This window comes from Molothrus aeneus, chromosome Z (assembly GCF_037042795.1).
Source record: "Molothrus aeneus isolate 106 chromosome Z, BPBGC_Maene_1.0, whole genome shotgun sequence".
NCBI classification, from domain to species: domain Eukaryota; kingdom Metazoa; phylum Chordata; class Aves; order Passeriformes; family Icteridae; genus Molothrus; species Molothrus aeneus.
Window position 1 is genome coordinate 224,477 of NC_089680.1, and position 283,952 is coordinate 508,428.

At 47.2% G+C, this 283,952-nt stretch overlaps 5 protein-coding genes across 5 annotated transcripts; 3 read left to right on the plus strand and 2 right to left on the minus strand.

The window, feature by feature from the left end:
• Nucleotides 1-1,901: 1,901 nt before the first annotated feature.
• SKA1 (spindle and kinetochore associated complex subunit 1) lies at nucleotides 1,902-16,319 on the minus strand. Its single transcript, XM_066569572.1, has 6 exons — nucleotides 16,220-16,319; nucleotides 15,465-15,589; nucleotides 14,400-14,488; nucleotides 10,751-10,891; nucleotides 5,926-6,095; nucleotides 1,902-2,050 (listed from the first exon to the last, which is right to left on the minus strand). The coding sequence occupies exons 1-6, from the start codon at nucleotides 16,317-16,319 to the stop codon at nucleotides 1,902-1,904; spliced, it is 774 nt and encodes a 257-aa protein (XP_066425669.1).
• Nucleotides 16,320-19,080: 2,761 nt separating this feature from the next.
• Nucleotides 19,081-36,668, minus strand: LOC136568966 (tetraspanin-36-like). Its single transcript, XM_066569212.1, has 7 exons — nucleotides 36,575-36,668; nucleotides 24,466-24,657; nucleotides 23,505-23,579; nucleotides 22,958-23,053; nucleotides 22,207-22,359; nucleotides 21,190-21,273; nucleotides 19,081-20,366 (listed from the first exon to the last, which is right to left on the minus strand). Exons 1-7 carry the CDS (start codon nucleotides 36,632-36,634, stop codon nucleotides 20,280-20,282), a joined length of 747 nt encoding a protein of 248 aa, XP_066425309.1. The 5' UTR covers nucleotides 36,635-36,668; the 3' UTR covers nucleotides 19,081-20,279.
• A 9,918-nt stretch (nucleotides 36,669-46,586) lies between these two features.
• On the plus strand, nucleotides 46,587-63,217 carry CFAP53 (cilia and flagella associated protein 53). The gene is made up of 8 exons (XM_066569636.1): nucleotides 46,587-46,691; nucleotides 47,967-48,196; nucleotides 50,447-50,623; nucleotides 56,225-56,528; nucleotides 59,290-59,508; nucleotides 60,632-60,848; nucleotides 61,296-61,398; nucleotides 62,797-63,217. Exons 1-8 carry the CDS (start codon nucleotides 46,587-46,589, stop codon nucleotides 63,017-63,019), a joined length of 1,578 nt encoding a protein of 525 aa, XP_066425733.1. The 3' UTR covers nucleotides 63,020-63,217.
• Nucleotides 63,218-68,670: 5,453 nt separating this feature from the next.
• On the plus strand, nucleotides 68,671-214,533 carry MYO5B (myosin VB). The gene is made up of 40 exons (XM_066569163.1): nucleotides 68,671-68,839; nucleotides 97,140-97,250; nucleotides 100,777-100,948; nucleotides 103,615-103,759; nucleotides 117,650-117,806; nucleotides 119,779-119,922; nucleotides 121,293-121,374; nucleotides 125,357-125,464; nucleotides 127,448-127,557; nucleotides 129,076-129,341; nucleotides 134,060-134,141; nucleotides 135,660-135,800; nucleotides 142,910-143,032; nucleotides 144,189-144,272; nucleotides 149,280-149,429; nucleotides 150,030-150,127; nucleotides 154,022-154,108; nucleotides 162,503-162,614; nucleotides 164,099-164,310; nucleotides 166,079-166,235; nucleotides 169,550-169,789; nucleotides 174,544-174,783; nucleotides 179,588-179,672; nucleotides 181,036-181,184; nucleotides 181,933-182,052; nucleotides 183,123-183,260; nucleotides 184,804-184,866; nucleotides 190,622-190,858; nucleotides 191,655-191,752; nucleotides 198,186-198,263; nucleotides 200,408-200,606; nucleotides 201,294-201,387; nucleotides 202,400-202,543; nucleotides 203,646-203,797; nucleotides 204,148-204,237; nucleotides 206,284-206,434; nucleotides 207,169-207,448; nucleotides 208,012-208,186; nucleotides 209,179-209,259; nucleotides 210,024-214,533. Exons 1-40 carry the CDS (start codon nucleotides 68,813-68,815, stop codon nucleotides 210,174-210,176), a joined length of 5,535 nt encoding a protein of 1,844 aa, XP_066425260.1. The 5' UTR covers nucleotides 68,671-68,812; the 3' UTR covers nucleotides 210,177-214,533.
• A 2,391-nt stretch (nucleotides 214,534-216,924) lies between these two features.
• On the plus strand, nucleotides 216,925-234,650 carry ACAA2 (acetyl-CoA acyltransferase 2). The gene is made up of 10 exons (XM_066568999.1): nucleotides 216,925-216,963; nucleotides 221,192-221,358; nucleotides 222,963-223,091; nucleotides 224,810-224,926; nucleotides 226,245-226,392; nucleotides 228,676-228,851; nucleotides 229,789-229,918; nucleotides 232,086-232,156; nucleotides 232,692-232,846; nucleotides 234,013-234,650. Exons 1-10 carry the CDS (start codon nucleotides 216,948-216,950, stop codon nucleotides 234,095-234,097), a joined length of 1,194 nt encoding a protein of 397 aa, XP_066425096.1. The 5' UTR covers nucleotides 216,925-216,947; the 3' UTR covers nucleotides 234,098-234,650.
• Nucleotides 234,651-283,952: the final 49,302 nt, after the last annotated feature.

Consider the following 283,952-nt stretch of genomic DNA (forward strand, 5'->3'; position numbering starts at 1 on the left):
TCCAGCTCATTGTATTGGTTTAAAAGACAGGTGTTGATGCCTTGAGGGGCTGCCTGGAACAGAGGCCAGACAGCGTCAAGGGAATTTAATAGGGATTTATTAGAAGGCCTTCAAAGGATGCACCTTGGGCAGTACAACCAACACCCCAGCCACGGATCCTGATCCTGAGTTTTCACACTTTTATAAGTTTTGGTCCATTTCCATATTGGGATTAATTGTACAATCACAGCTCCAGGTGATGCAGTCCCATCCTCCCAGACTGCTGCCCTCAATTTTCTGTTATTTGCACTTTTTGGGTCTGAAGCTGCAGCTTGGTTCTCAGGCTGGAAAAGGATTACTTTGTCTGACTGAACTGTGAGGAGAACTTGAGAAGACTTTATATAAAGTTCATAATTATATACTAATGCAGTACAAATCTGGAAAATATAAAAGCTAAAACTTAAGGCATCAGTGTATGCCAAGGATATTGGAAAATACAACCCCCTTCCCTCCAAGTTATTATAACTTTGGAATTACAGGGCTCTGAGGCCAAGAGATGGGTGGAAGAACATATATATATAAAAACATAATTTTATGTTTACTACAACACAGGAAGGCAAACAAATAAAAACGCCGCAAAAAGAGCACAAACGCCGTCCCAGCCTTTTCCCGCTGCTGCAGTTCCGCTCACTGCCAGCAGGGGCGCTGCTGGCTGCCGGCCAGGCAGGGCGCAGTGATTCCCCCACGCCGGCAGGGGGCGCTGTGCGGTGGCGGATGGGGCAGTGGCTGCCACGGGCGCCCCGGAGCTGCGGCGGCCGCAGCAGAGATGGCACCCCCGGCGTGGTGAACAAAGCACAGCAACGACCCCACAGCCTGCCAGGAGCCTGCCAGGAGCCTGCCAGGAGCCACAGGGCTGCGGCACTCACTGGGTATCAGGTCAGGTGAAAGTGGAGCAAAAAGCCAGAAGCAGCGAGGGAGAAGAGCAGGACTGGGCAGCAGCAGCCTGGCTCTTGTGAGCAGCCAGGAGATGCATCTGTCCTTCTGGAGGGGGTCAGGGTCCTGGGTGTCCCCTGGGCAGCAGCAGCTGGGCTCCTGTGAGCACCCAGGAGATGATCTCTCCCTCCAGAGGGGGTCAGGGTCCTGGGTGTCCCCTGGGCAGCAGCAGCCTGGCTCCAGGGAGGAGCCAGGAGATGATCTCTCCCTCCAGAGGGGGTCAGGGTTCCAGGTTTTCCCTGAGGCACCTGAGCAGATGGGAGGAGTCCCTCCCAGTGAGGTTGGGGCTTGGAAAGGTGCCAGTTCGATGGCTGGTGTCACAACCAAAGACTCACTCACACTAAGGAGAAGCAGTGCAGAACAGTAGCAGTGAATCTCTCCGCAGCAAAACCTGAAAACCCAAACCCCACCTGTCTCCCCTCTGATCCCAAGAGCACTGAAGGCCAAGCCCAGCCCCTGACCTCCAGCCCAGGCACATCTCTGCCTTTGTCAATAGAAATCCCTGCAGCTAAGGGACAGTAGCAAACTGCACCCCTTTTCCTCCCCACCCCACAGTCCCCCCCCTCCCCTGCCACATCTTTTGTCTCAAATACCCATTGTTCTCATCTCTTAGGCAACAAACGGCAGAAAAATTCTCTGAGAGAAAGAGAAAAAAAGAAAAAAAACCCACTCAGACCTTTGGTCCACAAAAGGACCAAAGGACCATGGTTAACACAAAGAGAACTTTACTTTTTTTACTTTTCTGACCAGAAAATGTGCCCAGCTGACTTTCTGGTTCGGGTTTGTAGTTCCCCCTAACTTCGCAAAGCAAAGCTCAAATACTTGAACGCCACTCCTAATTTATGGCAGATGCCTGAAAACCCATGCCTGTCTGTCCCTGCTGCTGCCTGGAAAGCAGGGCAGGGTGTCAGGTCAGGCACGGGGAGCTGTTAGCAGATGACGTAGCGGATAAGCCCCGAGCCACGAATCTCTCTCACTCTCTGGCAGTGCCTTAGGATGCTGAGGATGCTGTGGAACCTCTTGTCCAATTTCAGCTGAGTGAACGCCTTGATATCATCCGCCACAATAAAAAATGCTCCTGGAAAACAAAGAGCGGTTTTGTTACAGAAATTACTCTGCTGTGGGATACCCTCAGCATTCCACAAGTGACAGCACAGCCTCTTCTTCATCATTCCACAATCTACAATTCATAATTCTACAGTCAGTAGGATGGCTTCACACTATATTGGGAACTTTGTTCTACTTTTAAAACCTGTCGTAAGAAAGAGAATTTTCAGCCTTCCCCTGAAGTTCAGACACTCTGCATCATCCACAGGCCCCACTCCATGAGCTCTGTCTCCCAGCAGGCACTCACGTTCTGGAATTAGATCTCTGCCATAAGGACAGAGCCCTGCATGCATCAGAGCTATGCAGCCCACCATTCCCTTGACTTATATCAGATTTGGAAAAGAATGATCCATCATTACTTAAGAAAATCCCAGGAAAAGACTAATCACTCGCAACAGCATTGTCCCTGTGTCTCCAAGAAAATGGCACAGGGAAGTCCTGCATCAAAGCTGAGAGCTCCCCCCTTCTTTCAGTTGATAGACTACTTCTACAAGCAAATTGTCATTAAAATTCAGGCTGCCCAGGGCAGTGGTGGAGTTAACATCTCTGGAAGTGTTCAAAAAACTGTGTGAATGTGCCCCTGGATGACATGGTGAACATGCTGCTCGGTTGACAGTTGGAATTTGTGATCTTAAAGACCTTTTCCAACCTAAATCATTACTGAATTATGTGTAGTATCACGCTTCCAAGTCTAATGGGAAGGAGGACACAAGGGAAGGGGTGTTTCAGTTTAGAAAAAGAAGACCATATTCTCCCTCCTTGTTTTATCCTTAACACTGAGGCAGTGACATCTTAGAAAAAATGGAGCATCTCTTCCTCCTGTTAAGTCCTTCCAGTTTCACTGGGATATAGCTGATACAAGCTGGAAAGCCGATGCTGCCAGAAAAGAACTGAGGTCCAAGAATTATGTTTGTAAGTGCAATGTCCCCCAAAATCTTGCTCAGACAGAGCTGAGAAATAACAGATCATGTTTTCTCACAGCCTGGGCCTCTCATGGGAGTTGGTGACACACTTGTCTCACAGGGAGTAGAATCTTCCAGAGACAATAGCTGTCAAAATCTAGAGATATTTCCCCAGAGAGGAACTCTGCTGGAATCTCAGAGCTTGTAACGCCACCAAATCCACATACAGATGAGAAGTAGGAAGTTTGTTTACCAGGAAAAGAAAGAAGAGCTGCATTACTGCTCAAATTAGAAAACGTCTCAAATAGAGACCATTTACAACTTCCAGGGATACCAACACACCCAAACAGTGTTGGGAAGCCAGGCATAACCTGCCTGCTGCCTTCACAGTCTGTTACGTCTGGGGGAGCATCAGAACATCCTGAATTTTGATAAAACAAGATTCCTTCTTATATTTGCTCACAAGCCAGAGTGGCAACATTCAGCAGAGCAGGATCTTTTTTGTGAAGAAATCAGAGCTGGGTGAAGGGCAGTGGTTTGGTCCATGTGCTAAACAACCAGCTAAACTCACTGAACCACCTGAGTGGTTGGAAGTGACCCTGATAAACCAGGCAGCATCTTCTCTCATCTTGAAATCAGAGAAGAGGTCAGCTGGCAATTGGCCCAGGCTGAAAACCAGTGGGAATCCTAAGCAGAGAGACACTCACAGGAGAGATTTAAACAAACAAATCAATGAATGCAGAACATCATCCTGAAAAATGGAATGGATAAAGACATTTAATCATTTTGTGCTGGCCAGATAAGAACCATCTGACAGCCTTCCAGGACGTTTCTCTTGGCTTTCTAAATGATTAATCACAAAAAAAACTAAACAAAACCATCTACCACACAACTACACTCGCTCTATCAGATGCTGAATGTCCTAGTTTCCTAACTGAGCTTCTCAAAATAAACAAGAAATAAAGAACATCTCTCAGGTACTTAAAGCAATTAAGCACTTCAGTTTTTCAGAATTAAAGCCCACAGCTGACAGAAAATTCTCTGACTAGCTGTGGCTTTCTCAAGTTGCTGGAATGGCTTCCTCACTGCAGCCAAGACTGCTGTGGATCACAGTGCAGACTGAGCATCACTCCAGGCCCAGGAGGGCCCTTCTAGTGTTCAGCCTCTCTTCTACAGCTGTGGGCTCAAACTCTTTACTACTGTCCTAAGGATAGGAACAGTGACACCAAAAATGTGTTGTAAATTAAATTGATGAAGCCAGTATATTAAGAAATCCAGATTAATATAAGCTGCTGTTCAACTGAGGCAAAACATGCTTAGAGAGAGGCCAAACCATCACAGCCCAAACCAAAAGTCAGTCACATGAATTTATATAACTGCATTAGAATGAATTTACCTAGCTGCATTCTGTGCTTAGATCCATTTTAACAAGAACCTTTAAACAATGACTTTTGTATGGCAATTGAGATCTCATCTGGAGTCCTGTGTCCAGCCCTGTAACTGCAGCACGAGAAGGAGCTGGAGCTGCTGCAGCCAGTGCAGAGGAGGCCACGGAGCTGCTGCCAGGGCTGGAGCCCCTCTGCTCTGGAGCCAGCCTGGCACAGCTGGGGCTGTTGAGCTGCACAAGAGAAGGCTCCAGGGACACCTCAGAGCCCCTGCCAGGGCCTCCAGGGGCTCCAGCAGAGCTGCCCAGGGACTGGGGACAAGGCCTGCAGGGACAGCAGCCAGGCAATGGCTCCCACTGCCAGAGGGCAGGCACAGATTTTGGGCTCTTGGCAATTAGGAATTGCTGGCTGGGAGGGTGGGCAGGCCCTGGCCCAGGGTGCCCAGAGCAGCTGTGGCTGCCCCTGGATCCCTGGCAGTGCCCAAGGCCAGGCTGGATGGGGCTTGGAGCAGCCTGGGACAGTGGAAGGGGTCCCTGCCCATGGCAGGGGTGGAAGTGCCTAATACTGAAGGCCATTTCCAATCCAAACCATTCTGTGATTCTGTGTTTATCTTGCAGGTCTCAGAACAAAGTGCCAGCATGTCCATCAGATCAGAATTCCCTCCCTATAGAAAAGCTGGATCTAGAACCCAGAAGTCACTGATGTTATCATAATACTATAATATCCAGAGCCTTGAAGAGCAACAAAACCGAAGGAAGGCAGAAAAAGTTGCAGTTTATGTTCAGGGCACTCCTGAGTACCCAGTGAATGCTCAGGGCAGAAGTTCTAGCATTGTGTCCAGGCCTAAAACAGAAGGTGGGTACCATGGTGTTGTCAGAGACAGCTCTTTTTATGTGTGACAGAAGACAGTTTGCTCCACTCTTTATGCCTGAACTTGGAAACATGAGGGCATTCTAAGGACATCCCCAAGTTTGACATGTGCAGTATGCCTCTCCAGGAATAATTATGTACTTGTTCTCAAGAGGAAAGGCATGCCAAAAAGGAGATTTTTATATCAGAGACTTACTGTGCCACATGTTTTTGGAAAAACTATAGACTGTAAGTGCAACTTTTCAATTGAAAGAAAGGTATTTTGGTTTTCATTCCCTCTATGCTTTTAAGAGGAGAAAACTTTTTAAGATTATCAGACAGACTTACCTCTTCCACAAAGCCACTGCAGCACAATAAATTAGCCAGATTTCCCAACTTCAGAACAAATTTTTAATAGTTCATGTCCAACCAAGTTTAACACCTGAGAACACATTTCTATGGTTTGGTTATCAGACTAAGAGTTTCCAGAACTTGTAATGATTCCAAACTAAATCTTTGTGCACTCAAAGTTTCTGCCATGACACACCATCAAAGGGATGTATTTTTCAAAGAAAACATTCAAAAAGTGAGCCAATAACTATGGGAAATTCTTCAGTCAAAAATACTGAAAAAAAGACCAGTATTTTTATACTTCTGCTGCAACATCCAAGTGTTACAAGTTTGGGAATAACAAAGGAAAAACAAAATACCTTTTGTATCCTTAGTTTCTTCTTCTATGAACCTGTGGTAGAGGTTTCTGACTGGTGCACTCATAGACTTCAAAGGCTGATACAAGATCTTGTACTTGCCCACCACGGCCTTGTTAATCTCTTGAACAACCGCATTAATCTGATCATATGTTATACGGCCTTTCAAATACCTACAAATAAAAATAAGAATCAGTAACCAGAAAGTCACAAAGTTCTGTGTTTATTCTTCTCTTTCATCTGCCCTAACTGAAGAAGCCATTCCTAGTTAGAGGTAGTTTCTCCTGTTTTGTATTAATGAATATATCTAGTAGTTAATTCTGTTCATTTCCTTGATTGCTTAACAATCCTGAAGGTAAAAAGGCCATGACAGAACCTAAACCAGAAAGATAAAATATTAGAAAGCTAAATTAAGAAGCAGAATGCATTCAGTACTTAAGCTGTAAAAAGCTTTTCAAAATGGAATAAAGGTTGCTTTTATAGCATACCACTTAAACACAGAAAAATAAAGCAACTTTGCAGAAAACAGCATGAAATGAAATGTCTGCCTCGGAGCACAACTTGGCTCATATTATCATCACAAATGAGCTGTGTTTGATGTCACAGCCATTTATTGTTTGGCCGGGGCACTGAACAATCCGGCAGCGGGTGTGGAGCGGGGCCGGAGCAAAGCGGCCCTGTGCCCACCATGGGCCCTTTTTAAAATTTGTTTGTTGGTTTGTTAATGTCTGTTTGGTTGGTTTTTGCTTTGTTTTTGGGTTGGTTTTTTTTTTGATGTGGCACTAAGTGCCATGGTTTAGGTGAGGTGTTAGGGTATGAATTGGACATGATGATCTTGAAGGTCTCTTCCAACCCAGTGATTCTGTGATTATTTGGTGTTTTTTGATGAGCTACTAGTTGTGTGTTGCCTTCTGCATTTGGCTATGCAGCTTACTGAGCTGTGAAGATAAGGTTCTGCACCACCAGCATCCATTTCTGAACTCTCAGAGCTTTTCATAATACTAGTACTAGAAGAATAAGGTCTGTTGATAACAGCCTAGAGGTACAGGAAGCACAGAAGATAAAGAACAAAGTGATGTGGAAATACTAGAACATTGGAAGATTTGCAAGGCTATTCAGTATTTATAGATGTAAAGCCATGCCTTCAAGGAAAAGGAACTGTGCTGCACACTGAGAAACCATTATATAAAAATGAAATCTGAAACTCAAATGACAAGCAGTAAGCTAAATACAACACAACCTTCCTTCCTCCCCCAAAAATGGCAGTAAAGGCCGGGCCAGCCATGCAACCTACATTGTCCTGTGGCCTTCATTCAGTTGCTACAACAAACCCAACCTGGCTGTTTGTGTTTTGTTCAGTATGGGTTTGCAGACGTGAGGAATTACACAAGTGTCACAATTCATTTTGAGAATGAATGCTCTAGGTCAGTAGAGCAGGTGACCAAAAGCTGTGGGACAGCAAGACTGAAAAGATCAATGAACAGCAAGCTCCTCCCTCGTTTTAATCTGAGCAGACAGGCTCAATCTTTGGAGAACACACAACGAATTCAAAGCAGAAGTAGATAATCAATTACAAGTTCAGTACTCCGAACCAGAATTCAGACAGAGATTCTGCAATTGCCAACTCAAAATAAATGCTGTAGATTTCAACAGCAGCCAGTCCCTGCCAGGCAGACAGGCCGGCGAGGTGCGTAAAACTGAATCCAAAGCAATTGCTCTGCCTCCAAACCGAGTTTGAAACTTAGTAGCCACTAAGTTACTGGCAACCACCTTTCGACTTTATCGACACCGCGCTTTATTCAGCGTTGGGGGCGCAGCCGTGCTGTAGCTATAAAAACGCTCCACTGTGCCCAGTGATAGAGCAGCACTACCCCCCGGCCATGCAGCCGCGGCAGGAGCACAGCCTGTGAGCACAGCAGGGCTCTGCCTGCGCGCATTAACTGCTGCTTATTGCTCTCTTCGCCTCCCTGCGCCGCAGGGGAGCGTGCCGAGCGAGGAAGGCTCGGCCCAGAGGTAGAAAACACCTTTATTTAAGTTCCTGGGCTCCCACGGTCAACACACAGACAGTGAACGCACTTCATAAAGCCAAGGCAGCACCTCAGCTCCTCCTGAAACTGAAAGAGAGGCACGACTGGGTTGCCTAAACCTAAACACAAATGTTCTTTGAGAGGCCCTCGGGCATCCAAGATGCTTTAATCTGAAATTAAACCCTGTCAAAACCAAATGGAATTTTTATTCTGTGCATAACTAAGGATCATAAAAACTCCAGCTGTCCCACAGCCCTCTCATGTTTCTACCCAACCATGGCTGGCAAACCCGTTAATGCTGACATTTATTTCAGTCCATATGTACGCTAATATAAAAATACAAAGTTGAGAAGCTCCAAATTCAGGCATTTAATTTAGATTTAAAATAACTTTAAAATCTGCTTCACTATTCCAAATGCAGTAAAATTCAAAACTCTTCTAAAAAAGATCCAGTTTCTTTTTTTAATCCACAGAAGCCCTTTTTCAAAGCATTTTTTCTATAGGTACAAAAACCAGAGCACAGTGCCGTGTTCCTCAGAGAAAAGAATAACATCAATATAACACATATATGCCACTCTAAAAGAGATAAAGCTTGTAATGGCCACCCCTGCTCTCTCAAAAATGGTTGGGCTAAAATAGCCATGTATTCTCCCAAGCCACCATCTTTTGAGACTTGAGAGTTATAATGAATGCACAGAATCTAAAATGCTTTCAGCAGTAACATTTTTAGAAAGGAGTAAAAATTGTAGACACAGAATAAAGCAAACATTTTCCTCTGCTTCAAAGTCAAAAGTTAACAAAGACAGGTACTGTGAAATGTCCTTTATCTTCCTCCAAAAAGCACCTTCCTGCAACAGATTTGAAGGGTAAGATAATTTGCAGGTTTTTTATTGTGCAAAGTGCTCTGTTTGATCAGGGTGCTCCACATCTGCCCCTTAACACAGCGTATACCTTTGCTAAATGCCAGCTGCCCAGTCCTAGGACTATGAAGTCACTGAAGCCTGTGTCCCTTTTAGTGGCCTGATGGTGTTAGGAATAGATTTTCCTTCATGTTCAGCATAAAGCAAGTGAAAACAGCCTCAATTTTTCAGTGACCACCCCCCACCTCCAGTGCTCACCTGAAGAAATGGGCCCTGAACCAAATTCTCATTCTTCCAAGAGAATACATTCAGTGTAAGAGAATTTGTATTACAAGTACTTGCTGCTTAGATTTGGTCAATCAGTATGTGAAATTGCAAGTACTCCCTCAATCTTGTACTACAACATTGCCAGGCAACAGAAATACTGGTAGATTAATAGATCTATGTAAATTCATGTAAATTTTCCTCCACAGAACAAACATGCTTCTCCCATCTGAATAAAATTAAATTATTTCTAGAGCTCTACCAGCACAGTCTAAGCTGCAACCTTTCCATAATGGGTACCTTCCAACACAGCTGCAACATTTCCACAAGGGCTGCCTTCCAGCTCTGCTTATTCTGTGGTTTTGTGAATCTGTAATGGATAGGAAGAGGATCATCTGGCCTCTGTCCCCATCCTCCACGCCCATGAACAGCAGAGGAAAACCTTCCACTTTCAAGGGTTATCATAAACTCCTTTAAGAGGGAAAAGCCCTCTGAGATCATCGAGCCCGAGCTCTCCCCCTGCATGGCCAAGGCCACCACTAAGCCATGCCTCCAAGTGTCTTTCCACCTTTCTTGTGGTGTGGAAGATCATAGCCTTAACTGGAAGTTAAAACAATATTTGTCTGGAATAGTCTGTGTCTATTTTTCTTACTACAGCAGAAATAAAGGCCAAAAATTCCTAGGCTCTGGCTTTATCCTCTCATAATTTTATCAGGAGAGAACTACCTAAGGGAGTAAATCCACAAAATACCTGACATCTTCTGCAGAATAAAAATACCAGGTGCATGCTCTTCTAAGAAGTCCTTTATCATTAGCTCAGTATTCAGGATAAGGAAGAAAATGGGCATTACTCACCTGAAAATTCTGAAGGCTATAGATAAAAATTATTGGAAAGCCTTAAGTAAAGTACAGACTCAAAACCATATTTCTTACTGAAACAGGTATTGTCAGGGAACACAGTAAATCTAGAATCTCAATAACAATTTAGCCTTAGGCGTCAAGAGAAATTTCTTCTTCTTGCAGAAACATTTACCCATGCCACCCAAATGCCCTTTAAGAAGTTATTCCTATATATCAGACTTCAGACAAGGATATTAATCAGGTCCTGATGTTAGGGGAAGACACCCACAGCTTTCTATTCCAGAAGTTTGGGAATTTTAGTGCAAAGTGGTTTTTTTTTGCTTTTAACAAGTCTGATTCCTTTTCCTATCTCAAAACAGATTGGTAAGTCAAGACTTGAAGTTTCCAGAAACCAGTATTTGGGTCAAATAAAACCAGCACTTACCACTGTTTTTCTTTCTATATATAAACAAACCCTCCATGTTATGAGATGATGGCTCTTTTTTTAATGTCAGTTCTCAAAACAAGATGAGGATTCACCTGTTAGCTAATAAATCTCTGTCCATACAATTACAGTGACTTTTGAGATAAGAGGTTTGGGTTTTAACTGATCAGTTTTCATCTTCCCGATACCAGCATAAAGAGGGGCCCAATTAATTAATTCAATTTTCAGGTTTGCTAGCAATGCATTTAAACCATTTGAGGCCGTTGTCATGTTTCACCCTATGAAATATTTAATCTCTGTCAGTCCCAGTTCTGCAAGAGGTCACTCTCCCAAACCTATGTGTGCCACCCAAACTGATATGCCAGGGTACAAGGGAAGCTGCGCTTACTTACGCAGGAACACTTTCAAACTCCTCTGTGGTTATTAATGCTGCTTCTTTAATGGTTTTTTTCTCTTTTGCAGGTTTCTTCTCAGTGTTGGGTTCTACAGCCTTTGTTTGTCCTTTGTGTTTCACAGTTGGCACGACATAAAAGCTGTAAAATGAAGGAATATTCAGTGCACAAACAGCAGGTAAGTAGGAAGGAGAATTCCGCTACACTGCTTAGTCACGACCTAAGTTCCAGCCTGCTAGGCTGGATGAACACAATTAAGTGATATTTCACAAAAGAAACATCAGTAAAGCAAGCCTGCTCTGTTTCAAATCATATCCTTCAGCTGACGTCAGCACAGCTCTTGGTTTCTGTGCTATAGAGGCTGCTAGCAGGTGAGCTGGAAGCAGTCCAAGTGCAGCATGGCACAGCTCAGAATTCAATGTACCATCACATTTCACACAACGCAAGGCCTGGCTTTTTATCAGATAAAACACAGCCCAGAGCTGCAGCCTTAATGGGCAGATTTGAAATACTTCATAGCTCTTTGAAACAGGTTCAAATCTTGGGAAGCCTGTCTCATCCATTAAACTTTTGAAGCAAAGAAATTCTACACCACCTAGCAGACACTTAAAAAAAATTTTTAGGCAAGATCCAAAAGAATTCCCTGATTTATTCCTGATTATTAGAACATTATTTTTATAAATTCATCCTTCCTCTAAACCCTCAGCTTAGAGCCTCAAACCCCAAGGGATTTGCCAGCCACCCACCCAGCTGCTCCTGAGCAGGACAGCAAAAGTGAAGCATATGGCCAAATCCACTGTTGTCAGAACATGGACATACAGAATTACATAAAGCAGTACAGAGCTGACCTGGACAAGGAAATAATCCTCTGCTTGGATCTGACCGTCCCACAGGAGATCATTGCTGCACATGGGGTCCCACGGCAGTGAATGGCAGGGCATGCCCCATCTGTCCCCGCCAGGGGCAGGATTTGAGGTGCCACTGCTGTGCTCCCCGAGGAACAGGAGAGGACAGCGCCGTGGAGAGGACAGTGAGTGCCACCTGCTGGGCTCCCACACCGCCTGCTCGCTGGCAAGGGGCTGGGAGCAGCTCTGCTCTGCGCTGGGACACAGCACAGAGCCCTTCTGAAACCAGCACATCTGCAGCCAAACTACCGCAGATGTCGTCATCTGGAGAACATCTGTTTGCATCTGAACAACAACAACAACAGAACGAATCCTGGCACGCTGCAGCTAGCAGGGAATGTCAGCAAACTGGAGGGACAGGAGAGGGGGGTGCATTTTGGGTGGTGGTGGAGGAGGTGGGTTTGGAGTGAAAGGATAAACACAAGAACCAAGGCAAGCAAGTTCACATCTTGAAACTTCATTCCTCCCACGCTGCAGTCTCCTGCTGCCTATCACACTGCAACAAACCTTTTCTAGATGATTCCCATATCCAAGCACCCTTCCTTTGTGTTCCCACCCACTCCTTTGCCCCTGCACTGCTGCAGTGAGGTGGTACAGACACAGTTCACCACTGACCTGAACCATGAAAGGGAAATACTTATGCTTGTTTACAAAATCTGGCTCTGGTGGAATGAGAAACTGAATCTCAACAAACACAGGGGATACAAAGATCTTGAGAGATATTGAACTTGCTTTTTATTTCAGTGAGATTCCTCTGGTAAACAAGAACAGAAAACCCAAGGATATAGGAGAGAAACAATAGCTAAAGCCATGAATCGCTGAGTTTCTCTGTGTGGGTCTTTTCATTTTCCCAGGGACTTCAAGGCCTGTCTCACCAGCATTCAAGTGCTCCTCTGCTTTCTGCATTATCTCACAAAAATCACTCAACATTAATATTCACAGCCCCACACATCCAGGAACAGAAAAGGAGGGGGCCAGGAAAGGAAGGTTTGGGGAAGAGGCCTGAAAACATATTTACACTGATACAGTGGGTTTTGAACAATTATGTCCCTTCTTACACTTCCTTGACCCTCCACTGCACAAAAGAGTGAATATCAAGAAGTGATAAAACGGGGAAAAAAGAAGAAAGTGTGTTTTGACAAATGGCATCATCACACAATGTATCATTACTCAAGAAAAACCAGCAACAAACTGACACCGACAGAACAGCAGCTGTGAGCTGGCCCAGCACAATCTGTAGAAAATTATCAGAAAAGCTTGGTTGGTTTTACATACTCTGGTTCTCTCTAGAAAGGGAAGAACTGGCTAAAGTCATATCACAATTAACTTCCTAATCACAAGCAGGACAAGACTGTAAGGGAAACCAACATCCCAAAGAATCTTTTGGTGTCAGAGGTGGCACAATTACTGAACAAGCCCCCTTTACACCTAAACAATTTCCAGGAGCTAACACAAAGTTAAGACAAAGGATTTCCCACGATAAGAAAGTAAGTTATGGCAGAAAGGCAGAACCCAAGTGGTAATTTCTGAAAACCTTCAATTTTTACACACACACACAAAAAAAAGCAACATCTAAATTGAAAAGGAACACATCACCCCTGGAGACGTTTTGAGAGGCTGTTTCCTAAACTGAGGGGTTCATCTCTAAGGGGTGAGAACAAGAATAGTCATCCCTTCACCAGCTAAGAACAATTTCAATACAATACCTACACCAACGACCATACTGCTACACACCAACAAAAATTACCATTCATTTTTCTCTTTTAGAACCCTCTTTCCACACATTTAACCTTTTACTTTGCTGGAATGCGTCTGTCGTGTTTTGAGACAGGTTTCTCTGGCATGAGGAGCCAGACCAAGTGAAGCTGGTTAATTCAGGGCACATACTGGAAGCACTGAGTTCAAACTAATGCACTGCCTTCTGACAGGCTACGAGGTGGGAAAGAAACTCTGGGATCCCCAGATAATGAGGGTCACTCTGCAAGTGACCCCACCTGACACACACTAACAACACTCCATAAAAGAAAGCAGCTCCAACAGGATGGAGAAAGAGATGACAAACTCAGAGTTGAAATGTCTTAGAAGCTTTTCAAGTAACATTAATTCTGTTAATTAAGAAACGTTAGTTCTGTTAAAACAGTTAATTCATGTACTTGTCATTTTCACATACTTGGGCTACTTGACTCTGAAAAGCTTCTTACCACAGCTCTCTCCAAGGCAAGGGGATGTCATAGCTAGCTGAAATAAATGCAGGATTGCTGTAGGGAAAAGAGAACAAAACTACCACAAACACAATTCAAAATCCAGCAGAACCACAACTGAGTTAGAGGATTTTTGGTTTTTAAATGTATTTAGAAGGGCAGTGGTGAACTTCAGTTCGAGTGACCCAGCATTTGGGTCACTAACCCTTTAATGAGTAGGCACTGCAGTTACAAAAGTGATGTGTTTGTGTTTCTAAAGGAAGGGATGCCCAGACTCAGAGAAGCACTTTCTTTCTACTACATCACACCTAACCCTGGAAGCTCCCATTGGAACAACCTGGGATTTTATAGACTTGACCTGACAGATTTGCTGGGGTGCTAGCACAAGCCTGGACAAGAGCCAGCTCCAGAATCAACAGACACAACAACTTTGGCTCCCAAAGTTCCCCAGTTAATGCAGAGTGAAAGGAGCACAGCTGAACAGCGCTGCAGCTGGACAGTGCCAGGAGCAGCCCAAATCCCCTGGGCTCAGGTACCACATACCGGCTCTGGGGCTCAGGCAGATAGCGTGGAATGTGTTCAAGGAGGTGCTGTGCTTCCTCCTGATCTCTCTCAGCAGCCTTCTGCATCTCCTGAAATTCATATCAGACTATATCAGAAATCTCACACCACTAACATCAAGCAAGTAAAATTAGGGCAACAGTAAATTAATTTTCAGCTTTTCTAAGAGGTGCCTTTTATTTCTCCCCATCATCTTACCTCCTTATTCCATAATTTCCACAGGAAAACTAGTAAAGATACAAAGGAAGGAGTGTCTGTCCTTGCCCTCAGAATGTCAGAGAAATTTGAGCAGGCAAAAGGAACTTCAGCAATACATCCTGAGCAAGGTCTGGTTGGGGAATGGTGGTGATGAAGACGAGATACTGTGGTAAACTCACCTCCATTCCCCAAACAACATTTGCACAAAAGACTTAACAAAAGCACTGCAAACATACAGTAGAAAAGCAGACAAATATTCTAATTGAATACTTTGTGCAGCTATTGCAAAGATGCATAAGTAGAATTGCTTTTTAGATCACCGTATCTATTATGATAAAGACATGCTTTCAAGGCCAGTGACAAAGACATGATTTAGATGTCCTTAGGATGAAGGAAGGTAGACTTAGATTAGATATTAAGAATAAATTCTTCTCTGTGAGGGTGGGCAGGCCCTGGCCCAGGGTGCCCAGAGCAGCTGTGGCCGTCCCTGGATCCCTGGAAGTGTCCTAGGCCAAGCTGGATGGGGCTTGGAGCAGCCTGGGACAGTGGAAGGTGTCCCTGACCATGGCAGGGGGTTGGGACTGGATGAGCTTTAAGGTTTCTTCAGATTCAAACCATTCTACAATTCTATGATTCTATGTACAAGCCTTGAAAAATACTATTTTTAATGTTCGTTGTTCTGGAGAACTGCTTGACAAACCACCAGCAAGCCTGTTCCAAGCCCCAGTTTCTCTTGTAAGCACATGCATCCAAACATCACTAAGAATCTTGGAAAAAAAGTGACACGCGTATCAAAGATTTCTTTGAATCTTTCAGTATTTTATGAACAGGAAAAAAAAAAACGATTACTTTGAGCGAATCTTTCAGTTTTTCTTGCTGTTTAACTTCATTTTCCATTTTATTCAGGAGATCATGTACAAGGATCACCCCATTCTGTATTTTACGGAGCACAGGCTTGCAGGAATCATCCTTACCTGTACAGGAGAGGACATTAAGCTACAAAGTCTCCAACAAAAAACCAAAATCCAATATTCCTCCCCTTCACAAGCCGTGATTATCTAACTCCCTGCTCCTCAGCCACCGCATCCATCCAGGAGAAGCAGCAAGACAAACTGTCAGCCTTGTGCTCCACACAACCAACAGAGTTCATGGAATCACTTAGCTTGGAAAAGCCCTCTAAGACCATGTCCCACAGAGCACTGTCAAGGCCACCATTAACCTGTGTCCCAAGTGTCACAGCCACATGGCTTTGAAATCCCTTCAGGGATCGGGATTCCACCACCTCCCTGGGTGGATTCCTGACCTCCCCTTTCCATGGGGAAATTCCTGCTGGTGTCCACCCTGAGCCTGCCCATGCCCACCCTGAGGCCGTTCCCTCTGCTCCTGTCCCTGTTCCCTGGAGCACAGCCCGGCCCCCCCAGCTGTCCCCTCCTGTCAGGAGCTGTGCAGAGCCACGAGGGCCCCTGAGCCTCCTTTGCTCCAGGCTCAGCCCCTTCCCAGCTCCCTCAGCCCCTCCTGGGGCTCCAGCCCCTTCCCAGCTCCAGCCCCTCAGTGTCTTTCCTGGAGTGAAGTGCAAGCCAAACCCCACTGTTGCTCTTGTTTACCTATGTCTCTCAATAGGAGACACTTTTTAATATTTGAAATCTTCATATTGATGTGGAGGCACAAATCTTCCAGGCTTGAGGATGCCATATCCTTCATCATCACACTGAGGGGGAACAAAAATGAAGGTAGGAATTTAACACAGACCCAAATTGCAAACATTGCCTACAAAAGCAGAATTTTTAGAAAGACACAGATCTTCCACAGAAGCAAAGGGAACATAAATGAAATAGTAAATGGAGTAGTTATTTTTTATCTAAATTGAAAGCAGGAAAAGAAGCATAAAGTGGCACTAGACAAGGCAATAATTTTCCCAGAACTTTGGAGATAAATGCATTGTGATATCAGTGCAGCGATTCCTCATGAGACTGGGAGCATCCTTATTACATAAGTGTGCAATAAAAAAGGAATTGGAGTTTACTGCAAAAACCAAGAAACACCTGGATTATATGAGGCAGTTTTAGAAGACTTTCTCAGGGAGACTACATCAGATGATTAATGTTTTAAGAGGTGTGTTTTTTTAAAAAACAATTAAGCAAAAAAAGTGTTAGCAGAGTTATTAATGAAGTCTGGAAGCATCAAAAAGAGCATTACATATCGATTACTATATTGTCTATAATAATAGAGTCGTTAACTCTATTATAGACAGCAATTGATTAAAAGAAAAAATTATGCAATGTGACAAACACCCGCATTTAACACTGTGGCCCTGAGCGCTCACACAGCTCCCTCCGATGGCTCACACTTGGAAACTTTTAAAACGCCTTTATTTCGCTTTTGGCTTAAAATACTATCAACTACCGCGCTTATTAAACCCGTTCTTAGAGACCTGCCGCCTTCCCCACCCTCCGCACCTGCGTGGAACCAGGGCCCTCCGAGGCGGATCGGGATGCCCTGAGAGGATCGAGCTCACTCCTGCGCCCGGCGGCAGCGCCCGGTTCTCCTCAGGTTTCACCAGGCCCAGCGCCGGTGCTGCCCGGCCTTTGTCCCTGTTCCACTCCCTCAGGAGGAGGAGGAGGGCGTTCGGCCGGGTTGGAGGGCGTTCGGCCGGGGCTGGAGGGCGCTCGGCCGGGTTGGAGGGCGCTCTGCCGGGTTGGAGGGCGCTCGGCCGGGGCTGGAGGGCGCTCGGCCGGGTTGGAGGGCGCTCGGGGGCGGCTGCCGCGGCCCGGGTGGAGCCTCGGTTTGAATCCGCCGCGTCCGGGCGGGCGTTGGGGAGGGCGGGCAGGGCGCGTGCGCGCTGAAGGGAGCGCTCGGGGCGGGCGGAAAGGGCGGAGCGGGGGCAGCGCTGAGGGAAAGCCGGGCGGGAAGGGCGGGAGCGTTGAGGGGTATACGGGGTACCATGTTGGGCACTTCAGGAGGTTGTGGGCCAGGTGAGGGTCAGTCTCTTCTCCCAGGCAGCCAGTGATAGGACAAGGGGATATGGTCTCAAGCTGCGCCATGGGAGGCTCAGGTTGGACTTCAGGAGGAATTTCTTCATGGAAAAGGCGTTCTGGCCATTGGAAGGGGCTGCCCAGGGAGGTTTGGAGTCCTCATCTCTGGAGGTGTCCAAGGAACGACTGGACATGGCACTCGGTGCTGTGGTCTGGGTGACAAAAGGGGATCAGTCATAGGTTCGGCACGATCTCGGAGGTCTTTTCCAACCTTTGACTATAATTCTGTGAGTCTGGAGGGACTAGGAGGAAGGGCGTGAGGCGGGAGCTCTGGGGGGAGCGGGAGTGTGGAAGGTGTTGTCGTTTTTAGGAGCTCTGTGAACAAAGACACAGAGTTCACCTTAGAAACAAGGCGTTGTTTATTCAGCGCAGCGTGTGAGGAGGACGTTCCCACTCATCAGCTTGCCGAGGGGTAAAAAGTTACATCTGTTATACAGTAAAGTTCACGTGAACACGCCCGCTTACTGCATATTCTCCGCCCACCTAATGCACATTTATTTGGGTGATGTAATCTTAACGCACGGCTTGAAACAAGCTCTTTCCTTCACTAGGCAAACTTCTCTCGTACAAGTAATTTCACATAAGTTACGTTTACAAAAGGCGAGAAAAAGCCTGAAAGTCATAAAGGACAGCGGGAGGGGAAGGGAAGGGAAGGGAAGGGAAGGGAAGGGAAGGGAAGGGAAGGGAAGGGAAGGGAAGGGCGGAAGGTGGGGGCTGCTGAGGGAAGCAGGGCAGGAAGGCCAGGAGGGGGGAAGAGAGGCGGGATCACCGAGAAGAGCGGCAAGGAAGGGCGGAAGGCGGGACTGCTGAGGGGAACGGAAGGAAGGCGGAATTGCTGAGGGGAACGGTCAGGGAAGGGAAAGCGGGATCCCTGAGGGGGGCGGTAGGGGAGGCCAGGTCGCTGAGGGCAGCCGAGCGCGAAGGGAGGCGGGATCGCTGAGGGGAGCGGCAAAGACGGCGGAATTGCTGAGGGGAACGGGAAGGAAAGGTGGGATTGCTGAGGGGAACGGGAAGGAAAGGTGGGATTGCTGAGGGGAACGGGAAGGAAAGGCGGAAGGCGGGATTGCCGAGGGGATCGGTCAGGGAACCGGGCGGGAGGGGAAAGCGGGATCCCTGAGGGAGGCCAGGTCGCTGAGGAGAGCCGGACGCGCAGGGAGGCGGGATCGCTGAGGAGAGCCGGAACGAAACGCGGAATGCTGAGCGGAGCCGGGTGAGAAGGAGCCGGGATCGCTGAAGGCAGCGGGAAGGGAAGGCCGGGTCGCTGAGGGGAGCGGGAAAGAAGGGCGGAAGGCGGAATTGCTGAGGGAGCCGGGCGGGATCTCTCTGAGGCAGCGTCCTCAGCCCCCCGCTCTGGTTCCGCCCCTGAGGACTTCACTCCCTCCAGAGAATTGTGATAGATAGCATCGACCAACAACTGTCTCACTATTTATTACTTGGTTGTATAAATTCAGTTTATTTCAGCATTTAACAGAAGACAAAGCCCTCAATAAAAATTCAGTTTTCAACATACACATGCTCATGCTGGTGTGTCTTCTATAGGACATTGTTACCCATTACTGCTTTTTTTTCTCTTGGGGTAGGGATGGAGATAATTAAACAGTTTACACTGATCCCAAGCTATTTTTTTTTCTTTTTAGCCACAAATGTAAAGGTTTATTTTACTGAGGACAGGCTGCTTATCTCTCCAAGGAAGGAATCAGCAGAATGTCTTGCTTTTCCACAATTCCTTGATACATAAAAGCTCACAGTTCCCTCTGTTCTTTATCCCCAAAATTCTGAAGAGCTTATAAACAGATTAACATACAAACGAGTTAAAGAAGGACTGTGTTAAAGCAGGGATACAATCCAATCTGTGTCCAGCAGAACTAAGGAGAACAGAAATGTACAAAAGCAGCGCTACAGCATATTATTGAAATTGCTTAGTACAAGAATGTATCTTTTTAGTATTTTAGCAGAAAAGCATGGTGAGGGTGGAAACGTGGCACTAATTCCCCCAGGCAAACCATAGAAAAAGGAGGAAGAAAATGTTCAAAAGCCCTGCTTCATAAGGAATTTTTAATGTCAATAATTAAGAGATTAAAAACAAACCAAAAGAGACACTTCTGAGCCCAAAAGCTCAAAACCTGGGGTTTTTCATGTTTGCTAGCTGCTCCAAACCACACAAATGCTTGTTCTAGACTTTAAGCGTGGGGTTGTCTTGCCTAACAACCTCTGCAGTAAACAGAATTACAACATGTGACATAAGAAAAGGGAAAAAACCTGAAACTGCACAATCAGACATAGAAAAAAAACATACTACCGATCCCCATGCCTGTGAAGAGTATTTAAACCTGGCATTCAGAAGTTTCTTTTATTGTTTAAACCACATCATGGGAATGACCTGAGGTTTGTGCAGGCAACTGAAACCCCTCCTGAGGTCTCCACTAGTTTATTGATTAAAAGATAAAGTTTCTGCTGCATGTTTTCAGGGCAGAGGAAAGAAGGTCAGAAGAAAGTTTCTTTCTGGAGCCTACTACACCACCCAGTGCTACAGGCAGTCACCGGTCCAAACTTAGCATAACATTTCAGAAAGCTGTGGGACGATCACAAGTCAGTTTCATCATCAGGAAGCAAGGTTGCTCTTCTCAGTTTATTAAGCAAACACCCCAGAGTAAAGAGGCTGATATCCACTTTCTTCTTTCTTGCAAGTAAGCACACAGACACTCAGCATGCCGAAGAACTGGAAAAGAGGGAATGCACAAGGGACTTAGCCCTGCTGTGTTTCTGTTTCAGTTGTCAGGCTAAACACCCACACAGTGGATGACTTCATCATATGAAAAAAAACTCATTTAAAAATACATCTGCATAAAGTGTTATTTTTGCATACCAATTCCCAGTAATAGTTCCGGGTGGAGTGTCTCCTCTCTGGTTTGTTGCATTAATTAATACATTCACATTAATTACTAGTTATCTTGCCATGGGGAAAATTTCAGTGAAAGGCTAGGATTGTTTGGGGATGAGTTCTCTGAACTATTTAAGCACACCTTTGGACAAGGAGTGCCAGGAATGGCTTCCCAGGGCCAGAGGGCAGAGACAGATGGGATATTGAGGAGTTGCTGGCTGGGAGGGTGGGCAGGCCCTGGCCCAGGGTGCCCAGAGCAGCTGTGGCTGCCCCTGGATCCCTGGCAGTGTCCCAGGCCAGGCTGGACGGGGCTTGGAGCAGCCTGGGACAGTGGAAGGTGTCCCTGCACATGGCAGGGGTGGCGCTGGGTGGGCTTTAAGGTCCCTTAACACCCAAACCATCCTGGGATACTGTGACTATGATAAAATGGATTCCACATTGAATTTCCATCCCAAATCCCCTACTGTCTTTTGAATCCCTGCCATCATTGTGAGGCAGATGAAATGGAAATAGTGGGTAAAATACAAGTGAGGAACAGAGGACTGAGTCTCCTCCAGAGGCAGAAGAAAGCTGTAGGCTGTTAGGACAGTGAAGATGAAGAAGACCTGAGGTCCAAGGGCAAGCTACTATTTTCCGTAAGGGAAGAGACAGGAGCATTTACCTTTACGATGGCAAACCCCAGGATTACAAGCATGGCATAGCTGATAACGCTCTGCAGCCCAGACTCCAGCTCCTGTGCACAGCCCTGCCGTGAAAGAGAGAGGTAAAAACATGTAAAAAGGTGTTCATCCAGATGGAAGTTTTTATTATTTCCCCCCAGCTCTCCCAAGGCAGCGGGGCCTGGTAAGGCCTGTCTAATCAGCACTGCAGGTCTGAGGAACTCCATTCTTGTCTTGCAGACCTGATGGCTCATTTCCTCCTGCATGAGGAGAGGCACTGACAAACTGCAATTTACTGACATTTGCTGCATCTGAATTTCCTCTGGCTCTGGTCATTTAAATAAGAGCCCAAAACTCAGAGCCAGAATGGCCAACAATGGTATCTATAAAAATCAGCTTAGGGCTTATGTCCCAGACTGGAGAACTCGGTATGGAGTTTGGAATCACAGAGTGGTTTGGGTTGGAAGGGACTTTAAAGATCATTCAGCTCCACTCCCCTGCCACAGGCAGGGACACCTTCCACTGTCCCAGGCTGCTCCAAGCCCCGTCCAACCTGGCCTTGGGCACTTTCAGGGGTCCAGGGGCAGCCACAGCTGCTCTGGGCACCCTGGGCCAGGGCCTCCCTATCCTCATATCTGATCTACACTGATCCTCTTCTAGCTTAAAACCATTACTCCTTGTCCTGTTACAACAGGCCCTGCTAAAATGTTTGACCTCATCTTCCTTACAGGCAAACTTGAGGCCCTGACAGGGGTCTGAGGTGTCCCTGGACCCTTCTCTTGTGCAGGTGAGCAGCCCCAGCCGTGCCAGGCTCCAGGGCAGAGGGGCTCCAGCCCTCAGAGCATTGTCATCCTCCAGATTCAGTGAGGTCAATCCCAGATGAGTTGTTCCCCTGCCCCAGATCTGTTTAAACAACCACAGCTATATCCCTAAACTGTGCCTGGCGTGCTTCCCTCCATGGTTCCACCTGGCTGAAAATGAACACGGCCCGGCTGTGACCCCGAGCCCCTCATCCTCACCCGTGTGTTGAGTTTCTGCAGCTGATCCAGGTGCCCAGTGCAGTTCTTGGCCTCTTGCTGGCAGCAGCTCTGAGGAACACTGTTGTTCCCAGTGGAATTAAACCACTGGGTGGTTGTCCAGTCGCTGTAGTTCTTAACCCCACAGCATTGAAGCTACCAAACACAGGACAGCGACACAGTAGTTACTGTTACATGACATTATACATATGTATTACTAGTTACATTATATATATAATATATGTTCATATATATGAATGCTCGTGGTGAGTTAAACTTCTCTTAGGCATAGCCAGAGCTGCCAGTAGTTTGCAGCAGATTTACAAGCAGCGGTGCTTCAGGAAAACAATCACAGATGTAATAAATCAATCTCCACACATTATTACATCCCTCTTAGTTTATTCTTTGTGACAGCTCCAACAGGAAGGTGACAAGTTGCAGGGTAGAGTCTTCCATCATCTCACTATTTTATGGTGTGGTGTTCTCAGCAGCAGCTATTCCTGTGCACTTATTTGCTGTGATGCAAATGTCACTCACATCAATCACATCCCCGGCATCATGAATGTCACACCCGCAGCCTGAACACACCAGCTCTGCAAAGTGAGGAGCAACCTCAGCTGCCTTGGAGAATTGGATGCTAAACACAGAGCCGAGCTCCAGGATACTGCCCCACTCATCCTCTCCCCACCTTTCCCAGCCTAAATTCCTTGTTTTTTTCCGTTCTTTTCCAAACAATGCCTAAATATTTTCTTACCTGTTCTTGCAAGTAATCCACAACTGTAGACTCTGGGTTTTTGCCATCATACTTCTCAAAGACAGAGCGCATTGTACCTTGCACATCAGTTTTTACCTGTTTAGACAGAGAAAAACAATGCAGATGGTTTTAATGTGAGAGCTGAATATTTTATCTGCTGGTAGAAACTGCAAAAGATCTGTATCTCAAATAAGTCGGGGAGGAAATAAGAAATAAGAAAAATCAAGCAATGTTTTAGACAAAATTCAGGTGGCCCTTAGCCAGAATCATGTTCCTGGGTAGAAGCTTGCTGCCCTTGATGGAAAAGCCCTCCTTTGGGAGCATCAACAACTGTTTAATCCAGCTCAGAGACTGTTGTGATATCTGCCAGGTACTTTATATATTCACTGTGTTCCCAGCAAAGACATTCCCATCCCCATTTGCTCTGCATGTTGCAGGACAGTGGATGAAGTAAAAAACCAAACAGATAAATTGGAATGATCAGACAACGTGAGATCTGTTCTTTACTTTTATGTTGGGACAGAGATGCTAAAAATTCTTAACTTACCTTTTCCCTGTAAACAAATCCCAAGACAAAAGCGGACACTTCTGCAATGAAGATAACCAGGATAATGGCCAAGAACTGAAAATAAAAGAGAGAAGCAGTAAGAGAAAATCCCACAGCACTTGAATTCAACTGCACAATACATATTAATTTACAGCAGTAAGTGATCGTTATCTCTTATTGCCTCTCCAATCAAAATAGTTCCCAGAAGATAATTTAGAATCGAGAAGCTGTGGCTGCCTCGCCCCTGGAATTGTTCAAGGCCAGGTTGGACGGGGTTTGGAGCAACCTGGTTGTATTGGTTGGTCTAGTGGAAGCTCTCCCTGCCCGTGGAAAAGGGTTTGGAACTGGATGAGCTTTAAGGTCCTGTCCAACCCAAGCGTTTCGAGGATTGCTGTGCATGGCTGGGATGATGACTGTGGCTCCACAGGCTCTGTGCCTGATCCTGAACACTGCCACGGTGTGACCTGTGTGAAGAGCCTATGGAACACTTCACAAGGTGGATGTCAAAGGGGAGAGCGCACAGATAAACCAGCAGCTGAGTCAGGTACGTTGTGCACTCCTTGTTGGCTCACATTGCCTTCAGGGCATGACCTGAGGCATGAAGCTACTCTAAGTGAACCTTTCTGGATTTCTAAAAGTAATTCTGTGAGCAGTCAAGGCACGAGGATTAAAGTCTGCAGAAACACTGATACACATCTGGTTTGCTTGCTTAGAAACTCATATTTCCTCCTGTTCCTTCACCACCTCACTCCTCAAAACTTGCTCCCGCGCTCATCTTCCCCGCGCCAGATGGGGCGGATCAGGGCGTCCTAGCTGCAAGGTGACTCGCCCAAACCAGCAGCGCTTATCACCACGACCTTTGCCTGTGTTCGCCTCCCGAGGTCCGGCCGAGCAGCTCCCCTGCCGGCGGGAGGCAGGCGACACCCGCGGACGGTGGCAGCGGCCCCGCAGTGACACTCACCAGCCCCAGGCCGACCCGAGACTCGCGGAAGGTGGCGCAGCAGCCGATCAGCCCGATGATGAACATCACCACGGCCACGCAAATTATGATCACGGCTGGCAGCAGAGCGTACTTGTCCTGCAGAAAGTTGTCGTAGCTCTTGTAGGTGTTGATGACGTACGCCCCAACATAGCTGAGGCCTGCAGCTGCCGCCTGAAATGCAGTAAGGAAAAGTGATTAGCAGATATTTATTAAGCCTCTGATCTGGAAACTAATCATGGATTGTTTTCTAATAGAGATTTTAGAAATAATGGCTACAGCGTGCAAAGAACTAGATGGAAAAAAACGCTGAATCTGAAACTATTACCTAATCTAGGCATCAAAACTTGAACACAGAGAAGGCAAAATTCACTGTATAACTCCCTTGCTAATAAGGCACCACAGGAACTCAGGTGAAAGGCTGGTGTCTGTAGACTTGCATCAGTGTCTTTGCAGAATGCCAAGTTCACACTACATCCCACCTAGGGCTGCATTAGCAGGAATCAGATCACCACAAGGTTGTTTTTTTTTGTTTGTTTGTTTGTTTTTTTTAAAACCTTATCCTTTACATTCTCATTAACCACTAAGGCAGGCACAAATGTACCTAGTCTCAGCAAAACAGTCTCTCCTTTTCCTGGAGGAAACTCTCTAAAATAATCTCTCTCCCAGAAGAATGTTTTGCTGACTGAGGCCAAGGTAGAGCGCACCAGTGGCAGCTGCCCTGGAGACCAAAGACTTTTCCCCGCTGGACTGGGTATAGCCCTGGAAACAACACCAAAAGGCTCAGCCATGCCCTTGCTGATGGCACAAAAAAAATCTCTCAAGAGCCAGGATGGCTCATCCATGCTCTGTAATCCTGCAGCACAAGCAGAAGGAAGCACCCCTCGTATTCACATTCTGGAAACTTGAAGGAAACCATCCAGATTGTTTTCAACAGGTCACAGCAGGATTTCATCACGCAGCCTTGGAGCAGTTTGTTACCTCCCTGTAACAAACTGCACTGTACGTTCTAATTAATCAAACACTCCTCATGCTGGAGCTGGGACTTGCTAATTCCTTGACTTTGGCTCTTTCCCCTCCAGCCAGGTCTGCCGCCTGCCCTTCAATTACCTCCAAGTGCAGGAGCATCCTTTGTTTCAGACAGCTCCCATCCCATAATCCTGCATTCCTGGATGCTGTCTGTACCCCAGAATTACTGGGGTCAGATGCACCAAGTGATGAAGCCAGACACTCAGTACAGGACCTGCAAGGTCCTGCTGCACTGGGGCTCAGATACAGCAGGTCCTCTGCAAAGTGGGATATCAGGAAAAGGAATAGGGTTGCCAATTCTTAATTCTCAGGTTGTTTGTTTTTCTTCTCTACATGCACTGGGTTTTCAAATATGCTAATGATGAAAGTGGTTGCTAAAGCTTCCTTTAATTTTTCCTCTCTTTGAGGGAAATGTCTTTCCTATTTCCCTGTCTACAGGTGTAGGGTGACCATGACTTTTTCCTGTCACCCCTTTTTAGGGATGCAGGGAAAGGATGAGACCACTTTATCTCAAAGGGCATCGCTGCCTTCTCACTTCACCACAGGAGTGAGGAGTTGAGCAGGAGCAACCTCACCTTCTGCCTCAACACTCTGTTTCTGAACTGAAAGCGGGACAGGAAAAGTCCTTGAAATGGCAGCAGCAGTAAAGTATCTAACAATGGGCCCCTGGCTGGGTAATAATCAACACAGACTCCATGTATTCACAGAAGGCTGATAATTTAATTTATTAAGAAACACGTTGCTTTTTTATACCCTAGTTTGCTACAGGTGGAATTGATTGGTCCTCCAATCCAAACACCATCACCATTGGCTAATTAAGAAACCACCCTTTGGTAAACAAATCTCCATAACACATTCCACATGTTCAAAACAACCGGTGCAGCAAATGAAGATAAGAATTGTTTCTCATTTTTTTCTCTGATCTTCTCACAGCCTTTCCCAGGCATGGCTCTGGGAAAGTTGTTTGTTCCTCTCTGTGGCCAGAGAGCTGCTGCCCCTATTAGTAAAGGTGGAGGTGGGGACTTGTCACCTCCATCCTCCTTTGCCTTCAGCTGCACAAAAAGAATGAAGGTGCATGACCCAAAAAGTGTATCCTGTATTTCTGGCCTGGAAAGCTGGATGCACGTGTCTGTCCACCTATTCTCTGCTCTGAGACAGCATCGTCTGGGCAAGGACAGTCACAGAGGGGAAAGCAAAGTTGTGCCAGGGTCTCACCACCACCATCACAACCACAGGGAATGATTCCTTCCCAATATCCCGTCTCACTCCACCCTCTCGCAATGGGAAGCCATTCCACCTTGTCCTGTCACTCCAGTGTATTTTCCAAAGTCCCCCTCCACCATGGTGAAGAAACATTCTTCATTTTTCATCCATACTTCATTTTCCATCCATTTCCAGTGGGCTCAAAAGGCAATGCAAAGGAAGCAGCACAGGACATGCTAAAGAACAAAGCTCCCCAGCTGTGGGGAGCTAAGAAAGACCTTGCTGCAAGTAAAAGGCTGCCAAGAATTAAGAAAAAAAAATAAATTATGAAGCCAATTCACAAAAGGCTCCTAAAGCCAGGACCAGCAAAGCTCCATGACTGCAAGACAAAACCAGAAGGTCTAGTGTTAAGTTCAAGGACCTCAAATAGAAAGCACTTTCACAGTGGGTGTTATTGCAATACTCAGGATTGTCAGAGACAAAGCACAACCAGCAAGAAGTTTACTAAAATTTCCAAGCTTCTGCTTTCAAGCAGAAAAAGGAAGCGTAATGAGGCAAAACCAGAAGTCTTTGGGAAAAGACTTAAAGGAAGATGACCTTTTTCCCCCACAGGTACTGCTACAACTTCACCCATGCTTTTTAATTCAGTGGGAAAAATCCTGAAGCCTTGAAGAGCAGGGTCACTTAGGAATAGAAGGCATCACAGATAATGGCCTCTTCCCTGATTTTTGCAGGTGAGTCCCAGAGACAAGCATAGATGAAAGCATAGATGAAAAATACTTCAGAACTTAAATCAGAACTCTTCCCTTGAGCCTTTCCAGAGTTCAAGGAAAATTCAAAATCTGGTGGAGGGATTTGTTTCACCCCAACATCACAAAATGTACAGCCCATTCCTAGATCTAAGATGAGATGTACTAAGATGTACTTCTCTAGAAGGACAAGTCCTTTGTATTGCAAAACATGGATCTCAAAGTATGTCTGATTAGGTTTCTGTTGGGTCTCAAAAAATAAACAATCACACAAACATAAAGGCCAGTTTGGGCAATTACTTTTGAGGAGGAATAGGTCAAATACCTCCTTTTCCACGATTAGTCAGTCACCTCCTCAAACCCATCCAAAATGACACACAATGATGCTGGGATTATGCCAAGAAATACACATTTTGTCACACTTTTTGCTGCTCTCCTGCTTGTCAGCGTGCTTGCAGCCTGGCCCAGTACCCAGCAGGCTCACATAATGTGGCACAAACCCTGGCACGGGCAGCCCAGGGTGACTCAGGGTGGATCCGGGAGAAGCAGCTCCCCTGGGCCACCCAGAGCCAGCACAACACCCACCCCTGACCCTGCCCTGCCCTCGCCGCCCCCGCTGACTCACCGGCCGCCAGGAAACTGCTCCTGTTTCTTTACAGTGCTGGTGACTTCCTCAAGACAAGACGACGAGATGAGGCAAAAGGAAATTTTGCAAGAAAACCCCTTTCCACAGCTGGGCAACAGAGCTGCAGCAGCTCTGCTGCCTCGCCCCCACGGCTTGCACCCTTCAGGGACCTAGCGCCAGCATCACTCAATTTTTCATACCCCACACCCTTGACAGAAAGCAGAAGAACTATTTGAGTGTGAAAAAGTGAACTCCTCGTGGCTGAGAGAGAAGAAAGCTGAGCTGTGACAGTCAGCAGACTTTCCCAGGCTGAGGTTTGGGCAGGGCCTGGGCTCACCAAGCCCTTCCATGCCCAGCTGAGCCAGGGAAGCAGGTGCACAGAGGACAAACACAACACGGGGGGAGGACTCTCAGTCACATAACACACACAGCACCGTGAATATTCACTCCTGCCCATGAAACAGAACCCTGCACTGTCTCACTGATGAAGAACAGGACAGCTGCTGGAAATCACTAATTTTATGTATTTTTTAAAATGCAACAAGCCTCTTTGTGTTCCACTCTTTTTATATGCTGATGACCAAAAGTCCCTACCCTTTTCAGGAGGCTTTTAGCCATGCAAATACTTCATGCCACTTAATCACAGACATAGAAGGGGCTGCTTAAAGCTTCCTCTATACCACTGCTCTGAAATACATGCAAATGTTATATATATATATGTATATATATATATATATATATATATATATATATACACATATATCTTTTTTTTTTTTCTATCAGTGAGGCAGAACAGGTGCTTTTCCACCTTTACTTCTGTGTTTTCACAAGCCAACCTTATGTGACGGCTGAGAACAGAGGTTAGTGTTCGTTCACAGTTATCAGCACAGGCTTCTTTGTCCCCTGCCAAACCCAGATAAGGTACAGCGAAGGAGCCAAACTACCAACTGTGATGTTAAAAGGCAGTGTGTGCTGCTTGGAGGATTTGGGGTACTTTTTAAAAGGTTTCTCCCAGCATCCTCCTATTTCAGAGTGTTGATTCTATGACTTGATCTGTTACTGCAAACTGGTACAAGACTTTATTTTGAAAAGGCTGGAAAATTAAAAATACAGAGTAACAAAGCTGTAGTGTTAAAAGGAGAAACTTAAGAACAGGGTGAATTCCGAATTCACCCCGTGTGTCCAGCAAGATGCAGCCTCTGTACAGTAAAAAACTGAGGCTATGAGACTTACAGACATTTCTTCTTTGTCCAATGGGACTTTCCCAGGGCCAGCACTAATATCCACCACAGCAGAAAACTCAGGCTAGCTGGATTTTTCCTATATCATTAACTTTCTATAGGGAAAGAGATAAGAGAAATAATACCATTTTTCATGACACAGTAAGAGAGGCTGTCTTCCACAGCAAACAACTTCAAATACAAACTGGAAGAACTATGAATAGCCCCACAATCCCTTTCTGAACCACTGCCACCTAACTCATCATTAGACAGTCATCTCACAGAGCTGCCTCAGTTAATTTTAAGGCTCAAATCCCACTTTTTTTTTTACCAGTATCTTTGCATAGTCAGATGAAAATTGTTACTTCAATTATTACTTTGCCAATTATAATTAGTACTACTGTGCTGCCCCCATGTCTCTCATATCTAGAGTCAGCCCCCAGCGACACTGGCCTCAGTTACAGCTGCCCATCCTCTCTTAACATAGAAGACACTCCATGTCTTTGTTTTTTGGCTTTTTTTCTTTGTATAAGAAGTGGTTTTGATTTACCTTGACAGGTAAATCTTCTTCTCAAAAGATTTTGCACATATCCTCCATAAATAATGTATTTTATTACCCAACAGCCAGCTTGCATGGCAAAGAGAATTACTATCTGGCTCCCTTGCTGATTTATTGTACTACAAGATTTATTCTTCCCATTCACTGCCACAGTTTCAAATCCTCCCTGGCTGCTGCACTACTCCATTTTCCGGGAGGCAAAAGGTTTTCTAAAGATTTTAGAGAAAAAGAAAGACACTGAGCACTTTTGAGAAAGCTTTCCTCACTTTATCCTCATTTCAACAAGTTTTAAACTCCCCTTGGCCCACACGGACCAGGCACTTCCCAGAACTGAGGGTCTCTTGCCCGAGGCAAAGCTGGTTTCTCCCAGCAATGAGAGCGACCCCAGCTCAGCACCTCCCATCCCACGTGCACAACTTTCTCTCCCTTTTCCATCCTGGATTTAGAACTCTGCCAGCTGGAAGGGACCTCCTGGCTTCAGCTACCGTTTCCTACCCTGCTTACGGTATTAATTTCTCTAAATGATAAATCAGGTACTGCCACATTTGTGTTCTCTGGCTTCACCCAGGACAGTGTGTGACCGTGCTTGGTCACCATTGCAGTGAAAAAGGTTTCTGATGTTCAGAGGGACCATCCTGTGCTTCAGCTTGTGCTCACTGGCCCTGTCACTGGGCACTGACAGCATCATCTGGGCAAGCACAGGCGAGCCAGCAAAGCTGCTGTGCCAGGATACCTGTGCCAGGGCCTGCCCACCCTCCCAGCCAGCAATTCCTAATTGCCAAGAGCCCAAAATCTGTGCCTGCCCTCTGGCAGTGGGAGCCATTGCCTGGGTGCTGTCCCTGCAGGCCTTGTCCCCAGTCCCTGGGCAGCTCTGCTGGAGCCCCTGGAGGCCCTGGCAGGGGCTCTGAGGTGTCCCTGGAGCTTCTCTTGTGCAGCTCAACAGCCCCAGCTGTGCCAGGCTGGCTCCAGAGCAGAGGGGCTCCAGCCCTGGCAGCAGCTCCGTGGCCTCCTCTGCACTGGCTGCAGCAGCTCCAGCTCCTTGTGCTGCTGGAGCCAGGGCTGGAGGCAGGATGGGGTCTCCTGTTGGCACACAAACTTGCTGTGTTCCCTCAGATCTTCACATTGTGAAAACACTGATTTACAAAATAATAAAAACCACTGAACTCAGCAAGCTGGCTTTGGATTGGAGGAAAAAGCACCAAAGCTGTGAGCTCCAACAGGCTGCCCTTGATTCCAGCAGCACCAACAACCCCAGGAGAGAACTTCTGCCAGTCTCATGCCAGTCATTACCCTCAAACTAAAACCTTCAAATCAGTTTCCTCAGGTGAGCTACAGAGGTGGGACAGAACCCAGACTATTGTTCTGAGCCAAGTTATACCAAGCCACAGCAGACTCATCAAGGTCTGTTACACCCAAATATTCAGCTGGGATTTACAGCTGTGGGGCATGTTTCAGCCTGCCCTTAAAACACACCTCAGGCTGCTTGCTGGGTATGGTGGGAAGCGCTTGCTTTTTCCTTTTCTTCCTCAAATGAAAACAATGAGCAGCTGCCAAAGGGCTCTGAAAACCTATGTCTCTCTTTCAGGAGAAAAAAATCCCCAAACCTAAACCCACATTTTCTTGCAGTTTACATGCTGCAAAACCACACACTCAGAGGGGATTCTGGGTGTAGTGGGCTTGTTTTCAAGCTATACTAAGGAAAGGTCCACCCTAAGTGTTGTTTCAGCACGCTGCCTTCTTTTCTCCAAGCCTAATTCCAAGGTTATTTTTCCATCCCTAAAAGCCAGCATATACCTAAAAAGCACAAATGGTGGGATGCCCTCACAGAGACACTGTACAGAAGTGCAAAGCAAGGAATCCTGCCCCAGTTCCTAATGCTTAAACCCCTGCCTTGGGACTATGGTGCTGCTGTTAATCACAATCACAGAGGCAACGGGACCAGGAGGAGGAGAAACCCATTTTCACTTGTCAGAACCCCCATTTCCACTTGTATTCTCCCCAAATACACAAACTGCAGGGCATGATTTGCAGGGACTGTAACTTCAGCTGAGCATGGATTGATTTATCAGCCAGTGCCAGGCTGTTTTGGATCTGAGCAGCCTGTCTGGACACAAAACACCCTATAGTTCAATATTTGCCTTCTGAACCACCCCAATTTCTCAATCAGCTGCTCCAGGCTCAGACACTGGACGCTGCAACTAAACCAAGGTGCACCTAAATCACAGCAGAGCTAATCCTAAATCTTGCTACAGAGGTACCAAAATGAGCCATTGTAATTACCACATGCACTTTCCACAACATGGAACCACAGAATCCCAGAAGGGTTTGGGTGGGAAGGACCTGTAAAACTTACCCAGCTCCACCTCCTGCCATGGGCAGGTGTTGTTGTTCTATTTCTAGAGTCCCATACTGTTGTTGTCGGATTTCTAAAGTCCATACCTCCTCCGTGTGTTCTCATGGCTGCAGATCTTCACAGCACAGACTCCTCTTCTGCATGTTTTTCTCTCTCAGGTCAGGGCTCCTCCAAGGCTCTCCCACCCCCTTTTATCCCAGTTATCTTCCTTGGTCACAGCTGCAGCCCAGTTAAGGACATTGCAGCTGCAACCCATCAAGGACAACCGGGACCTCCCGGGGCAAAGCCTCTGTACACAGATATTCAAATACAATACATGCATTTTTTCTAGGACTCGAAGCCTCTACTATAGGCAGGGACTCCTTCCACTGTCCCAGGGTGCTCCAAGCCCTGTCCAGCCTGGTCTGGAACAGTTCTGCTTCTCTGGGCAACCTATGCCAGTGCCTCACCACCCTCACAGGAACAATTCCTTCCTGATATCTACCCTGAATTTCCCCTCTTTTCAGTGTGAAGCCATTCTCCCATCACCACAGCTCCTGATGAAGAATCTCTCTATGGTTTCTTGCAGCCCCTGTCAGACATGGGAAGGCTGATTTCCACATGGCCTTCACACATCTTCCTCATCTCCAGGCTGACCACCCCCACCTTCTCAGCCTGTCAAACTGTGGTTTTGGTGACCTTTGAAGAGACCAAAGTGCTCTTGGGGATGGATACACAGCCTGGCCATCCAGGGGTCCCTTCATAGCCACAGGGACCCTCTGGCTGAGGTTGCTCCCTGGAATCTGCATCACTGTCCCAACACCTCCCCTGTGCTGACCACACAGCACCAGCACCTTCATTTTAATTTAGTCTGTGAGGCCCCTACACAATACAGCAAAGCCCATTTTCCTGAAAACCAGTTCAGTTCTGCTTCCTGATTTTGGGGAGAACGATTTTAAACAAGGAACAACTTTACCCTTTCCAGGCACACTCAAAAGGATCACACCAAAGTGCCCAGGCATCTGCCCCATCCTGTGACAAATGCATCATGTGGCTGCTCTGCTCTCACCATTCAGAAACGAGCTGGAAATTATAGAATGGCTGGGGTTGGAAGGGACCTTAAAAATCACCATGGTTCCAACGCCCAAGGAACCCTCCCACCACCTTCCCCTTCCCTTCCTCAATGTAACCTTTGCTATTCAATACATTTTTCATTAAAAGTATCCAGTACATTGTTCATTACAAGTATCCAGATTCCTCTCTGGCTGAGGCTCCAGAGCAAGCATTCCCAAAGTACTCATTACTGGCATGAGTGATTTTAAACCATTCACACATGCAGGAATTTTTCTGGTGGGTAAGTTTAAACCTCCAAATCACTAAAAATCATTTAAAGTGAACCACAGCAATATAGTGATTCCTTGAGCAACCTGTTCTAGTGGAAGGTGGTCCTGCCCATGGCAGGGGGCTGCACTTCTTGCCTGCAGATCAAATGCTGCTCTCTCAAATCCCCTGGTCCTGCTGAAGTCCCCTGGGCAGGAATTTGTCCATATGCTTCTCCGTGCTGTTGGACAAGTCAAGCAAGGAAGCTGGGGAAGTGCCCACCTCTGCTTAGAAGTGAATGGGAAATCTGGGGAAACAGGATTTTCACTGCAGAAACACCTAAGGCAGCCCTCTGGTGATTAATCAGAATATCTCGCATTGGAGGGGACCCACAGGGAGGGTGGAAATCCAGCTCCTAGTCCTCAGGACCACCAGTGGGCGCCAAACCCCCTCTGAAGGCAGAGACCTGCTCAGTGACAATGAAACCGAAGGTGACAGGGGCAAGGTGCTGCATGCTTTGGGGTTAAAAGCGACTGGAAGGTGCTTACTGCACATTACACAGAAATACTGGAGCACGAAGCTTCCATCTAGTTTTAACATTCTCAGTTTCTTCCCTTGGACCAGGAAGTGAATCCCAGCATTCCACCTCTCTCCTTCAAAAGGAGCCCATCACATCTCACCCAGCAAAGCCTCCTCAAATGACATTTCCAAGAACATCATGGTCTGCTCTGACCCTTCCTCTCCCTCTTTTGGGACCCATGAGATAAACCTGCATCCCCAGTCTTCACCTGGAGCAGGCCAGCACCCACTTACCAAAACTATCACTCACTTGCACCTAATTGGTAGGTGCTCAAGAGCAGAATAGGAGGTGGGAAGAACTCCCACAGCCTGAAGCACCACCCCTGGTAGCCTTATAATTAAATAATCTTTAATCACCGAGTTTTTGGGGGAGTTATGCATAAATCCATAATCGGCAGAATGACCTGCACGTACAATGCTGAGCCTGGTGCTTAGGAGAAAAGCTGTTTTTTCACCTCATTTAGGAAGCTCGATTTGTCATTGTGGAAGATCTGACTTCCTTCACTCTGCATGATAACAATCAGATAGCCAAAAGAGACTTTTTTGCCTTTTTAGGATATTCCTAAGTAATAATTTCTGTCAAAGAGCTACATCTGCACCATCTGCTGACTACGCAGGTGGTGAATTATTTTCCATAATCACTTCTGAGCTGGGAAAGATCTGCAGCATGCAATGTCTGGACATGAATTACTCCTTGGAAAAGGGCTCTGATGTTCTTGGCAAATCCTGTTTTCACAATCATCTGGAGCCTTGTACTTACAGAGCCCTGACTGTTAGAAATGTTCTGCAGGAGCATAAAAGAATCAGTCCCTCCATCTCCACCCTCCTAAACCAGAATTCCAGGTTCTGCAGTTCTGCTGCTGGAATGTGATTACCACACATAATGGTGGCAGCAGCATCTAAATGCCACAGGTACCAGACTGCACTGCTCTTACTGGGATGAAAAACAACCCAAAGGGCTGCTCTGGGTCACCCCAAATTCAGAGGCCAGAGAGGTGCACAAGGATCATTACTGACCGTCCATGGAAGAAGATGACCAATCACAACTAGAGAGTGCTCCTACAGCAGAAGGAAAAGCACCAGAGACATTTTTAGGAGGATATAAGGCTGTTTCATTTCCAAAAAGCCAAGCAATGATGCTAACCTGAGGCACACCTGTTCTGAGGCTCAGGGGCTTTCCACCATACAAACAGAGGGATGCTGCGATGTTTCTCTGTGGCTACTTCAAAAAAAAACAAACCAGAAGAAAATCGCCACAAACCAAGCAGACACAGTGAGACCGTGTCACCTGGTGTGCAGCAGTGACTCAACTGCAGCTCCATTTGTGCCAGTGGCTCAGGAGCTACATGGAGCACATGCAGCAATAAACTGTGCTGGGCCTCATAAAGGAGGCACAGGATGGAGGGGACGAGCTCCTCACCACAGCCAGCAGCAAGTCATGTTTTTACAAAACGGCACCACACCCCACGAGGCCCCAGGGATTAATTCGAGCAGGATTCCTTGTTTTGCCTTATTTTTTCTCTCCTCATGTAGCCTCTCTCTTTGGAAACCTCTGGCTCTTCTCTTCAGGAAGAGCTCCTGCTTCACCCAGAGCAAGGGGCACTGCCACACTGAGCCCGGCCCGGCCGAGCAGCTCCAGGCCCCGGCTGTTTCCGGCAGGTTGGGGCATCCCTGGAAAAGCCCCATCTGGAAAACACCCAGGTGCTACAGAGCAGCCGTGAACCCCCAGCCCACGGCCCGACACCCCTGAGCTCTGACATGGCCCTTCCTACAGCAGCACACAAGTCCCAGGGTGGTCCACAGTGATGGTGGGGGTTTTCCAAACTTCCCCATGCAGGGAGAATGCCCCAGCCGGGTTACCAGAACAACCCCCAGCTCTTCTGAACAGCCACCAGCCCCCGCTGTCACTGTCACGAGGCAGCCATGCAAAGAGCCACCGATGCCGACACCCCCAGACCAACGCGGGTTAGACTAAAAGGTATACAAACCACCCTCATTTTCTCACTTGCTTGTAAATAATTATCGCGGAAGGGATTTGGAAAGCCGTAACTGTGCCAAGGACACAGCTGGAACAAAGTTCTCAGCAGTTTTCCTCCCCAAAAGTATCCTCGCCCCAAACACGGAGCAGAGCCCTTGTACAATGCCCTCGCCTTGCGGCTTCATTTCCCTCCGATCACAAAACGTGGCTGTAGACTGCTTTAACTAAAAACACTACTAAAAAACCGGGTACATTAAAAATACGCCACAAAGAAAAAAACGAACAAAAAAAGTAACAAACTCTGACCTTATTTTTTTTTTCTTAGAAACGTAACCCCCTAAATCTCCTTGTTCTTTCAAAACACGTAATTAGGCGTTGCTACAGAAATGTACGAGCACACAGAGCTAAGCTCCATGCCCGGATGGCGGGCACGTCCCGCAGCAGCGAGTCCCCCTGCCAGACCCCGTCCCGCCCGGCCCGGGACAGCCCCGCGGTACCCAGAAGGCGAGGCTCAGCAGCAGCAGCACGGTCTTGGAGGTGATGACTCCGCAGTCCATGTCCGCGCAGCTCTGGGGCTGTGCCGCCGCCGCACCGGCCCCGGCTCCCCGCGGGGCCGCCCCCGGCCCGCCCCAGCCCTGCCCTGCCCTGCCCTGCCCACCCACGGGACGCGTTTCCCCGTGGCCGAGCCGGCAGATTTCCAAGCAGGGGGTGGGGAGTGCCGGGAACAAATGTCAAGGCAAATTATTGGTGATTCAGCGTGGTTTGGGATTTTTTGGTGCTTTTTTTTCTTTGTTTTTCCCAAAACTTCTGAAACTTTACAGCGAAGTTACACTAAGCCCTGTGAAAAGCTCTCACTGCAGCACAAAGGTTTACATCAGATTTGCCTTCCAGGGTTGCTAACCCACAGCTATCTCCCCTTCATCCAGCCTGTCTATTTTAGTCTATCTGAAGCCAATCTTCCCAATCACATGCTCCACTGAACAGCAGGAATATGTGGATCAGTGGTGAAAACACATGGATCCGTGCTGAGTTAACAACTGGATTCGGTGCCCCGGGCTGAGCCCCAGCGTGGGCAGCAGGGCAGGGGGGATCCTGCCCCTGTGCCCCTGGGCTCAGGTGAGAGCCCACCTGCAGAGCTGCCCCAGCCCTGGCTCCAGCAGCACAAGGAGCTGGAGCTGCTGCAGCCAGTGCAGAGGAGGCCACGGAACTGCTGCCAGGGCTGGAGCCCCTCTGCTCTGGAGCCAGGCTGGCACAGCTGGGGCTGTTGAGCTGCACAAGAGAAGGCTCCAGGGACACCTCAGAGCCCCTGCCAGGGCCTCCAGGGGCTCCAGCAGAGCTGCACAGGGACTGGGGACAAGGCCTGCAGGGACAGCACCCAGGCAATGGCTCCCATTGCCAGAGGGCAGGCACAGATTTTGGGCTTTGGCAATTAGGAATTGCTGGCTGGGAGGGTGGGCAGGCCCTGGCCCAGGGTGCCCAGAGCAGCTGTGGCTGCCCCTGGATCCCTGGCAGTGTCCCAGGCCAGGCTGGATGGGGCTTGGAGCAGCCTGGGACAGTGGAAGTTGTCCCTGCCCATGGCAGGGGTGGAATGAGATGGTGTTGAAGGTTCCTTTCAACCTGAACCATTCTGTGACTCCACAACACAGGTTTGGACACAGAATACATCCCAAACGCTGGAATGTGAGGCTGAGCAGGTACAGGGAGAGGTACTGGAATTCAGTGACTGCAGAGAGCTGCAAATGTTGCTTTATTCTCACCAGCCAAGCCTCGTGCTTTTACAAACAAGCTGGAGGTGCAGGACTGGGAGCCAGGGGTTTGTTTTTCAGAGCAGACCTTTGGCAGCCCGAACTGAGCTGAACCCACCCCTCGGCAGGGCTGCAGGATGCAGCGGTAATGAGTTTCCTGCCATTGCCCCTTCCCGGCAAAAATCGCTGTGATGCAACGTCTTCTGGGGGAGATGGATTTTGGAGGGGATGTGCTGAACCAGCTCTCCAGCAGGAAAGCAGGAAAGGGACATTATGGACAGCCTCTGCCCGCAGCCCACGAGTTTAAGCTGCAGCTGCTTTGAAAGGCAGCAGACTGTGCTGGCTGCTGAAAAGAGAAATCTGTGTGCAGAACGTGGGGTGAAGCTGATATCCAAAATTAAATTCCTTGGAGAGCAAAGATCAGCACAAAGTCAGAATTGAGGACTGCTCACAGAGCTCCTCCTACCAGCAAGACTCTCCTTGCCATCATAATTTCTATTACAGCACTAAATATTAACAAAGTGGGTAATTGTGGAGTATTTTTAAATTTAAAAAATCAGCATTTTTACTTTTCCTCGTAGTGTGGAAAAAGCAGGTGGGAAATAGTTTGATGAAAAATGGAAGGGCAAAGTTTGATTTAAAATGAAATATAAAGGAATTTAAAAAACCAAAACCAAAACCAACCAAAACACCAACCAAACCTCACCTTTCTTTAATATCCAGATATTTTTACCAATTCTGTCATTTGTTAGTTCACTAAGACTTTTAAATTTGAAATATAAAATGGTAATTTCACAGTGAGAATAAAATGGGATCTTTAACAAATGTGTTACCACCTGTATGCTGTTTGTTTCAGAACAAAGTGTTATTTAAAATCAACGGTGGCTGAATTTTTATTAAAAGTGATCTAGAAAGTAGCTTGCCAGAACAAAATGTTCCCTTAGAGGTGTATCCCAAACATCACAAGAAATCCTGGCTGTGATATTCTTCATTATTTCCTTACAAATTAATATTAAAATCAAGAGATTCCTGTTGAACATGAGATTTTAAAACAGCAGTAAGCTGGAATTTTTGCAGTCAGTTTTGGAAGGGAGTTGGAGAGAAGAGGAAATGAAAACTACCTAACCTGATAAAGCCTCAAAGGAGGCTGTGTTTCCAGAGCTGCTGCCTGCCATCGATCTCTTGCCTTGAGTAAATTGGTTTGGTTTGCTGGATTTCAGTCTGAGATGAGTTTAGGAAACGTAGTGGAAAAACAACAGGTTTCCCGCTGGTTTATTTATGGCGTGTTCAGCAGCATGGCTCTCTGGTTTGTACTGGAAGCTGTAACGTGATAGGAAAAGGACCTTCACATTTCCCCTTATCCACCAGACAGCCACCACATAAAGATAAAATTCCTTTCTGCACATGAGACAACATATCTGAAAATATGTCTATTTTGTTTTCCTCCTGCTAGACTAAACAACTTGCCAATTGTTACTTTCCAGAACTCACTCTCTCCCACTAAGATTTGTTTCTCTTGAAATGCCTGGAAATGCAGCGTGTTCCCCAAGGGTTGTAATGAAGAGTTCACCAGAGCTCTCTGCCTTCTCCTGCAGTGCCATGGCCTTGCTGACTCACTCCCAGCTTGTGATCATCTATTTCTGCCCAAGGAACTGCTTCCAAGTCAGCTGTTCCCCATCCACTTCTCCTGATTGCTCTTGTCCAGGTGGGCAACCCTGCTGGTGTCACAGAATCCAAGAATCCCAGGATGGTTTGGCTGGGAAGGATCTTAAACCACATCCAGTGCCACCCCCTGCCATGTGCAGGGACACCTTCCACTGTCCCAGGCTGCTCCAAGCCCCATCCAGCCTGGCCTGGGACACTGCCAGGGATCCAGGGGCAGCCACAGCTGCTCTGGGCACTCTGGGCCAGGGCCTGCCCACCCTCCCAGCCAGCAATTCCTAATTGCCAAGAGCCCAAAATCTGTGCCTGCCCTCTGGCAGTGGGAGCCATTGCCTGGGTGCTGTCCCTGCAGGCCTTGTTCTTTCTGCACCACATCTGATTTTTCAGCCCTCTCCTCCAAATCCTTGAGATCTCTTGGAAACTCTGGTTCTATTGCAGTCCTTGTCCTTAACATCTCCATGTGCTCCCCACATAAAAAATTCTCTGTTCTCTTCTCCAGGTTATTGCTGAGATTTCAACCCCCAACAGGTGGGACAGTAACCCAGGTGACACCAAGCCACAGGTGGAAGACTCGGGTTGTTCAGGACAGGCCACGGGGATGAAGGTGCTGTGTGGGGCACAGGGAGGTGTTAGAGGCCTTATCATATTAAATATACTGCTTCTTTCCCCACAAGGCCTGTAACCCACCACAAAAGGAAATGCAATTAGCATGAAACCGTTTGTCCTTGACATATCTATGTTGTCTGGTATTTGTCTCTGTATTTTCTTCTTGTCTGCAAATGATTTCCCAATTACTTATTCCATAGTCTCTTTGATGTTGTTAATAAGGAACTGAAGTTGACTGGCTTGGAATTTCCAAGTGTTTGGTTTTTTTCCTCAGTCTGCCAGCACCTCACCTCCCTTCCAAAAGCCCCACTCCAAACAGCTCTTAGATGGCTGGACTCACTTTCTAAGTTTTCTGGGAAAAAGCCCACAGCACCAATTTAATTTGAGAGCCATCAGTTGATAAAACCTCTATGTAACCTGTCCTTTCCTCATTCTCCCACTGACTTTAGCCCTTTTTCCCTACTTTTGCTGTGCCAGCTGCTGATTGTGTTGGACGTTTTGGTGCTCCCACTGCAAGGAGGACAGAAAATCAGTCTCCCATGATTGGCACATGAGGATGACGCAGAAGCATCTTCATAGTACATGACCTTATTTCTTGGAGTCATTTGGGTCTGTTGAAAAGACTCATGTAAAAATAACAGGAAGGAAAATTTACAGTCAGCAGAGATTGCTTTCTAGCTAAAAAGAATAAAATAATATTTTATTGACATCATAAAATTAGCAGGTAGCCAAGTTTGAAAAACTCAAATACTTTCACTTCCTCTTTAAACACTCCAGCTGGGTTACCCAGTCAGTTCTTGTCTCAGGCATGAAAAAAAGTGTGTTTCCCAGCACAAATATTCACATCTTTGCAGTAGGGAAATTGTTCCCGCCTGGAGTTGGATTAGGAAGGGAAGGACTGTGCATGGCTCTCCGTCCCATGCCAGCAGGGCAGCATTTCCCTGGAGTGTTCATGTTCAAGGATCCATGTCACTAGCTTGGAATTCTGATTTCTGCCACACCTCAGCACTCTGCCACAGGCAGCACTGCCCCAGCCCCGAAGCTGTGCCTGCAGGGAGCCACAGCCTGATGCTGTGCTCTGCTTCAGGGACTCTGATTTGCTGGGAGGGGAATTTTGACCTCACTGCTGATCCTGTTCACCTTGTGAGCTGTAGCTGAGAGCAGCCAGGCAGGATGTAGGCGGTGAAACCCCAAATGATGCCTGGTGAGCTTCTCTGTGATATCTCCTTCTAATCACAAAATACAGATAAAGCAACTTGAAAATGTGCAGGCTTCCTGGTGAAGCCTGGAGCACGCAGGGAGAGTAAGAAGATGTTTCCTGAGATGGATCAGCTCTTGGGGCAGGGGGGTAGGGAAGGACCACAGGCAGCTTTATAAAAATAAAGTAGTAAATCCACTAGTAGGCTTTGGTCTGTCTTAATCATGCTGGAATTATTCACCCCCTCCCTCACACCATGTTCCCTCTTTGTATTTACCCTTTGCTCTTTCAAGGCTGAGAGAAAGGAAGGAGAAAAAGATCTTTTCTGCTTGCCTGTGGGTGTGGAGAGAGGGAAGCAGCTGATCCTCCACCCTCCCACCCCCTTCCACTGTGGGGATTTGGGGTAAAAAGGAGCATTTGTCGGATGGCGCCTGGCTCAGACGTGGTTGGGGGAGGACTCTGATCTTTGCACTTCCATTTCTGCACCACAGTGACCAAGCAGGACTCATGCACACAGCTGACACTGCCAGCCACAGCCAAAGGCAGACCTGTCCCATCAGCTGCCTCCTTCATTCACTCAGAAAGTTCAAAGAGCTCTTTTTGGCCTCCAACTCAAAACCCTCAGTCCTCCTCTGAAGCTCAGAGTCAAATAAATACCAAGGACTACCTGAATTTTATGTGCCAGTGCTAGAAACTTGCATCTTGCTGCCATTAAATTCCATGTAGAGATACACGGATGCAACAGAAACATGTGCTGTGTCACAGGTATGTGAATGATGAATCAACGGTGCTTAAAGCTCCACCATGAAACATCTGTGGGACTTCCAGGCTGCAGAACTTAGTGCAAGCATGAATATAAATTCATCACAATGGTGAGAGAGGAGAGCCAAGACATGATGCTGCTGTCTCAGGGAAAACTGCACAAGAGACATGAAAAACATCTGTGTATTTTGTGAGCTCCAGCAGCACAAGGAGGTGGAGCTGCTGCAGCCAGTGCAGAGGAGGCCACGGAGCTGCTGCCAGGGCTGGAGCCCCTCTGCTCTGGAGCCAGCCTGGCACAGCTGGGGCTGTTGAGCTGCACAAGAGAAGGCTCCAGGGACACCTCAGAGCCCCTGCCAGGGCCTCCAGGGGCTCCAGCAGAGCTGCCCAGGGACTGGGGACAAGGCCTGCAGGGACAGCACCCAGGCAATGGCTCCCATTGCCAGAGGGCAGGCACAGATTTTGGGCTCTTGGCAATTAGGAATTGCTGGCTGGGAGGGTGGGCAGGCCCTGGCCCAGGGTGCCCAGAGCAGCTGTGGCTGCCCCTGGATCCCTGGCAGTGCCCCAGGCCAGGCTGGATGGGGCTTGGAGCAGCCTGGGACAGTGGAAGGGGTCCCTGCCCATGGCAGGGGTGGCGCTGGGTGGGCTTTAATGTCCCTTCCAGCCCCAGTCATTCCAGGGCTCTGTGATTCCTGCCACAGCCAGGCCTGTGTGGCTCTGCACCATGACACGTGGTGCCAGCTGGCAGGTACTGCCTGTGACCAGCGACGTAAGGGAAAGATTTATATTTAACTGACATTTTTAAAATACATTAGTAGAAGTTCTGAACTTTGCTACTGATGCAAAACATGTCACTGTGACACACTTTTATATTTATGTGACTCTCCTGTTCCTGACTCAGCCAGTCATGTGGATCTGAGCAAACAGGAAATCCTTCACAAAAAAAAAAAACCAACCAAAAAAGCCCCTCAGAAAAAATGTACCCATAAGACACAAAAAGCAAAGAGTAATGGATTCCCTAAGCAAGTACTTTGAAGATTGCCTGGAGGAAGAATCACAAGAAAGCCTGGCTGGAGGAACCTGAGATGCTATGGAGTGTGACCAGTGAGGAAACCTCAGGGGGATTCATAACCAAAGAGGACCTGGCAACTTCTGAAAGCCCCAGCTGGGAAGCCAGGGGCATCTGTAGGACAGAAGGACATTTGATCCTGCAGTGGAAAGGGGGTTGTTGTGCCCCAGCACTGGCTCATGTAGCCACCACAACCCCAGACAAGGAGAATAGGCAGCCATTGTAGGGAATGTTGTCTTTTATGAGGGGTGGGGAGGACTTTGGCTCCATTAAATAGAGTTAATTTTCTTTATTAGGAAGAAGTTGAAAGTTTCTTTTGTACAAAGAGGGAATTGTCCATCAGCTGATACCAATCAGTTTCTCATACTTCCTTGAAGGACAGAAAGGCCCTACTGTCCTTGCCAGATTTTCCCACTGCAGATTTTGCTCCTGAAAATGGGTTCTGGTTTGCTGAGTTGCTCCATCTGTCAGCACGTGCTGTCCTTCTTCCATGCCTTCCCAGCCCTTCCCTCCTGCCAGCGGGGCTTGGAGCACCCTGGATAGTGGGATGTGTCCCTGCCCATGGCAGGGGTGGAATGGGACAGGCTTTAAGGTCCCTTCGCACCCAAACCACCCTGGGGTTCTCTGGTTCTCTGAGTATATGAAGTTTATGGGCCATTCCTTTGAGAGAGGTTTCAGGAAGGAGAATTCAATCCAGCCAATCCAGAACAGACCATATCCTATGTATATCCTATATCCCATATACATTCCCAGTGAGGAAAGCCAATGACCAGGGTCCTCTCAGGCACCTAAGTTAAGGAGAATCTGTTTGTTCATCAAACATTAATGTAAAATAAAGTCACAAGCCATCTGCAATGTCTTTGGAATAAACCCAGTTTTTAGGAGGAAATGTTCCCAGAGCTGGTGGAGGGACTTCACAGAAGAATGGGAGCTTTAGAGAATCCACACATCCCTGTTTATTTTTGGATGTCAAACAGATGGCAGTACTGCACATTTGTACAGTCTATTACACATAAATCTGATTGCTGGTTTTGTGTAGGGCTTAAGACTAAGGCAACACTTCCTATTAAACACACCATAAAATACTAGGCAGAACTATAAAATACCAAGAAATTCAGCCCTCCCTCCACTCAAATACAAGTTTTCAGGGGGGAAGTGATGTGAAGCTGTTTCCCTTTCACAAACATCTCAAAGACTAAGTCACGATAGTATGACAGCATTAAGTCTCTACTGAAATAAACTCAAAAGATTCCATTTCAAGCACTACCACGGTCGTAAACATATTCTCCAGTTTGTAAACGCTGTGTATCAAACTGCTGTGTTTGACTGTGCAAGGATCCCATTGTTGACACCAAAAGTAATTGCACTGGGTTTTAATTGGATGAGAACAAGCTTTACAGCCAGGTTAAACATTGACCTTTCTTCCCTGGGATAATTTTTTTCAACTTGCTATCAGCCAAGCTAATGTGATTATGTGCAAGAAAGCAACGTTCTTGGCAGTGTATGTGTGTGTGTTCCAGAGCTTCAAAGCTTCAGCAACAGATTTTTCCCGTGACTCCTTTGAGGGCAATGAGCTTGAAGCAATTACTGAGGCACAGCCAATGTTTTACTTCCCATTTTCCTCCAGCCCAGGCAGGTCTGGAGCCTGGCATCAGCAGGATGTGCTGCAGGAGGTCTCTGTGACAGTCCTGACCTGGGAACTGTGGGTTCACACTGCTCCATCACCTGTGGGCACAGAGAACCCATTCTTGTCATTAGTTCCATTTCACAGAGTCACAGAAGGGTTTGCGTTGGGAAGGACCTTAAAGTCCATCCCGTTCCACCCCTGCCATGGGCAGGGACAACTTCCACTGTCCCAGGCTGCTCCAAGCCCCATCCAGCCTGGCCTGGGACACTGCCAGGGATCCAGGGGCAGCCACAGCTGCTCTGGGCACTCTGGGCCAGGGCCTGCCCACCCTCCCAGCCAGCAATTCCTAATTGCCAAGAGCCCAAAATCTGTGCCTGCCCTCTGGCAGTGGGAGCCATTGCCTGGGTGCTGTCCCTGCAGGCCTTGTCCCCAGTCCCTGTGCAGCTCTGCTGGAGCCCCTGGAGGCCCTGGCAGGGGCTCTGAGGTGTCCCTGGAGCCTTCTCTTGTGCAGCTCAACAGCCCCAGCTGTGCCAGGCTGGCTCCATAAGATAAGAGTCATTAACCTAAATCCTTTCCATTCCTGTGCCAGCCTGTCCCCACTGATGCCCCAGCACTGGCACCTGGGGCTGCACTCTGTGGTGCCTGATGCCGTGCGCGGTGGGGATGAGGCCACTTGTGGCTCCCTTCCAACTCAGGATATGTTATGATTCCATGATCAAAGAACACCCCTTCTTCAGAAACTTTTAGGTATTTCACACTTTGCCACACGGGCGGGGAGGGCTGCCCACAGAGGGCAGTCGCTGTGCAGGAGCTCAGGAGGCGCCGGGCTGTGGCTCGGGGTGCCGCGGTGTGGTGGCTTCGGCATTACAGTGGCAGTGCCGCATCATCCTGAAGGTCTCTTCCAGCCCTGACAATCCCTTGACCTCGGGACACCCCTCAGCGCCCACGGCACGCCAGGTCATCCCTCAGTGCCCCCGGCCTGTCAGGACACCCCTCAGTGCCCCCGCCATGCCGGACACCCTTCAGCGTCCCCGCCATGCCAGGTCTTCCCTCAGTGCCCCCGCCATGCCAGGACACCCCTCAGTGCCCCCGCCATGCCAGGACACCCCTCAGTGCTCCCGCCATGCCAGGACACCCCTCCGTGCCCCCGCCATGCCAGGACACCCCTCAGTCCCTCGCCATGCCAGGACACTTCCAATGCCCCCGCCATGCCAGGACACCTCTCAGCGCCCCCGGCCTGCCGGGACACCCCTCAGTGTCAAAAATAGGTTAGAAACTGTTGTAAAATAGTTGGCAATTGTTAAATATGTACTGTTAGTTTAGTTATTCTTTGTAAAAGCTATTAAAAGGGTAGTTATAAGAAATACGGTACTCAACATACCGTAGTACACCTAAGCAAAGTGCACCATCCCCCGAAGCTGAATGAGCCGGCCTGGGCAGAACTGTAATGGGCCAATCAAGCGCCTTAAACCTTCATGCAAATGAAAGGATCCCAACAGAAACCAATCCAGAGGGACAAAAACCAGGATAAAAAGTGACCCGGTGAATGTGTGCTGCTCCACCTGGAACATCGGGGACATCGCTGCTCAAGAAGACGGAGCGCCGGCGCTGCAGCATCCTCGACGGGAACACTCTTGCTTGACCCGCGGGCCCCCATGCTTTAGGCCTTTTTATTATAATAAATGCTAAAATCACTTTAGTATCGGGAGTGTGGTCTCGTTTTTAACACCGGGACACCCCTCAGCACCCCCGCCGTGCCAGACACCCCTCAGCGCCCCCGCCGCCATGATGCCACTTCCGTCCCGCGCGCGTCCCCTCAGCAACGGCGGCGCCTCCATCCGCCATGGCGGCGCGGCCCCCGCCCCGTCCCCAGCCCCCTCACTGCTCTCACACACAGAGACGCCGGGAATTCACCGGCTGCGGGCCGCTGCCGGGCGAAGTGGCACTGGTGAGGGGCCACGCCGGGGCTGCTCTGCTCCGGGGAGCTGCGAGGACGTGGGGGCCGAGAGCGGGGGCCGGCTGGAGCGGGACCCTCTGGGAGCAGCCGGGAGGGGTCCCGAGGAGCCCAGTGCTGTGTGAGGGCTCCCGGGGAGTCCGGTGCTGTGTGAAAGCTCCCGGGGAGCCCAGTGCTGTCTGAGGTGTCCCGGGGAGCCCGGTGCTGTATGAGAGCTCCCGGGGAGCCCAGTGCTGTCTGAGGTGTCCCGGGGAGCCCGGTGCTGTATGAGAGCTCCCGGGGAGCCCAGTGCTGTCTGAGGTGTCCCGGGGAGCCCGGTGCTGTGTGAGGTGTCCCGGGGAGCCCGGTGCTGTGTTTGAAAGTCCTGGGGAGCCCAGTACTGTGTTTGAAGGTCCCAGGGAGCCTGGTGCTGTGTTTGAAGGTCCCGGGGAGCCCGGTGCTGTGTGAGGTGTCCCGGGGAGCCCGGTGCTGTGTTTGAAAGTCCTGGAGAGCCCAGTACTGTGTTTGAAGGTCCCAGGGAGCCTGGTGCTGTGTTTGAAGGCCCTGGGGGAGCCCAGTGCTATGTTTGGCGTCCTGAGGAGCCTGGTGCTACGGGGGTGTAGACAAGGCTTGTTTACTTTAGGAGGAGTTTCTTCACAGAAAAGACGCTCAGGCCTTGGAAGGGGCTGCCCAGGGAGGTGTTGGAGTCCCCATCCTTGGAGGTGTCCAAGGAAGGACATGACATGGCACTCAGTGCTCTGGGCTGGGTGACAAGGTGGGGACTTGATGATCTTGGAGCTCTTTTCCAGCCTCAGTTATTCTGTGATTACCCCATAATTACCGTGAACTCATCATTTGGTGTTAGGTACTTGCACAGTCATGAATTCAACTGAAGAACATGCAGACTAATAGTTTGTATTTTCACCCATGAATGGCTTGCATTGGAAGGGACCTTAAAGCTCATCCGGTGCCACCCCCTGTCATGGGCAGGGACAGCTTCCACTGTCCCAGGTTGCTCCAAGCCCCATCCAGCCTGGTCTTGGACACTCCCAGGGATGGGACAGCCACAGCTGCTCTGGGAAACTGTGTGGGTGACTCACCACCCTCACAAAGAAGAACTTCTTCCTACATCTAGCCTAAATTTTCCATCTTTCACTTTGTACCTATTTCCCTTGTCCTGCGACTACAGTTCCTGATGAAGTCCCTCTCTGGATTCACTGTAGGCCCCTTCACATCCTTGGAAGGGTGATACGAGGTCTCCACGCTTTCTCCATTTCCTTTCTCTCGCAGCTAGCCAAGCCCACCAAGAGAGACCTGTTTGAAGAGACGATTTTGGCTGAGAGGGCACTGGAGGAGGAGCAGCGTGAGCAAGAACGTGACCTGCGGGTGCTCCGCCACTACCACAATGTCTGCGACTGGCACAAGGGCGGCGAGGACAAATGGATGCAGCGTGCTGCCGAGAGGAAGGTCCGGGCCGCGCTGCAGCAGTACCTGCAGGAGATCGAAGTGAGGAGAGAGAGGTAGCAAACAAGTAGCCAGTGCAGCGCCCCTGCTGTTTTCGGTGTGGGCTTAGAGAGCCCGGCGCCAGTGACATGTGTTCAAACACAGTAACTGTGTAGCCGAGGTGGCATTTGGAGCGTCCTGTCTGCCACAGACAAGCACAGAAGTAGTAGTATAGCACTTTCATTGCTTGATTTTTAAAGAGGTTGAAGAGTACCTTGTCATGAAATGATGGAATGGTTTGGGTTGGAATGGTTTGGGTTGGAAGGGACCTTAAAGCTCATCTTGTTCCAAGCACCCCAGCAGGGACATCTCCCACCAGACCAGGTTGCTCCAAGCCTTGTCCAAACTGGCCTGGAACATTTCCAAAGGTGGGGCCCAGAATCATAGAATTCCAGGGTGGTTTGGGTTGGATGGGCTCATCTAGTTCCACCCACCCTGCTGTGGACATCCACAGCTTCTCTGGCTAGCAAAGTGTCAGAAATTCTCTCAGTCCAGTGTCACTGAGGGTTTTGTTGCAAACTCATCAAGCTGATGCTTAGCTCCTACAAATAACACTTTGCAGCACAGTCAGCTGAAAAAATTAAAATTTTCCAGAAGTCTTTCAAAAATATTAAAGCTGAAAAGCTGAAGCACATTACTGCCATGTAAAGCAGAATTATGCTGTACTGATCTTTGGAAAATATATTGTGATTTAATTTCTCAGTTACTGTTTCATGTCAAGTGACTTTGTAGCTGTGAAGGTCATCAGTTTGGTGGTCCTGGTCTAATGTGCCTTCAGGGGAATTGCACATGGGTTCCACAGAACCACTGGGATTAGAAGGAACCTCCTGAGATGATCTGGTCCAGCCCTGGAGTCACCTAGAGCAGGATGTCCAGGAGTGTGTGTCCATTTGGGTTTTGCTTGTCTCCACACATGGAGACGGAATCACCTCTGTGGGCAGCCTGTCCAATATCTGACCACACTCACAGTAAAAAGAAAACAAAATGTTTTCTTCTGTTCATTTGGAATTTCACGTGGTTTAATTTGGGGCCCCTTGTCCTGCCACTGAGTACTACTGAGGCGTAGATGTCTGTCTTTCCTGCATTCCCTCCCTTCAGGAGTTTATGTACATTGGTAAGATCCCTCTGCACCTTCTTCTCCCCAGGCTGGACAATCCTGCTCTCTCAGGACAGAAGGAACTTTAGGAGAGATGCTCCTGTTGGGAGAGGTGCTCCGGTCCCTCAGTGTCCCTGCACTGGCACCCTCTGCTGAGGCCGTGTCCTTGCGGTGCTGCAGAGCCGGGAGCTGGAGCCAGCGCTCCAGTGGGGTCTCAGCAGTGCCGGGAGGAAGGATGCCCTCTCCGGGCCTGCTCGCAGTGCTGCTCCTCCCGCAGCCCAAGGTGCCAGAGGCTCTCTTTGCCACAAGGGTGCATCATTGGCCTATGCTCAGCTTGCCTGCCGGGACCCCCAGGGCCCTTTCTGCTGAGACCCTGTGGCATTTGGACTGAAATCGGTGATTTCTGGATTCTGTAGCCCCAGGTTTCTCACTGCTGGGATTAACAGAGAAGTAAATGATGATGTATTTAAAAATTGCCTATTGGACGTAATTTTCTCATTAAAGATATTTCAGAGTGAAGTGTTTTGTGGAGTGATGCTAAAATAGCAAGAGGTCGTTTGAGGGAGGATACAATTATAGATGCATAGAGGAGGGAGGGCATCAGGAAAAGGTTCTTCCCCCAGAGAGCTGTGGAGCACTGACCAGGATCCCCGAGGCTGCCAGAGCTCCAGGAGCCTTTGGACAGCACTGCCAGGGATGCCCAGGGTGGGATTGTTGGGCTGTCTGTAGGACACCCCAAGTCCAGGAGCTGGACTGGGCGATCCTTGGGGGTCCCCTCCAGCTCAGGGTATTCTGTGGGTCTGTGCTGAAGGATAACCATAGTACAAAATCTAATTGTTATCAGCTGTTATCTATATCTCAGACTACAAATGTAGTCTGAGAAATAGAATAATTTGATAAATGGGGAACTGAAGTCAAAAAGCAGTTTTGAAAGTGAGTTTGTAAGATCAGGAGTTTGGACCGTGCTTGACAGGATCACTCATGTTGTGCTGTAAGAGCCCCTTGATGGACACAACATGAATGATCCCTGAGTTAAAATTTGATGTTCACTTCTCTGACATTTGCAAGAGGTTTTAAAAGGAGCCCAGTACCCACTTTCTGTTAATAGCAAATAAACAAAAATTTCGATAGAAGGATTGATTTAGCCTTTATTCAAATGTTTTCATTACAGGCTCCGTGACTTTCTGGAGGCAGAGGAGAGCAGGCACCTTGCTGAGGTGAACGCACTTGATGAGGAAAAGGCACAGCAGAAAGAAGCAAACATGAGGGAACAAGCAAAATTACTGAGGGAGAAGAGGGAGCAAGAAAGACTACGAGTGGTGGCTGAAAAACGAGAGCAACAGTTCAGGTATTGCCATAAAAATATCTTGTAAAAGAGAATTTGCCCAAAGTAAATATATGGGGACAATTTAAAAAGAAGGTAGCAATAATAAACTGAGAAAGGAAAGATGAAAGTGGTTGAAACAGTAAGACAGAAAAAAATCAAAATAGTTAATTCTTGCAAGTGTAGTGCGTCCTCCTTGTCCCAGATGAGAATCCCTGTGTTTCTACCTGCCAACCCTTTCTGTAATTCCTGTTCCAGCTTTATACTGTTGGAGAGAACAGGATGCAGGGAAGGCTAATTTGGCCTAAATCAAGTTTACTAAAATAATATGTCAATAAAGATTCCTGAAATGTTAAGATTGTCCAAAAAGACAGTGTTTTTATTTATTGCATACTTTTCAAGAGTAGCAGCTGCAGCTAAGTGTTTAATGCAGCCTGTAGTTCTGTGCCAAGTCTTCTAGACTGAAAGCAGTAACATGCAGGTACTTACTAGGACCTGAGGCCTTGGCATGAAATCTGCCTTCTCCTATTCTTGTAAATCTGGTTTTCCAAGGGAGGGATGAAAGAAATAATAATGTTATTTAATTGTGATTATTTGAAGTGTCTTTCCCAGTCTCCCACGGTACTGTGATGTCTACAACCCCTGCTTCTCAGTGTGCCCAGGCTGGGGATAAAAATCAACATTGTCTCTTACTTGTGCACAAACACTAATTAACTAATTCCACAGGTAAATATTTGTTAAAATGTGGGGTTTATTGACTTAGACAGGTGTTAGAAGTACATACACTGCCTAACTTCACGTGGTCTTTTGCAGCTTCTGGTTTGTTCTCTATCTATCACACAAAGTGGTTGAAACTCACTTTTAAAATAGTTTGGAACGGGTGCTGCTGGAGTGCATTTTATTTTGTACTTGTAGCTTGTTTTACACACCAGGAAGATGTTACCTAAAGGTAGGTAAGTTTAAGTAATGGTAACTTTATGTTCACTGGGAATCTGCATTCCTGTTCTATTCAAAACTTAACCAAAATCAGGACAGTTACAGGAACCTAAAGTCAGTCCCAAACAGGCTTATCCTGCCCTCTCAGCTGAACTGCACCCCAGCCTCTACTGACTTTAATTAGGTTCTCATTGATCAGAGTGGGAATTAAGCACATATGCAGATTCCTGTTCAGATGTCTAATTTTAGATATTTTAATTGCAGAATGAATCACACCGCAGAACTGCATCATCTGGTGACACATACTTGAACTTTCATGCTGTCGTTACCTGTCCTAATGTCTCAGGTCCTTTGTCTTCCTAGTGTAGCCCTGTTAATGTATGGGTCACTCAGTCTCACGGGAATATTTCATCCTATTACTGTCCTTTTACCTTTCCCACTCTGCTCTGGGATCTAAGCCATATTCACACCACACAGCATCCTGTTAAAAAGTGTTGCTGAACCTTTATTGTTGGTGCTCTGCTGCCTGCATGTTTCAGAGGATTTAGAGGCAGTGAAACCATCTCTCCTCACAGCTGTTGTGGGTCGCAGTCTTGGGGTATCTGCATGCATTTGTCTTGTTTAAGGAGCCCCAGGTATGCTTTTCTTTAGCTGTTAGATGTTACTCTTCCACCTAAACCATCCTGGTCCAGGCAGAGTTCTGGGAGCAGGATTTGCTGCTCAGGAGACCAACACTTACTGAAAATCCACATGCAGGAGTCTGTAATTGTGTCATAGCCTGTCCTCTGGAGCAATGGCCTCCAATCCTCTGACTGCACCCCCCGGATGTAAAAACTTTTAACATTCACCCCAATATGTTTATTTATCAACTATATAAATATGTAATAATATACTGTACCGATATATCGTGTACATTATAAAACATATGCACAAATCGAAATTAAAAAGGATGAGATAAAGATTAAACAAATGCCATTTTTTACTTTTTAATGTTATTTATCAATGGTATAAAACATGTTCTCTTCCTGCACACCTGCCTCCCTTTGGAGATGATTACTCCAGGGCACACCCAGGAGCCCTGGCAAGTTGATCCAGTAGCAGGTGGATACAGCCATGATTTTCTGTTTCTCTTTGCCTGTGGATTTTCAACTCTTTTGAATATCTTTCTGAAACCTGATACAGACTTGTTTGTATTTCCTTTAACTCCAAGGAAGTGCTCCAGGCATGGATTCTCAAACCTTGAGGTATAGGAGCACGTACACTCTCAGACATTATTCCAGAACACTAAAAGGCAGCATTTTTAAATTTTTATGGCTGGTTGCTGTGGCCTGAGGGTGCGGGTGTAGCAGCTTCTCAGTAGTAATGTTAACCATGAGGAGTCCTTTATCACAGGGTGACAGAGGGGACAAGGCTCGGACCATGGGAGTCCTGCTGGAATTCATTTTCAGGGAGAGGTACACCTTGTCTGAAAAGAGACTCAGCCAGGGCTAGCCTGAGGGCATGTTCATCATTGGTAACTTAAAAGAAAACTGCAATGTCTTAAAATTTGCATAAAACACAGATCACATCCTCTTTCTTGTGGTAACATCAGAAGCATCCATATGGGGAATGATGTTATCCCAGCAACATCGTGCTGCAGCCGTAAAATGAATAAATAACTGGGGAGGTTCTGTCTTTGGGAAGTAGCCACATCCAGGCACAGTTTTAATGTTAAGAAGCTTAGGATAGCAAAGTGAGGAAGAAAACCTGCCATCTGGGGGAGCAGATGTTTATGGGTTGGTGTAAAAGCTGCTTTGAGGGAATTATTTTGATGAAATCAAGCAATTACAGGGTTATTTTATATTAAAATTCTAACAATGCTGAACATAATTAACTTTTACTCCCCCGTGGGAATCAATAAATATCAGATTAGTTTATAATCACAGAAAAGAATAACTAGTTCTTTATTCCTTCAATGCTGAGAGAACTTTGAACCCATTGTGTTAAGGTAATATAGCGATTGATAATTGTAAGATGTAGAATCTTAATAATAGCAGGATTTAGAATCTTAATAATAGCATGTTTCCCTCACAACATTTGAGAAATATGTTTTTCATGAATACTAATTAATACTGTGGTCTTTCATCACCACTAGCTCCCACCCAGGAGATGAAAGATAGATTCCAGTGGTGAAACATAAGAAAATCATCAATGACGTAGTAGGTTTGATGACCTGCTGGGAGGCAGGGGTGGTCCTTGGAATGTGCCATGGCTCATGGCAGGCACATGCCTGAGCTGCTCTCTGCTTTTATTGCTGGGTTAAACAGTGGTCAGGAGGTTCCTGTCTCGTCCAAGAGGTAAAACAACCATCCCTTTTCACCAGCCTGCACTGGCACTGAACTACAGCATCTCATCATGGAATGGTTTGGATTGGAAGGGGCCTTCAAAGTCATCTTTATTGTGGTCAGGGACACCTTCCACTGTGCCAGGCTGCTCCAAGCCCCATCCAGCCTGGCCTGGGACACTGCCAGGGATCCAGGGGCAGCCACAGCTGCTCTGGGCACTCTGGGCCAGGGCCTGCCCACCCTCCCAGCCAGCAATTCCTAATTGCCAAGAGCCCAAAATCTGTGCCTGCCCTCTGGCAGTGGGAGCCATTGCCTGGGTGCTGTCCCTGCAGGCCTTGTCCCCAGTCCCTGGGCAGCTCTGCTGGAGCCCCTGGAGGCCCTGGCAGGGGCTCTGAGGTGTCCCTGGAGCTTCTCTTGTGCAGCTCAACAGCCCCAGCTGTGCCAGGCTGGCTCCAGAGCAGAGGGGCTCCAGCCCTGGCAGCAGCTCCGTGGCCTCCTCTGCACTGGCTGCAGCAGCTCCAGCTCCTTGTGCTGCTGGAGCCAGGGCTGGGGCAGCTCTGCAGGTGGGCTCTCACCTGAGCCCAGGGGCACAGGGGCAGGATCCCCCCTGCCCTGCTGCCCACGCTGGGGCTCAGCCCAGGGCAGGGGGGTTCAGGCTGGGGCAGGTTCAACAAATGGCAAGCAGAATGGAAATATTTTCATAGGAGTGCTGTCCCTTTTGCTGTTTGAAAGGTCAGTGCCCTTCACCTTTCAGCACGGCTCCATGGCACTGGGTGCTTTAGCCAAGAGGATGAACAGAGAGATATCCTTGTCCCCAGGGAAATGTGAGGCAGCAACTGTTGAATGGCATCATGGAGAAAATGTGGTGAGAACTCTGCTCTTTAAATTAAATAACTACCCTGATATGGAGATTGGTAATTGCATTGAGGTAGTTGCCCGATGAATATTTAATATTTTTGTTACACAGTATAGTCAGCTAAAGCTTGTGTAGTGTCATAGTATTTCACATTTTGCAGGTAACTACTGCTGCTGTCAAGTTGTTCATGATTCAGGCTGTGATATCTTCCGTGAATTCCTAAACACCTTTGCAATAATCTGCATAGATAGCTTCATTCAGCATGAAATTGTGAGATATCTTTTCACTTCACAGCATTCACATGTGTCTGTCACACATCCTCAGAATTATACCTCCTTCACACTTGCAGGTCTTCACCTTTGTCTGCCAGTTTCACATTCTGACTTAATGAAAATCTATATCCTGTTTATAGAACAGAATTAAAGTGCTTGCAGATTGTTCAAATTAAATAATGTTTGATGGCATGTGTTGATCTCAACAGTGCTTTGTTTGCAAAAGTAAAAGCAGAATCTGCAATTAGAGCAATGTTCTTCAACTGAAGATAAATTACCTCTTTATATGCAACTCGGTTGCAGAGAGTAAATGAAAATTGAAAGCTGCATTACTTGTTTGACTTTCTATCTTCTCCAGGCTTTTATTGTGTCTTGTCTGAATTATCCCACAGAACTTAACTTTAAAAATTAATAAATTTCTAGTGGTTCCTGCTCAACCGTGTAACTCACATTTCCACGGTCGCAGTATTTTCTGAATATGAATGAGCTTTCAGGTGACTTACCAACCTATTCTGTCTTCATTTAAATAGAGACCAACCTGTATATTTGAGTAAGTGTAGCATGCATATGTTTTATATGTTAATAAAAGGTATATATGTACACAACCCCGTATGTTCCAGCTATATGTAGAGTACACATTGTGCATACGATGTGTAGATGTATTGTGTGCTCATTTACACTCACAGAATATCCTGAGCTGGAAGGGACCCCCCAGGATCCCCCAGCCCAGCTCCTGCCCTGCACAGACCCCCAGCAATCCCACCCTGAGCATCCCTGGCAGTGCTGCCCAAAGGCTCCTGGAGCTCTGGCAGCCTCGGGGCCGTGCCCATTCCCTGGGGAGCCTGGGCAGTGCCAGCACCCTATGGGGAAGAGCCTTTCCCTGATATCCCACCCAAACCCCCTTGGCACAGCTCCAGCCATTTCCATGAGTCCTGTCCTGGCCACAGGGAGCAGAGATCACTGCTGTCTCTTCCCTTTCCCTTGTGAGGAAGTTGATTCAGGCTTTTTTTTACAAATTCAAATATTTCAGCTCATTAATGTCAAAACCTCCATCAAGTCAGGCTTTCTCTGGTTCCTTAGGTTCCACAAGGAATAAATGTCAGACCAGGGGTATAATTGATGTCTGGGGTTGCTGTGTTTTGAGCAGTGATGAGCTGAGAGCCTTAATTCACCACACACCTCCAGCCTGCTTATTGTTTTGAGACTTTTTAAAAAAAACTTTTCCGTTGCCTTCCAGAAACCGATGTCACGAGTATCGTGAACACTGCAAAAAACTGAGTGAGAAGGAGCTGGGTGACTGCCAGCTGGCCCAGCAGGCTCTGAAGGAGATGCTGAAAAGGGAGGAGAAGATGCAGGAGCGGGAGTTGGAAGAGATTTGTGAGAAGGAGCTGCTGGCTAAGGACCAGGAAGCGGAGCTGAGGGCGCAGGAGGCGGCAGCGCGGATCCGGGAGATGGTGGATGTGCGTGATGCCCAGGTGGCCGTGCATGCCGCTCGCAGAGAGGAGAAGAAGCAGGAGATCAGACAGGAGGCTGAAAGGCTGGTAATTTCCATAGCGTTCTGCACTCAGGCTTGGGCAGAAGGCCCTTCTAATGATAGGCTTACTAGACATTCAGACTAATCCATACCTTATTTGTATCTTCACTGATACCATTAGTATCTGAGCCTGTGTTGTTAAGCTAAGCCTCTTTTCAGAGCTGTGGCAAAGGCATTCCTGTTTACAGAGGAAAATACATCTTCTAAAACTCGGCAATCTAAAGGGTTTTGGCACTCAGTCTCTCAGAGGAATTGTGGGAAATGGAAACATTTTAAAGCTTTTGCCAAATACCTTTGTTGTTTTTTGATTTCCAGTTTCTTGGAGGATAGCAGGGGAATCTTGTTTCCCAGCTGAAATATTTATTTTATATATATTTTTAAAGCAAATTAGCAAGCAGCACTTAAGCTCTCTTGCCTGTTAGACCTGCCTGCTCTTGAGCTCACATCGCAGGAGGCATTTGGCTACCTTGGCCCAACTGCTCAGCCACTACCTTCTTCTTTCATCATCCTTTTCCATCTCTCCTGCTGTAGTTTTGCTGGCTTTAGTGTGGCTTGCTAGTTCAGTATTCTGTGTTGACTTTGAATTATGGGAGGCTATTTAGTCCAGAGTCAATCTTCGTTTTGCAGCTGTTTACATGTAGAGGCTGAATGATCACTCAGGATACTCTCTTAGACACTGGAAGCTGGTGCTGGCATCATATATACTTCCCCATTTTATAAAAATGAGACAATAATGAATCTAAAGCTCTGAAAATATTCCAAGCTAGACTAATGTTTTGCTTATTTAAAAACATGTAGAACAGAATTATTTTCTTGTAACAACTTCTAAGGCACTGCCAAACCTCCCAGGCGAAGAATGCTGCTCCTTAACTGGCCTTTTCAGAAAAGCGCTATTAGAATAGAAGACTCTGCATCTTCCCCTGGAGACAGCAGCCTGGGGCTCTGTCAAGGAGATACATTTCTAGTGAAGTGGTTGAGTCCCTAAAAAAAAAAAGCTTTCTTTGAAGGAGAGTTTCTGTACAGAAAATGCAATGTAATCCACTCTCAGCAGAAGAGGGATGTGGCAGATGGTCTCATTACAAGTTTTTCATTGCAGGCTGGTAGCCCCTAATGACCAGGAGTTTCATCTGGGTGAATGGACAGCTAAGTGTGCATAAAGGTTTCTCCTGGCCATTGCAATGAAAATAGAATATTTAGTGAAGGAAAACTTGCACCTTTGGCAGGGTAGACCACATGTGTGCACCAGGATATCTCAGAAGTGGAAGACAAAGCAAGGACAGCAATTTTTGGTTTAGCTACATTACCTACATTAGGTGCCTTCCTCCTTTGTCTTATTTGTCCCTTAAAGAATTGTGATTTCTTGGAAAGTGATTGACTTCATGTTATCCTGACTGTAGTGTCAAGAGTTTCTGCCATAGCACTTGGGTCCTGGCTTGCAGAAGGGTGGTTGGTAACCACTTTGCTCATTTGTGACATTGTGTTCCCCCAGTGAACAAACTTTCATGGATCCCATCCTTGGCTGCTCTCACACAGCTTCACTGATGTCAGAATTCATCCAAAGACAGGTGCCAACTTGCACAGCTGACTGCTAACTGTTTCTGCTTTCTTTCCACCTTTGCTGTTCAAAGCTTTTTGGATTTCTAATGTTATTCCTCAAATTATATATATATATTGAGTTTCAAAGCTGTTTCACCAGCTTCTGAAAGTGAATTTGACAGTTCAGGCAGATACAAAGGCAGCTTTGGCTCTGAAATACTGCCAGAACCTGTGGGTGCTTTATGTCCAGCATAAAAAGGGTTGTTTGTTAGGGAGTGCAGCTTCTGCTTCCCTATGGAAAGATTAGACATGTTGTTTATGACAAACCTGCTAAGGCATTTTTAAAGACTCATTCACATTACAAAAGAGACATTTCATTTAAAAACAGGTTAACAAAAAACTGTGTGCCTTAGAGACAGCTGAAGCATGATTTCTGAGATAATATAGTGCTAATGATCGTCACACACTGTGTTATGACTATGTTTCAGTGCAGTTGTGCTTATACACTTATTCAATTGCAAGATGTTCAGAAATTATATTTATGAATTACTTAATGATGCTACTTTTGAATTTTTTTTGTGGCTAAATGATCTCGAATACACAAATTCCTATTTGATCTCAAATACGCATTTCCGATTTGTCATTGTTTCTTTTTTAAGAACTCAGTTTCACTGCACATTTTTCCAATATAAAGTGGAATATAAAGTTCTTTCCAATATGAAGTGGGATGATTTGAAACCATGAAAATTCAGTAACTGCCCATCAGAACACAAAGATACAATCACTGACTTGTAGCAGCCTTATGACTGGCAGAGATGCTGTGCTCTGAACACCCAACACACGCAGAGGACACATAATATCTACAGAAAAGGCAGGAACACGTGGCCCTGTTATTTGTCAGTGCTTATGGCTGTGTATGAACACTTGGATATAGATCAAAAGTGCTGCAATGATACTGATTTCCCTAAAGAGATTACTCTATCTGTCTGAAACATTTGTAAAATACCAGGCACAATACCGTTTTTATATTGAATTGCATGTGATGGTTACAGATAAAAACGCTGAATTCTAGTGAAAGATATGCTAAAATGTTCAGGCTTTACCAGGTCTAGCGGATGACACTAATTCTGTATTGTCAGCAAGAATTCAATGTTGCAATAAACTAACTCTAGACATCACTTAGTTTGAAGTTACTCAGTGACTTTACAAGCTGGCTACTTTTATCCATGTAGGAAAAAGAGCTGCACCAGTTAAGGAAAGAAAATGAAGACCTTGAGAGGAAGAAGCGATATCAGCAGAAGGAATGCAGGGAGATGTGGCTCAAAGCTGTGCAGGACAGGCAGAAGCATCTTGATGCAGAAAAACAAATTCAACTTGCCGAAGAGAAGGCGGTCTTGGAAAATGATTTTGAGGACACCGACAGGGAATATGAGAAGATAAGAAATAAAAAAGTAAGGTGTTTCATGGTGAGCTTGTGGGGCAATGCCTCATGTAGACCAGTTCTGTGGCCCTGTGAGCTGCACAGGGTAACAGAGAACAGACACAAGCCCTTCTCCCTGAATGAGGTAATTCTTTTGTTGAGCAGCCTGCTGCCTCTCCTCCTGCCAGCACCCTGCAGCTCTGCAGAAGCCCATTAGCTGTTAAAACCACAGCATTTTAAAGCCTGCTTTGCAATCAGAAAGGCTACCAGGCTGAATAAATGAAGTGGGGGCTCTCAGGAAGTCCTGGAATTTTGTCCCTCCATGCTGATTTCATTGTGTGTAAATCACCCGAGCTTTATCATCCTTACACTGCATGGACATAATAGAAGCTGGAAAACTAATTTTTGTTTCATGGACCTGATGTAGTAAGTATTTGTAACTGCAGAAGAAAGGAAATATTTAACTTAATGTAATTAATGAATACTAAAAAAATATAATTATTTAAAAACAATATATAGATAGATGCAAACTCTCGTGTTTTATTTCTTGGAGATGCCATGAGTCAATGGACATGTCTGTCATTTTCTGAAGTTAAAACAAGTAGAATGTCCAACTTGAGCAAGCAAATGACTCTCAGGGTATTTAGGACACAGGAGAGAGGCGGTTAGAATCTCCTGTAGGTTAGGAAAGGTGTATCAACTCAATGTTAGACCTTGCTGCAGAATTACAGGAGGTGATATATATTATATTATATTATATTATATTATATTATATTATATTATATTATATTATATTATATTATATTATATTATATTATATTATATTATATTATATTATATTATATTATATTATATTATATTACATGATTATATTTAATGCAGGTGATACTGGAGTAGCCTGGTCAGCTGTGGAAAGTCTGTAAAATGGGTGTGTTGTAGGCAGCTGAGCTGCTGTGGGTAAAGGGATCACTCTGTATTTGTTCTGTGGTCTGGCCAGGTGGAGGATTCTGAGCAGTTCTTTGCTGTGGCAGGTTTTGGAATGGTCTCTGCGCTCCCAACTTCCACACTGTCTGTGAACCACCACTTTTCTTCAGGGTTTGAAAGGCTTTTTTGAACTAATTTACTCAGATCTGCAAACGTCTGTGTGTTTGCAGCAAACGCTGTTGAAGGAACAACTTTCTTACCTGGATCATCTGGCTGAACAGCTGAGGAGGGAGAAGGAGCAAGAAATAGAGGATGAGAAGATCTTCAAGGAAGAGAGGGATAAGATTTGGGCCGAGAGGGTTGAGAAACTGAAACAAGAGAGGGAAGCTCGATTTCACATGCTGAGAGATGTCGTGAACGCGAGGCAGGCGCAGATGGAGGAGAAGTGTAAGTGGTTGAACACACCTCTGGGCAGAGGCAGTTCAACACCCTGCTGCTGGGAACAGCGTTGCCCCAGCACACACTGTGTGACAGAGTGGACAGCAATGTGACCCTCCCTGAGCCTGTTCCCAAAATGCACTCCTACAGGCATTCCTTACACTAATTCCCCATTGCCATCACCACAGCAAAGCCTAGTAAAGTGAGGACTGCATGGGCAAATGGTCATTGTTATTAATTATATTATTATGAAGCCCTGAATGTGAAATCTATCCAGGTCTGAGTGGATGAAAAATAAATAAGCTAGGAATACACTTGCTGTTGTTTGTGTGGCACTTCAGAAACAACAAAACTCAAACCTACTATTTAGGCTACTTAGCCCAAATGCAGTCTCACTGTCCCTTCAAGCTCAGCAGAGCTGTTACCTTCTAAAAGGATTCTGGTTTTGTTTTCCAGTGCAGAAAAATGAAGAGAGGAAAATAAAGATTGCTGAAGAGAAGAAGGCAATGGCTGAAGCAGTCAGAAAATTTGAATATGAGGAAGAAGAAGAACGTAAAAGGTATTTTTCTTCTATATCATCAGGTCATTTCTTTGCAGACCAATCTTTTAAACTTGTGAGAGAGCTGTTTATTGTTTTCTGATAACTCTAGAGCAGTGGGTAGACTTCCTTCTGTTTAGAGAAGCTTTCCCACTACGTACCTTATCAGTTCTAAACTGCCCAAGAGCAGACTTGTGATACTGCAGCTGGTATTAAGTCATTAATTCTGACCTCAGAAGACAGTGGTACATATCCTTGTGTTGGTGTTTTTGATCATCATGCAACTTACATCAATCATATTTCCTAAGCACATCCCCTCATACTCTGAGCTGTTGTTATGAGTGGCAGAAGCCTGGGGAGGAGGGTTAATGAAAGGTTTGTTTGTTCCTGCCCCAGGAGAGCAAGTGTGTCCGGGCTTATGGCTAAACCCCACCCACAGACATCCCTTGAACAGCCCTGTGTCAGCCACCAAAGCACCGGGCTGCAGCACATAACCCGGGCTGCACGGGGCTCTCCCTAGTGCCTCTGGATGAGCAGAGCCTTACACGCAGTAGCTGGAATGTTCCTCTGGGTGTCACGCAAAGCCTTGGGCAAAGGGCCTTATCTCATTCACTCCACTTTTGTACTCCTGCCCTTTCTCCTCTCTTGTCCGTGGGATACAAGTAGCTCCTTCCCGAGCTGGTGTCTGTTGTGTTCTCTGAGGGCTGTATTGGGAACAATCTCCTGGCTGTGGCAGAATGTCACCCTTGTGAAGGAAACACGCTGGGCTCCAGCTGGGATATGCTCCACTTAGCAGAGATGGCACTCAGCAGTGTCAGGAAGGGTTTGTGGCTCAGCTCTGTTGAGTTAGTGCACAAGTCCTGACTGTCGGCATTCAAGTGTCTGACTCCTGCTCCAGAAGGGCCTGAGCATGTAAGACTTCCTCTGCTTCTCCAGAGGGGACTGAAAGCAGTACACGAGTCCTGAGGTGCAGTGGAAGATTGATTTCTCCTGACAGCCACTTCCAGCAGTATCAGTGCAGCAGGGAGTTCTTCTCAGCAGGAGGGTGAGGATGGGTGTCAGCAGCAGCACTGAGCCCGAGCCAGGGATGGCCTGAGACCCAGCACCCCCATCCTCTATCCGCTCACCACGGCTGTGAGGGCAGGGAGGGCATGCTGATTGCAGGGAGTTGTTCTTTCCCTCTTTCTGGTGAAACACCAGTTTTACAGTCTGCTTTTTAGGACACAACAGAGTGCAGTTAACTCTCTGCAGAACATAAGGTTAGCACGCAGCATTTGGTTAATAGTGGCAGTGATTTACTGCTAAAAGGAGCTTTGAATGGTTCTTTGGTCCAAGCTCGAATGCTAAAAGATTGCAGAATAATAAAGTTTATTCTTTTTACCACAGTGCTTAAATAACCTATTCATTTGGCATTTCCAGAAAAGCACAGAAGGCCAAAGAATACAGAGACCAGCTCGCAACTCAAATTGCCTATCAACAGTGGCTCCAAAAAGCTGAGGAAGAGAAGAGGAAGAAAGAAGAAGAATCAAATATGGAAGCAGAGAGACAGTACCAAGAAAAGATACAGTTCATTCGGTCAATGTCCAACAAGTTTGAAGTAAAGCCCCCCACTGCAGAAAAAGCACTAAAGCCTGACTCTTAAGGGCATCACTTACTTTGGTGTTTTAGCTCACTCAGTTGCCTTTAAAAATGTTTTCTTAGGATGCTTACACCTGACTTGAGTTGGAAGAACTCTCTCCACTGTGATACTCAAAACATTTAATTGAAAATTACAAGAAACATAGTATTTTAAAGTTTATTTTTCCCCCATGTTTTTTTTTTACAAATCTGATCCAATCCAAAGTGCTTGACATTTTAATTCAAGAATACTGTCTGCCCTCTACAATATAATAGTGTATTATTGTGACATGAACAATGCACAGGTATTCTTTTTAATCTGCAAAAAGAAAAATTTTAGAAAACTTTCAGTAAACCTTTATTAAAATGCCTTTCAAACTGAAAACATTTGCAAAAATATTTTCTTTGTATTTAGATACCAAATATAAAACTCTGAATGTATTTTACATGGGGTGATATTCTTTTGCAAGATTCTGGTAGCTGTTGAATGATCTGTGGAATACTGGAGTCCTAAGTCTGTGAGTCCTCTGCCTGGGCAGAATTAAGTCTGCGGGGCTGAAGTTAGAGGTGTCTTGTAGAAAGGTTTATTCTCTATAATTTTCTCTATAATGCCACCTCTGCCTCTCTGGGTTTCCTTGGATCACCACACTGAACTCAAGGAATGGGGGGCTGGGACACACCATTTAAGACAGCAGCACAGAAGCTGGCTGGATGTCCCCAGGAAGGTGCTGGTGGCAGTGGGGAGCAGGGACACCTCGCTGGCCTCTCTGTCTCCACACCAGCTTGGCCCTGCTGCAGGAGGAGCACTGGGGGACATGAGGAGCACGGGTAGGGGTGACCCAGCTGCTCCCCACGATGCTGCCCCTGACCTGCTCCTTGCTATGTATTTCTTTAGTTTTCCCTCTGTCCTATTCAGAGGAGGGGAGTGAAGAACCCATGTAAAACCTCTCATCCTTTCCTGCTCACAGACTTCATGGCATTTGGAAATGTTTTATGTTCTTTTTTCATTTTTCCATATGAGTCTTTGCTGCTGCTGCTTATCTGCAGCTGTTTCTCTCTCCTTCAGCCTTTCAGCTTCTGCCATCTTTCCTCCAGCTCCTGCTTTTTTACCCTTTTTTTCCAAAACTTCTATCTTTCACAAATCACTTGCTCTGGCCATTTTTGTCCTCCCACCCTCCTTGTCAGCATGTGGCTCCCTGTGGGCAAACCAAATTGTGTTTTTTTGTTCTGTGAGAACATGAATGGATGCACAGAGGAGCTGATAAATCACTGGGATCAGATCTCAGGAGCACCAGAGCCCAGACATCTTGGAACAAACCGGGAATAAACACCCTGCAAAGTTGTGTCCTCTTGGTTTAAAGCAGACACCAAGTTGACAAACGCTTTTTTGTCCCCTGTGGAGAAAAAGGCCAGGTGGAGACGTGTCAATCTGAAACAGTAACAGTGGTCTTCCAGCAACCCAGCTGATCCTGGGTGTAAGTGGTGGAAGGGCCTGGCCCTGCTGAGGGCAAAAGGAGTTTGGTGGGATTTTATCCTTACTTACAGATAAAACTTCCTGAGTCACCAGATGGGAGAGAGACAAGTCCACTGGAACTGTTTCCATCCCGGCAGGGAGACAGACCAACCAGAGCAGTGCCTCTCAAGGCTTGTTCCTTGGATTCCTTGGATCCAATCAGGGCTTGTCCTACAGGTACTGAGGAAGGAAGCTTCCAGAAATGGGAAGCTTCAGGCTGGGAGAGGTAGGCTGGTAGCCAGGACATCGAGCCCTTCTCAGCAGCCATCTCCAAAGCTGCACAGGGGACATCAGAGCTGTCCTGTTCTGCAGGTGGGAAAGGCCATCCCAGATAAAGGAAATGGTTTCATCAGTGCAGAGAGCTGAGGTAGTCACAGGTCTGTGCTCCCACCATGGAGTCAAATTGGCAGAATGATTAAGAGATTAATTTCCTGGTCTGCTGCAGTCTCCTGGAGTAGCCCGTGCAAGCAACGTAGATTTTCCTTCACTATTGAGACCTCCCTTTGAAAAATTAAGATAATAGCACATCCAGAATTCCAGGATTAATTAAAGCATGTTATTAAAGGCTGTGACATTTGTTGGGTACACCCGATATGAGAAATATGAGAGATAAAAAAAATACCACATTGGTGAGCTTTGTGAATTCAAGTCATCCAGAACCATAATAAATCTCCTTTTCTAATAAAATAATAACTCAGAAGAGGTGGTCAGAGCTATCAAACATTTATAGGGTGTCTGAGCTCCTGCTCCTGGAGGCAAATTTCCTCTGCAACGAACATGAGGTCTGCACAAGATTAAAAGATCAGACTGGAAGAAGTTTGCCTTCAGCAGGAGTGAATTCCCATAGGATAACGGGCAGCTAAACTCTCCTGAGACAAAGCTGTTGGTGGGTGAGCGTGTTTCTGGGGCTGAGCCCTTTGCTGCCAAGAGTTTTACAGGATTCAGGTTGGTCCAGAAGAGCTGGTGAGGCTGGCTGGGTCAGAGCCTCCTCGAGAGGCTCCTTCTCGCTGCCCCCAACAGCTGAGCCATGCAGTAAGAACGATTTTCTCTCTCAAGACTGAAGGGTTTCCTTAACCCTGCAGATTTCCATCTTCTCCCAGGTCCTTGGATCTCCTTGCAGTAAACTGGGTAAATAGGGCACCAAGCAGAACATGCTGCAAAGCTTGGTGGTGTCTTTGCCTGCCTCGGGCCAGCACTCACATTACACCTCTGACTTACAGGTCACCAGGCAGTAACGAGGCAAACACAGCTGGAATTGTGGCTTGCAGGTGCCAAACACAGCTGGAATTGTGGCTTGCAGGTGCTGGGAACCTCCTGAGCATTAGCTGCTGCTCCTGAAATCCTGTGGCATTTCCTGCCCCAGTGAGCAATCCCACAGGCAAACCAGCTATTAAACCCTTAGCACAGGGATGCTGTGGTGAGAGAAGCAGCCTGGCCCAGGCTTGAGTTTGCCCTGCACCAGGGCTCTGAGCCATGCAGAGACAGAACCAGTGGCATTTAGAAACCTGGCAGTCACAGCCTCTTCACTCAGACACCTACCAAGGCTCTGCAAAGTATTCTTCCCCGTATTTTTAATTAAATTTGTCATGGTGACAGAGGAAAAGCAGAGGTGTGGAGCATGTGGGTGACTTGCCTGTGGCAGGGCTGGGAATGCCAGTCCCTGATCACATCATCCCAGACTCACTCCAGAGTTTGAATCCTCAGCATCTCCCAGGGCTTTAAGACTTTCCTACACGTGCCCATCTGCTTACAAGGGCTTTTATACCAACCCCAGGGCTTTCCATGGTGGTGTTTTTGGCCACACACAAGATGACGAGCTCCGGAGTGGCTCCCCATGCCCTGTGGCATGGTGCTGGCTTGGTCCCTGCTCCCTGGGGCTGGGCTGCAGGGCTCTGGACAGAATCAGTTCTGTTTGAAGGAATGTTAATTATTCATTTCTTTATCACCTGGAATAATATATCATTACTTTAACCCAGGCTGCAGAAACAGCCAGTGCAACCACACCCAGGGTACTGTGACTCTTCCAGGCCCCAGATTGTGCCCAGATGTGGCACGTGGTGACTTCTGTGTGGCTCAGGAGGAGTGAAATCCAGATTTGAGGTCTTTGGGACATCTTTGCATGCAAAAATTCAGGACCTGGGGTTGCACTTAACAACAGCCAGCTCTGATCTGATGACATTTAGAGCTGTCAGAATTGATGCTCCTCACTGGCCTGTGCCATCACCTGTCCATCCATCCATCCATCCATCCATCCATCCATCCATCCATCCATCCATCCATCCATCCATCTGTTCCTGGGGTCTCCATGTGTTACTGCAATGCAGGGACAAGGCCAGGACCTTAAAGTGAACTCCAACCCATTCTGTACTTGTAAAGAATCCACTGGCTGTGCTTAAAGGGGAAAACCCCCTGGTATTTAGTTAATTTTTACCTCAAAGTGCCTTCCATGTGAATGCAAGGAGGGGGTACCATAAACTGCTATTTAAGAGCCCATGCCTGTTAAATTTGATCAACACAAGTTTTGATTCCCAAGTGGAAAGAAGCTTCTGTCTCCTGGAGGAGACAATTTCCAGCAACTCAGCAGTTAGGATGTACTTCAGGGATTCTGTATGTATTTTGGGGTTTTCAGTTTCTGAGTTTAATTAAAGTTTTAGATTAATGGAGAATCACATGTGACACCAGCTGGTATTCCACTGGAATGGCTGTGCTTTGCCTCTGGGCTATCACTGCTACCCCAGCTTCACTGAAAGCTTCGCTTCTAATTCCACCAGCGCTCATCATTTTGTTTCAGCAGCTGATTTAATGAAATGAGAGGAGCAAGTTTTGTTTGCCTGACTAAGCTCTCTTGGAGGCTTTGCAGGGATTATGCTGTCAAATTTTCCCAGGGCAATTTCTAGACATGGTGCAGTTTTTTTTCCTCCCCTCCCTTCCTCCTTCCCAGACTCCCCTCAGAGCCACCTGCAATATATTTTTTTTTTTGATTCATCAAGGATGTCAGAGCTGGAAAAGAGAGGTCTCTGCAATGCTGGCTGCCCTTCCACCACATCAGCACTGCTCCCTGCCAGGCCCTGGGGTGGAAGAGGGAAATCATGACAGGGGGGAAGAGTTTTATCCTGCAGGGGACAAGGAGCAGAGTGTGAGATGCCACCAGTGATCACTGTGAGGAAAGGCTGTGGGTGCCTGTGAGCGGCACAGCCCGAAACCACGACAGGAGGGATCCCAGTGACTGAGCAAACACCGGCGACAGGGAGCAGGATCGCTGAGCGCGGCTTCTGCCTGCTCAGTTAATATGCAAAGTACCTTGAATGATAAAGAATAGCAGTAGTGGTTAATTAGGAACGCTTTGCATTTCGTTCTGCTTCCCAGACTCTGAAAGTGCCGTATAAGCGTGAATTGCAGAACAGGGTGCTCCCGTGGGATGGAGGGAAGCAGCACGGCCAGGGTTGACGGGCTGGGATCAATTTTTGGCTGTTGCTGTGGAAGTTGGAATTCCTGCCGCCGGTGTAGGAATGGCACACAAGCAGCGCCCAGGAGCAGTGGTGCTGGTGGGACCTCAAGCCCGCCTGGAGGCAGAAGGCAGAGAAAAACCTATCCCCGGCACATTTCTCGAGCTGATTTCTAGTGGGGCCAGGAGGGCAGTGCTGTTGTCCCGGGAACAGGTGTGTCCTGGCAAAGGACACCCCAGTGATGCCGTCCCTCACTCCTCAAAGTGTGGGGGATCCCGAGAGCCCGGTGGGCGATGGAAGACCCCGAAAACCACCAAGGGCCACCTGCCTGGGGCTTAATTACTCTTCCTGTGTGAGAAAGGAAGGTGGCTAAAAGGCAAAAACCTCCCAAACGCAGCACCAACCTGCGCTGCTGGGGGGACCCTGCCCGGGGGGCGCCGGAGCTGGGCGGGATGCCGAGGGCCGCGGGGCAGCGGCCGGGAAGAAAAAATATTTATTAAAAAGAGGTTTTTTTTTTTTTTTTTTTTTAAATAATAATAAAAGCCGAGCCGAAAGAAACCGAAGGGAGCCGAGCCGAGCCTCCCCATACCTGAGCGGGGCGCGGCGGAGGCGGAGCGGCGCTGCCGCTGCCTCCTCCTCCTCCTCCTCCTCCTCCTCCTCCTCCTCCTCCTTCTTCTTCTCCTTCTCCTCCTCCTCCTGCCACTGCCGCTCCCTTCGCTTCCCGTGCCCGCGCCCGGCCGGCCGCGGCGGGTGTAAAGGTCGGAGCGCCGCTGTGTCGGAGCGTCCGTGTGTCCGTGCGGCGGTCGGTCCGGCCGCCCGCCGCCCCCATGCCCCGCGCCTAGCGCCGCCCGCCCCGGCCATGTCCGCCGCGCAGCTCTACACCAAGGTGAGCGGGGAGGGCGCGGGGGGCTCTGCGGGTGCCTCTCCGTGCTCCGCATGCTCTCGGGGGGGGCCGATTCCCGGTCCGGGAGGGGCCCCGCAACTTTCCCGCGGCGGCTGCAGGTGCGCGGGATGCGGAGCGGGCATCCCCGCCGTGCCCCCGGCCCCGAACCCCTCCCGAACCCCTCCCGAACCCTCCCGAACCCCTCCCGGGCCCCAGCCGGGTTCTCCGCGCTGCAGGGTGGACTTCGCCCGCGGGTCGCGGCGGCGGCCTCGCCCTCCCTGCGCTCCGTCACCTGCGCGGCCAAGACACTCTCAGCCTGCCCAGAGCCCCCGGAACAATCCTGCCCTGCTGTATTCCTAAAGCCCGGGCTGGAGGGGCAGGAAGGTGCGGAATCACAGAACCGCAGAGCAAGTGCCCTAACTCACCGAAACGCTTCCGCGGTGTCCGGTTTCCAGAGCCCTTTTTGTTCCACAAGTCCTGGATGAGATCCTTTGGCAGGGGCGCGATGGGACGCGCCCGCTTCCTCATGGCAGCCAGGGAAGGTGGCACGGCTGGTGGCACGGCTGGTGGCACGGCTGGTGGCACGGCTGGGCACCGCGCCCCGACGGACCCCACGCTGCCCACACGGAGCCCTTGCTCTTAAAAAGCGATCGTGGTGGTAATTGGAGGCTCAGGTGCTCTTTTAAAAGCAGAGCCTGAGGTCTGGACTAGATAAACAGTTTCCGCTCAGGTTTTAATTTTTTTTTTTTTTGTTTAGTTTTGTTATTTTGTGTCTGTGGGATACTCGGGTAAGCCCAGCCCTTGGCCAGCCCGGGCTGTGGGTGCCTCCCACACAGTTCGGGGCTTTCCGCGCCTTTTCCCCGCGGGAGTTTGTGTCCAGAGAGATCTGTGCCGATTGACCCGTCCCGATGAAAGAGCTCTCGCAGGCAGTGCGAGATCCGCCTGGCTCGGAGCTCTCCGATGGGGAGAGAGCCCTCTCCCTGCGCTCTGCATCTCCCGAGGCTGCTCGGGAGGGCCGCGGTCCGGGAATGCCAAAAAACATCGGTAACGCCGGGCAGGGGCTCAGCCGGGAGCGGCGCTTGGCTTCAGAAAAGGCTTTGCTGTGTGACAGTGTCAGCATCATCTGTTGTCATAGTGAGAATTTCAGTGGTTTGGATTCTCCCTGTGGCAGTGGTCAGCTCGTGCCAGTTCGGCACCAGAATCACTTTGTGTCCCCCGGGCTTAACTTTGCTGCAGATTTCTGCTCCTGTAACTCATTCTGCCAGCAGATTTTTTATGTAACGTCGGGAGTTGCCACGAATCTTTCCTTTGGCCCAATCTTTCCTTTGGCCGTGGCCATCAAAGGGATGCAGGACGAATGGTGGCTCCAGTGATCTCCTCTGAACCTGTGGGCATTGCAGAGGCCCTGCTGGACTGAGCTGGGCTGTCTGTGAGCGGGATGAACTCTATCCTTCTCGGGAGCACTTCAAAAGCCGAGTTTGGAACACCTTTCCCCCTTAGAAAACCCGGAGAGGAGCAGGAGTAGAGCTGTGGCTGAACAGCCCTGCCGGGCCGACCACAGCACCTCTCAGGATGAGTGCATGGATGTGACGGCGAGCATCCCTGGGAGGAGGGAGGCTGGCTCTCAGTGCTGCGCTATCCCTGTTGATGGGCTGATTAAAGCAGCCTGGTTAATTGATTTTTTGACTTGATGAGCAGTAGTTAACCTGCATTGTCCTTTTTGTGCCGCCCTGGTTTATAGTCCTGCTGGTCTGTGGAGCAGGTGTGAGCTGCCTCCTGGGGCGCTGCTCGGGATCTTTTTGCTGTGTAGGGACTTTCTGATGAGGAAGTGGTGGGGATTTGGTGGCAACCTGTGTGTGCTCTTAACTTTAGGTTTATTTTTAACAGCAACAAAGTTTGTTGGTGAGAGCAGGCGTTTCAGCACTGGCCCTTCTGCTGTCGCCTGTCAGTTCTACAGGAACATTCTAGGGATGCAGCTGGATTTTTAGGTGGTTGGGCCAGGGGCAGGAACCCACAAAGGCTGTAACCCACAAGGGCTGTCTGTGCAGCTGAGTCACAGTGAAATTTAGGACTGTCCTGCTGGGCTGTCTGCTGCATGGGGCCCCTGTGCCCGCTCTGGCCTTTGAAGCAGCAGGAAAAATGTTTCCTGTGACTTTCAGAGTACAAGAAAAAGATCAAAGAAGGCTTAAAACCCACAACAAACCCAACAGCCTGGAGCTGCTGAGCCTGGTGGTGCTGGTGGCTGTGGAGTCCCCGAGGCGGAGGGGATGTGTTGGGCTCGGTCCTGGTGCTCACCTGCACGACAGCTCCATGCAGGGGTGATGTCGAGGGGCAGGGGTGACAGCCCAGAGGCAGAGGTGATACCCAGGGGCAGGGGTGACAGCCCAGGGACAGGGGTGAGCGCAGGGAAGGGGTGACAGCCCAGGGAAGGGCTGATGCCCAGGGGCAGGGGTGATGCCCAGGGGCAGAGGTGATGCCCAGGGACAGGGGGGATGCCCAGGGGAAGGGGGGATGCCCAGGGACAGGGGGGACGGCCCAGGGACAGGGGTGATGCCCAGGGGCAGAGGTGATGCCCAGGGACAGGGGTGATGCCCAGGGACAGAGGTGATGCCCAGGGGCAGGGGTGATGCCCAGGGAAGGGATGAGGCCCAGGGGCAGGGGTGATGCCCAGGGAAGGGATGAGGCCTCCCAGGCCTCTGCTGGCAGGTGAGGCTGTTTGTGGGGAGCAGAGGAGGAGGAGGAAGGTGATCCAGGCTCAGTACAGCTCTCTTGCTGAGAGCCTATTGATCCCACAGGCTATTGATCCCACAGGTGCTGTTGTGCTGGCACGGCCACAGCTGCACCTTCCTCTGAGTCATTCCTCCTCCTGCTGGAGCCAGGATGAGAGAAGCTGCTGAGGAGGCACTTTGGAGCGTCCAGGTGGGAATTCTCAGGTCTCCTTCCTGCTGACCTGTGGTGGGAGCTGGTGTGTGCTGTGTGGAGAGGCCTTAGCTTCCATGTGGCTCTTGCAGAAGGTTTTCTGGGACCTTGTGGGGATGTGTAGTAGTTTTCTTGGTGCATAAATTTGTCACCATGCTGATGAATTTGGTGTGTTGGATTGGCCTGGGGGGCACCTAGGCAGGAGAGGAACCCATCCTGGGAACACCAGCAGCTCTGAGCTTCTGCTGGAGGCCCTCTCCATGCGATGCCTGTGCCCCTGCAAGATCAGGGCTGACTGTGTTTAATACCCCCATCAAGCAGGGTAATTAGTAGCTCTGCCTAATTATGAGCATGAGAGTAGTTCCAAAGCTGCCTCAACCTTCAAGCGTGTAGGAATCCACTTTGGTAAATAGTTATGGAGAGACCATTCTCTCTTCTCACTCCCACTACTTCACCTGGGCACTCTGGGATTATCTGGCTGTGGATTTCATTTTGTGGCAGAATCAAACAGGAGCTGAGCAGCAGAAAAGGAGTTCTGTGGCAGAGGATGCCACCTGGCACCAGCCTGTGCAAGAGGAACAGGGCAGGTGGTGGTATGGAGAATTCCAGCCTGCAAAAACCTGTTCCATATGGAGAGCTAGAAGAACTTCACCTAATCTGTGCACTGCCCAAGAAACATCTTCCTAAGGCTGCTTGTGCTGGCCCTGCTCCTGCCATGTCCCTGATGTGCCCAGGTACAGCCAGGCCCAGGAAAACTGCTGCTGGGCAGCGGAGTTTGTCAAATCCTCTTTATCTGCAGAAGGGGACAGAGGCAGCTCATGAGCCTATGCAGTGCCAGTGTGAGCCTGGAGTGGGATCACAGCCTGTGCCGTGCCACTGTGAGCCTGGAGTGGGATCACAGCCTGTGCAGTGCCAGTGTGAGCCTGGTGTGGGATAACTGAGCCTGTGCAGTGCCAGTGTGAGCCTGGAGTGGGATAACTGAGCCTGTGCCGTGCCAGTGTGAGCCTGGAGTGGGATCACAGCCTGTGCAGTGCCGATCACAGCCTGTGCAGTGCCAGTGTGAGCCTGGAGTGGGATCACTGAGCCTGTGCAGTGCCAGTGTGAGCCTGGAGTGGGATCACAGCCTGTGCAGTGCCAGTGTGAGCCTGGAGTGGGATAACTGAGCCTGTGCAGTGCCAGTGTGAGCCTGGAGTGGGATCACAGCCTGTGCAGTGCCAGTGTGAGCCTGGAGTGGGATCACTGAGCCTGTGCAGTGCCAGCGTGAGCCTGGTGTGGGATAACTGAGCCTGTTCTGTGCCCTGGGCAGGAGGGATGTACCAGGACACCCCATGAAAGGTGCCATCATCATCATCAGGGTTGATTTGCAGCACTAAAACAGAAATTAGAGTTGTTTGTATGGCTGACCTTTGTTATGTTGTAAGGTGATGCTCTCTGTATGGCAAAACCAGCTGTAATTGCTTTGGCTTCTGATGTTCTGCTGTCTTAAAGGTGCTTCTTAAATTATGGTAATTGTCCTTGTAAGTATAGCCTCTGAACCTCATGCAAAGTAGTGCTTCTGCCAGGCTAGGGAATAAGCTGTGTGTTTCTGCTCCTGGGCTGCTGTGCAGCTCAAGATATGCTCTTCAGAAGGTCTGCAAGCTCTGGGTAAATAAGAAACCATGGTATTTATTTTTCATGTTATTTTTTTCCTCTCGTTGTGCAAAGTGTCTGCTGTTTGCCAAGTATGTTCTTACAGACTTGATGCAATAAAAAAAAAATCCCAATGGCTAGTGTTGGGTGTAGAAGACTCTGGTTTTCACTTGAAGTGGTATTAAATGAAATAGCTGGAATGAATTGGTGGTTTCTGACCCTGGGGAGAAACTTCTCAAAAGTGTGTGAATGCTGCCAGTGTGATCACACACTGATGGAGTCAATGGATTGGCACAGACCTTCTGCCATAAAACCTCCTGAAAATTATTTATCCTGCAAGGCTCAGGGAGGATTCATCCTCAGCGTGTGCCTGTGGGCTGGTTTGGGGCTGAGGAGCAGCAGGGAAGGGGAAAGAAGATTTTCTGTGGATTGTGTAGAACAAATTTCTGGCAATAAGTGCTGGGGACAGGGAGTGTTTGGGGTTCAGGCTCAGGACATCCACGGGATGCTGCAGAGCTCCAGAGCTCCTGCTGCTGCCATTGCAGCTCCTGTGGGGACAAGCAGGTTACAGCTGAAGGTTTTTGTCTCTTTTTCTTTATTTAGATGATGAGAACACGTGTGGGTCATGGCATGCAGGGCAGGGACAGCTTGGAGGCCACGCTGGGGTTTTTATTTAAGGATGGGGCTGTCTCACTGAGGGACCCGGGTCCATTGGCATCCCCGGGCTCCTCCTGATGCTGCCTCATTATGAGCTGCAGTGGCAGAGAGAAAATCATTGAAACGTAAACTCTGATTGCTCCAGCCAGCTCTCTGCAGGCTGGGACTGTGCCAAGGGCACGGCCAGCGCCGCAGCCGCCCGGGGCCCCTCGGCTTCCCCGCGGTGGCACAGGGACAGACAGACAGAGCCAAGCCTGGCCTGAATATCCTCCAGCCCACTGGGTCTGGGCCTTTCCTGCATCCCAGGGAGGTGGGGGATTGTGGTCTGGGGGGTATTTCCCTGCCTCCATGGGCTGGAGTTCACCCCACGCTCTCCTGGCACTGTGTGGGTGCACGTCCCACCAGAGGGCACGCTGCTCCGGGGCCTTTGTGCTCCAAAAATAACCACATTCCCATCTCTGTTTGTGCAATTTTTCTTCTCAGTTGTGCATTTAATAATGCCTGTGCTTGGGTCAGACGAGAGCCACTGAGCCAAGGAGCTCAGAGCTGAGTGCAGGTGCTGGGGCACAGCCCCAGGAATGGTTGCAGCAGGGTTAATTAGCTAGATCCCGCTGTATGCCCTCTTGCTGGCTGGGATTAATCAGCTTGCTCTTTTAAAAAACTATTTCTGAGAACTCCTGCCCTGATTCTGCTCCAAGGGTGTGAAACTGTGGTGTGGAAATCGCAGTGCATGCAAGCCCAGGTTGCAGTGATTTGCTGGGCTCACTCCAGGGTGAGGGATGGGAGCAGCAGTGGGTGCTGTGCTGGTTCTTATGGGATTGGGTGGGATGAGTCCTTCCTGCCCTTTCCTGCCCTCAGGAAGGAGTTTATCCGAGGTTATTTGTTACAGGCAGCCTGGCTGCTGTTGAGGAATGTATTTACAGAGGAGGATTTTTTGCTTAGTTGTTCTTTCTTGCTGCCAATTACCAGGCAGAGAAAACAATGACCCTGAATGTGAACTCACGCATCTCTTATGGTGACCAAGAAAGAAGGCTGTGTATGTTTGTGGCTGTGTTTTTATACATATATGCCTAAACTTCTCAGTGTGCTGTAAAGCAGTGCAGCTCTAGTTATGTTGGACTTTTATTTTACACACCAATGAATTTGAAGCCCTGTCCAAAGCAGGAGTAATGTTCCCTTACTGTGATGTACCTTCAGGGAATCCACAGGAGTCGCCCCACTTGGGCATGAAGGTGGACTTTGGGCTTTCTGAGCTAGCCATGGGTGTAATAAATGTCAGGTAAGGCAGGTGAGGCTCTGAGCTGGGTGTTTTGTGTGGTGCTGCTGCCTGATCTTTGACCCTTCCTGCACACAGAGGCGTTTGGTGGTGGCTAAAGGAGCATCAGAGCGAGCTACAGCCCAGGTCAGGAAAATGACTGCTGTTATTGCAGCGGAGCCTCAAGCTGTGGCAGACACCTGAAATGTTTGCACAACACTTTAGGGAAGAATTTGCTGCTTATCAAAACTGAAAAAAGGCCCCTGTGAGCTTTCTGTGTCTCGAGCTGGCAGTAAAGCTGTTGTCATTGTACCCCTCTGGCCTGCTCTAAGGCATGTCTTGTGGGGTTGGGTTGGGTTTTGGCTTAGCCTGAGCCTTCAAGGATGAGCAGAGCCCTGTCCAGAGGTGGTGGCAGGGCTGGGAAGGACCAGGCTTGGTGGGTGATGGGCTTCACAGGGCTGTCCTTGGTGAGCCCTCTTTACAGTGTTGTCTGGATCATGGTGAACTCACCGGTTGGGCTAATGAAGCTTTTGAGGGTTTGGCATTTCTGCCCTTTGCCTTTCCTGTGGTATCCAGAGGGCTGGGAGAAGAGCATCCCTACAGGGAAGAGCCCTCAGCCCGGAAATGTGACTCCTTCTCCAGCTGTGCTCTCCTTTTGTCCTTGGTTTGTCTGCGTCTGAAAAGCCTTCTCTAGCTGGCTGAAACCTGGGAATCACGGGAATGGCTTAAACACGTCCAGGTAGGGACTGTGGGGCTGCAAGAGCTGTGAGCAGCACAGGTGTGTAAACCCTCCCTGTGAGCAGTGATTACCTGCAGGTGGTGACTGCCAGCCCTGGCACGGTGCAGGAGGGTGGGATGGTGGTGCAGCTCCTCCAGCACCCTGTGCTCCTGGCCTGCTCTGCCACCATCCTTTGCCATTTTTAACCAAACCCCAGCTGAGTGTGCTTGTTTTAGATTTCATTGTTAATTTTCCCCTCCCTGAGCAGTTTTCTGTGGCACTGGCTTTTAGTGCCCTGTGTTTGTCCCCAGGAAGTCCCAGCAGAGCAGCAGCAGTGCTGTGTGACCCTCCCTGGCTCTGTAGGGTGCAGGGCAGGCTGCTGTGTCCCTGTTCACGTCCTCCTTAGTGTAGAGCCCTCAGCTCCCTCTCTCCACGTCCCCACACAGGCACTGTGGTGGCACCACTGGGGTGGCTTTGCCTCCTCTGGCTGCTCCAGGTGCTTGGTGCTTCCATGGATCCTCAGTGGGAGATGTGTGCTGTGTCATGGAATCCCAGAATGGTTTGGGTAGGAAGGGACTTGAGGGGTCATCCAGATCCAGCCCCTGCCATGTGCAGGGACACCTTCCCCTATCCCAGGCTGCTCCAAGCCCTGTCCAGCCTGGCCTGGGACACTGCCAGGGATCCAGGGGCAGCCGCTCTGGGCAGCCTACACCTCTGGGAAACCCACATCCATTCTGACTTTCGGATGTCTCTCTTGGCTCTCACCCACAAGCCTCCATCACCACATGCTTCCAGCTCAGCTGTTCCTTGAGAACATCCTTTCCACACCTGGGGCTGACCAACCCTTCCAGACCACAACCAGCTCCCACCCTGAAGGAGCAGGGGCAGCCCATGAAGGGATGAGTTTCCCTTGGTGGCCCCAGGCCTTGGTGGAGCCCTTACACCCGGGCAATGCAAACCTTCCCCCTTCCTGTGAGTCACTGCCCAGGCTCCCTCCTGGAAGTGCCAGTGCCTGTGAGGAGCTGGCTGGATGTGCTAACCATGCTGGGAGCAGGATGTCTCCTGGGTGAATCACTGCCTATCACAATAGCAGGTTACACCTCAGGGATGTGGCCCAGCCAGCCACCGCTCTTCAAAGGGAAAAAAAAGACCCTTGATGTGTTTAAAGATGGCTTTTAGAGCATCATGGGCATGTCCGGATTGTTCTGGAAGCCCCACAGGGATGGTTTCAGGTGGCACAGGCAGACCTGCAGCTGCCAAAGCAGGCTGGGTGTGGGCAAGCACCTGAGGCTGCTGACATGTGTATTAGCAAGTGAGCATTGAAAAGGGCTTTGAAACAAAATAGGAATAAAGAATACCTGATCCCTGTGCCTGCTGAGGAGCTGGTCCTGGGTGCTACACCCCAGGTGAGCACGGCTGGTGTAAGCATGTCTCAAGGCAGCCAGTGGATGCCAAGGTGCTGAGGTGATAGAAGGTGTAATTTCCAATCTAATTAAGCTGAGTAACTCCTGGTGGATTGATGCTGCTTAATTACTGTGTGCTCTGGGAAGGTGGGTGCTGTGGGTATTGCTGTTCTTTGCCCTGGGCATGGCCTGGGGCTCGTTCAGGGACACTCAGCCTCCTGGTGCGGTGGGCATGGAGAGCTGGAGGTGGCTTTCACCTGGCAGCACTGGACTGCTGAGGCCTTGGGTTGGTCCCACATCTCTAGGAACACATGTCCTTTTCTGGAGACAGGTTGGAGGAGAAGGTTCTGCTCCAGAGCAGAAGGTGGAGGTGGGAATACTGATGTGGCTCTTGCCAGCTCTTCCCACAGCTGTGGGGTGCCTGCTTGTTGCTTATCTGATTCCTCTTTCACCGTCATGTTTAGTGGTAAGAAATAAAATAATGAAAGAAATTGGAGATAAAGAGCTGCCTATCCAGAGCTTGGGCAGTGTCTCATGTCTTGTGCTATCCCTTTGATTTCTTCCAATGCCAGGTGAGACAGGAAAGCAATTCTCTGCTGGGTTGGACTGTGAACACCTGCACTATCCTCTTGTGAGTAATGGTACCAACAAGGCACGTTCTGGCTGAAGCAAGACCTGTATCATCACCACGGGAAAGCTCTCAGGGAAGGCAGGTCTGCGTGAGCTGTGAACACCTCACCTGTGGGCTGGTGCAGAACCGCCCTCGGGGGTGTCTGCAGGGCCTCCCCTGCCCCTCTGAGCTGGGCTTTTCTCCCTGTGCCTTTTGAGGAGCAGAGGTGCCAGGGTGACAGACCTGCCCTCGGCTCTTCTGCTGCACATACTGCACTGCCCTGGCCAGAGATAAGCAGCTCCTATCTTGCTCCTGTAAACCCTGGGAGCACCAGGTTTGAAATCTGTTGCTCCCCCTCCCTTCTGCTTGTTTTCCCTTTCCTTCTGCTTTGTTTTTGGTTGGATCCTGCCCCAGCAAGGAGACGAGCTCTTCCTCCCCATGCAGCAGCGCTGCTGCTTTGTCTGCCCTGTCGCAGGTGATGGAGGCAGAGCTGCTAAATAAAACACTTCATTTAAAAACAAGCAAGAGGGCAGGAGGAAAATCGAGGTGTCTTGAGCATGCAGGTCTCAATTCTGCAGAGCCCTGGCGTGAGGGTTAAAGGGCTGATGCTTTGGGTGCAGCCGGTGGCAGGGACGGCGCTGGAATTCAGCCCCGGGGCAGCTGCTGCTGCCCGGCCCCTGCTCGTCAGAGCTGCTTTGAAGCCTCGTGTGCTCTTGCCATGCCAAAATAAACGCAGAGTCGAGGCTGTCAGAGCTAATCTTCATCTCTCTGCACTTTGCCCTCCCCGCTGCTGTTGCAGTGAGGGGTGGCTGTGCTCACACCCCGCGTTTTGGGGAGTCCTGGGGACTGTCCCCTAAGTGCTGGCCACCTCGGGGCAACCTGAAACACCTGCTCATTGACCACCAGGGTGGGCCTGACGAACCATCCCTAGGAACAAAACCTGTCTGCATTTCCCTTTCGGCACTCTGTGCTGGAAGAGGTGGGCATGGCTGAGGCTGCTCCAGGCTGAGCCACTTGGCAGTCCCCAAAAACTGCAAGCAGGCTTTTCCTCCCCAGGCACTGCTCGACCCAAAACACAGGTTTGCATCCCAAAGTCCACCAGCAGGCACTTGAAACAGTGTTCTCACCCAAATGGAATCTCCCTAGGGTCCCTCTTTTTTTCTTTTTTTTAAAATATGGATTTCTGCACCACACACTTTTTATCTTTGGATAAAAAGCCAGTTCTCAGAAACAGAACGTTCTATTTGTCAATGCCAAAAGGTCTGTAGGCTCTTTTCCTCTCCTTCTTTTTTAAATATTATTTTAATTTATTACTCTTTTTTTTTTTTTTGACTGAAAAATGTGCTGTCTCCTGCCAGCCTTTGCTCTGGTGCAAAGTTTCAGCACTGGGAGGGGGGTCACGTGAGGTAAATCAGCAGAACACAAACCCTGCTGTTATTGACTAAACTTTGCCCGGATCTCACCTAATCACCAACCTGACATGTATTTAAAGCTCCAGCTCTTTTCCTGTGAGGAGAGAGCTCAGCCCCACATCAGCACTGGAGCAGCCCTTGGATCCTTCCAGGCTCCTGGCATCCTTCTCCTTCAAAGGGTGGCATTTTTGAACCCTTTGGATACAACTCATGCCTGAGCGATTGCTTGCTGTAGCATCCCAGTTATTAAATTGTATTTTCTTTTTCTGGGGTAGCAGGTTTACTGCTTTTTTGCATTTTTTTTCCTATTTTTTTCTAGTCTGATAGGATCCTGCTGTAATTTTCAGTCATTTGAGAGGTATTGCCCAAATTTAGGCTGTTTTTAACTCCCAGCAGGATGGGTTTGGTTTTGGTGTCTCTGTGTGAAGAGCCGGCTGGATGTTGCGGCTGATAGAAAATCTTCCATGTGCACAAGTGTTTTAATTATGGGGCCACTCAGCTCACAGCTAGTGAGGGTTCATCCTCCTAGCAGCTCTGAAGGCAATTTCTTGTCTCTCCACTTTCAATCCTAATGGCTGAGTGTTTCCAAAGGAGAAACCTTCCAACAAAACGATTTAATTTCCCTCAGTAACATTTTGGGCACAATCTGTTGGCGACTCTTTTATCTGGCGTGCCATCTCTAGGCTTATAACCCTCTTTGATGTGGCTCATTCAGGGGAAAAATGGCATTACACACTACCTCAATCATTCAGATGTCAGAGAGGATATTGCATTTGACTAATCGGGGGAAATTTGGGAAGATTTAGTAATGCCAGGAGACATGACCCACTTCCAGTTAAACGCTTTTCAGACAATAGAGGTTGTGCTAAGTGGTGGGGGAGGGAGAAACACTCATAGACTAGGAAAAACTAATAGTTACTTTTAATTTTGAATTTTGTTGTGCTGACCCTTTCCTAGGTTCAGGATGGGCTTGCTTTCTTTTTCTGTTTACATTTTTTTTTCCCTGAGGAAAATATGGTACTGATACTAACTGGTTTTGAACAGATGTGTGTTATCTGGAGTGACTGTCCCTGTGCTGTGGGTACCTGTCACCTTCGGGATATGGCTGAGGGTGTGGGGAGCTGTGGTCCAGTGTGGTGTGGCTCTGGTCCAGCTGTGGGTGACCAGCAGTGGGTGTGGGAATTGATTTTGGCCGTGCCAGCTCAGGAGGGTGCCCACCTGATGATGTGCATCTTAAATACATAAAGAATATTAGTTCACCAAGCGAGATTTAAGTGTTTTTCTTGTGTTCCAAACCTTCAGTGTTGCTCATTCCTGATCCTATGAGTGTCTGGCCAAAACCAAACAGAAACTGCAGAGGTGCAGCTCTGTGATGTTGTAAAACTGCGAGATAGCCAAACCTAAGTTTGTAGTGTATAAACTTTTACTTCAAAGGCAACAAAGGAGAACATTCTTTTAAGAGGTAACTCCATAATTTTTAGCGCTGCAAGTTCTGTCAAGCAGCTTGTGGCTGTTGCTTTGTGCAAGGTTTTATCTTTGCAGCCATGTGAGCAGAGCAAAAGCAACTTACTCTGCTTAGAGCTTATTAAACCCCTTATTAAAAATAGTTCTGTAATCCTCCTGGAGTATGGCAACAACACTTTGGTCTCAGTTCCATATTGCAGCTAAATTCACATTGTAGCAGTGTGCAAGGTGCTGCTGAGATGCAGACACACGATATTGCAAGATCCTGGAGTGAATGTCCAACGTGATGGAGCAATGTCAGAGCCCACCTGAAAAGGGGAAGGGGAGCTGTGCTGCATGGGCAGCATTTTGGGGCAAAAAGTCCACCCTAGGGATGTGCTGGAGCTGCTGCTGTTTTCTGGAACGGGGTCCAAGTCTTCAGCCTTTGTTGTTGTTGTTTTCACTTTTGTGTGATCATTCGGGTGTAGGTGTTTTTTAATGCTCTGCTTTTGCCTGCAGCCAGGATTCCACTGCTCTCCTTCCACAGGACACAATCCACTCTTGTTTTCTGAGCTGCTCCCCAAAAGCTCTTCTTTGAAGAGCCGCATTGTGATGTGACTTGAAGCTTAGAAATAAACTTCAAGTGTCTTCACCGAGCAAGTTAGCACCTTCCTCAGGTTAAAATCTTGTTTCTTCTGCCTCCAAGCTTCAGAGCCGTAGACTGACATGTTTCAGATGCATCCCTGTTGATAAATGCTGCTTTTGGGTGCAGCTACAGAGATGGCTGGAAGCGACGTTGCCCTGACGCTTGTGTAGATAAATTAATTTCCTCTGCGCACACCTCTGGGTGCCTGAGTCGGTCACTGGGGGCTCTGGCCTCCGAGCTGCCCCTGTGTCCCATGAGTGACTCAGGGGGAATTTCTGCAGCATTAGCAGTGGGTGCTGGATGCCCAGCGCTCCTGTGAGGTTTGGGGGGCCCTGGAGCCATGGCCAGGCTCAGGCTGGGCAGGAGGGCTGCCTCCCTGATCCCTCTCACCCACCTGGGAAGCAGCTGGAAAGCTGGGAACAGCTGAAATGTACCTGGGATCTGGACAAACCTGTCCTGGCGTGAGGCTAAACTTCAATACAGTAATTTGTCTGGGAAGGGAAAAGGCCGATTTGGAAGGACTTGGCTTCTCTCCTCCTGTTCAGACAAAACAAATGTAATTTTTCAAGTCAGGGCAGAGCAAATCAGTTCAGAGCTGAACCAGAGCTCATATTTTGAAAGCTGAAGAGCTTTTGAAACACCCCAGCAGATGGAAGAGGCCCTGGCTGCATCTGCCTTACCTGCTTTAACCCCATAAACAGCACTGACCCTCGTCTCTTACAGGCTTTGTACATAATTAATGTCTGATTTGAAAGCTGGCTGCTCTGTTAACACACTTGTCAGTGATTGATGCTCAGAGGAATCTCTTGGGAGCTGCAGTGCCCATGCCCAGGGCCTGTGTTGGATGGCTGGGATGCATTAAGGATGTTTAAGTTGTTGGATGGAAACAGGCCAGTTAAAAACAGTTAAGGACACAGCTTTTCCCACCCTTTGTTTGAGGCAGCGCTCGGGGAAAGCTGAAGCCACTGTGTGGGTGCTGTGCTCTGGCAATAAAGCAGCAGTGAGGGGGTGGGCGCTGTGTCCTTGGTGCCACAAACCCGGGCTGAGCTGAGTGTGGGTGTGAAAATGCAGCAGTGGCCCTTGGCCACTAAACCACTGTGAGCGTCTGTGGGGCTGGAGTGACACCTGAGATCCTGAAGGGTCTCTGCAGGGGCTGTGTGTCCTTCCAGCAGCCAAACGCTGCTGGTGCTGGGGTGGTGTCCTGCAGCTCTGTCCCTCGCTGTCCCTCCCAGCTGAGGCCTTCAGGTCTGTGAGGATGCTGTCAGCCCCCCGAGCTGCCTGCGTGAAAAACACCAGTCACCTGTGTTTAAAATTTAGACAGTTTAATAGTAATGAAATGGTTGTAAAGATAGTAATATAATTAGAGTAATAAAAATTTGGACAATTAGGATTTAGGACAATACGAGACAATAAAAACAAAAAGTTACTGATGGTCCAGGTACCTCCTTCTGGGTAAAATAAGCCCAAAAAAGGACCCACCTTAACAGAGGATTAACCATTAAAAGCAACACCCTGTTGCATATTTATACATCTCATACATGCTGCATAAATTCCATTCAAACACAGGATTCTTTCTGGTCAGTGTCAACTTCTTCCTCTGAATCCTAATGGCATCTTCAGGGCTCAGCAAGGCAGGAAGAACTTCGTTTCTTCTGATAATGGAGCAATAAATTCTCTTTCTCTGAAAGACTCAGGTGTCCTGTGGCTGCTATCTGGTGTGAGTACCTCATTCCTTTCTTTAAAAAAATATCCCGCATACATAGTTTCTATTTTAACATTATGTTATAACCTAAAACTATATTTAACGCACTACTTAAAAAAAATTATTACAGCATAACTTTCTAACATAACACATATAATATTCATTTTAATATTTGCGTAAAGCCAATCATAAAATATGGATTTTTCACACCTGTGTGGGTCAGCAGCTGCTGAACTCTCTGCTTGTGTCCAACATCCCTTCCACAGGCTCACAAAACCCCTCCACTTTGGGGGATTTAAGCAGTTTTTAGGGAAGTCTCTTGCATTTTATTTCTGCAGACTGAGTGCAAGACACTGGGGATAAATTTGCTGCAGCAATAAAACACAGGTTAGGAGTGATAATGATATTAACTGTGGCAGTCTGTCTCACTACCAGAGCAGCCAATACCCTCTTCTATCTTGTGATGAGGGGAGATTTGTGGCTCATTTTTCCCTGTGTCAGTGCAAAACGAGATGTGGGCTTTCTCCTGCACATGCAAATCCTGAAGGAAGTGTTGGAGGAGCAGGGAAATCCCAGCTTTCCCAGACAGTGTTCCTGTCTGGAAACAGGCTGTGGGGTTGCTGAGGTTTGCTGGCTTCCTTTGAAACAAAGCCCAGGTCTTTGTCAGTGCTTTGCTGGTAGATGGACAGAGGGGAAACCTCCCCTCTGAATGGGCTAAAATCGCTTTTGAGCAGGTTAAACTGCTTTCCTGTGAAAAGAGCTTTTGTGGAAAGCAGTCCCTTGGGATTCCTCCCTGGGACATCAGTGCTGGCTGCCAGGAGCTGGCTTTGTGGATGTGCTGGTGGCAGCCAGGCTGTCCCCAGATCCTGCACTGCTGTGGCCATCAGGGCTGTCCTTGCAGACCTGGCAAGGACCTGCTGGGACGTGTCATGTCCTGAACGAGGTGGCTGCTCTGAAATGCATCAGCCTGGAGCTCAGATCCACAACCTACAGCTGGAAACGCCAGCAGCTGAAGGAGCATGGAAATTTGGGGCTTCTGCAGACCCTCTGTGGGGAAATCCCAGAATCACTGAAGGGTTTGGGTGGGAAAGACCTTACAGTTCATCCAGTGCCACCCCCTGCCATGGGCAGGGACACCTTCCACTGTCCCAGGCTGCTCCAAGCCCCATCCAGCCTGGCCTGGGACACTGCCAGGGATCCAGGGGCAGCCACAGCTGCTCTGGGCACCCTGGGCCAGGGCCTGCCCACCCTCCCAGCCAGCAATTCCTAATTGCCAAGAGCCCAAAATCTGTGCCTGCCCTCTGGCAGTGGGAGCCATTGCCTGGGTGCTGTCCCTGCAGGCCTTGTCCCCAGTCCCTGGGCAGTGACTGAAATCAATGACTGGAAGCACCAGGGAAAATCCAGCGGGATGTGAGGCCTGGGCTGAGCTGGGCCTGCTCTGAGGGGCTGCTTGCTGTGTGGCTCTGCTCTGCTTTTCCAACCTGATGCAGGGGACATCCTCTTGCTGGAAGTGACCCTGATTTGCAAATACAACACCGAGAGGATGGGGAGAGGAGGGGAAAGCAAATATTTGCCTTTCTGTGGCTGAATCCATCTTGCTGATGCTCTGTTAGGTCCTGCCCCTCTCACACTTGAGTCTCTGCTCTTACTAGAGTATTTTTGTTTATACAAAGTGGGTCTTATCTACACTGTAGCTGGGAATTGGGAGGCTGCGCTCTGGCAGTGCCTTTAATAAAGCCCTGATAAGGGCTCAAAGGCCAGCCTTGCTGCCTTACCATGGAGCAGGAGGTGAGAGGTGCCACGGGGAGGAGAGAAACTGAAGCAGTGGCAAAGACTGGTTTGGTATCTGGGGTGAAGAGAGTCTGGATGGCACCTCTGCATGGTGACAGCACCATGCCATGATCCAAACCAGGATTTTTTTTTTTCTTAGTAAAGCATCTGAGAGAACTTGTTGGAAAATTTGCAGCAGCCTCCAGTTTCACCTCAGTGAGGGATGGAAGGTGGAGCAGCTGTGAGGGGACATGAGCTGCTCCACATCTCTCTGCTGTTTGTAGACCACATCCCCTTTGGACAGGCTCCCAAATCCCTGGTGCATCCATGAGTGTGCATGGCCTCTTCTGATGCATCTGGGTATTGGGGAAAATTCCTTTGTGGAAGGGGCTGCCCAGCCCTGGCCCAGCTGCTCAGGGCACTGATGGAGTCCCCATCCCTGCAGGGATTTAGAAGCTGTGTGGATGTGGCACTTGGGGACATGGGTCAGTGGTGGCCTGGGCAGGGCTGGGATTTGATGGTCTGAGGGCTTTTCCAGCCCAAATAATTCTGGGGCTCTGTGGTTTGGAGGTGCTGTGGGACAGGCCCATGCTGTGGTGGTGCTGTGGGTCACCATGATGGCACGCTGGCAGTGACTGAAGCCACGTGAGTTCAGCTGTCCCTGCCCAACCACTGACCCCTGCAGCTCGAAGGAACTCAGCTGTTGGTACTGGCTCTTTTGTCAGAAAGAGCAGAAACCTTTGGTCTTGTACATTCTGAACTGGGAACTCAGCATGGTTGGCAAAAGCTTCACTTTTACAACTAAATAAACTTGAATAATGTAAAGTTTATTCAATTTAGTTTTTTCTTCTTCATTTTATTCATCTACCTAGCAAAGCATGAGGTCATCCTTTAGAGGAGAGAGAAAAGTGGCAGAGCAGTGTAAGGTAGAGGTGGATTTGAGTTACTCTTTAGCCCTAATTTGAGTGAGCTCATGACATGTCTTCGTGCACTCTGAAACTGTTATAACTTCAAGATGTATTCTTATTTGTTTTGCTGCTTTTCTAGTTAATAACAAATGTTTCCCTCACCTTGGGTGGTAAGAGTAGGGGTAACTAAGCCTTGAAACGGGGTAAGTCCTGAAGCTGAGCTGATGGGACTCACTGGTCTCAAGGCAAGTGGCATCAGCTGCTGTGTGACTGTGACTCCTGTCCTTCCCCCAGGGAAAGGCATCCCTTGGGCAGGAGCTGCATTCCCTGGAGTTGGGGCAAAGCTCCTTGGGCCCGAGCCAGGGAATGTTAGTGGGAATAGAAATCTGACAGCTGGGGTGTCCCTGTGATGTGGGGAGAGGCAGAGCTGAGGCTTCCCTTGATGGCAGCCCCCTCTGGAGCCTGTGCCTGTTGGGGAATACAGAGATGCTCCAGTGGCACAGGGAGGGGTGTTCCTGTGAGCACACACGTCTCCTGTTGGGACAGGGACATCCTGCGTGCCCACCCAAGGGTGGCTTTGTTGTGGGAATGGGGAAGGCAGGAGCAGCACCCCATGGCTGAGATAGATTCTTTGGGTTTTTTTGTAATCTGTTTTTATTTTCTCCTTCTGTTTGGGTGCTTTGTTCTGTGGACACTCCAGTGTTTCTTGAGAGCTGTGTTTGATCTTCCTGGGAATGTGTGTTTGTGTGCAGCTGGGGCAGCCACCCTTCCAGAGGGAAGAGATAACCTTGGATTTGCCTAACTCCTCTGGGGACACTGCCAGACCAGGGGAAAAAATCAAAATTCAAACCAGGAAGTGAAGGCTAGAAAAGATACATTTTGGGGTGGTGATTTTTTGTTTTGTTTTGTTGGCTTGATTTTTTTTTTTTTTGTTTGGGTTTTTTTCCCCTTTTGTCTTTGGTTGTTGTTGTTGTTGGTTTTCTTTAAGTGGGTTCAGGTGCCCTTCTTGCCACCATTTTCCCACTTGGGCAGGCTTCTGCATGTTGTTTCCCTTCCCTGAGCCCTTCCTGCAGAACACAACGCTGCTTTGCCAATGGCACCGCCTCCCAAATCACCTTCTGAGATTCAAAATTCAGGGGTTGATGGAGATTTTCTTTCCTGCATCCTTCCTCATTTTAGCTTTTGTCTCCCCTACCCTTGTTGGAGGAGATTTGGATGTGGGATTTAAGGGATGCTTTTCCACGGAGTTGCTGTGTGGTGTAAAGAAGAAGCTGCAGGATATGAGTGCGGGAAGATCTGGAGAGCCAAAATATCAGAATTTCAGCTGGACACTGTGAGGGAATGGGAAGGAAAACAGCTGACTGTCCAGCCACGCTGTGCCTTGCATTTCATATATTAAAAAGAAAACCGGTGTTAGCTCAGCAATTGCAAAATCTTGCTGATACATTTCACAGGAGAGAAGAGACAGAATCTGTGCATGAGCATGGAGTAACTCCTGACACAAGTGCTCCTCTGAGATCTGGTGTAAAGACTGCTTGGGAGCACCAGAGCCAGCACAAACCACATCCCCAAATACCTGGAAATTGCAGTAAGAAAGAAATTTAGGAAGAAGTTCTTCCCTGGGAGGGTGGGCAGGCCCTGGCCCAAGGTGCCCAGAGCAGCTGTGGCTGCCCCTGGATCCCTGGCAGTGTCCCAGGCTGGGCTGGATGGGGCTTGGAGCAGCCTGGGACAGTGGAAGGTGTCCCTGCCATGGCAGGGGTGGCACTGGGTCCCTTCCTGCCCAGACCATTCTGCCATTGTATGGAAATGCAGGAGCCGTGGTTCCCTCCTTTTCTCTGCCCTCCCATTCCTCAGCAGCTGGGAGTGTCTGAGTGTGTGCTCACTGCTTCAGTTACTTTAATTGAAAATATTTATTCCAGCTTTGTGTCTTGATCACTGAGGCTGTTCCCCAGGTGTCTAATATCTCTTTTCTAGCAGACCTTGTTGCTGGAATTTTTAAATTACCTCTGGTAAAACGTTGCTCATGCAAACCCCTGGTGATCAATTTGTTTTCCTTCAGTTGCTCAGCAGTGAAAAGGATGCAGAGGTGGCCCCAGGGGTCTTTCCAGCATAACCCTCTCGCTGGAAAATGCTGAAAAATGTCCTGTAACTTTAAGTCAAACCCCTTTGAATTAACTATGCCTGAGTGATGTTCCAAGAGGGGTTTTAATGCCCGAGTTCTGGAGATGTGAGGGGTTACTGTGCAGGTTGATTAATCCAATTACTTCTTTTGAATAAGGTTAACAGTCCAGTCTGGTGGAGAGGTTGCACTGCAATTAACAGTGGTTTTGGTGCTGTTTGGGTACAGTGGTGCCCAGGGGGGAGGGTTGCTGAGCTCTGGAGGGGTGGGGGATGTGCTGTGGTGCCCTGGATTTTGGGAGATGCTGGTGACACCCTGGATGCCACCGGTGCCACCGCAGTTACAGCCAAGGAGCAGCCACTGCTTTAAACCTTTCCAGCTGAAGGCCCTGCTGTCCCCTGGCTGCATCCCTGCACCCCAGAGCCAGGCTCCTGCCAGGACCTGGCATTTTCATCTAAAATCATCTAATGTGGGGTGGTCACTGCCCTGGGAAGTGAACGTGCTTGAGAATTTCCATAAAGCATCACAGGGCTGTGTTACAGACAGAGGACTCTGAAAACCCAAGGGAAAAAGGCCATTTTTGACTATTTAATTAAACCCAAAGGCTGTTTTTAAGCTATTCATTACCAATCAGCTGTAAATGGTGTATATTGAGCGTATTTTGGATCCAGCTTATGTTCACTTGCAAGGAGTGGTGAACTCACATGGATTTCGGATGGAAAAGGGGACAGTGAAGGCAAGGTTATGTCACATCACTCATAAACATCACTGCTAAAGGTTTTGATTAATTGAGAATTACAGGAGAGAGGGGTAATTAATGCCAATCAAGAGGGATTTGCAGAAAGTAGCCTGGAAGGATTTCACTCTTGCAGTATGACAGGCTGTTTGGTGAAAGTCATGCTACAGGGACACTTGGCCCTGCATGGAGTTTTTAGTTAAAAAAAGGCAAAACCTGAGTCTGTAAAACCCCAATAACCCTTATTTTAATTTAAAAAGTTGTCTGCATGTCTGAGCTGTGTGTGAAAGGCTCACCCTGCATCAAGGATATTTTCATGGTCCTGTGCAATGTGGGAGTTTTTAATCAATCACTTGCAAGGAGAGGTGAGGAGCCCCCAAGGAGCTGATTTGGCTGGGTGGTGCTGGGTGTGCCATGGGCACCCGTGGGTGCTGGAGCCTGGGGAAGGGGTGCTGAGCTCCCTGCTCCAGGATGCTGATGCCCACAGCTCCTCCAGGGAGATCTGCAAGTGAAGTCAAGTTACCTGTGTGGGCTTTATCAACAGATTTTCGCACTTCCCAGGGACTCTGCGGAGATTTTGGGGGCTTTGCAGAGCATCCCTCTTTCTGGCAGGGGGTGGACAGTGATGGTGAGCAAATAGGAAGAGTTTTCAGGGCTGAGCCAGGCCTGACAGAAGAGAAACTCGGTGCTTGTGTGGGGCAGTGCTGCCCTGCTGGATGGACCCCAGGAGCTGGGGAGGGGACTCGCAGCAGCTCTCTGGGTGCTGGCACCTCTTGGAGCTGCTCTAACCCCGGTGAACATTAAGTTTTGAAGGGTTTTGCAGGGTTAGGTTAATTCTGCCGTGGGACACGTGCTGTAGCTCCAGGCTTAGCCCCTCAGAGGGGAGAGCTGTGTCTCACCAGGCTGCTCCCAGCCCTGGCAGCGCTGCTTTGGAGCTTCCTGGGGCAAAGGGCTGCTGTGCTCAGCCTGGTCCTGGCTTGAGAGGGCTGCAGAGACCTGGGTGCTGCCAGCTCCCACCAACCCGGCCCAGCCCTCCCCTGCACACCTGGGGCTGCTCTCAGGTGTGTGTTAGGGTGGTGCAGGTGACAGCGCACATCCCCTGTGCCTGGAGCCTTGCTTTGGTTTCACTGCTTTTCAAAGGGTAGAGAAGCAAAGTGAAACCAGAAGTTGCTGCACTGCCTGGAGAAAGTCGTGGTGTCACAGCCCATGAGGCAGCGGCTCCCCAGCCCAGGAGGAACCGCCTGCCTTTTTTTGCCCTTTTTGCCCCAGATTAAGACCGGATTGTTTATTTGCACTGTCCCATAGCACCTGGGGCTTTACATACTTCTGCAGCATTGGATGACTTACTGGAAGAGGAATTTTGCAGCGGGAGCAGGGCTGTGTGTGCACTCAAGACCTTGACGCTGAACTTGTCACTCTTAATTAAACCTGCAGTAACGAGTGACGCCGAGATGCCACAGGAGAAGTGGCAGTGGAGATGTTTGGAATACACGAGTCGTTGGCTGTTAGTTACATGTAACACTATTAATTAGTCTTGGAAATCGTCCTGAAAATCACAGCTAATTAAAGAAAAGCCTTCAAGGGGTACCCCCAATGTTTCTGTCCTGGTGTCAGGGCTCGCCTGCAGCCCCCTGCGCTCAGTGCCAGTTTTCTGTCTGCCTTTGGTGACTTGGGGTTGGTGCAATGATGGACTGAAGCCTTTTAAATGCCCCTTCATTAGAAATGCTTCTAATGAGCCAGTGGATAAATGCTGCAGATGCTGCTTGTCCAAGCACTGCTCAGCTGCTGTGACAATTTATGCAAATCGTCATCGGAGTTAATTTGGGCAGGGGAATAAAGTTCCACAAGGAGAAATGGAGCAGATTTAGTGCTGGTGGGAGACTTGGAGCCATCCATCAGCGTGACAGCTCTTCAGGGGGAGAGGAGAACATCCCTGTGCCTTGAAGGCATCAGTGAAGCACATAGTTTGCTCAAATTCAGGGGCCCCTGCAGTGTTCAGGGATGGAGAGGTGCTCCCCAAAATTTAGAAGCCCTGCCTTAAAGGAGGCATTGTCTGGGTGTGCATTTGTGTGTTTGTCCAGGCTCCATCTCCACTAGCACGAGGATGATAGGGAATATGAGGGGTGGTGTAGATAATGCCCATCTTCCCTGGCTCTGCTGTTTGTTTTTGTACATTTTTAGCAGCCCTGGGAAACACCCAATTTGCTCATTCTCATGTTGAGGAATTAGAGGTGCTCCTGCAGAGTGCCACTGTCTTTCCCTTTACATTTAACATCCTCCGCAGGTTAGCACTTTCATTCATGTAGCTCAAAATGATGGGTTTTGTGCTTTTTAAGAAGTAAAACACTATTATTCTTTTTCCCTATCCCTAAAGCATCATGCACTTGTAGCGTGTGTCCCCCACTCAGAGCTGAAATGCTGATTTGCCAGTCCTTTCGGTGTTTGTGGGGATTTAGGGTGAGGAAGAAGTTCTTCTTTTGCTACTAGAGGTCCCTGTTTTGAGTGGATGCCCTCTCCATCAAGGAGATGGAGATGCTGGAGATGCTGGATTTGTGTTTTCCCCCAGCAGCACCGGGTGCTGGTGCTGGGCAGGGGAGAGATGCACAACCCTGGGCCATCCCTGCCCGCCCTGCACCAGGCAGGCACGGCCTCTGCCACCCCTGCTGTCCCCTGTGAGGCTGTGCCAGCTGGTGGTGCCCAGCAGCAGGCAGAGAAGCCAGACCAGCTGAGACACCGGGGTCAGCAGGTCCTGCAGTCACGGCACAGCTTAGGGAGCCCTGACCTGAATTTGAGCTTGGCTTGTCAGTCGGGCAGGGGAGAAATTGCTCCTGGGATGGAAGTCTCATTCAGAGGATGGGAAAGGGAGGATTATGGTTTGCCATCTGCCTTGATATTCAGTAATGTAAATAATAAAAAAAAAGGTAATGGCCCACAAGTCCCTCAATGGAGATATTTTGCTGCGTCACGGGAGAAGCAGATTTTTCTCCTGAGCCACGGCCAAGTGGGGCAGAAGGGAATTTTAAGGCTGCAGGGCACCCAGGAGAGGTCCCTTTCCGTGTCCCCCTCCTGCCAGCACCCATCCAGTGGCTCTTCCCAGCACCCACGGGTGCAGATGGTTTGCAAACACAAACAATTGGCCACAGCAGAGTCACTGTCACTCCTTCCACAGCCACCTGTGGGACCCTGCTGCCCTGGGCACAATGGCAGAGCCTGGCCCAAGCCACCCGTACTGCTCACTCCAGCTCAGTACCAACTAAAATTAATGAGGAGAAGTTTGTTTGGTTTAGCACAGAGGCTGAGAAAGATGCTGTGCACATCCAGACAGGGGCTGCAAGTAAAATCCTCTGGTTTTTTTTTGGTTTTTTTTTTGTTTTGTTTGTTTGTTTGTTTGTTTGGGTTTTTTTGTGGTTTTTTTTTTTTTGGCTTTTTAAAAAATTTTTTATTTCTGGAAGAGCCTCTTTAAATTATCTCTGGGGAGTGATCTTCAATACTAGTTTATAAAGGAGAATAGGGAACAGAAAAATTCCCCCCCGAGTGTGTGATATGGCCACTTTAAATTCCACATACAGCTTGTACTTTCACTGTAAAAAAGCACAGTTTGTGAAAACCTCAGTTTTAGTAATAGATAGCTTGTGAGTGAGAGCTGGGAGGTGGTTATTGGTCTGTTTGAGTGTAAGCTGCTTAACCATTCACATGCTGTGTGTGTAAATATAAATATTCTTGGGAAACCAGGGCTGACATTTGTGCTGGTTTTTCTTTTGTGTGTATTTGTTGCCCTCTTTGAAAGCACCCAGCAATACTGGACACAGAACAATATAAAATGAGGTTAGCAATAAACCCACTGCAAGGGGAGAAAAGTAGAAGTGTGCTTGCTTTACAGAAAAAAATATATAGAGATTTGTCCAGATTTCCACCTTGTTCTAGTTAACATTTGTGTTTTCACCTCTGATTTAAAAAAAAAAAAAAAGTCACTGTTTCTGTTTTCAATAAAGTCCTTTCATAAGATTTTCTTAACCTGCATGGAAGAACCTTTGTCATGACATACTCCATCTTCACCTCTGTTATTGAATTCCCAGTGGTGAGGGGAATTGCTGTTTTATTAGTTATTGCTATTTTATTGCATAAAAATGCAATATTTTGTTGCTATTTTATTTATAATTTATTTTATTCTGGGTTTGCTGCTCTGCCCTCCCTCTATCTGCAGTTTGTTGGAAGGATGCCACTGGAAAAATGCCCTTGACCCAGGAGCAATGAAAACTTCCCGGGGGTCAGCTGTGAGTGTTGGCATTCCTGAAATAACTCAGGGGATAAAAACCCAGCAATAATAAAGATGGATTTGCTGATGTCCAGCTCTCCGTGAAGACTTGCAACAGCCAAACGGCCCAGACGAAGCTGAGATCCCTAGTTTTTAATATTTTTTACTTAATGGAAGATTATACAATTCTCTTAATGTAATGAAAACGATGCTCTGTCCGTGGAGTTGTAACTCCTTGCCTGCATCTCTCCTGGCTGAGATGGAGCACGCTGCCCAGAGCTTGCTGGGAGTGCCTTTGGCCAGCACTGAGGGCTTTGAAACAGTAAAACAAGACCTGCCTCTTCTAATTTAATGTTGGTTTTAATCTGCATCTGCAGCGGCAGCCTGCTAAAATCTAAATCAAATCAGGAGGTGGGGATTGAATTTATTAAGCTTCTGTTTAAGCTGTGTGGAATAATGCAAGAGGCAGTGAGAGCACTGAATGGCTTTAGTTTTATTGGGGATCTGGTTAAAAAAAATCAGAAAGTAAACAAGATTTTTTAAAAATAATTTTTTTTAAGAGGCTGAGCATGCAGAGCTATTTCTGGTTAATTTTAGCATATTGTTTAAAGGCATCCTCGAGGACTGAAGGGATCTTTTTCTTAAAAAAACAAATTAAGGAAAGAGAAAATGTTTGGAAACCCTGGAGAGTCTGGAGGTTGAGTGGCTTGCCCAGGGTTGTGTCTCCTGAGCCCAAAGTCAAGTCAAACCTTCATTCCCAGTGCTTTGAGATGGGCCCCTGTGCCCTCTCCCTTAGAACAAGCTCCTCCAGCAGATCAAGAGGCTGCTAAAGCTCTCAGGAAGCCCAGACAAGGCTTGTGGAGTGGTAAAATGATGCTGGAAATGTGATTATGGAAGCAGCAGCTCACAGGGATGCTCTCCCCACCCACGGCTGGGTGGGCACCTCCGTTTTGGTGACACGGTGACTCTCACCCGAGTGGGCTGGCTTGTCAAAAACAGGGGGTGTGAGGCAGTTTTGGGGAGCAGGTTGCAGAGGTCAGAGGCAGGGAATGCAGGGGAGGTGAGGGTGGTGAGCCCAGCGTGACCCCACCGAGGGCTGCCCCAGCCTCCTCAGGCTCTAACTACAGCTGGCCTTGTGAAGATGCACCCGTGACAAAGTGCTTGGATTCCAGCAGCGTGTGCCTGACATATCTGGGATTTATGGCTGGGAGGGAGGGCTCGGATGGGGGTTTGTGCAGCAGCCTGCCCTGCCGGGAGGGCAGCAGGGAGGGGAGGAGCACAGCGGGGTGAACGGTGCTCCCCTCTCTGGGTGTGTGTGCGTGTGCACGCACCACAGGACAGCATTAGAGATGCTTGGGCAGCTGCATTCATTCACAGCAAGCAGCCTGTGCTAACAGCCCCCGGCTCTGCAGCAGGGTGGGAGCTGCCTGACCACCCCCTCGGTGTGGGGAGTGCCTGACCACATCTGGGATCTGCCAGCCAGGGGTGTCCCCAGGGCTCCTGGGGCCTTGCAAACATGTCTGTCCTGCCTGGTGCATGCTGTCCTGCATGGTGTGTTCTGTCCTGTGTGATGTGTTCTGTCCTGTGTGGCTCCTTGTACGTGTGTGTGTGTGCACAAAGTCTGGGAAAATCCGTTACTATAATTATTACAATCGTTGTTATTATTATATTATTATTATTACTAGTACTACTACTATTACTACTACTACTACTACTACTACTGCTGCTGCTGCTGCTGCTGCTGCTGCTGCTGCTGCTGCTGCTGCTGCTGCTACTCTGTAGTGCTGTGGTCAGGGTGGCTGGTGGCCTATGGAGCCTCCCACCAGCAGGCTGTGGGCAGTGGGTGTTGAGAGCTGTCACCCTCCTGTCCCACCTGGGTGGCTCCTGGCCGTGGCTGGTGATGAATTGCTGAGGGGGGTGGCCCACGGGACCTCTTGCTGCTGCTGGAGCTGTGCCCAGGTTCCACCCTGAAAGCTCTCTCAGACAGGGACCCCCATTCCGGGCTGCTCTGGGTCAGTGTGTCCCTGTCTGCAGCCACCAGTCCAGGCAGGGCCAGGGCTCAGCCCAGCCCTGTGTGCAGGTGGAACATTTGCAAGGTTGCCAAGACCAGCAACACCTTGTGTTTGAAGCTGCCCTGAGCCGGGTACATCCTGATCCTTGGCTATTTTGGGCACTTCTAGCGTGTCTGAATCTCACTTTTTGCCAGCAGAAAGCTGGAAATGGATGATCCACAGTGGTGGGGCTGGTAGGGGTCCCAGCCAGCCCCTTCCCCACTGCAGCCTCCCTTCTTCTTGGCACTGGGAGAGCACTGAAGGCCCATGAGGTGCTAGAGCTGGTGTGCTGAGAAAATTCAAGTTTTCACATCTTTCCCCCCACTCCCTGGTGAAACTGTTGTTCTGGGAATACGATTGTGTGGCTCCATTAACATCTAAAGGTTCCTGCTGCTGTAGCTATTGAGCAGCTCTAAAAATAATTACGTGTGATAACTATAAAAATCTATTGCTTTTCAGCTGCAAAGTGGCCTGTCAGGTGGTGGCTGCTGCTGTGTTAACTCATTGGTTGCCACAAAATGTTGCTTGGACATTGTGTGCTGGGGTTTGCTTTCAAATGAAAGCCAAAACCTTTGGGGCTCTGGGGCTGCTGTCACTTGGGCTGGCTGGGATTTCCCCCAGCCCCTGGAGCGCTGAGTAGGAATAAGATTCTGTAGCTCTCATTTCAATCAGCAGGAGGAATAGAGGGGAGAGCTGCCCCAAAGGGCCAGTAAATCCGTGGGTGTTGGAGGGTTCCTGTTGGCTCTGTGAGCTGGAGGATCTCGGGTTTTGTGTTGCTGGAAGGGCTCCCAAGGTATTAAAAAGTCTTTTTTCCCAGCCCCGAGTTTGAGGAAGAAGTTGGGATTCCTCAGCTCAGGTTTTCAAGGTTGTTTATTTTCTCTTATCTAACACATTCTCTTTCTGACCTGCTGAGATCTGTCCAGCAGGTCGGGTTGTGGCACAGCCCCTGCCTTTGGGATGGTGATAGTTTTTTAAGCTAAAAACTGCATGTACTTTATTTACAATAATTTTCTAGTACCTGTCATCTGTGCTAGACACTCTGTCTCTATCCTAAACTAATCCAAAAGTGCCACCATCACAGCAGAAGATGGAGGACAAGAAGAAGAAGAAGGAGAAGGAGAAGGACAGCACATACCCAGATTCCTCCATCTTGCCTCTTGAACCCCCATTCTAAAAACCCCAAAATTCTACATTTTCACCCTGTCATAAATTCACTATCCTTCTACTCAAACTTTTGTGGCTTGTAAATCCTCGCACAAAGCTGGTAATTGTTTCCATGGGTTAAAATCGAAGGCACAGATGTCTTTGACTCTGTGCCAAGGTCTCTGAGCCCCCTGCCAGGGTCTCAAGTCCTGCAGGGCAGCCAGAGGAATGTCCTGGGTTCTGACAGGAGGAGTCCAGCACCAGCCTGGCTCCCTGAGCTGGGCTGCACAGGTCTGCCCTGGGGCTTCCCCCTTGGTGGCCCTGGCTTTGTAGATGCAAAAAAAAAAAGGTTAAATTTAACCTAATTCATGAATTCATTTAAATGCAAGCGCGTTCCTGGAGCCTGTTTGTGTGTTCACCTCCAGCTGAAGGAGCTGGCTTTGGTGTCCTCATTTTCCTGCCTCTGTCTGTGGCAGTGGGTTTGGGTCAGGGCTCGCTCTGTGGGGGACCAAACTGCCTTGTTTTGAGCAAAATAAACACAATTTGGTGTAGGGACTGCTGGGGAGGAATTGAGTTATTTCATAAAAGCCTTCTGGAAAGTTTGTTGTTTTTTTTTTTTTTCCCAGGGAAATTAAATTCCATGTTTACCTTGAAACTTTACCCTGCTTTTTAGATTGGTAGTGAGCCAGTGAACACCTTGTCCAGGAGAAAATTAGACTGAAAAATTAGACTTCTGATCTGTAATTAACCCCAAGAACTAAAACTGGACTTATTTTTTCTTTTACTAAAATAAATGGTTTAGCTGCATTGACTTTACAATGTGTGAGGCTGTATTAATGGAGAATTAATTTATTTCTCATTTAATTTCCCGAGGTTTCATTGTGTTTAAACTTTTTCTTTCTTTTCTTTTCTTTTCCACCTCTCCAGTACACTAGGGTTTGGATTCCTGACCCTGATGAAGTTTGGAGATCGGCAGAAATTATCAAGGATTACAAAGACGGAGATAAAAGCCTCCAGCTGAAACTTGAAGATGAAACTGTAAGCTTTTGAATGTCATTATTCTTTTTAGCAATTTAAAGCTTCGAATTAATGTGTGAAGAAGCCTGAGCCATTTCATAGCTTCTGTGAAGTGGTTTAAAATGTGTTTTATTGCCTCAACACTTTCACTTTTTCCCGGCCTGCTCCCTCCCTAGACACTTGTGTTACATTAGGTTGCGAGAAAAGCCGTTGACCTCCACCATCTCTTTTCATCTCCTGGCAAACTGGTAATAGTCTGTGATACCAGGATGTATTTTTTTTAATAGCAGCAGTATGTCAGAAGTGCCTGTTTGTGCTTTTTGCTGCCGAACAAATTGTGGAGAGCACGGCTGGTGGCATCCACTCAACCTCGGGTGCTGATGGAAAACCCACGCCCGGCTCAGAGGTGGCTGCTGTGCCACAGCTTTCTCCACGCCTCAGTTTTCCTCTCTGAGCATACTCTTACATAAAACCCCTTTTTTTCTCTGCTTCATTTTTAAATGAGAAAAGCTTTTAAAAGGGAAAAACACAAAACTCATTTAAATGTAGATGTTTTCTAGCCGGCGCTGGTTCCAAATGCGCAAACAGCCCGGGCTGTAGTGTGAGTACAGCCAGCAATAAATCATCTCTAGAGCAGGACACAGGCTGGGGAGGAGCAGCTGCTCCCTGCTCCATACAGAGCCTCCTGGGGTGGGACATTGGGTGACAGCAGGGAATTGCAGATGAAGTTAACCATGGCATTTGCATCAGCTGCAAATTCAGTTTATGGGAAGGGAGCAGCCATGCTGTGCGCCCACCATGAGCTGCCTGCTGTAGCGGGAAGAATAAATACATTTTTCATGAAGAATTGCACCTAAACCATCTCTCTTCATTGAGCAGGTGGGGTTTCCTGAGCTGTCTAGAGTGTGATCTGCTCCATTGCCTGGCAGAGTTAGCAGAGACCACCCACTACAGATCCATATGTGCCGAGCAGGGTGGGTAATTCCCATCCCCTCCACGCCAGACGTTTCCCCACTGCGGGGAGCATTTTCACCACATTACCTGATGGAAGATGGAGAACAGGAACGAGCTGTGGTTGATTGGGCAGTTTGTCAAAGCAGTTTTTCTTTCAGAGCAGCTCAAGCTCAGGCTGTTGGCTGCGTGTGAGTGTGCCAGGTTTGCAGGGAGTGTTGTTGATGTTGGGGTCTGCACCCAGTGCTTGCTGCTGTTTCTTCTTCCTGGCTCGGCCTCAGCTGCTTTTGTTGTCCTGCCCAGTTTGCTCTTCCAGCATAGGGCAGCTTTCTGGGGAGGGTAAAGGATGGAGGATGGTTGATGCCTTTTTACCTTCCACAGGGATAAATCTGGATGAGGAGGCACACAGATACCACCCTGCAATCCCTTGGAAGCACCAGGCATAGAATCATCATTTTATTGTGGAATGGTTTGGGTTGGAAGGACCTTAAAGTTCATCCCATTCCACCCCCTGCCATGGGCAGGGACACCTTCCACTATTCCAGGGTGCTCCAAGCCCCATCCAGCCTGGCCCTGGACACTCCCAGGGATTCAGGGGCAGCCACAGCTGCTCTGGGCACCCTGGGCCAGGCCTCACTGCCATTACAGCCAAGAATTTACTCCTAATATCTTACCTAAGCCTACTGTCCTTCAGCTTAAGGTAATTCCCCCTTGTCCTGTCCCTCCATGCCTTGTCCCCAGTCCCTGTGCAGCTCTGCTGGAGCCCCTGGAGGCCCTGGCAGGGGCTCTGAGGTGTCCCTGGAGCTTCTCTTGTGCAGCTCAACAGCCCCAGCTGTGCCAGGCTGGCTCCAGAGCAGAGGGGCTCCAGCCCTGGCAGCAGCTCCGTGGCCTCCTCTGCACTGGCTGCAGCAGCTCCACCTCCTTGTGCTGCTGGAGCCAGGGCTGGGCACTGATGGGTGCCTGAGTGCCCATCTCAGCCACAGGAGCTCCTTTCTTCCACTTGTGCTCAGGCTGCCAAAGTACACCTGCTCCTGTTGCTGAGTACTACAACCCCCATCCTCCCCTCCTGGCTGAGATCTCTTGCAGTTTTAGTACTTGGGCAGGAATTATTTTTTTCCTCTTTAATCTGGATATTTCCCTGGAAACTAAAGGGGCTGAGGAGCCCTGCAAGGTCAAATCCCTTTGTGCAGCTGAGTTCAGGATCAGCAACATTAAAGTACAAGGTGATGAAAGGATTACCAGGTGTTGTAGGTAGTAGCTTAATAAGCATGTCACAGTCATGGTGAAACATGGAACATCTCATTTTGGGGTTGTGCAAGAGGCTGAGGTCTTTGGGAGTGCCCTGTTTGATGCTTTCCTGTATGAAGTCTTGCCTGGATCTGTGTCATGTTGGACTGAAAAGCTCTGGCAAAGTGGAGCAGCACTTGAGTGCATCAGGTTGGAGGTACCCAGCACACGTACCTTCAGGGGATTGAAAGCTGTAGAAATTCGCCTTTTGTTCCTGACAGCCACCATGCATTACCCAGCTGTTCAGTGCTTCCTTTTGTCCTTGTGCTTTAAGTGAGTCTTCACGGGTTTTGTGGCTCCTGGCTCTGCTCTGTATGCACGAGAGCTCCCTCCGAATGAAGAGCTGGCTGTTAAATATCACAGGGCATCCCTGGTGTGTTTGCCATTAAGATGTGAGACTGAGTGGAAACTCTTGAAAATTGGCATTGACAACGTGGAACCAGAGGATAAAGCCAGCCTGAGGTTGTCAGACACGCTGAGGGAGCCTGGCCTCGTGTGCTTGGGTCAGCCTTCCTTGTGCTGTTTGCATGGGCAGGGATCCAGTGCAGTCACAGTGGTTTTGCTTGGAAGCTGGGATTCCTCCCTTCTGATGGGAGCTGAGCATCATCAGGCCTCCCTTCTGAGGCATCCTGTGGGAAGCAGCATCACTGGAAATTTTTTTTCCCCTCCTCTGTAAAGAAAAAAATGCAGCTTTTCTTTAGTTGATGGCTCTGTTGCTCATTTGGGAAGGAGTCAAAAATAGCATAAGGCTGCCCATATGCCAACTTCAGCAGCGTAACCTGGCTCCTCAGACACTTCAGCAGCAGGGACTCCATGCTTCTCCATGTCCTCTCTGCCTCAAGGGGTGCCAGGTTTCAGGTATAAAAGTAACCTGAATTAAAAATGAGCTGAGAAATTGCTCTGATGGTAAAAGCATGGTCTAGTTTGGAATGAGGCTGCTTTTCCAAGAGCAGGAAGATGCTTAGATCAGATGAAGCTGTGGATTTCTGTCACTGCTGTCACTGCTCAGAGCAGGCTGAAGGCTGTTTGTCCCAAGGCTGGCCTGAAAATGACTCAGGTGTGGCCAGGTTAGTGCTCGTGGACCATCAGTGTCCACCAGGACCACATGGTGGTCAGCTCAAAGACATTACCAGAGGCGTGACCTGGCAGTCTGCCATGCAAGTCCCTGGAGCATTTATCATGAAGGGGCTTTTAATTTAATTTACAGCAGGGCGTGTAAGTGTTTAACACTAGCAGGAGTTATGCCTGGAAAAGCTACAAGCCATTAAAGGAGCTGTTGTTTTTTTGTGTTCCTCATGTGTCTCCTCAGCTCTATGAATATCCCCTCGACCTGCCAGGGAGTGAGCTGCCCTTCCTACGCAACCCAGACATCCTAGTGGGGCAGAATGACCTGACAGCCCTCAGCTACCTGCACGAGCCTGCTATCCTGCACAACCTCAAAGTCAGGTTCCTCGAGTCCAACCACATCTACACCTACTGTGGTGAGTGTCCAGAGCACACCTTCAGCTCCTCAGAGGCTGTGGGGCCACAGAGGAGCCCCTTGAGACCATCAGCGTGAGGAAAGCCTGGGGGTGGTGGGTTTAGTTTTGAGTGTGTGTAAAACCAGAGGTGGTTTCTGAGGGCTGGTGCGGTGACCTTGCTGACTCATGGTGGGAACATCCTGTCAGATAAGTCTGGGGCCAGCCTTGCACGTGCTTGGCAGCCCCCAGAGGGGAAAAGTAGGACTTAAAAACCATGAACATGGCATGCCAGACAGAGAGATACTACTGAGGAATGTCCACAGCAGGTTTTCCTCCAGAAAAAATGCAAAAAGCCTTCCAGCGCTGCCATTTCCTTCCTTTTCTTCATGGCTTTGGGAATTAACTAACTCGCAAATTCAAAGCAGGAGGAGGGCAGGTGTGAACTTGGGTTTGTGATTTTTGGGGAGGGCACCTTGCCAGAGCTATCCAGGAGAGCAGTTAGCTGTGCATGGACAGCAACAAAGTGCAGCTTGAAAAAATTAAGAAGAAAGGAAAGAAGGCAATTCATAGAATCCCAGACTTGTTTGGGTTGGAAGGGGTTTTAAAGATCATGTTCCAACCTCCTGCCACGGGCAGGGACACCTTCCACTGTCCCAGGCTGCTCCAAGCCCTGTCCAGCCTGGCCTGGGACACTGCCAGGGATCCAGGGGCAGCCACAGCTGCTCTGGGCACCCTGGGCCAGGGCCTGCCCACCCTCCCAGCCAGCAATTCCTAATTCCCAATATCCCATTTAGCCCTGCCTCTGTCAATGGGAAGCCATTCCCTGTGTCCTGTTAAAGCTGGTGTGTACAGCTGTGACTGGGGTTGCAGAGGAGAAAACTGGCAGGAGGAGATGACTTTTTAAAATAGTGCCCTAGAAATACGTTGCCTCTGTGGGTCTGAGTAATGTTAACTTTCAGTATTTAATGATGTGTACTGTTGGATTACTGGCATAACTTGCAGCCTTTTGCAACTGCACGAGTGCCCTCAGTCACCCACAGGCCTGAATCAGTGAGGTTTTGTGAAGGCAGCTTCTAAGAAGGTTCATGATTGTCTGGAGCACAGCATTGATGGGGATGCAGGCATTTGGGCTGTGTAGGTTTGGTTACAAAGCTCTGCCTGGCTGCAGCATGCCTCGTGATTGGAGTTATAAGGTGGCTGAGAAGGGCAGGAAGGTGCCTGTCTGAAGTGAGCAGAGCCCTTCAGCTTGGTTTGCTTTGTGGTTTTGGTGAGTCGGGGAAATTGTTGGGTGACCTGAGCAGAACCAGGAAGCCAACAGGCAGGAGCAGGGCTCGGGGCAGGGGTGAGGCAGCTGGGTCAATGTCCTGCAGGGGCAGCTGCTGGGACAGTCACTGCCCTTTGCCTTTCCTGGTGTTTGCTGCAAGCTGAGAGCTCCTGTGCTCCTGTAGTGGGAGCTTGCTGAGCCCTGGGCTGGCTGGGCTGGGAGCACAACACTGGCCCCACAGCCAGGTGCAGTGGGGACATTGGGTTTTGGGACATTGGGGGCATTGGGAACATTGGGGATTGGGAATATTGGCACTGGCCCCACAGCCAGGAGCACAGTGCTGGCCCCACAGCCTGGTGCAGTGGGGACATTGGGGCATTGGGGGTATTGGAGGCAGTAGGGACACTGGGGACATTGGGGGCAGTGAGGACATTGGGGACATCATTGGGGGACTGGGGACATTGAGGGGACTGAGGACATTGGAGGCTGGGGACATTGACACTGGCCCTACAACCAGGTGTACAATGCTGACGCCATAGCCAGGTGCAGTGGGGACACTGGGGGACTGGGGACATTGGGGGACTGGGGACATTGGGGGCATTGGGGACATTGGGGGCAGTGAGGACATTGGGGACATTGAGGACATCACTGGGGGACTGAGAACATTGGGGGACTGGGGACATTGAGGATTGGGAACATTGGCGCTGGCCTCACAGACAGGTGCACAGCACTGGCCCCACAACCAGGAGCACAATGCTGAACCCACAGCCAGGAGCTCCTGGAGCTCCTTGAAGGCACAGCTGAGACCTGCCCGACCCAAAACTCCCCAGAGGTGGAGCTTGGGTGCAGAGCAGCTCCCTGGAGCCCACGGGGAGCACACGTGTGGCTTGGCCTCTCATCAGCACCCTGCTCAGTGCCCAGAGCTGGAGAGGAGGCAGACATGAAAGCCTCAGAGCAGGCTCTGGCATTCCTTCCCTGTGATTTATGTATTTCAGTTTGATTTGGGCACATTCTTTGTTAGGAGTTTTTACTCACAACCCAGGCCAGGGGAAAACCCGGGATGTTTGTTAGGTTCTAGCAGACCTTTGGTTGCGCAGGAATTGCTTTTCTGTAGTGCTGGCTCAGGCTGTATTGATCTCTCCTCACCCCTCCTACAAAGCCTGTCTTCACACAATGGAGATTATTGTATATTTTTGCTCTTCTCACCAGTTTTGTGCATCTCCTTTGTAGCTGTACAGGGGCTTACTGCCTTCCTATTGAAGGGGATGCTGAGATAACAATTATGAGCCCTTCCCCACTCACTTTCTTTGTTAACTCTCAATCGTTGCATTTAAAAAAAAAAAAACCTTACTGAGGCAGCTAAGACAAGCCCTGAAAACCAAACCCAGAAATATCAACCCCCTGCCTGTCTGTCTGCCCTCAGGTATCGTGCTGGTGGCCATCAACCCCTATGAGCAGCTGCCAATCTACGAGCAGGATGTCATCTACGCCTACAGCGGCCAGAACATGGGGGACATGGACCCCCACATCTTCGCCGTGGCCGAGGAAGCCTACAAGCAGATGGCCAGGTCAGGGGGGGGCCCAGCCACAGGGGTTTGGGTCAAAATGGGGAAAAATGCCATTAAATGCTCCAGATACTCAGTGAAAGCAAAGTGGTGAAAGACAGTGTGCTGGAGATTAGGTATTTCTAATTAATTCTGCCTAATGACTTGATCCCAGTACTGCACCCAGATTGCTGGGCTGATGGGGATCCCTGTGCTCCTCAGGAACTCAGGGGGATCTCTCTCTTGTTGCTTCTTGGATGAGTTTCCTGGAAGAAATTCAAATCACTCTGCAAATGTCATGTTTAATAGCTTAGAGGAAACCACATTTCAGATAGTTTGGTGAGATAATCAAACTAAATCCAGAAGCTAATGCTAGTTGTTGCTTTATGGAGATACTGTGATTTTGAGTTAGGTGTTAACTGGCAGATACTTGGAGATATTTATGTGTCGCAGACATCTTTCATGAAAAATCCTTTCTTAGGATTTTTCCTTGTGACAAGCTGCAGTTCAGCAACCAAAGTAAACAATGGTTATCTGCTGCTGTGGAATGCAACAGGTGATTGGTCTCCTGTGGGTGTTTGGGTTTCTTGACCACTCATGGCAGAGCTGGCTCTTGCTCTGTCTGAGACACAGATCTTTGTTATTCATTCTTTTCTATTCTTAGCTTAGCTAGCTGCTGAAGAAACTTTTCCTTTCTATTGCTTTTTAGTATAGTCTTAATGTAACATATATCATAAAATAATAAATCAAGCCTTCTGATCATAGAGTCAACATTCTCGTCTCTTCTTCATCCTGAAAACCCTTGTGACCACAGTCACATTTATGGGTCCCTCAAATCCCTCCCTTCACCAGATGGATATGGTGAGAGTTTTACTTTATTTATTTCCGTGCTTGTTGTGTTGCTGGGGACAAATGTAGGATTTTGTTCCTAAGAAACAAGTCATGATCCAAAAGAGAATTGGAGAGGAAACTGAAAATTGTTGTACCAGGGATCATTTTATTATAGTTGTCAGGACTCACACAGTGTGTTTTTGTTTGCTTGTGAATTAGCTGAGATTTTTGTACAGCTCTGGCTTTTAACAGCAAGAGCAAGCACTGAACGATTTCCCAAGGTTCTTTCTTTCTGCTCTGTCTGGGTTTTAGTGGTGAGTTAGGATACATTTCTAATAAAAAAATGAGCCAGATTTCAATCCAGAAATGCATCTGGAGGAGCACTGCCATAGCCAGAGATCGGATGGATTGCACCCAAAATGAGTCCAGCCTGCAGTGCACTCCTGCAAGTGCTTATGCTCTGGGCAAAACTGCTTTGAGAACAGTTCAGGGATTTGGGGAGCTGCCTGCAGAAAGAGGAAGACTTAGGTTAGGATTTTGTCCTTGTGTGATTTCAGACTGAGCAGCAAGCTGCAGGGTTCTTTTTAGAGGATACCAGGGTTTTGCTGACCCATGTGGACAGGACCTGTGGGTTTTCCAGGACAAATGTCTAAAACACAAGGCAACAGCTCACTTTTCTGCTGAAGTTTGTGCTAGGGACAAACTTCAGGAGCTGAGGTTTGCTAGGTGCTGTTCTCCCACATCCCTCAGGAATTTTGCAGGCAGTGGGATAACAGCTCTAGCCAACGATGCTTATCTCTGCTTCCCTCCTTATCAGAATAAAGCTACTTTTGACAGCAGCTCATAAAGGATAACTCCTGTCTCTGGGTGGTTCAGACTGTTTTCAAGGGACAGGAAAATAACCACCTTCAGAGCTCTCAGGCAAGGTGCTCACTGCTCAGTGCTCCTCTGGTGCTCTCTGTTTTGGGCTGTTATTATGGTAATTGCAGGCTTGGGTACAAAAGAGGGTTTCAGACGGGGCTGAGAGGAGATTGGGACATGGATTATAGGAATCTACCTGGTTGTTTGAAATGTGCCTTAAAATGTGGCACACTGAGTTTTAAGTCTGAGCACTCCTGGGTGGGTGTTGTGTTCTCTGCAGCTTGATCCAAGCTTTTCCCTCCACGGTGCTCCAAGGAGAGTGGAGGAGCTGCTGGGGCAGGGGGTGTGGATGGCATAGCCCCTGGGTGATGGATAAAGGAGTTCTTTTTGCCCTTTTTCCAGCTGAAATGCTGACTCTGTGGGATGCCTCGTGTCTGCAGCTCAGCTTTACTGCTTTGGGGTGAGGTGGGATGTGGCTTGTTAAACCTAAACTGGTGCAAAGATATCACTTGTTTTGCAGTTCAGCTTTTAAACAATTGGATTATGTCTGGCGCATCCTTATAGATCAGGAATAAAACTCAAGCCTGCTGTCTCAGAAGGTCAAATTTTCAAGGTGACTGAGAGTAGGAAAACAGTCTGGCCAGTCTTGGGGGTTTTTGAATATTTTATGTCCATTAGTGGCCCAGAGCACACAGGGAAAGAACAGTGAAGAGGATTGAATGGGATTGAGTGGATGGCAAGGGAAAAGGGCACAAAACTTAAGACTCTGTGTTAAATGAGAAAAATTGGAGGTAATTAGATTTTTATTTCTGAGCTTTCCATGCAGAGACAGAGTGCCAGGGCATCAGTGCCCAAGAGATGGGACAGGAGGCACCGTCACAGGTGACTGTGTGGCATCCTGTGTTTGCTTTTGTCCTGTCATCAGAAAATGCCAATTTAAAAGGGGAAAAAACCCCAAAAATAAAAAAAAGGAAAAACTAAAAGCCGTTGGTGGTGCTGCAGATGTTGCGTAACAGCATTGATCCCTTTTTTGAGTCAGAATTTTTCATAAAGCACCTGAACACCTACAGTGGATTCAGTGTGTGTTAAAACTCCCCTCAAGTATGAGCTTTTCACAAAGAGGATGTTTTGCAGCCCTTGCATGTGAAACAGGTTAAAAAAGAAAAACCAAACAAAAATAGGCAAGTGATTAAAATTCAAATGAAACATCCTCTAATTTTTACAGTGGCCAGCTCTTTAGAAACTCCCCAGATACCCAGTGTGGGACTAAACACACTCAGTTCACTGAAACAGTGTTGTTTTAAACAAAATGAGCAGCATGGAGTCAGTTTGCTCCAAGTGCTGCTGCTGGAGGCGGTGGAGTCAAGTGTGGGAGGGTGGAAGGATGGATCATCCAGTGATTGTTAGAGGTGTGATGGCTAGGGGTGCTGGGATGGTGGAAGGATGGATCATTAGTGATTGTTAGTGGTGGTGATGGTTAGTGGTGTTGAGATGGTGGAAGGATGGATAATTTTGTGATGATTAGTGGTGTTGAGATGGTGGAAGGATGGATCATTAGTGATTGTTAGTAGTGGTGATGGTTAGTGGTGTTGAGATGGTGGAAGGATGGATAATTTTGTGATGATTAGTGCTGCTGGGGTGGTGGAAGGATGGATCATTAGTGGTTGGTAGTGAAGGTTGGTGGTGCTGGGATGGTGGAAGGAGAGATCATTTAGTGATAGTGATGGGGATGGTTGGTAGTGTTGGGATGGTGGAAGGATGGATCATTTAGTGATGGTTAGGGGTGCTGGGATGCTGGAAGGATGGATCATTTAGTGATTGTTATTGTCCCTGAGTTGGGAACAGTGAGTGCCTTGGGACATGGATTGCCTGCAGGGCAGTGCAGGCACCTGCTCTGGTCAGGGTCCTGTCCTGGAGAGGTGCAGTGTGGCTGGGGGGCCACAGAAGGTATTTGCCCTCCTGGGGGCAGTCTGGAAGCTGTGCCATGGTCACACAGAAGGACAGCACAGCTGCTGATGGCCTGGCTGATTCTTGCTTTTCTCGCAGAGGAACAAAAGATGCCTTGTGTGCCCACATCCTGGCTCTGATTTCCCTGTGTGTCACCCCTCTGGGTAGGAGCCCGGAGTCTGGCAAAAATTCCCTCTTGAAAACCTGCATTTCTGCTGCAGTCAGCCTGACCTGAGCAGCACGTTTCACACTGCTCTGTGCCAGCACTGACGAGGCCAAGCTGGGGACAGCTCTGAGCTTTCATGGCAAGAAGGACATGAGGGGGCCTGGAGTGTGTCCAGGGAAGGGAATGGGGCTGGGAAGGGGCTGGAGCCCCAGGAGAGGCTGAGAGAACTGGGAAGGGGCTCAGACTGGAGAAAAGGAGCCTCAACCTGGGCCCTGAATGGTGTGACATGGCAGCAGCCCATGCCAGGTGATGGACACAAAGGGAGGCCAGTGTCCAGAGATCTCGGGTAGTAAAGGGGCTTGTGAAAGCCTCCTGAGAAGTGCAAGGACTGGGTCAAGTGCTGTGGGCTTTATTCCTTGGTGCCTCCATCTGGCCAGTGCTTTCACAGGTGCATTCCCTGCAAAGCTGTTCTATGAGGCCAGGAAAAAAATATCTTGGGTCTGTTTCACATGAAACTGCTAATTCCAAACTGCAGAACAGTGTGACGTTCTGCCAGGAGCACAGAAGGGCTCTGCAGGCCTTACCTGACCCTTGCAATGTCAGTGGGAAGGCAGCTGTCCTGGTGACCTGTTGGCTGGACTGGAGCTTCCTCCTTCCCTACTTGAGGATCTGCTCAGAGTCTTGTTGATAATTCTTGCAGAAGAAATAAAATAAGAAATGCAGGACTGATTTGATGGATGAGTTCAACTTCTGCATATCTTGTCTGAACTGCAGCTCAGTGGGTACCAGATAACCCCTGCCTGGTGTCTGCAGCTCCAACCAGGCTCAGCATCTGTTGTGTAATTCCTGAATTGTAAATTGTATGGAAATAGGGTATCTCCTCCCTTCAGCCCCAGTGCCCACACGCCGCTCCTGCCACCAAACACTTGGACAGCAGATAGGAAACTCTGTGTAGCAGTGGTTTTCCATTTTTATTGGAAGTTAGAGCACCCAGGCTTTGCACTGCACTGTCAAAATCTCTGCTCCCTGCAGCCACAGGGGAAATGTCTGTGTCCTGCAGAGAGGCAGGTGCCACTGGGGCTGCCTGAGGTGACCAGGGCTCCCTTTCCTGCTCTGGGGGGAATGCTGGAGCTGGAAAAGAGCAGAAATTGCAGCAACAGTCCTGCACACAGGGAAATAGACTCAGGGAGGGGTGTGGGCACAGTGGGGGATGTCCTTTCATAGCACTTCACATTTCAAGCTTTTACAGGAGGATTTAAAGCTGTACAAAGAGAGAGCAGATAGGAGTTAAAAAGAGAGATTAACCCCCGACAGAGATGCAAGGGGAATCAGACTGGCACAGTAAATAAGGCTGAATCCTGTGTTATATTAAAGGCAGGGAAGGGTTTTGTCTCCAGGGGAATGAGGCTGGGTAGGGGCTTGCAGGGAGCTGGGGGGCTGAGCTGTGCTGCACCTCACCAGGGCTGTGCAGCAGGGATCATACCAAAAGTAAAGCTCTAGTCTAAAAAGGGGACCAGAAGAAAAATAACTCAAGAGCCTTGAATTCAGGAAGCTGCAAAGCTGAGGGAGTTTTCTTCTGTTTAGAGCTGAAAGTGGGATGGGAATGAGGGGAAGTTTTGCAAGAGCTATCCCATGAATGTGATGGTGCTGGTGTAGGACCCTCGGGATTGCTTTTCTTCTCTTGAGGTGATATGTAGAAAAAAAAAAATTGGGAGACACTCCAGGAAATGTTTCCCAAGAACTGGAGGAGACACCCTCTAGTCTTACTTGCTGTGGGAGAGGACAGAGATGCTCTGAGAAGTGGCCAACTAATGAGCTTTTTTAAAATGTAGGGGTTTTTTTTTTTCTTTTTGGCAATTTGGAATAAGGATTGTGCTATTCAGTAGCAGATTTAATAATAAATGAAACATTCCCTATAGAAAAATCATAAATAAGCATAAATGGGACAGAACTGGCATGGGAAAGCTTAAGGTAGAGAAAGGCTTGAAAGTAATGAGTGCGTGTGTGAAGTATCACTGACCAGGAAGGAGGGATAATAGCCTACATCAAACATGTAACTACTGCTGTGATGCAGGAGAACTGCTGGAGCTCTGAGGGGAGGCAGCTGCAACACCAAGTATCATTAAACATTCAAAACAGCATTTATGAGCAGCATAATTACATGAGAGCCCAAAGACTTGTCATTGGCCTTGCCCACCTCCCAGACACTTCTGTCCACCCCACACCCTCAGTGAACTTCTGGAGGTCTCGGGATGGGGAACCCAGAGCGTGGTTTCTGAAAATCCCTTTCTGGGGTTTTCTTAATGTTCATCAATTGATTCATTAGTCAGATGGCAGTGTGGGAGTTTTCCAAGCAGCAGTAGCTTAGAATGGTGGTCGGTCAGTTCTTTCTGAGACTGGCATGGGGTGGAATAACAACTGACCTGTCCTCCTGGTGCTCCAGAGCTGATCTGCTGGCACAGCATCCCATGGCTCCTTCCTGTGTGTGGTGCTTTTTGGGAGGACGCAGCCCCAAGCCTCCTCCCTGTGCAGCACTCCAGCAGCTTGCAGGTGGCCTGGGCTGGAGCCAGGGATGCTTTGTGGTGTGATCCCAGCACAGAACAGAGCATCAGGGTGCCAGAGAGCTGGGGAAGCTGGCCGGGTGCGTGTTTTGCTCTCCTTGGGAACAGCACACAAAGGAATTGCTGACCTTGTTTCTGTGAGGCCGAGGAGCTTGTGTTCCTCCCCGACAGGGTGTGTGAGGCACCAGTCCTGCCAGAAGGTCATCCAGACTGGACACAGCTCAGCATTTCAAAGAAACTCAGAGCCGTGAGGGTTTTCTGTGCTGTTGGAAGGGTGTCTCCAGCCGGCTGTGTGGAGTGTTTGGGCAGAAGGGGCATGAACAGGCCGGGGCCTGTGGGAGCCCCAGTGCTCCCGTGGGGAAAATGCCTGGAGCGCTGAAATGGAGCTTATATTCCTCCCTGATGGGATGTGCAGGGCACCAGTCCTGCCAGAAGGTCATCCAGACTGGACACAGCTCAGCATTTCACAGAAACTCACAGCCGTGAGGGTTTTCTGTGCTGTTGGAGGGGCGTTTCCAGCCGGCTGTGTGGAGTGTTTGGGGAGAAGGGGCATGAACAGGCCGGGGCCTGTGGGAGTCCCAGCGCTCCCGTGGGGAAAATGCCTGGAGCACTGGAACACCTCCTGGAAGAACTCTGACCTCTGCAGAGATGCCGTGGTCTGCTCCATGGGGTTTGGTCCTGGCCTTGGGAATGTGGCATGGATGAGTATTAAGGAGAGGGAGCAGCCCTGCCCCGCCAAGCTGGTGGAGCGTGCCGCGCAGGAGGAGGTCAATGCTGTACCTTGCCTGGTCCCCATGTGTGTGCTCATCCTTGCCCATTCTGGGCCAAAATGCTACTTTTAGGCTATTCACCAGGCAACTGAGACATTGAAGGCCACATTTTCTGTCTGGCTCCTTGCTGAAAGCCAGTGGGGTGTGAGCAGATGGGCTCCAAAGCTGCACAGGGTAACCAGGGACAGCATCACCCCCAGTGCATCTCAGAATCATAGAACATGCTGAGCTGGAAGGGACCCATCGGGATGATCAAGTTCAAATCAAGTCCACCTCTTTGGAATCCAACTCGTTCTTTGTGACCAGAATGTATTTTGAAGCTCTAATATGGGTGTAGATTGTTGGTGAAAACAGTGGTTTTTTCCCCCATGGGTACATGCCTCTGTATCAAAAGTTATCCCTACAAAAAGAAAATTATCTATGTTAAATATAGTTTTCTGTGTAAAAAAGAAAGACCAAAAAAAAGGTTTCATAGGATAATCCATGCCATTTATGGAAGGTACAGAGTAAAAAATGACTCAAATGAATGTGCAGCTCGTGAAAATCTGTCCTTGTAGCCCTGCTGGTTTCAGCAGCTGCACCATAAAATGTGCATTTACAGCTGATATTTGGAAATGTAAACAGAAAACAAGTCCTTAAACATTCTTGTTCAACTGGATGAAAAATATCTTCTTGGGTTTCTCTGAGGGAAAAGTGTAACTGCCCCTAAGTTGTGGTTTTCTGTTTGGCCGAGTAACAATGCCAGGGATTCTAAAAACCCAAATTAGATCCAACAAGTAAAAGAAGCTGCTGCCACTCTCATCAGTGATGCTGCTCCAAATTCCAGTTATCCCACAGAAATGGGAACAACTCTTGGGTTCAGAGACCACTTTAGAGAAAGTTTTTCTCTGTGATACCGTGCTGCAACCCTCTGATTTTCACCTCCAGAGTGCAACTTCTGTTTGTTCATTTGAAAGCAGAGTTGTATTGTCTCAGTTTTGCATCACTGTCATTAGCACTTGAGGAGTGGAACCCAGTGGTAATTAAATTTGTTATTTTTAAAATTTTATTTTTTATTTTTTTTTTTTTTATTTTTATATTTTATTTTTTGCATTTTTTTTATTTCTAGCAACACAGTGCAGTAGCTATGCTCACTCTTAGCCTTTGCAGCACTGACAATGGAGAAATGCATCAGGGCTTTTGTGGGTGTTCTCATTGTGGTCAGGCTCAATTCAAACCACAGTACTTAAAGGATTTTTAATCTTCAGATTGCTTTATGAGCACTAATCCTCCAAGCAACCTGAAAGAAGTAGGTTAAATATGATTTCCATGGTGGAGAGACTTATTGACTCGTTCCACGACACAGAGAATTAGTGTCAGATCTGGGATTAAAGCTGGAGTGACCCCTGACAATTATTCACAGGGTCTGGCTCTGCCTTCATTTATTCCAGATCCTTTTCCCTCTTGGAAAAGCTGTGTTTTTAGTGCAACTGGTTTTGTTCCCGCTGCAGAGATCAGGATAAAGTTGTGCAGTTAAGCTCCTTGTGCCAGTGGTGATTTTCTGAAGGGGTGACCATGAAAACAAATCCTAGATGTTCCAGGTCCCTCCTCATGTGTTTGGATTATTGCTTTAAAGAAAGATGACTTGGGAAAAATTCAGACTGGTGATATATGTGTCCGAAGAACATTTTGGGTATATTTGTCTTCAAATACTGTTTTCACGCAGTGTTGCTGAAGGCTGAGGGTGTAAATATCTGCACTGAGGTGTCCCCTGTCTCCTCTGTCTCTGGCAGAGCAGTGATGAGAGCCATCCCTGGATTCAAACCCTTCTTTGTTGCAGTGGCTTGACCATCCCCTTTTCTGAAGTGAGGATTTTACAGGGATGTTCTGCTCTGGATATATTAGAGTGGTGTGGGCTCCACATGGAAACACTGAGCACTGCCACACCTCTGACTGCTCTGATGCAGATTCCTCTGTGTTTAGCTGGGCAGCTTGGGGTGTGGATGCTTCTCCACACCTTTTCCAGGCTCTTTTAGGGCTCCTCTGAGGGCAGAAGTGTTCTCTGTGTTGCTGCAGGTGAAGGACTGACTGCTTAAACAGACAGGGAAATATGTTCCCTGGATGTAAAGGCTGGCAATTAGCAGCCAGTGCTAATCAGCAAAGGAATCTGAGGTGCCCTTTCTCTTCATAGCCAATTGACTTTGTTTGCCTTGGGCAGCACCTTCAGATGTTGTCTTTCAAAAATCGTATCTGTTAGACTACTAGAGCAGATATAAAGAAGGAATTTCTACAGGCTGCCCAGAGCAGCTGAGGCTGCCTCATATTTGGAAATGTTCGAGGATGAGCTGGATGGGGATTGGAGCAACCTGGGGTAGTGGAAGGTGTCCCTGTTCATGGCCTTTTCTAGATGGCCTTTAAAGGTCCTCCCCAACCCTAGCATTTCTATGATTCCACGCTGTTTTTCACGTGTTGTAAAAGCACCAGTGACCCCCTTCTAGTTTTGCTGGATGGAGACATCACCCATCTCCTACTGTGCGTGGTCTTGTGGGGCATTGCTCTTAAGCTGGCAAACACCTGCAGAAAGAGGTCTTACCCACCTCCAAAGCACCTCTGGAGCTGCTGATGCTTCTTGCATTGAAGAAACTGTTCTGGATCTTGTTCTGGCTGGACTTCTGCTCCCTTGTGGTTTTGTTTGCCTCGCTGATGGCTGGGGGCCGTAGCCCAGATCGTGGTGTGGTTTTCCAGCCTGAGCATCGTGTGAGCTTTGAGGCATAGGGAGAGGAGCCCTTGATGTACTTTGTGGCAGCATAAAAAGCTGTGGTGGGAGCCCTGAGGTGAACAGGAGCCTGCCCAGCCCCAGGAGGAGATGGGGCAGCACTGCCATGCTGCAGCAGAGGCAGTATTCACCCACAGACACTTCATTTTACTCAGGTTCTTTTCAATAACAATTTTCTCCTGTGCTGGCACTGCCAAAATTGAATGTATTTTAAGCAGCCGTGTCACACACTGTGCCTGCATGGTGGCCAAACATTTCAGTGTCTTTTATTCCACACTGAACACAAACACCTCCTGCCTGGCTTTAACCATTTCTGCTGCCTGAGCATCCTGTGTGCTGCCAGCTGCTCTGTGGGGTTCATCCATCTTCCCCTGCTGGCACCAGCAGTTGGTTAACTTGTACACTGGAAAGGCTCTGCAGCCTTTATTCCTGAAAGCTTTTATTCCTGAACTTGGAAAATAAATGTCTGAACATGCACTATCCACCAAAAAACCCAGAAGAGACATATTACTGTAAATGCAGGAGGTTGAGTGGCCTGCTAAGAGCAGCTTTCTTTTCATTTTATGTTATTGATATAATCCAAAAGTTTTTTTTGTGCCATGGAGAGCTCACCTGGCCCATTTCATATTGCAGCACATCAACCATTAGGGTAAATTCTTGGGAAACTCTGGGAAAATGGGACCTGGCAGAGTGGCTGCAGTAGCAGTAAGTTGTGTTGGCCATAGTTTTGTCACTAGGCTTAGTGTCTTTTGGCAAATGTCTGTTTTAAAGGGGGCAAGCCAGAGGGAAGCATAAAGCACTCAGAATGCCACTTAAAGGCATTTTTGTGATGGGATCTGAAGCCCAGGGGAACCGTGGGCTGTTCCTTAGCTGGGCTCTTAGGTGGGTTGGTCTCTGTCTTCCCAGCCTGGCCCATCCCAATAGCTGGTAATAGAGAAGTTATGAAAGAGGTCAAAATTGGTGACAAGAATTGTGAATCTTAAAGAGATAAAAATGGGTTACCAAATACTACCTTGCAGCAATGCTGTCTGGATGCCAGGTAATGCATCTTTTGACATTTTGGCCTCATTTAGCTGAAGACTCACTTCCAGACTGGTGGAACTTTTGTCTCATGGCTTCAAGAGAAAAGTGGCAGGGAAATGTTATCTGAAATGTGCCACTTTGGCCGTACCTGTCATGCAGAGCAGGGTGGGAAACAATCATTCTGAAGCAACTTTGAGGCAAGTGTGGCTCTAAGCCAAGACAGCTTTGCATTTGCAGAGCTCCTTTTGCAGGGATTTTGGTTGTCACCTCTCGCTCCTGCTTCTCCCTTTCCTCTGACCAAGGACAGCCTGTTCATCCACCCCTGCAGCCCATGCCAGAACCTCTCTCTGCCCCTTTCTTGGCAGCTGACAGGAATTTTGTCTGTTGGGTCCTGCTGATGGCCAGTGTGGGATTTCACTGATGGAGCTCAGCCCATGAGTCACTGAAACCATGGATCCACTAAGGCTGGAAAAGGCCTCTGAGATCAGGTCCAGCTGTCAGCCAACACCACCAGCATGTTCACCTTAACCATGTCCCCAAGTGCCACAACCACACCTTGTTTGAACACTTCCAGGCAGCGGGACTCCGTCACTTCCCAGCAGCCTGTGCTGAGGCTTGGCAGCCCCTTCCATAAAGAAATGATTACAGATATCCAATCTAAGCCTTCCCTGTCACAGCTTGAGGCTGTTTCCTCTCGTCCTTTCACTTGTTCCCTGTAAGGAGAGACTGGCAGCCCACCTCCCTGAAGATGATCAAAGCATGGGGGAGCTGCAATCAGAGTTCAGTCAGGACAGCCATCAGCTGTCCCAGGAACTGCTGCTGTGGGCTCACGCAGCTCCCTTCTGGGGCAGGTGCTGAATTTCCCTTCCCCTCTGTGGAGCTGGCACTGCTTTTCCTCTGCTGGCCGGCTCGTGCTGCCAGGAGAGATTTGCTGCACACCTGTGGGAGTCCAAAGGTGTGAGACTGGCACGTTGGCAGCCCCGTGCCTGGATGCTGCCAGCTGGCTGTGGCAGAGCCTCGGTGGCTTTGCCAAGGCCTGCTGAGGGCACGGCGCCGTGACTTAGCGAGAGCAGGCTGTCCCCACCCGGGTGAGTCACCGGGAACAGGGCTCTGGGATGCTGGCTCTGGCTCTCAGGAGGGTGTGCCCCACTCACAGCCTGTGTTTCTGCACTGCTGCCTGGCTGCTGGGGTGCTTGGAGGCTCCTCTTGCCTTCCCCTTGGTTGGTGCCCAGGAGAGCTAGCTGGCTAGGGGATGGATTAAGATACACTTTGAGAATTGGTGTCTGAAAAATGGAGAGAGCTGGAAATTATCTTGTCAGTCCGCTGCTGCTGAAAGCGTCTCAAAGTCATGCCTGCACCAAAATGCTACATGTGACTTGGCTGAGGTTTTTTTCTCAAACCAATTATCCTGAGCCTTGAAGGAATTGAGATGTTTGTGCCTGACAGTGGAGGGAAGTAATGGTGTTGTGTGTCTTTGTTGGAAGTACAAAAGTGGGGTATAGCAATCATTTAGCCTCTGTCCTCATCTGGTATAAACTTGAACTGAGTATCTTAAATTGAAATGTGTTTTGATGATGTTTCCTGATGTCAAGAGAACTGCAAGGTATAAATTTATTGTTGTACTTGTGTATGGGATTTTCTGTGCCTGCTTTCAGCTGTGATTCATGGAAGCCAGGGCAGAGTCTGGGAAGCTTAAGTTGATCTTACTTAAAAACACACTCAATTATGTCCTTACAGCTTACCCAAGAGCTCGGGTATTTTGGGAGCTTATAGCAAATCCTGCAGTGAAAACTCTGCCCTTCCCAAAGTCTGCAGCCAAATTGCAGAGTTGCTGGGTTTGCTGTGTGCTGATGATGCCCTGGGGAGTGAATCCCACTGCAGCAGAGGAGCTTGGCCCTGGAGCCAGCAAAGCTTTTCCTGGAGGGATGTAGGTCTGAAAATGAGCTTCTCTTACTGCCTTGGCTCTTTCTTTGCCTTGCAGCTCAAGCATGTTAAACAGATTAATTATTGGGAGGTGTCTGGAGGGTACCACGCTGGGAAGGACTGGCTATTTCATGGTGACTTCTGCAACAGCTTTTGTGTGAATGATTAATTTTGCAAGGGGAAAAAGGCATTTGGAAGAGCTTGTGTTCTGTGCAAGGCTCAAGAGCTGCATGAGATGGTGCACCCCCAGCTTCTCTGTGCCAAGTCCCGTGCCCTGGAGGTATCTGGTGAAGTACCTCTGCACTCCAGCGACCTCACAGTGCCACAGGGTTTGGCGATGAGTCACTAGCGTGAGCCTGATATCAGACTTGCTTTTCTGTTGTGGTTGTCAAAGTTTCAACCAGATATTGGGAGTTGTGTGAAAATACTGATATTCATATAATTGCACAGAGAATCAAGTAACATCTTCTGTGTCCCAATTTTAGGATGCTTGATTTTACAACTTTGGTGTTTTTAATGTGTTTTGAATGTAGAGGAATCTTTCTGAGTAACTGTGTTTTAAAAGCAATTTTCACAAGTTGACTGTATTTTAATGAGCGAAGTTCTCAAATGCTTGAGTGAAGGAGCTGGGAGGGAAAATTAAATATACAGTACTAGGAGCTGATACTCAGCCAATGCCTGTTAATGGTTCTCCAGACAGATGCCCAGCAGCAGATGTTGGGTGTTGTGTGAGAAATGGGCTCCCCAGAGACTCAGGATGAGGGAGGCAGCAGTGCTTCATGCAGGGGCTCAGTTCCCACTGCCTCTGCAAGCCTTTGGGGATGTCCTGGAGATGTCCAGTGTCTGGGGGTGTTCTGGAGATGTCCAGTGTCCTCCATGTGTTCTCTGGGAAGTGTCACAGCTGTGTATTACTCACTGTTCCTTTCCTAGTCCAGAAGAAATCCAGTGTCTGTAACATGGGTGGCCACAGGGCGAGGGACCGGCGAGACGGGATGAGGGTGCAAACAGCCGACAGGAAAATGGATTAACTCAGAGGAGCTTATCTTTCATTGACTCTGCTGCTCTGGCTCCCCCCAGGGAGGAGAAGAACCAGTCCATCATTGTCAGCGGGGAGTCGGGGGCGGGCAAGACGGTCTCTGCCAAATACGCCATGCGCTTCTTCGCCACCGTCGGGGGCTCCGCCAGCGAGACCAACATCGAAACCAAAGTCCTGGCCTCCAGCCCCATCATGGAGGTAAAAGCTGCTTCCTTTCCTTTGTCCTGATCACTCTGTCTTGCCGTCAGTCACAAGGACAGTGAGAATTCCTGGGGGCTTGAGAGACAGGTTTGATTTACAGCATAACAGTGTCCTGGAGCTGGGCTGAAATGCAGAGAGGCACCAACAGCCTCCCTTCAGACCCCAATTTAGACCCCAACGCACCCCAATTGCACCTGCATTTGATGGTCTTAAAGCTGAGCCTGAGTATCCCCAGCACATGTCCAGGAGCTGGGCTTTGTTGGGGCTCCAGAGTGGAGAGCCCAAGCAGTGCAGCTGGCATTGTCAGTGTTTTATCATCTTCTAACTCCTTTGTCACTGCATGGTGCCCCCTAATCTCCTTGTTTTGTTGTACAAACATGGAATAGAGAAAGAGGGATTAATCTGAGATATTTAAATTAATTTTTATTTTTTGTTAGTTTTCTGTTGCTATCGATCATGTACCAGCCTCTTTCCCTAGGCAACAGCAACAGGACAAAGGACATAGTCTTAAGCTGTGCCATGGGAGGTTTAGGCTCGACATCAGCAGGAATTTCTTCATGGAAAGGGTCATCAGGCATTGGAAGGGGCTGCCCGGGGATGTGTTGGAGTGCCCATCCCTGGAAATGTCCAAGGAAAGCTTGGACATGGCACTGAGTGCTCTGGGCTGGTGACAAGGTGGGCATCAAGCACAAGTTGGGCTCAATGGTCTGGGAGGGCTTTCCCAACCCAGATGATCTGTGATAGGGGAATGAGTCTCATTACAAGGAAATCCCTGCTCTGAAGGAAAAGAATTCTTCTTATAAATACAGAAGAAAGGGGAAAATCAGCTTTGTTTTCCTTTCGCTGAAGCCAGATGCTGAAAGTAAATGTCTGAGTGCCTAAATCCCGTTTTGAAGCCATGAAGTACCTTCAGCTGATCTGGGCTTTTCCAAAGCCCATGAAGCTCTTCAGACTCGTGTGACTTTCTTTGCAAGGCAGGAGCCACCAATGCTGCTTTAGTGGAGCGTGGTGTTGTCCTGTGCTTAACCTTAGGCTTGGCTCAGCCTTTAGGGAGGCTTCCCCTCACGGTGCCTCGTGCCAGATTGTCTGACACACACAGAGGGGGTGGCTGATCTGGGGTGAGACACAGCCTGACAAGCAGCACCTGTGGTCTGACACCCATGAGGGTGAGCTGCAGTGTCCAGGCCAGTGGTGCTGCAGGTGAGCAGTAAGAAAAGCCAGCAGGTGTGTGGCTGATGGAGAAAACTGGCTGGTTTTATGTAGGTTTACTCCTGGTTAAGCCTGGTTTACTCCTTTAAACCTGCTTAAACTTTACTCCTTTCCTCACCCATCTCCCCTGCCTCTGTGAAATGTAGCTGCAATACCGGGGGGGGGGGGGGGGGGGGGGGGGCTTAAAACCATCCAAGAAAAAAATTCATGGTGCACACTATTCTTCTATATGACCCCAGAATTTTATTGCTCTAATTTTCCTGCCTGTGTTCAGTTCTGGCTGTAATTTCTAAATGCTGAGGCCAGGCAACCTGCCTGTCTTCATTGGAACTTGATGAGAACATTGCCTATGCAGAAAAAAACATAAAAGAAAACTGCCTGGTTTGCAGAAAAACCCTGAGGTAAAGGGGCTTGTGGGGGAAGGAGACCCATCCAGGGAAGCTGCTGGTGTTGACCCTGAACAATGGTGGGGACATCCTATAAGGTGGAACACAAATATTGAGGCTTTTGGGATGCGGATGGTGTAATTACTGTACAAATATTTGTTGTTATTTGTATGCATTTTTCTCCTATAAAAACCCTTTTCAGTGAAGAGTCGTCCCCAAAGTCACATTGCTCCTCTGCCTTCTGCATCTGGGAAGGGGCTTCCCTCAAAACCTGCTGTGACTTGTTTATATAACACTGATTGCAAATCGAAGTGTTTAAAGAAATTAAAAAATGCAATTGAAATTTAGTGTTTAATTTTGTTTGTTTTATGCAGGCCATTGGAAATGCTAAAACAACAAGGAATGACAACAGCAGCCGCTTTGGGAAATACATTCAGATTGGCTTTGATAAAAGATACCACATCATTGGTGCCAACATGAGGACATATCTGCTGGAAAAATCTCGGGTTGTGTTTCAGGTGAGGAGTTGTGGGGCTTTGTCCTTTTTTTCTTTTGGGTGATGAATTCCAGGAACTCAATAGTCTGGGTCTTTTCTGTGGGTAAGAAAAAAAAATCTCTTTACAAATAGAGCCACAGAATCATTTAGGTTGAAGTGACCTCTAAGGCCACTGAATCCAGCTGTCCCCCCAGCACTGCCACACCCATCACAGAATCATCATCATGGAATGGTTTGGGTGGGAAGGGATTTTAAAGATCACCTCATTCGCCCCCTTCCATGGGCAGGGACACCTTCCACTGTCCCAGGCTGCTCCAAGCCCCATCCAGCCTGGCCTGGGACACTGCCAGGGATCCAGGGGCAGCCACAGCTGCTCTGGGCACCCTGGGCCAGGGCCTGCCCTCCCAGCCAGCAATTCCTAATTGCCAATATCCAACCTAAACCCACTCTCTGTCCATGGGAAGCCATTGCTCCTTGTCCTGTCCCCCCATGCTCTTGTACAAAGTCCTTTTCTAGCCTCTTTGTGATTACATCCCCAAGTGTCACCTCCACATGGCTTTTAAGCCCCTTCAGGGGTGGGGACTCCACCACTGCCCTGGGCAGCTGTGCCAGGGCTGGACAGCCCTTTCCATGGAGGAATTGTTCCTGATAGCCAGCCTAAACCTCCCCTGGCACAACTTGAGGCTGTTTTCCCTTCTCCTGTCGCTTTCTTGGTGGACACAGCTTCCAGATGTGTCTTTTGGACTCAGTCTTGGAGTTCTTTAAGATTCCAACCTGATGAACCTTGTCCTGGGCTAAGGTGTACCTGGGAGACTTGTTAGATAAGGAGCCAGGGAGGACAAATGGAGGCAGCGATGTTCAGTTTTGAAGATGAAGAAGGGCAGGAGAGGGGCTGAGAAGGCTGAGGTCTGCCAGAGCCCATACCTTGGGTTTCTTGTGCAGGCTAAGGAGAGGCTTTCTTAGTTTCTGCTTGGGATGTAGATCAGAAGCTACTGCAAAAATTTTGTCCTTACACAAAAAAAGAGTGCTCCAACTACAAAAACCTTAAAAACCTGACAATTTTGAGAAGCCATGAAGAGTAAGCCACCTTCTTTTATATTACTGTGGGTTTGCAACTCAGTGCTTGCTGCTTCATTCATCCAGAGAGTGATAAGATGTGGAAGGTAATACAGAGTTATTTACTTTCTTTGCCTGATGGGCAGTGTGTGTTGGTCAGGTTCAGCACCTCCTTCCTCCCAGGTGGCAAGGAAAATGTCCTTGTGTTGGTGTCACTGACAGGTCTCGGTGGTGAGAGGCAGGGGATGGGACCAGGGTGGCCCTGGGCTCGGTGTGAAGGGTGGGAGCACTGCTGTGACCCCTCTGTGCCTCTGGTAACTCAGTGTTTCCCCACAGGCAGAGGACGAGCGCAACTACCACATCTTCTACCAGCTCTGTGCCTCCTCAAGCCTCCCAGAATTCAAAGACCTTGGACTCAGTAAGTGCTGGCACATCCCTGTGCCCTGCTGGCTGCTGCCTGGGCCTGAGGGCAGCAGGGGAAGGTGGTGGGGTCAGAAATGCAGGTCCCTGGGGAGGCTGTGTGCCCTGGGAGGAGGGCAGGGGGATGAGACTGCAGGGCTCTGCTGCTGGGTGGAGCACAAGTTTGCTCAGCCCATCTCCAGGGATGTGGCACCTTGGGTGAGTGTGGGTGCCCCCAGAAGCTGTGGCTGCCCCCAGGTCCCTGGGAATGTCTGGGGCTGGGTTGGTGGGGCTTGGAGCAGCCTGAGACAGCGGAAAGTGTCCCTTCCAACCCAAACCATTTTGTGATTCCATGATCTTGTAAAAATCAGCAGTGAAACTGCCGTAGTTTCAGCTGAGGTGAAGCTACATTGCTGTGGTGTTTGCCAGCTGATGCAGGGAGATCATGTGTTAATATTGTACCAACCTTGCATAAGGTGTGTGCTTTAAATCAGATGTGAGTGTGGACTGATCTGGCCAGTGTCTTGGCAGGAGCGGTTGTGTCCTTTGAATTAATGATGTTTCTTTCTTTTTAATGGCTAACTCCTGGAGTGGGTTGGGTTTTTCCCCCAGGATTTGCAGCAAAGCCTCAGTAGAACACTTGATTCAGAGGGTTTGAACTCACAGCAGGTGGTGCAGGGATGAATTTTAATTATTTTTTAATCTTGAATATTTGCTGTTGCTTAGAGGGAAAAGCAAGGTTTAAACCAGGCTTTTAACCTATTTTGAACAGGGAGCAAGGCAGGTTCTGATCCCACCACAGGGTCTTGCAGAAGCTGCCATCCACACTACAGTGGAATGGCAGATGAAGAGAGGGGATTTCAGTTTCTAGGTAATTCTGAGCTTGTCTTAATGACCTTTTGGGTCACGGTAGGCACATTGCTCTCACAGAGCACATCACATGGACCCTTTTCAAGAGTTTATGCCATATTTATGTGCTTCATTTTTAAAAAACATACCCTGGGTAACGATGATGTTTGCTGGCATCTTAAAATTCAGACACAAACTGTTTCAGCTCCTTCTGGGAGATGAGTTGACATGTGAGAGCTCCAGCTGTGAAACCACTGCTCTCTCCTTGGGAACATGTGGATCAGGGGAAATACCAGTCTTACTCATCACAGCTCTCTAAAAGCATCGTCTGTGTTTGTGTGACTGGCGGGAGTGCAGGCTGAGAGCCTTTGCTGTCCTGGCGCATCACCCAGGACACGTTTGTGCAGTTGTGACTGTGGCTCAGCTTCAGCATCTCAGGGATGAATGTGTAACGGCAACAGCTGGCAGTGCAGGAGGAGTGGGTGCCAGGGCCATTAGTTGCAAGGAAGACTTCTTGGGTCCTTTCTAATCAAAATTTGGTGCCAGTGCCTGTCAGTCTCCAGCTGCTCTCTGTGGCACTTTGCATTTGCTGTGTCACAGCATGCCCAGGTGTCCAGCGGGTGTTGGAGAAGCAGCTCTTTCCAAAGGTGAAGGGGTGTGCCCTTGGTGCTTCCTGCCCTCTCACCTTGCAATAGCTGGAAAAAGCCTCCCCAAAATGTTTTGGGGGCTGTCAGATGTGGGGCTGCTCACGGGCTCGGTGGGTATGGGGATGTGGGTCCGTGAGCTGCTCCTGTTGGTGTGACACAGGCTCAGCCCTTGCCTGTGGGATTGCTGGGGCTGGGCAGTGGGCTGTGGGTGCAGAGGTGCACAATTCACTTCTTTTCCTTTCTTTTGAGTGATGTTTTTAATTTCCAGCTTTGCCTTGGATTTACTGGCCTGCTTGAAGATGACTAGTCAGAACTCAGATTTATTTCCTTGTGTGAGCTGTACTTACCTGTCAATCTTGTCTTCCCAAGGCTTACACAAAACAAGAGGTGTTTTGATGTGAAAATCCACTTTTTATTTATTACTCATGGAGGAGGATCTATATTTTTCCATCTGAAAACCAGCAGCTATTGCTTCTCCTTTGGGTCTTACACAAACAGAGAATTGTCATTACTTCCTTTTATGTTGCAAGATGCTGGAAAACAAAAGGAGTCTCTAAATATACAGGAGTCCAGCAGAGCAAACCAGTGTTGGCTTCAGTCAGAGTGATCCTAAAGGGCTTAATTTTAAACTAGAAAGTAAATATTTGACTTTAAATGGTGATGTGCAATGCAAGTGCCTTTTGAAGTGCAGTGTCTGGCTAAATGATGCTTGGGCAGTGGTGCAAGGCAGAAATGTGTTTTATTTGTTTGCAGTGAATCAAAGGGTTTATGTGGTTAAAATAATTACAGAGATCTTGAAATACAGAGATTGGAGTCAGTTATACCAGGGATGACTTGAGGCAGGAGCAGATCCCAGTGTGAATGTTGAAAATTGAAAGCTGAGGTCCTGGTCCCATCAGCCACCAGCAGCAGCACCAGGCTGTGAGTGTGATGTGCTCCACCATGGGCTGGGTGGGCTCCTCTTGTGCTGGGGGACCAGGAGGGACATTGTCTGCCTGACCCCAATCAGCATTTTCTGCCCCTTGTTCCTGATGCACCGGCAATGAGTGAAATTACTGAGATCTCAGGGTTGCAGGGCTTTGTCTGCCAAAAGGAATCAAATGTTTTTCTTTACAGCCTGAAAGTACAGCTAATGCAGAAGCCTGTGGGAGGCCTGGGAAGGGAGGGGGAGCTTCTGGTGGCAATTTGAGTCAAGAAAAATGCAGATTGCAGTGTTTTAAAGGTTACCACTAGGCTGGTGTGGAACACAGTAGGATTTTTCTCTCTATTCACCACGCTTGGGAAATATGTTTGTGCGTGTTAATGAGTGGGTTTTGGCTAATGACTCCTACTCAGTTCAAAACAGGCTCAGGCTGGGGCTGAGAACTGATTCTGGGTGGGGTGGGGAGGCTCTCCAGGGGCTGGGCTCCCCCAGCCCTTGCAGGGAAAAGCTCTGGCAGTGCCAGGGCTCAGCAGCAGCCGTGGGCACACATCTCCCTGCTCTGGGCCTCCTGGGGGGCCTTGTTTTAAGGAGGGGGATTACATGAGCAGCTTTCTTACGTGGACACAAATCCTGCAATCTCTTGTTGTGTTTGCATTGGAAATGCCTCTCAGTCTCCACAGGATTTATTGGTGTCATCCTAGAGTAACTTTGCTAGAGCACAGATGTTCAAGTGGCGTAATGCAGGCACCGTGAGCCATTCTCCATTCCCTTTGCTCCCAAGGATTAAGGCTTTGTGTAGAAAAGGTGTTAAAATACCTGAATTGGTCATGGATGTGTAAAACAGGATGAGGAATTACTGAAAGGAGTTCACCTCAGTGTTTGGAATGGTCTTCCCCCATGTGATGGAGCTGTTACTAGAATCCCAGATACAGCACAGTGCTGCCCTGACTGCACTTGCTGTGCATGCAGAAAAGGTTCCACCACTGCAGGAAGCAGCTACAGCCACTTACCAAGGTTCTGCTTCATCCACCCCTGAGCAAACTGTGGTTCACAGGACACAGGTGTCCTTCAGGGATGGGGCACAGGGAGCATCCAGTGCCCATTCGGGGGAGTGCTGCAGTGGGGTGTGGAAACCACAGTCTGGGCAGAGAGAGAGAAAACTAGATAAGCTTTCCCATGGATTGGTCTGGGGAGAAAGCTAAATAAGCTTTCCCATGGATTGGTCTGGGGAGAAAGGTAGATAAGATTTCCCGTGAATTGGTCTGGGAAGTTTTAGGGAGGTGGAGAGAAAGAATTGTAAACTATCTGCAGGTGGTGTTTTCAACAAGTTGTTTTTCTCATAAGACATCTACCAAAGGGTGTCTTCTTAATTAGCCAATCATGTGAAATGTGTTGATTAAATGACCAATCAGGTCTCCCTGTATTGAAACAGTGTATAAAAGAAGGGGCTCCAATAAACATGGGGTTTCTAGCCTCTTAACTTCTGACCTGGAAACTCTGTTATTTATTATCCGTTCCTGACTCAATTGAGACAGTGGGGAGGACTGCTTGCTCACCTTTTCCTCCTCTTTCTTCTCTCCTAGCTTGTGCCGAAGACTTTTTCTACACTTCTCAGGGAGGTGACACATCCATCGATGGCGTGGACGATGCTGATGACTTTGAGAAAACCAGACATGCCTTCACCCTGCTTGGTAAGGAGTTGCTCTGCTTGAAGCCTGCCCGGCAGAAGCTTCTCGCAATTGCTCTCAGTGTTTTGCCTGAATTATAATGTTCCTGTTGACCTAGTTGGCTTTACTTTGCTCTTTAGTAGGAGCTGCAGAAGTGTTTCTAGCAGCTGTCTGTGGAGCAGCAGTGAAATAGACAGGGATGCAGAATTTAAGAGAAACAATTCTGAAGTCAAAGCAGGGCTGCAGTATTGACTTGCTATTTTTTACCCTGTTTACGAGCAGGAGAAGAGCTATTACTGTGCAGCTCAGTCTGTGTTGTGGTGGAGGGTGATGTCACTTGTTGGATCACAGCGCTGCGCTGGGTAGCTGATTCCTGGAAATAATGAGCTGAGTACATCCCTGCTGTGCAGAGCCCACATGCACACCGCAGCTGCAGGAGCTGTGGCTGTGTCCAGCCCCCGTGCTGGCAGCAGGGGAGCAGAGCTGTTAAAGGAAAAACAATCTGGAAGGGAAAACTTGCCCAGTGTATTTGTATTTATCTGAAACCGTGTTTATAAATCCTGGTCAGTCTCAGTGCCCCTTGGCTCCATTTCACAGGATGGGAGGGGAGCTCATGATATTTAGAGTTGTCTGTGAAATCCCCTGACCTGCTGTGCCTGCAGTGAGTGTGGGGACTCACTGCAAGCTGTAGCGCTGCACTTGTTTCCCCAAAATTTGTCCTCTTTGTGTTTAAGATGGGCCTCATCTCTTTCTCTTTGGGGTCTTATCTTTACCCTCCTCTTGTTCAGCTTGAGTTCTTGTTACCTACTCAAATCAATATGATTCCTGCTTGCTCCAAACTTGCCCACAGGACTGTAATCCCCAGGGAGCTGTCCCCCATCCCCCTGGCATGTGTAGTCTTTCTTTGGTCCCCTCCTCTGGCTCCCCAAGCAGCTCCCCTGTCTCCTTGCTGGTCCCTGGGAAGCCCTGTGAGAGCACCTTCCTCTGGGGCCAGTCTGATGATGATTTTCTGTTCTGCACGTGTTCCTCTCTCTCTGCTTTTCCTCATTTTCCTCCAGTGTTTCCCAGCTCTGCTTCTGTTCATGGCCTGGTGAAATTGCTGCTACAGTTTCCAGTCTTGCCTTTTTGTGTGTAACAAGAAGTCAAATTTGTCTGTAAATCCCCAATCCTAGCCAGGCTTAACTCCAGTTAAGAGTCCTGAGTAAGAGCAGAGCATTGCTGCTTTTAGTAACCTTGAAACATTTCTCACTGTGCTGATAACAGAAATGTCCCGAGAGAGAGAGAGAGAAAGGGAGGCTCTGGATAATTCAGAAACCAGCAGGTGATGTCTCAGACCTTGGGTGGATAATGAGGACACCAGCCTTGAGCACAAAAGGGACACAGAAACCCAGCTGGGATGTTAAAAAAATGCAAGATACGGCAAGAAGGCCATGTGTGGGCTGCTGCTGAGCAAAGCTCCTGCTGGGAATGCCTGTAAAGAAAAATAGATAAAGCAATATATAAATAACATATATAAAACAATAGCATCTTACACTCTCAGTAAAGACCCACAAGTGTCTCTTGTGGAGACACTGGGGAGGGTAAGACAGAGTTCCCCATCCCCTCCCTGGTGATTTGCTGCATCCAGCTGTGCCACCAGTGTGGGGGTGTTGTGCAGGGCTTTAATTTTCCCTTTTTTTTGTGGGACATTGGCAATAAGTGTAATTTGTAATTTGTGTGCTTCAGTTGTCAGCGGACTGTGATGACAGATGAGCAACTCCTTGTTCTGTGAAGGCTGCAGAGCCCCTGTAACTCTGATCCTGATTGTTCACTGCATCCTTGGGCTTGAGTGTATTAAACCCACCCATGTTAAAATTGAGAGTTTATGGTGTATTTGCTGGGAGAAGCCTCATGATTCTGAAAACCAATTGCCTCGGAAGGAAATCAAACACTGCAAGCACTTTCAAATAAACTTAACATCATGTTTCATTTTCCTTTGTGACAATCAGCTGTCAATTGTTCCCGCAGGAGTGAAGGAGTCTCACCAGATGACCATTTTTAGGATAATTGCTGCCATTCTGCACCTGGGGAACTTGAAGATCCAAGGGGAGCGAGACGGGGAGGTCTGCAGTATATCGGTAGGTGACCCTCAGGAGCTCCCACGTGGGGAGCTTGGTGTGCTCAGGAAAGCCCTTTTCCTCCTGGCTTCCTTGGCCTTTTTTTGAAAGCACATCACAAGTTCCTAGTTGCTCTGTTTGTCCTGGGAAATAATGCATTTTTCCTCCTCTCTAGCCAGCCTGCAAGCGAGGTTGTTCAAAAACTGCTCGTATTCCTGACATCCCAACCCACCTTAGCTCTTCCTGCTTCCTTAGAGCACCCAGTGCAGGGTCTTGGGGACTTATGACACTGATGGTGACACCACCAGCACAAGGTGTGATGCTTTACAACCACTTTCCTCCAGGCAAAGCCATGAAGCTGTTGCTTGTAACTTGGCCAAAGGAGCACTGCGTGGTTAATTAGCAAAAATAAGGAACACTAAAGACACCTTAGAGGCAGTTTTTCTGTTTCTGTGTTTGTTCAGAGGTGGGGAAAAGTAAAGCAATTATATGGAAAATACTGTCTTGTAAATTATCACTGCATCCCAGGCTGGGTCGTTTGTTCCTAATTAAAGTATTAAAAGGGTTCTGCACACACTTCAGTGTTACCCTAGAGATAATGTGGTGTTCAGTGTGAGATGCTAGAGGTAATTTACTTGATATTTGGCAACATGGATATGTGAAGGCTGCCTGCTTCAACAATGTTGAGTTCTGTTAATGAAGCTCATGTTGTTTAATTACCTTCAAATATAATTGCAAGGTATTAAATCAATTCTGGTACAACCTTGACTCTGGTCAAAAAGGTATTGTAGCAATAAAACATCCTAGAATTCTTGTAAAATGCACTTTTTTTCTGCATCCCCAACCCCATCCAGTGTTTCTAAGTACACTTACCTAACTGGAAACAATTTACTTCCTATAGATATGTATTATTTCACAGGGGAGGGGGAAATTGTTTTCTTGTTTTCCAAAAGGCAGAGCCTGCTGTCTGACCACAATAGAGACTCAGAACTGCTTTGTCTTAATTTCAGAGGGGGGAAATACATTGCACTAAAGAAAATGAAGTTCACATTTCATTTTATTAATTGTGCAAAGCCTAAGCCCTTCTGGTAATGCACGATTTATTGCTTTGCTATTCAGGATGGAGCTATTTTGTAAAAGGCATGGTGTCCTGGCATACCCTAAGCTTTAGTCTGAGGCACAATCAGGATTTCTCTGGGGCAGGGTGTAGCTGCAGCTTGAGGAGGAGTGGAGAATTCTTTTTGCTGTGGAAATGTGCTTTTTGTGAAAGCTGAGAGCTCAAGGATAACCAGAGCAGGGCCAGGTAGCACCATCCAGAGCTTTGTGTGAGCTGTCCCACCCTGTCCACGAGGACTCCCACATCTGATGGGCGTCACTGCATTCCCACTCCCGTCCCCCCACAGAGACACAGCTTTCCTAGACAGTTACAAACCCCACCGTTCCTTGCGCAGAGCTGTGAACTTGGGTGTCAAAATGCCTCTTTTGGGTGTCACCAACCTGCTGACTTTACTTCTGGTCCCCCCCCTACCTCCCTCCCAGAGCGAGGACGAGCACCTGAGCAGCTTCTGCAGCCTGCTGGGCGTGGAGCACAACCAGATGCAGCACTGGCTCTGCCACCGCAAGCTCGTCACCACGGCCGAGACCTACGTGAAGAGCATGTCCCTGCACCAGGTGGTGAACGCCAGGAACGCCCTGGCCAAGCACATCTATGCCCAGCTCTTCAACTGGATCGTGCAGCACATCAACAAGGCCCTGCACACCACTGTGAAGCAGCACTCCTTCATCGGCGTGCTCGACATCTACGGGTAGGCACCTCCTCAGCTCCCCGGGCTGCCCTGTGACTCCTTTACAGCTTGTCTTCACCTTCCTGCAAAGCACACCCTGCTTTGTCTGGGGGCAGGTGGTGGGAATGATGGAAAGGAGCACAAAAAAAAAAAAAAAAGTACTGTGTGGTTTGCAGTTTTGATCCTCCTTCAGAGTGTGCAGCCCTCAGCACAAAATGGTCTGTGTGAGCACTGGGTTCTGGGATTTACCTCCCATGCCTTTCCCATCTGGAGTTCCTGTCTCCTGTGCTGTTTAAAGCAACCTTAAAGAGGAGCTGGGATAAAGGTGCTGCTGTGGAGAGCAAAGACTGCCTCACCTTGCTGTGGGGTTTGAGGACACTCCTTCACTTCATCTGTGAAGCCACTGCTGCAGGGCCCTGGTGCAATGAGAGCTTTCAGAGGGGCTTGGGAACCTGTGGTGGGGATGTCAGGTGCAAAAAGCTCTTCCAAATCTTGCAGCCTGTGCCCTCAGGGGCTGTGAGCTGCTTTAAAATTGTTCTGGTACCTGTTACTGCCTGGTTTGTCATCCTGAGTGGTGGTAGAAGAGGGATGTGAGAGTTGTCTGAGCTCAATTTAGCTGAAGTGCTGCAAAGAAGCAGAAGAAGATGGAGGAGAAAGGAAGGGATTCTGTCAGTTGTGGGGTGGAAAAGGAAAGAGAACTTGTGGGTTTGGGTTTTACCCTCCAGTTTTCCAACACCTTTTTTTTCTGGGACAGTGGAAGGTGTCCCTGCATGTGGGGACTGGATGACCCTAAAAGGTCCCTTGCAACCCAAACCCTTCTGGGATTCTGTGGTTCTCAGTGGGACAGCAGTGGTCTCCTGTTCTCCTGACCACATCCAGGTGCTGAATTGCTCCTGTTTTGGAGGGGAAGGGGGAATGGACAAGTTGCAGCTGCTCCAGGAGCCAGTCTCTAACCCAGGGCAGTCACTGTGCTTGCTCAGTCCCCAATCCTGTGTCCTCTGAAGGTCTGTCAGCTCTAGGAGAGCCTCAAGCTGAGAATGAAATCCTGCCAAAGCAGTTCTGGATCAGAACAAACAAGCAGTGGGATTTTAGGGCTAAAACACTCACACAATTGCTGGAACTGGGTCTTGTGTACAAACCCTCCCATGAAGTTTCTACAGCTACTGGTGTTTGGGATGATAGTTTTGACATCTGGACAACCAGAGCAGCAGAAAGGATGCCAGAAAGTGCTGGAGCAGCAGTGCAGCCCCCCTGGTTGCTGGTCTCCATCCATAGCTGCTGTCATGTGGCAATGTTTGCAGGAGCACTGCTATCAAGGATTATAACCACACAGTTCTCTTTGGTTTGGGATTTCAGTGGGAATGGCTTGAGGTTGTTCTCTCCGGTTTGTAACATTCTGGGCTCACTTGGGAAGATCTTAAATACAGTACAGTCTGGTTCAAAGGCTGTAGGAGATAGAGAAGCTGTTTCCCATCTCTTTTCTATGAGATAGAGAAGCTGTTTTCCCCCACAGAAACTTGTGCAGGCCGGAGTGTGACAAGTAAAGCTTTGAGATGGAGCCCTGTGGGTGATGGTGGGTCCATACAGAAAATTGGATGCCTGAATTAGAGGATCAGACTTTCAGAAATCTGAATGAAAGGAGGCTTGAGGATAAAGCTCATGAAAGATTAAGCTGGGCTTGAAAATCTGTTAGTGTGGAAGAAAAACCTCCTTCAGCTGCCTGTCCAGTGTGTGGGCCAGCAGGGGCTTTCAGCCCTGGTGACACCAGCAGGGCTTTTCCACAAGGACCTGTAGGTCCTACTAAAGAGGCAGATTTGCAGGGGAAGATGTCCATGTGGGAGTCTGGTGTTCTAAAATGACCATGAATCCCTTTTGTAAATGGGTGTTGCTGTCTAAATGCTGAGTAATTTACAATGTGGGGAATATGGGTGTTGATGGCCTGACTCTGCTGAACTTTAAAGTGGTTTGGTTCTCCTAACTCATGTGTTTTTTGAGCTTTAATGCATTTTTCTAACTAACAGATGCTTTTTCCCCCCCAAATGGATGTTGTTTTGTCCTTTCCTTTGGGAGAGGGGTTGAGCTGGAAAGGCAGGGAGCCTGCATCAGCTTCACAGCACATCCTTGACATCCTCAGAGCTTCTGTCCCAGTGCCCCTGGGGAAGGACTGTCCCTCTGGGTGGGATTTCTAGGGATGGGATCCAAACAGAGGGTGCAGGAGCTGCAGGGTTTTTCTTCCAACTTTCCAGTGCTCGACTTTGCATCCTTAATTCTCTGTTCACACTGAGGTGAGAGGGTGCAGCACTGAAAGCCTTTCTGTATTTATTGAAATGGTGTTATTTGCTGTAGCACCAATACTGAAGTCAGTCAGAAGAGTGGATTCATGTGGCACTCCTGGACTTGGTGGGGATGGTTTGTTCCCCCTCTTGTTTGCCAGGTGAAACGTGAACACCCAGGCAACCAGCTGTGTGCTGGACTTATTCATGAACTTTAAATATTTTAATACAAACCTTGGTGCTTCAGAGGACTTAGGAGAGACCAGCAGAATGGGGAGCAACAGAAAAACCAAAGTGCAGCATTTGCTCCTTGAAAATCTACTTACAAGAGCTGTCCCCAAGCTAGATGTGCCTTCCAGGGACCCACAGTGATGGGCTGGAGTGGTGAATATGTTTATTTTTTCCACCAGATTACAGTGCACTAAAATGAATAGAGACCCAACAGGCACTGTTTTGCTTTTCCCATCAGGATGTTGCCCTCAGTGCAGTCACTCTGAGCAGGTAGGGCCTCCTGGCGTGCACACACGTAGGGCTGGCGACTAATCTGCTTTGTCAATTAGCAAAGTGTGCTAGTAGATTCCCTTAATTAGCAGCTTTGTGAGATCTCCCTCGGAGCTGGAGTTGTACAGCAGCTCTGCCCCCGGCTGGCACTCACTGGGAGGGTTCATAAATCACATCTGGTGTCTCGGAAGGGGAGAAGTTTCCACTCCGATTTCTTTTCCTCACTGACTCCTGCCCTCATTGCCTTTTCCCACCTAGCTCGCGGTGCCTCTCCATCTGTGTTTTAATTAAATCTTTCCTTGCCCTGTTGCTGTGGTCATGCCTGCAGCAGCTGGTATTTCCAAAGAGTCCTGGGATGCCACATTCCTTGAGTGGCAAGGGCTGGAGGTGCAGATTGGCTCAGCTACACCACCACAGAGGGATCGAGCGCAGAGGGGGCTCTCCAGGGACACATCCACCACTGAGGGCCATGACACGTCTTTAGTGTCATTATTTGTTGTCCCAGGCACCAGATTCTGTTGCATTAAAGACTGTTACGCCCAGTTTTTGGGAAGGGGATGGGTTAAGCATCCTCTGCTTGGCACAGGTGGCACCAGCTGCTGGACACACAGAGGGAAAGAAGTCCCAGGTTTCCTCAAGGACTGTGGGGGTGATAAAAGCACAAAACCAGCTCATTTCTCCCATTCCCCTTTTTCTTTTGCCATTTGGCATTGCATTTCCCCGGGGATTCTGGCATTTTGTGTGGTGATGGCATTGTCACCTGGAAGTACCCGGGGAACAACTGCATCGCCTGGGTAACAGCAGGGTGGTCCTCGGGAAGTGGCAGAAGTTCTGATAATTATGAGGAAGAGAGGCTGGAAAGAAAGGGCTTCATTCATTCAGTGTTTAAAGACTGTTCTGCCAGCTCCTACAGTGCCTATTACCCGAACAATTATTTAGTCACATATTTATCATTACAGCAGCTTACTCATTGAACACAGGAAGCCTTCCCACTTCTCCCCTTGATTTAATCCTTACAGTCATGTGTCAAAGACTTCTTTTTTTCCCTTCCCCCTTCCAACTGTGCCTTAAAAATAGAAATATAAAACACATAATTCCCAGTGGTAGCTCAAAATACCCTCTTTGGGTTTTAAGAGCAAGCCTGGCTACCTGTGCCTGTCCTTAGGTGTTGTGTGCTTCAGCCTCAGGGGCTCTGCTGGCTCCCTGCTCCTTACCTGTAGTCTGCCTTACTAAAACTGCATATTTTTTCCTTTCTAATTGTGACAAAGAAGCTATTTTTGGGCCTTTTTTTGGAGCTGATCGGTGGCAGGGTGAGATAATGTTTCGGCTTGGTGAGTTGTGGAAGTCCTGGTGAAGAGGTGGATCACAGAGTCCAGCACCAAGGACCCTCTAAGGGTCCTCTAAAGAATGAGGAGTTGGAGCTGAAATCACCATTTTCCCCCTTCTCCCTTCCAGAAGTTGCTTACTCACGTGTGTCTAATTTTTGTGCTAACGGGGATGCAGTACAGAAGCTATAATTACAAATTTAATACCTTCTTTTTTCTGCTCTATTAAATTCCATTAAAAGTAGCATGCTGGGTCTTTTAAGACAGCAGCTACTGTTTCTTCATCACCTTTGCAGTGAATGTATTTGGAACTTAATATTTCATAATATTTTTCCCCAGGAGAGGCAGTTACATTTCTTGTCTCAGGCAGAGCTCATGGGCAGGAAGCTGCAGTCGTGCCAAATGTCTCATTCGTGTGTACCAGGAGGGACCTCTTGAATCCCTTGAGTTGTGCCAAGAAAAGAAAGATGTTTTGAGGAAAAAAGTGTAAATTTAGGATAGGAGGAATGGGAAGGAGGTTTGAGTGCTCCCCGTCACATGGATGGCACCATTGCAGGAAAAATTAAAAAAAAAAAAAAATTAAAAAAGAAGATTTTGAGACAAAGCAACGCCTAATGCTGATTTATTCATTGCTTTGCAGGTTTGAAACTTTTGAAGTGAATAGCTTTGAACAGTTCTGTATCAACTATGCCAACGAAAAGCTCCAGCAGCAGTTCAACTCGGTAAGGTCAGCTTGGAAATTTTCCATAAAACCGAGCAGAAAATGTAACTAGGCAGGATTGTGGTGTGTCTGGCTTCTGCTCTACAGCATTCACCTGCAGCCTGGACAGATCATGTGCATCCTTGGGATGCCCCTCTCCCAGACATTTCTCTGCAGTGGTTCTGGATATTCCTATCAAGTTGGAAAATGTTGCTTAGTTGATGTAGAAATGTGATCCTGGAAATGGATTTGCATGTGGTTTGTGCAAAGGCTCACATATTGCTCGGAATAAGTATGAAATCTGCCTTTTTCTTGGTGCTGTTTCAATCCTAAAACAAAACCTAGGTGGTCTCATGCTGATTTCCAGTGTGAATTAAAATAAGTTATGGGTGTGGAAACCTTCCCATTAAGCATGGCTTAAGCCTGTGAGATGAAAACTCTGTATTAAATAACAGAATTAGAAACTCTCCCCACTTTTCACTTGGACATGCCTCACAAAACCCAGAACTGTTCCTATTTTATTAGAAACAAACATTTACCTTCACTGGAAATGGAACCAGTAAGGAGTTGTCTTCTGCTTGGGTTGTAAGTAGGGAAAAAAATACTGTTAATTTCAGGATACAGGGGAAAACTTGTTAAATTTGAGCATTTAAGTACTGCAGATTAGTTTGGCCCTTTGAAGCCATATCTTATGCATGGACATGAACATTTGCAGTCTATCTAATGCATCAGATAGATCACTGCTGCTAAAAATGAAAAGTAAATTATGGATTGTATTTGCACTATTCATATCTTACTTGGTATGTCTAACTATCACTTCTGAAGCTTATAAATTCAAGCTCCAAGATGACATGTTTGAAGAGATTTTAAAAAGCTATCTTTGAAGGGAAAAAAAAAGTGCATTTGAAAAATCATTTTTTAATATGCTCTGGAGTATCTCAGAAATAGCCAGAGACAATTTATCTGCTTGGGCAGAGGTCTGAGATACGTAAGCCTTGCAAAGATTTTTTTATTATAGGTTCTTTTAAATCAGAGTTTTCAATAGAAGTGTCCCTGAGTCAGTCAGATGCTGCTGCTGATATCCCTTGTGGGATGATGGGCGCTCTTTGTGGAGCCCTGCTCGCAGATGGGGACACGGGCTTCCAGCCCTGCCTGGGCTCCCAGCTTGTGAACCCGCTTCAGGTCACTGCTTTAATCAGCAGAGCAATAAAGCAGAGGAGGATTTTTGTCAGCCCAAGAGACAGATGTGTCACTGCCACACCAGTGTATGGCTCCCACCTCGTTGCAGTGACAGCTTCAGCCACTTTGTAGTGAAAGTAATTTCAAGCCTTATTTTTCCCTGCGCCGTGGTTTCCCGTCGTGACGGTTTTGTTTCCCTGGCCAGGAAAATGGGCTGTGTGAATGTGCGGGCTGTAGGTGAGGGCACCTAGAGCCTCTGGGTGTGCTCATGGAATGCTGAAGTCCAGCAGGGACAGGGGGAAGGGGCTGCGCTCTGCAGGCTGGGCGCACACTCAGCGGCTCTGCTTTCTCCCACTCCCAGCACGTGTTTAAGTTGGAACAAGAAGAGTACATGAAGGAGGGAATCCCCTGGACTCTCATAGACTTCTACGACAACCAGCCCTGCATAGACCTGATAGAGGCCAAGCTGGGGATCCTGGACCTGCTGGATGAAGAGTGCAAGGTAAGGAGGACCTCCCACCTTCTCACCCGTGTCTTTGTCTCTGTAACACATCAAAGAATGGGCTTTAATCTCTGGTGTCTTGCAGGTGGGTAAACATCTCCTTTCACATGTGTTGCTGCTGTGCTCATGGCAAGAGTAGGCTTGAGCTGGGATTTGCTTTGGTTTGGAACATTCAGAGTCTCCTGGGCATGTGTTTGCTCCAAACCCAGGCACCTGCACTCACTCTGTACAGCCAGTGCTTGTGTGTCTGGCCTGGCTGTGCTGAGGGACAGCTATTCACCTGATGTCTTTGGCATTGCCCAAAAGGAGCTGGAGCTCCTCTCAAGCCTTATTTTGTCTCAGGGGAAACCTGTCTTCTTGCAACAGCTCTTTAGGGCAAAACTCATTGCATTTAGTGTGCAGACTTCAGAGTGGTGATGTTGGAGAGCAGTCTGCTGTCTTTTGCCCTCTCTCTCTCTCATACTGGGCAAAGTGAAATCTTGTTTGAAAATTGAGAAGAAAAGCCAGAGTGGCAAACCTTGATGACAATCCAGAAGAAAGGCTGGGCTCCTTGTTCACACATTGCTCAGCCATGAATAATCAAATATACCTAGGAACAAGGAATGTCAGAGGGCAGGTTTCCTTGGGAAGCTGGGATGCCTGTTTTGAAGCTCTTTGATGCTGGAGATGGATGTCCTGTTGGAAGGGGATGGCGATGTCTTCCTGCTGGGTGTGGCTGCCTTGAGGAGCCTCAGCCTGGTGTTGCTGTGGGGTATTGCTGTGAGGTTGTCCTCAGGAAGGGTTTCCATTGAGGCTCGGGTGTGTTCTGTGCCAGGGAATGTCATTCTGACTGTGGGAGGGCCCTGAGTGTTTCTGAACAAAGGCAGGGAAGAGTGAGACAAAGTGCTGGGAGAGCTGAGGTGGATAAAGGGCCCAGCTCACCAGCACAGCCAAGGTGATAAGAAGGACCCAAGGAATTCTTGTGGGGTTTGTGGGACAGGACAGATCTGGTGGCTCAAAAACACAAGTGTCATGTTGTATCAGAGGGAAAGGGTTGGGATCCATTGTTCAGGCTTTTTTCCCTGGACAAGGATGTAGCACCTGTGTTTGTCTGGAAGAGGGGTGACCTGTGAAGTGTTTGCTGCCCTCCAGGTACCAGGGCTGCCTTCCCAGGCATGGCAGGGCTGTCCCAGCCTGCACATCCCATGAGCTCAGCCCTGGTCTGAGCTACAGACACTCTGGCTTTGTCTTTGGGGGAGCCAGAGGTGGGGCTTTGCCCTTTTCAAGTCTGCTCTCACAAAATCTCCTTAAAAATGAGAACAAATCACACTTAATTTTATGTCCTTAAAAACAGCGTCTCAGTCAGTGTTGGTTTGGAAGGAGGTCAGATTATTTGCTTGATATTCAGCACCATTTAATCTGCTCTCTGTGCTGTCAAGCCAGTTAAATTCTGCAGACTCAGACTGTCTCCTGGATGCTGTGGGGACCATAAGGGAAGTTTCTCTGGTGTTGGGAGTCACACCCTTGGCTCCTCTCTGGAGCACCTGGCACTGGTTGCTGCTGGTGGCATTGCTGGTGGCGACATTGCAGCTCCCACGTACCCGCAGTAGATTTACCTGGTGCTACTTTTTTAGTCCATACTTTTTTTGACGAAAAAAACCCCCACAAACAAAAATACAAAAAAAACCCCCAAAAAAACCAACCCCAAAAGCCCCATATCAAGATGTATTCCCTCCCTCTTCTCATCAAATCCCAATTATCTGGGTGTTTACCTGTCAGTGGGAGATGCTGTCATTAGTCACAGGCCCTCATTACCGGCCCTGTAATCGCCTCTTTTATAACAACCTGCAAGTGTTCTCCAGATTTATGAAAATTTCAGCAAAACCTGTCAGCTGAATGCAGCAGTTTATGGATGAAAGCCTCCACCCCCGTGGCAGTGTTTCAGCTCCTGGGGTGGGACCACAATAAGGTAATTACACGCCACCTTGTTAGAACCTAACAGAGGATGAAAACACTCTGGGACGTGAAACGGCACCAGGGGAATATTTGGTACATAATGAAGCATTAGTGCAAATGCAGAGGGTTTGTTACTAATGTTCTCACTTCACAGTATGGGGTTTTTTTTATCCTTAATGTGTGGTTGGAGAGGAGGTGGCTGGGTATGTGCTGAAGCAGTTCAGGAAGTGGAGGTCATAGCAGAGTCTTGTTGCTGTTTAGGGAAAAATTGACGTAAGAATTGGCAGTGAAAGAGAGGGCCCTTGAACTGGGGTTGGGGTGTTAAGGACTAAACCTGCCTCCTGAAAGCTACTGAGAAAAGGCCTACTTCTTAAAACATACTTTAGGATATAGAATTGTGGAATCACAGAATCACAGAATGGTTTGGTGTAGATTTAAAGATCATCCTGCTCCACCCCCTGCTCCACCCCTTCCACTATCCCAGGCTGCTCCAAGCCCAGTCCAGCCTGGACTTGGTCACCCTCCACTCTTGCAGGTGACAATTCCTTGCCAATACCCCCTCTAACCCTGCCCTCTGGCAGTGGGAAGCCATTCCCCCTTGTCCTGTCACTCCATGTTTTGTGAAAAATCCCCCTCCAGAGGAGAGATGCTTATGTTTGGTTTTTTTTAAAACAGCTTTGTAATATAGGAGTTGGAAGCTGTTCTAGAATTATTAAGGTTGGAGGTGGCTTCTGGAGCTCATTTGGTCCTTTGTCCTTGGTCTACCTGGGAAACCTTATAACCTCTCTGAGCTGTGTATTCTGCTGAGGGACCCTGGAGTCTCCTTAAAGAGCCTTTTCCCTGTTTTCTGCACTGGAGTTTCACCTGCCTGGGTCTGTAGCTTTTAGGACCTCTTGGTTTTGCTCTGATGCCAGAGGAGCAGTGAGAGTTCATGTCCCCTGTTCAGAAGAAGCTCTGGCCAAGGCCACCACAGTGCTGGGATGCTGATGTGCTGTAGCACAAACTGATGAGCCCAAAGAGGTGGGAAAGGGTGGAAAGGCATCCAGGAGAACCCTCCCCTTGGTGAGCTATGCAGGGTGGGTGCAGTCACCATGGGGCCAAGGGGGAAATAATCTGGGAAAGGAGTAGAGCCTGTCAGAAGGAATGAAAGATGGAGGCTGTCTTCTCTAAATCCAGTTCTGGGAAGATTGGTTGGATATCTGGAATAGTTTCAGAATATGGTTGCCCTTGTGGAGGGAGTTACTTTGATGGGGAGGACAGCACACTTTGGAAGACTTGAATTCTGAGGAGACATGTGGGATGACTCGCACTCTCTGAAGAGGACCAGCCAGTCGGGGTTGGTTTTCCAAGGGATTTAAATTGTCCTTAGAGGAAACAGGAAACCCTCAAAAATGCAGTTGAGCCTCTGTCAAAGCTGGGTGAGCTGTCTCGTTTTCAGATTGAAGCTACATGCCATGTGAGCATGCTGCTTGTCTTCCAGACACTTCCCGAGTGCCTTGAACAGTGCTCTCTGGCACAGGGTGGCATTTTTGGAGCTGTCCTGTGCAGGGCCAGGAGTTGGACATTGCTGGTCCTTATGGGTCCCTTTCAGCTTGGGATATTCAGTGGTTCTGTGGTTCTGTTTGGGAGTACAGTCAGAGGTTACCATGGGTGCCCAGGTTTCTCCATAAGGTGTCCTGCTACCTCTCTGTTTCCTTGCTTCTGCCTTGTCATGGGAGTGAGAATGAAAAAAATAATGAAAAAAAAAGTGTCCATTTCCATTAAGTACAACCAAAAGTGTTCAATCAAGAGCAGGCTGATTGGAAGGTTCACTTGTCAGAGTTGTCATCATTGTCCAAGATTTGTGAGGGGTCTTTCTGCTGGTGGAGCAGCCTGACCCTGAGGCTGCCAAGGGGGAATGTGTCTCACCAAACCCCCCAACTCCCTCGCGTTCTTGACTCCCCTGTGGCTCCATGCTGTGTTCCATGGCACGTCGCCACTGTGTTATGCTGCTGATGTGCCAAATGCATTTCCTAGTGCTGTTCAGAAGATGCTCTTTGACCTTTGCTGTGTCCTTCTGTCGAGTGCCAGGAGCGCTGCACTCCCCTCCTGGCCGACCGCTTTTCCACCCCGCCTGTCTCTGTGCGTCGCTGCGGACCTGGGGATCTGAGCAAATGTGTTTTCCTTGTCTGGACTCGTTAGTTTTTTGGACATCAGGAATTAGCACATGGCTTTCCTGTCCTGGGGGGGATTTCTGCTCCACGAGCAGAGGTTGGACCCCTGGGCTTTCCTCTGGGGCGGGCCGCCCGATGCGCGGCAGAGCAGCCTTCCCTTCCATCAGAGCTGCCAGCTCTGATGACTTCAAAGTCAGGCGCGTCACTTGCACCGGAACGTGTTTCTGGAGTGTTTCTGCAGAGGCAGCCCACGCTCTCTTCAGGCTTTAACTTGTATTGGAGTGCTAAGGAGTAAAGAAATAAAATGTGAGCAGTTCCTACTGTGTTGTCAGAGGGTTGGCTTTTAGATCATTAGGTCTGAATCACAGAATACCTGAATGGTTTGGGTGGGAAGGAACCTTGGACCTCATCCAGTCCCACCCCCTGCCATGGGCAGGGAAGCAGGGACACCTTCCACTGTCCCAGGTTGCTCCAAGCCCCATCCAGCTTGGCTTTGGACACTTCCAGGGATGGAGCAGACACAGCTTTGCTGAGTAACCTGTACCAGACTCTCACAGGGAGGAATTTCTTCCTAATATCTAATCTAAATCTGCCCTTCTTCACCTTAAACTATTGACCTTTGCTTCTTCTATCCACTTAATTGTCCTTCTGTTGGAGGTGGTGGTGGAGAGAGTCCCAGCCTTTAGTCCAGGTAGTCCCAAGCATCTCCTCACCCCTGGCTGTGGGTTCTTGGTGGGTTCTTGGTGCTGGGATGCAGAATGGATCCTGTGGGGCTGGCCCTGGCTGCAGTGGGAGGGTGTGATTGTGGTGGCAGGAGCTCCTGGCAGCACCAGGGGAGGTGAATCCAGATGGGGAGGGACCCTGCTTGTGACAGGAGGGGACAGAGGAGCACAGGCAGTGACCTTGTGCAATTCCTGGTATCAGCTTTATCCTTTTTAAAGATTCCGTACAAAACTTGCAAGGCAGTCGCTTTTCCTCTTCCCCATCCCCTAAAAAAAAGGTGAGATAGCCCATAAATAACTTTCTCAGTTGCTCTAAGGGCCTCAAACTGCCAAGGTAATACCAAAAGCTGTTACAATAGTAGAGATAATGGCCTCCTTAATTTTTATCTTTGGAACTTGGTCCCTATCAGGTACTTCCCAGGCAGCTAAAAATACCCAGGCTGCAGGACGGTGAGCAGGGTATGGCAAACCCTCTTTCTGGGAGGCAGGAGCGATGCCTTTGAAGTTCAACTCTGATATAAGCAGGATTTTCAGCAACGTGGATGCCCTGGAAGAAAGCTGATGCAGGATAAATCTGGCTCAGGGTGGCTGCAGTGCTCTTGCTCTGCACCTGTGGCTTAGTCCTGCACAGGAGGCACCCAGTGATACCTCCAGAAAGGATGTTTTTGCATGCAAATATTAAATACAACCCTTGAAAAGAAACACATCTACATTTATATAACCCCATAGTTTAAACATGCGAGTCTTACCTTGCATAAATAAGATATGTATATAATTGCATAGCTAAGTGCCTTTCAATATTTATATATAGCCTGTGTTATTTCTTTGTATATCCATAATTGGCTAAACTTAAAAATTGTAAAGTATAAACAAATGTGGGAGAGCACAGCTTGTGTGAATGGCTGCTGCATTTAATTCACCCTCATTACAGGGATTGGCAGGAGATGCTTCTTCTCCCTGTGTTCAGAACCCTTCTGGTGTGTTTTGGTTTGCTGTCATGAAATCAAAGGCTGTTTCAGAGCAGCATAAAGAAATATTCCTCACCTGTCTCGTGTTTTCCATCTTCCTGTTCTCTGTCCCTATTGCCTCTGTCATTTTTCATATAAAGGCCTATGTAAAGTCCTGATGGATGATCAAGAGCTCTCTCTGTTGCTGCACGGTTGTTCTAGGGTTTCTTTCGTCCCATATAAGTTTAAATATTGACTGAGGCTTTTCTTCTGAACCATCTCTTTTTCTAACCTAAATATCCAGTTATCCTTTTTTTTTTGGTTAAAAAATAAAAGAGCTACCATCAGAGGTGTCGCTCAGACCCCAAGAGGAACAATTTCACTTTTATATAAACCAGAACTTCATGTGTGTGGTCTCACGGGGCAGTTTCTGGAAATTATTCCATCACCTAAAACAGCATTTAAAAATAATACTGGTGCTGGAGTAGTTAATGTATCTTAAGTGTAAAAATACTTCCTTAATATTTCTGTTTTAATTAGTGGGGTTTTTTTTGTTGTGTTGGGGGGGTTTGTGTGTGTGTGTGTGTGTGTGTGTGTGTGTGTGTGTGTGTGTGTACTTGGGGTTTTGTTTAATTTTGATTTTTTTAATTTGGTTCTGGGTTTGTTTCTGGTGGGGCTTCTTGTTTTTTGTAGGGGGGAAGTTTTGGGGTTTTTTGTTGGTTTTGTTGGTTTGGTTTTGTTTATTTGTTTGTGTTTTTGTTTGGGTTTTTTTCACAGTTTGTGGGTGCTTTTTTGTTGTAGGATTTTTTTTTTTTGGTTTTGTTTGTTTTGGTGGCTGTTTTGGTTTTTGTTTGGTTGGTTTTTGTGGTTTTTTCTTTGTTTGTTTTTGTTTTATTGCAGGGTTTGTGGGTGTTTTTCGTTTTGTATTGGGATGTGGTTTTTGTTTGGTTTTATTTGTTTGGTCCATTTTGTCGGTTTGTTTTCCCTTTTTTTTCCTGCAAGAGCCATTCCGGCTGCCGGAACAGAACCAAGATTTGGGTGTTTCCTGCTGGAAACGCTGTTTTGTTGTTGTGGGTTTTTGTTTGTTTTTGTTTTGTTTCAAGGTTTGTGGGTGCTTTCTTGTTTTGTTTTGGGGTGTGTTTTTGTTGGTTTTTTTTTGTTTGCTTGGTCTGTTTTGTTGGTTCGTTTTTCCCTTTTTTTTTTTCCTGCAAGAGCCGTTCCGGCTGCCGGAACAGAACCAAGATTTGGGTGTTTCCTGCTGGAAACACAGTTTCGGTGTGTTTGCCACGAAGGTAGGTAACCAGAGAGCTGCACCTGGGCCTGGCAGTGTCCCCTTTGTCCCCTTTGTGCAGGTGCCCAAGGGCACGGACCAGAACTGGGCGCAGAAGCTGTACGACCGCCACGCTGCCAGCCAGCACTTCCAGAAGCCGCGCATGTCCAACACCTCCTTCATCGTCCTGCACTTCGCCGACAAGGTACCCAGCAGGGAGCACCCAGCAGGGACCCAGTAAATCAGTGGAGAGCCCTGTGAGCCGCTCCTTGGTGCCTGGAGGGTGGTGGTTGTGGCTCAGGTGCTCAAATCTGGATCAGCCCCGAGGGCTTCATCCTGTTGGTTGTGGCTCTGGGCTGTGAGCTGTGGGTTCTGGAGGAGAGAAAAATCCTCTTTCCCAAAGCTGTGGTGAAAAGGGTTTCTGTAAGGGCAGCTTGGCAGAAAATGTGTTTGAATTAGAAGAGCCGGGGCTGTGAGTGCCAGCAAGGCACAGTGCAGGGAGGAGGTGAGAGGCAGATCCCACCTTTGTGAGGGAGAAGATACCAAATGTGACACTAAACTAAACCAAATCCCAGTGCCTGGGTCTTGTCCATGGGCTACAGCTTCACTGAAGCCCTGATGTGACAGGTGTTAGAGCAAACAGGAATCTCAAAACTTGAAGTTACCCCAAACACACATTTGTTAGGAAAAAATTAAAAAGATCAACCCAGGGATCTTTTTAAGATGTGGCTGAGGAGCTGGACAGCATCCAGGTGCTGTGATGCCCTACAGGTGCTACCGCTATCCAGGCTTGTCCTGGATTCCAGAGGCACTCACCATGGCAAATGTTGATACTCAACTTTCCTTAGGCAGCTGGTTTTGCAAATGGATCCTTCATGAACAATATTTCTTAGCAAGTTTTTCTTTTTTTTAGTATGAAAAAAGATAAATTTTCTTTTGTTGTCTCTAATTTATTTTTAAAATTTTTTAAAAATTCCTTTGCATCCTACCCCTCTGCAGTTTCAAAACCCAAGAGACCTACAAGAGACTTAGACAGGGCATATTTTGAGGTTTATTGATTAACTTAGAAGGAGTTGAGGAGTGAACAAAAGAGCATGTAGAGTTACTGATGATCCTTGCATTTTTTACTCCTGACTTCCATACACAGCAATTTAATGACTAGGAAACAATCTGTGTTTCCTAGTAAGGATTTTGCTTTCACCCAGATTCACTTTGATAAAAAGTGACCTTTAAATTCCAGTTGTTCCTTTCCCCTCCCAGCGTTTTGGGGTGAGCTCCTGACAGCAGGGGAGTGGTGGGAGCACCTTGTCCTTGTGTGTTGGACTTGTCCCTCTGAGCTTCTTCCCTTTGTGTCCTGGCAGGTGGAGTACCAGAGCGAGGGGTTTCTGGAGAAGAACAGGGACACTGTGTACGAGGAGCAGATCAACATCCTGAAAGCCAGCCAGGTAAAAAGGGCAGCAGGTCAGGGCAGCTGCCCAGGCTGGAGCTGAGCTGTGCCACGCCTGGCTCAGGGTGCAAACCTGCAGCTGCCTCCAGCCACTGACAGCCACCAGAGAGCCAAACCAGTGGGGTGTGGAGCAGGGAAAAAGGGGGGAGAGGAGGGTGCTCAGGATTACACCCACTGCATGGATGTGGGGGGTTGTCTGCCTTCCTTCACCCTGGTGTTGGTGTCCTGTCAAGATGCATCGCAGAAGTAGTTTCCAAACCTGCTGATCCTCTTCTTTTTTTGGTCACCAAGGGCCAAAATTAGGAACTGGTAGTTTTTGGGCACTGTAAAATCCCACTTAGCTCTTGCTTGGAGCTCCCCACCCATCACCAATCACCCATCACCCATAGAATCACAGGGTTATTTGGGTTGGAAGAGAATTTAGGGATCATCATGTTCCAGCCCCCTGCCATGGGACACCTTGCACTAGACCAGGTTGGTCAAGAGCACGGAGATCTGGGGTTAAAAACCACTGTCACCAGCATAATTTGTACATTGTGGGTAGCCTTGCTGGTCCTATCCCCCTCCTATGTGAAAATAGCTGTTCCTCTTAGCTGTAATCCATTGTACTTGTCCCCGTGACTTCTAATTACTTCAATAATTACCGTGCAAAAACTGGAGATAATGCTGGAACTGTAACATGAACTCTGAGACACTCCAGCTGCTGTGGAGCTGTTTTACACCACTGCCAATGTGAAACTTTAACAAATTAACAGATACTAATGATCCCTCTTGGTGTCACTTGTCTTTTACAAGGTTTGTGCTGTGTACCTTCCCTCTCCCAAGTGTTGTACAAACAACTTTGTCAACATCTCATTGCACCAGGTGCCAGCAGGGATGTATTGACTGGCTTTGAATGACAGTCTCCTGGTAAAGGCTTTTTTGGCTCTTGCTGTTTAAAATTTCCTGTGTGCTATGGATTTGGTGAGATGGAAGCAGAAGAGCTGTGGGCCTCTGAAGGCTTTGGAGTGGGCCATGCCTGCAGTAAATGAGCATTTGACAGTGGCCTCCAAGCCAGAGATTTTACAGTTTTCTATATAAATTGAGTAGATTTTGCACGGGCTTCCAGTACCATACTCCTGCTCTCTGTGAGCATTTGGGTAGGTTGGGTTAAAAGTTCCTTAGCTGTCTGTCAATAGCGCAGACAGCTAAGGAATTTCAGATCCTTGTTGTTTTAAAACCAGACCAAAAGTTCTTCCCTGAAGCCTTGAGTCTTTCATTGTCAAGTAATGAGCTGAAACTTTAAACAACCTCATCTCTCCCAGGGGCAGCTTTATTAAGCAGTTAGTGTGAAAATAAAGCCCTGCAAAGCCCAACTCAGCATCCAGCAGCCAAAATCCAGGCTGTGTGACTCTGGGGCACCATTGTTCCTCTAAACCCGGTGTGTGGTTTAAGGAAGAAGTGCATCTGCTTTCCTCCAAAGTCTTTCAAAGCCTTTCCACAGCACAGGCCAGCATGTTAAGTTTTGGTTTGGTTTTTTTAGTGAGCTTTTTTTTTTTTTTTTTACATCACAAATTTTGAAGGCCCCCCTCATGTTGCAAGGAAAAGTGTCTCATATTCAGACTTCTCTATGTGACACCCTTGGGTGTGCTGCTGGCTGTGACCTTCTAAATGACACCCCGAATAAGGAGTGGGATGAAGGGAGGTGGAGGAAGCATTATTTTTAGGAGGAGTTTGTTCCTGTCAAAGTTAGAAGAGATGAGAATGGGAAATTATTTAAGTGTTGTCAGTGGCTTGGCCTGTTTCACAGCAAGGAATTCATGTGAAGATGGCAAGATGAGCAATTTTCTCATCCATGGTAGTAGTTGTGAAATTAATAACCATGAAGCTGGGCTTTAATAATGCCCAAATCAAGAGCTCTGCATGTTCAAGAAGCTTCCCAGGGAAAAACTGGACATGATTAGAGCTCATTAGAAATGCCAGGTAACCTCCAGGAATAGTTGATGCTGTATGATTAATTATTTAGCCAGTGCTGAACTTGCTGTTGGAGTTAGTGCTGCAGAACTGGCAGTGTCTGATAAGGATTTCTGCTTGACTGTTTGGTGTAGAGGAGAGATTGTAACTCATTGGAGTAGTGTGGTGTGGAGTGGTGGAGATCCTGGAAATCCTTCCCTAAAAACACAGATATAAAATAAAGGCTCTCTTGCCATATGTAGGGACCACAATATAATATCAGAGCAGGCTGGACTTTGTTTAATAGCTGTGTTGGAGGGGATCTTAAATCCCATCCAGTGCCATCCCTGCCCCTTCCACTACCCCAGGTTGCTCCAAGCCTTGTCCAATGTGGCCTTGGATACTTCCAGGGATGGGGCAGCCACATGTGCCCTGACCCAGCCCAAAACACTCTGAAATACACTTGGGTCTGAGAATCTTTGGGAGATAGTTTGTTGAACTTCTGCCTTTAAGTCATTCCCCTAACAACATGGGAGCAGTGCTTTTATCAGCCTATGCTGATCCGGTGCTGGTCTGGAAGAAGAGCAGCAGGACATTGTCACATTCCTCTCCCAAATCCTTCAGCACCTGGTGATGTGCTCTTGCTGCCCCTAACCCTTGTTTGCCAGCAGATTGTTTCCCTGGTGTTTTTACCTCTTGCTTGCCATTTGCCCTCCAGGGCTATAAACAATTAGCAACAATTTTGTATTGCTGTAAAAGGCAACCTGGTCTCTGAACCAGCAATAGCAGCAGTGGCAGTGCTGACTCTGCTACTCGAATGTGTAAATTTAACTAAAGCTCAGATTTGTGCTGTGAGGACTTTGTCCTGTCCTCAGGATTGGGCTGGCATGCAGCATTCACTGCGTTCTTCTTTGCATTCCCACTAAAGCGGCACAGAGGGCAAGGGGGAACACTGAATTTAACACAGCAAGCACCTGGACACCTCCCTGTCAGGAAGCCATCGCTGATGAAGCACTCCCACCAAGGCAGAACTGCCTTCTGCTAATTAGAATGCAATTACTGCCACCAACAAGATGGTGGAAGAGACTTTATAAAGCATTTAATTAGTTCTATAAGTGCTGGTCAGCTGAAACAGTTGAGAGCTGATGTTCTTTGAATTAAGGGAAATTATTTGAATGCTAATGGAAAGCATAAGGGCATGCTGTGAAGGTATTATTTTCCAGGTCTCTGTAATTACAAATAATGCACCAATGGTTTTGACCCTCCCAGCTGGGGAGGAGGGATCTGTCCCTCTTGCTTATGCCCCAGAACCTGTGGAATGGCTCCTGCTAGAGATGGTCCCAGTTCCACCAGGTTTGTATCATGGCTCTGAGATCCTTCTCCAGGAACGAGCACTGCTGTTATTAATACCAAGTGGATGGAAAGATCACTGACAAAGATCCCAGCTGTGTTGAGAAAATATTTTGAAACCCCAAATTACATCCAGAGGTTTTACCACATTGTCAGGTGTGAGGCAGTAATGCAGAGCCTGTGTTAGATATCTTCATTAGTACATGTGCCATCCATCCCTCCCATGCTTGCAGGAGTCAGAGCATCCCAGATGGTGATGTGTCACCCATAACAACTGTCAGGATGTCTTTTTTAGGGATAGAGGGCCAGGTGAAGGAGGAGAGAGCCTTTATTGTGGTAGGAGTTGAGTGAGCTGCAGAGATAGCAGTGAAAGCTGAATGTGAAGCAGATCCTTAGCTGGCACTCTCGTGGAGCCTGCAATAAATTCGCTCATGTAATGCAAATAATTTCCTTCCCACAGTGGTGTTGAGGCTGCTGTCCTAACAAGCTGTGAGAACATCCCACAGGACAGGGCTGGAAGTGTTCCTGTCTCAACCCAGGGATGTGGCAGAGAGCCAGGCAACCCTTCATGCCACAGGGCTGTCTCTTCCTGTCTAAAAAGTGGTAAACCACAGCACTCCTCCTGGGATCTTAATGGAAATACAACCAGGCTGGGCTTTTGGAGGAGCCTGAGGTGGGGGCAAGAGTGCTAGCAGCTGCCACTGCCTTGTGCTGGTGGTTTTGGGGTGGATGTGTTGGGCATGGTGCACCATGGATGTGGGGAATGTGGTTCTGTCCCTCAGGTGCTCCAGCATCCATGCTGCTGGGAGGCATTGCTGGTGCCTTGGCAGGAGCCCAGCTCAGTTGGTGATACATGACATCCCACCTGCTGACAGAGAGGTTTTTTTTACGTTTAAGGATTTCCCTTTGAATGTAAGTGCAGCTGTGGCAGTAGCCAGTGTGGGTGTGTAGATGGATTCAAGATGTGAAAATTCAACAGCCTTGCTAACCAGACCAGATTTATGGTGGCTTACTTAATATTTAGGTTCCCCAGCCTAATGTAAATCTGAATATCCTGTCTCCTAAATAATAATAATAATAATAATAAAGGCATTAACTGCCTTTGCCAGCTCACCTGTTGTTTGTGAAGCGGAAGTGTTGCTGCTGGCTTGCCAGAAATCCCAGGCTTAGGGATCTGTTGAGCTAGATGTGGTGCTTGTAGTGTTGTGGCATGGTGGTGCTACCCTGAAAGGTGGGTCATTAGGGAGGAAGTGTTTGTGACCCTTAATTTTTTTGAAAAGCAGGGGTGCCTCTGGGGCTGTGGTGGGGCCTGGCAGCTGCCTGTGCTCACAGGAGATCCTGTTGCTGGGGTATGGGCTGTGTAGGCAGCATCCTTGCTGGAGCAGGGCTGGCTAAACACCCTGAAACAAAGCCTTGGGAGCAAGAGTCACCTCCTGTCCAGGAGCTTTTGTGCCTTGGCAAGACTTCAGCAATCCAGCCTCTTTTCTTTTTAGGCTAGCTTGATTTAATGTGCACGTTTCAAGGTTTCATGACCTGCAGCACAGAATGGTCAGCTGTCCTGCTGATGTGGTTCATGTAGACAACTCTTCTTGCTTTCACCTTCTTGTCTTTTTCCCCTTCCAGGTTTAGGATGGGTGAGAAACGACCTGAGCAATGGGAGCTGGGTGGGTTCATTCCCCAGCAAGCAGGGCCAGAGGTGCTCAAGTGTTGCTTTTTGTTTCAGTATCAGATGGTAGCAGACTTATTCCAGGAGGAGAAGGACGCCGTGCCCGCCACTGCCGTGGCAAAGAGAATGCCCCGGATCAACGTGCGCTCTGCCAAGCCAGCCTTCAAAGCTGCCAACAAGGAGCACAGGAAAACAGTGGGACACCAGGTAATGTGAGATCTCAGGGAGTCAGTGATGCCAGAGCAATCCAGTTAACACCTTGTTGCTTCAGTTTGAAGCAGAGGTAAATAAAAAGCTGCTGAGGGTGGAAAGAGACTTTCCCATGATCTCTGTGTTTGGCTGTTGTGTTTTGGATGACTTCTAGTGGTGTCTCTGGAACAGCAGGATTAAGAAGTCTTGGCTGAAAGCAGCTGAGACATGGTCTGGGGGGGGTGGAGACTCTGGAATTCAATGGAAGGTGTCCCAATATACTGTGGAGCCTTTAAACTGAAACAGCTTCAGAAAAGGAGCATTTTCCTCCCTGTGGGCAGTCAAAAAGTTCAACAGGAGACAGGTTGTGCTGTCTCCATCCTTGGAGATGTTTCAAAGACCCAACTGGGCAGAGTCCCAAGCTTTGTTGCTCATGACTCTTTGAGCTGGAAGCCCTCAACCCCCCAGTGTCTTCTCTGAATTCCCCCTGCCTGTGCTGGGTCCATGGGGAGGCTCACGCCGTGTCACACCCATGGGTGGCTTGTGGCACCTGCTGGCTGGGGCTGCAGGGTCACAGCTCCTCCTTCCCTCCTCCAGACGGGTGTTTTTGTCTTTCAGTTCCGCAACTCCCTGCAGCTGCTGATGGAGACCCTGAACGCCACCACTCCGCACTACGTGCGCTGCATCAAGCCCAACGACGAGAAGCTCCCCTTCAAGTAAGTGGCCCTGCAGACCACAGAATAACAGAATCACAGAATAATGAGGATGGAAGAGACCTCTAACGTCATAGAGTCCAACTTTGCCCTAACACCTCAACTAGACTATAGCACCAAGTGCCATGTCCAGTCTTTTTTTAAACACATCCAGAGATGGCGATTCTACCACCTCTCTGGGAAGAGCATTCCAGTACTTTATTATTTTTTTGGTGAACATTTTTTCCTAATATCCAACCTCTACCTTCCCTGGCGTAGCTTGAGACTCTGTCCTCTGGTTCTGTCAGTGCTGCCCAGTGGAAGAGACCAACCCCACCTGTCTGCAACCTCCCTTCAGGAAGGTGTAGAGACCAATGAGGTCACCTCTAAGCCCCCTCTTCTCCAGGCTAAACAGCCCCAGCTCCTTCAAATGTTCCTCATAGGGTTTGTGTTCCAAGCCCCTCTCCAGCCTTGTTGCCTCCTCTGGACATGCTCAAGCATCTCAATGTCCTTCCCAAACTGAGGGGCCAGAGCTGAACACAGCACTCAAGATGGGATCTCACCAGTGCCAAGTACAGGGGCAGAATAACCTCCCTGCTCCTGCTGGCCACACAATTCCTAATGCAGGCCAGGTTCCATTGGCCTTCTTAGCCACCAAGGCACATTGCTGGCTCATATTCAACCGGCTGTCAGCAGCACCCCCAGGTCTCTTTCCACCTGAACACTGTCCAGCCACTCTGTCCCCAGCTTGTAACGTTGTAGGGGATTTTTGTGGCCAAAATGTGGAACTCAGCACTTAGACTTATTAAACTTCATGCTGTTGGACTCTGCCCATCCATCCAACCGATCTAAGTCTCTCTGCAGAGCCCTCCTTCCTTCCAATAGATCAACACAAGCTCCCAGCTCAGTGTCGCCTGCAAATTTACTAATGAAGGACTTGATGAGCAGATGTGCTCAGCTTTATGGCAGTAGGGTGTGCTTTGGTCTCTTCCTCCTGCTGAAGAGCTTGCCCCCTCCTTTTAATGTTGTTCCTGTATCTGGAAGGTCTGTGTGGGTTGCTGGAGTCACCTTTTTGGGTTTCAGCATGTGGGGTTTGTGCCTCTGAAATGAAGCCAAATTCAGGTTCTAATAATTCATAGATATGCTCTGCTAATAGTGAGCATCCTTGCTTTGCAGTGATAGGGTCTTCATGCAGTTTTTATCTTAGACTTGCTTTGATTTAAATAATTATATTTCCAAACAGTGAGAAGAGAAGGAAATGAAAAAGAAGAGATAAGTAGTGGGCTTGTAAAATGAACAGAAATATCTTGGTGCTTCCAAAGTAAATGTAGAAAAAGTAAAGATGTGGCTTGTATCAACTTCAGGCAGGTGAGTAGCTGAAGCAAAAGGCCAGTCCTGGTCTTCATCCGTAGTTCAGAGATGTATCACAGGCAGCAAACTCTGTGAGCAGGTAGTTGTTAGCCCTGTTTGACCTCTTGGTCATGGATTTGTGCCCAGTTTTCTTCCCTGTAACTCCAGGAAAGCTTGGCCATTAGTACGCAGGGACCTTACAGATGTGATGTCCTTGAAAGGCATCAAGTGCAGGTGGTGACCTTTAAGGAAGAAAGTTGTAAATGTAATCCAGCAGCAGGGAGGCATTTCCCTCCAGCTGATCTGATGCAGGCTGAGTGCTCCCAGTGAGCTCAGTGTGATTTAGGAGCGCAGAGACAGCTCCAATAGTGTACTGAAAGAAAGGCAAAGCTTCTCTAAACAGACTCACCCTCGGTCGTGATGTGCTGGGGCAGATGTATCCACCAGGAAGCTTCCTGGCTTGACTCTTCTGCCCCTGCAAACAGCAAAGTGAGGGGTATTTTTCAGCTCACAAGAGCATTAACTTTTTACCAAAATGAGATGCTTACCCTGGAAAACAGAAATCCCTTCAGTACTTAGAGGGGCTACCATGAGGAGAAAACCATGCTCTCAACAGTGGTGTGTGGTGGGAGGAAGGAGCCAATTGCCCCAGATTGACACGAGAGGTTCAGACTGGAGATGAGCAAACCTGTTTTTTTTCTCCCAGAGGACAGTGTGCCCATGGAGCAGTCTGCCCTGAGAGGTTATTCAGTCTCCATCTCTGGAGGTTTCTGTCAGTTTTGACTGGCTAAACCCCTGGACTATGGGTCTGCCCCCACAACTGTCCCCGCTTTTGAGCATAGGTGGTTGGACTGGAGAGTTCCTCAGGTCTCTCACACCCTACATTCCTCCTCACAACTTGCTGAGAAGATCTGTAGGCTGGAGGGTGTCAGGCTCCCGTCCTGGAGCTGGAGCCAGGCCCCAGCTTTGGCTCCACACAGGGATGTCTGCTGCATCTGACCGCAGGTTGGGTCTGAGGTTAATTCCTGCTGGAGAAGATTTCTAAAGAGAGATGTGCAAGGGGAATGCCTGACTTCAGGTTGTTCCTCTGTCAGTTTTCCTTTTAGATTCTGTTTCAGGCAGGGTTTGGGATCTTTGACTTGGGTTTCCAGGCAAAAAGCAACCTGCCAGGTGCTTCTGCCTGCCATGGCAGGGAAAAGGAGTTTGTAATAAGGTGTATTGTCCCACTTTTAAGGTCTTGATTTCAGCATTAGCCCATAACTGGAGCTGCTGCTGACAGACGACTGCAGCCTCTCTGGTGACTGCATTTCACCCCCACTGAGCAGGGCTTTGCTGCTTTGCAGAGTTTCCCTTGGATACCAGAGAGATTGCCCTGGGATCTTCCAGGACTGACGCTTACCTGTCGATCTGCCACTCCTGTTTATTATTTATTGTTATGGAAATTGCACCCTTGTGGGTTCTTCCTTGAAGTGAGTGACAGCCCAGACTGATTTTTCACCCTTCACAGTGTTGGTGGTGTTGTAGTGAATAACTTGCTTGTAGACTTGACAGGTCCAGGGAATTAAAAAAAGCACAGAGAGAGAAGAAGGAGACTATTTTTCATGCTGCTTTTGTACAGCAGAGAGCAGGCAGAATTATTCATGTAATCTTGACCTGCAGGTGTAATTATTTTGGGCTTTCAGAAGGGGGAAAAACTGGCATTATATGAGAAGCTTTGTTCTGGAAACCTCACACAGCTATGGACATTGCATCATGTGAGGCTGAGCTTGATGCAGGGACCTTTTCCAGTCCGTTCCAGAGCTAGAGAGCTGGAACTTCCTTGTGCATTCAGACTCAGGGTGGACAGAGAGAGCAGCCATGGGGGATGCTGGTACCTGGACTCACTCTCTGCAAGGATGGTCTGAGCTTGGAGTGAGTTTTTGCCAGGAACCAGAGGAAGCACTACCTGAGTATTCAGCTGGAAGTTGCCATGAGTTTTTTTGCCACAAATTCCTGATGGAAATGAGATGCTAGTGGTAAAGGATGATGCAGGCTTTAAAGAGGAGGGCAGAAACACCTTGAATTTCCACGTGGTGCCTACCTAAGTCATTAGTCTGGAACATGACCACCACTGTGGAAAACTTAGTCTAGAAAATTGTGGGACCTCTTAATTACCTGGTTTGGGTATGGAATTGAATATATCAGACTTATTTTGCTGTTGAATTTGATTTCTGTAAATATGTTGTTGCCCTGATGGCTGGTTCACCGGGCAACTTGTGGTGGGGTAGCCTATTCCTTTCTTTATTGTGATTGTATTACTTTACAAAGCCAGGTAGATTCTGGCTGTAGGCACTAATTAATTGCAGCAGGTGGTCAGTCTATCCCAAGAATACCCCTGGCATTGATAGCAGGGTGGGAGCAAGGTTTCAAGCAGCTTGGAAATCAGACCTTTGTGACATGCAGAGAAAAGGTGTGACATCTGTGCAGCCTGTTCCCAAAGCCAGGCCTGGGTTATGCTGAGCTTTGAGAGGCAATAGCTGTGGGCTCTCTTTTACTGTGTGTTAATATCTGTCCTAAATCTGATTGCAGGTTTGATGCGAAGAGAGCAGTGCAGCAGCTGAGAGCCTGCGGAGTGCTGGAGACCATCCGGATCAGTGCAGCTGGCTTCCCATCCAGGTGCTGGGCTGGGGATTCCCTGGGGTTGTGCTGCTCCTGCCACTTACCCAGCAGGCTCATTGTACCCAAGGCCAGGCTGGATGGGGCTTGGAGCATCCTGGGACAGTGGAAGGTGTCCCTGCCCATGGCAGGGGTGGCACTGGATGAGCTTTAAAGACCCTTCCAGACCAAACCCTTCTGGGATTATCTGAGGTGAGGGGGGTAGAAGAAAACACTTGTGTTGGCAGGACAATGTTTATTTAGGTTTGTTTATATCCAGGATAGATTTTTCTGCTTTTTTTTTTTGTTTGTTTCATTTTGCCAAACTCCTGTTATGTCCTGGGTTCCTCAGGTGTAAGAGATTCATTGTCAAGCAAAGGAGCTGCAAAGTGGGCATGACAGAGAGTGTGTTGTGCTTCATCCAGTGCTCCAGCTGGTGCTTTCATTCTGGTTCTGAGAGGTAATTTGCTCTCATGAAACCTCTGAAAAAGCTGATGCCTGGCAGACAAAGGAATCCAGCTTGGATGCTGTACCTAGGTGGACATCAAGTAACAAAACAACAGCTCTGGAAGCAAGCACTCCCCTAAAGCACTTCTTCACTGTTTGCCTGAAGCCCCTTTCACTGTTCAATTTGCTTTTCTTTGTGGTTTTTGTTTTTTTGGGTTTTTTTTCCCCTGGCTTCAGACATCTGCTGCAATCCTCATTTCACCCAAAAAAAATTCTGATTCTACTTTCAGAGAAAGAAAATAAGGGTTGTAAATTATTGTTGTAGAGTTTCACAGAGCACATCCAAAGCATCCTAGGCTTCAAACTCTTGCATCATAAAAAGGAGGGTTATGGGTGGTGTCCTCCTGCTGATTGAGATATAAAATTCAAAAGAGGTTTTTAAGGCCCAATAAATCAGAAAAAATAGACTATACATAAGTCCTGAAGATGACAAGGGCAAATAATTCTAAAAATGCATCAATTGCATTTTAGTGCCAAGCAGCTTTGTGTTAATGTCAGCAAAGCCATCAGCCTTTTTATATGGAACAAAGAAGTCATAAATATGCTCAGTGAAGTGTTGGCTAAGCGTGATGTGGAGCACCATGAGAAACTCCCTGTCCTGCATTTTGGGGAGGAGTGTGCTGCTCTCACCTCCTGAAAAGCTGCAGGGGCAGCAGCTGCAGGTTGAGGTGGCTCTGTCACCTCTGCTGGCCAGTGACCTCTGTGGGCAGGTCACAGTTGGTCCTGGGGTCCTTCCTGACCAGCTGAGTCCAGCTCCTTAAGGAGGAAGAAGGGAAAACAGGAGGAGAAGAAGAAAACTCTCATGGAACCCAATTTCTCTCTGTCCCCTGCCAGTGTGCGAGGGTGCAGGTCTGGGACCTCATGCTGGGAGTCTGACCCTGTTAGAAGACCCAGAATCACCTTTGGCTCTCATCTCTGAATCACCTTTGGCCCTCATCTGAGAACCAGCATCACCTTTGGCCCTCATCTGAGGGCTTCTGTGGAAGCAGCCAGTAAAAAGCTGCTTCTTCATTACTTGATCCCTAAGCCATGGTGGGGAATCAAAAATTCCAGCCCATGGGTTGTCTTTTACTACCATCTTTGTAGCCAGACCAAATCTGTCAGTCCTCTTGTAGTAAAAACCCTGAAACAATGAAAAATTGTTGTTTTTTTTTTTTTTTTTTTTTACATGGAAAAGGCCAGAGAAATGCAGTTCTTTGCTCCCCAAGCAAGCAGTCACTCTGCCCAGTGCAGTCTGGGCCTTGGCTCTGCCATGACGGGAGAGTTTGGGGAGCTCTGACCTGAGTGTTGTGTGTTTTGTGAGGCTTGTTACTGGTCTTATCATGGCTGCACAGATACCCTGTTCCTCTCCGTTCATAATTATCCTACAGATTTGTAGCGTTTTTCCATTTCTGCTCACTTAACTGCAGCTAATACTCTACAGCACTAAAATCAATGTGAAATCAGTAACTGGGGAGGGGGAGCAGAGGGGAGAAACCACTGCAGCACCTGGACACCAGCCAGGATCTATTGACAGCAAAGAATTGACCAGTGCAAGGGCCTCTCCACCCTGACAAACTAAAAAGTGATGCCCTCAGCTCTGCTTGCATGCTTTTGGTTATGAGATCTTTTCCCAGGACACTAGGAATACAGAACTCTTCCATCACTGCAACTTGTCAGCTCTCGTTCTTCCTCCAGGGACAAAAAAAAAAAGGGGGCAAAAAGCAATTTCAGCCTTTCAGAGTGACCTTCTCCAAAGTTTGTGATTCTTGAAGGACAGATCTTTGTGTATTTTAATATTTCTAGGATATAATTGTATGTAGGGACAGCTCTGCACCAAACAGGATACTCACTTTGGGCTCCAGTAGTTCTTCACCTTCCTTACTCAGAAAATTCCAATATTGAAAATCCAGACCCAGGAGCTGGACGATGTCATTGAAAGATTGTGAATAAACTGTGTATTTATATTGACTTTACAGACCATCTCGGGAAAAGATGTTTCCACATGATCTTGTTTTGTAGGAAAAGAACAGACTTTTAGTTATTTCTGCAGTTTTACATGTGATATCTCTTGGTTTTCATCACAGTGAATATTTATTATTCCTCTGTATTTCCTTATATTTTGAGACAGGTTGAATTTATATTGCTTGATTAAGGATAAAACCAAAAAGGAGAGTAATTGCTTTAAATTTAAACCTCTTGTGAAGGCTCTAAATTTGGAATACTTTAAAATAATAACAGAAAACTTGATCTTTGTGACTTTTGCTTTACTCGTGTGTAAGCAATTTACCCATAAAGCAACAGGGAATTTCCAAATTTGTTTATTTCAAGGTAAGTTTTATCCAGAAACAATAGAAAAACTCTTATTTTCGTCCTGTAATGTTTACCTCTGAATATATTCCAGCACACTGTCACTAGAGTAACTTTCTGAGGGTGATGTGGCTTTGACTCAGACATCTCTGGATAAATCCACCCGCTGCTGAAGAGTTCGGTGTTTTGAGTCCTTAATAATTTTTTTTACCTCTAGAAAAAGAAATAATTTTTAATACAAGTGGTAGTTGTTCAAGCTGTGTAAGTCTCAGAAATCTGAAGCCTTGGCCTCCCCACTCAGGGTGTTCCTGGGTTTATTTTACCATTTCCATGGTAGGCTGTGCTCTGGCTGCATCTGAAATAAATTGAATATGTATCATTTGCTTCAAAATGTTACTCAGCAGTTAAGAAATCTGTATCTGTTAGCATGTACATAAATGACTGTGATGAATGGAGTGTCTGAGGTGTGTAGGTAGTAAATCTATCATCAGCTTCCCTGGGTAAAGCGTGGAAGATGTCTCTGTGCTGTAAAACCATTCATCTTCCTTACAGAAACTGGCTGCATAGAGATGAGTCTGTAGAGAACTAATTGGTGCAGATCTCCGTGAATAGCAAAATAACTCTTTAAAACAAGGTTTTAAATTGGTTCTATCAAAATTGTACTTTTTTTCCCCCACCTGTTTGTTAAGGTGGTTTCCAGTCAGTGGTCCAGCAGCAGTGGTCTCCCACCGTGCCATCACTCTGAGTAACCTCATCACTGCAGTTCTCTCTGAATTACCCTCTTTGTAGTTGTTATGTATTTATAGTTTAAGTATCCTTGGCATTTGGCTGCTTCCTCTGGTCGCTGGAGCTCACTGTCAGATTCAGCATTTTTGTATCAATTCAGTGTGAAATCCCAGCTGCTAGACTCTATACATATTAAACATTTATAATTGAAAACTATCACGGACATCCTTGGATGTACAATTTTTTTTATAGAATGTGCCTTTAGCTGTCTGGCTGTCATTTCAGGATAACAAGACCTATAAATTGCTTTGGCTACCAACAGTTCTGTTTGCCCACACCCAACAAAGGTGCAATATGTAGATGGAGGGGCTTTCCCCCCCTCGTTTTTCCCTTTGAATATATTCCAGCTAATTTCAAGCCAGGCCAGCCTGCATGTTTTAGAACTAATTGAAAGGCAAATCTGTTCTGCTGCAGTAAACAAGGCAAGAGAAATTTTCTCCCTGAACTGCAGCTTCTAAAATAATTTCATGTCAAATCTTGGCTCTGAGATTGAACCTGCACCCTTCCAGACATGTTCTGACTCCTGTGGAAGGATCAATATCATCCAGCTCCTTCCTGCTTAATATATTGACCCCTTCAGGGGAGGGTGCCTTGTGGTGCTGCAAGGATTTCCCACACAAAACTGAGTTTGCTCAGCACCTGGGATGGTCTTGGGTGAATTTGCTTACTCTGAGTGAAAACATTTCACTTTCAGTTATTTTAGGGTACCAAAAGAAACCATATTATGGTTAAGAATTTGAAGGTTTTTTTGACCTATTACACTGCTTTCAGCTGTTCACTCAGTGCAGCTGGCATAACATTGCTGAAACAATGGGTTGTGGATATTTTGGGCAGTTATTGACTGCTTGGAAAGATGCTTCTTGGAAGCTTCCTTAGAATGCCAACCCCAGTTTCCTACCCACGCTCTCCCTTCAATTTGGCATTGTAATAAACACAGCTGACTCTGCTCAGGTTCATAAACCCTCGATTTTGGTCAGGAGCAGCCCCTTTGCTTTGCACCTGGCTGCATTTTTGTGTAAAACATCCAAATCTGGTTGCTTAAACTACAGAAAAAAGATTACTTTATTTGTAGTGTGTGCTATGTTTTATTCCCTCTGTTTCTTGTAGGTGACAAAGACTTTGCTGGGACGACCAAGTCTCAGTCTCTTAGCCAACCATCCTCTTTGCTGCTTGAGCCCAAGGAGGGGTTTTTTCCACAGGCATAAGTTATTTTCCTGCATTCTTCCCTTCCCTTTATTGCCTTTTCCCCTTAGTGACCCATGCTGACATCAAAGCAAAATTCAACTGTTTGAGGTTGGCTTGATCTCAAGTTTGGGTAGCATCTGCCCAGTCCTTTGTGCCTCCTTCTTCCTGTTTCTCAGTTGTGCAGGTATAAAAATGCCCTGGTTCCATCTCCTTTCTCTGCATCACTTATCTGGATCTTAAAACTTGATAATAAAAATACAGAGCTGCATTTATTTAGTGTCCCTTGGTGGCTTCCAGCCCTCAGCACTGAGGCTTGCCCATGCTGTGTGTTGTGTGGCAGCATGCCAAGCACCTGAGATCTGTTTTTTATTTGATACCTGTCCACAAGTTGAACTGAGGTGTACCCTTCCCACAGTCTTTCCTGACCTGCTAAGCTGTGGGGTAACAAAGCCCATCCCCTGTCGCCTGCTGGGAGTCAGTGTGTGGCTTGGCAAGTATGAATTAATTTTATCTTTTTGTTGTTTTCATGTTTGTTTTTGTTTTCCCTTTTAAAATGAATGCATTGTACCTTAAAAAAAAAAAAAAGTATGTGCAGAAAAATAATTTTAAAAGTGCATGTACAGCAAAGCACTGAACTTCAGTATTTCTGCACCGGAGAAATCTCCCTTGCAGGGCTGGGGGATCATGTTTGTTTCTCTCCCAGAGATAGTTGTAAGGAAATTTTATACAGTTTTGAGCCTCGAGTGGTTCAATGAAGCACGTTACATTAAACCTGAGTGCTTTAATTGTTCCTTTCTCCAGGGAGGATTGTGTAGCAGCACCTATGAACCCCTGCAGCTTTCTTTTGCTGGTGAACTGGGATGGCAAATATCCCAGCGAAACTCCTCATGGGCTGGCTGAGCCCTGTTGTGGCACAGATTTTGTCTTGATGCCCCATGGGCAATAATACAGGAGCAGTGTGGTGTGAGGGCTGTCATTCCCTGATAAATAAGAGAGTGGTGAGAGCAGGAGGAAGGCAGTTCTGTGCCCTGGGGCTCAGCATGGGGCTGTGAGCCTCTGGGACATGTGGCTGCGGGGCTGTGGATGCCACCAGTCCTACAAACACCTCGGTAGAAACCAGGGGATGTATTCCCTGACTCTTCCAATGTCTCAGATGAGACTTACTCCTGAAAAGTGAGTCATTTTTATTAAGGATGGACATGGAAAATAATTTTTTTCCGCCTTGGGAAATGAGAATGACAGGCTCTGGAGGAAGACCCACTGTGCAGTGACCTATGATTTATTTTTAAGGAATTCCTGCAAGTGTCTGATTCTTGTTTGTGGGCAGCTGTGGGATCTCCATCTCTGCCGTGGTCCTGGAAGATGATGGATTTTGCTTTCTGCCCAGCTTGGACCTGTGCCCTGAGTTTCGTGTTCTGCCTTTTCACCATCAGCTCTTAGCTGGAAGAGCCTGGGTGGCACCTGTAGGATGATGTTTTTTCTCCAGATATCAGCAGCTAATAATGCCAGTGCCTGAGCTGGCTCTGGCAGGTTAATGGGAATACTCCTCCCTTCTCTCTTCCTCCCTCCCAAGCTTTCCCTGGCTCGAGCAGTACCCGAGCCAGCCTCGTGTGCTTGGCTGGGTGCCTCGGGCTCTGCATGCTCTGCTTCTCCTCTCAGGTTTGATTTGGAGCTGTGTAAACCCCGGGCCTGCTTAAAATGAAAATGGGTTTTGTTTGCACAATGCAAAATGGGAAATGTAATTATAAAACAGAGGCACTGGGAAAGCAAAGAGGAGGCAAGTTTAAGTTAAACCTTACAGGACACAAGCTTGTAGTCTTGCAAAATCTTTGTGCTCAGTTTTCCCTCCCCATAGCTGACATCTTAGTTTTTTTTAGTAGTAATCCAGTACTTTTGGTTATTTGAGGGTGGGTAGCCTTAGCTGCCTGGCCTCAGGACTAGCCCATGGAGACAGAGATTGAATCAGCACTAAATCTGGCTGTTACAGAGCCAATCTGAGCATTCTGAGTATGGGAAATCCTTTCATCACAGTGGCCCTCATGCTTCTGCCCCCACAAACTCTCCATTTTACCTTTGGCTTTAGGTGCAATCCTGAGGGTATTCTGGTTTTTGCCAGTCCTGTTATTCTTTACTAGTTGTGTCCTGGGTGCTGTGTGTCCATGCAGGAGTTACATGTGGTTTATCAATCCACCTTTTTTCCCCATTTGCTCTCTTCATTCCCTTTGCAAACATTTCCTTCTACTGCACTCTTTTCAATGAAAAAAAGCATTTGCTTTCCTCCCCTTTTCTGAAGTGACGCAAAACTCTGTTGGCTGTGTGTTTTGAAATCAGCAATATGCCTGTCTTAGCAAATACCACAGCTTCCAGCCTTCAAGGTGTTTCACGAGAGATACCAGCAGCTGGAGCAGATGATTGTGCAGGGCCCTTCCTGAAGAGTTTTGTTTCATGATGCATTTTGTAGAGCTGGCAGCTGTGACTGCTCAGGTGGTCTCACTCAGTCTCACCACTGCAAACTGGCCACGACCTGTCACAAGCAATGCTCTGGCCCTTTGCAGTTTATTTTCCCTTCCATGCACTAAAGAAGTGTAAAAATAGGGAAAATTTGGTTCAGTAATGCAAAAAAGTTAAGGTATGCATGGGGCTTGTGGGTGAAGAGGATGTTTCTGTATGGCAGCTCTTCACAGTTTGTTCTCGTCCTGGTTGCCAGAGCATCCCTGCAGGTAAGGATCAGGCCCACAGGTGGTTTTGTTGAGTGAGGGCAGAAATCAAATCCTCTGTGATTCTCTCCAGTCTCTCTTTGATGCTTGTTATGTGTATTTTGTGGAAATATCAATGATCATTCTGGACATTGCTGGAAAAATTTAGTGTTAATTAAAATCTTAGGTTTTGAGGGGTTTATAACTCACTCTGTTAATTTAGAGAAGGCTGAAACTTGGCAGATGCTGAAGCAATTTCAAGATCTCAGTCTGCAGGCTCTACATCTATCACCAGCAGCGGGAGATGATATTTCTAGCAGCAGGATATAGTGCTCTAATTCCTTCAATTAGCATGGCCTGTTTGGAGGCTTTGCTACTGGAGACAGTAAGGCATCTTCCAAGGGGCTGCTTCGTCTTTCCAGAGGCAAAAGATTTTGTGTTTGTTTGAAGGGTGTCAGTCACAGACCTCAAAATGGAGCAATTAGGGGAGTGGATGGAAATTAGTATTCAGCAGAGTTTGGGAACACAAAACCCAAAGAATATCTATTTGATTCATTCTCTATAACTTTATGAAGATTGCTGTTTAATTTTTATTTTTGGGCAATCAAGAGATCCATGATTTCTCCCAAGTTAGCTTCTCCTTTCTGACGGGAACAGCATTGTTGCATTTGAGTGGTAAAGAGCAGCAGATTGGGAAGCACATCAGGGGTGAAAACAGGGTGATCTGTGGCCTTTCTGTTCCAGGCTAGAAAGGCCCCATGGTCATTCAGTGTCTGAGATTGGGGCCAAGCTGGGGGTGGGTAGCTCCTTTTGGAGTTGGTCCATGCTAAGGGTAGTGGTGAGAAATCCCTTGAAATATTTCACACTTTGGCTCATCTACGACTCCAAGCACTTTATTTTAGTGAAACAGTGCCCAGCATGCAGACTAACCCAGCGTGTGCTTTGCTTTCAGGTGGTCCTACCCTGACTTTTTCAATAGGTACCGTGTGCTTATGAACAAGAGAGACCTCTCTAAGAACGACAAGAAGCAGATCTGTCAGACCCTGCTGGAAGACCTCATTAAGGTGAGCTGGGATCAGATCTTTGTCACTGATGCTAAAAGCACAGAACTCGTGGCTTTGATGTGGCCTGAAATTGCTCCAGCTTTACCCTGCTGCATGTGCAGGTGCTTCTCCACCCCAGGCAGCCTGGGGGTTTTCCCAAAATGAGGGAGTCTTGCAAAGAGGTGGCAGGAGCAAGTGGGACATGGGATTTCTTGGTTGTGGTCAAGAGGAGTGAATCATTTCAGTGCTGGTGAAATCCAGAGTGTTCTGTCACTGGCTGGGCATGAATGACTGGCCACTTCTAAAAATGTGTCCCCCCATCCCCTCCTTCTGGTTTTGTCTAGCCACAGCTGGAGCACTTTTCAGGGGTCCACCCTGGGACAATGTCATGAAACTTAGTCAATAATTAAATGACTCTTTGCACAAATGAGTAAGGAAAATGTGCAGTAAATGCCTTTTCTTGATGTGTGGGAGACTTTCAGTGGTCCTATGTGGAAAAAAAATCCCACAGATTGGGACTTCTTTACCACAAACAAGTCAGAAGGTTTTGCCACCTCACCCTACCAAAACTTTACTGCTTGCTTGTATGCATTATTTGCAAATGTGCATGCAAAGATTTCTTGCTGTTGAGTGGCTCAGAATGTGCACAGCACCTTAGGCAGGTTTTAATGTTTGATCTCTTGTTTTCCTGTGGGGTTTTGAGGAATTTACCCAACTGAGTTCCTCTTTTTGCTTTTTACACCCAGTGTTACCCTTGGCTGCAGAGCTTTTTGCAGCACATGTATAACTTTGTAGATCTAAGCATTAATCTTTTTGAAAAAGAAATATTTTTCTTGAAGTGCTCTGGTGTTGCATTTCTAGTCTGGTGTAGTGGAAGGCATCCTTGCCCATGGCAGGAAGGTTGGATATATGTAAGGTTTAAGGTCCCCTCCAACCTAAACAATTTTGTGATTCTGTGATTTCTTTATTTACGTAAAAACCAACAAATAACAAAAAACCAAATCCAAGCAAAATGCCCGAACCCGCCCAAAAAACCAAACAAACCCAAAATAAAATAAATCCCAAATAAACACCTGCACCACAAAAAACCAAAACCAAACAACAACAAAAAAAACCCAGACCAACCAAGCAAAAAAATCCATAAAACACAAATAGCCCAACCCAAAACCCCTTTAAAATTTGTGTAAATATATGGAGTTTAAGACTGAATCCTAGTGCTGCTTTCCTTAATGGGTGTGTAGATGCTCAAGTGTAGTAAGTCTAATGGTATCTAATAATGTCAATGATATCTAATAATGTCTAATAAGTCTAATAATCTAATGTATCTAATAATGGAGTCTAGTAATATCTTCATTACCCAATTAAGAAGAGATGTGAGTTGATAAATTTGATTCAAAGTAGTGTTTTTAACTCTGTATCTACTGATCAACTTAGACTGAAAACAAACAAACAAAAAAGGAATGTTTACCTCAATTAAATATAATTTCCTTTATGCTTTTGAAAAGGATCCAGACAAGTTCCAGTTTGGCCGTACCAAGATCTTTTTCCGTGCAGGCCAGGTGGCATATCTGGAGAAGCTGCGGGCAGATAAGTTCAGAGCTGCCACCATCATGATCCAGAAGACGGTGCGGGGCTGGCTGCAGAGGGCCAGGTACCAGCGGCTGAGGCGAGCCACCCTCGCCCTGCAGCGCTACGCCCGCGGGCACCTGGCACGCAGGTGGGTCCTGGGGAGCCTCAGAGGGGGGCAGCTGGGGAGCCAGGTGTGGAAACACCTCTGGCCACCTGGGTTTTCAATTGGTTACATCCTGGGCGTTTCATATGAGGAGCTTTGGAAATGCTCCGCTGGCTTGAGAGCAAGATGAGTAATGTGCGTGTGGGTAACGCTGTGGTGAGTTTCTAAAAAAACTCTAAAGGGCTAAAGTTGGGGCTTATTTCTGGCCCCTCTAGCTGGCTTTATTTAGGGGCGAGAGATCAAAATTCTTTGCCTCAAACTGGGTTTGTACTTACATTAGTTTAATTTCTAGGTGCTGGGCCAAGGTCATAACATAGACATGGTTGTAATGAGGTGACTACAGCTCTCTGAAGGATTTAGGTGAAAGTGTTTCACAGAACTAATATTTTCCTGGGACTGCCTTTGGTAAAGGGCATTTGGATCAGCCAGGGAAGGGCTGCCTAGTTGGTATGCACTCCTCCCCTGCAGAGACAAGGTTTGTGTCTCTTGATGTCCAGAGGGAGTTCTCAGGATTGATTGCCTGTATCCTTTGTAATGAGGAAAATGACTCTAAATCACTGGCAGGGGGGGATGTGTACAGTAGATAATAAAGGAGCCTCATGTTAACTGTTTCTGTGCAGGAACCCTTGTGTCAGTGGCTTGCTGGGGTTTCTGTAGGTAGCACTCTGCTGGAGCTGGGCTGCTGTGGCAGATACGGGGTGGATGTGAGGGAAGAGTGAAGCAATGCAGCAGCATCCCAACACACTGGCCACCTTCCTTCTTGTGGCCCTTCTTCAAGCCAGACAATCAGCAGAACATCAGAGATACTAGCTGAATTTGTGGTGTTATTTGTGATTGTGGAAGGGGTTGATGTCAGGGAGAACCAGCTGCTGCAGAGTTTCTTCTACATAATTTTTCAGTTTCCCTCTTGGTGCAGGGTTTGTAGGGTGGGATGGCATCTGAGTAACTACTGTCTCTTTTTGGAGACAGACCATCCCTTATCCTCTTCAGGAAGCCCTGGCTCAGTGGGTCCTAATGAGAAACCATTTGCCTCAATCAGAGGAATATATAAACCAATCTGATGTGGCTCTTCGTTTTGATACGCTTTTCACAAAATAAAAGAAGGGGATCAAATTTCTGTATAATGCTGCATGCTGAGAGCAATAAATGAATCATAAATCCAGCAAAACAAGCTAATTATCAAATTTAATGGAGGGTTTATGGGCACTTATTAACCGGTGTAACAGCAAATTGAACATGAGTTCAGCTGGAGAATGGGAGCAACATGGTGCGGAGTTGACCACATCCCTCATTATTTACTGTCTCTGAATGGCTCGAGGCTCTGCTCAGGAATGTTGCCAAAGCAGTGCACACCAGTTTAAATGTCAAATCAATTTGCTGCTGTTTTCACTGAGTCAGTAGTGTGCTTTTTATAGTCAGGGAGGTGATGGAGCCAACCTGGGTGCTGGTTAGAGCAAGGATGCAAGGCAGAGAGTTCAAACTAAGGAAAACCTGGGGAATACTTGGATTTAATGCTGTTTGGGAGCAATGAGGTGTGTTGATCTGTGGTTCCAGTGCTCCTGGGTTCCATGGCTGCTGTCTGATAGCATGGAGGCTGCTGTCTGATAGCACCCTAGCTGTTGGGATGTTCTTTCCTGAATACTACCAAGCCACATTAGACAAAAGTTTTCCTCCCCCTCTGGTTTAAAACTTACTGCATCAGAAGAAAAGTTGAGTTTATTTTCCCTGCTTACCCTCCTTCTGTGCACTGCAGGCTTTTCCAGCACCTGAGGAGGACGAGGGCTGCTATCATCCTGCAGAAGCAGTACCGAATGCTGCGGATGCGCCGGGCCTTCCTGAGGGTCTGCAGCGCCACCCTCACCATCCAGGCTTTTGCTCGGGGCATGTTTGTCAGGAGGATTTACCGCCAGGTACATGCCTAGGAGGGTCTTTGCATGAGGAAAGAACCTTTATGTTTACTTCTGCTGTGGCTGTGTTGATGTTTGTGAGGCTGACAGCCCCTAGTGTTGCCAGAGGACCGAGGGTGATGGTGAGCTTTGCTATTTAAAGTTGTGCGAGCAAAAAGCATTTTGGCAGCAGCACCTCAGCAGAGCAGCTAAATGGAGTTGGTCACTGTGGTGCCAGGAGGTGTTGTGGAGATGTGGAAATGTCATTTGGTCTAAGCTATGCTCTGCTGAAACCTCCCCATCCCACTGAATGTGTGTCGCAGCTGCATGCAGGGGCTGCTCCCAGTAGGGTAGGAGGACAAGAAGGGTCTGTCATGGAAGGCAGTAAGTAATTTGTTGATAGAAATATCTCTTTAATTAGGTCTCTCCTTTAGCTTTCTGTGTTAAACCCAGAGTGGGACACAAAAGATTTAGAGTTTCATGACAGCAGTGGTACAGTGAGAAATCACTGAATCCTGTGGTGGTTTGGGTGTGAGGGACCTTAAAGATCGCCTCATTCCACCCCTGCTGTGGGCAGGGACACCTTCCACTATGCCAGGTTGCTCCAAGCCCTGTCCAGTGGTCACTTGGTCACTTCCAGGGACAGGGATCCAGGGACAGCCACAGATTCTCTGGAAGCCCTGTGCCAAGGCATTGCCACCCTCACAGCCAGGAATTCCTTCCCAATATCCCATCTAACTCTGCTCTCTAGCAGTGGGAAGTCATTGTTCCTTGTCCTGTCCCCTCATCACTTGTCCAAAGTCTTTCTCCAGCTACTCTCTGTCAGGAAACTGAGAACAGCTTTGGACAATCTTCTGTCTAGTCCTCACACGCAGCACTGTGTTGGTAGTTACCTAAACTGGTGCCTAACTGGGTTGTGGGGCTGCTCCAAGAAGTGAGAGGCTCCAAGAGGGAAAAGCCTGTTCCTGGAAATAATTGAAATTACCTGGACACCTGGTGACCTCCCAGAAACACCAGGGCTGTCCTTTGAGACACAGCAGCTGGTGATAAGGAATTTGTGCTGCCACTGCTGTTTCAGCATCTATTTTTTAAAGTGGAAGCTTCTGCAGAGGAGGCAGCTGATCCAGCACTTAAACTCTCTAAGATTCAAGGCCACCCAAATCTTAACAAGGTGTAGAAGTTGTCTGAAGGCCAGGCCTCTCTAATCTGAGTGTCCTTAATCTCTGGAGCACCTGGGGTGTAGGTTTTAGATAAAAGTGTTGGTTCCAGTGCATGTTCTGCGAGAGATGCAGGGCAGTGGGTGATGATCTGTGGGATGAGGGCATGCCCAGTGCCCACCCAAAATTTCTCTGTAAAGCTGAAATAAGTCCCCAAGGCAATGCAGGGGTTTCTTCTAAGTATTTGGGCATCCCTAGCTTTCCCCATTTATAAATGCCGAGACTGGAGACATATAAAGCTCATTTCACAGTCATTTTTGCTGCATCTTAAATTCATACAATCCCTTTATTCTGAATTAAAATTTGCAACTGCAAAGAAAGCCTTAGGGTGAAACATAATATTTATAAGAGAAGCTGATAGGATAACCTTTTCTGAGACAACTTAACCCAAACTAATAACAATAAAGTGTCTTGTAATCTTCAAATTCTCCTATTTATTTCCTTAGCAGACTGAAGCATAAGGAAGCTATTAACAACATGCTGTTTGTATCTCTAAAATGTCAGCCTTCAATTTTAGAGAGCAAAATTTAACTGCCACTGACTGACAAGATAGCTGTAAATTTTGGGGAAGAAATTCAATGCAAATATGCCAGAAATTTCATGAAAACAGATAAAAATTACTACGAATTGAACCATCCTGGAGAACTAGCTGCACACTGTAGTGAAAGGACTCATAGTTTTATTTGAAGGTTATTCACATGATATGAAATCCCACCAGGATAGCATTTATCTGCAGTAAAAATTATCATAATGCAGAGGCAGAACACAGGAAAAAAAATCTACAGATCTGTTCTGGTGATGTCTGATGCTGAGGGCACAGTGAGTTCATTGCTGAGTGTTGGCGTGTCTGTTAATGAGTGTTTATTCTGGAGCTGTCACTCTGGTGGATCTCAGTACTCTTCTGAGGTGGTCCACGAAGTCACACTTGAGCCCAGATGTCACCTGCTCCCACTAAGTCCTCACAACCAGGATCATATCCCCTCGTGTCACTGGCCAAGCAGGTCTTTGAGACCAAGCAGGCTCCTAGGAGAGGTGTTCTGCCTGCATCCATTGAGAACAGTTCCTGTCCATGAAGGAGGGTGCAAAACCACAGCCTTCATTTCCAGCCATCAGCACATGCATCTACCTGGACATTCCTTGGAGGAGAAGTCCTTTGCAAGCAGCTAGGGAAGTGTTTAATGTTTGTTGCAGCCAAACCAGAGTTGCTGTACAGGTGACCTTTCAGGAGCGGCCTTAAGCTGAAGGAAAGTAGATTTAGAGAAGATATTGGGAAGGCTGTGAGGGTGGGGAGGCCATGGCACAGGTTTCCCAGAGCAACTGTCTTGGGACTTCTGCTGGTCAGAGTGACCCCGAGATACGTTAGAAAGTCTTTTTTCCCACCCCAGCAGTCAAAGAAGTCAGAGCTCTTCAGTTCTCCGTCTCAAGGTGGTTTATTGTTTCTTATCTATAAAATTGTTTCTCCTGGCCTGCTGAGGTCCGCTCAGCAGGACAGTCAGAGGCACTCTGCCTCCCCCGGGGCGGTGTTATCTTTTTATACTAAAAACTGCATGTACAATATTTACAATTACTTTCCAATACCTATCACAAATGTTAGACAGGAAGCTTCTACTCTAAACCAGTCTAAAAATGCCAACATCACAGCAGAAGATGGAGGCCAAGAAGAGAAGGAGAAAGGTTGGACATGCCCAGATTCTTCAATCTTGCCCCTGAACCCCCATTCTAAAAACCCCAAAAAATCTATTTTTCACCCTATGACAAACTGATTAGTATTCTACTTATACTTTTGTGGCTTGCAGATCCTCATATAAGGTTGGTAACTTTTTCCATGTGTCATAATCAAAGTCACAGGTGTCTTGGGCTCTGTGCCAGGGTCTCTGAGCCCCCTTGCCAGGGGTCCTGGCAATCCAGGACGGCCGAAGGGATGTCCTGAATTCTGACACAACTGGATCCCTGGAAGTTTGCAAGGCCAGGTTGGACAGAGCTTGGAACACCCTGGTCTAGTGGAAGTGCCCCTGCCCATGGTGGATGATCTTTAAAGTCCCTCCAACCCAAACTGTTCTGTTGTTCCACAATTCCATGCCTTCCCCCTGTTGACCGCCCCGTTGTGGCCGTGTTTTGCAGATGCTGATGGAGCACAAGGCCACCATCCTGCAGAAGTATGCCCGGGGCTGGCTGGCCCGCGTGCGGTTCCGCCGGGCCCAGGCCGCCGCCGTGGTGCTGCAGTGCCACTGGCGGCGCCTCAGGGCCCGGCGCCAGCTGCAGGCCCTCCGCATCGAGGCCCGCTCGGCACAGCACCTCAAGAAGCTCAACATCGGCATGGAGAACAAGGTGGTGCAGCTGCAGAGGAAGGTGGACGAGCAGGTACGTCCGGGGATGTGCAGGGACGGGCCCGGCCCAGCCACCGCTTTGGGCCTTCCCGTGTCGTGTGGGAAGGGCCGTTGTGAAAAATGCCAGTCACTTGTTTTTGAAATGTTAAAAGGTTAATAGTAATAAAATGGTTATAAAAATAGTAATATAATTAGAGTAATGAAAATTTGAAGAGTTGAGATTAGGACAATAGGAGACAATAAGAACAAAGAGTTACGGATAGTCCGGGTATCTTTTCTGGGCAAAATAAGCCTGAAAAAGGACACACATTAACGGAGGATTAACCCTTAAAAACAATAGCCTGTTGCATATTCATACGCCTCACACATGATGCATAAATGCCTTTCAAACAAAGGATTCTGTCTGGTCAGTGTCAACTTCTTCCTCTGAATCCTAATGGCATCTTCAGGGCTGAGTAAGGAGGGAAGAAGTTAATTTCTTCTGATAAGAGAGCGATAAATTCTCTTTCTCTGAAAGATTCAGGTGTCCTATGGCTGCTATCTCGATGCAAGTCCTTTCTTTAAAAAAGTAACTTGCATAGCATAATTTCTATTTTAACATTATGTTATAATCTAAAACTATATTTAACATACTTCTAAAAAAGTAATATAGCATAACATTCTGACATAACGCATATAATATTCATTTTAATATTTGTGAAAAGCCAATCATAAAATACGCATTTTTCACAGTCGTGTTGGTGGCAGCTGAGCATTTGTAAGGGTGGGACACAGCGTGCTCCAAGCTACACTGGAATTGTTGTGGGGACTGCCCAGCAGGGCTCAGAGGGGGGAAAATAGAACAGCAGTTTTGGAAAGTGTTGCTTGAAAACCCAAGCCAGCTCCACGTGGCATCCAATGTCACGGGTTTGGGGCTGAATTGCCCTGCTGTGCTTTTTGCTCTGTGGGCGCTGAGTGTGCAGAGTGTGTGCCACCCCTAGCGTTGTAAACTGTGTGTCTTGGGAGTCACATTCCCTGGAAGATAAACAGCAATTTGGGTAAATACTTCACTTTGGGTTGCTATACACAACAATTCTCCTGGAGTAAGGGGAGGTTGGGATGGTGTGATGTGACAGATCCCTGTGTGGCATGAGTTAATGACCTTACAGTGACTCCTTGATCACAGGGGTGTTTTCTTCAGTAGCCATTTGCCATTGATAAGCTGCAGAATAATGGTTTGATTTTGCAGACATAGCAGAGTAATTTTTTCACCTCCTAATGTGTGCAAATTACTTTGTGTGCAAATTACCTTCTGTGCTGCTGTACAAGATATTGAGGGGTGATCATGAGAAATGCTGAGTGGGACCTAGTTGTATTGACTAATATCAACAAGGAAATTCATATCTGCTTGTACCCTTAAATTGAATTTTTACAGGTAGGAAAACATCACCTTCAGTTGGGATTACCCCTTATTTGTAGCACCAGTTTTTGATAATTCCAGTTTATTATTCTGAGATGTCAGAGACCCTTGTCCATCCCACATGGCTCATTCACCAGCTGAAATCTCCCCACCCCAGGATGACAGGAGCAGTCCTGTGTTGGGGGTGATGACAAGTGGCTCTTTGTTGGCTCAGACAGTGCAGAGTCAGGACACGCAGGGGTTGCATTGCTGTGGTCACCCTCACTGCTGGGTTAATTGGCTGCAGTGCATTAACTGCACTGCAGCAAAGTCCAGCTTCCAGATCCTGGTGTTTAATTTTAAAATGCCTGTTTCCGTACTTAGATTTTGCTAGCAGTAGCTTAGGAATGGGAAACTCTCAGAATAAGATTTGAAAGGTGTGACCTTTCATCCAGAAGGTATTTTGGTGGAATTGGATGGGAAGAGTCATTCCAGGTTGAGATAATTTGGGCTGAACTCATACAATGAGTGGGAACGTCAGTGTTGGATCTGCTGAGCAGCTGGACTTGACACTGGAACATCAATAGTATTTTATAGTTTGTATTTTTCCCTATTTCTTTGCTAGGAGAAGTGTGGCAGTGGAACAATAAAGGAAAAAAAAACAGTATTTGGTTAACATTGTCTTTCCTGTCATGGGTTGTGTAAGGATCTGCTTTAGGGAAGGAGTCATGGAGAGCTCTTAACCAGGCAGAAATAATGGTCTCGAGCTCATCTTGCTCTCCCTCAGTCTCTCCACAGACCATTTTGTAGGAGTTTCTTTGATGCTTTCTGTGTATCTTTTGCAGGAAAGAATTCCTGCTCTGGGGTACATGTGGTGGTCTGTCCAGTGAGCTGAATTTAACCATCCTTCCAGGGCTGTCAGGTTTACCTGGGATGCTTTGGAAGTGCTGAGGAGCACCGTTCCAGCGGATTCTCTTCTCAGTGCACTGAATCTTTTTTCTGGCAAGGCTCGTTTGCAGTATTGTAGTTTCCCTGAAGGATCTTGCTTTCAGTCCTTGCTAATCTATAAACACAACCTTTGAAAATAGCAATTAATTTTACAAGAAAAAAAAGCATATAGCAGGTAACCTGGAGAGCTGCAGTTGTGTTGGTTTTTTTTGAGTAGCTGTGGAGGAAAATGTTTCTATTTCTGCTACTTTAGCTCACGCATGAGTAGAGATGCAATCCTCCGTGTGCCCCTAAGGAAGAGATCCTTCTTTGAAAACATTAAAACCTATTATTGTACGTCAGCCTTGGCTCAGAAGCTCTGGCATCTGTAACTGGAATCATTTAATTAGGTTTTTTAATCGGTGAGGGATTTTTTTTGCACACAGAAAAAAGATTTTGATCTATTTTGCTGCAAAACATCCTCACTGGAGCACTTTCTTTTCTATTTACATTCGACCAATTCTTTCTCTCTTTTTTTTTTTTCCCTCAGGTAATTTTCTTTAAATCTGTTGGAATTGCTTGAGACACTTACAAGGCATGTGCCTAGTTTAGTGTTGCATGTTCTTGCAGCCAATATTTAGACACACTGTGAGCTCTCTACACTCTCTCTGCAAGCAGTACGATCTCTGTGAGCATTTTTGTGAATAAAACTAGTTTGGGTAACAAGCTGAGGAATTTGTTACATCTGCCTGAGGCAGCAAAATAAATTGGTTTTTTTTCACAGAGCCTGGGTTGAAACCAGGACTGTCTCAAATCTGCAGGACTGGATAATGGTTGAAAATAAGGCAAGTTTGAGTTTAACAGGGTCTGTTGAGCAATCTCTGATTGCAGTGGGGAACAACCCAGTAAATGCTCTCTCACGTAATTTTTAATAAAAAAAACCCAGAACCATTCCTGTGCATTAATCTTGTATTTGCATGAAAATCTTGGTTGGGTGCTGTGTAAAACCATGTACCCAAGGTCCTGAAAATGCATTTATTTGGAAATATCTTCAGAGCCCCTGCTCTGGAGCCAGGCTGGCACAGCTGGGGCTGTTGAGCTGCACAAGAGAAGCTCCAGGGACACCTCAGAGCCCCTGCCAGGGCCTCCAGGGGCTCCAGCAGAGCTGCCCAGGGACTGGGGACAAGGCCTGCAGGGACAGCACCCAGGCAATGGTTCCCAGTGCCAGAGGGCAGGCACAGATTTTGGGCTCTTGGCAATTAGGAATTGCTGGCTGGGAGGGTGGGCAGGCCCTGGCCCAGGGTGCCCAGAGCAGCTGTGGCTGCCCCTGGATCCCTGGCAGTGTCCCAGGCCAGGCTGGATGGGGCTTGGAGCAGCCTGGGACAGTGGAAGGGGTCCCTGCACATGGCAAGGAACATGATGTCCCTTCTAGCTAAAATCATTCTAGGATTCTATGAAATGCCTTTGGTCATGCAGAAATTATAATTTCCTAATATGATACGAATGCTGAATTTTGATGTTCATTAATAATTCATTACTAGGGAAGAAAGGAAAAAAATATTAATATGCCTCATTTACTTGTTTTTTCCATTTGAGACGTGTCTTTATCTTGCTTCAGAGCACTGAGATGCAGTGAGAGAGGGTGCTTTTGGAGGTCACCTTAAGAAGGGCCAGAAGGATGATCAGAGCAAACTTAAAAACCAGAATGCATTTTAAGTTTCAAAATGCTTCTTGTGGTATCAAGATTATCTACCCAAAGTCAGCACAACTTATGTAGTAGGCTTTTAATGAAGCTCTAGGTCTTTGGCCTGGGGATGCCTAATAATGATTATGTTTTATTAGTCACAATGTAATGCCCACTGACTTTGATTTGAAGCCCAAAAATCAGCTAAGTCTGCTGAATTTTCAGCTCTCAAAACTGAGAGAAAATCAGTGCTAAGTGTTAGAAGTGAAAACCTGAGCAAATGAAAGGATGGCTGAGCTAGCACATGACTCGAAACTGGAGTTTGGGGAGCTCCTTGTGCTTGAAGCTGCAGTTCTGCATTGCCACTCCAGGTTTCTGCAGGCGTGGGGTTCAGAAATAGCAGGGTAAACTGCAAAAGGAATACTACAAAGCCCCCCAAAATTGCAAACCAATCATATTAAGCAATACTGTTTGGAAGCTGTAATAAAAGTGTCGTATTTTGGTTTGGTTGCAAGTGCTACCAAGAGTTATTTTGCCTTTTCTCTGAGCGATATCAGCATAGTACCAATTTGACAAATGCTTCTGTAATCATTGCCAAAATATTATTGAGCTTTTGTCACAGTTTAGAAATAGCTTTTAGCTTTATGAGCTTCATTAGCATCTGCATAGGAACGTTTGTTATTGTGGGTCTGTCACCTACTGTGCTTGAGGATTTGAGAGGTTACTTCTGTAGCGCATCACTGCATGCATTGATATCACTTGTGCTCTTGTCTTCTTCTTTCTGGGATGCTGGCTGCAGAACAAGGAGAACAAGCTTCTGAATGAGCAGCTGTCCATGCTGACATCAGCCCACTCCTCCGAGGTGGAGAAGCTGAAGAAGGAGCTGCAGCAGTACCAGCAGACCCAGCAGGGTGATGGCAAGCAGCTCCTCAGCCTGCAGGAGGAGACGGAGCGGCTGCGGATGGAGCTGGAGAGGGCTCACGGGGAGAGGGAGGTGCTGGAGGACAGCCACGGCAAGGAGAGGGACCTGCTGAGGAAGGTACATCTGTCTGTCTGTCTGTCTGTCTGCCGCAGGTTGTCTCCTGCCGGTGGCCATGCTGGTGAGAGCTCGCTCTTCACAGCTCCGAAGGGGAATGTCTGTTCTTTGAGTGTTATTTCTGCTGCTGAATGCCCCTAGGATTTACTGCAGCTCCTGGGGCAGGACAGGTGGACATCCCTGCAGGAGCAGTGGCTGCCTTGTGTCAGGACAGCCCATCCTGATTGCCTTCTGTGCTGCCAACCACAAGGAAATGCCCCAAACTCAAACACATCTGGAAATCAGGATGCCTAATAACCATGAACATCATGGAATCACAGAGTTATAAAGGTTGAAAAATACCTGTAAAATCACCAAGTACAACCATCAGCCTAGAACCACCACATTCAGCACTAAACCATGTCCTCAAGTGCCACATTTGTGTGGTTTTTGAATACTTCAGGGCTGGTGACTCCACCACTGCCCAGAGCAGTCTGCTCCAATGCTTTACAAGCCTTTTCAGTGAAAAAAAGTTTATCCAATATCCAATTTAAACCTGCCCTGGCACAACTTGAAGTTGCTTTTCTTGTCCTGAGATTCATGTAAATGCCAGAGCTTTGTGTGTATACAGTGATTCCTCATGGTGTGTAATGCAAATTACTGGGGAGGTCTGTCACAGCTGCTGCAAATATTAGGAAGGTGTAAATATTCTTCCCCCAGCCCAGGATGGCACAAAAGGCTCAGTTTCTGACATAGCTGGTGTTGTAGGTGTGCACAGAGCATGACCTATGTGAGGACCAACTTCCCTCCCTGAGGAGAGGCACTGCTCCAGCACCAGCTGCTGGTTGTTACAGGCTTTTGTAGCATTTGGAACTAGGATATACACAAAATGGATTTATTTTTTATTCTTCCTCTTTCATGCAAACCCACAGAATATCCTGGTTTGGAAGGGACCCACAAGGACAATCAAGTGCAGCAATTCTGTTCTTTATCTCTTGGGGTGGGAGTGGTCCAGCACTGCCACCATTGTACAAGAAGTCATTCTAGTGGGAGGAAGAGATTTCAGAGTGTAGAGTTTGTTTTGCAAATAGCAAAGATGGACCTTTTGCCCTGAATTTCTTCACTGATCAGATTAATTCTGAGTAACACCCGTTCTCTTAACCTGAGGCACTGAGATGAGAGCTCAGTTTCCTTCTGCAAGTGCTTGCGGGTGCTCAAGTTAAATCCATGATATCTCTTCTGCACCAGAAATTGAATTGAATCTTTAATCTTGCTATTGGAAAGATTATAGGGCTTTTCTACTCAATAATATGCGAAGAAAAAGCTGTTTTGCAGCTGTTATTCTAGAACAGTACTTGGTGTGTGACAACCTGAAAAGGAATCGCTCTTGGAAATAAAAAAAAAGAAAAAAAAGAGCCTGGAATTAGGTGTGTTATTATTACAGTGAAAGAATGTCCTTGTGAGGCTCTTCTAGTGCACTTCACACAGCACCATTGCTGTGGCCAACTTCCCCTCGAGGCTGAGCCCTCGGGTGGTGGGTTTGGCTGAGAAGCTGTGGTGAAAGACTGTGGTCAGGGTGATTTACCCTGAACCCCTGGCATGACTCAAATGCGCTTTTGGGTGTGCTTCCCAAAGAGATGAACAGTCCATGCACGTGCTGTCCTTGGCTGGACCAAGAGAGCTGCCAGGTAATCACTTGCTCCACTCCTTGCACTTGTGGTGCAACACAGAGGCATGGGAAACCAGTGATCTCCTTTTAAAATGATAAGATTCTTTTTGGTACAGGGCTCTGTTCATTAGCTGGGTGCAGCACAGGCTTTTAGGGCCTGAAAGGATGCCTGATTTTAAGGGTGATGCAGCTGGGGATAAACTGTGTCTCTTTGTTCTTGATTGCAAATCACCTTTGAGCATTTGGATGGAAGGTTGGATTAATCACTGAAGAAATGCTTTTTAAAAGCATGAAAACAAAGCAGAAGCTTTCCCTTGTTGTAAAAGTGCCTACAGCAGAGCAAATACTGTGCATTTCAGCATGAAAATAGACGGTTTAATTATAAAACATTTCTAATGGTGCAGGCTCCTATTTCTGGCATTAGCTTTACATTGCTCCCTTCCTTGTAAATGGGAAGAGGGAGAGGACCTGTTTCCTTCCTGAAAATATTAATTTAGCCAAAACACTTCCCAAGAAAAATTCTGGGAAGAGATTTTTGAGTTGTTCTAATATCTGCTAGAAGCTGGGAAGCATCATGAAATTAAATTCAGGTGAGAAGCAGTTTTTGCCTTCAGTACCAAGAGAACTCCATGGGCATGGTTGTAGTGGGATAGATTCTCAAAGACATCTCACTTCTGAGTGAGACTGAGATGAGCCTTTAATTTTTCTGAAGCTCCTGCAAATCCATGTCAGTTATGATTTAGTTAATGAAAAAAAGTCCTTTAATCTCTTCATCACAGCTATTCTGTCTAAGTCCTTAATTTTAGAACAGCTCTTCTTATTTAATTTTACAATTAAATTTGAAACATCTGGGTAAGTACCAACAGCTCCTTCCAGGGCTTTTGGTAGCACCTATTCTTCTTGCTTGGTGAGCTAGGATAATTCACAGCCCGGCCAGGAATTTCATGGGGAAAGTGCCAAATGCCATCATCATTTCCTTACAAGCCTGGGGGAGGATGGGAGGCAGTTCCAGGGAGACACTTAGATAAGAGCTGCTGCCATCACAAGTGCTCCCTGCTCAGCATCTTCCACAGAAATCTTTCGAAGCAGGTGCTCTTGAGGCACCTCCAAAGATCTGTTTCCTGTGGAAAGATAAGCAGGAGGTACAAAAGTTATCCGTGTAGGTATCAGGGGTGGAGTTGGTGCTGCTTGGCCATTGTGTGGACCATTCATATTGCCACTGAGCTTGGTTACAGACAGGTCTTGATCTCTGAGCTTGTTTCTGTTTCATCTAGAAACAGGAATGCAGAAAACAAATCCAGTGGCTTAAGAGAACATCTTAAAAATACCTCTACTCAATCTGGATCAGAAATTTTAAAGTCTGGCAATAATTGTTGTGGTTTTTCTTAAGTCTTGCTCTTCCAAATATCCTCTCAGCACAGTTGAGAATACTCAAGATTTTTGTCCAGTTTTGTTTTCCAACCATCATAGCTTTGGGCAGAGAATTCCTTATCAGCACCCAATAAAAAGCATAAGTAAAATAATCCCACTGTTTTTAATCTTTTCCTGATGGGACAAACAAGTAGAGCTCCTTGCTGTCCCGTTGCAGCACAGGTTTTCCTTCCATTCCATCACTCCTGTATCTCTTCTCCAAATTTAAAAAATTCTTCCTACCTTGAAGACACGAGTGCTGATCTAATGGCAGATGTGATTTATGGTGAAGGAGTGCAGTTGGTTTTGGTACAGAATATTAAAATCTTGGCTCAGTTCACAGCATTTAAAACACTGGTAGCTCTGTATGTTTAAATTGTGGGGTTTTTCACTTTCTGGTTGTACATCCAGACTCCAGCCTTCTAGTAGAGGTGCAGACAGATGTAATGCAGACAGCTGGAGTAAATGAATAGGGAGAGTAACGAGTGGGGAGGTTTATCAGTTTGTGCATAGAACAGGACTGATTCAGTTGTGACTTACAAGAAAATATTCACTGTGTGTTTGTCCTCATCATTATCATGTATCTGGCATAGCCAGTGTTTGAGAAAAAGGCCTTAATTTGAACATGCTTCTGTGGAAGACTGAAATCTGTGCTAGGAATGCACGCCAGCTGGGCTGTCTATAAATTTAATCTAGTGGTGACAGCAAAATTATTACTCTTGGGCTCTGGAAACTCTTATTATGGTGTTTACATTGTTGTTTATCATTGGTGCCTTGAGTTCCTTCTGCTGTGTGTAGCTGTTTCCTAAGCAGTGGCTACAGGAAGTGAAGGAGCAGGCGGAGGGGATGAGACGTGCTGGGATGATGTGTGTTCTCCCTCTGACAGCAGCAGAATCATCCTGCTTAGCTGTGGCAGCGTATTTCACTTGACAATATGATGGTTGTGTGTTTTGAGATAACACTGTTGAATGCACCAGAATTCAGGAAGCTGAATAATGTTCCAGGATTGGTTGCTGTCAGCATCAGCCCAGCTTTGCAGTTGTGACAAGTGAAAATAGCATTTTTCAGGATTTAGTTCCTGTTCTCATTATTTTTTTTATGAGGCAATTGTTGTTAATAGTTGCTAAATATGCTGCTGTTGTATTGCCAAGGGCCCTGGTACATGTCATTCCTTGCTGTACCAGAGGTTCTGTAGTTGTGGGAAGCACTGAAGTGACTCATCATGCTACACAGATTGAGTACAATAAAATTAAAAAAGCCTGATCTATTCACTCAGCTCACATTCACTGTGTCCATGTGAGCTCCTGAAGTGCTACATCTCTGGGGACAATCAGCAGATTTATTTCCCCAGCAGCTGTGACTTGGTGCTGTGACTTGAGGACAATGATGAAGCCCATTGAAATCTAAAAATAAACCTCTGATTTGATGACCTGATCACTTCCAAGAGCTTTGCTCCTGCAGGTCATGGCCACCAAGTCCAGCTGCTCAGTATTTTGTAAGATTCTGCTGAAAACGTTGATTTAAGGGAAAAGTGAACTCAGGAAAGGGAAAGTTATTCTCTTCTGTAGCAGTGCATTTCTCCTGTGTTTCTGCTACCACTATACAAAGGATAAGTGGCAAAGCACAAGGGAACAGATCCTTTAAAGAGCAAAGAGAGGCCAAACAAAGCCCCCTGTCTCCTGCCAGGTGAAATTAATCCCTGCAGGAGCCCTGCCCTGCAGCCAGCAGTAACTCTGCCTTGTTCCCTAGCGTATCTGCGACCTGGAAGAAGAAAATGCTCTCCTGAAGCAGGAAAAAGAGGAGCTGAACAGCAGGATCCTCTGTCAGTCTGAAGGTAGGAAAAACTGCCTATGGCATTGTCATGCCTCCATTAGACAAGGGCTTAAGCTTCTCCCCTGCCTTGAAAAGTGCTAATCTTCCTGTGACCCTTTCCTGCTGGCTTTTGTCTCTATTTTGTTGTGCAGGTAGTTCTGTTTGTGCTGTCCTACTGCATGAACAGAGCTACCTGCACAACAGGTGAGGCAGAGGCGAGTTTAATTGGTGAAATACAGAATAAAGTACCTAGCAAGGCTTTTTAGTTCAGTTATGTTAAAGCATTTCATGCAGACAGTATGGGAGGCAGTGAAGCTGATGGAGTAGGGAATAGCTGTGTCCCAAGAATAATTAATAAAGGATCCAAGGAGCAGCACAATTCACATTATTGAGCTGTGGCAAAGGATTTGTCTAGTGTGACAAGAGCTCGTAAGTGTTTTTTAAAAGCAGAGACTTAGCTAACAAGTCACACATAGGGGAAGCAACCTGGGAAGATCCCGTTTCACAAAAGGGACTCTCCTGCATGTATTGAGCTTTTCTATTTTTTTGTCATCCTTTTCAGCTTTGATTTTGCAGCAGGATTTACAAAGGTCATCCTGCTGTGGATGTAACTACCACTGCTCTGTGGTACTTGTGAAGTGCCTTTTGCTCCTAGCCTAGCACAAAACAAAGGAATGAAGATAACATATTAAGAAGAAACTTGCTGCAAATATTTATTCATCCTTTACAGGATGCTTTTGGAGCATCTAAGATAGGAGAAAGGAAGTGGAGAGGATTGGTTTGTTATTCACCCATTTAAGACAACACATGGGCTACATTTGCCAGGTTCCTCAGGAAGACAAGGGACCAGGTTTGCTTCCACAGGGGAGTTTTTAACAAATAACTGAATTTATTTGGATATAAACTTCTTTGAACCCCCACAATCTTGCCATGGCAAATGGTTGATGATGACACGAGGAAGAGCTGCTGTTGTTGATTTGCTCCTATGCCAAAGCTGCTGGTGGGGGAAGTTTTTAAATGCAGCAAGTACCACCTTTTCAACCCAATGTATTTCTGTACCGTGCTGGGCTTTTCTTAAGTGGGTTTATGGCTGGTCCATGGGAGCTGGAGCTGCCACAGTTAAATAATGGTTTGTAGGTGCTGGAGACTGCTCTTTAACTCAAGGCAAAGGATTGCTCGGCAAACAGAAGCTGTTTCAAATATTGAGGAGACAGATACAGATTGTAATAATCTCTAAATATTAGCGAATACTTACATGTATTTTAAAGGCTCTTGGCAGAGAATATTTTGTTCATTAGTTGTTGTTGTTCCACATGTTTACAAGAAGCTTGTTTCTCAGCTAAAGTTCATAATTTCTTTTTTCCCCCCCGCTTCCTATTTTAAAGATGAATTTGCACGAAACACAGTTGAGGAAAATATGCAGATGAAGAAAGAGCTGGAAGAAGAGAGATCTCGTTATCAGAACCTGGTAAAAGAGTATGCAAGTCTGGAGCAGAGATATGACAACTTGAGGGATGAAATGACTATTTTTAAGGTAATTAAACTGGAATTATCCCTGTTCCCTTGTGCCCTGGACCTGATGTTGGTGCCTGGATAATGTGGCTCACTTACCCCCAAAACATTTAATAGAACTACCATTAGTGGGCAGTTTGTGCTTGATATTTCTAAGAATACCTATCTGCACTGTTGCTAAACCTTTTGTGTACTTTGCAAAAGGAGCTTGGTCTTCCATGCTTCTCTGTGAAATGCTTAGAGATGTCTGTGAGCCTCAGCAAAAGCTGGGTCATGCTTGTTGTTGTTTTGCTTTTGTGTCAGTGATATTCATGTGTAGGTATTGGGTTAAAAAAGCAAACAAACAAAACCTCCAGGAATATTACTTCATAATTTCAAAGCCCAGAGTTTTTAGGTTCAGCATTGCTAAAGTGTAAGAAAAACTGTTGAAAATCAGAGTGCTGCTGGATTTGATGGAATTCTGAGTGTTTAAAGAGGAGGGTTCTGTCAGCAGCACAACCTTGAGCTCAGATTTGCATGTTCACACTCACCAGGCATCTGGTGTCATGAAGAGCCTTTAATTCATGCATAATTTTCAAGCTGAGCTTCTATATCTTTTGCACTTTGAAGTCTTAATATGAATTTTAAGGGTAGGGCATAAAAACTTAGAACATGTAATTCTCCGTAAGGTAACTTAAGTATATAGTCACATATTTGCTCTAAAGAAGCAGCACTTGGAGAGGAGTCCTTTAACACTGGGTGGTTTATATGTCTGCATGGTTTCTTGGCAGCAAACACCAGGGCACAGGAGAAACCCATCCAACCAGAGCAGCTTGGAGTCTGATTCCAACAACCCGTCCATCTGCACCTCTGAGATCGGGGACACCGAGGATGTGATACAGCAGGTGGAGGTACAGCAAGTGAGGAGGGAAGGCAGGGGAGCCCTGCTCTGGGCGTGATGGCTGTGGGGTCTGCAGCACAGGGCTGGACAGTGAGGTGTGATGCCTGAAATTGATTCTATGCTGTAGAAACACATCGTTAATTGTGTGAGAGGGACTGTAGGGTTGTGGTGCTCTGGCAGTTCTACTTGTTTGCAGCATCAGGGCTCTAAAAATAATGCAGTGCTGTCTTTGGGCCATACCAGCTTGAAGACTGATGAAAATTCATCACAGCAGTTACACCCAGTGCTGATGGATCATGACTGTATCATGATCCCTCTCTGCAAGGACACCAGAATTCATTGGCCTCTTGCCCTGAGCATTTTCATTCCCATGCATCTTCACAGATCCTTTGCTGGCCAGCACAGCCCTGTAATCAAATCAACAGTCTCCTAATGGAGAAAAGAGCACAACAAATTATTCCTTGGCTATCAAGAATCCTGTGGAAAAGGGAAATGTGTTTTTTACTTACATCTGATGGAGTAGGCTGCTTTTTAAACTCCACTTTTTTTACTCTTGAGCACTTATGGGTGATCAGTGTCCCTACAGTCAGCCCTACCCTTGCAGGACCACGTTTTGTGTCCCAATACACACCTGCAGAAGCCCCCATTTCCCTCTGCTGGGTGCTGCATTATATTGCTTTGGTATTCTTGAACAGCTCTGAAAGCATTTTCTGAAGTAAAAATAATCAGTATTGACAATGCTTTGATATAAAATAGTCCAGGTGCAGCAGTTAAAAAACCCCAACAAATAAACACCTGACTAAAAGGGACATTTTTTGATGTTTTTAGCCCCATCACCTACTTATGTGTCGGGCTGTTAAGCATTCAGTGATGTATCAAAACAAGTCAGGTATTTTACTGACATTAAAAATAGGTGTTTTAAATGTGGATTTGCTTTTTGGAAGTACAGGTGTTTCTTAGGCTGCTCTTGTTCCTGGCTGTGGGTGATGTACAGTCAGGGTGCATCTGGCACTGTGCATGGGTGTAGAACTTGACTCTGAGATCTTCTCTTTTTTTCCCCTCCCTCCTGTTCTGCTCCAGGAGATTGGGATGGAGAAAGCAGCCATGGACATGACCCTCTTCCTAAAGCTACAGAAGCGAGTGAGGGAGCTTGAGCTGGAGAGGAAGAAGCTGCAAGCCCAGCTGGAGAAAAAGGAGCAAGACAGCAAGAAATCCCAGGCAAGAGGCATCTTTTCATGGATACTAATATTTCATATTTGTAACTGGCTTTCCTTGATTGCCTGAGGCCATATGATGTAGGAATTTAGCTTTGGGAGTGACAAGTTCAGCATAAGAGGCTACAAATCCTTCTGGAAAATGGAGATAAACTTTTTTTTTGTCCACTAAGGACAATTGGACAGGAGAACTGCTTTATTTATTTCTTTAAACAAACTAGTTGTAACATATTTAGGGAAGTATCTTAAGCTTCTTGAAAGCAATGAAATGTGGAATCAATTTTGGCACACATTATTCCACCAGCACTGACCCTGTGTCTCACGTGTGGCACCCTGCATGTTCAACAGCTCTCCCTTTTGGATGATTTCTGTTATTCAAGCATCTCTTTGCTGTCCTGACTTCCCTCCATCCAGCAGTGTGTGGCATGAACTGAAAAGCACTTCAGTCAGTCAGGCTGGTGTCCCCAGTTTGGTTTTATTATCATCTCTGTGTTTTGGTTAGGTTTTTTCCCTCAGTAATGATCATAGAGAGGAATACAGGTTAAAAGTAGTGTAGTAAATCACAAATATCAGGATAGCTGTTAGAAGAATGGGTTCTTAATTTCTGTTGCAAGGCAGGGATAGTCTTTTGCTGCATTCTTCCTTCCTTGTGAAAAAAACACAAAAACCAAAAAAAACCAACCCCAAACTGCCTAAAATTTGAGTTGCTTGCTTGAAAATTAAAAACAGGTTTATTAAAAAAAAACTAAGATTACTGGCAGCCCAGTGGTAACTCAGGGGGCAGGAATCTGTGAATCTGAAAATACAGCTCTCTAGGTTGTGGTGAGCTGACTTCTGGGCTGGGTGGTTTCAGTAGCAGATCTCTTGTATGTGCTTTCCCTGCCATCTGTAGCCAAGGCTCAGTGGCTTGTCAGAGGCCAGAGTGTGCTATGGAACAGCAGTGCTGCTGTGTGCTTGGTGTCCTGAAGCACTGAAGATGCTCTTTTACAAATTGCTGGGCAAATGCCATCCCTCTTGGGATACGTATTTGGAATTTCTGGGGCTCCTGTTGCTTTGTTTGGGAATTATTTTCGTTATTACTCTCCAGTGTGAGATCAGTGTACCTTAGAACAAATGCAGTAGGAGACTCAACAAAATCATCAACAGTAATTATTTACTTGCTTCACTAGATATCCTTATTGATCACCCCTAGCAATTTGCAGGAAAGACATGGAACAGGAGACTTCCCCAGCCTCTCATTCCTGCTGCAGGAGGATTAAAAACCTGTTTTCCAACTGCTGTGTTGGAGATTGTTCCCTTAATGACTGTCATTGTTTGAAAGCTGCAGCGAGGCACAGATATTAATGAGAGAGTAAACCATTTTCTCCTGGAGTGTCCTCTGCCCCACTGGTGTTGCTGGGATGCTGTCTAATGGAAATTAATGACTTTATTATGGTTGAGCTGGCCAGCAGGGCTGAATGCTGATGGAGATGTGCCCAGCTACCCTGTGCTGTGTGCCAGTTCTTCTGCCCGATCCTAAATACAAATTTACTCTTTAATCTGCACAGGTAAATGAAATAAAGACTGAAGTGACTTCAGAACATGAAGATTTTGCATACAACAGCCTGAAGGTGAGTGAGAGGCTTCTCCTTAATGCTGTAACCTACTGCATGGCTCCAGCAGCCCAAACAAATGATGTGAACGTGATAATAATCCAAAACCTGCTGTAATCAGCTCTGCTAGAGAGGGTAGTTGGAAAACTGTAGTTTTCCATCCTCTCCTGGGCCTGGGATGGGCTCACATATGTTTCTCTCTGGGGTGACATCTGTTTTCTGCTGATCGACCTGTTGCTGAGTCATCCATGGAGTAATGAACCCACTTGTGGTGAAGGGGGCTTTTTCCATGGCAGGTATTCCCTCTGGGACTTTGTTGGGCTCCCTTTGACAGGCACTGCAGGTCTCAGCAGTTGGCTTTGCAGCAGGTGTAAACTCTTATGGGTTGTTTCTTGTTCCAGACTTCACCTCTGCTTCTTAGCCACGTTCTATGCTATCCCAAGGTGCCACTCAGGTCAAACCCAGATAAATCTGTGGAGTGATTTGAGCCTCCTTAAATGGCTCCATCTCCCAGCAGAAGTGCTGGCTGACCTCAGTCATCCTGTGTCTTCTCAGTGTTGCCCTACCCTAGAATTTGTCTTGCCCCCAAGCTCAAAATCCTGACAGTTTCTGTCCCCATCACTTTATCCCTGTGACAATCAGAGCAACTGAAACCTCCTGGGCTCCTACTGCAGCTTCTGTAGCTTCTATCCTCCTGCTCTAACTGTATTCAAATACTTCTGGCCTTAACTGTCTTAGACCAATTTTTATGCCCTGCTTATCCTCAGAAAACCAGTTTCTAGGATAGTGTTACTAAGGGAAATTTTTTTATGCTGTTGGTTTTTTCAGTGCAGACCTAACTTTCTGGTGTTCCTTCTCTCCCTTTCCCATTAACAAATATGAGAAGTCCAGAGGAACATATGTTTTCCAGAATAGCATGATGCTGAACCATCTGTCAGTAGTAATACCAGTTTTTCCTTCTGCATCATCTCCTCCAAAGGATGCCAAAAAAAGCAGAAATTAGAGATGGAAAGGATGTCCAACCCTCACTAAGCCCTTAGAGTATCGGTAGATTTTTATGACACTTAATAATCCAATTTTATTTTCCTAACATGGTATTGGTGTTGCTCTGGCTAAATGTGCTGTTTGTGGTGGAGGGAAACCCCCCTGAATTTCCTTAGTACCTGTGCATAGCCCCTTGGAGAAGAAGCCTGGCCAGGTCATTGCCCAAGTGTCTTCCAGCTGGTTAAACATACTTGTGGAAGGTTTAAGTTTCTTGACCCTGTAAAGCAAAGTGGAGTTGGAAGGTGGAAACCCAGCAGATGAGAGCCACCACCTCCTTAAATGGCTTCTGGAATTCCAGCTTCTGTATGAGTTCACAAACCGTGTTTTCTTCAAGGTTTAATCCTGGAAGTTCAGAGTGGAAATACTGATTTTGGATTTTCCTACTTTCTGCATACTGACATACTAGCATTCATAGTTCTACATACCTAACAGATTTTAAAAATTGTTAAATGTTAAATTTTTAACAAATTTACCAATTAATGTTAATACTATTTCATAAGAATAGGTGGCATGTGTTGCTAAAAATGCAGGGTTCTTTAAACTTTAGTCTAAAATAGAGGGGAAATGAACCTGCGGGGAATTCACATTCCCTGTAGGAGTGTTTTCCTGAGAAGGACCACTGAAAAAGACAGACAATTACACTTCCCAGCTGTTCTCCCCACATCTAAACACAGGAAACAGCCTGAAATCTCTGCCTGCAATGCAAGAGTGACTTACTGCTGATTTTGAGGGCTTCTTTTCCCTCCTTCCCCCTTGACAGCTGCTTCCAAGGCTATGACAAAGCTATTCTTCTTTTCTCTTTCTCCTGCTAATTTATAGCTCAAGTATTTGTACTATCTCTGGCTCCTTAAAGAGTTTCTTGTGAATATGTTTATTTTTCATTTTTACCAGCTTAAAAAGACTTTATCTTGGGGAAATAGTCTGAGGTGCCTAAAAGCTCACACAGGGGACAGTCTTTCTGTGGATGCTCTTGAGGCTTGTGGCTTGTGAGGTACCAGTTAGTCAGCCATGGACAGGGACACCTTTCCCTGGACCAGGCTGCTCCCACCTGGCCTGGGACACTTCCAGGGATCCAGGGGCAGCCACAGCTCTCTGGGCACCCTGGGCCAGGCAGGGCCTCACCACCCTCACAGACAGGAATATTTTTCCTCCTTCCTGATCTAAACCTTCTCTCTTTCACTTTGGACAAGATTAGCTTCAAGGTTCCTTAACTTAGAAACTATTTCCTCACTATTTTAAAGAAAGATTCCATATTTTTATGTCCCGTTTCAGACATTTTTGGCACTCACAGCCCCTCAAGCAGGACAACATCAGGTGTGGGTGCTACTGGATGGCTGTGCAGGTTTGGCTTCTGCAACCAGCACATGGTCTGATACTTCATATGTGTCTGCTGTCCTCTAGCTTGGTGTCTTGGTGTAATTATTACTGTAATTATTAGTCATGACACCCATGATGGCAGGGATTTGCCTTTGGAATTAGCATCTGGTGGGGAGCCTGTTCTTGATGCAGATTATGATGGAGGGAAGTGAGTGAGGCACAGTGCTCCGTTAGAGAGGCTCGTCTGGTTTTTTCGTTTTGTAAGACTGAAATGTGTGAAACTTGAGCTAACACTGATAAATGTACAGGCAGAAGTTACCTGTCCTTTGTAATGGAGAAATACATTTCTCAGGAGTTGCTGTCCCAAAATACACCCAGCCAGATGTTTGGTTAATCATTATCCAGGAATGCAAAACGGAGTTACGTCCCTCAGATATGCCAGTGAAAAATGTGTCTTCCTTGTTTTTTCAAGCTGGGAAAGTGGCAGTGGGAATGAAAGAAACCTTTGCTCTGACTCCATGTTCCTGAGCAACCTGTTCTAGTGGCAGCTGTCCCGCAACTGGACTGGATGGCCTTTAAAGGTCCTTCTAACTCACACATTCTAGGATTCCAAGCAGGAACATGATGCATAATTCAGTTTCTCACTTGTTTCATGCCTTAGAATTGGCAGCTCATTATAAATGAGCTGCATGGAGGATTTAATTTTCTTTTCCTGCAGAGTACCAGAAAAGGAGAGAGGGGGCAAAATCCTGGCATGGCAGTGCTAACCTGTGACTTAGGCAGGCTCACACTTCTCCCAGCACTGCTCTGTAGGCCCTTTGCTAAAGAGTGAAGATATTTCCATCACCATTAGTGCTCGGGTTACTCTGTCAGAGCTCTTTAACACTGCATCTGTTGGGACAAGTGTGAGTTCAAGTGCAGGGCATTCTGACTGTAAAATTTTTGGGTCATATTTATTTGTCAGATATTTGTCTAATAAATCAGCATGACTGGCCTATGCTGAAGAAAGAGCATTTTTCATTTTGCCAGTAGAAATCTCCACATCCATAGCATTTTATTTTAGCTTCTGATCTTCCATGGCAAGTGCTGATGCAAAAAAGGTGTGTGAGCTGGGGACAGAAGGTGTTTTAACACCACTCTATGAAATCTACAAAGAAAGGAGCAAGGAATAAACTTAAATGTAAATTTTGAAAGGAGTGTATGGTAGGGGCTCTTGGAGCAGGGTTATTGGTATTTGCTTTCTTTCCTGGTCTTCCTGGCTTTCTTTCTAACCAGAGCAGAGCTTGAAATGACCAGGCCTTGGAGTTAGCAGTGTGGCTGACCCATTACAAAAAAAAGAGAGAGAAAGGGACACAAAGAGCAGGAGGACAAAGGTTAAGGAAAAGGAAAGCAGAGGTCTTAGCCAGCAAATAACAAACCCACAGAAGAGTTATTTTAGTAGAAAATCAAGTAACTGCTTTCACCATCAGTGAGAGGTGATGTAGCAGGAAGAGTTAAACCCAGTTTGATACCAATTCCCACCATGCACACACTTCCAACTCCTGCTTTAAACACCAGTTACAGAAAAGCCCATGTCTCATATACATGGTTAATGTGAGATTACCAGAATTGATGGATCTAAGGCATTTCTTATCCTTTTTTTTTTCATGACAGCTGCTATAAAGTACCTGAATATGCCCCATTACTGATGGAGTCTGTTCAGCTAGGAGCATGCTGCCCAGATGCCAGATCAGCTATTCTGCTCACACCTCTGCTGTGATAAGCCGTGCTATTTATAATTTGTAAGGATTTATAATTACAACACCCGTTTCCTATGGAAATGGGGTTTACACAGCTGTGCTAGCTACACACTGTGTAAATTGTATAAATTGCCCCCATCCCCCCCCAGCCATTTTTGGATTCATTAGCTTGACTCAGCCCAAGCTGATAATGAAGCAGAGATCCCAGAGATAGGAGGGGTTGTGAAAGGAAGCCGTGGAAAAGCTCAGTAAGCAGCAGGGAGATGAGGCACGTGGGTGACAGTGGGGAATGATCTTGTGCTTTTGTAGACACTGGAGAATCCACATGGATGGGGTTGGTCCCTAGGAAAGAGCTGACCTCTCATCAAACAGCAGACATTTCCAGCTCGGGTGCAGGGCTGTTGGTTTGTGCTGTGTTGGACAAGAGTCCTGTTGGGGCTTGGTGTTGCCTGAGAAGTCTGGGGGCGTGGGGACAGGAGGGAGCACTCCTGGGTGGCACCATGCAGCAGCCAGAGGTGGAGGGTCATGCAAAGAGAGGTGAGCTGTTGTGAACAGGACTCCAAGGAGTCTGGCTCACAGCTAGTCTGTGACCCACAGCAAAGACTGATGGTTTTGAGCTTGAAGAGGCTAGGTTTAGATGGGATATTGGGAAGAAGTTCTTGGCTGTGAGGGTGGTGAGGCTCTGGTGCAGGTTGCCCAGAAAAGCTGCCCCTGGATCCCTGGCAGTGTCCCAGGCCAGGTTGGATGGGGCTTGGAGCCGTCTGGGCTAGTGGAAGTGTCCCTGCCCATGGCAGGTGGTGGAACAGGATGAGCTTTAAGGTTCCTTCCAACCCAAACCATTCCATGATTCTGTGATTGCACCATGTGCAGGAGCAAATAGCTGACCCAGCAGGGATTATCCAGGTGGGTTTTGGGTGGTGGCAGGGAGCTGCCAAATGTTGTGCTGCCACCTGCAAGCAAAGCTTCATGGTGACAGACTAAAATAAAGGCTGTCCTAGCTGCCAGAGCTCTGTTCTTCTGTCTTCTGCTGCCATGCAAAAGTGAGTAAGCCCTTCAGTTTATCTCAGCTAAGATGTTATTCAGGAGAATCAGTTGGCATCAAACTAGCACAGTGTTGGCCCTGCCTGTCAAATGCCAATGGCCGAGGAGACATCAGGGTGAGAAAATCCTCCAGCTATAAACACTGCACTGGGGTGGGGGAATTACAAAAGAAGAGGGAATTCAGAGGCCCATGGTTCGCCTAAGGGATGCCTGCCATGATGACAAACAAGCATCTTCCAGCTTGTTTGGGCAAACCAGCATCTTCCAGCTTATCTAATGAATATGAAAGGTGAGCTGAATGTTGTGGGGGTTGTGTGATTCATTGATTCAGAAGGAAAAGAGGTGGAGGAGAAAAGAGCATGCTTACCTTCTTTAACAGCCTGCTTTTGTGTTTAGAAATAGTGTCAACAAATAAAAAATACCATTGTGTATTGTTGTTACTAAATAGCAACAGGCTGCTGACTAAAGCAAAAACCTTCCCTGAACCACAGATGGCTGGGCTGGCAGCAAAACCCAGATCCTGGCTTGCATTGATCTGTAACCATCAATAATTGAGTCAGCCTAGAGGCATCTCAGAACAGGATGAGGCACCACAGTTTATTTAAACTGCTTAATGGCTTGGTGTTTTCCAGAGGCAAGAGCTGGAGTCGGAGAACAAGAAGCTGAAAAATGAGCTCAATGAGCTGAGGAAGGCCATTGCAGACCACGCCACCCAGAACGACTCCAACGATGTGCAGGATGGCTACAACCTCCTCCTGAACCAGCTGAAATCGGCCAACGAGGAGCTGGAGGTGCGCAAGGAGGAGGTGCTCATCCTCAGGTCGCAGATCATGAAGGCTGCCCAGCAGAAAGAGACGGGGAAAAACATGGTAAAGGAGAGGGTAATGGATTTTCTTTTTTCCTTCTTCTCCTCTGTTGGTGGAGATTCGCTGGCTGCCTGAGGAATGCCATTCCTGCTCTGGTGGGCAGGATGGCACAGGGAGGTTATGGGGTTGTGCAGGGATACAGGATCTCCTGCCTGGGGGTAAAATGCAATCCCTGTTATTTCAGACAACCCAGGACTATCTGTACCATGGTGCTGTTAAAGGGTGCCTACCTCCACACCTCATGAGGTTAAACCAGCCCACACCACCTCTGCACCACTGTGTGTGGTTCAGTATGTTCCTGGTGATGTTTTACAGCAATAATCTTTTTCTGGAAGGAACTGGGGTTAGAAAAAATAATTTCTAGACCAGATTCTTCTCACTTCGGGCTGGTGCAGCTGTAATGTGTTTCTTCTGACATGGAGGCAAGAAGGGAGCCTGTCTCTCAAACAGCTGGGATGGGATTTGTATTTAGACCACATTCCAATGGAAGGGCACATTTTCCAGAAACTCAATCTTTATTGATTTGCTGTCTTATCATTCCTCAAGGTTTTGGTGTGTTTTGTATTTCAAACCAAGCCAAGCACCCTGCTTATCCTCTTCCCAAGCTCACTGCATCTTTCTTCCATCTCTTATCTCTCCTGCTGCATGTGTGTGGATTCACAGAAACTCAGTAATGTGGTGGATGCCCCAGGGATGCTTTTAATAGAATAATTGGGAGTTGTTTGGTGTCAGGAACTTTCAGGGCTGGGCAGAGTTTTAAAGCAGGAAGTCACATGGGTGTTTTGCACGTTGACTTTAGGAGAGCATCTCCCCCAATGCCAACTGGCCCAACAGTGACCGTCACGTTGACCAGGAGGACGCGATCGAAGCCTACCAGGGCATGTGTGAGACCAACCGGTAAGTGTGGCACAGACCTCGCCAGCACGGGGGGGATTCTGTGTCAGAGAGGGACACACACCAAAATCAATCTGTTCCAGAGGCCTCCCAGCCTCTGGACTGTGCTGTGGACTCAAGGGTGGGCCATAAAGGTGAAACCAAGGACACATGTCTTACGGAATTGTAGAATCCCAGAATGATTTGGGCTGAAAGAGACCTTTTAGATCATCTGGTTCCAGTCAGATACTGAGCAGGTGGAAAAGCAAACATGGAAGTGAGCAAAACCAGGTTTTGACTTTGCTTCCAGTATGGAAATAGCAGGAAGACTAAGATTTGGAACTGTATTTGTATTTATTTCATAGAACTCACAGAATTCACAGAATAACTAGGTTGGAAGAGACCTTCAAAGATCATCGAGTCCAACCCAGCCCCAACACCTCAACTGAACCCTGGCACCCAGTGCCACATCCAGGCTTTGTTTAAACACACCCAGGGATGGTGACTCCACTACCTCCCCCAGGCAGGCCATTCCAGAACTTTATCACTCTTTCTGTGAAAAACTTTTTCCTAATATCCAACCTCTATTTCTCTTGGCACAGCTTGAGACTGTGTCCTCCGGTTCTGTCAGTGCTGCCTGGAGAAAGAGCCCAACCCCACCTGACTACAGCCACCTTTCAGGGCCCTATAGAGAGTGATAAGGCCACCCCTGAGTCTCCTTTTCTCCAGGCTGAACAGCCCCCAGCTCTCTCAGTTGCTCCTCAGGTATCTCATACCATGTTGGGAAGATGCCACAGTTCCCTTCTGTTTTCCCAGAGGCAAAAGCCCATTGTGGTTAACTGAGCTAACAAACATGCGGTATTCCCTGAAAACACTCACATTATTGATATTCTTGCACCCAAACTGAGTGTCAGGAACAATTGTTTTATTGCCAGTTTACCTCAATGAGGGTTAGTACTTTGAACATGTGTCTGTCCTGACAGTAACAATGGGCTGATATTGCCAAGCATTAAATCAGTCCTTGCAGCTGCTCAGGAGGATATAAAATAATAAAGCAGTATCTTTCAAGAAGAAAAAATTACATGGATTAAACAGCAAGATATTATGAAAAGCAAATTTTTATTTTTCTTCAAGGAAATGGAATGTTTATCTTTTTTTTTTCTCTTGACAAATACAGATGTTTGAATCTTTTTTCCCCTAAATAATTTCCATTCAGCAAGGAAGAAGACCCAGCCATTGTGGATTAATGGCTTTTAATAACACAATATGGTTTGCTACTTTGTAGAGTGGTTGCAGAAGATTGTTAACATTCCAGGCTGGGACCTGACTTAATGAGTATTTTATTCACACCTGTATGAATATGAGGAAGGGCCCATTTAAGTGGAGCTTAAAACCCTGGTGGCTCAACTGAGGCTGTTCTGCCAGCTTTCATCAGTTCTGGAGGCCTGGAGCAGTAGGGATTGATGGGGTCCAGGACTCCTGTGACATTGGTTTCTCACCTGGGCATCATGTCTGGCTAAATCAGGCTAGTCTTTGTGGGTTTTTTTTTTTAATTTGCTGTGGAATATTTGCTTTTCTAAAGTGAACTTGCTGATGAAATTTCTGCCCCTCCTGCAGCAGAGGTAATGAGATTAATTTGCACATCACATTCTTGTCAGTAAATCAGTGGAGCTCAGTGTGCTTTCTGCAGCAAGGAGTAGGTTTTGGTCACTTAATGAATTCTATTGAATTCTATGAATTTTCTCTTCTTTCCTTCTTTTTCCTTCTTTCCAACATTCTCCTGGAGCCGTTGGTGCTCATACGAGTCGTGAAATGCCATTGTTGGGCACAACTTTATTACTCCCTAAATTTTCCAGTGTGCATGGAAAGTTAGTTTGTGCTCAAGGGTTGGTGAAGGAGTCAAAATAAGGGTTGCTACTTTCACAGGAAATGTGTCTGACCCAGGGGTGTCACTGATCCCCAGTATAAATTAATACCTGGTCATACTGGTGCACATTGCCTTCTGCAGCCTGCCAGGAGGCTCCAGTCCTCCTCCCAGCATTCTGGTTTCCACACTTGACTTCTACAGAAAGAACTGAATTGTAGAATCATTTAGGCTCAAAAAGATGTCTTGAGGTTCAGCTCTTCCCCCAGCACTGCAAAGGCCAGCACTAAACCATGTGCCACATCCACATGGATTTGAAATCCCTCCAGAGCCTGTAAGTTTCCAGGACCTAATTTTCCACAGGAGTACAAATCTCTTTCCTTGCAATTGCATGGGTGAGCTGCAGTTCTAAGAAGTTCGTGTGATCCGGCCTCGGTGGGTTTTGGTCTCTTAAGTTTTGGGAGGGGAAAACTGCAGTCTCCAGGGTCAGTTCATTATTCTCTCATCTGCCTCTTGTGTGAAGCTTGACTGGAGTTTGGCTCTTGAAATACAGCAGCAGTAGCTCTATATGCTCTCATCCTGATTTTCTGCAGTGATTTATCTAGTGGCTCATTAAGCACCACCAACCTCCCCATTACAAGGTTCCCTGTGCAGTGATCTCTGTTTATTGGGTTGGTTTATAAGCTGTAGGCTGGTGTTGATGGCAATAAAATGGATGAAGACAAATGCTTGGGGAGCCTAGATTATTGTACTTGTGGACATAAATGAACATTCCCTCCCCCAGAAAAAAATTTGCATTTTTACTTACACAGCTCTATACCCAAGGGTATCAGCATGAGAAACAGAAATGCCTTCCCTTTCTAATCTTGATCAACACATATTTTAATGGGAAGCTTTTCTGGTGGGGTTGTGGTTCTGAAGTGGGATTTATAAGCAAGAGCCAATTCTTGTCAACTTCTCTGCAAGAAGCACTCCCATTTCTCTTTCATAGAGTGATTTGAGTTGCAAGGGACCATAAAGCTCATCCTATTCCATGGGCAGGGACACCTTCCACTGTCCCAGGCTGCTCCAAGCCCCATCCAGCCTGGCCTGGGACACTGCCAGGGATCCAGCGACGGCCACAGCTGCTCTGGGCACCCTGGGCCAGGGCCTGCCCACCCTCCCAGCCAGCAACTCCTAATTGCCAAGAGCCCAAAATCTGTGCCTTGCCCTCTGGCAGTGGGAGCCATTGCCTGGGTGCTGTCCTTGCAGGCCTTGTCCCCAGTCCCTGGGCAGCTCTGCTGGAGCCCCTGGAGGCCCTGGCAGGGGCTCTGAGGTGTCCCTGGAGCTTCTCTTGTGCAGCTCAACAGCCCCAGCTGTGCCAGGCTGGCTCCAGAGCAGAGGGGCTCCAGCCCTGGCAGCAGCTCCGTGGCCTCCTCTGCACTGGCTGCAGCAGCTCCAGCTCCTTGTGCTGCTGGAGCCAGGGCTGGGGCAGCTCTGCAGGTGGGCTCTCACCTGAGCCCAGGGGCACAGGGGCAGGATCCCCCCTGCCCTGCTGCCCACGCTGGGGCTCAGCCCGGGGCAGGGGGGTTCAGGCTGGGGCAGGTCCAGCTCTCACCCACAGCACCCCCAGCTCCTTCTCCCAGGGCTGCTCCCTCTGCTCAGCCCCAGCCTGGGTTGATCCTGGGTTGCCCTGACCCAGCTGCAGCTCCAGCCTTCGGCTGTGTTAAACCTTGTGAGGTTCCCTTGGGCCACTGTTTGGGCTTGTCCAGGTCCCTCTGGATGGCCCAGTCCTTCAGGGCTGTCAGCTGCTCTTTGCCCCCCAGTCTGAGGTGCTTTTTCACCAGGTGGAGGTTCTTCACCAGGCCAGGCTTATGGATGTGGTAAAACCTCACTCCACCCAGGAGTTGCTCCTAGCTCCAAGTCATCATCTCATAGCTATTTAGCCTGAGGACACAGCATGGCTTTATTTTGGTGGGAGATCAATCTTTTATTCTCTCCATATCTGTGTCATGCAACACTTCTAAATACAGCAGGAGGAAAACAGGAATAACTCTGCCAGGTGCTGCTAACCCTGCCCATGTAGGAATTCTTTCTCCACAAAGCTTCCAGAGGAAAGCCCTTTGATTCCAGGTCAAGGGCAAGTTTGAACTGAAATCAGCCCTTTCTTTATAAATGCATTAAACTCAGGTTTTTTCTTTCTTTTTTTCCTTTTTTTTTCTCCTAAGATTCTGCTGAATTTCAGCTGCTAAGAGGAAAATCAAGTTAGCTCCTACCTCATTTTTCTCCTACAATAACTGAATCTAAAGCTAAGTAGGCTTTTTGTTCCCTGTTTTGGTTCTTGGGATCTTTCTTTCAAACCTATTTGATCTTGGTGGAAATGCAGAGCCAGTGAAAGACCAGGTGACGGTGTTAAGAGATAATAAATAACCTGGCAGCTCAAAGTAAATTAGGCTGTGCCTTTGAAATTAGCTTCCATGATAGCTTCCAAGTTATTTTTGTTGAGTACATGGATTTTTTTTTCTTGTTGGGCAAGTCCCACCTGCAGCTGCTGTGCAAAGTGAAGAGCTGATGCTGGCTTCACATGAGGGATGCTTTTGCAACTGGGAGAGACCATGATGTGGCGATCATACCATATCTCTTCCTCCCACTCTCCCATGGGTATCGTCCCCCTCTGCCACAGATCTAGTCTGTGATGCACAGTATTTTTCCTTTTACCTAAAACAAAAAGGTCCATCTGTGCCTGAAAGTGAAGTGCCCCTTTTTTATGAAGAGAGGATCATTTACTGAAGATGCTGAAATTAATATCTCTGGGTTTGGGGTACATGCACCTCCTTTAAGCTACTTTCACAGGGCAGGGAGGTGTTTGGGCAGGAATTTTTTTGCTTTTGATGAGGACAGTTTGCTGACTGCAGGTCCCAGCTGCTCCCCAGACCTGTGCCTCTAAGATGAGGATAAAGGGCTTTGTGAATCGGCCCTTTTAACTCCTCTCCAGCCTTATTTGAGAATAGGATTGACCCAGCATTTTAGGAAATTATGATTCAGATGCCAATTACTCTAACTACATTGAAAGGACCCCTTTTTATGTCATGGTCAACATGACCTTCTGGGAGAAGGGGGAGTGCAGTGATTTCTGAGTCAGTGCTGTGTTGATGGAGATGAACTGAATGCTGATTTAAGCATTTTAAATCAGCATTTTTATATATTTATCTTATAATGGCATTTTCTTGAGCTGCTCTCCTCATTTACCTCAATGACTATGATTAAAAAAGGAAAGAAAGCTATTTTTCCAAGGAGGGCTATATTTTTTAAATGCTGCTCATCATGTGAGATTTCACAGGTTTCTGACGTGCAATAAATAGTGGGGACCTTCCTGTTTTTTCCTTTGGTTTTCAGTGCCTGAGGACATGTCCTGATAAGATTATATGAACCAAAAAAAAAAAAGACTTTACTAACAAATTCATGCAAATGAGACCAATAAACCTCCCTGTATCTGTCAGCTTGCAGACCCTTTTGGAAACCTGCTACGTATGGGATAGCAACAAGGTTTTAATTGAAATTCATACATGTGGCTCTAACAGATGAACTTTGCAAGTGTCAGTGCCTGAAATGTTTGCCAGATTTGAGAAGTGCTGTGCTCGAGCAGTGGCATGGGAGGGATGCACGAGCTGTCTGTGGGGGTGAGGCACCTCCAGAGCCCCTTCAAGGCAGAGCTGCAACACCACATTTGTCACTGCTTCCCTCCTGTGAAAATTTGCTCATGAATGTTTGTGTGTTGTGCTTTGCCACTGAAATATGCAGAGATTCCCTTATCAGGGAATGGCATCTGCTACAGCTCTTTTCAAAATGCGTGTTTGGCTTTCTTCTTTTTGTGTTTTGGTTTTGTTTTTGTTTTTTTTTTTTTAATATAATGATATATCAAGTTTGATGGTTTCCTTGCTTAATTTTTAAATTGTTATTGCTTAAAACAAACACTTTTTTCCTAACTGACATCAAAGCCATGTAAAATCTTGCTGTAACAAGTGTTTCTGGTCAAGCTGACCAGCTTACATCACTCATTTGTAATGTATTCAGCCCCTCATTAAAGAAGATAAATCTTGCCTCATATAACCTGAAAAAAAACCCCAAACAATCTGCTAAAAGGAGACTAAAAAAGCCAACTGCTAAAAGTATTAAAGTGAGATGAGACTTTCCTGGCCATTATTCTGCCTGGATGTATACAGAGGAGATTGGTCTTGTGCGGATGCATGTGGTGTTTGGAGCAAAGGTTGCTCTGAGGAAAGACTGATGTGTTTGAGTCAAATGCTGAGGAAACCCTTGGCTGAAGTAGAGTTTATTTTAGACCAGTGGGATTTGCTGCAGTGGGAAAGAGATGGAGAAACTTGTTTTTAAAATTTTAAAATGTAAGACATTTTAAAATGTCTTACAGGGCACAACCAGGGCAGGGCTCTCCTTCCCTGTGGTGGAAAAAGAAATGCAATGCAATGAAAGTGTGCTCTAAAAACTTATACCGAATGAAATACACAAGGCTTCTGCACATTTGCCCCTTCTCTTTCAATTGACCTTTTGTCTTTCTCTGTCCTCTTGTTTCCTTTTTCTGTCCTTTATTTCTAGCAAGACTGAGGACTGGGGCTATCTCAATGAAGATGGAGAGCTCGGCTTGGCTTATCAAGGTTTAAAGCAAGTTGCCAGGTCAAACACTTTCTGTTTTTCCCCACTGCTGCTTCTGCCTTCTCCTGCCTTTTCCTTGCCCTCTTGTTTCTTTCTCTTGCTCTGCTGTTGCCATATGGTCCCGGGCAGGGCCCACTCTCCTGTCTGGGAGCAGCTGGGGGTAGGATTTCCAAACTGCAGGAATTGAGACCCTCCTGTAATTTTCAGAGGAGTCATGGTTCCATTGGCCATTGCTGGTGGTGGCTGTTGTCACTAATGCCTGAGCTGTGATCCAGTAAGGATTATGTGACAGTAATGGGAAATTGGGTGGTGGAGGGGTTGGGAGGCTGGAATCTCCAAGAAGACAAAAAACCCTTTCCATTTTATTGTTTTTCTCCCAAATTGCACTAAGACATGGCACCTCTTGGAAGGGTTTTCTCCCAATCCTTGACCTGTTGGAAGGAGAGGGTCTGTGCTTGTGTCCCAGTGCTGTCACCTTTGCATGATGCTGGGGATTTTGTGCTCCCATCCATGTGTTGTCTGTGGGTGATAGACACAGGGTGCCCTTGTTCCACAGCCCTCCCCAGATCCTGCTCTGCTGGGCAAATATCCCTCCTGGATTCTTGTCCTGCATCACCCCCATGCTTGGTGGTTATGGGCTCCAATATATATGATTTTATTAAAGTTTTAAGGACATTAAAGAGAATAAAAAATTAAGTATTTTGTATAGAGTAGTCTAAAGTGGTCACATCTAGAGGTATCAGGGTAAAACCAGACAGTAACAGGAGGAAATAACAGAGATTATTTCATGGGTTTTTCCAAGCAAAGTAGGAGCCCAGGTTCATAGAAGGAGCATGTTCTTCTGAGGGTGTCTCATGGATTATCCAGACTGAATCCCAACTAATCCCAGTATGAAGAAATAAAATGAAAATTAAGTACTTAATACTTATTTCATGGTGGGTCTGTATTTTCCAAGCCTCTTAAGAATGTAACTCCTGACAGGATTATGAGGCTGGCTGCATTATTGAACATGTTTCTATAGGTGGAAAACACGCTTTTCTGTCTTGTGCTGGGATGTGGGAGTAGAGACTGTGTTGTTAAATTTTGTAAAGGGAACAAAAACAACTACACAAAACAATGTGGAGATGATTAGTACTTTTCATCCAGGAATCTTTCCTGCACTCTTTTATAAAAAAGTTATTACAGAAAAACACCAAAACAACAACAAAAAAATTTTGTGCATAGTTGTTCCTGTAGGGAAACAGTTGACAGCTGTAGATCACAATCCATTTCCCAGTGGACCAGAGTGCGTTGTAGCTCTGTGTCTGTGGATGTCCTGGGTCAGTGTGGAGCGGTCAACAGCAGAATCCTCCTCATCTTTGAGGATTTCTGTTTGCATCCAGTGTCAGAAGGCCCTGAGCTGGGTGTGAGGTGAGCTCTGACCAGGCACATCCATGAGCTGCAGCAGGGGCAAGGGCTTGGTAGTCCCCTTGGTCATTCCTTCTCTTGGCCACCATTGTCCTGTATAATCTGGGACTATGCCTTGTAGTTTCTGGCTTGGTGGTTCTCTCTCAGAGGCCTCATACCTTATGGAGTCACTTCAATCTTCTGGCAAGAGCTGGTGGGCTGAAGGGACATTTCCATGCAGCAGAGGGTAGGGGACACTTAATTACTATGCCACCTGCCAGGCTGTCACCATCACCTTTTCAGCATGGGTGTCTGCAGTTAACATCTCAGTGATGAATTATTTTTCCACTGGATTTAGAAAGGCATTCTGGCTTAGCAAATGGCAGTTTTCAAGAGTTGGAATTTATGTTTGACAGGAAAGGAGCACAGGAATGAAAGGTGTTGCAGGTGTTGACCTGTGTTGCTTTCTTGCCATGTATTTGCTCTTTGCAAGTAAAGGAACCTGAATGTTTGATGCAGTTAAATAAAAAAGGGTGCTTTGGGATTCAGTTTTTAAAATCCCAACCTTTGATTTAATATCTCTTAATTTCAAAAGTATTTCATCTGCAGTATAGCCAATGACAGACTAGTGTGGCAATAATAGCTTCTTATTCATCAGTTTTATAGGAAGGTTGACAGAGTATTTCCCAAGTTGGCTGATTTTGAAGGATCTAAACTCAAATGCTGGTTACTACCATCATGCTGACATCACAGACTGATCAGTGTGGTCCTGTTCTCAGGTTGCTGGAAGCACAGCTCCAGGACCAGAGGAGGGAGCATGAGGAGGAGATGGAAGCTCTGAAAAACCAGGTGGATTTAATGCAAGAGGAGCTGGAGAAGCAGCAGCAGGCATTCCTGCAGACTCTGCAGCTCTCTCCAGAGGTCCAGGTGGAGTTTGGACTTCAGCAAGAAATTACACGTCTGACCAATGAAAACCTGGTAAGAGGCTTTGCTGAAAAGACAGAAAGAGATCAAAAAATAGTTTGAGAGAAGGAGATGTGAAGCATAACAGGGAGGGAAGGGCACTGGGATCGCTTTCACCCCTCCTAAACTCTGCAGAATCCATCAGCATCTCCCACTGGTGCATTTGGGAGCGTTGGCACTTGGCCTTGAGCTGATGTTCTGTGGCTGTATGACTTTTGTGACTACATAGGTGCTTTATTTTTAATTCTTTTAAATGCTTTTTTAAGCCTTTCTACTTTGTGACACTGCCTTCCAAATCAGATCACTGGGGACCCTTCTACTCTGTTAGGCACAGAGGCAGCACAGGTCTTTCATCTTACTTGCTTTTATTGGGAGTGTGGAAAGACAGTTGCCACTTCAAAAAGTTGGCCTGGATGATCATAAATTTTCCCCTTCTCCCCTTCTGTATCTGTGTGCAAAGTCTGGAGGGATTGTTAACACGTCCTGAGTTTTTGCCTTTTTTCAACAACTCCAGTATCTAAATAAAACTGTTTAAATGTGATTAACAGGATTAAATGCTGTGGTGGTGCTCCTCTTCCACTGAGATGCTCACACGACGCCTTGGTGATGCACAGACCAGACTCCAGCCTCTAACTCAGCCCAAATGAGCTGTTCTTGGGTTTAATGTTGGGAGTTCTTTTAAATGTATCTTCTGTCTTTCAGGATCTTAAAGAATTGCTGGAAAAGTTGGAAAAGAATGAAAAGAAGCTGAAGAAGCAGCTGAAGATTTACATGAAGAAGGTCCAAGATTTTGAAGGTAACTTGTGCATTGGGAGATACTGGGTTGGGGGAACTGCACTTGGGTTTTACTTCTTTGGCCAGTCTTGGAGAGCTGCAGGGTTTCAGGATTTTTTTCTTTTTCTTTCTATGAAGGTAAGATTTTGCTTGTTCTGGCACTGAACTAGCAGCAGGCACTGAGCTGACTCTGACCGTGTACCAGGGTTTGGAGGATATTTGAGGAAACTTTTCTGCTGTCATTGCACTCATTGCTGTCATTGCAGTGACCCAGGCAGAGATACAGAAAGGAGCCCAGTGGCCAGCAGGAAAGTGTTCTGATCTGTCAATTCTGAAGGGAAAATTATAACCCTTTAGTATCAAATTATTTATGTATATTCTGCTTAATGAGAAATCACCTTAAATGTGGCATCTGTGTTGCATAGAAAGCACTTCCTGTTCTCTGGAGAAGCCGTGATTAATTAGAGAGCCCCATTCTCATGAGTTAATTTCTGGAAACCAGGCATTAAGCGAAATTAAGCTGACTAACTGGAGGGTTTCCACGGCTCACCCAGCTGCTCCCTGTCAGTGTGATTTGCATGCTGCTTACTGCAGTATTTGCATGCTGGTCTCTTCTGCTTTATTACACTCCAGCAGTGTGCCACCATGGTTTGCAGCTTTGCAGGCAGACAGAAGATACCATGCTTAGGGATTTTGCATTGCCTGCCTGCTTTTTGCCTGGCTCTGTGAAAATCATTCACTAGGGTTGCTGCCTTCTAGCCTGTGGTCTCCTGGAAAATAGAAAATTACTTCATTTTTTCCACTTCTAAGTTCAAGTTTTGCACTTCTTCTGTCATTCAGCGTCAGAACTCTGTGGACTGGTAATCCAGGACCTGATTGTTTTTATTTTTATAAGTCTGTCAAAGCTGATGACATTATTGGGAATTCAATATATAACTTTTTGACCTGGTGTCTGCACTAAGGCCAGTGGAGGGCCTGAATAGTTGTTGATTTCCAGGTGCCAGCCAGGTGTTGATAACCTTTTCTCTTCGCAGCATCCCAGACAATGGTGCCAGTGGAGAGGAGACCACACGAGCAGAACATGCAGGTTGCTGTCCAGAGGAAGGAGAAGGATTTTCAGGGCATGCTGGAATATTACAAAGAAGATGAGCCACTGCTCATCAGAAACCTCATTACAGGTGGGGAACTTGCTCCGCTTCTCTGCCTGGCTGCTCCTTCTCGTGGCCAGGAGAGTTTGCAAACTTGAGATTAAAAAATTAAGGTAGACAAATAGATCTTAGTTGATCGCTTCTTGGAGCTGCATATTTGTGGTGATGGCAGTTTGGGTAGGTAAAGTAGTGCTGCAGATAGACCAGGATGGACACAAATCCCTTAGGGATAGCAAAAAGTGGGAAATGCAAAGCAAGGCTCCAGTTTTTAGAGCAGGCAGTAACTTGCTGAGCTTCATATGAGGTGATAGATGGGGAGGGGGTGGCAGAAGGACAGGCCCCTGGGTCTGGCACAGCAATGGAACAAAGGTGGCTTGGTTTATGAGGTAATAACAGACAACAGATAATGAACTTTTGAGCTCTTCTGCATTGCACAGGCTGGTCAGAGATGCTGCAGCATCCCCTCACTCAGTGCTGTTTCAGCAGTCAGGCTTCCCTGGCAATGTGTTGGTATTCACTACAACTCTAACCCCAGCAGAGCCTAGTGAGGATCCAGAAAGTGTTCACAGAGCAGTGCTAGGCCATTGCTGTGGGCACTGAAGTTCCCCTAATCAGACAAGCTTGTTCTTCAGAGGCTCCAAATGCCCACAGCCACCATTAGGATTCTGTGTCTTGAGGGAAGGAGTGATTTAATGTGTCATCAATTCAGGGAGAGGACTTATTGTGTGAGGTATTCCTGAAAGCTTCAGGGAGCTATTCTGAGGTGGTTTGTGTGCTGCTGGGGGAGGGTTTTACAAGGTAGAGAAGCTCTGGCTCCACTGTGTATCCATGAGGAGAAATGGGGTGCTGTCACAAACCTCAGTGCAGGCTGGGCTGCCCTCCCAACCTGAGTTCTGAGGGTCTGGGGCAGGTCCCTCTGTCCTGCAGCTGAACCTCTGGCTCTGTGTCCACTCTGCAGAGAGGGATGCAAGTTGCAGAGCTAAAATATCATTTTCCCCAGGGCTGAGGGGAGAGGGGTTTGCCTGGGTACACTCCAGCTCTGGTGTTCTCTGCTTCACTTGTCAATTGGGGAAATTTAAGTTTGCTTTTTTTTTGTGAAATCTTTCATTTTTTGAATTGCCAAATCTTCCAGATCTCAAGCCCCAGGCAGTGTCTGCTACTGTTCCCTGCCTTCCTGCTTACATCCTCTACATGTGCATCAGACACGCAGATTACATCAACGATGACCAGAAGGTGCACTCCTTGCTCACCTCCACCATCAACGGTGTTAAGAAAGTGCTGAAGGCAGGTGTCCATTTGCTCTTGTCTTGGGGTTGAGAGGCTGACAGGTGGTAAAAACCATGCCCAACACGTGTTGGACACTCAGCTGTCACAGTCATTTTCAAGCCAATTTGCTATTAGAGCCTCCCTTTTCAGAAGAGCGAGGAGAATTGTGATCTTAGCAATAAAATTGTTTGAATTAAGAGATTAAAAAAAAAAAGTTTGCAGGGAAGAACAGCTAATGTTGCCAAGCTGCAGGGGGAAAGCTGCCTGATTATGGGTGGGGAAGCTCAAAATTGGTTAGTTTTGTGATGCCACCACCCCCCACTGAAAGGGAGGGGGGGATCTCACGTGTTTTCACTTCGTCTCTGCAGAAGCACCAGGATGACTTTGAGATGACATCGTTCTGGCTGGCAAACACGTGCCGGCTGCTGCACTGCCTGAAGCAGTACAGTGGGGAAGAGGTGAGAGCCCGGCCTGGGGGTGGCATCCCTGAGGGACGGTCCTGCCTCCTCCTGGCACCAGGGGCTGGGGATGGGGCGGCTCTGACTGCCCTCCTTGGTTAATCTGGGTATAGCACGGCAGTGCTATCATCTGGGTATAGCACAGATAGCTTTTCCTGGAAAAGCTCCTAAAAGCACAGAAGGGTTTGGATTGGAAAGGGACCTTAAATCCCATTCCAACCCCTGCCACGGGCAGGGACCCCTTCCACTGTCCCAGGCTGCTCCAAGCCCCATCCAGCCTGGCCTTGGGCACTGCCAGGGATCCAGGGGCAGCCACAGCTGCTCTGGGCACCCTGGGCCAGGGCCTGCCCACCCTCCCAGCCAGCAATTCCTAATTGCCAAAGCCCAAAATCTGTGCCTGCCCTCTGGCAGTGGGAGCCATTGCCTGGGTGCTGTCCCTGCAGGCCTTGTCCCCAGTCCCTGGGCAGCTCTGCTGGAGCCCCTGGAGGCCCTGGCAGGGGCTCTGAGGTGTCCCTGGAGCTTCTCTTGTGCAGCTCAACAGCCCCAGCTGTGCCAGCCTTTCTATGCTTTTTCTGGAGAGCCATTTTGAAGGCCGTTCTCCTGGTGTTAGTTCATCCCCCAGCTTTTTATTAAACAATATTTTATAGCTTGAAATAAATTTTATTAAAGCCGACCCCTTTCAAAAGAATGGGATTATCACAGTTCTCGTACATTACCCACTGCCATCCTTATAGCCTTGTATTCTGCATATTAAAATTTTCAACAGACACAAATACTGTTATTTTTTTTTAGTCTTTAGATATTTATTTAGATATATTGAGCATTCAAGCTGTAAGAAAAAAAATCATAATATTAAATTAACTATTCAGGTCATTCAAGAGATAATGGTGTGAGTGTAAAACCTCAGCACTGGATTTTGAAGATTTAAAATTAAAAGTTAAATTAAAAATATTTTAGAGAATACTTACTAGCAGCTGTGCTCTTGTTTGCCCTCTTCTGTCTGGATAATAATACTGCATTTAGAGAAAATCCTCTCCAGAAAACCAGCTGGGTTAAAATACAGTCTTTGCCCTGATTTACTGTGTTAAATTAATCAGCTGTTTGCAAATTCCATTGGCAATTGTTGCAAAATATAGAGGAGAGAAATACTACAGAGCTGTTTGCAAGATACTGTTATCTTTAGTTTTAAATCCAGCCTGTTTTTAAGAAAAGGCTTAAAAGAAAATCCCAACCCACATGCAGTCCTGTCAGGTGAAGAGCATGGTGCTATACAATTAGTCAGGAAAATGGGGAAATAGTGAAATCAACTCAAATTGGCACATGTTGTATTTTTGCACTTTGCCAGTCAGCAACCAACAAAAACAGCTTCATAGTTCTCATTTTCACACCAAGTAAGACCATATGAACAGGCAATTAAAGGATCTGTGTTAATTAAAACATCCCATTGGCTTCTGACACTAAAACTGGTATTAATATCTGAGCCCAGAACTGAGAGCTTACAGCAGCCAAATGCAGGATTATAGATGAGCTGTATCAGCAAAAAACAGGCAACAAATTCAGCTATTTCAGGAGATTTGTGAATTTCAGAACATTTTAAGATGTTGTCAAAGCAGCACGTAAAATGCAGTCATAACTTTTTTTCAATTTTCTAGAATCTTAATTTAAAAATATTTTGTTTCCCATTAACAGTTGGAACTCAAATGGATAAGCATGTGGCTAAAAAAGTAGTTTCAGAGGGCCTGAAATGTCATTTTCTACTCCTATATGTTGCAGTTAATACAAATATGCAGATCGTTGCTTAAGGATAAGATGAAAAACTGGTAGTTTAGTGATTTTCTTCAAAAGGTAGTTCTCTAGTAATAATTTATAAACAAATGCCTAGGTAACTGAAAGGTGATTTATGAGTTTTTATCTTTTCTATGATGTACTTTGGTAACATATTTTGGTATACTGTACTGTAAGGGTGCAGGGGGCTTTAATGCAGCGGTTCTGATGGACTGTCAGTGGGTGGGATAATGAGCCTGGGTGTTTTAATCCCCTTTTCAGGGTTTCATGACCCAAAACACGGCAAAGCAGAATGAGCACTGCCTGAAGAACTTCGACCTGACTGAGTACCGGCAGGTGCTGGGCCACCTCTCCATCCAGATCTACCAGCAGCTCATCAACATTGCAGAGGGCATCCTGCAGCCCATGATCGGTGAGCTCACACCTGCAGGGTGCTTCTTGGCCCAGACTGTCTGCTCCAGCTGTTTTTTAGAGCTTTGCACAGTGCCAGCATGACCCAGGGAGTTTTTATCTTCCCCCATGATAGGAGCTAATAGGGATGAGGGCTTTTCCTCCCACTCCAGAAGATATCTCTTTTATTTCTGTTGGGGAGGCAGTGGAAGAGGTGAGGTTGTGCTGGTGGTCTCCTCCAGACTGGGTCTGTGGTTAATCTTTTTATGGATGGAAATGTACATTATAAGAAAGGAGAGGAATGGGAAGAGGAAAAAGACTCATAAAGACCTTGGTTTTGAGGGTGTGAGAGCAGGTATTAGAAGAGTTATCTCTTCAGCCAAATCCCTGAGGATTCATCTGAGGAATGCCCCATCCCTGGAATGTCCAATGCCCAGCTGGACAGGGCTTGGAGCAACCTGGGATGGTGGAAGGTTTTCCTACCCATGCCAGGGGTGTTTGACCTTAATGGCCTTTTAAGGTCTCTTCCAAACTCAACTCTTGCATAGTTCTATGATATTTGTGTGTGTTTTTAACTATTTCATATTATCAGAGTAAACCATGGATCTGTCCTGCTGTCAGTTCTTGCAGCATCCATGGTGCTGCATCACTGAGACCGATACGTGTTCATTGCAGCCCATTGAGGGATTAGTTCTTCACTCTAGTGACAAATAGATGGATGCAGGCTTTTTAGCCCATTTCCCCCCCTTTTTCCAGTGTCTGCTGTGTTGGAAAATGAGAGTATCCAAGGGCTTTCCAGTGTCAAACCAGTGGGCCACAGGAAATACTCCTCCAATGCGGGTGACAGCTCCTACAGCTTGGATGAAATGATTCGCCAGCTGAACACATTCCACAGCATCATGTGTGACCAGGGCCTGGACCCAGAGATCATCCAGCAGGTGTTCAAGCAGCTCTTCTACATGATCAATGCCATCGCCCTGAACAACCTCCTGCTGAGGAAGGATGTCTGCTCGTGGAGCACGGGCATGCAGCTGAGGTGGGGCTGGGGCTTGGGGCAGGGCTCTGCCTGCTTAAGGAAGTTTTGTTAATGTTGTAAGTTGGTGGGAAATAGGGGAAAAAAGTGCACTTCTCAGTGCAAATTAGTTAAATCTTCCATTTGCTACCCTCTCCCATTCCCAGGCTGGATCTTTCTGTGTTCCTCTTGAGGACAGTGGGCACAGCAAAAGCATTTTCTGTGTAGATATTCTCAAAGGTATCTGGGTACTTTGTAGGATCTTGTTAGCATTTAAAAGCTGGTTAAAATCTTCATTTTAATTGTTGAAACTTGGAGGAATCTGAATGCTGTAGAAACGCAACTCCCTTGTCTTGTTTGGCTGTTACATGGTTCATCTATTTGAAAGGTACTTGGAGGATATATTTTACTCTGAGTTGTTGAGTACTGAGCTTTGGTCTGATTGTCTCTTGCTGCATATATCACAAATACACAGCACAAAAAACCACATACACCAGCACTGCAACATACCCTGAGCCCCAAAGAGGAGTTTTGAAGATGCTGCTTCTTACCTCTGAGCTCACATCTTGTCTTGGTCGCTTATCCAGGTTTAACATCAGCCAGCTGGAGGAATGGCTGCATGGGAAGAATCTGCAGCAGAGTGGAGCAGCACAAACTTTGGAGCCCTTGATTCAGGCAGCACAGCTCCTGCAGCTGAAGAAGAAAACCTCAGAGGATGCTGAGGCCATCTGCTCCTTGTGCACGTCTCTCACAACCCAGCAGGTAGGGAGCAGGGCAGGGGTTTGCAGAACAGGTAATTGAGGAGTGGGAAAGGGTGGTCTCCCTCTGCCAGCTCTTCAGTGGGCACAGCTTGTGCTTTTCAGGACTGATGCTACATCTTGGCCCCTCCCAGAGGTGCTCACAGTAGTGGCCCCTCTCTTAACAGTGCCACTGATGGCATTGGAGCTCCAGAAATGTGCAAAGATGAAACCCAGCCCCAAGGAGTTTGTTGTGTAACTCAGATCCTTGACATTTTAAACCCAGCTAGCTGTAATTGCAGTTCTGCTCTCTCTGAGGCCTGCCTTTTGCAGCTTTCCCAAAACCCTCTGATTTTAAGGATTCCCACACCTATAGTCTTTTGCCAGCTCTTAAACTGGCTGTGTCTGCAGGATGCCCACCAAGGATTCCCATTTGGGGTAGGAGGTTTAGAAGTACCAACCTAGGCTGGCTGGATATGACCTTGAACTTTGAGACTCCATTCCAGGATGATATAAACTCGTGTTTTTTACTGCTGGATTGCCTGTCCTTAATTTGATAATATTGTAGGAAGGGAGAAGTGGGAGATGTGAGCTGATTTCCAGTGGTTCTCAGAGAGCCTTTCTAATGTATCTGCACCACCCTGTCCTGAACATGAATTTTTGAGAAAAGCTGAGGGGAGGAGTGGGAATGAGGGAGCATCAAGAGAAGTATGGTAGAGGTGACATCAGAAGTCATCCATGTCACCATGTGCAAACCCTGTATAAATCTGTTGTCCAAGTCTGTTGCCAACTTACAGACCTACCCATAAGAAGTGATTTTAGTGATTTTGACAGGTCCATCTTGCAATACCTTACAGGAGGCAAAGAAAAACACCAGGGTGATTCTTCTGCTGCTTCTTTCCTCTGCTTTGTCATGGCAGACTTGTTGTGGCCATATCCTGACAACCTGCTGCTGGTGCTCTGTGTTCTGGAGAAGTTTAGCTTCTCATGACTGTAACCATGTTTTCTTTTTAACAGATTGTAAAGATACTGAATCTCTACACTCCTGTGAATGAGTTTGAAGAACGTGTGACAGTAGCTTTCATACGAAACATACAGGTAAATTTAAAGAGCTGTTAACTGGAGGGCACAAATGACATCTCTGTAGTTCTAGTGGCATCTGTATTAAATCACTGCTAACTCAGGCATTTTATAAAAGGCACGCTGCTGCAGGTTGTCCTGAATTCAGTGCTCTGTGTGTGCACACACACTTACAGCACACAGCTGCAGGGATAGCCAGGCTGTTAATCACAGAGGGCAATAAGCACCCAAATCCAAAGCTCAGCTAATACAGCTCTTCAGTAGCAACAGGACTGAGGATTAAGGTTGCAGGAGTCAACAAAGTGTTGGTGAAATTGAGTTACTTCTGAGATAGGAGGTAGAAATTGGCAACTGAAGGAAAAATAAACAAATTAAAGCCCCTTTTAATGCTCACAAGGAGCAGGGAGAAAAAGGAAGGGCATGTGTTCAGCTACCTCCAGAACATATCACCATGGTTGATCAGCTGAATCAAAGGTGGTCTACTGGTATCATGTAGTCTTGGTTTTGCTGTGCCATGGGGGTCATCTTGTTTCCAGGTCCTGTATCTTTGTGGTCATGTAGAAAATGTAACCAGGTTCTCCTGAAGCAGTGTTTCCTACAGTCTGATAGAAGTTCCTGTAAATACTTGCTCAGAAGGAAAGGTGCTGCAGAAGAGAACAAAATAGTTCTCACCTGCAGTATCTATAAAATTATGCACATTCTCAAACCTTTGATGATGTTAAACACAACAAGAAAAGGCAACAACTAATGCTACATTTGTTTTCTTCTCCCACACCCAACAGAAGCAGTTGCAAGAACGGAATGACCCTCCACAGCTGCTGTTAGACTTCAAGCACATGTTCCCAGTTCTGTTCCCATTCAACCCATCTGCCATCACCATGGACTCCATTCATCTCCCTGCTTCTCTCAACTTGGATTTTCTCAATAAAGTCTGAAGAAAGTAGAATTAAACTCACCTGTCACACCCAGAGACTTCCAGCAACAAAAGAAAAAAAAATCATAAAAAGAATTCAAGAGGTCTTTAAATATGGACCAAACAGGCTTATGGAAGAACCAGTACACAGTAACAAATGGATGCTAAAATGTACACTAAAAAAGACATTGGTCTGTATGTGATTTTTTTGGGTAATTTGCATCTCAGAAATAAGGATACTTGAAAAATAGATTTATTTTTTAATGCTTGATTTTATGTTGACATAGTTCAAAGCCCATAATCATCTCCAAAAGCCAGGAAGTGGGAGACAGCTTACTTTGATTTTCATAGGTGTCTATGACAAAAACAAAATATGAGACACTTGTGCTGCCTTGAAGGATGTGTCATTTGTCTAGGAGCAGGTGGTCTTGTGTGTATGAATAGCAGAACATGCAGTTCTGCCTTCAGTTCTTGCTAGTAACTGCATTCATGATAGTGAATTGAAAAAGTAAATTGCAGAAGGTGTGTATTTATCACACCATAAAGGTAAAGGGCTGGGATGCTGCTTGTTTCCACTGATGTGGAATTTGTCACAAATACAAATACATTTTTCACAAGTACATTCAGATACACTGAATATATTTAGGAGGAGCTGTTGCTCCTTAGCTGTTGCTAAATACATTCAGTGTATCTACTTCATGGAAATTTAGATAAATTGACAGGAATTTGTTCCACTGGACTTTCTTGCATTACCAAATTTATGATAGCAAAGGTTTTGTCCTAGTGAAATAATCATGATACAAAGGACTGCCTTAAGCCTTCTGCTTCTAGTATAGCATCATCCTGATTCCACTGTTGGCTTTCCTTGTGCTTTTGAGTCTCAAACACTTTCCTCCAGTGGCTGTCAAGGTTGTTGTGCCTCTTACATGGCCAGTGTCAGAATCCCATGCACAAATCATGCTAAGGAACCCAGTTTAATCCTCCAGCCCTACCCGTGTTCAGTGGGTTAATCCTAGCTGTAGCTGTCCATGGAAAAAACTCCATTCAGTTCAGCAGCCACCCAAAATGTTAAGAATCATGCAAATACATGGCTTGCATAAATGAAGAATATTTTAAAAATTTAAAAATTTCTAAAAGAGATTAAATGTTCTAACACACAAAAAAAAGAGAAAAAAAAGAAAAAAAAAGAAGCTGTCAGGTGGTATTCAGGTGGTAAGTTAAAAACATACATAAGCCATTTCTTTAAGAGTGAACCCAAACTACAACAACCTTAAATTAATAATTGCATTCAATTCAGATTCTTTTAATTTTGGGTTTTTTTAAATCAGACTTATAAACTAAGCCAAACCAACCCTCTGACCTCACCACGTGGATGGTGAAGGAGACCAGGCATTGGTTTTTCTGTGGTCCTTGGCTGCACACGCTGAGCTCTCGGTGGCTGAGGTGGGTTCCCCAGGGCCAGTGCTGCTCCACAACTGCTCAGCGTGGGGATGCTCCTGCCACAGCCACACGTGCCAAACTGCACTCAGGATGTGGGGCTGCCAGCGTTCTGCCCTCTCCACTTCCACAATGGTCTTGTTTAAGTCAATCTCAACTCACCTGCTTTTGTGGCTTCCTCTGTGGTGCGCAGCTCCATCATGACTAAAAGCTTTCTAAGAAAAATCCACTCTCTCCATCTGACTCTTTTTAGCTGGTGTAAATCCAAACAGCAAATTTATAACCAGGTAGGCTGTCTGCTTAGACACTGAAAGTAGAATGTGAAGTTTCTTGGAGATACACCAACTCCTGTCTGCTGCAGTTTCCTTCCTAGGCAAGGAGTGTGTTGTGATTTAGGCATCATGTATATAATCGGTGTATATACAAACTGCAGTAGTCCTGTATGTACTATATGTGTATATGACTATCCAAAAAAGCACATTTTAAAAGAAACTGTTGAGTGCTGTGCAGAGTTATATCGGTCTATGCCAGTGGGTAAATACCTTGATTCAAACTGAGACTATAGTTCAGAGCAACTGTTACCACTGAAGGACAGACTTCAGGCTAAAAAGTAATTTGTCCACCCTTAACCATCACCCATTGAATTACAGATATTTTGCTTGTAAAGAGCCAGGATTGTCTCCAAACTGCAGTTCTTGGGCACTCACCTCTGCTGTGTCTTCAGCAGTGCCTTCATCTCCCCTGGCTGTTCAATGAGGGTCATACCAGCAGTCTACTGCCCGTGCCCAGCAAGCCCTGTCACCCACTCACCCACTATATCTTTATTTATTTTCACCTACCTCTTTTCACAGTGAATGTCCTTGCAGTGCTCTGAATTTTGTTAGTCGTGGCCTCTCCCTTCTTTCCATGCTCCAACAGTTGTCATGGTTTAAGAGTAAATAATTCAAAGCAGGATTCAGCCTTTCTGTAAGGTGGTTTAAACAGAGAGCTGTTGCTCAGGATTCGTGTTAGGTCAGCAGTTTCAGGCAGTTCAGGTCTCTACCTCTTTCTGATGTAAATTATTTGGAGTACAATTCCCAATGCATTGATTAGACCTACGCTTATCACTCAGAATAAGTGACAGGTTGCTGCAGAATCCTCTTCTGCAGTGGCTTTGTTGCTGATTACCACTGTAAAATGTGCTTAATGGTCTTCTAGGGGATAATGGTCCTTCATTGGCACTTTCAGGATTGTAATTTATATGTTCATTCTTAAAAACTCTTAGTATGTGTAGATGGGAACTGGTATTTAACATCCTGATCTGTGATCATGTAGTTTATCCACTGAAATCCATCTGGAAGAGAACTCTGTATGAAATACCTTTAATATATGTTATCTATTCTGTTAGCACTTTTAAAAATTTGTATTTAAATGGTAATTTAGTTAAATTGCTATGCTCAAGCATGCCTTCTTTCCTCAGATTTACTCTTCTTTATTTAAAAAGCAAAATGATCACAAAGCATGGCTTAGAGAAAGCTGGCTCTTCTCCAGATCTGTCTTTATTTTTAAATATTGATTATTACATTTAGCATTTTCCCACTCTGTGCCTTCAGCTGTTTAACTCAACCACTCTTACTCTGAAATAAGCATTAAAACAGTGGAATATTTTTATTATTCTGCCATAGAAGAAGTTGTCTATGGATATAAAAGCCTACTCATAAAATCTTACATCAAGGAGGTCTGCAAAAACACTTTGAAGTTCTTGGGGGAAAAAAACCCCAAACAATAGTGACCCACTGTGATTTCTGCAAATATGATGGCTTATATCTCAGAAAAGCACTACTGGGAATAAAATAAAATAAATTAAACAATCAAAATGCCCAAATCACCAGCATTAAGCATTACAGAACCAACACTTCAAATATGAGTTGAGGCATATGCTGGTGACCTACAAGAAGCAGCCAGGACAATGTCCATGTTTCATGTTCACCAGAAAGTTCCTTTTCTTCTTCCTTTTATTTTTTAATTGTAGCTGAGATTGCTTATCCTATCTGAAGATAAAGCTGCTGTAGGTGACTGTAGAAAAAGAACATGAGACCTCAAGACTGAATTTTTGCAATCCTACATTACAAACATTTTTTTGCTCATGCAGTTTATTCCACTGGATCTACAAGAATTTCTTTGTATTTGTGAAACAGTACCAAAGTGTGGGCATGTTTTAAGCACAGTGGCTGCTTTTGATCACCCTGCAACTTGAACACTGAAGTCTTTGCAGGACATGATTCCTTGTTTGTGTGATTTGCAAAAGGTACAAATGAAAAAGCTGCACTTGAAACAATGGTTGTTTTCCTCCATTTTCAATAGTAAATTAATAAAATTGTGCAAACTTATTCTTTCAGACCATTAACTGAAAAATTAGCATTTTATCAGTGCATATAAATAGAACCTAATTAAAATGAATTGCATGAACTTCCATGAAGCTTTTTCCTCAAACTTTATTGATTCACATATATATTACAGTCATAAATTGATCTCTTTTTCTTTCTGAAAGAAATTCTAGCAAGGTAGATGTCAAGTAAAACAATCCACAAGACATAACCCTGATGAGTATCCAAATTATTTCAAGGTGTGAATGCCAGTGGACAAAGACTTTCAGATTAATTTGAAATCAGAAGAAAAGAAGTATATTAAAAAAGTGCTACTATATTGAAATCTTTGGGGATATTTTTATTTTATTTTTTGTGGCGTAAAGTGTCATTACCTTAAGGAGCAGGAGGTATAGCTGCTGTCAAAGTTGAATGATATACATGAGTGAATACTGTAGATGAAATACTACTGCTTATAAAATATTTTTCCATTTTGAACAAATCTGTAAACTACACCTTTGTTTATAAGAAAATGCTTGTAATAGTCACTGTAATATTCAGCTGGGGATAAAAAAATTTGTGAAATAAACACTTTTGAAAAAATTGTGGCTCTTGGTCAAAAATTAGAATGCAAAAAATAACCCCTTTCAATATATACTTCCATCCAATAAAGACATTTCTAAGTAGTTTATAAACAGAAATTAGGAGAATCATTTTACTTATGACACTGGAGGTTTTAGAAGTTATAACCTGATTTCAGAGGTGCTGAAATATTGGTTGCTAATTAGAAGCTCACTGAGTGTGGATTGTTATGGCCCTGAGAGACATTGCAAATGAGTGGAGAAAAGGAGAGGAAAAGCCACCCATTGTGCATGTGTGTAAATCACAGAATCCCAGGATGGTTTGGGTTGGAAGGGACATTATAGTCCATCCTGTTCCACCCCCTGCCATGGCAGGGACCCCTTCCACTGTGCCAGGCTGCTCCAAGCCCCATCCAGCCTGGCCCTGGACACTGCCAGGGATCCAGGGGCAGCCACAGCTGCTCTGGGCACCCTGGGCCAGGGCCTGCCCACCCTCCCAGCCAGCAATTCCTAATTGCCAAGAGCCCAAAATCTGTGCCTGCCCTCTGGCAGTGGGAGCCATTGCCTGGGTGCTGTCCCTGCAGGCCTTGTCCCCAGTCCCTGTGCAGCTCTGCTGGAGCCCCTGGAGGCCCTGGCAGGGGCTCTGAGGTGTCCCTGGAGCTTCTCTTGTGCAGCTCAACAGCCCCAGCTGTGCCAGGCTGGCTCCAGAGCAGAGGGGCTCCAGCCCTGGCAGCAGCTCCGTGGCCTCCTCTGCACTGGCTGCAGCAGCTCCAGCTCCTTGTGCTGCTGGAGCCAGGGCTGGGGCAGCTCTGCAGGTGGGCTCTCACCTGAGCCCAGGGGCACAGGGGCAGAGTCCCTTCTCTTGGCCCTAAATGAGACTTAGATGAGAGAATTCAATGGCAAAGGAAGAAAATACAGCAAAACTCCTGGCTCTTTTTAAAGGCAATGTTGTAAGTTCACTGATTTATAGATTTATTAAATCATTGGAATTATGGAGAAGGTGCTTGAGAGATTATTTTAAATGAAAAATAGGAGTCTTCACAGGATGACATTTTTTTTCTTCTAGAAAATTTACAGAACTTTAAATGTGCCCCTGAAGACATATAGCAATTTTTATTTGTACACAAAATATTTTCACTGCCTTCCCTGTCTTCTGCCTGACAGCCGGGATTGTTCCACTGGAGCAATTATACAGATAAATCATACCTCAAGGTGCATTTCAACCATCAGAACTCGGGAGGGTGGGTTTTGTGGTGTACCTTGGAGGTCCGGATTCCTAGCTGGGAGGGTGGGCAGGCCCTGGCCCAGGGTGCCCAGAGCAGCTGTGGCTGCCCCTGGATCCCTGGCAGTGTCCCAGGCCAGGCTGGATGGGGCTTGGAGCAGCCTGGGACAGTGGAAGGTGTCCCTGCCCATGGCAGGGGTTGAAAACAGATGAGCTTTAGGGTTCCAATGCAAACCCTTGGGGGATTCCATGATATTTGTGTGTGTTTTTAACTATTTCATATTATCAGAGTAAACCATGGATCTGTCCTGCTGTCAGTTCTCGCAGCATCCATGGTGCTGCATCACTGAGACCGATACGTGTTCATTGCAGCCCACGGAGGGACCAGTTCATCCCTCTAGTGACCAATATACGATCGCAGGCTTTTTAGCCCTTTTATCCCGGTATTTTTCACTGTCTGCTGTGTTGGAAAATGAGGGTATCCAAATGCTTGCAGGTTTCAAACAGATGGGCTGCAAGCAGCTCCTGCTCATCTCCGTCCGTGTCCAGGGAAGCCGAAGCTGGGAATTAGGGGCAGCCGTGGGTCAGCCACGGATTGTGCACGAATTCAGGGGTGCGACCCTCCAGAACCCCCTCAGGGAGGTTTATAGATCTCAGCTGCGCCAGGGCAGGCGCAGGTTGGACATCAGCAGGAATTTCCCCTGGAAAGGGAGGTCAGGAACTGGAACTGCCCGGGGAGATGTTGGAGTGCCCATCCCTGGAGGTGTCCAAGGAAGGCCTGGACGTGGCACTGAGTGCTCTGGGCTGGGTGACAAGGTGGGGATCGGGTGACAAGTTGGACTCGATGATCTCGGAGGTGCTTTCCAACGGAAGGAATCCCACGATTATCTGCAATTAACCGTAACATGCTATAATCACCTGAGAGGCGGGCGGCGGGGGAACCTCTCCCCTCAGTCATCACCGCCCGCTTCCCCTGCCGCCGATTCGCCAAAACCGCACGGAAAAAATCGAATCAAGCAGAAGCAAAGTATAAAAAACAAACAACCAAAATTTTCCCCCACATTTAAAATAAATTTATCAAACAACTAAAATTACGCGTAGAAAATAACTTCAAGCGAACTGCCTGCCGGCCGTGCCCGGCCGCCCCTTCCGCCCTGAGCGTGGCGAATGTGCGGGGCCGGCGGGCGGGCGCGGCACTCGGGCGGGCCATGGCGCTGCTGAGGGGTGAGGATCCCGTCCCCCCGCGGATCCCTGGCTCCCTGAGGGGCTCCAGGCGGACCCTGAGGGCGGGAGGTCACGGCTTGGACGCTGTAGGGGCCCCCAAAGCGAGGCAGGTGGTGGGGCCGGCAGGAATTACAAAGTAGAGCCCCCGAGAGCCATTCCCGTGCCTCCGGGGGATCTCTCTCACCGCTGTCCCGTCCGTGCCTGCTCGGCCAGAGAGCTGGAAGTAATTAGGAACTTCCCAAAAACACCGGGCTGCGCGGGGTCAGAGGGTGGGAATGATCGCCGTAGAGTGGGGAGGGGGCTCAGAGGGTGGGGGTGGGGTTCAGATAGTGGGAATGTGGTCAGGGGGTGGGAATGGGGGTCAGGGGAAGGGAAATGGGGCTCAGAGAGTGGAAATGAGGTCGGGGGGTGGATATGGGTTTCAGAGAGGGAATGTGGTCAGGGGCTAGGAATAGTGTTCAGAGGGTGGGAATGGGGAGCACAGGGTGGGGAGGGGGTGAAGAAGGTGAGGAGGGGGTCAGACAGTGTCAGTCACAGCCTCTGTGTTCAGCACTTGTTTTCTGCCGTAATTCAGTGTTTGGCTCCCTGCGTGCTCGACTCAGCTGTGCTGCAAACAAACGCAAAGCAAGGTGTGCGTGTCTGTCATGTAACTGGGAATTTGACTTGTGTGGCAGGAGCAATTTCTCCGTGGAAAGGGCTGTCCAGCCCTGGCACAGCTGCCCAGGGCAGTGGTGGAGTCCCCAGCCCTGGAGGGATTTGAAAGTCATGTGGATGTGGCCTTGGGAGTGCTGGGGAATGGCTGGACTCCATGGTCTTAGAGGTCTTTTACAACTCAGATGATTCTGTAATTCTGTGATTCTCTGTTTATGTGCAGTGGCTAAGTGACACCTGAACTGTCAGTGACAGGGAGTTTGTCACATCCAGGCCCTGCCTGGACTTGGTGCAAAGAACTGATTTACGCTCTGCATTGTTTAAATTCTGTGACTCTTAAAAATGAGGTACATACACCTTTTAAGACCTGTTCTTGTATGAAAACAAAATTGAAATTTATTGCAATAGGGCTTTTTATCTATTTGATAGCACTTTGCTACTTGACAGACTGTACTTAAATAATAACATACATGTCAGTCATGGTGTGAGATTGCAGTGCTAAGGCCTGTGTAGTCAGCATTGTGTTAATTCTGATGGTTTTGCTGAGCTGGATAGCACAGAGGGCACCTTGCCATAATAGTTTGATTTTGGTTTTCTGTGCCCTTTAGCAGGATTTTCTCTTATCTCAACCCACAACACTTTCATATTTCTTGCTTCTCAACTTCCTTTTTTATGTTATTGGTTGTTTTCTAGGCTTTCAGAATGTGATCTGATGAAGAATTATTTTCGTACCAAGTGCATTTGAGATAATGTTGGAGGATCAAGTAGTGTTTCAGTTCCCTATTTGGCAGCAAGTGATTAAGAAAACCAGTTTAAAAAATGTCTCAAGTGTAGTGTTTGGTAAGGATTCAGAGTGATCTTGGCTTTCTTTCCCCAAAAGTTGTCAGATTTCTATGCATTTGGTGCTATTGTGCTCTTAGATAATGTTTATCACCTTGGAAAGTTGCAGAGACTCTGGAATCTTTCTCTGGTAATGTAGGACAGAACTAATTGATGGGAATTTAGGAAGAGTTGTCGAAGGTAAAAGAGTCCTTTTTCACTCAGGACTTCAGCCACCCCTTGTTGCCCCTCCTGAAATTCTGGGGAGGGAGTAGCATTTGTAGGTGCCTCTCCAGTCCAGCAAAATTTGGCAGGCTCTGGAGTTATGTCCCCTAAGGGAGTGTCTATGTCCAGCCTAATTCAACATAACTAATTCAACAGACTGTGCTGCTGCTCCTTCATCTTCCTCTCGTACTGGTTCCACCCAGTCTTCTCTCTGAATCTTGAGTTATTGTTTTATTGAGCAGGCAGAAGGTGAACTCGGGCACAGGACTGATCCAAGTGAAAATGAGGCCCTCATTTTCTGCTGAGTTGGTGTTCAGCTGCCTCTCTTGTGTGACCTGCCCTGGTTTATTGGCCCCGTGGTGCTGTTGGGAAGTGGGCAGCGGTGAGCAGCCTCCGTGAAAGAGAGAGAGGTGGTATTGATGTGGAAGGAATGTTTAAGGGCAAAGTTCCATCCTCGCCCCTGGGCTGCTCGTGAGGCAATGCCGCAGTGGATATGACTGAACAAATAACGTGGGTGACTGACAAACGGGCCAAGAGGGAGGAGAAGGGGCTCCTTTAGCTTGGTCAGGTCCCCAGGCTGGTCTGCAGTGGGGCTTTGTGATCAGTTAGGGCTGGATCAATTTGGAGGAGGCAGGGAATCAGTGGATGGGAGGAGTGGTGAAGAATGTGAGTATCAAGGTCTGTTTTGCTGCAGGAAAGATATGCCAGGGAGGGAAGGTTTAGATTGGGTATTGGGAAGAAATACTTTGCCATGATGTGAGCCACTGGCACGGGCTTCCCAGAGCAGCTGTGGCTGCCCCTGGATCCCTGGCAGTGTCCAAGACCAGGCTGGATGGGGCTTGGAATAGCCTGGGTCAGTGGAAGGTGTCCTTGCCCATGGCAGGGGGGTGGAACTGGACGATCCTTGAAGTCCCTTCCAACCCAACCCATTCTGTGATACGAGTCTGAGCCTCCTCCCTGCACATTTTAGATCTCTGCACTGTGTTCAGGCCCTTGTCAGTGGGGAGCCTTGACCTTGACCAGTTTGGAATGTCCTTTTCTAGCAGTCATGCAGCCTGGGGTGCAAATACATGCGGGATGGAGAGGCACCCTCTCTGACAACACAGCCAAGTAACACAGATCAGATGGCCTGAAATCAGTGCTCACAAGCAGCTTAATGAGCAGGCATTTTCATTTGTCTGCATGGTTACATCTGTGTGTGTCCCTGCAGCGTTCCCTAAAATAGCTGGGTGTTTGATGGGAGCTGTGGAAACAGGGGATGTGAGCGATACGGTTCAACTGGGGGAAAGTTCACAGCCTGCCTCCCACTTGTTTTTCTGCACGTGGGAGCAGGGAGCCAGTGTGACAGGCAGCCAGGAGATGTTTGCTTTGGTTCAGAGGTGGCTTCCCCTGATCTGGAATTTGTTTCATCTGCTCCCGGCCCGTGCATTTGTACACAAGTTCTTGCACATGGTCTCCTGCCTAGTAAAAACTGGATTTTCTTCTCAGGAACCAGAAGATTCATGCTAAAGCAGTTTAGGTGGCATATATATATATATCTGGTGTCAGATGCATGAATTTTTTTGATTAGGGAATGTTTTTCCTCTTAAGCTAAAGTCCTCAAAGTTGAAGTGCATATAAAAAGAGTATGGGGGGGGGTTGCTTTGGTTTTCTTGGGTTTTTTTTTGTTTTTTTTTTGTTTGTTTGTTTTTTGGTGGTTTTTTGTTTGATTGGTTTTTTTGTGGAAACTGTTTCTGCATATAAACCAAAAATCTGATTTATTTTTTGATTTTTCTAGGATGAGGGAATGGCCTCTGCTAAAAGCACTGTTCCTTATCTGATTTTTTCACAGGTGTCTACTGCAGGATTTCCTAGATGTTACTGGCATGTTTTAAGTGCATTAGCACTAATTTTTGATGCATGTGGCAGCCTACTCCGACTCCACATTTGTATCCAACCTTGCTTTGTTGTCAAACCTCACTGTATTTCCAGAATCTTCACAGCTTTTCTTTCTGACTGTTAATTCTTCATGCCTTCCCTGTCTAAAGCACCATTCATTACTTATCTCAAGCTTCTTGTGTTTGTGTTGCCTATACTTACAAAGTTTCATGTGAATTTGGGGTGTCACCTGTTGCCCTGTGTTTTTAAGTTCTCCTGAGCCTTCTGATGTTTACATTCTTGAAATGAATTTTCTCACGCGTGTTTTTTGGGTTTTTTTTTGTAAATACTTATTGTTTCGCATTCTTTTCTGGAGGAGGAGAAATTCGATGGACTGTTGGTTTGTCCAGTGTCATTGGAGAGGTAGCACTGTCATCCTCCAATCCACCGTCACTTTTAAAAATCTATAAATGTTGGGGTCAGAAATTAAACTGCCCTTCTTTTGCCCCGGAGATTCCAGTGCCCGCATCATTTCATTTCGTGTCCCGTAGCGACACTCACCCACCGGAGGCGGGCTTGGCGCTCCCCTGCGCGCCAGGTGCTTTGCCTCTGGATAATTTGTGCCCCCAGTGGGGGGGGAGCGTTCACCGTGGGTCATTTCTGCCCCCCACCGCAGGTGTGTTCATCGTGGCGGCCAAGCGCACTCCCTTCGGCGCTTACGGGGGGCTGCTGAAGGACTTCTCGGCCACCGACCTGACGGAACATGCTGCTCGAGCCGCGCTGGCCGCGGGCAAGGTGCCCCCCGAGATCGTCGACAGCGTCGTCGTGGGCAACGTCATGCAGGTTGGTGGCCTGGAAAATCCCCTGCTCGGGGGCTGTTTCAGGCACCCTCGGTGTGGCCCTGTAGGCAGCTGCCGCCTCGGGCTGGCAGCCAAAGGGGTGGAAGTGAAAGGGGTCGGTAGCGGTTTGCAGGGTAGTGTTTCTTGCTTGTGCTTGAGGGATGGATCCTGTGTGATTTGTGGTGCTGTTGGGAGCAAGGCTTAGCTTGCTTTTTTTAGTGCCAGAGGTGGTTTCAACCAGGACAAGCTGACCTCCTAAAAGCACATGTCAATTAACTGGTTAGTTGCTAATCCCAGGTATGTTTCCCTTGTTTTATTGGCTTGAGCTGTGTGACTCAGTGATCAGTATTTTTTCACTGACTTGCATAAATCCCTTTCTGTGTCAAGCCTGTAAGTGATTTGAGTCAATTCCTCCTGTGTTTTCCATAGAATTTTTTTTTTTTTTTGAGTGAACCTGAGTTTCCTTTGAACTGGAAGGATACATGCTTTGATTGGCAGAGACATTTGGACAATCGTGTCTTTTCCAAAGAGGATGCTGTTGTACGCATTGCAGAACTGCAGTTACCCACACATACAAATGAGGATCTTTGTTTTAGGCAAGACAGCAAAGAACATTCTAGCTTTTTTTTTTTTTTTGCTTTGTGTTCTGATTTTCACCATTACTATTAAGGGTGGGGACTTCTATTTTGCACTGCGTGTTTCAAGGATGCAGAAGAAGCAAGTAGCTGAGAACTTGGAAAATAAGCAAAGAAACAGGTAGTATTCCTTCTTTGGATTTTCAGCCAAAAGAGTGGCTTTAAATTATTCTGTCTCCTACAGCTACTATCTATGCTTCTTTATTCAGCTTTTCAATTTTGTAAGAGCTGTTTGTGGCCTATGAAAGCATTGCTGCACTCAAATCTCTTGTAGTACTTTCACATAAAAAATAGCCATCTCCTGATAAAGTTTCTTTTTATTTTGAAAGTACATGTCTTTTCCTTTGCAGCATACTTCCCCATCCCAGTAGATTTTTTTTTAAATTCTGGTTTATTTATATTGTTTGATTAATTTTAATAAACTGTGAATGTGTGACTTCTTCAAACTCCTTCAGCAGAAGTGGCTTCGTTAGGTTTTTTTTTCTGAACTTGCAATAGTATTGCAGCACTGTGCACAGAACTTTGTCTTTATGATACGTTTTAGCTTAGGGCACGTTCCCCAAGAGCATAGATGTTCTCTCTGGTTTTGGGAGGCCTTCCCTTGTTAGTCTGAACAATATTAATTTACCTTAAAATAATTGCAGCTCGCCAGGCAGGATCTGCCCTTGTGTCAGCCTGCTGTGTGGGTGCTGTTTTGAAAATAAAGGATAAGGGAAAAAAACATAAAGTTTCTGACTTAACACACGCTTTCTTTAAAATGCATATTAAGACAGTGACACTTTCAGGTCCTGTGGATAGTGTCTTCTGAGCTCAATCAAAGTGCTTTGGGTGAGCAGTAGGATTTCTGCTGAACATGCACCATCTTCTGTCTGGGATGCAATTACACCATTCTGACTTTTCCATCAAGAGTTTTTTTTTTTGCTTTCCAAACCAATGAGAGTGTGACAAAACCTCTTTCCTGTTGTGCCTGCAGAGCTCCTCAGATGCCATCTACATCGCAAGACACGTTGGTTTGCGAGTGGGAGTTCCCATGTCTGTCCCAGCCCTCACTGTCAACAGGCTCTGTGGCTCTGGCTTCCAGTCCATTGCCAATGGCTGTCAGGTACAAAGCTGTATTTCTGTGTCAGCTGTAGCTTTTGTCAGGCCTTTAAAGTGTAGAAACATGTCCTTTGTGTTTGGGATGAGTCTTCACATGGGTTTTTGATAGAGATTTCTATTGTCCAGCACAGTTTTTTGCAGTTCAGCCACCACAGTGCCAAACTGTGTGGTTGGTTCTTAAAATCCAAGTATTGTAGTAATTTTTAGTTTAATATGAGGAATGCAACAAGTGTTAGCTGGAGCTCAGCTGTGCTATAGTTGCATCCCACAATCCTGTTTGTATGGACTGGAATTACTGGACTCCAGAAGTCTTTCATCCCCCGATCATTGTTTATATTCTCACCTGGCTAGCTGTGTAAGCAGCAATCTGAGCTTTTTAAGTATGCTTTTGTTCAAAGATCCAAACCTCTCATGGGTTAAGTAGTTTATGATGTCACTTCTTTTAGGATAGAAGAGACTCAACTTCTCTTTGGAGTTGGCCAAAACCATTGAGTCAGAGCACAGGGATTTTTATTTCATTTGCTCATACATTGCTTTTATGAATACTTGAACAAGCAGATTGTTGACTGAGTGGTATTTTTTTGGTTTTCCTTGGCTAAAGAATTATTTTAGGTCTGATACTCTAGAAGAAACATATGAAAAATGTAGAGATAAGGTTACATGTTTGCAATAGCATCCACCCGACTGTTTTTCCTAGTGCTTTTTGCAGAGGCCTTACACACGTTTGTCCACACTGAAAAAATCTGCTGCAGAATGTGACCACTTTTTACTGGAAGTATGGTGTGAGGTCCTTTTCAAAAATGGCATTTCATCAATGCAGCCTGTGCTGCTTAGGTGCTCACTAAGTTTTTAGTAACAGTAGGGAGCATCTCAGCACATATTGCTACGCACAAGTTATTAGCTGGGAATCTCAAATGCATATCAAGATCACAGAATCGTGGAACTGTTTGGGTTGTAAGGCACATCAAAGTACACCCAGTTCCACCCCCCTACCATGGGCAGGGACACCTTCCACTATCCCAGGTTGCTCCAAGGCCTGTCCAGCCGGGCCTTGGGCACTTCCAGGGATGGGGCAGCCACAGCTTCCGTGGGGTAATTTAATTTTCTTTCATTCTAGTTCATAAATAACTTCAAAGTCCAACTCAGTGAAGCATTTTAAGGAAGCACTAGTTTTGAATGCTTTGATGGTGCATTTAGGAATTGGGGCTTTTAGGTTTTGTGTGCTTTGCCATTGATGAATTAGTGTGTTTTGGGTACTTATTTGGCAGCTACCTACCTATTGTCTTCTAAAATTATGTCCCTTTTTTGAATGGTAAGGTCTTACTTCAGGCTTTGAAGTGTAATTTGTGTTCCTTTTGAGAAGAGTGGGAGCTGAAAACCAAAAGCACAACCGTTTGTGAAACCAAACCACACAAGCATGCAGATTCCTGATGTCTTTGTTCCTCTGCTCTGTCACATGTGCACACCCATATTCTCTTCTTCCCTCGTGGATGCAATCATTCTCTGGTGAAGGGAAGAAAAAGGGATGTGGCATGAAGGAGACAGACCCCCACCATTAACAGGAGGGTAAACCCTTCATCCATGTACACACGTGGCTAAGCTTGGATTCATTCTAAGTTCGTTGCTTTGTAGGTGACTACCTCTTCTTTTAAAACAGTTGTTATTCTCTTACTCAAGCAGCCAGCTAAATCCTAGATGTGTTTTGTTTTACTGTGTTGACAGGAAATCTGCCTGAATGAGTCAGAAGTTGTTCTGTGTGGCGGAGCTGAGAGCATGAGCCAGGCTCCTTACGCGGTTCGGAAGGTTCGGTTCGGAACCAGATTAGGAGCAGAACTCAAGGTACTTCCTTTGCTCTGTGAGCAAAGCATTGTTTAGTATCAGGATTGTAGGCACCAAATCCTTGCACGTGAAATTATTGGAGATTAGATCCAGACTTGGTAGCTTAAAGCATTTATGTAGTATTCAGACATTATCGAAACAGTAGGGTCAGGCCATTTGGTGAAGTTTTCCAGCTTTTTCAAAACCATTTTTGAGTTCCTGTTCCATGTTAAACATACCAATAAACTCTTGGACACAAAATTTAGTTCGCTTGCTACATTCTGTGCAAGCACTATGTACAAAATGTCTGTGAAGTAGCTGGCAGTAGGTAGAGAGACTGGTAAAGAGTGTGTATGCCTCCAAGCTGTGATCATCTCTCAATTTCAAAGTGGAACCTTGAAGGTAAATCCATTGACAAGTAAGTTATCTTTACATTTTCTTCTGAAGGTAAGTCCTGAGTGAATACTGTGGAAAATGTGCAGCAGGATAAATTGATAACGTGTCACCACTTACTCAGTAGGTCATAACTGACATCAAAATGCAAAATCAGGATATTTCAGTGTTTCAGCCCTTTGGATTTTTTTCCCACACCATATTTCCATTGTGAAGATGGTGAATATGATGTCCTTGATTCTGTTCTTGTGTGGCACAGGTCCTACAGACAGCACCTTCACAAAGTTGCTGATACACCAAGTAGGTGCAACTGTGTTCTTACCATAAAGATAACTGAATTACACAGTGACAGGTGAATGAATGGTTTATCTTAAAGAACTTTTCTGCTGACAGAAATAACAAAAGCCATCTGAACTGACTGGGCTTACCTTTATCAGCTTGAGTGAAGATAAACTTGGGTATCTTCTCCCCTGAGATGTTATACCCACAGAAACCTTTGACTCTAGCAAGGGGATTCTACCTGACAGTCGAGAAAGAGCTAAAGAATCAGTAGGCTGTTGTGCCTTCTCACAGTGCCTCCCATTTCCTTCGTGGCAACCAGGAAGCTTGCTCACAGGACTCTAATAAATAATTAATACAGATGTGAAATATTCTGAAATACTAAAAACCTATTTTTAAAGCTTTCCCCAAGCCTCTTGGGGCCACGTGTGAGTGGAAAGAATTGCACTAGAGTGTAATGGAGATTAATTAGAGTAGCACACAAGAACTTGCACACTGTTTTTCACTGTGTTCATTCTGATAAATCAGTAAATTATCTGTAGGCAACCTGAATTAATTCTACAAAGAACCATTAGTTTCTAAGAGACTACTGAACAGTTAGAAGCTGTCAGTAATAAATACAGTATTGCCGTGCTTCCTGATCTCCTCCTTCTGATGTTCCATGCAGCTGGAAGACACGTTGTGGGAAGCCCTAACAGATACACATGTTAAAATCCCTATGGCAGTGACAGCTGAGAACCTGGCTGCAAAATACAGCATCTCCCGGGAGGACTGCGACCGGTACGCGCTCAAAACCCAGCAGAGGTGCAAGGCTGGTGAGTGAGTCGGGCAGGGGAGGCGTTTATGTGACACCAGTTTCAAGTCTAGTCAGTTTTTAGCATTGATTCCAAGCGTTCTAAGGGTTTCCCTGGCTCTTGGTGCTCTTGTCCTTCTGTTTGCATGCTGTAGTTTGTGATTTTGCTGGCCCCATGGTACAAATGACGCGCTCTTAGGGAGGTTGACTTTGACAGTAGGCTGAGTGAGGGGTTGCACCTCTCAGAAGGTTTAGTGGGAGCCCCTTTCCACTGCCTTCCTGTGCCTTCCTCAGGGACATTCCTTAGCTGTTGAGGCAGCAAACACCACTGGCCAGTCACAGGTCAGCTCCTGCCTGAGTAGGATTCATGTTGGTGAATGTAATTTGCTGGTGCCCCTCTGGTGGGATGCAGCATTGTCCCAGGCATGCCTGACTGCACTCTTTTCTTTCCTCTACACGGCAGAACAGTTTTCCAAAGTGACCCACATCCTCCTTGTGTGCCAGCATGTGCTGTAATTCATCTAAATCCTTCTGCTTTCTTTTGCAAATTGAATGTTGTTCTTGAATGCTTGAACAGTCATGGAGCACATGGAATCTGAAGAGGGGATATTTGTTTAGGAGCTGTGTTTTAAACTGTTCTCGGGGCGCTTTATGTGCCCAAAACCATAATTCAGAGACATTCAGCTTTGGGCCTGCAATGTAAGGAGAACATGGAGCTGCTGGAGCCAGTGCAGAGGAGGCCACGGAGCTGCTGCCAGGGCTGGAGCCCCTCTGCTCTGGAGCCAGCCTGGCACAGCTGGGGCTGTTGAGCTGCACAAGAGAAGCTCCAGGGACACCTCAGAGCCCCTGCCAGGGCCTCCAGGGGCTCCAGCAGAGCTGCCCAGGGACTGGGGACAAGGCCTGCAGGGACAGCACCCAGGCAATGGCTCCCACTGCCAGAGGGCAGGCACAGATTTTGGGCTCTTGGCAATTAGGAATTGCTGGCTGGGAGGGTGGGCAGGCCCTGGCCCAGGGTGCCCAGAGCAGCTGTGGCTGCCCCTGGATCCCTGGCAGTGTCCCAGGCCAGGCTGGATGGGGCTTGGAGCAGCCTGGGACAGTGGAAGGTGTCCCTGCACATGGCAGGGGCTTGGATCAAGATGGACTTTAATGTCCCTTCCAACCCAAATCTTCCCAGGTTTCTGTGACTCAGTTACTGTGAAGTTCAGGCCAAAATCCAGTAGAATGTGCAGTGGCCATCCTGGGACTCAACATACATTGGAGGCCAAAGGTGAACATAAGAAGGAAAAATCTAAGCATGGTTTTCTATTCTAATGATGGTGCATTTTAACAGCTGCACTCTCAAAGGAAGATTTTGTATTTTTTCTAATGGATATAGAAGTGCTTTTCGTAACTTTTCTTCATCATTTGGTACCCTTCCTGCTTAGTCCTCTTGTTACCTAACTCCTGCTATTACTGGAGCCTTTGCTAGAAACTGTGTTTCTTGTTTCCTAGGATTTTACGTTGCTGGTTTTATTTCTGCCTGTAGGACCAGGTCATCTTATCCCACAGTAAAGAGAGAACCCTGTGTATAATCAGGAAAGAAAAAGGTTTTGAGGCATTTATTGAGAAGCCCAGAGGTAGCTAAACAACATCAGATCTGACGATTTCAGTGTCTCAGTTTTAAATCTCTGTCTCATGTTATATTCGGCAGTCTGGCCAGATGCTTTTTTGGGCATCTTAGATACCTGCAAAGACTTGAATTGTTTTAGGTTGTTTAGGCAGCTGAATCCCATTTGAGATCTTAGCTTGACAGTGAGAGCCTTTGGAGGATCACCTTGAGCAGGATTTTGATTGATGTACAGTATCTTATCAACAGAAACAATGCGGCTCAAGAGGTTTTCTGCTCATTCCTCTCTGAGTGAGATTTACATCTTGGCCATCTGAGAAATGACAGGGCTGTAAAATAAAGCAGCAGTAAAGGGGAATATATACTAAAAATAAACATAGTGGTTTACACAAAAAAACCAAACCAGATGGAGTTTAGCTGTTTAAACCTGAAATAAAGTTTCAGTATTTGAGGCTTTCTTTGGAGAGGTTTGACAGTGTACTTGTATAATTTTTGCCCAACTTCCTAAAATAACAAAAACCACAAAAAAAACCCCAACAATAAATAAGCAAAATAAAGCATAAATATTGCTGTCCCTGAACTTTTGGTTCAAATAGAGCAAGAAGCTGTGTGCACATGAAAATATGATTGTTGGTCATGCTGGGCAATCATCTTGATGTTTTTATCAGGTCCTTTTTATTTTCCTTTTTGTGGTTGCAGCTAATGATGCTGGCTACTTTAAGGCTGAGATGGCACCAATTGAGGTGAAGACAAAAAAGGGTAAAGAAAGCATGCAAAAGGACGAGCACCCCAAACCCCAGACCACCATGGAACAGCTGACAAAACTCCCATGTGTCTTTAAAAAGGATGGAACGGTCACGGCTGGGAATGCTTCAGTGAGTACATCAGACCCTTGGGTTGGGCACGTGTCCCCTCTGTGGTTCTCCAAATTTATTGCCACTGTTTTTATCTCTCACCGAGTTGGCTCTCAGTGGTGTCTCCTGACAAAAATGACTTCTAATTCTGCAGCTGAATGCCCCAGCTGACTTTCCCAGCCTTGTGCCAGGTGATCCTGGCAGGTGCCAGGGGTTCCTTCAGTCAGCTCCTAAGTCCTAAATTTGATTCTATAGGTTGCCACTGGTACTGCAGTGAGGCATTGGCATTTCCTCATCAGCCTTGAGTTGTGCAGTTTGTGGCTGCAGGGGCTGTGTACCCACTCTCCTTCTTTTGGGGGGGGCAGTGGTAACTGAACTGCTTTCCTTAAACCTACATTTTTTTAGTGGGCATACTGCTGCTGTTCATCTTTGTACCACAGCTACTGTCCTCTCTCCCCACATTTTGCTTTTGCCCAGAATATACTCAGTGCTTAGCAGCATGTCATTATGGACTGCTCCTCTCACAGTCATTATCTTAATTAATTGATTAAAGTTCTTTGGGCCAGATGGAGTGCTGTGATCATACAGTCTGAATTCATGCCTAAAATAGATCATAGCCACAGTAAGTGTGGGTGTCTGTAAAGTATCTTTTATAATTAATAGCACATATATTATCAATTATTAATAGTGTTCTTGCAAGTCAGCGGAATCATCTTTCCAATGCAGGGAAGACTTATTTTTCTTTTCTAACACATTGGAATTCATGAAACATTTATCTATATTTAACTATCTTTCCCCATCCTCAGAAGAGTGATTTGTTTTTGGTTGTTTTGAAGAAACATCGTTCATTGTTAATTAGGGTACCTCAGACTCAAGCCCCTTTTGGGGGTTAAAGAGTGTGAGGATTTTTTTGTTTCTTTGTATTTTCTTGCTAAAAACGCTTCTCTCTTACTGCAAGGGTGTGTGTGATGGAGCTGGTGCAGTCATCATTGCCAGTGAATCAGCACTTAAAAAGCACAGTCTCACTCCTCTGGCAAGAGTAGTAGCTTATCACTCAGCTGGCTGTGACCCTTCCATCATGGGCATTGGTAAGTTGCAGTAAAGCACATCATTTTATGGCATCAAACAGCATCAAAATGTTCTTGTCATGGGCATCCTAAAGGAAAGAAATGTGCTCAGTCTGGTGGCTCTGAAGGTGTTTGTGTGTCCTGTTGTCCATCCTGCTGTGTCAGTCCATCCCTGTTGTGCAGAGGGACAGATTTGCTCCTCAGTTTGGCTGGAAGGGTATGTGCAGTGTCTGATGCACAGTAATAGCACCAGCATAGTCCCCCAGGTTCTTCTTTTTTACTGTCTCTTTTAGTCAAGAAAACAAACACTCATACATTTTTTAAAAACCATTTTCTTCTTAAATTCACTTTCATTCTCTGTGAGCTCTAAGTCCCTTGATAAAATGTGTAACTATGAGTTTGCCTGCCTCACCTCTTGCTGATGGAGGAGTGTAACCTTCCAGCAGTTTCAGTGGCTCAGTCTGCTTGGATCCCAAGATATGCATCTGTTCATGTGTTACTTGGAAAACCAAAAACCTTTTCTTGGTTGCTTTAGCCCCATATTTTCTGTTTCCTCATTAGGTATTTTCTGTTTCCTCTCTTAGTGCAAACAGTCCCTCAAAGCCAATCCAGACACCACAGGATTTTTCCCTTCACTTTAGTTTGCAGACAGCATTGTATCCCAGCATTGCTTTTCCTCTCTGTATTCTGTTCAGAGGAGCTGTTGTTGGCAGTTTCTGTGTGTCAGTAGAAATGCAAATGAGGCATTGTCAGATTTGTTTTCCTGCTCAGACTGTCTGACTGACACAGCCTTCAAAGCAAACGTGGAGGGAGGGTTTTCTTCGCTGGACATGGTGCTGGCATTGTGCTTCCTAGACCAGCCTGTTCTGTCTAGTCCAGGCAGCTCTTCTAGCTTGTTTAAAAACTTCATAAATCATATGGAGGATCACTTAGTATCCCATCCCAACTCCTTCACACCACAGCTTGTCCCCAGCAGCTCAAAGAGACCAGATGAGGACATGACGGCAGCAGATCTGACAAACAGGAGCTCAGTCTTAGCCACTGTCCTTTCACATACTGATAGCAGGTCCTGTCTCACAGTGTTGAGTGAGAGAATCCATTGTTTTTAAAAGAGAGGGGGAAAAGTTTACTTGGCTGTCATTAGGGGTCTTTGTGTTGTTTACATGAGACCCTCCCATTACTCTCATGCGTAACAGGCATACTAAAATCCTTCCCTAATAAGATGCACTTAGTCTGGTGTTAAGCTGCCTGGGGCTCCCTGAAACTCCACTGAGCTCTGAAGTGGGCCCTTACTTCTTTTAATATTTCTGTCTCTTTGATAATTTACTTATTTTTATGTATTTATTCTTTGAGGTATGTGCTTTCAACACCATTTTTGGCGGTGCGATAGCATTTAGGATTGTTGGTGTTTTAGAATTGAATGATCAGCCACCACCCAACATCTCAGTATGTTTCTCCTACAAGCACGTACCTGATTAACCCTTCCAAATTCTCTTTGAGTGTTTGTTTCCTTAGGTAGCTGTATTTGAGGTTAATTTCCCTTAGTAGTTTATATTAGGTTATAGAAGGCAGCTTTCTTGCAGAGGACAGTGTGGTTGCCAAACTCTTAATAGTCTGAAACCCAAAATCTTACTTTCTTCAGTTGTCCAAGACCTGAGTCTGAGAGAGCATTTAATTGTTTGGAATAAACTAATTAAATGTTTTTTACTAGAAGATTTTCAGATATATTAAGAACAAAACAACAATACCCATAACTAAGCACATGACCAGCAAACTCTAGAGCAGCCTGTATTTTTCTTATTTTGTTTACCTGGAGGCTGCAGGTTGTGAGGAAAAAATAAGTGGAACCAAGAGTACAGGGAAGGAGAATGCCTCAAAACCATTGTGAAGTTGGTTTTTTTTTTATCTGGGAACTGTCACTTCTCTTGACTCAAAAGCTCTGTGTGCAGCAGTCATGACACTCTCAGCTTTCCCTGGCTGTTGGCAAGAAGACCAAGTAGTTTTGAGATTTAGGAGCACTCTTACCACCTAAGAAAGCAGGTTAGTGACATATCCAGAATTTATTATCTGCAGCTCGTGGGAGGGGTTCTCATGAGGCTTTATGAATTTATCCTATGTAAAAACAAGTTTTTAATACTTAATTTAATAATTTTTTAAATTTAACTGACTGCATATGATTTCCAAACAGGCCCTGTACCTGCAATTACAGAGGTTTTGAAGAAGGCAGGACTGACCCTGAAGGATATGGATTTGGTAGAGGTGAGATGTTTTTACAGGAACAGTGATTTTACCCCTGATCTTTTTAGCAGAAGGATTCCACTCATGCCATGTAGGTGTTCTTGCCTGTCAGGAGCCTGCCTGACCTCTGTCTATCCAGTTTCTGCTGCACAGTCACTACAAAAATCCCAGGCTCGTGGAAACTGGAAATGGTGTGATCACATTCCGTGGAACAAAAATATCCTCATGTGACATGACGGTTTACTCCTTTGGCTGGACTGCTCATGTTTTTAATTAGTGATACATGTGAGCAGGGCCTTTTTCTGTCAGAGCAGCAGGCTCTTCATGACCCACTGTCTCAGAGCATACTGTATTATTTTTTTTAGAAAATACACCTCATACTTGCATAGTGTTTGAATTTAGTTGGGTTGGATTGACACATGAGTGTTGGCTGAGCATGAGCATTTAATGTTTCTCCCAAAAGGACCTGGAGGACCAGTTCACCTTGTTTATTCTTGTTTGCACACATACTGCTGAAAGCTGGTGTTACAGTTCTGTCCTTTCTCTGGTGCTTTAGGTGAATGAGGCATTTGCACCTCAGTATCTGGCTGTGGAAAAGGTGTTGGGCCTTGACCCTGAGAAAACCAACGTCAACGGAGGTGCCATTGCCATTGGCCACCCCCTGGGGGCCTCGGGCTCACGGATCACAGCTCACCTGGTGCATGAGTTAAGGTAGGAACACAGCAGCTGCTCAGCGTGGGTGCACTGCTGGCGGGTGGATTTATGCCTGCTGACATTTTGGGCATGGATGCCATGTGACTGAACTCTTCTGGTCAGCCAGCCTAAAACTCTCCTGGCTGGAATGGGCCACTTTCTGTAAGAGTTTGCCACCTCTGTGCTGCAGGGCAGGTCCTGCTCTTGCCTCACATCCCATCCTATTGTCATGACAGCATTCGTTAGTTCACCCAGATCTGATCCAAGCCCACAGGAGCCTGTGGGAAGGTTTCCTTTTTTTTGAAATGGCCTTTGAGCAGAGTCTGTTCTCTTTTTAACATGGGGCATTTCATAGAATGATGGAGTCCTAGGGACAGCTTCCACTATCCCAGGTGGCTCCAAGCCCCATCTGGCCTGGCCTTGAACACTACTGGGGATGGAACAGCCACAGCTGCTCTGGGCACCCTGTGCCAGGGCCTCATCATCCTTACAGCCAGGAATTCCTTCCCAATATCCCATCTGTCCCTGTCCTCTGGCTGTGGAAGCCATTCCCCCTTGCTCTTTCCTTCCACGCCCTTGTGTGAAGTCCCTCTCCGGTCCTTTAGCTACTTGAAAGGGATGCTTTAAAAGACTTTGTTTTCACCTTCTCTCTCCTTTAGCCCATTTTCAGAAATTCTGGCTCTTTTGGCTTGCTTAATATGCTTAGCAGCATTTTAATTCCCCCCTCAGGGTGGAGATCACTGTGTCTCTTTGCTTGTACTTGCAACACTGTCTTAGTGCTCAGCCATGAAACTTCAGATCATTTGCACCTTGCAGAAATCTGTTTCTTGGAGTGTGGTTGTAGGAAACCTAGCATTTAAAAACTACCTCAGCAGGTAGTTTAAAAACTACTCCAGAAATTTTCAGGTGGGGTCTAGTGGAAGATGTTTGTGCCTGTGACAGGGGCTGGAACCAGATGATGTCTAAAGTCATTGTTGAGAAATACTTCAACAGCACTTTGAGACTTCATGGTATTTTACTAGAAAAATAACAGCATAGACATTCTAAAACGTCATTCTCAATGACACCCAGTTGGCAGCTGGTTTCCTCTCATAAAATCAGGACAGGAGCTGCTGATTTTATGAGAGGAAACCAGCTGCAGTAACCTGCAGTAACCGATCCCCCCTGTTTTTGTTTCTGAGCAGGCGCCGCGGTGGGAAGTACGCGGTTGGGTCAGCGTGCATCGGCGGAGGGCAGGGCATTGCTGTGCTCATTGAGAACACAGCCTGAGGCCTCCTGGGCACTGCAGCCTGGCATGAGCTGCTGATCCCCCGAGAAACCTGCCTCCTCTGACAGCAGAGCATCGCTGCCTGCCTTGCTTGCAAGGTAAAGGAACGACTGAGAAGTCAGAATTCTGAACAAAAGAGATTCATTGATGTCTTTCTAACTAAAGGAAGTGCAGCATCGATATAATTTCACACTGATGAAGTATTTTCTGAAAGCCTCTTTTCAATCAATGTTTTTCTGTAGGCAAAATTATTTTCATTTCCTGAGGAAATTGCCTGTCAAACTTTCACCCAACCTGCCTTAAAATAGCAGTCAGTGCAGCTTTTTAAGCAAGTATTGCTTAAACTTATTTCAGCTACTGACACTGTCTGGTACATGTGCCTCTTCTATTATCAGGAAATGTGAAAATGCAATCAGAGATTTTCTGAAGAATATATTGATTGTAGATTGATGGCAATTAACCTGTACCCTGCTGTTCTGCAAGGGAAAAGAACAGAAGCTGAAATTTTCATTGTGCCTCCCAAAAGAATAATAAATATAACACACAAAGGAAAAAGGCTTGGTGTTCTGTTTGTTAGTTTATTTTAAAAGTAAATCAGTGTGAGAATTGTTAGTTTTGGGAAATCAGTGTTGGGTTTTGGAGAGAGTGTTTCTTCTGGTTGAGGAATGACTGGTGTTTATTAGGTAGTTTCTGGAGAACTCCAGCAAATTTGCCAGCCCCCTGAGAAGGGGCACGTTCACTGCACACACTCAGGATCTCTTTCTTAAAATTCCTCTGCTAGTACCACCCATATTTCTTGGGTCTGTTGGTGTGGGGCTGTTCTTGGCCAGTGTGGGAGGTGCAGCTCTGAGGAAGCTGCCTCAGAGGCAGTGGAGTTGGAGTTACGAATCATTTGACAGAGCCAGCATCACATTGGGGTGAAGTGAAGTCTTTGTGCTCACTGGAGTCCTCCAGGCTGCTGTGAGCAGCTTGCAGCTTGCTCTGATGTGCACGTGGTATTCACTGCAGAGAGCCCTGCCAGAGACAGCACACACCTCTCCATAGCACTGGAACAGCAGCAGAGACTTCAGCCTTTACTCCTTCTCATCCTCTGTCAAATATTCCTTACCTACAACCGCTTCTTGCCACTCTGCTGGCATGGGAGGATTGTGAAAACCACTCAAACCTGTCTGCCTAGCCTAGCAGGAAATTCAGGTCAAGGCAAGTGTTACTACAGCTGGTGGATAACAATTGAAGTATGCTGATCACCTTCCCAGGGGTTTTCATGGGTGCAGTGACTTTAAAAACTGTAGATATTTAGCACTGTTTATATGGATTAAAAAAATATCCAACCAACCAAGCTGCCATAGGGCAGCAAACCAGATATTTATCTAATACTGTATCTGTTTTCCTCTTTCTACTCTTATCGTGGTAGATTAGATTGGGATTACTGGGATTTCACTGCTCAGAAAACATTTGCCACATGGATTTTGCCACATCTTTTGCAGGAGGATTTTTATTTAATAACCAATAGTGCTTTCTGTAATAACCAATAACTAATTCCCTGTTTCTTCTTAGAATTGTAGAAGCATGGAATAATCTGAGCTGGAGGGGACCCCCAAGGATCCCCCAGCCCAGCTCCTGCCCTGCACAGACCCCCAGCAATCCCACCCTGAGCATCCCTGGCAGGGCTGCCCAAAGGCTCCTGGAGCTCTGGCAGCCTCGGGGCCGTGCCCATTCCCTGGGGAGCCTGGGCAGTGCCAGCACCCTCTGGGGAAGAGCCTTTCCCTGATACCCAACCTAAACCTGCCCTTACAGAGCTTCATGTCATTCCCTCAGGTCTGGTCACTGGTCACAGAGATCATGGATGGGTGCTGCTCCTCTCCTTGTCCTCATGGAGGAATTTATGGGCAATTCTTGGCTGTGGATGATCACTGAATTCTCGTTTTCAGAGAACTGGATAAGTTTTTCCAGGATCTTTTCCTTGTGCAATAGCAGTTCTTTCTGAGCTCATCATTGTATGTTTACAGTAAATCCCCTTCATGTGCTTTATTTAGCACACAAGGTTTCATTTCCCCTTTTTATCACTCACATTTTTGAGATTCATGTGTAATTCTAGCCATGAGAGCTGCATTTGGTCATCCTGAATTATGGCGTAATTTCTGCAAAACGCATCATGATGTCCACCTTATTTTCCAGAGAACGTTTTATGCATAAACAGCTTCCAGATACCTTGACAAATGTGTTATCAGCACAGATGATGTACATCCTCCTGCCAGTAACCTTTCTTTTCAATGTGAGCCAACTGCTTATTCCCATATTGTTCCATTTTTATCCTGTTCATTTTCTGTGAGAACTGAAGAGGCTGAGAGGCTTTGTCACACAAAAGTGAGGCAGTGAAAAATCCTTTCCCATGAAGTTACTGGGACTTCAGGCAGTGCAGCTCTAGCACTTGCAGCTTCTTTCACATCACCCAGCTGAGGTCAGCCAGGTCAGAGGGATGTGCTCGTGGAATCATGGAATGGTTTAGTTGGAAGGGACCTTGGAGACTGTCCCATTCCAGCCTCTGCCATGGGCAGGGACTCCTTCCACCAGATGAGATTGGTCCAGCCTGGCCTTGGGCACTGCCTGGGATCCAGGGGCAGCCACAGCTGCTCTGAGCACCCAGTGCCAGGGCCTGCCCACCCTCCCAGCCAGCAATTCCTAATTGCCAATATCCCATAAAAATATTCTTTGTGCAAATTAAACTGTTCAATGGTTGAGACCAATGACAATCCCTCTGCATTCCTCTTCTGTAGTTCCTGATTTCACTTCCGAGCCTAGAGCATGGCAGTCCCAGAAGGCCAAAACCAGGTCCTGTGCTAGGCCCTACACAAACACAGTTTGCTGTGCTTCAGAATCACAGAATCACAGAATGTTTTGGGTTGGAAGGGACAGTAAAGATCATCTACTTCCAACCCCAGTGCCATGGGCAGGGATTCAAAATACTGGCTTTTTTCATGCTGAGTTATCATTAAAGATGAGCAGAAGCATTGATGTTTGATTCCTGAGCCAATCTTCTACATTACATAGGAGTGCTGAGCCTTGAGGATTTGGTCTGAGCTTGTCTTTGCTAGTAAGCTCTATCATTTATTGCAGAATAACAGCAGAAATACCTGATCCTTGTACTAATTCCCAGCTATGTTCTCTGATTTCCTGGATATAACAATGGTAGAACTGTGTTTCTGCCTTTGGGAAATTAAGGCATCTCTGCTGAGAGCAGTTGGGATTACGGGAATTTGAGTGTCCTGGAAGAAGTGGGAGATAAGAAATGTGTTTGATTTTAGAGGGATAATCACATACTTTGAATATACTGAGTGAATACGTTTTTTTTTCCTCCCCTTTTTAGGCTCAGTTGTATTCTTTGTGTGAATAGTCTCTATTATGCAGTATAACGAAAATGTTAATTTATTTCTTTTTTTTAACTGTGTGGGGAAAGAAAGCACGTGTGGGATTTATTGCCTGTGTAGAACTGTGCTGGATTTACTTTTTCAGGCGGGTGTAGCTTTCTGCCACTGGGTGGAGTGTTTTAGACACCCTGCAGCTGTCCCAGCCTCGCAAAAGCATCTGCACTCCCTGCAGTAGCACAGCCTTTCTCCTGAGTGCTTGATGGATTAAACCTTGAAACTGGAAACACTTGAAAATTCAGGCCCCGTTTCTCTTTTTATGGTTTTTAAACAGGCAGCTGCCACGACACCAGCATGTCAGTGCTGCTCTGCACCCCAGAGCTTCTGGACTCCAAGGGCATTGGGGAGCATTTGGTGTTTTACAGAGAGGGTCCCAACTGCAGTTTGTGGGGAGATCACTGGAGTGCTACGTCTGGCAGGAGATGAAGAGAATAGATTCTGTGGTTCCTTGGTCCTGGAAAAAAGCTATTAAACCTTAATCCTAAACAACTGTATGTGAGAGAGAGGGAGAAGGTACAGAGGCCTGACAGAGATAGACTTACCTGTTGCATTCCTTTCTGGATTAGATATAAGCAGTTCTGCTGCACTGCTAGTGAAACTCCAGCAATGAAGATGGGATGTTGTGTAGCATTCTGTGTATAAAAAAATTACATGTTGAAGCTCCTAAAGTGCACATTTTTGGGGAAGTCTCACCTCATCGTGAGAGTATTTCTATTAAGCTCTTCCTCCATCTGCAAATCCAGACGTTTTCCATCTGGTGTGATGCTGTTAAGCTGGGCAGGGCTCTGTCTGGCCTCTCCACCTGCCAAAGTCTGTGCTGTCTGACTGGGATGCTGCAGGGGGATGCTGAGGGGGATCAGAAGGGAAATTAATCCTTCTGAGAGCTCAAAGCTAAGGGTTTAGTAACAGGGATGCATTTCCCCCCTTCTGGAAGCAGCTACAAGGAATCTAGTGCTGTCATGTCTTTTCTGACTTTGGTACATTTAAATGAAAAAGTAAATTCAGCAGGTGTGTTGGAGCATGAGCTAAGTTTGAATTACACATATGGTTGTTGGTTTTAGTTTTATACTGGATAAGTATTTCTCATGGAAGTGAGTTAAGATCAAAAGGCAATGTTTTTGGACTTATTTGAGGGCACTCTTTGAGAACAAGTCCAGCTGTAGAGCCAGTGATGCATCACTGTAGAGCAGGAATTGCAGGGCAGATCAGGTGTAATCCCAGGCTGCTGATCCACAGCTATTTGAAATTGCCATCATGACAGACTCCTGGCAGGTACTCAACGAGAGCAGCTATTGATTTCCCTCTGGTGATCATGCTCTTGCTCTGATTCAGCAGAAGCAGGGCCGTGTGTTCACACCCTGCCTGGGCTGGATGTGTTTTCTGTGAGATCAGGCATTGCCCAAATGTGGCATTAATGATTGTGAAAGCAGAGCTTTAATCTCTGAAAATCAGCGAGGCAGGGAGCTGTTGCACAGAAGCTGAAGGCAGCAAGCTCTGGGAGTGAACCTGCCAGTCTGGAGAGGTTGTGATGCCCAGCCTGGACACCAAGAGCCAGCACCCCAAATTCCTGTCTGTCCCAAGCACAGACATCACACCAGCTCCTCCACATTAGCAGCAGGGCACTTCGAATAACAAAAAATAAAAGAACAAGTAAGCATCTATGAGCCAAAACCTGAGCTATGGGGTTGCAGGAAGCAGGAGGAGGGGAAAGACTTTGTGCCCTCATTTCTGTGTTGCTGCCTGATAACCTCTGCTAACCTATGAAATGTTTTTCATTCCTGCAACTAATTAATCAGTTTATGGAGCTTGTAAGCACCATCTGACCACATCTCCAAAGAAAACTCACCCAAGTTTTACTTTGAGAGATTTGAGCACTGACGGCAAGCTGAAAGCTCAGAATTTTTATGGTGTTAGATTCTTCTGCGAGTTCCTCACTGTGCTGTATCCAAACATGTTTCTTCAGTGTTGAGTGCATGTCACATATTTTCTCTAGCATTGTATTTACTTTAGCCTTTGCCAGGGAGGAAAAAAAAATTAATCCCTTTTTATAAACATTTAGCTCTAGTACAAGATACACATGATATAATCATTGGGCTTTCTGCTTTTCTTATGAGAGTATTTTACACAACAGTCTTTTTCCCCTCTGCTGTGGTTATTTATAAAAAGAGATTTTTCAGGTCTTGAAAAGGGATTTGAAAAATCTAGAGTGTGAAGCAGAAGACAACGTAAATTTAACAAGGGAGGGAGAACTTAAGAGATGGCAGAGCATTGAGAAGTTGTACTTACTGGAGCACTAATTGAATTGAGCATGAAATAACTCAATTTCAGGAGTGTCTTCTGACACTCACCAGGCTAAATTTCCTCACCTGTACAAACTAAAGATGTGCTCTTTTTAATAAAAGTACATTCATCAGACTCCAGAAACTTCTAAATCACCTTAAAAATAATCATAAGACTCTGTGATTCAGCAAATCTACAGTTGCTAGAAGGGTAAAAAACATTACTAATCTGGAGAAAAGCATTGTGGGATTGTGGTGAGCGAAAAGTAGAACATTAATGACTACTTGTCACAGTGGGCAAGTGTCAGTCTGCAAATTAGATCCAGGAGAGATTGTAAGGAAGTAGAATATGGAATAGTCTGAGTATGGAGTAGGTTATGGAGTATAAATTGACTTGGAGTAGTTTAAACTTGAGACAAAGGGCAAGTATGGATATGAACCAAGAACTCACTGTGGCAGGTATTGGATGCAGCTGCACAAACAGTAGTATTTATTCATTAATGCTGTTTCTAAGAAAGGTATGAGGTTCAAGTGCTGAGTGCCTTCACCAGGGGTGTCCTGCCTCTGTCACCACCTGCAGCATTTTGTCCTGGAGAATTGAGAACCCTGAGTGCTGGTGCTCTGGGCAGAAGTGTGTGCTGCAGGGCTCTGTGCTGCTGTTTTCTCTCAAACAGCTTCCAGGTGGAGGCCCATGACTCTTGTACTGCAAAGCAGGTGTGCCCCTTGCTCAGGTCCTGTTTGTTTGAGGGCTGGTCTCTGTCATCAGCCTTTTCCTGCTCTGCCCAGCACTGGGGTGGGAGGAAGGGTCATGGAGTGCCATGGAAAAATGCAGTTGCAGGCCTAAAAATAGATTCCCTGAGGATGACTTGAGAACCAACCAAACCCAAGGAATTTGCGGTATGTTGCTACCACCTGTGTAATTCCAGTCCAAATCACTTGGCTTCAGAGGAGGATTTCACTGTGACTCCCCTGGGTGGGCAGGGGGAGTGTCAGTGACTCCCATCCCTGCACGTGTGGTGGAGGATAAGCAGCTTCGGGCTCTAACCATATAGATGTTCTCTTTTTCCTTTCTTTACACCTTTCCTTCCCTGCTCTTCCCTTGTTCTCAGTGTGGTTTGGGCATTGGTGCAGTTATTTGGCACAAGGTTTGGAAGCAGCCAGGGGTGCCACTGCTGGAATGGGCTTTTCCATGGGATTGATGAAGGTGCAGTGAACTCACTCTCATCCCTCCGCCTGCTTCTCAGAGAGAGCAGGAGCCAGATTTTTGTGTATCAGAGATTCTCTGATTTGTTTTTGAAACTGCAGGTGGTCCCCTGTCATAGAACCAGGGAATGTGTGGGGTTGGAAGGGAGCTTGGAGCCCATCTTGTTCCACCCCCTGCCACGGGCAGGGACACCTTCCACTATCCCAGGTTGCTGTCTCCCATCTGTGGACCCGAGGAATGTCCTGCACAAGTGCAAGAGACATTTGGAATGGAGGTGCAAAACTGCAGAGCACAGCACAGGAACCCAAAGGCTGGGCTCCCACTATCCCACTTCCTCATGCTCTCCTGGACACGCTCCCCTGGGCAAAGTCTGAGCTCAAGTCAGTAGGTTGTTTTTGCCTCAAGCCCTGGATAGAATCTGGGAGCAGAGCTATTAGGATGGATAAAATCTGAACTTTAAAAAAAAATATTTTTCTATGAAAAATATGTAATGGAGTATGTTAAAATTCTGAGATGCCTCCCATGTGAGATACCTCATCAAGCCATTATTTACCACTGATTGTGCTGGAATATACCCTGGAATTACAGAACAGTTTGGGTTGGCAGGGACTTCTGAAGGACACCTAATCCAACCCCCTGCAATAAGCTGAGGCACCTTGCACTAGATCAGGTGGGTCAGAGCCCTGTCCAGCCTGGCCTTGGATGTTTCCAGGGATGGGGTATCAGGGATGTACCAAATGCCGGGTACAAAGCTGCAGCACACCATGCAGTGGATGTCAGAATCTGGAAGATAATGAGCCAAAACCTGACTTTCAAGTTCATGGCCCCGATCTCGTGTTATACCCCAACCCCTGAGCTTATTCCAGCAGCAGCCTGGCTACATGGCTCTTTCCCAAAGTGCTCCTGAGCAGCTGAGCTCTCCTGTTGGCCCCGGCCACTGCCGGGCTGCAGGTGGGGACCTCCGTGCTGTGACTCAGCCCCTGACACTCCAACCAGTCACCTGCAGCATCCACAGCTGAAGCAGCTCCTGATCTGCATCTGACAGAGGGTTCCAGGCTGCCAGAAGAGGTGTTCAGTGCCCAGGTTCCTCATTCCCCAGGAATGGGGCTGGGGCTGGGGCTGTGCCGGGCAGGTTTCGGGTCCTGTGTAGCTCCTGTAGCTCTTCACTGTTCTGTGTTTGATTCATCTCTGAAAAACCTGGCACCTGAGCACCACGGTGCTTCTGGAGGAGCACAACTGCTGTGTGAGCACATAGTCAGAGTCCCAGATGAAGGGAGATAAGGTTAAGTTGGTGTGTGCTGCATCCACAGGGCCTGATTAGGAAATGAGTGTTCTCAGCAGTTGCTGAACGAGTGCGTTTCACAGCCTGTTGTTTGTCCCAGGGGAAGTTTTATTTATTACGTAAATTTATGATTTGTGAGCTCCTTTGAGGCCAGAACAGGGGTCAGTTTGACATGTTTTGAAGTGACTATCAGCTGTTTAAAGCATGGATTTCATATAAATAAAATCCTTTAGGACATCAACCACCAGAAATATGCTGGCGTTCATCAAGGTTTCTGTTAATCTGCTAGTAAACTTGCAACTGGAGCTGCCTGTGCCCCTTTCAGCCATGAGAGTTTGAGATAGGAAAACAAAGCAAGGACTCTACACGGCGAATATAACATTCAACTGTATTTCTAAGGACTCTACACGGCGAATATAACATTCAACTGTATTTCTAAAAATGTTTTATGTGACTTAGGCAGCTGCCTGTGCAGGTGTGTGCACAGCGCTGATAGCTTGGTGGCCATGCAGTGTGAGCTGAGGCATCACTGGCTTTTGCAGGTTGGTGGTGTTCTCCAAGCTCACCTTGTGCTGAGAAGAAGTAAAAGAGGCCTCTCTTCTCCAATTTCAGGCCTTGATGCCTGAATGATAGAAGTTTTTGCAACTACTATTGCACAATTATGCACCTGTGTGAATGTAACTGCTGAATGTGGTAGGCCTCCTTCAGTCTCGGCCCTCAGGTTACGTGGTAGCTGTGCAGCTCAGTGCTAGAATAAGGAAAATTATATGTGATTTTAAAGGGCAGCACCCTGTTCTTCCTGCCCTCCGGGGAGGTGTCAGAGATGGTGGTTGTAGTGCTGGAAGAAACCCCTTCCAGCCTGCTGCTTCCCTGTGGGGCAGGGTTCAGCCTACTCATCTTCCTGTGGCACAGAGAAGGAACCATTAGTAGTGAGGCCTGCACCCTTCCTGAGGAACAGGGAGAGAAAAACCTGTGTTCCTCTTGTGAGAAGCAGAGTAACATCACTGTCAGTGCTGAGAGCTGGGTTTGTGTCAGTGCCTCCTCCCCGTGGGTGCCTGCTAAAGACAACCAGAGCAAACATGTGGGACTCAGGATCGGCCTGTAGCATAAGGCAGGCCCTTCTCCTGGGTTTCACCTCTTCATTCCATTTTCCAGGTGTGCTTCCAGCCCTTGAGTGTGCCCAGCAGAGGTGCCTGCTGGGACAGGGCTGCTCTGCAGTAATCCTCGAGGTTTCAACAGCATGGACAAGCTGTTCTTTGGAGAAGTGGTTTCTGCTCTGTTTGTTTTGGACTGTGCCCCTGGTCTTGCTCAGCAGCAAGCTCCCTGGCAGGTGGGGAGCACTGGTTCTACCTGCTCTGTTCCTCCCACAGCTGCTGTGCTTGCCTCAGCCGAGGGCTGCAGGCTGGAGGGATGGGGTGGAGCGAGCTGCTCCAGGCTCAGGGCCCTGGGGATGCTGCCCTCGCCCGAGCAGGGCAGCAGGAGTGCACTGCACTGGTGTCACAGCTGGCAGAGGTTCTCTGGGGTGACCTGGGAGAGGTCACACCTCGGTTTTATCCCTGAAATGCCCCGAGTTTCCTGTGTAGCTGCTCAGGCAGGGCTGTTCATACCCATATTTGTGTTCAAGGCTGCTCATACCCCTGTTTGTCCACATGAGCACTCTCCGGGCTGTGTTTGCAGAGTAGATGAGTATCTTGGGTATACTTGGAGCAGAGGAACATGCCACATCTTGCATGGACTGCAACAGCGTGCTGCACTTGTGAGACCTGTGCATGCCTGCAGTTCCACCACATGGCTGATCACTGACTTGATGCCCTGAGACCCTGTTCAGGAGGGCTCCAGCATCTCCTCCAACCAAGGGATGGCTCAAAGTCAGGCTGAGCTTTGCCTGAGTTCTTGGGCAGCCAGGGACCATGCAGAAAACCATCCTGGGATGAGGCTATCCAGCTCCTGAAGCAAACAAATGGGGGTACATGGCAAATAAAGTCTATAAGCCATGGCTTTACAGTGTTCCGCAGCACTTGTGGTCTGGATTTAATTTTTTTCCTGCACTCAGTGAGGCTGGGGTTGGGTCCTTAGATAGCTTTTTGGAGTGAGTAGATGCCTGTTGGGACTTCAGGGTTCCCAGGGGCTCATTGTCATCCATGAGATGTGTTTGTGTTTGTTCCTAACTCCTTTTGAACAAGTTATGCAATGAGCTTTGCAACTCTGCAGATTTCATTTCCACTAATAGAAAGTCTCAAGAAGTGGAAATGAGGGTGACAAGTGGGTCTTTGGGGATGGTGCTGTTAGGAGCTGGGAGACTCTGTGGCAATGTTGCAAGTAATAGTCCTGAGAAGTCTGGTGCAAAATAAAGTGGTAAGGGATTTTTACTCATTGAAAAACTGTATTGTACAAGCCCTTTTTAAATTTTGTGGACAAGGAGTTTAGTACTTGCATCAGGAATTGGTAATACTTAAAAACCCCTTATTTATAAATGGCACTTATTTTAGTATTCATGTCATTTATGCTGCAGCTCCCTTCTTTTTGTCCTTGCTTGTAGTTAAAGCAAAAATCTTGGGGTTGGGAGGAGGAGCACAAAAGGCAAAGAGAAATGTAAAGATTAAAGGATGTTACAGATCTTCCCAGTACCACAAAGTGTCTCTACCAAATCATACTTAATGCTTTACTCATCAAAGGCAAAGATGCCAGCTCCATCCAGCTGGCTCTCTGTGCTTGGGCAGTGACACATCCACCCAGAGTAGGATTTTTTGTGGATTACACCTCTCAGAAGACCGGGCTGTGGTATTGTTGTCTGGCTTGGACTCTCTCCATCTGGGAGGACATGTCTGAGTTGTGGATTCAGCTCACAGCCTCCGTGCAGCGCGCAGCCAGCGGCTCTGCAAGCCTGTCACTTTTGGTATGATTTCAGTTTGACTGGATTTATTCTGAAACACTGGCCGACAGAAAGGATTTCCCTTTGTGCTGCTGGGCGTGTTGCACCAAGCTCGAACCTGGGCTGGGAAACTCGGTGCTGCTCTTGTAAAACAGCTTCCGCTTGCCTCCGGTTACAGCAGAAGATGAACCACGCGGGCAACAGGAAACACAAAACTCTGGTAAACGGGGGAAGAGAAGCAAAAAACCAAGTGGAAGTCATGAAGAAATGTTAAAAAAAAAAAAAAAAAAAGAAAAGAAAAAGAAAAGGTGTGAGCTGGCGGCTGAGCAGCATCCCCAGCAGGTCCGGGAGGACCGGGCAGCGGTGCCACGGCTGCGGTGCAGCTGAGGTCAGGCTCGCAGCGCCGCTCTCGCACAGCCCGTGGGTGCTGCTCCGTCTGGGATGCGCTCCTGCCTCCCTCCCTGCCTCCCTCCCTCCCTGCGGCACCATCCGCGCCTCCGACCGAGATTGGCTGCGGCGGAGTCAGCCCATATCTTACTAGAGGGAAACTTGAGACCCACCAAGCCCAAATGTCAAATGCTGCTTAGTCAGATGAATAGCTGCACTCACCAGCAGCCAGACCGGGCGCTTTCCACATTTCATCAGGGGCAGCGTTTTGCGTCGAACCTTTGTTTCTCAAAGGAACGTGTTAGGGGAAAAAAAAAAAAAAAAAAAAAAAAAAAAAAAAAAAAAAAAAAAAAAGCGTGTGTGGAGCTGGCAGCGTGCATGGAAAACCAGCACCTGCCACGTTAAAAAAAAAAAAAATTAAAAAATAGAAAGAATAAAAGCAGATGAGCTTGGTCCCCTGTCTGCTCCCACTCTGCTCCCCACGCCGCCTCCCCTGAAGCTGGGTGTTCAAATGGGCAGAGCCCTCGATCACAAGCCTTCCAGTGCAAGACTCCAGCAACAAAAATAAAAATCGGGGCTCCTTTCCAGGGCTTCTCCCTCCCCTGCCTTGGATGCCTCAGAGTCTCCTGGTGGTGCCTTTTGGGCAGCCAAGGGAGCATCTCCTGCTGCTCTCCCGCTCCCTGGAGCGCCCGCTCTGCCGCAGCGCGGCTTTGGGTGCTGCTCAGGGGCGCATGTTTAAATTCTTTATGTTCTATTTTTCTGCACCCTGTTAGACCCTTTTTGAGGATTTTGCTGCAGTTCCTGCCTTTGCACCCCAGAGATGCTTGTTCCAACGCCTTCAGAGTGATGCTGCTCTGGTAGGGCTCAGGATATCTGACAGTAAAAATATCGCAAGAAATCGATCCCAGCAGAGAGTTTGGGAGCACGAGCACCTTCTCCACTTCTGCCTTTCCATTTGAGCCCAGGCAGATGGACCTTGCCGTGCTGTGCTGAAGGGTGCTGGCAGGTTGGGTAGGGGCTGACACAGCACCTCAGGTCAACCTGACCTCCCCGAATCCCTGAGCAGCAGCAGAGGAGCCAAACACCCTTCCAGGATTACAGCCGTGATTTTTCCAGGGATTCCAGTGTGCTTTGGATACAAGGCATTGCATTCAGGAGCTGTGCTGAGGGTGGGATACCTCTGGTTTAATTTCAGCCCCCTATTTAATTTTGGCACTTGAGTGCTTTCTGTAATCTCTGGGGAGAGAGCAGGGCAGACCTGCACATAGCAGCTATTTTAATCTGGGTTTAAAAAGAATCCAAGATGACTATCAGCATTTAATTTTTAGATGGCTTATGTTAGGGGAAATGAATCTCTTCCTTTGCATCTGCTACTTGCAGAATATAGATGCAAATGTCTGCTAAATGCCTTCAGCTTCTCCTCTCTCCTCTGCAGGGGTGGGAGTGTGGGACGAGCTGTGCCTTTTGAAAGCATGAACTTCTCAAGTTAAAAATGAGCTTTCTGGACCTTTTTTTTCTGGTATTGTGTCTTATTTCTACAACTATACACTCCAGGATTTAATTTTTTCCTTTTTTTTCCCATACATATTATTCCAATGGAGTTGATTTACTGCAAGCTCTTGTTTTGTTTCTAAAAACCCATGAACATGAAATATCAGCTCATGTGGTGTTCCCCATTTAATAACATCTGGCTTGCCTAAAGAGAAATAATCATGGATGTTTGCAGACTCCAGTGTTTCCTAAAACTGTGGCTCCCATTGGAAAGCAGCTGGAAGGGGATGGATGCTGAGGATGGAATGAGAGCAGTGACAGACACTGGGGTCGCTCTGTGTGAGTGGGAGCAGGTGGCACTTTGGGATCTGTGGTTTGGTGTTGTTTAAACAACAAATCTGCGTGTTAAAAAAAAAAAAAATAGAAAAGGGCTGAATTTGCATCTGAGCGGCATCCCCAGCAGGATGAGGCAATGATCCCCAGCAGGATCCACCTCCCCTTCTGTTCCTCAGCCTTCACCAGTCCTTCTTCCCAGCCTTGGAGAGCCCTGAAGGACTTCCACAGGGCAGCAATGAGAAGTGCATTTTTGTCCAGCTCGGGGCTAATCAACACATTCCCCTGGAAAAGTAGCATATTAAGGGACAGATATATCTTGTGCATCAACGCTCTCCCAGGGAACATGAAATTCTGGGGCTGCGCCTTGAAATCCCAGCAAATTTATCAACCTGAGCCGGCAGAGAGTGTGGAATTTGTATTTGGCCTCCAGCTCCAGCAGTATTGGAGCTATTTTCCTTCCCTGCAGTGTTCTTCTTGCCTTCAGGGTCTGTTTATTCAAAAAAAAAAAAAAAAAAAAAGGCAAAGATTGGTGAAATCTAAGGGAGCTTTTACACAAAAAAGTGTTGCAATTGGCAGTGTAAATAACACACTGTTTCTGGAAATTCAAGTACAAACTGCTTGCAGAGGGCTGCCAAATGATGCATGAACTGTCCTTGTTTCAAGAAATCGAGAGAAAATATTTCTGTTTAGTTGGAAGAAAAAAATAATTAAGATGCAATACAAAGAGGCTGCCAAAATTATCCAGCTCTAGTCTTTAAAAATGAGAACATTTCATATCTGTTAAGTATGGACCTGATGCTGCATCCACAGCTTTTTTAGTATAAAAATACTTTCTGCATCTCTTCAGGGAACTGACAGATCCTTTGCAGCAACAGCAGTGACTTTATCAGCAGGTTTAAAAATGTGGAGCAGACTTTCCAAAATGGATTAGACCTTCCCCAAAAATATCTTTAAGTTCTTAAATAAGTAAAAAGATCTTTTTAAAAGCATTTGGTAGCTCTGATATATGCTGCATTTGATAATAGGTGGTTTGGGGGGGGAGTTAAATGATATATACCCAAGTGCTTACAAAGGTGTGTGGCTTCTGATAACAGGTGGACGTGACTTCTTCAGTGTTCTGGGATTCATTTACTCAGGGCAAGGTTTTCTCAATAGTCTCTGGGATCTGATTGTTTCTGTTGATAGCAAAATAAGTGGTCTTCAAGAAATTCTGCAATAATCTAAATAATTTTTAAAATTATTTTAAAAAAATATTGTCCTTGAAAACCCTTTTTGGAGAGTGGGGAGGACTATTTATGGTGAAAACAGTTACAAATATACCCTGTTTGATGCCATGATCCCATAAAACATCCAGGGGCAGCTATCCTGATGGGATATGACTGTCTAGTGGCTTTTTTGAGAGGGTTTTGGGTACAGCAAACACAGCTTCTGCCGAGACAGGAAACACTGGGGAGTGTTCAGTGTGAATAAATGGGAACACACAGAGGAAAAAATAAGCTATTCATTTTCCATAGGTGCTCCAGCAGGAAATCTCCAAGTTTCTTGGCATTGCTGCCAAGCCAGGGCTTGTCTGTGCAGTTTGGCTTCCTCTGCCTCCAGGAGTGAGGGGTGTAGGGCTGGGGGGAAGTGGGACATTGGGAGGCTGTGAGTGGGGCTTGGGGGCACCATGATAATGTCTGGGGCATCACCAAGAAATCAGATTTTACACTGGGAGGGAGGATAAAGGAAAACTGAGCTCTGGCTACCAGCAGTCACAGATGGTTGGGTTACACCTAGGAGCAAGAAGCCAAAGAAATGGGCTCATGGCATTGTGGAGTAGGAGCTCTTGGAGGTGACAGAGGCAGTGATGGGGAAATGGGAGGGAAGGAAAATGTCTCAAACAGAGGGAAAGTGGAGGAGAGGAGTCCGCATTTTAAAATCTGGGAGAGCTGGGGCTGTTGAGCTGCACAAGAGAAGCTCCAGGGACACCTCAGAGCCCCTGCCAGGGCCTCCAGGGGCTCCAGCAGAGCTGCCCAGGGACTGGGGACAAGGCCTGCAGGGACAGCACCCAGGCAATGGCTCCCACTGCCAGAGGGCAGGCACAGATTTTGGGCTCTTGGCAATTAGGAATTGCTGGCTGGGAGGGTGGGCAGGCCCTGGCCCAGGGTGCCCAGAGCAGCTGTGGCTGCCCCTGGATCCCTGGCAGTGCCCAAGGCCAGGCTGGATGGGGCTTGGAGCAGCCTGGGACAGTGGAAGGGGTCCCTGCCCATGGACTTGGATCATCACTGAAGTTCCTTCCAACCCAAATTCTTCTAGGATTCTGTGATGCTGTGATTTCAGTATTGAGCCTCCTTCCCTGGAGCATCTCAATTCTTATTCCACAGAGAGAGAGTCTCCACCAGCCCAGGGAATGAGGGAGAGAGGAGCCAGGAGATGCTGGACACAAAGGTGGGATTGGTGGCCATTCAGTTGTGTATTGCCAAGGTACATGAGAAGGACACCTGGATCAGCAACTGGAAGCACCACAGGTACTTCCCTAACCTGGTAGGAAAAGGGTCTTGCAGCACAGCCTCGAGCAGGTGGAAAATGCTGAGCAGCTTCAGATGCCTTGTGCTGAGGGAGCTGTCAACAGAGGCACACTTTTGTGAGCAGGAGAGGAGTGGGGAGTTACAGCCAGGGTGAGGTGATGCAAAGGCAGGCAGCTGTGCTGTGCTTGTTACCCCACTCTGGTCTCCCCACGGTGTGCCTGTGCTCTGACAGTGGCAGCTCAGGGGCTGGCACAAAAGCTTAGCCTGAGGAGGATGTCCCAGCTGCCAGGAACTCAGATCCCAGGTAAATAGGTATTTTGAGCATCAATCCCTCAGTCTCGAAACTAAGAGCAATTCTGGGCTCTTTCCTGTTCACTCATTAGCAAGAATAATCCCATGGATGGGTCTTCATCACTGCCTCTGCCTGAGGGAAATGAGGCCATGAATAAAACAGGAGTGAAGATCAGCACTGGTTCTTTCCCACCAGTACAGTGATGTGCTGCACTTGTACCTTTGCAGGAAGAAGCTGCTGCTTGTAACAAACCACTTTAATTTTCTGATCCTATCACAATTTTAGCACCTGGGGTTGGTGCCGTGTTGGGCCGAGCTGAACCTCGCTGCTGGTTTCAGAAAGTGCTTTGGGACAGCCAGGGATGCAGTAACAGTGTGGCACAGCCTTTTCTGCATTGGGTCGGGACCTAGACTGCTCCATTCCTGCTCTCTGTGCCCTACTGCATAAGGTGTGCATCAAGTCGCTGGAAATGAGCTCTGGTCATGCAGGAAAGTAGGGGATGGGAATGTAAATACATCTGTAAGGCAGGAAATGTTATGTAGAAACACCTGAGCTGGGCTAGCTGAGACCAGCCCCCATCTGTGTTGGGCTGTAACCTCACACACCTGCATTTATGGACTCACCCAGCTGCTCACTGGCAGTAGTCAGAGACCGACTCTTTCTGGGCCTAATAACCACTCTTTAGGTACATTGGGCTTTGCCCAAGACTTCCCAGGGCTTGGTTGTGTCACGGGATGTGGAGTGGGCTGCGACCTGCACCCATCACACCTCACACCAGCTGAACCTGCCCTGCTCCCCTCCTCCTTCCCGGGCCAGTCCCGAGGTTTATTCCCACAAAAGGCAACTGAGCTCTGTGATTGCCATGGAGCAGCCCCAGGCTATGCCAGGAATCCTCCTCTTCGGTGGCTGAAAATACCCAGGTTACTTTCCCAATGACAGCTGATTTCCTAGTTTAAATATAGGGCTTGAGATCACCGTGGGCAGGCAATGGGTGGATTTTTCCTAATGCAGCTGCAGGGGGAAAGGCTGTGCTTTGTGCTTTCCCTGGAGAACTTCATTTTGCAGAGGTGTTTGTAGTCACTGTGGGTTTTACTTTGGATTTTGCCAAAACTTGCCAAAACCGTTTTCCTCCTGGTGTCAATAGGTGTTGATAAGACAGGAACCCCGAGAGGGAGGTCAGCTGTGCTCTTTGTGACATTCCTGTGATTCCCTTGCCACCAACCAGTACCTCCTTGCCCCTCACATCCCAGATTAGGGATCTGCAGGGAAGCTCTGCCCAGAGAGGCTGCAGTCTCCATCCTTGGAGGCTTCTGTGACTCAGCTGAGCCAAGCCCTGAGTGCTGGTGTGAATTCACAGCTGACCTTGCCTGGAGCAGGGGCTCAGCCTGCAGAGCTCCCCCAGTGCCCACTCCAACCTGAACCACCTACAAGCCTCCCAAGGAGGTTGTTAGATGAGCTTGGTAATTAGCTCTGGGTCTTTCCCTGGTGAACAGCTGCTCACTTCAAATTTGTACAGTTTGGAAACAAGCTTTTTATTTCTTGTACCTTGTCCAAGAGAGAGGAAAGGGAAAACCCTGTGAGCATTGCAGCTAGGACGCCTGATTTACCATGAGTTGGTGTCTTGATGTTGATTGATTTTGGTGTTGAAGGAAATAGGAGCTTTGATTAAAAGCTCTCTGATGCCAATGCCTTTTAAGAGGTCTCTGATGTGTTTCTCCAATATTTAGTAGGAAATGAACCCACAGATTGATTCTTACTCTGAATGGATACACTTACAGGGTCTTTTTTTTTTTTTCCCTCACTCTATTCTTCCCAACATAAACTTCCAGAAGCCTTGTAGAAAAACTGGTTTCTTGAGATCTCTCCTTCTTTGTCCAATTTGCTTAAAACCTCGCCAGCCTGGGGCAGGGTGGAAGGAGCTGGATTCTAAACTGCTCATCTGCATTCACACAGAAAGCAGAGCTGCAGCCATCCCCAGACCTTCCAGGCTCTCTCATGTCCTCTGCTCAGACAGGACACACACTTTGGAAATGTGACCCTTGCTCAGGTCTGTGCGTGAGAGCCAATTTCTGCAAGTTTCTGGTGTTGTATTTCTTTTTGTTGAGAAAACAAGCCATAATATGACCTCTGACTGTGCAAAAGTGGGATGGACCTTTGTGATCAAGGACAAGATCAAAAGCAAAATGTTTTGTATGAGGTTTGGGGTGCCCTTTAATCTCTGATCCCACTCCCCCTCTGTCTCCTCCTCTTCCTTTTTTCTTCTCTTTGCTGCCTTTGTTGCCTGTAGCTCTGGTGTTTGCTACCAAAAGCGAAACTACAGAGTCATGCATTGAAATGGGGATGTGTAGAGCAAAATCCCACCTTCCCTTTCCTCTGGTGGCTCCCCTCAGCTGCACTCTGCCACAGGATTCACTCTTAGTCACTAAAACACCTCTGCAGGAAGGTCTGGGGTCTGTCTTGGAGCTCCCCTCAGATGTGCTTGAAATATTTGTGTGTCCCTCAGCCAAACCTTGATTTTTTTTCCTGTTTATGGACTACGTGGACCAAAACATGGGACAAGTCCTGGGCTTCAAGTGGCAGTTCCATGACTGAATTCCCTGCTCCTGGGCCCATGGAGCTCCAGCCTGAACCTGATAGTAGCAGTCTGTGTCTGGGAGGAGGCATCAGGAGGTATCCAAACACCAGCTGAGTGCCCCAAAGCTGAGAGGGTGATGAGAGAATGATGAGTCACCTTCCTGTGAAAACTGCCAACCCATCACCAGGCAGGACAATGGGTGACCCCACAGCAGAGGTGAAGGACAAAAGAACCTCAAGAAAGGAGCAGGATCATCTGGGTCTGAAGGCACTGCCACCGTAGGGCGCTGTGTCCTGCTCCAGACCCCCAAGCCAGCTGAGTGGAAGTGATCTGTCAGCAGGAGGACATGGCACGAAAACCCTGTCCTAAAGAGGATGAAGTGCATTCTTGCCCTGTGAAATATCAAATGTTGGGTGGCTTTATCTGGGCCGTTCATGTTTCTCTGCTGGGAGGGCAGGAAGGAGGAATGCAGCTTGTGTTTCACCCAGGAACGTGGGCTGGGCCCCGCTCTGGCTTCTGCCACGGGGGGAAGGCCCCTACCTGCGGGTGGGTGCTGGGGCTGGAACAGCAACCTGCCCCATTTACATATATTAGAAGAAGTATTGCAACAAAGGAGGCTGTGTTCTGGCTAATTCCCTATTCAGTGCCCTGGTCAGCCCCGAAATGCCATGGAGAAGGTTGGCCTCGCCAGGGAGAGGTCACGGCTACAAAGAGGCAGAGGCAAGGGAGAAGGAGCAAATCCACGGGATTTGTCTGAGGGCTGCACATCAAGGGCCCGGTCCCTCCGTGCTTCCCACGCTCTTTGTGTTGCATTCCCGAAAGAAATATGGTGCAGGAGGGTGGTGTGAGCCCAGTGACGTGGCCTGGAGCAGCAGTGGTGTGAGCAGGGCTCCTCTTGCTCTGCCTCCTGCAAGCCAGCAGGGAAAGCTCTCAGTGGAGAAGGAAAAGCCACGCTTAGTATGGGAAATTATTATAATTGCAGTGCAATGGTACTTAGGTCTTGCATGTGGTATGAGTTGCACTGTGAGAGACTTCAAGGTGCTGCTGGGCCCCTGTAGCAGGTGGGGAAACTGAGGCACACGGGTTTGGTCCTCGCTGGAGGTGAGGAAACAGCTCAGTGCTGGAGGTGGAGACAGGTTTTCTGCCTTTGTCAGCCCCAGAGAGCAGCCCAGGCACTGGGAGAGCCAGAGCAGTTGTCCCACTGTGTGGGAGTGACCCAGCACAAAGCTCTGGTGCTGGAGGTGAGATTTTGGTGTTAGGACCTGAACTTTAACATTTCAGTTCCCCCTTCCAGTAGCTGCCCAGTGCTGTCTCCTGGCAGGGCTCTCAGTGCATGGGGATTTGTGGAGCCCCTTCAGAGATATTCCCAGCCCATTTGCCATGGCACAGCTCTGTCTCCAGACTGGGTTTGCGGGGAGCTTTTGGTGCCTGGCAGAAAGCCCAGGCTGAGATCTGAGCACCCCTGAGCTAAATCCAGAAATTCTTTTTTCTTCCGGGGCTGGACCCACACTTGATCTGATTTTTCCCCCTGGTTTTATGGGCTTGCTTGAATTTTATTGCAAACATAATGACTGCAAAAGGGCAGTCACCAAGGTCTCTTGGAACAGGTGGTGGCTTTCCAAAGAGTGCCAGGAATTGGCTCCGCCTTGCAGAGCAAATAAACATATGGATCACAGAGTGCAGGTGGTGGGGGAGGCTAAAGGAGGGGAAAAGGACCTATCTGGCATCTCCTGCCTGGGGTGGGTTTGGGTCTTCCAGCCTGAATCCCACCAAAGCTTGCTGAGGTTTTTCCTGCTCTGAGTCAACAGGGAGACCTGAGGCCAGGCAGATCAGTCCCCTGAGCTGGAAGATCTCTACCTGCTGCTCTCCTGACAAAGAAACCATCTGTGCTGCTTGCTGCTAGCTGGATCACTGCTTCTAAATTTGATCCTGGACTATGGAAAATCTTGTCAACTCCTAAAGCAGCTGGCTGGAGAAGCTGGTTGGCAGCCTGCAGCGAGGAGCGGTGTCCAGCGCGCATCATGTTTTGGCATGTCCACCTCTCTTTTGAGCTGCCTTGGAAGGCTTCCCAAGATATTAGCTCTTTATGGAAAAGAAGAAAAAGGAAAAGAGAAAGAAAAGAAGGCAAACCCCAGTGGCTGAATTGCAGCACATCCGTAACCATCTCCCTGCAGTTCACAGGAGCAGCCCCACAGCACCGCGTCGCAGCTCAGCGCACTCGCCCTGGATTTCATCCTGCCTGTGCTTTCCTGCTCAGCCACGATTATCCCTCTCTGCCTTCTACAAACACCTTTAAAAAGAACTGCTCTGACAACAAAATTACTGGAGCAGGCTTCTAGGAAAGCCTGCTGTGCACAGTGTCCTGGGGAGCCCCCCGGCCTTATGGGGCAGGCAGCCTGGAGCACTGGGAAGCCTGACCTCAGTCAAGATATCTGTGTGTGCCAGGTTTTCTGAAGGGAGTATAGTGGTCTCTTCTTCTACCCTATGTCTGATGGAGCTGACTGAGCACTTTATCTCACAGGTGAATCGCAGGAAATCAAAGCCACAACTTGGGTTCAGTGAACCCAGATGTTGGCACTGGCAGTCACTGACTGGAGTTGGGGTTTTTTGAGGCTTTCACGGCAGCTGGAGCCTGCTCCCTTTGTCAGGTTGGCTTTTCACCTCTTTGCTTCTTGTATCAGCTCCTAGGAAGGCAGGCAGAGAGGTTCCAGGGCTGCCTGGCAGCATCTCAGGCTGGCCAGGAGCAGGGGAGGATGGCTGGGGACCCAGGCTCTGGGAGTGTGATGGGTGAGGCACAGGGATTTGTCCCTGCATCTCCCAGCTCTGGGCACACAGGGATGTGTCCCTGCATCTCCCAGTGCTGGGCACACAGGGATGGCTGCAACCACAGCAGCACAGCCCTGGGCCCACAGGGATGGCTGCAATGACAGCAGCACAGCCCTGGGCACGCAGGGATGGCTGCAATGACAGCAGCACAGTTCCTGAGAGCTGGATGACAAAGCTCCTCACAAGAGAGCAGCACTGACCTCAGTGACCAAACAAGTGTGTTTGTTTCTATTTCAGGCTGCTGCACTTTTTTTTTAGCCTTTTGACAGAGGAGGTCTGCTAATCTGTGGTAAATAAGGATTTTCTGCAGTCCATGAGTATGTTGGTAAAATATCCATGTGCGTATTATTTTGCTCTGCTGACGCCTCAGATATTTTAATGTGCCTTTTGGTGCTGTTTGTTGAATGAAGAGGGTGTTTGCAAAAGATGTCAACACTGGAGTGGAGTTTGCCAATGCTGACGTGGTCACGGCTCACGGGGGAGCCAAATGTGCTGTGCAAACACAGAAGAAGTGGTGACATGAGAGACCTTTCCTGTGTGATAGGAACTCTGTGCTATTGCATCCGAGATGGATGCAGAAGGGACCTCCATCCATCTATTCATCCATCCTCAGCACTCTCTTCTCTCACCTCTGGTACCAATTTCCTTGTGCCAAATGGAGGGAAATACTCCATAGAGACGTTTGCTCTGGGAAAAAAAATGTACTGGTGACTGGAGTAATCAGCAGGATACACCAGGATACTGAAGGCATTTGAGAAATATGTAAAGCAAAAACCGTGTTTGGAAATTAAAATTTAAAATTTAAATTGTATTTGAAATTAAAATGGGCAACAGAGTTCAGTGTTTTTTATTCAGCCTTCTAGTGTGTCTGGAATAAATTGGGAGGGAGAGGGGAAGTAAGTGCCTTTCAATAGAAGGAGAGTTGCTGAATATAATCAGCATAGTCACATTTAGGGAACACCCTGGGGACGTGTAATTGGAAGGTAAGATAGCCCTGTATATAATGTTATGGTAGGCTGTCAGCAAGTGGCTGTGTTCCAGACAGACATCCAAGATATTTTCTTCAGTGTGTGAGCCAGTGCTCAGTGTGGGGAGGACAAGCTGTGGTGATACTGGCTTTTTATTATGTCCTGCTCTGCAGAGGATCCAGCGCCTTGGAGAAGATATTTAGGAATGCATTTGCCTCTTGCCTGCCTGCTTTGCTCTGAGTTTTTCCAACGAGGCACTTTGACTGGTGTAAATGTGTAAGGGCAGTGAGCAGGTCCGGATTTGGGGGCTGATTTTTTGTTGCACTGGAAGGGCAGCCTGGGAGGTTGCCTGAGGGGCAGCCCTGGGTGGGAGATGGTCTGTACAGTGCTGTGAGTGCAGATGTACAAATAAACACACGCAAAGGAGGTGCCCCCGGGCTCGTGTGAATTGGTGAACTTGACAAACAGATGCTTGTAAAGAGGGTCAAATCCATAGGTCTCTGCAATGCCCCCCCTGTGAATAGCTTCCTCTTTAGCAGCTGAGCCCATCACCTGTGTTGAGGGTTTGAGTTTCACACCTCTGCCAAGCTGGACATTTCCTGGCTCTTTGTAAGCAGGAAATCTCTCCTTTCCGTTTTTCTGCACTAACAGAGATTTGTGATGATGTGCATGAGCCTCTAATTGGCTCCGTGGATTATGTGTGCAGCACAGAGCCTGTGAGCCTGACCGGGGATCCCCCATCCCTCTGCAGCTCGGGGGAACAGGAACTGGAGAGATCTCTGTACAATACAGACATTCAATGGCTTTAATATTGCAGCAACCCCAGCTCAGCTTAAATTGCCAGTGCTGAACTCTGCGTCCATATTTATCAACTTTCTTCTTTATTAATCACTTGCCAAGCTCATATTTGACTCTAAAAATGTCACTAAAATTCATTCATCTCTGGCTGTACTGCATTTCTCTGTAGGTCAGACACCAGCTCCTAAGTGGGATCTGATACTGATTCAAAACACATTGAGGTTCTTCATACAAATCCTTTTCTTTAGGTGCACCGTGACAAATCTGGATGTTTAATATATTTGAGGAGAAAAATAACTTTTTCTTTTTCCGTTTGTTTCAGTCTTGCAGATAGCCTTACTCTGTAAAATGTGTTGCAAAATTAGGAAGTGTATCTGCACACATGGTAATTTCTGCTGAAGGGGGGGGGGGGTCAGTGTTTATTGTGAGACTGCTCTGAGATGAATGAATGAGTATCAAATAATGTAATACAAGTATCTGGGGTTACTGTGAGTCAGTGAACTCCATTGCAGCATAGGTAACACCTCAGGCCCTCTCTTCCAATAGGAAAAAGAATTTCACAGGGCAAAATCAGGAGAGTCTGTCGACCAATGAACGTGTGCTCTGGGAGTGAGTCACATTCATAAAGAGTTTCAAGTTTGTGGTCTGGCAGATCCTGGAAGATGATTAAACCCACATAAAAGACCTTTATTAATACAGTTTCTATAGTTCTGCACCAATCTTAGTGCAGATGGAGCAAGAGCAGAAGGATGGAGGGGGGGCATTACTTACCCATGCTGGCAGCGTGAGTCACTGCCACGCTGGGTGAAACACAATCCTAATGCTCCATCCTAATGCTCCGTGGGCTCTGCATACTCTCTTATCTCCAAATTCCTATCTGGGACACAGACAGAAGCTTTGGCAGCTGCAGTGATAGGCCCACAGGATTTTTAGCTGCAGTGTTTACCCCGGGTTGCTTTGAAGCAGGTTCCACCCCCTGCTCCCTGGTACCCTGCAGTGCTGCCTGGCCAGGATGGTGACCCTGGGAGCCCATCACTGCTCAGCACTGGGATCAAACAGAAGGGCACGTCAGCCCCAAGAGCTTATCCAGGGTTTCCCTGCAGTGGTGCCCACCTCTGCATGGTCTCCTGACAAGATGCTTGTTGGCTCTCTCCTCCCACCACCGGGAGCAATTCACAGATTTATGGAATCCTCATCCTGGGTTTGGAATAATTTGTCTTCATTCTTAGTATTGATAAGATTTATTCTCAGTGTTTCTATGCCTGGAAGTCTTCTGTTAAAGAAAATGTTTCTCATTATCAGCTGTGAGATTGCCAGGTCTGGGAAGTATTTCTGGCTTATATTACTGTCCTGGTGTACATGAGACATCCCAGAACCAAAGGTGATGAGACCCCTGTTTTATCTGTAGGAACAAGATGTTACTGGGTACAGGGGACTGCTGCAGCCCCATCCAAAATTGTGCAGTCTGTCACCAGACCCTCTTCCCCTTGGGCACCCAGCACGGGGATGCCTGGGGGTGCCTGTCCATGTTCTGCTCCCTCCTGACCTGCCCAGCCCAGTGCAGGAGAAAAATGTGGTTCTGACACACTTTTGGTACTGCAGCAGCAGCAGCTGGCAGGGAAAGTGCAGGAGTAATGATGGGGAGGGGGGAGAGGGGCAAATTACAGAATGACAACCTCTGGGCATCAGGTCAGAAATGGATTTGGGGTAAAGGAGGGAGACACCCACACGGTGTTTGGCTGAACCAGAGGACTTTTGGGGTGGGAGCTGCCTCCCTCATCTTGGGGAAAACTGCTTGAGACAATTTCCTAATAGAATTTGATGAAGATTTCTTCAGGGAGTGAAAGTATTTAGCAAGGTTTGTCCTGTCCCTGTGTGTTTTTGAGGGGCTGCAAGACAGATTTACTCAACAGCCTCTGTTTAGGTCTTCCAGGTGGGCTCTCCGCTACCTAAGGTGGGTCTCCAGAAGGCAGAGATGTCTGTGGCTCTCACACACTCCTGTTAGAGCTGTGAGTAGGACAACCTTTCCCTACCTAGCATTGATCTACTAACAGCTCTTGCCTTTGCCTGAAATCAGTGTTTTCCCCCCAATCCCACCCATCCCACCATGGGCTGAGGAGAACGGGGGGATGCCACAGGACACTGGGCCCTTGCATGCCTGGGGCAAATGTGTCCTCTTCAGCTGCTCACCCTGCTCAGGGGCTCCTCAAGGAGATGCTTTCACATTTCACCCTCTGGGGCAGGAGGGAAAAGGACCCTTTAATCACCCTCCCCACGGGCTGCTCTGCCAGGCCAGTTGTTTTGCCAGTGACAGGAGCAGATCCCAGATCTGGCCACGTTATTCCTACCTGAGTACACCCTGCAATTTTCTGCCTAGGTAAATAATCCCACACCAGCTTCAGGAAGGGCAGTCCCAGACTGAACTAAATATTTCTACAAGCAAATAGTGCTCCAGTATTTTTGGCATGAGACTTAATAAATAAATGAATATGCTGTTCCTCAGGATCACGTCCACCGCTCTTGTGCAGCTGTGCCAGGCTGGATGTTATCCTGAGCTTTACCAGCACTGGACTAAGTCATTTCCCATCACATTTATGTATTGAGAAGGATCTTCTCAGCTCTTTAGCTTCCTGTTGAAGAATCAAAGTGTGGCTGGTCTCAGCCATACCTGCTGACATCTTTGCATTTTTAGGACTTTTTCTATGGAAAGGAGCTAGAAAATAATTTTCCCAGATCTTCCTTAGAGGGAGAGCTGGTAGCATTGACTGCTCATGGCTCTGCTCCAAAGAATGGAGCAATCCAGCTTGCCCCACATCCAGGAGAAGCTCTGTGCTAGTGTCCTTCAAGGTATGGGATCTCCTCCCTGGACTGGGGGTCTCCTGCATAAAGAGCTCCTTGGATGGGCCCAGATGGGTTGATGCAGCTCATCATCAAAGCAAATGATGCATCCAACTCTGCTGCAAAGTACCTGGGTGGAGAAAGCCCTCTCTAACTCCTGCTTGTGAGTAAAACCAGCAATATTTGTGCTGAGCATGCTCTGCTCTGAGGGCATCGCTACGGCTGGGGCCGCTCCTCGTGTGATGAGGAGAGAGGAAAAGGGGCACCAAGTCAGCTCACAACTGCTTCCCTGTGTGGCTGGGGCAGCTGGGAGGACTTATCTAGGCGTGGATCAGCCAGTAGATTTGGCCAATCCCCCATTATTTATCACTCTTCATGCTGGACAGTGCCGGCCTGAGGCAGGGCCTGGTTGTTACCTGTGGGGCTGGCAGGAGGGGCCCAGGGGTTGGGAATGACCCCAGGCACACCAGGACATCACTGGGAAACATCTCCTCCTGTGTCCTGGGGACAGGAATGACCCCAGACACACCAGGACCTCAGTGGGACACATCTCCTCCTGTGTCCTGGGGACAGGAATGACCCCAGGCACACCAGGACCTCAGTGGGACACATCTCCTCCTGTAGCCTGGGGACAGGAATGACCCCAGGCACACCAGGACCTCAGTGGGACACATCTCCTCCTGTAGCCTGGGGTTGGAAATGACCCCAGACACACCAGGACCTCACTGGGACACATCTCCTCCTGTGGCCTGGGGACAGGAATGACCCCAGGCACACCAGGACCTCAGTGGGACACATCTCCTCCTGTGTCCTGGGGACAGGAATGACCCCAGGCAAACCAGGACCTCAGTGGGACACATCTCCTCCTGTGTCCTGGGGACAGGAATGACCCCAGGCACACCAGGACCTCAGTGGGACACATCTCCTCTTGTGGCCTGGGGACAGATCCCTCCCCACAGCTAAAAGTGGCATGTTCCTGTGCTGCTGTGTCCCAGAGAGGAAAAGGATTGCCCGGAGGGGTGGTGGATGCCCCATCCTTGGAAACAGAATCCCAGAATCACTCGGAATGGAAAAGTCCTCTGAGGCCATCAGGTCCCACCTTGTTACCCAGCCCAGAGCACTCAGTGCCAGATCCAGCCATTTCTTGGACACCTCCAGGGATGGGGAGTCCAACACCTTCCTGGGCAGCCATTTGCAGTGTTAAATCACCCTTTCTGTAAAAAAATTCCTCTGAATGTTCAACACGATCCTCTGCTAGTGCAGTTTGAGGCTGTGGAACATTCAAGGTTGGACAGGGCTTGGAGCACCCTGGGACAGTGGAAGGTGTTCCTGCCCATGGCAGGGGGTGGGATGGGATGGGATTTAAGGTCCCTTCTAGCCCAAACCATCCTGTGATCCTATAAAGGAGGGTGGTTGTTGAGGCACCCCAGCGAGCCCCAGAGGATGGGGAGGGTCCCAGTGAGACCATGAACCAAATGTGCCATTTGGGAGGCAGGGCCTGCCTGCCCCAAGCCAGAGCAAGCCGTGTTTTACCCAACAGGTTGTTGCTGTTTGCATAAGGTGGGTGTGAGGGGAGTGTGCCTGGTGCCATTAGAGCATCCTGCCCTGCAAGCTGGGAAAGGCTGGTGAGGTCCCCACTGCCTCTCCAAGGTCTTCGGCTGGAGTTTGTCTCCAGATCTTTGACTTTGATTATATCATTGGGCAAGCATTCAAAAGCAAACCCCACTATGAAAATTTTCCCTAAGTAAATTCTGCTAAACTACATGATTTTTTTTTTTTTCCTGGTGAATTTATGCTGCTGACGGGCAGAGAAATTTGCAGTGTTTCATCTTCTGAGAAAGTTTCAGAACCCTCATTTGAGAGGGGGATTTTACAGAGAGAATTCAGCAGATATGGTCGTGCTATACAGTGACAGAAGAGGCTCTCAAAGAGGGCTGAGACACTTCTCATTTCCTCGAAATGTTAGCAGGGGAATTTGTTTTGCTGCCTTCAGCGGCTGCTCTTTGAAGGAAATCCCCAGTGCCATCCCATACCAGTGAAACATTAAAAAAATATCTCTTCTGGGCCCTGGTCCCATGCCTGGGCAGTGTGGGATGTGTGGCCTTGAGGAGAACCAGTCTTTCACATGTGTGTTCAGAAAACACATTTTTGTAAGCCTATTCATGTAATTAAGTTTTGCTGGTTGAAGCCTATTAAAACCCAACTTTAGTTTTGCCATTATGAAGAAATACACATCCTCAATCATGATTTTTCCTCATTTTTCTTTTTTTTTCCCCCTCTCTACACATGTCTCTGTAGATGGACATTGTTTCTGGGTAGATGATTTTTGCTTCTCAACTGTGGCTGACCCATGGCTTGACAATACAAAATTGTCGATTCTAATGATCTACATTAAAATTGTTCCATTATCTGATTAGAAACTCTGCAGCCTAATCTTCAATTAACGTGGCACCGGAGGTAATACTTTTGTTGAAATAGACACTTTGTAATTATTTTGCTACCCCCCCCGCCCAAAAAATAAAATTGAACTAGAATTCATTAGAAAATTTATTAATTTTGATACTTTGAAGATGCAGAACCATTTTTTGGGGTGCTGGTGCATTGTTTGATTTTATGGAGTAAAAAAAAAAGTAATTTTGATCTCGATTTCTTGGCCAGTTATTTTCCAGGGAATTTGCATGAACTCTTGCATGATAGAGTTCAAAAGAGAAATTGAAAATGTTCCTTCCCAGTAGATCCTCATGGTTTTTTATTATATATTATTATTATTGTTGTTGTTGTTGTTGTTGTTGTTGTTGTTGTTTTTTATTATATATATATTATACAATAGAATGAGGACTACAAGAGCTGTGGAGGAGGCAATTAATTGTAGTAGTTCTTAGAGGTCTTGAACTTTGCCAAGAAGACCCAGCTCCAGAAATGAAAGTGCCTCCTGGACTGCCCTCCTCACCTCTGCCTTTTAGAGGCATTTCAGTTGTGCATCAGCCTTAGCCTTGGCACTCTCTCCTATTAAATTAAATAAAAGTTAATCCCTTCCCTATCTCTTCTTCCCAACAGAAACCTGTTTGAAAGCACCTTGCTTGTTTGAAACCCTGAGTTCAGGGAGGCCTGATTAACTTTCCACCCCCTGAGCTGTTTGAGCACTGGTTCCACCAGAAACAGCTTCTGGTTTTATGCTGGGACAGTTACATTTTTCCTGTAAAACAGAAGCCCAAATGCCAAGTTTTTAAAGATACCACTGAACACCATGAACCTGAGGGGGTGTCAGGAGTGAAGAAGAGCAAGTCAACCCTGACCCAATTTATTTTTGGCCCTCACAGAAGGTGCCAGCCTGGTTTGGACACACAGGGTTCACCTTGTGTGTGGTTCCACCACTCGGCTGTGCTTCCAGTTTCTGAAGATGCACAAGGGAAACAGAGGTGTCTTCTTTACTGTCTGACACCTGCTAAGTGATTGTGAAGGCTCCTTGGGCGTGCTTCCAGCTGTGCAGGGGGATGTGATGGTGCTGATGATTTTTAGCATGTGAAGCTGTAACGTGTGGTTTCTGTGTGGAATGGGAATATTGCTGACATCCTGTCCAGGAGGGGAAAACCCAGCCCCACAAAGACCAGATATTCAGTGGTCCTGTGCCACCTTTGTTGAACAAATATGGAATTATATTGGGGTTTAGTACATTTTATTGCTTTCAAAGGGAATCTCCAACAGCACAAGGAGCTGGAACTGCTGCAGCCAGTGCAGAGGAGGCCACGGAGCTGCTGCCAGGGCTGGAGCCCCTCTGCTCTGGAGCCAGCCTGGCACAGCTGGGGCTGTTGAGCTGCACAAGAGAAGCTCCAGGGACACCTCAGAGCCCCTGCCAGGGCCTCCAGGGGCTCCAGCAGAGCTGCCCAGGGACTGGGGACAAGGCCTGCAGGGACAGCACCCAGGCAATGGCTCCCACTGCCAGAGGGCAGGCACAGATTTTGGGCTCTTGGCAATTAGGAATTGCTGGCTGGGAGGGTGGGCAGGCCCTGGCCCAGGGTGCCCAGAGCAGCTGTGGCTGCCCCTGGATCCCTGGCAGTGTCCAGGGCCAGGCTGGATGGGGCTTGGAGCAGCCTGGGACAGTGGAAGGTGTCCCTGCCCATGGCATCATTGTTAGAATAATATAGACTTTAAGCTTCCTTCCAACCCAAACTGTTTTAGAATTCTTTTATAAAGTGCCCCAAGCTATTACTTAGCTGTAGTTTGACTTCCAGAACATATTGAAAATGTTAACTTGTAAAATCACTTTTTACCCTGTTAAAACTCAAGGAATAATGTCATTCTCTTAAAGCTCACTGAGTCATTCAGCTTGAACCCAACTGTTGTAAAAGGAGATAGCAAGGGCTGGAGGTATCAGAGAGGAGAGGTTTTATTGAATATGCATCTCTGGAGACCGTGCAGCAATTTGGAAGTGGACCAGTGACATCTCTGCATTGGCCAGTCCCATTCTGGCCTCCTGACCCAACTAATAAACAGGAAAGGTGAGGGGTAGGTTACATCCCTGAGATGTAGTTGTTGAGTTGAAGACTAATGGATTTTTCTGGGCAGGAAATGAGGAATAGACCCAACAGGTGACATCCTAAGAGCATGCTGCTTCCTGGAGTTGCATGTGAAAATGCAATGTTCTCTTGACTGTGTGATAAATTAGGTATTTCTGCATAAAATTATCTGCTGGGGCTTGGTGGAGCTGAAAGACCTTTTGTGGGATAGGTGTTTCACCTCAAGACAGATTGAAGGCAGTGAACTGAAACAGAAAGAGCATTTAAAAGCTGAAAACCAGCTCTGAGCAGTACCAGCTGGTGCCACACACAACATTAGCTGTGATTTGGCTGAACCTTTTCAGGGAGGCGCGGGAGCCCAGGTGTGTACAGGGGCATGGGTGGGCAAGGGTGATGCTCTTGCTGAGCAGTGTGAAGCAGCGCACCTTTCTGAGGCTCCTGTGTCTTGCTACAGGTCAGAGACCTTTCTTGAGTTTTTTTGGTCACTGGAGAGGCCTTTTTCACTCCCATACCTGGTCAGCAGCAGCTCATGACCCAAGTGGTGTCTGGCATGAATCATGGAGTACCCTGAGCTGGAAGGGACCCCCCAGGATCCCCCAGCCCAGCTCCTGCCCTGCACAGACCCCCAGCAATCCCACCCTGAGCATCCCTGGCAGTGCTGTCCAAAGGCTCCTGGAGCTCTGGCAGCCTCGGGGCCGTGCCCATTCCCTGGGGAGCCTGGGCAGTGCCAGCACCCTCTGGGGAAGAGCCTTTCCCTGATACCCAACCTAAACCCTCCCTGGCACAGCTCCAGCCGTGCCCTGGGTGCTGTCCTGGTCACAGGGAGTAGAGTTCCCTCTGGGTTCCTCAGGGACCTCTTGTAGACCTTGTTGAAGCCAACCTCAATGCCCATCACAGCAGTATTTTGGGGAGGTAGCACAGTGGTTTCAAGCCCCCATAGCCCGGTTTGAAGAGCCTCCAACCCCAGGGCAGGAGAACACTTTGTTGTGTCTCAGCTCACACGAGCACAGTTGTAACTAGACAAGGCAGATTAAAGGGTACATGAGGGCAGAAAAAATAGATTTGCAGTAAAGGAATGAGATAAAAGAAGAAAACCCAAGGAATCTTACTCATGTTATGGTTAATTACACAGATGGTGCTTAGCTGACTCAGCTCTTTGGCTGACACATGTTGCTTTTTTTTTGCTGGAAAGATGCTGGAATCACCCTCTCCTTCCTCCAGTTACTAAGACAGATCCCACATCTTTGTTTCCTCTCCTCTGGAAGAGGAAAAATGTGACCCTTCCCATTAATGAGCCCAAGTTCAAGTTCCCCTGGTTGTGTGTGTTTGTTCAAAAAAATCTTCACTCCTTAGTCTCTATGACAGGTTGGTGGGACAATGCATGGACTTAAGAGAGTGAAATCCTGTCCTTTTCAAAGCTCTCTGCAAGGGTTTCCATCCTTGCTAGCACTTCACTGGCCTCTGGCTGCTCTCTCCCTTTTCAGCTGTGTACAGATGTGTCAGTAAGACTCCTTACACCTTGAGAGTATCCCATCTTTTCTAGCTGAGCTATAACCTTTTTTTGGTTGGAAGCACTTTATGGTCAAGTCCACGGGGGGACCTGTGCAAGGTAAGGAGAGGAAATGTGCTGCCCAGAGGTGCTCCCGTACACCAGGCCAAATGTCCCGTGGGATGAAGTCACAGGCTCAGGAAGTCATGAGAGTTGAAAATGCTGGCTGTAGGGTTCAGCCCCATTAGGCTAAAAATTAACAGAGACGTGTGAAAACCTCAGCCCACATCTGCACTGAGTGAAGGTTTCCAGCTGAACAAATCCCTGATGTGGTCTGGAGGCTCCATGGGTTCACTGGAGGCCTGGTAGGTGTGTTCAGAGCTGCTTTTCAGCACTCCCCCACATTATGTGAGACAAGCAACAACCCCACTGTCCTGTGGCACTCCAGCCTTGTCCTCTCCTGACATCCTCACAGCTAGCAAAACACTCGGGGAGCTAAGGCATGAACTGTCAGTGTAAACCACTTGACTTGAAGAGCAGTGAGGTTTAAAATGGAAAACTCAGTGCTGGTGATGCAGGTAGAAGCCAGCACAGACACAGAAGTGCCTGGGATGACCTCCTGGTGATGGCTGTGTGCATCTGCTGGTGTTTACTCTGCATCCGAAGGTGAGTGCTCACTCGTGGCTGTGTGCTCCCAGGAGATGGCCACTCAGCTGTCAGGTGGAGATGCTGTGAAAAAAAATCCAAAAACATGAGCTTGTTTATAAGGCCTCATTTGGAAGTTTTTCCAGCAGGGTAAACACAGAGAGGATGTCCTCAAAAGTCTTGACCCAGCCGTCCCCAAGGGCTGTGCCTTTGGGGTGGCTGAACCGAACATCCCCAAGCTGGAAGAGGGGGCTGGTTTGGGGAGGGAGCACCATAGCACTAAAATGGATTTTTTTCCATGTGAGAGGAAACATTTCACCCTTTCAATTTTTTGGTGATTAATCTGAAGAGGAATTTTTTTTTTTGGTACCACCTGCACCTCTAGGGAATTCCCAGAAGCATTCCAGTTTGCTGGAACCTGCCTAGCACCCAGAGCTGTTCTCACATCACGCCAGCTCCATTCTTTCCTCCTGCAATCCATTATCCTGTACGTGCCTAGCTGCCTTCATGCTTTGCCTCCCAACATCATTTACATGAGAGGAAAATTAGCAGCTTGAGTAATTATGAATAACTCACATGAGACAAAGGGGCCTTGAGGCTGAATGTAGGCAGCCGGAACGTCTGGCATTTGCAGACCTTCCACGGCCAGGAAAGGATCCTTTTTCTTTCCTTTGGAGTTTCTCAGGAATGCCCAGGGGTCTAGGAACCCACATCCCGTTGGTGTTCAGCAGGAGGCTGCTGTGGACAAGGGGAGTGCTGGGGGTGCAGATCTTCCAGGTGTCCATAGTGGAATTTGGTCTGGCTCAGGTTTGTGGTCCCCTTTTTGGTGGCCATGGGCAGAGCCCAGCCATGAGCCCACTGCTCACATCTCCAAAATATTTTGAGATCAAGGAGCCAGATTCAGGGCCTGCTCATCCCTGCTTGAGGGCTGGGCAACGCTTGGTTTAAAAGAAAAAAGAGCAGAGCTGGTGTTGGTGTTTCCCAGATTGAAGGGAAAACTCCCACGTCTGTGGAGATTGGGTGCTGCTGGGCTGAGCTCAGGACAGCAGCTGTTGCTAGTAAAAATAATGGTTGTTTTTACTAGGAAAAAACTACTCACAGACAGCAGAAAAAGGAGTTCTACTTGAGCCGAAGCTGCCTCTGAATACCCAAATATAAAAATAAATCTTAAAAGGACAGCCTGTAAACACTTAGTGGTATGGTCTGCAAGGCCCAATGAAAATAAAGGAATCTATTTCAGTTTTTGCATATATTTTCATCCCTACTTGCATGAAAAGCAGCTTGCTGTTGCTTTAAAAATATTAAAATACATATAAAATACATTAGGCTTGTGGACAGTTTTCCAAGGGGTGTCACCCCAACGTCCCAGGAGTAACCATACCTGTGCCTTGGCAAATTCCTGTGCTGAAAAGCCTTAAGGAACAGAGCTTGCCTGTTATTTTTAATGAGGTTCAGTTTTGAAAGGCAGAACCCAGAGATCACATCAGGACAAGCACGCTGGCCCATTGTGCAGGGTCATTGTCCAGGGTCCCAGCAGAGCCAGACTGAGGTGACCATCCCACTTCAACTGCAGCCCACCACAGCCTCCACCGCCTCTTCTTTTTTCTCTTCTTCCCTGTCATAAAAAGAATGAAGTGCTTGTCCCACCACTTATGCATGGAAAAGGTCTGGTTCTGAAATTGTGCACTTCCCACTTGGAAACAGATGAATGTTTAACAGCCTGCTGCTTTTCAGTGCTACTCCCCCAAAACGTGTCATGGAATGACATATTTCAAGAGCGTGGCTTTTTTTCCCTGCATCACAAGACCTAGTTGCATTTATTTTTCTCAAATCTGGCTTCTGATTGTTTCCTGGTCCTTCAAAAATTTTTTTTTTCCTGTTACTGTTTTCTTATCATTTTGATATGTTTCAAGGCCAGGTTGGGCAGGGCTTGGAGCAGCCTGGGATAGTGGACCCTGCCCAGGGCAGGGGTGAAATCAGATGAGATTTAAGGTCCCTTCCAACCCAGGCCATTTTGTGATCATGTTTGCTCTGCCAGGATCACTATTTTATTCCAGCTGTCACAGTTTTGGGGGGATTTTGGCCAGTCTGCAGCAGGCAGAGGCCAGAATAAGAGCTTTGCTTGGCAGAGGTGTTGAACAGCTTCTCAGTGAGCGCAGTTTACTGTAAACAAAGACAACAGGGAGAAGAGATTTCCTTCCTTTCCTTTCTCTTTTTTCCTCTTCTTCCATTAGACCTTGTATCCCAGTGCTGCTGCTTGATGTGTATTTGCTCAAAGATTTATGGTTTTGTCTCTAATTTGTTGGTTCTTCCATGCTTTTATGACTTTGCTTCCTAAAAAGAGGGTTTAAACCATTTTTTCTGAGGAGTTTTTTTATTGATTCTAAGAAAGCGAAGGGGGGGGTCCAATATTTAATCACAGTTGCTTCCATTTTACTTGCAAATTTGAGATGATATAAGGGGGCAGGGAGTTTCCCAGGTTATACCCCATGAAGCACTGAGTGAAATCACTGCTGAGCCTTTTGACTCACTTTCATTTTGTTCTTCAGTATTCCCGTTTGATTCCTGTGAATTTTGCCCTCCTCATACCAGCTGCATAAAATCACCAAAAACATCTTCCTGTAATATTTACCCTACTTCCTTAACAAGTAAGGGTTTGTCTGCTGTAAGTCCTTTGGTATATTTTACATTGTTTTCCCTGCAAAGATAATTTTAAGAAAAGTTGCAGTATTGCAGATACTGAAAGGTCATGGGAACTTCTGGCTAAGACTAGTCCAACTTCTTCCTATTAATGGCTGTAAGTGGCATTGGCATTGTAAAAGGAGTACTGTGGGAGCATTAAAAGACATTTTTTTTCCCAAGTACACATTGAAAAGCACTTTTATCCCATGTCTAGGGCTGGGCACTAACAGGAGCTCTATCACTATGGGCTGATGTTTTCTATTCAGGGGCTCACAGAGAATGCATTGTTCCAAGGGGAGCTGAGCTGCAGAGGTTGGAGCAATTTCATAAGCACAAAATTCCTGCAAGGTGTCTAGGAGGAGCCTTCAGATGGAAGGGAAACCCTACCATAGGGGCTGCTTTGCAAATGAACTCTTATTCTGTATAACTCTAAGAACAGAAAAAATAAAACAAAAACCAACCCGAAGTTAGTGTCCCCTTCATCCTGCTCAGTTTGTCATCACCAGGAGCCAGGCAGAAACCCCGTGTTGAGCAGAACAAGTCCTGTGAGGAGCAGCTGAGGGAGCTGGGAAGGGGCTGGAGCCCCAGGATGGGCTGAGGGAGCTGGGCAGGGGCTGAGCCTGGAGCAAAGGAGGCTCAGGGGGCCCTTGTGGCTCTGCACAGCTCCTGACAGGAGGGGACAGCCGGGGGGGCCGGGCTGTGCTCCAGGGAACAGGGACAGGAGCAGAGGGAGCGGCCTCAGGCTGGGCCAGGGCAGGCTCAGGGTGGACACCAGCAGGAATTTCCCAGTGGAAAGGGCTGTCCAGCACTGGCAGAGCTGCCCAGGGCACTGGTGAGACCCCATCCCTTGGGCTGTGTGGATGTGGCACTTGGGGACAGGGGTCAGTGGTGGCCCTGGCAGTGCTGGGGGAACAGTTGGACTCGATGGCCTCTGAAGGCTTTTCCAACCCAAATGATTCTGTGATTCCATGAATTTCTCCAAGGATTTACCAACGAATCAACACCTTCCAGCTGGGATCATCCCTCTCTGGTGTGCTGACCATTAGCAGCTGGTCACAGCAGTGACACTGGAGGGACATGGACACGTCTTTTCATAAACCTTGAGAGGTACAATTCTAATTTGAGCCCCCTGCCCAAATGGTTTTAGTTTCTCAAAGGGCTGCTTCTCTTTTTTACTTTGCAGCATCTGGAGCCTTTACAGAGGGAGGGTTTTAGGCTGGGAGCCCTCATCTCCAGGGCTGCATCCAGGAGTGGCTGGGGGCCACCTCTTCAGATCTCCGTGGGTTGTCCTGGGCACAGACACTCCACGCTGAACAACCTGGGCAGATCATTGCTGCTGGCTGAGCTTCTCCTGACACTGAGGGGCAAATGTCTTGCTTGGTGGCTTTTCTGTTCCCTCCAGGTCATTGCTGGCAGCCCAGGCCATAGCTCTTGTGCTTTCTCAGCCCTTACAAAGAGGAGGCAGAAAAAACTTGGAAGGCACCGACTTGTACAGGGGGAGGATGAGAAGATCAGGGGATTGCTGAGCACTCTGCTGGGCAGTGACGACAAATGTCCTGACACAACTGCAGACGGACAAAGCCATCCCCAAGCAGCATCAGGGCTGGCTGGCACTGCAGGAAGAACAAGTTGTGCTTTTGGAGTTTTCCCTCCCGCAAAGGACAGGCCATTCTTCAGGGAATTCTTCTTGCCTTGCTTCCCAAGTGGTGCTGCCCGCTGAAAGGCTGGTTCGTGGTGCCAAAGGGCTTCCTCAGCAGAAGAAAAGTGTCCAGTTCCTCCTCATTTTTCCTTTCACTCCTGCCCCCCATTACCATTCACACACAATAGCTTGGGTCGGGCTGAAGGACACTATTGAGAAAGATGACGTCTGGAGCTGAGGACACCAAGAAATGCAGGTCTGTTTTCTCCCTGGAAAGGGCTGTCCCATGTGCGCAATCAAACCTTTGGAGAAAGGGAGATTTACTCTTACTTGCACTTGTCTGGATTCAGCTGCTGGGGTTGATTAGTACCCGTTAATTATTTTCCTAGTCCAGGCACTCGTAAGCAGAGATCAAAGCACTCCTCAACCCTCCTTTGGCTAAACCCGAGAGAACCCTTGGACCACAAGATGGATGAAATCTGCTGTGGGCTAGGATCCCAGCTGGAAAATGCCTTCACTCAGTGCAACAACTAAAAATCTTACCACCCTCTCTGCTGTGGGGATGCCCCAGCCCCAGCCCCAGCCAGAATTGTGAACTCGGAGTGGATATGGTGGATTGAGTATGGTTTTTGTTCTTCCTTTTGATACAGAACCCTGAGAATACTTCTTCTGTCTTACACTAACTTCTCCAGTCCTTTTATTTATTTTTTTTTGGCATCGCTACTAGCTTCTTCAGTGCCACTGCAATTGTATAATCAATGCAATACCAATACAATACCATTGCATCTGCTTTTTTTTTTTTTCAGCTGAAACCCTCCAGAACACATTTTCCCACCACACAGATAACAACTGCAGCTGCAACTTTCTGTACAGCTCAGTGAAAATGGGGTTTGTCAGAACACCTCTGGCTGGCTGGAAGATCCCAGTGCAGCTGCCCTGCCCTCAGTGAGAGCTGCCAGTGGCTGGTGCTGCCCACAGATTTTATCAGCAGGGTCATGCAGGTGTTTTTCAAAGGATCAATGATTGAAAATGTCAATTAGCATTTTAATATTTCCCACCTACAAGGTTAAAAAAAAATTAGAGTGTCGAGGGATAGGGGGCGGGATTAATTCCAAATTCTTGAGATTCCAAAGCAGTGAGTGTCTTTCTTCAAAAGGAGAAGGGAGACCATGCTGCAGAGGCAGGAAATTTGGAAATTTTTATAATTTCCACCCACTCTGATATCTACAGGTATATTCTCTCTCATGTGGGCCAGATGCAGCCAAGGACGTGGATGTTTTTGGTTCCTTTCAGTAGGATTTTTTTTCCTGGGAAAAGCATGCCAGCCTCTGTTAAGTGCTCTTCAGTGGGAGTTCAACAGCTTTGTTGGTTTTCAGAACGTGTCAATGGGCAAGAACAGACAAATTCATGCTGTAACACAAATACAAAAAACTCTGGGAAATTCAAAGGTGGGTAGATCTGAGGTTCTGCCCCAGGTCCCTTCCTAAATCCTAACAGTTCATCCCTCAGCACAGTGGCTTCTCTTTGGAAAGTCTCCTGCTCCATCACCCAGAGTGTCTGTGCAAGGCTTTGGTGCTCTCACAAGGGCTGTGCTGCCAGTAGGAATATTTTACACCCTGGGAGCCCAGGGTTGGCAGTGGGATATCTTCTGGCTGAGGCTGATATGAACTTACAAACCAGAGCAAATATTTAATTTATATTTAATTACATCCTCAGTGAAACTTCTGTGGGGTGTGTGGCTGCTTGAAATGTAAACCTGAATTTCATTCTTCATTAATTTCATTGCGAAGAAATTAGGGAACCACTCACAGTGTGATGTGTGTGACAAAAACGTGGCCCGCAACAGGGCTGATATAGAGTGGTGTCCTGCAATGCTAGTTTCTCCCCCCGTTAATTTCAGAGAGTGAACACTACACAGTTCTGGCATTCTCTCTAGGAACCACCAATGAAGCACCACTGGAACTGGTCTGGAGCATTCCTCATAAGTATTTCTTAAACAGTCACCAACAGGGCAAATATATTCATTTGTACTTATCAATAAAAACAACTTTGTGGCAACAGCGAACAATCTGATGTTGTCCTGAGCTTTTATGGTGAGAGGATAAGATCATTTGTATGGAAAACAGAATGGGTGAGGTTAGATGAAATGAAGTTAGCTAAAACTCTCTTTCCATGGAGAGAAGGATACAGAAATGACTTGATTGTGTTTTCTAAGCCAAATTCTTCTTGGCTTTCTTTTCTTGTCTAGAGAGGATGAGAGAACTGTGGCAAAACTAAGTGATTCTCCTGTCCATGGTGGCAAACTGGCAGTTGTTGATCTGGAGGCTGATGGTGTAAATCAGTGGTCATGGTCAATGTGTTAAAGCCATCACAGGATCCCAGGACAGCCTCACTTGGGCACCTCCTCAGTGCCTTAGGGAAATGTACATGGAGAAAGGTAGGAAAGGGCAGCTCCAGGACACTGCTGTGGCCCAGCCTGTGGAAACACCTGCCCCAGGGAAGCTTCTGGTCTTTGCTGGCATTTTGGGTGGTTTGGGAGCTGCAAATCCCAAGAACAGCAAAGAAAAGGCTGCTTTGGCTGAGGGGCACAGAAATCATTGCATTCTTACCATGGCTGTTGTCCTCCAGGTTAACAATCCTGCTATTTCATCCTTTTTGGAGGCTAAAGGCAGTGTTCTCCAGGTAATAAATACGTGTTTGCCTACAGGAGCCAGCAGGAGCCTTGTAGCTCCCACGTGGCTGTGGAACACCATTCCTGAATGTCCTGTGCTCAACCCAGAGATCCATTTCTGTCCTGAGGAGTCCAGAAATACCAAGGGCTGTCAGTATTTGACACTTTGGCTTAGCCAAGGGGTAAGAAACTTGATGGTCCTCACAAAAAAAGAAGCCAAATAGCAGAGGATTTGGCTCCCATGGGGAGTTAGGTTGGACATTAGGAAAAATTTCTCCACCGAAAGGGTTGCCCAGCCCTGGCACAGCTGCCCAGGGCAGTGGTGGAGTCCCCATCCCTGCAGAGTTTAAAAGCTGTGTGGGTGTGACACCTGGGGACATGGGGCAGTGGTGGCCTTGGCAGTGCTGGGGATGATTGGACTTGATGGCCTCTAAGGGCTTTTCCAACCCAAGTAATTCCTTGAGTCTATAACCTGTAAATGCATCCCGTGATTTCACTCTCATGCAGACCTTCCAACCTCTAAATATTGGATGTTTGAGTACTTTAAGGACTCACAGGGTGCAGCGGCTGTGCCCACACCTGCAAGGTCACAGCACTTCTCCAGTGCTCATTCCAGGATGGTTTGAGCTGGGTGGCACCAGGCTGGTGCACCTGGAGCCCGAGGGGAGCAGGGACCCTGCAGAGACCCCAGAGCCAGGGAACTGAGTGAAACCAAAGCTCTGGTGAGCACCAAGGGCTGGGCTGTGGTTGAAGCAGATCAAATGTGGGTGCTCTGTGTCCCCCAGGTAGTTGCTCTCCCCCAGCTCTGCTGCACGGGTGGTTAAGCTCCTGCACAGCAGCTGCTCAACAGCTGCAGGTTACACTTCATATATGAAAGAAACCCTAAATCTGTGTGAAATTTCCAGTGGTTTAACAGCTGCTGCCTGAGCCAGGCTGTCTGTGTCACACACACGGTGACACTGGAGGGGAAGGAGGCAGGACAGACAGCTGGGAGCAGTCATTTCTCCCGGCACTTAGCTTTAATATGCTTTTGCTCATGTCAGAGCCTTTTCAGTGAAAACATGAGAATGGAGAAGCCTTTGGATTTATTTCCTCCCCCTTTTCTTACCCCCTGCCCCACAGTTGCAGTGAGTTTAGTGTGAGTCAAACTCTGTCATTACAGGATTTTTTTTTCTAGGGGACTTTTTAGGGGGATTCATTGCAACCTTAAATTCTCATTCTTGTGAATGGAGAGGAGTGGTTTCTCCATCCAGGAGTGGGCGTTTCAGCTGAATTAGCTATTTGATTTAGACAACTTGCTTTGAGACTCCTCTAACTCTAAAGTTACTTCTTTGGGAGTGGGCAGCAGTGCTGGGGATATATCCCACAACGTACTGAGTCTCTAGAGAGGAGAAGGTGCTCTGGACAGATGAGAAACTCCTGAAGAAGTGCCACTAAAAACCAGGAAATTGGTTGTGTGCTTTGAAAAAGCCAGGCAGGGCAATTTGTGGGACGATCTGGAGGGTGGTTAAAATATCTAATATTAATAGGCTGTGGTATGACCAACTGAATAACATTGTTTGCCTGTGGAGAGGGAGTGTTTTATACCCAGCATGTAGCAGGGAAAAGTCTGGGTTACCAGGAGGGCTTCATTCACCTCAGTCAACAAAAAAGTGCAGGATAAAATCTGTGGCGTTGCTGAGATTTATTTCAAAAACACCTGGTGCAAACAGTTGTTTTCATTTCCCAACATTTTGCGCTCCCTCTGCGTTTACAAAAATAAAATGGCCTATTAATTAACAACCAAAACCAGTCCTTAATTCTAGTTTTTACTGAAATTATATTTATGCCAAGAATCCCTTATTTACTCTCAAATGCAAATTCAGGTTAACCAAAAATGATGTGATTTTTAGCTGTGGGAAGCCCTGCTCTCAGCAGAGGTGATGCCACAGATTTAAAGCACTTGTGGCACACGCTGAGGATCTCCTGTCTTCCCCACACTGCTTGCCTGGATTTTGGCTGGATTTCCCTGGATTCCTTGTCCCATGGATGTTCTGTGATGAAACATCAGTCTCTGCTCAGATAATAACTACAGGAAGGAAGTACCTCTGGCTGGAACAGGGTCTCCTGCCAAAGAGGTGGTGGTCAGCTCGCCTCAGTCTTGGTTGTTCTGGTGGGACCTGCAACTTGGCTTGGAGTTCTGGTGCAAGACCAAAATGGTTTGGGCCAGAGAATTCCTGCACCCCAAGTCTCCCTGCACATCGAGTGGCTACACAGGGATGGGGCATCAGGAAGGGAGAGGGATGGAGAGGCACAGGGCAGACCTTGGGGTGGGTATTGTACAACAGTGTGAGTCGGATGGGGCCTTATGGATCAAAGCTCCCCAGGGTTTGCTGGTTCTTGTGTGTGAAAAGCTGGACATGAGCTGCTGTGCGCCAGACCCACAGCCCTAAAGGTCAAACACTCCCTGGGCTGCATCAAAAGAGGAATGGGAAGGTCAAGGGAGGTGATTCCCCACCTCTACTCTGCCCCAAGAGGACCCACCTGGAGCATTGCACACAGCTCTGGGGGCCTCAGCACAAGAGGGACGTGGGGCTGTCAGAGAAGGTGCAGAGGAGGCCACGGAGCTGCTGCCAGGGCTGGAGCCCCTCTGCTCTGGAGCCAGCCTGGCACAGCTGGGGCTGTTGAGCTGCACAAGAGAAGCTCCAGGGACACCTCAGAGCCCCTGCCAGGGCCTCCAGGGGCTCCAGCAGAGCTGCACAGGGACTGGGGACAAGGCCTGCAGGGACAGCACCCAGGCAATGGCTCCCACTGCCAGAGGGCAGGCACAGATTTTGGGCTCTTGGCAATTAGGAATTGCTGGCTGGGAGGGTGGGCAGGCCCTGGCCCAGGGTGCCCAGAGCAGCTGTGGCTGCCCCTGGATCCCTGGCAGTGTCCAGGGCCAGGCTGGATGGGGCTTGGAGCAGCCTGGCACAGTGGAAGGTGTCCCTGCTCATGGCAGGGGGTGGCACTGGATGGGCTTTAATGTCCTTTCCTAACCAAACCATTCTGGGATTCCACAATCAGCTCATTCCATCCCGCTGCCCTACACTTGCCCAGTGCCAGGCTGCTCAGTGTTACACCAGGAGAAACCCTACATGCCTTGTGTCCTCCCCAGCAGCTTAAACACAGCTTTAGTGACCACCAAATGCTCCAGCAGCAGCACAAAGTTGGGTTTGCTGATGCTGGTTGTGGGCTAGGAGCTCCAGAGCTCCTACCCAAGGATGGCTGGAGAGGCCCAGGACACTTGGAGGTCCCCAAAGTGGTGAGAGCTGCTGTTGGACCCATGGATATGTTCCCCATGGAAGAGGTGGCAGAAAAAAGGGCTGATCCTTCCAGACTGGGACAGAGCTGGCAGCTTTTCCCTTCCCCAGCCCCAGCATGGGCTCTGGCAAGTCAAAGCCCTCTCCTTGGCACAACAGAGTAGAAAATAAGTTCCCCCCATTGTTCCCTGCTTCCATGACATGGTCACTGTCACACCGGGGAGCTCAGGGCGTACAGGACACCCCACCCCTGGGATGGGTCCCATTGAGGGACACAAGTGGGATGCCCCCAGGGATGGCAGGGGACAAAATAAGCTGTTCACTCCTTCCCTTCCCCATCCCTGGGTTATCCCTGCCCAGAAAAGTCTGAGCAGAAAATGCCAGGGCTGGATGGGCGATGGTTTGGTTTTGTTGTCTTGTTTTAAACAGCTCCTGTGAACAACTGTTGTGCTCGAGGGGCGGGAAGGGGGGTTACCATGGCAAAATGGGATTTGCTGGGAATGAATAGCTTTCTTTTTCTCCCCTGAAATGAATGGGTTGCTGAGACCTCCCTGCATATGAAGGCTGTAGGTGCTATGCTCGGTGGAATGGACAGTGAGCAATTATCCCCCCCAGCTTCACGTTATCCACAGGCTTCTTAATACAACCCAGTGTTATTACACACAAAAAATGTGATCTCAAGTGTGGATTGAGAGAGACAAAATGTTCCCAGTGGGATCTATCCGTGTCTCTTCCCCAGTCCCCTCTGACAACAGGGATTAGCAGCAATGTTTGCACTGACTGTAACTAGGACATAAAGACCATGGTTCATTTCTTCCCATTCAGCTAATTCTTTACATTGCAGACACTACAGGATCCATTTAGGGGTTGTTTTTTTTGGGGTTTTTTTTGTCTCTTTTGTGAAAGTAGGTTGGGGTGGGAGGGGGTAAGGGGGAGAAATCTGCCGAAGAAACTGTTGGCATCTCCAAAGAAAAGTATCTTTTCAAGCCTCAGGCTGCAGCCCTCAGCCCTCCTCTGCCGGGGATGAAAGAAGCCGCAGTGCACATCTGATGTGATGGCATTCACAGACAGCCTCACTTTTAGGTGAAGGCCACCATATATTTGCCAAGAATGGCAACTTTTAAGAAATAAAGTGATTTAAGCTGGCAGATTTGACCTCCCATATCAAGCTCTGGGATTTTTTTTTTTTTTAAGCAAATGGGAGCGCTTTCTCCCAGCCATCTCTCATTCCTGACACGTTTCCACCTCTAAAGCAAACTACAGCACCAACTTTAGGTATGTTTTTTTTTCCAGGAGAGCTTTGGGAGGCAGAGTTTGACCACGTGGGAAGAGTTGGGCCAGAACCCCATGGTGAATATTTTTGCCAGCTACACAATCCCTAATATGCACAAATGAACAGTGTTCATGTTTTGGTCCCATTTGGAAGAAAGCTTCACCAGCAGCCAAAACCTGAGCTGTGGGACACGAGCTTTGTGCAAAAGAGATGGAAAATGCACTTTTTTGCTGCACAATCACATCACCACCTCAGTCTGTCTGGGGAAGGGACAGAGGGGCAGTGGCCCTTGGAGCATCTCTGTGCAGGGTCTGGACCTGGTCCATCCCTCCTGTGGGGCAGGGGCGAGGGGAGAGGTGGTTGATATGGCCAGCATGCCTCTGGCTGACCCAGGAACACGCACTATCTGTTCCAGAGCCATCCATCAATCTTGCCTTAACAGACAAGTCCTGCTGACTCACAGCAGGTTCAGGGGAGGTTACGTGGCAAAAATGAAGGATTATGAGATGAAAGGGGAACTCATAAATCTTTCTGAGGCGAAGGGCAGGCAGGGCTGTGTGCCACAGGCAGTGCAAGGACACGGTGACCCACCTCTGCCCCGTGGTCTCTCCCTCCTCACTGACACAGGCAAATGCTGTAGAAATAAAAGCCTCAGAGCCAAATTCAGGCTTCAAAATACTGATTGTGGGGGCTTATTTCCTTATTTGATTTCAAACGTTTTCTTGGAGATGAAAAGTGTGTAGAGGAGACACCTCTCGTCTGAAATTTGGTCAGCACCATCACAAGCCATAACCCCTGCGAGGATTAACCCAGAGCTGTGCACAGACAAGAGAGAGGAAAAATGACCTAAAATTGCACCCTGCTTCTCGGGTGACCCCCGATAATGTGCCCCAAATGTGTGTGATGATATATCTACTGCCTATCACCTCCATTCCTGGCATGGGGAGAGAGAGCAGATGAATCTGAGCTGAACCTGAGCTGTCCTTGGGGGCAACACAGACTTGCCAAGGCCTTCAACACATGTTTTGGAGAGCAGTAATGCATGTGCTCAGAGTGCAGGATGATGCCTGACTATGTTTTCCTGCAGCACCAGAAATATCCTAGGAATGGGTAAGTGCTGATATGGATGACATGTTCCTGGGTTCCTTCCAGTAAAGGGAAGATGTGAAAGGTACCTTGGGGAAAGTCACCTTTCTGGCACTCAGCTCTTCTCACAAATTGTGGGGTTTTTTTGGCCCAGACCTCCCAGGATATTGGTGTTGAGACCAATAGACAGCATATGTTGCCTACTGGTTTATATGGGGGGAAAAAACAGAAGTTTCACAGGGTCCTACCTGAAATCTGCATTAGGGTGAGCAAAGTGGATCACACAAACACAGAACCACAAAATGGTTTGGGCTGGAAGGGACCTTAGAGACCACCTTGTTCTACCCCTTGCCTTGGGCAGGGACACCTTCCACTGGACCAGGTTGCTCCAAGCCCTGTCCAGCCTGGCCTGGAAAACTTCCAGGGATGGAGCATCAGATCTCAGATGGCTCTGGAGGGAGCTCAGATCTTTAGCACACATAGAGACACCTCTGTTCAGGTCAGGGCTGAGTTTGGTTGATGCTCACACAGACACCTTTTGTTCTGCTGGCTGTTATTCCCCAAAAAATGCCCAGGACACTTGGTCTGCTCATCCCAGGAATGGTTATGGGGATGCTCACCATCACTTAATAGGGTGGCTATCCTGGTGAGTTTTCCTGCCACAGAGGGATGTGGGTTTGGTAGGTCAAAGGATGTTATGTGTCAAAATAAAGGCATTTTGGAGAGAGTGTGCTCATACTGACATATCCATCTGATGCTAATTAATACAGACAGGAGATATTCTGTGAGGTTCAGAGCTGTGTGTTAGCTCCCCCCTCACAGCCCTGTGCTGGGTGAATGATGTGTACCTTTAAACCTAAAGAATCTGGAAAGAGAGTTGTGTTTTCTACCCATGGGGTTGCCACCAACTCCACTTGCTCTAGTTCGGTTTCCTCTTTTAAAGCCTGAAATAAAATGGTTTTAGTTCATTACTGTCAAATGTAAATGATGCTCTGATTTCACAAAAATGAAACATATTTCTAAAATTAGTGTCATCCTGTTTCAACTTCTTCACGGTCACACTGTGCAAGCAAAGAGATCAAACATTTGTGCTTCCCCAAAACAGAAATGGTTCATATTTAGGTTAAAGTTAGGTGGGTGTGTATCCACACACCCACACAGTGGATGAACTGCTTTGTGCTTAAAAATCAGGTGGGAAGAAGAGTTTTGAACCTCAGAGGACTCCTGAAACATGCTGTGGAGGTCAAAAACCTCTGGGATTTTCTGTTGCAGAGCAGAAAGTCCCAGCGTACCCTGTAGCATAGGAGAAAAAGTGAAACATGCAGGACACAAGGTAACCTTTTTACTTATTTCAGTCATCATCAGACTTTGCCTGGGGCGAAGCTGAAGTATGGATTTATGTACTACCTGTTCTTGTTTGGGCTGGAGGCATGCATGGACTCAAAAACCCACCCTTACCCGATTTTAAAGATTTTTTAAATGCAGATTCTTTATTTGTTCAATGAATGTCACCCAATGACCACAGGAAGGCAGCTGGCTGTTAGTTCCAGATGGACTCCTTCAGTTGTGAATTGACCTGCAGGAGTGAGCCAGGGTTTGTGCTTTCACCCAGCAGGCAAATCACCCAACGACTGCAATGACGAAGCTGCCGCGGGTGCTTGCGGGAACTTGGAGCAATTAATTACCTGTGTGTTTCCTCCTGCGGCAGGAGCAGCACTGGCTGATGGAATTATCTTAACTAGCACCAGTTCCTGGAACTATCTTAACTAACACTAACAAATCTGGACAGTCTCAGCCGCCCAGAAATCACTGCTGGTTCCCATAGCTGTCTGAGAATCACGGAATTAATCACTGAATTACGGAATAAGCTGACCTGGAAGGGAACCATGGGGATCATTGAGTCATCTTACCTTGGTGTAAAGTGTTCTTCCATCTCCCTCCCGTGCAGTCTGGCTGCTGGTGGCCCTTGTCACTACGAACATCCAGAACTGTCACCAGGAGATGCAGCTCACCTGTAAGGAGAAATACTGTTGGCTTCTTTCTGAAATACCTGCTTTTATTTATCCTTTTTTATTTTATGTATCTGCATGTTGTTATTCTCAGAGAATTCAGCCTGAGTGTATGCCTGTCGGAGAATATGACTTATTTTGCAAAATAAGGGACTGTTCCTGGTTTTAAATAATTTGTGAAAAAAATAACTTTTGTTACTATAGAATGAATTCTTCTAGTTTTCAAGCATATGGTTCACTTGTCAATCTTTTCCTGAATAATGTAAAATCATACTTACTGTCATTTTAAATGAACTTAACATATATAATGAATATACATCTTCAAATTTTCAATCAGTTCTTGAAATTATGACACATTAAAATCTGCTTGAAGACCAGTTTTAATAGAATTATTTGAAGAGAGAAATCCATTGAGTTATGTTTTTATAAAAGTAGAATTCTCTCCTCGTTGGGACAGGGAATGAAGACAGCAAATTCCATCAGTTTTACAGAACTGAAGAGATGGGGTTTCTGAAGATGAAAAGATGAGCTCATTTCCTCACTCGGGGTCCCATGGCACTGCACATTAATGAATCTCCTGACATGCAGTGTTCTGCTTTCAGGCACACCCTTGCCTGAAATCCTTCCCGTGCTTTTCCCATTTCTCAGCGCTGTGTTATTGGATACACTTTCTATTTACAATAAATTAATCTCTGATCTATTTTCTGTTGTGGAGGTGAGCTGTGTGTCACTTGGCTGCTGAAGGAGGAATGTTAGTCATCCCAACTCTCTCTGTAGCTGCTGCAGCAAGACAGCTTCAGGATGACAGTGGTTTTTTGTTGCTTCTTTATCATTTTTTGTTTCTGGAACAAGACTTCACAAAGTCCTCTGCTCATGCATTTTCTTACGTCTTGCTTTCTAAGTTGAGATCATCCTCCTTCTGGAAATACTCCTCTGCTGGCTGTAGGGGAGGTGTTTCCTACACCTTCAGGTGATGGCTGGAGGGAGGTGAAACTGCCCTTCCCAGCCATGTCCTGCCCACAGCACAGCACTGGTACCAGGAGAAGCACACACAGGGCTGCTGTGGCTGCCCAGCCTGGATGTCCCTGTCCTGTTTCTTCCTGGAGATGGGCAGGGGCACACGAGGTGGGGATGAGGGAGAGGGCAGCATGCCTAGGGAGAAGGGGCTTGGAGGAGTGAAGTGATGCAGCAAGCCAGGAAGGCTCTCAAGGGGTGATCTCTCCATCCTGCCCTCTCAGCTCTGGGACTGGGGCTCTTTTGTCACTGGATCCTGCTCTAGTTGTGCTTTTTATGCACAAACCCGAGCTGAGGCTGAGCACCTTGGTCAGGTGAATGGGCAGGAGCTGGGCATGGCCCAGGTGCCTTCCAGCAGGTTTGCCAGGTCATACAAGGATTCCGTGGGGACGGGGAAGGGGAGGGTTGTATGGCCTGTGATGTGAATGAACTCGGGGAAAGGAAGGAGAACATAACCCCAAATCCTGTGATTTTCTCTATTAGGTTATGAATGAGGAGGTGTGTTCTGACACAGCTCCTCCATGTTCGGACAGAAACAGGAACTTGCTACTTCTGGCACATTTTGGCGGTCAGTAAGTCCCTCTTTGGGGACCTTTTCTGCATGGGAGGGTGAGGGAAGCTTTTACACTCATTTTAAATCCCCTGTGTGGAATTCCCTGTGTGTTCTTCCACCAGAACCTTTTCCTTCAGCATTTTTCTTTGCAGGCAGGTGGCTGGTGTGGACCAGGGGCCAAGCAGGAGAAGGACAGACAGACGTGGGATACCAGGCTTGGGTTGGGAGCCAAGCATGAGAGCAGTGCAGTCCCTTTGCTGTGACTCCTCAGGGGCACCAGGGAGACTTCAGAGCTCCCAGACCTCCTTCTCCTCACATGATTAACTCTAATTCCCCCAGGATGGAGGTCTGGAGAAGTTCCTCCTTGCTGTCTGTGATCGAGACTGGAGGGAGGTTCAGCTGCAGGGCAAGGTTGCCAAAACCAGAGAAATGAGAAGAATTCCTTACTGTGAGTGACATTATAACTGGGTACTGATATAGTGATGCCCTGAAAAGCAGGGTGATGTCGTGGGCCATGTAGGGGAACAGAAAACAGCCAGCAATCAGAGTGTTTCAGCACAGTTGGCCTCAGAAAATGCAGCTCAGTGTGTTTTCACGGTTTGTTTTGGTTCTCTTGAACAGCTGAACTTACTAGAGGTGAAACCACTTGTGGTTTCCTGTTTTCATAATTTGGCTTTTTTTATTGTATGTCAAGGATGTTTCTTAGAAGCAGAGTAAAGTCTCCTGGCCCACTTTAGCAGGTTTGGGGTTACCATCCAGGTAGCATGAGCAGCCAGGGCTCCATTGGAGATTTTGGCATCCCTTAAGAGGAGAGCAGCTGTTTAAGGTAAAGAAGAGGGCAAAGAGAAGTTGTGTGAAGCTCATCTTGTCACAAAGATGAGTAAAAATCTGGTTGTGTGTCTACTCCTGTTGTGGATA

Excerpts from the sequence above, each read along its gene's own strand:
- SKA1 (XM_066569572.1), bottom strand. The coding sequence starts at position 16,319 with ATGATGAAGGATATGGCATCCTCAAGCCTGGAAGATTTGTGCCTCCAC. Across the intron at positions 15,590-16,219 it reads TCTCCTATTGAGAGACATAG|GTAAGGATGATTCCTGCAAG; the intron begins GTAAACAAGAGC and ends TCTCCTGTACAG. Across the intron at positions 2,051-5,925 it reads AGAAACTAAGGATACAAAAG|GAGCATTTTTTATTGTGGCG; the intron begins GTATTTTGTTTT and ends TTTGTTTTCCAG.
- LOC136568966 (XM_066569212.1), bottom strand. The coding sequence starts at position 36,634 with ATGGACTGCGGAGTCATCACCTCCAAGACCGTGCTGCTGCTGCTGAGC. Across the intron at positions 23,054-23,504 it reads GATTTGTTTACAGGGAAAAG|GTAAAAACTGATGTGCAAGG; the intron begins GTAAGTTAAGAA and ends CTGTCTAAACAG. Across the intron at positions 20,367-21,189 it reads TGGGGTTTGCCATCGTAAAG|TTCTTCGGCATGCTGAGTGT; the intron begins GTAAATGCTCCT and ends CCTCTTTTCCAG.
- CFAP53 (XM_066569636.1), top strand. The coding sequence starts at position 46,587 with ATGGCGGCGCGGCCCCCGCCCCGTCCCCAGCCCCCTCACTGCTCTCAC. Across the intron at positions 48,197-50,446 it reads ATCGAAGTGAGGAGAGAGAG|GCTCCGTGACTTTCTGGAGG; the intron begins GTAGCAAACAAG and ends TTTTCATTACAG. Across the intron at positions 59,509-60,631 it reads AGAAGATAAGAAATAAAAAA|CAAACGCTGTTGAAGGAACA; the intron begins GTAAGGTGTTTC and ends GTGTGTTTGCAG.
- MYO5B (XM_066569163.1), top strand. The coding sequence starts at position 68,813 with ATGTCCGCCGCGCAGCTCTACACCAAG. Across the intron at positions 125,465-127,447 it reads ACATGCCTTCACCCTGCTTG|GAGTGAAGGAGTCTCACCAG; the intron begins GTAAGGAGTTGC and ends TTGTTCCCGCAG. Across the intron at positions 208,187-209,178 it reads CGTCTCTCACAACCCAGCAG|ATTGTAAAGATACTGAATCT; the intron begins GTAGGGAGCAGG and ends TCTTTTTAACAG.
- ACAA2 (XM_066568999.1), top strand. Across the intron at positions 224,927-226,244 it reads GATTAGGAGCAGAACTCAAG|CTGGAAGACACGTTGTGGGA; the intron begins GTACTTCCTTTG and ends TGTTCCATGCAG. Across the intron at positions 232,157-232,691 it reads AGGATATGGATTTGGTAGAG|GTGAATGAGGCATTTGCACC; the intron begins GTGAGATGTTTT and ends CTGGTGCTTTAG.